Below are 288,333 nucleotides of genomic sequence, written 5' to 3' on the forward strand. Positions count from 1 at the left end.
AGTTTTGTATTTTCTGATATATATATATTTTCTTTTTCACTTTGAATTTTTGTTTTCAATTTAGGTCACTTTCATTGAGATTCAGGGGCGAATCTAGGTTCAGAGTTCTAGGGGGGCTCAACCCCCAGTCATCATGTTATGTGCACAGTGCCACATAATTAATATTAAAAGAATATGCTGCCTGCAAATGCACTCAATGCAATTTTAACTGGGTGCATGTTACAATCTTACCTTCAAAAGCAACTGAATTAGTTAAATGGGCTAGTGCATAGGTGTCAAACTCTGGCCCGCGGGCCAAATTTGGCCCACAGCCTAATTACATTTGGCCCACAAAGCCATACCAAATTACTATTAGAGCTGGCCTACTGGTATTGTACAGCTAATATATATATATTGTTTAGTATTAAGCTTTGCTTGTTCCATATTCAGTTTTTCAGCAAAACTTGTTTGAGTCCATAAGAAAAGATTCATTCTTATATCTAGAGGAAGATTTTTTTTTTTTCAATAAATATTAATGTTAGCCTGCGACGCTGTTCCAGTTTTGAATTTTGGCCCACTGTGTATTTGAGTTTGACACCCCTGGGTTAGTGTTTAAGAGTAATTCAAAGTGAATAATCACACCTTTCAATATTATACACTTGTTTTAAGGTGGTCAATTTACTTATCAAACTTTGGGCATAGATTTAGACCAGAATTCTCCAAAGTAAGAAGTAACTATTTGCAAAGAGAAAGGATAAAAATGCACAACTTTGTTTCAGTCTCTTAACCACGTGCAGTCATCTGAATCATAAACCGCTGTATTTATTCAATAAAGATGGCAGAAAATCACCCTCCCTGTCCATACACATGGATATGAAGCAAACATGTAAGAGCTGCTTTTACAATATAGTTTTTTAATTCATACAAAACCCTCCTTTTATTGTGCAGACAAATAGATTTGTAGTCTGTCACATCAATTTCATTCTGTTGAGCCAAGTTTAGAGTGGAATGAATCCCTTAAAAAGCTATCATTCACATAAATAAGTTCTGTCTAGAATGTCCACCGGCATTTTTATGCGTGCTACTGAAAAAGCGTACGAGGCATCTATGAATTGCATGTAAAAATATTTTGTGAAACACAATTATTATTTTTCCATCTTACTTCAATATCTGCCTATTTACTCACCTGGTTATATCACTCCTTAGTTATGTGAAGTCATCATCAATGAATGTGGTCAAAACAGGAGCTACACCACAATTTTGTGTTAACTTTGACTAAATGTCCACTCTTGTTTCTTTTTAAGCCTTCATCCTGCTCTCTCCCTTTCTCTTCCTCTCTATCTTATTCTCTGTCTTTGCGCTGCTAACAAAAACTTAAATGTAACAGTGAAACACAATTTACAACCTAAAAAAAAGCCATAAACTGATGCTTATCCAGTGACACATAACAGCCTTTTGACCTGATGTCAGCTGGAACTGAAGCTGTACTATAAACAAACAATAAAGCCAAATTTGACCAGAATAGGAACACAAATCTTTAACAAACTAAAAAAAAGTGCATCAGCTCCTTGTTTGGTAATGTGCAATATATAACAGCATATTTAAAGAAAAAAGTTCAAATTTGCTAACAAGGTTAGCTGTGTATGTATGAAAGCTAACACTATTCAGAGAACAAATAAAAATAAGTGGACACTTGTTAAAAATAAGTGGACACTTGTTAAGTCCTAGGTTTACTTTTTAGAAAGAAAGGAATGAAGGTAAAAAACCATGTCGACATGATGTAGTGACGTTCATATTAATATTATTTTTAAGCACACAGGACTCTTCAAACATAGTTTTAAAGTACAGATGGGTGTCTCTTGATACTACCCTTACACAGACACACACACATGTATTCTATATAAAATAAAGGTTCCTCTGTGTCTGTAATCACTGCTTTGTTCAGTTATAAATCCCCAGTTTGAACAACCTGAGCAACCACACACGATGGCAAAGAAAAATGACATAGAAATTTGATATTGATCTTTATGTGTATTTGGCAGATAGAATTACTGTTTTCCTTTTAAAATAGGTACTTACTCCTGTTGATATTTATCCATGTCTTCAGTTTTAATGAGTGGCTGTAAGGTTAGAGACAGTGTGCCCAATGATTCTCGACTCTATAGCTTGGGTTTTGAGAGCTGAACATAAGCAAAGGGAGGGTAAAGGAAAATGAACAAAGACACGTGTTTGACATCTGTTTTTTGCTGGTGAGACAAGACAACTCCATATTGTGTGGCTAATGTACTTAAGTGTCCAGCCAGATTTGGAGCACAGGGTGAGAGAGGGAAATGAAGAAATATGATGACTGGCTCTCCTCTTGAGTCAGACAAATGTTGGTTCATCTGCTCACTGCTCCACACTCACACCCATGCATGCATGCACACGCACAACCACACACACTTGCATACACACACACAGACACAAAGAGAAAAGATGCAATTGACTTAGTATGATTAGGCTGTTCCTTGACCCACAAACACTGCCTCTCATTAAGATCCTCATTTGCAGAACAATTTTAGAGGCAGTAGACTGGTACATAATGTGCAACATCTGCCTGCCCCCTGTTTCTTGTTCAGAGACACAAACTGACACATGGTATCTGTGAATAAGCCCCTTTCTCACTGTCATCATGACGACATGTGACCAGCAGAGTTTGAATCTGACTTCTTCTTCTGCAGGTCAAAATCTTTAAGGCGAAACCGAGCACTTGAAAAATGTTAGATAAAGCGTCTCTTATGAGAAAACCTGAAACCGATTTGGTTACTCTACGGTCAAATTATGAAAAAGAAGGCTGTTTTAAGAACATTTAAGAGAAGAAGTGAAGAGTGGAAGATTACCTTCTAACTTATCCCTTCTTTCATCATCAAATTATTTAGCTAGAGACACTTACAGTTGCGTACACAGGCATGTTCCACCATGTTTTGGCAGCGTCTCTTGCTGCTCTCTCCTGTATGTGAAGCAGCCAGTATCTCCCTTTATTTGGTGTTTGTACTGCTAAAGACAGATTAATCCAGATCCAGAGTTTGAGACTGTCTCAGGTATATAAAGCAGATCTAAGCCAAGCACAGTTTCACAATAACCAATTATGTGATTTGTGCATTTACATTTATAAAAAAAAATCCCACACTCGCTGCAGCCTTTTCTTGATTTTACTTCCTTAACCTATGCATAAATACATAAAAGATGTATTCTTTATGCATAAAACTGTATGCAAAGTGTACTGCAAGAGGTGAAGCATATATAAATGCAGTTTAGTCCTATTCCACTATCTAAATGTGTGTCCTCATACAGATCAGGATCTACACGATCCAAAGATAAGCTTGCAAATTTTATGAGTTTCTTAGGTAAAATTTATATGAAACACTGTAATATTCATGTTTTTGTGAGTATTCTTTTTGGGTTCACATTGTAACTTTCAACTTTTTCAAAGCTAACTGTGGATAAATAATAAATTACCATAAAGTCAGTGGACGTACATGGGTGGTAGGAATAACGGGATCCTTTTTTTTTTTTTCCGAAAAAAAGCACATACTATTGCTTGTAGATACTGAAAGCACAGTTTGCTCATAGAATTGCAATGATCCATCCAAGAATAATACATGTAGAGAATGTTCAGCATAGACTATGTTTGATGGGCGCTAGTTGAGCTCAGTGGGATGAGCAGCCGGCCAGCCCGGGTTCGAGTCCGACCCCCTGCCCTTTGCTGCATGTCCTACCCTCTCTCTCTCCTTCCACCTTTCCGTCAGTCTTCACTATATCAATCCAGAAAAAAAAGCCAAAAATAAGTCTACTTTTGATTACATACATAATAACCTCAGTGCTGTTTAATGCAAATAAAGCATGGATGAAAATGAATCACCTCAAAATATTAATTCTAAGTTTAACAGAGAACTCTAAAATTGACCTGCAGATGTGTCTCTCAAAGGATACTTCTTACTATTCATGATCTCTGGGGTGTTTGTAGAGAGTTAATTGAATGATTAAACTCGGTGCTCTGATGGAAGAAAAGGCAGCTATTCATGTGTCAGTCAGCGCATACAGCAAAATTAAATAGTTGGGTTCCTGAGATCATGTACCAAACCAAACCAAAGCACAATACCATCTTAACACTACAGAGTATGACTCAACAAATGTAAGCACTGCAGTAGCAAATGTAAACTGACTCTTGTTGAAGTTGTCTTTGCGAGCCAATTGCCAAACCGTAAGGTGCCACCCTTTGAAACAAGATGGCTCTTGCACTGACAGTCCCAGCAAGCACGCTTGTCTTACTTCTGTTCTGCCTCAGCTGAGTCACGGGGAAGTTCAAGTGCCAGGCAGCATTTAATCTACCAGGGGAAGAAGTGACACAGGATTGTGATCATGCAAATGCACCTGCATGAAAAATTCAAGAACCAAATGACAAGCCCTGGTGTGCCAGCGCTGACAGAGGAAGGAAGAGAGGCACATCCCGGGGAAAAACATGACACTCCATGGAGAATTGTGAAAGCACAGTCTCCGCCTGCCGCCTCCGGTAAGTGGGATATTGTCTGCATTAATGTGGCCTAGCTTTGATGCTGAGGGAAGAAAGAACCTGAGAACTGCAGAAGATGACAAAAGATACTAAAGAGTCACAAGTCCTCCACTTTAAAGGAACATCAATCGTACAAATGCCAGTTGGGATGTCAAACCTGCGCAGTGTTTAGTACATCACTCCCACTGCGTACAAATGAGACAGGCTCCAACATGTGAGCGTTTACAGTAAAGGCTTTGAAACACAGTCACTATGCAATACGGCTGATGACTCTATTTGTTGAGTAAGATAACAATAAGCTGCTATCACACCAAGTGTCTTTTGAAACCAAAGTCACAAATCTTTTAAATCGCAAGCTAAGTTCATGTCCACTTGCTGACATTTTAAGACTTGTTTGTACGCATTTCTGTTCGAGTGATGCCCTGAGGAGGGATATTATTTCTCTCAGTGGAGTCTGTGGGAGAATTGTCAGCCACTTTTGACCCCAAGCATGAGCCATCCTCATGCTGAATCCTGTGAGACCTTGGACTGCCTTACAAAACCCCAGGACAGAGAAACCATTGATTACCATTTCTTTCCCCCCTGTTTCAGCCGTTAGACTGACAATATCTGTGCACCTAAATCAGACCACTCAAGCTCAAAACCTTCCCTCGCCATAAACCTTACACTTTGTTTTTTCCTATTATGTGCATTCCTGTTTGCATGTGATTTAGATGCCCTCCCCTCCCCATTAGCACCCATCTCCCCACATACTGTATGCACAAACCCCCTTGTTCATGTCTAACGCCAGCCCCAAAGAGATGACGCGGACGTCTGTTTGACTCCCATCTGATGACCTTCTGGTCCTACCCTTAACAAACTGGAGCACTCATAAAGGATGAATTGATCTGCAAGACACACCTCTCAGAGGCAGCGTCGTATATGTGTATGTGTGAGCTTCTGTGCGTCCACGGTGCCATGAACTGCAGGGCCACACTCACTAACAACTCACCCAACTAAAGTGCCATTCCACCCACAGTTAGACCCCTCAGGATGTGTGGGAACAAGGAGTCAGACTATTTCCCTTGGGCTGCTGCCGGAGAGCTTGTCCTTTGCTTGGTGAAAGGGTAAATTAAGTTCATATTTCCCTTGAGTATGAGAGAAGAGACTAGGACATGGGACATTGATCGCCCTGAGTAAATGTTGTCCAGTTGGAAAACAGCTTTTAGATGAGAAAAGTATTTGTCTTATTTCCAACACCTGTGCTTCGCTCTCAGTGAATTAGAAGGGCTCAAACTCAGAGACTGATATACCAAGTCATCTCAGTATAAAGGCACGATTTTACTTCAGTGATGCTCATCGAACCCTTTAATTCTCTTTTGATCAACCTCCAGCACCTGAAACTGTCTTGACGCCTTTTTCTGTTCAAGCTTAAGACTTCAGGTTCACTCAGATTGAGTTTTGAAAGGCAGCAGGTCATGCATGTGTGAAGTCCTACAAAGGCAAATCTGTTAATTGAGGTTCATAGATAAATTTGATGCCATTTCATTGTAACACACAATGTCTGGTAGAGAATAACAGCCATTAGACATTTAAATGACTACTTGTTATCAGACAAAGTATGTCTACTAGCAGGCAGATATTTCAAATGTTCATAATTTAAATGACTTGGAACTGCAAAATGTGAGTTAAACTTTCATTTCTTCATATGACCACTAGAGGACTTCTATGTAATCTGATTATGCTACATTAGATTATGCAGCAGGCAGCTTATCATTGATTAGTAGAAATAAAAATTGCTATCTGAGCCTACTAGTAGGTATAGGAAGGCACCCACCAACCAGATGTATGAGGCTACTGATAACAGCCATTCAACGGACTTATGACATCCAAATAAAATGTTCATTGAATGGGGTATCGATCTGGCATCAGAAACATCATGTGACAAGAAGCAGCTAAAAAAGAAAAAAGCTCTTCAGGTCATTAACTGCCTCCAGACTGTTGAAGAAAACTTACAGTGAGAGCCAGTCCTCTGAAAACTCTTGGGTTTTCTTGGGGATGGTTGAATTGACCTTTCTGGACCTTTTTGTGCTTTACTAGTGACTGGAACTTAATGAACAGGAGCACCTCTGTGGATTTGATGGATCCACAAAATGTGATGCAGCAGCTGATGGCCATCCCAGGAGGTGGAACACTTCAGCAGCAGGTTCAATAGCTCATTATCGGCAGTCCCGCTGGGTAATTAATGAACAGTGGGATCCTGTCACAGCGACAGATAAACATATACTTTTCCTCCCTATCAAGCCTCCTGCAGCAAACATTGTATGTCCGTATCTTTTTTTTTTTTTTTTTAAAAGATGCATTATATTTGTTCTAAAAATAAATATGATTACACTATTTACGTCCCAGGACATGTTAATGAGTTGAAAAATGAATTTGCTAGTCGTCTTCACAGAATACATGAAGTGCAAGTTGATGTTTTCACAGAAGGAAATTTATCTACTCTGTATGGTCATTTATGGTTTGGCAGTGGTCAGGGTACAGCATATAATAACTACAGCAATAAAAAGCATAATACATAAATATACATACAGATGTTACCTCTAAGAAGACGTAATGCATATAATTTTGTGAGTACACAGCTCAGTTTATCAGTATCATTAAAATGAATGCCCACTTAGTGTTAATGACGTGTATAGTAAGCCAATATCGATCAGTTACTGCCCCATATGCAGTATCAGATTTGATAGGGGCTGATGTTCATGTTTTGGCTTTTCTGTTGTAAAATTAAACTTTTTTTAAATTTTGTATTTTTTATGCCATGACCCAAAACTTACATTTAGATGTCTGAAGCTGATGGTTCACTTTGGGCCCATAAATTTTTTGTTGAATGTGTGTTTGTTGAGGTCGTGATTTGACATCTTAATGTTGTTAGGGTACAGGCAACAACATTACTGTGACTGAGGTTAGGGGAAATATTGTTAAATGACAAAGTAAGTTTTTTATTATGGTGTTGGAAAAAGGACCAAACCTCTAATGGCCTTACCTGTATTGCTTGCCATATAATCCGGAGCTTAGATTTAAAACTTTTTATATTGTTAGCCAGTCATTCTGAGTGACAAAGTAACGAGCCAGGGACCTGTTTGGCCCTGCTCATAGAATCCAGCCCACCCCAAAAGAAGTGCAATTGTTCCAAAAATCATGAGGTAAGAAAATAATGAGAAGGTGAAAATACACTATGGCTAGCCAGACACTCACTATCATAACTTTACTATCTCATCTGTTTGTCATAACATAGATTTATCGTCATCTGATAGTTTGGCAGCAAAGCAACAACAAAGAAAAAAAAATGTCATGTTAGCCTTTGATAAGCTCTGTATACACATCCACAGCTCCTGATATCTACACGGTTAATCAACACTCTGAAATAGAAAACACTTCCTGAGTCAAATTAAAGCAACATCAAAGCACTTGAAGTCAACACAAAATAGATTCAAGCACAATTTTTTTCTGGACAATCCTTTAAAGGCTTTTTGTTTTGTTGCTCACATAAGTATGTAATATCTCATTTAATTAGCAAACTAAGCCCTCTGACAAACAGGCATATGGTCCTCGCTCTCCCACGGCCTTGGCCAAGGAATGAATATGCATATCCTGGGACCTCAGTAGCTTGTTACCCTGGAATGAATTCTACACAAGCCTAATCCCTGATCTATTATTTACCCCTTGACCAAACATGCAAGTGGGGCTTCCAGACGCTTGACTTGATAGAAATGACTGCCCTGGGATTCCACTGCCTCTCTCACCCCAGCGGAAAGCCGGGCTGAGGCAGGCAGGCAGGCAGTCACTCCGATGAGAGTGAATGTTTCTCTTTTTCTGTTCCACTCTATCCTCTAACTAACACAACACCCTCAGACACACACTCATACACACACACACACCCCTCACTCCTTCAAGTCTTCACTCTCCAGATGTCTTAGTCAAATGTTGAGCAAATCATCATAAAAACAAGTGCACAATGAAACTTTAATGAGCACGCCTAATTCTGAGGGATCTGAGGGACAGCTCAGGGAATCAGTGTCACATCCCTGCTGAAGGCAACAACGGAAACTATTTCAAACTGCTTCAAACACGCGTGCGCGCGCACAAGCGCAGGGTCGCACGTGTGTTTGCCTTAGAGAACAGAAAGTAAAAAAGTAAAAAAGGGCGAAGATTTCTTGTTATAACATGAAATTCTGTGTCCGACGCTAAAGAGCTGATACAGCATTCAAAATCACTTTCTTTTCCCCCCCTTTTTTTTGTTTAATGCATTGCCCCTTCAGCCTGATCTGAAGAACTCCCCCTTTTGACAGTACTGTTAAAAATCGGCAGTATTATTTAGACTAGAACATTATATATTATCTAAATGCACACGAAGAAAAAGAAATATCATTGAATCACTGCTGCTTCTCAAATATTGAAAGCTTTTAATACGCCTCTCTGACGATTTCTTATCTTGGGGCTAAGGGTTTTTGGCACATTTTTCTTGCACGACGAAGCGAATCCTCATGCTGGCACAACATTGTAAATCAACTCATGAGGCACAAAAGCTCCGTGGACCCGCAGTCACTTGGGTTACAGTCACACACGGCGTGTAAAACACTGATCTGAATTCACCCAACACAACAGAGCAGCCCTGACCGTCCGAGCTCTCCGCTGTGCTGACTCTGCAGAAGGAAATCACCGGGGAAGTGTAGGAAGCTTTTCTTTTTTTCTCTTTTTTTCATCAAGGTAGGGCAAGCAGTTACAACTCGGCTTCTGGCTGACAGTGATCCCTGCAGTTTCCTTGATTACTTCAGTTTACGGTTTGAGGGAAAGGAGAGGCGACAGAGTGTCGTGGTCGCGCGTTCCTCTCCGTGAGACCGACCCGTACCCAAACGACGCGCGTTTTTCTCTCAAGTCGGGACGCTTTCAATCTCGGGATGAAAAAGCGAGCGCTCGTTTCCCCGTGTTACTCCTAGAAGTGTCAAGAAAAAAACATCGTTGCTGAGTCTGAAAAGAAACCCGAGCGTGAATCGCAAGATATACATCGGACTGGATTGAAGAGGAGAAAGTTCCCCACTTGAGGGCGAAATCAGACTTTATTGAGGACGCCAACTTTGAAAAGTGCCAGGAGCCCCGGGGTCTGTCAGATACAACATGCAGCAATGGTAAATATGATTTTTCTGCGTGTACTTTCTGAAGTTTTTCAGATGGCACATCGGTGTGACAAATCACGGGAGCTGTAACTTTTTATTAACTTGTTTGCTGGTCAGACGAGAGAAGAAAAAAAAAGTTTTGCTGAAGTCATATATTTCCCCCTGTTTGCTTTGCTTCATATGACGTATTTGCTAGATTTGTCAGTAAAACTAATAGAAAAAAATGTATTAACCTTGTTTAGATAAATTTTTCTTTACCTTTTCCTCGTCTGTGAGTCTTACAAAATCACCAACTGTTGCGTTTCTGAGCCTTTCAAATCCTGAAGAAAAAACGGGGCTTAAAAAGTAAGTTAACAAAATCTAACCTCACTTGTTATTATTTAAAGCTTTTGCCTGAAAGTGTTTCATAATTCTCTGCTCCTGCGAGACAAATTAAAAACTTTTAGGTGGCGTCTGACAGGAAAAATCCAGGCGCTGTAAATTGTATAACTGTTAAAGTGTTTACATGATATTTATGTATAAGCCACTTTGATACCAGTTGGTATTGAGGCCTTGATTGGAGTGGAGTTCAGTGCAATTTCTTCATACATCAAGGACACACAGGGGCTCATAAAAACTGTGTGTTGTTTTAGATCAACATGGACACACTTGATTGTACCTCAGCTGGGTCTAAAATTTGGAAAGTAAATTTTCTTAGGCCTCATAAAAACCCTCTTCTGAAAATCCTGCTTCAATTTTTCTGCACAATTCCTTCTCCTTTAAGGAACAAACATGTTTTCCTGTGCTATGTCAACGCAGCCAAAACCTTTAGGTAATTTTAAGAGTTTGTAAAGTGTGTGTGTGTGTGTTTTTAATTATTTTTTTTTGCCAAATACACTAGTTCATCCCCACTGTTTATGTGCCCCTGTGTTACAGTTCACCCATAAAAACAAACTCATTGAAACACAAGCAGACGGCCAGCTTGAATTTCAAAGTCAGCTTAAGACACTTCAGTTTGGACATATCTGAACGCTTCAAAAGACGAGGAGAGGAAAAGAGAGAGAGAGAGTGTGTGAGGGGTAGAAAACGAGAAACAATGAGGGTGACTGAGATGAATGTTCCCACTTAAAAGTACCTTCACACTTTCGTCAGTGAGATGTGTGCGAGATTAATGCCTAACAGTATTTTGGCCTGGTATGAGTGTGCGTGTGTGTCAAGGATGTTTCATGAGCTGGTGCTGCTACTACAGTGAAGAATGCCAATTTACATTCCTGCAGTGTCATTTCATTACTTTTATCTCCGTGCTGCTGTCTCTCAGCCAGACCGAGTGGGGATCTGTTCAATTTCACATTTCCTTTACCACATAAGTTGCAGATGTTAAAATGCTGCTAATGATTTTCATCATGTTCGAAATGCTTCTGTCTTGTGCTTTTTGTGTCGGATAATTATGACTTTTTCAGAACTGCGTGAAAGCCACCGTGAAAAAAATCAGCTTAGCAAATAAAATGCATATTTTGAATGAAACAATAAAAAAAAAATAGTACATTTATAAGACAAAAATCCTCAAAAATTATTAGAGAAAAACACCGTCGTACATGTCCTTTAATATGCAGGAAACAGACTCCCTTCTGCACCAGCCTGTACTTCTGCTGCGTGAGGTTAAAGAAAAAGTTAAAGTTGTCAAAGGATCTGCAGCTAGGTCGTGATTCCTCTGGGTCTGTGAGAATCAGAGAGGGGAGAGCGTGTGTGTGTGTGGGGTGGGTGCCACTGGTTAGTCGGTTCAATAATCTGCTGGACAGGTAGGCCTGTGACGCCCCCCCTTAGAGAGGCTGCTAATGAAGAGAAAGGCTGCTCAGTGGTGCTCTGCTCTGACCCCACCAACCCTCCCTGTCCCCCCTGCTGGCTTCCTCTGATTACTCCTCACAACGAGAACACCCCACACCCCCACCCCTCCACACCAACTCCATCCTCACTGTTTCCCCCCGGCTTTCTTACTTTCTAACTCCCTGCCTCCTCACTTAATAAGAATGAGTGCTAAGTGCATAAAGACTCTGCTGATAACCCACTCGGTGCATTTATGCATTTGCTGCTGTCTCCTATTTATGCAGCTGCTTATGCCTATATTTCAATTGATGAATTTACAGAGATAATCACTGCTTGACCATAATTTCCCAAAATATTTTTCTGTACAATTTTAGTAATGAGGCCGCGTTTGAAAGTACAGCGCTTAACCTCAGAGAGGCACAAGTGAAGGGGAATATGTGTAAGTGCGGATCAGGAAGAAAAACCAACAGCATTTATTTTAGATGAAAGGAAATATGCACTTTCACTCATGCTAACAGGTAAAGATATTCAGCAAATCTGAGAGAGAGAGAGCACTTTTTCCATCTTCTCCCACGAGTGTTTCTGCGATGCTTCAGCAGCGTCAAAGCTGGATTGTTGCACTGTTCTTATTCATTCAGAGGTGGGTCACTGGTACCGATATGGCGCTGCTACTCTCCATCCATTCCCATCACCGATAATCTCCTGAGTGACTGATAGTGTGTCTTGGCAGTGACAGCAAAGGTAATATTTTGAAAGGGGGGGGGGGGGGGGGGGGTCACATGCATAGGGATGCCTTAAGATGGAAATCTTTAAACAAGACACCAGAACCTAAGCTGTGAGCTTTGGCGACTAAAACAGAGACACAGTGAAATGTTGAAACAAATTGGATCGCAGGGCTCCTAATTTAATAAAGAACACAGCGTGAGACATACTTGATTTAAAACAATATACATATGCGAGACGTAATTCCATTTTTCGTACCCCAGCACACACAAAGCAAGGAACCGAATCTTCACACACTTACCTTTGTGAAAACATTATGAAATTTGGTCTGTGTTCATGTGATTCCTAACTTTAAAAAAAAAAAGGAGACATAAATAGCAAAAGGTAATGAGTAGGGTGAACAGCTGTTATGACACGAGCATTTAAGATGTGTTTAGTCTCACACTATCACGCAGATTGATAGCTGTAAGAGTTTCAGTCTGCTCAATTATGGTATTGTCTCTGCGGTGACAAAACGGATCACATTTGGAAATGGCAAGTTAATCAGATTAAAATCGGCCTCCCATCTACAAAGCGCAACCTGATACCTGTACTTCTATGCATTCATTTTTTTAATGCCCTTTTTTTGTTTTCTACAGGCTTCATTTCGAATGTTAAATGTTAAAACGTCTTATGTGCGATAATGTAAGGAAACAGGAAGAACTGGGGAATACTCGTGTGCTAAAACATGAAGACACTGAGTGCTTGTGGAAGCTTCTCACTCACTCTGTCTTTATTTGTGATAGGACACATTTGGCACAGCGACCCTAATACATTTTCCTGCCCTCTGAGGCGCAGTCATAACTCTTAGGTTTTCAGATGTAATTTGAGGTGGCCTTAATTGATTCTGTCCAGAACTAATTACCAGCGACTGAGTAAAATAAACACCTCAGTGTCACTTGGTGGCAACTGTCCAATCGGTAGGGAAATTACTTTTCACTTGTAATCCATACGTTCTTCAGTGGGGCTGGGATATAATTCGTGTCGACGCTATAGAAATAGCAGAGACGCTGGACCTGTGTAACGAACAGGAGTATAGTTGTAACCAAATGGCTCAGTTGGGAGGTATAGGGTTATGTGGTATAATTTATATTTTATAGCTCCCTTCTGCACTGACTGCACTCCAGAATAAAGTTGTTCGATTTTGTTCCATGAACAGGGAGTGAGAAAATCTGGGATTTCACTTGCGATGGAAATTCCAGACGCCGCTTTGTTCCTCGGTTCCTTCTTGTATTTTTTATTTTCCTGTTGAGTCTCATTTCTTGCTTTCAGATAAAAAGACGACAAACTGCTGCTGCGAATAAGTGAGTGTTCCTTTGAATGACTGCGTGCGTTTTTTTTTCTGGGTGTGTGCATGAGTGGCCTTTGCCCGAGTGACTCAAAAAGGGATGGAAAGATCTCCTCAGGCCATACAGAGTGATTTGATTAGAAGAGAATAATTTGCCCTAAAGGTGTCTTTTCTCTTCCCTCCAAAAAAGCTGGTGGAAGAAATCTGATATGACAAGATAAGTGGTGGCTCATGAAAAATTCCTGAGGACTGAGACGTAGCATGTTGACTTTGGAATTATTGCCGTGAGTGTCTAGTTCTTTTTCTAGTAACTGTGCCTGACAATGTTTTTTTTTTTTTTACCTGAATAGCCTTTGAAATGATTCCTCTGGTTCTCAATCCAGAATTCTTTCATTTAAAATCTGTTTATGTACTGACCGAAGGATGGACAAAGTAAACTCCACAATTCATTCCAGGCATTTTCTTCTTCAGACTTCTTTACACCAGAGCAATCTTTATTGGTCAGCTACTGTTATTCCTTCCTGTGAATGGCATTTATCATTGTTTTAAAATAGCGGGCTTGGACAGGCTAAAGACATGCTCCAGTGTATATGCAGCAACTCCTTTGCTGGGCTGCAGCCTTATTTAAAGTTTTGACTGATGTTTTTTTCTAATTGCACAATATTCCAGATCGTGTACCAACTTCATGTTCAGTTTTTGCTCTAAAAAGGAGAACTTGTGCCTTTGGGTTTCTTTTTGTTGCCTGTTACTATATCAAGTGGACTTGGGACCTCTCCGTGTCTATATGCTGAATTCATTGCACCCCTTTACCCTGTCATGCAGACTGTGATGTGATCACGTCATGTTTTTTGGAGTCCATCCATGGACTTAGATGGGATGAAGTGGGCCTAACTGGTCAGCAGCAATACATTTTAAAAATTATTTTGTAATGAAAAATTTATATGATTTTATATGAAAAGCAGATCATATGCCAGATTATGATTGTCCACATTATAAGGTCTTTGGTGTGATGCGGTGTTTTAGAAATGGAACAACAGCATGTAACATTTATTTCTCAGGGCACAGTCCTCCTTCTGCTGTTTTCAGGATTTAGTCACAGTTGTGTTTTCCCTACTGGCTAGCTCGCTAGCCGGGCTGCTATTGTGGTATCCCTCAGTATTATTTAGCTGCTTCTCTAGAGAGAAACTGGCAATCTCAGTCCACTTCTCTAGAGATCTAAGCAGAACCTGCAGCAGGTGGAAAATTGGTTCACGTGGTGCTACACCAACCTCACAGCTGAATCCAAGACAGTGATATTGGAGTTTCTTGGAAAGATGACAGACTCATTGTAGAGGCAGCTCATTTTACTGTGCCATTATTATTTTTTAATTTATTTTGTTGTTTCAAAGTACTTGGCCAGTGTTGTTTAACAATTTATTTAAGCAGAGTAAAACATCCTCACTCATTTTTTTGCCATTATGCTCATTACGACACGAGTCCTTGTTGACAGATTATATCTTGTGATCGTTCAGTGTGCACCAGTGACAGCCTGAAACTTGTCACCACGTGTCTCACTAAATTTATAACCGTGTAAATCCTGGACACTATCATCACTCTTATAGTGAGCATCAGGAAGTATCAATGAGTAAACAAATACATACCAGCACGTTTGATTTTACTGGATGCAACGTTACCATATACAGTTTAAAATATGATTTCAGAGACTTAACAGGATTGTAACATTTTGCTGATGTTATATTAGCGCTGCAGCAGTGTATTTATAGTGAAAACTGTTGTTGCAACAAGATGCTTCAGGGTTGGGTGTTCTCCCAGTTATACTTTGGCGTGACTCATAAAGAAGCCGTTTTCTTTGTGTAAGAGCGATACAGTCATTAATTACAATTTCCATTTAACTCAAAGCGAGAAATCCTGTATCTAAAAAGCTCATAGGCCTTTCTTCTGGGATCTTATCTACCTAGTAATAGTAATAGTAATATGCATTTTGTTTTATGGAAGTACTTTGTTGCCTTTTCCATAAAAACATTATTGCAACAGTCAGCTGTGTATCCTACATCTGGATGTTGTTTAGTTCTCATATTAGTGAGATAAAAAAAAAAAAATAGATAACTTAAGTGTGTGTGTGTGTGTATGTTTCTGTCGGTGTGTATTAACTAGTGTGTAAATCCATATATTCTGGGCCAAAGGGAGCCGTAATCACCTTGATTTTTCGAGACTTTAGTTCTGGCAGGCTTTTTTTCTGACAATGATTCTCACTTGAATATATTGATAATATTTCAGACACACTGGTAACCTTGTAGGCTGAATGTATAATCTAGCTTCTATTAGCAAGCCTTAATGCAGAGTTTGGACTCTTTAGCCTTGAATATAATTCTATGTCTTTGATTTTGGATAAAAATCAGCAAAGGATGTCGGTGCATTGTATATGTGTTCAATTACGTTTTGAATGCTTTTATGAATTTATGTGTGTGCAATTTATGAATGTGTGCATGTTTGAAAGACACTTTTCCTCTCAGCGGCAAAGTGATTATTACTGAACCCATAACCTCTGACCCTAATGAAAGAGAAATTTGAATCCAAAACAAAGCCACATCAAAGAGTGCACATTTTAACCCAAACAGTTCTCTTTTCTTAGTAATAACTTATATATGCTTACAGTGTAGTGTTTACAGTGTGACAACAGAAAATTATCTATTTAAAAGTCATTTGTGTTGACTTTTTGAAGGCAAAAGAATATTATGTGCTGGTGGGAGATGGAATTGTTACGGATAAAATACGCGTGTAATTGTAGATAGATAGATAGATAGCGATATAAGCTAGCTAATTAACTTATATACCTATGTTTAACAATTATACATTATACTTTAGGGCTGAATAGTTAATCGAATTTGAATGTCAGTCAAAATTTTAGCTCCCCGCGATCGAGCCATATTGAAAATGCATGCCCTGCCTATAGAATGCAAAGCAAAAATAAATCAAGCACTCCCCAATTAAGTGCCTGACCACATGCCTGCATGCACCAATCACAGCTGTTCCCTGCACCTCACAGCGGCAAGTTTTGCACAACTAGTCTGGATGAGCAACACAACATAAAAAGACAGATATAAAACAAGAAAGCAAATATCTGGGACAGGACAAGGTGAAGAGCTTGTCACTGGACGTGGATCATCAGTCATTCTTTAGAAATACTTCAGATTCAGCTCATGGGATGTTAACAAAGAGAAAACCGTGCTGAAAATAATCTTGGCCATAATTGTGCACCCCAACTGTACCTCCTACAGACTTGTCAAGGTAGTGATTAGTTTGTACTGTCTTTTAATCTTGTGATTTGGGAGGAAAGAATATTTATTTTGATGCTATACATTAAATATTTAACTCTGTATGAGTATTTCAATTTCTGTCACAATCTTTTAGGGTTCATTGACTAAGCTGTAGCCCTTTGAGCTGAGCGCGCTTTGCAACGCATCACCAAAAACCTGGATGACATGTTAGAAGTCCTACTGTGTGATTGTTGGTGACAAAAGTGCTATTTATGGTGATAATCATAGTAATTAAGCGGTCTCAGGATGATAGGATTTTGTGTGTTTGTTTGTCTTAGTTCACTTTTCCTGTTTGAGGGAAACTTAACACTCATTAACTGTGTGTGAAGGGCACATCTGTATGTGTTTCTGCCTGCATGTACAGTCTATGATTGTGTGTGTGTGTGTTTTCACATGTGTTTGTGGCTGTGGGTGTTTTTGGAGTGGAGGAGAAATGTGCTGACAGGTAGTGTGTCAGGAGGGGGACAGTGGCGCTTTTGAGACAGATACAAGAGACGAGTCTCAGGGAGAGGGAGAGAGAAAGAGGGCCTCTTTCATGTGACTCTGCATTCCACCAAGGCACAGGCAGGGAGAGGCACAAGACGAGACATGCGTCCCCCCTCGTCACTCCCTCTGCCTCTTCCCCACCACACCCGCTCTCCCATCCACTCCTCCCCATCCAGCCTCCATCCCTCCCTTCAGCCAGCGACCTTAACATTTATCAAAGAACCCCATGCTGGAATTCCTCTTCAGCATCTGTGTCTTGGTGGGAGAGGCACAGACACACACACACACACACACACACACACACACACACACACACACACACACACACACACACACACACACACACGCATACACGGCACAGAGTCACATAAAAGTGCACATGCACTGTCGCAAACCAATCTGTTTTGAATATTGCAAAACTGTGGAGGGGCCGTCCTTGTTCCTTACTAAGGAGGCCGCCCTCGAGACAATGTCACACTGAGACATGGACACATGCTTGCATACACATTCTCTCCTCCTTCTTGTTTCTTTATTGTACCTCCTGTCACTTTGTCCTATTCATTTAACCTTTCATTAGAGCCAGCTGACAGCCCTGTGTGTGTCTGCACAGCTTCAGGAACAATGCCAAAAAAGCCCCACTGTCACAGTTATTAGATTCCTCTGGCCCCCTTTTACCCTGGCAACTCAATATTAAGAGAGGAAGGGTGAATGAGGGAAGGCAGGGTAAGGGAGAACAAGGGGGAAAGGGAGAAATATGGGGTGCGTGGTTGACACTGCTGCCCAACTCCTATGGTGAAGGGTCCTCTTGACTTGTCAAGGACATGTGCCACATGTTGATAGTAGACTGGTCTCCAGCAGAACAGGGAAGGGAATGTTAGCTACAATGCAGAGCAGGGAGACGCCGGAGAAGGAGAGGACACTCGTCTTGTGCTGTGGCAAGCAGCACCCTGGAGGAGTTGGACTGAAAACACAAACAGTTTGTGGAGGAATTCTGTTTTTAATGGGCAAGCAGGAGGGGCAGTCTGGTCCCCAAGGAAGGACAGACCAGTGCCCTCCCCCATTCCCTTCCTTCTCCTGTCTGTCGCCCTGTCTCCCTCACTCTCCTCCTCGGTTCCTCTCTACCCTCACTTTTCTGCTCTTTGCACACTAAGTAATTTAAAGAGAATGTGTGTTTGAGTAATAAATTATCTATCAACAATAATTTGTGTCATTTCATCTGAGAGGAAGTAAGAGGAATATGCATCAGCTTGAGAATTCACACTTTATACATCTATCTATTGTATTCAAAATGGCACAATTTTCTGTTATTTTAACAAAACACATTCAGGTTGTACTTGTATGTAAATGGTAAATAAAATCATTCTTAGATAGCGCTTTTCTGCTCTCTCTGAGCACTCAAAGCGCTTTGCACAACTTACCTGATTCACCCAATCACACCCAGTCGCACAAGCACTTTTTTCTATGCTCTTTCTATGTAAGTGCTTTATATCTAACACTGAAACACACTCATACTCCGATGGACGTATCTGAGCAACTTGGGGTTAGTAACTTGTCCAAGGACATTTGGCATGCAGACTGGAGCAGACGGGGATTGAATCACCGCCTGAGCTACTGCCACCCCAGTGGTCTGCAAAGTGAGAACATTTTGGTGGATGGATACATGGTCAGTGACCTCCCTGCAGCTAGGAAAACTTGGTGGTTCCCTAGTGATTTCCTTTAATTCTTTCTTATTTGGCGAGTGATTTCAGTAAGTTGCAGTGACCAACTGACCAACCAGAGGCTTAGTGTGCAACACACCCCCTTTGACAAGGTGGGAGGCAACCTGTCCCCAAACAATTGCAGTCTCGGGCTGGTTGGAGAAACTAATTGTTGAAGGTTTGCAAATTATTTATACATTATATACATTTTATAAATCCACCAACACACTGCAGTCAATCTGAGTCAGTCTGCTCCAGTGAACTTATCTGCCATAAGCCTTTTTTGCATAGAGAACAGTTGGTTGCCAACTGGCTATATTCTGGTTATATTCCTATGCAAAAGCAAGACGGCTGAGCGCCTATGCCATTTTACCATTTTATCACCAAAGCAACTTTGAATAACGCAACTGACTATGACCTGGAGACCTGGTTGATGTCTTTGAAGCAGCCATTTCAAAAGCAACAACATTGCAATTCCAAACAGTTCATAGTTTGTCTCCAGTGTGTTTGTTACTGTAAGCTTCAAACAAAGGTCCTTTAACAAAGTGTTTATTTTAACCAGAGCTATGGTCTTTTCCAAGTTTAAAAAGGTGTTTCTGGCCCAATGAAAGAACACAGTATAAGCCACTGTGTGGATTTCTTTTGTGGCCAATGGGAAACATAACAGTAAAAAAGTATCATGGAGATGTGAGGAAATACATTATTTACTTTATTTGAAATGACAAAATATATATTAGAGCAGCGGTCCCCAACCTTTTTTGCGCCGCGGACCGGTTTATGCCCGACAATATTTTCATGGACCGGCCTTTAAGGTGTCGCGGATAAATACAACAAAACTAGTACCGGTACCGAAAAAAAGAAAATTTATTCATAACACACGTGAAAAGACCCAGGAAAACCGAGTAAACGATAAAAACGATAACAAAATAACGCTGAAAACCAATAAAAACCCTGAAAACTATACATTTCACACCTGAGCCTCAACTCTCGCGGCCCGGTACCAAACGACTCACGGACCGGTCCGAGGCCCGGGGGTTGGGGACCGCTGTATTAAAGCATTAATGCCAAGATTTTGTTAAATTATGAAAATATGAAATATATTTCCTTTAAAGTACATTTTCTGCTTCAGTTTAGTTGCACATCCCTGCAGTTACTCAGACACAGGGTTGGAATAGAACAAATTCATCATTTCCAGTCTGCTGTAATTTTTTATTTAGCCAAGTTCAGGTAACACTGTAAAATCTCCATTCTCAAGGCTATTAAATCCACAAATTCTTTGGGCCGCATAGGTTCATATGAATTTTATAAAATATCGAACCAAACTAAACTTTACGCAAAATGCACCAAGGCATGCTCTGTTCACTGTGCACTCCAGACGCACTCAGGAAACACTTCTGAATCTGCTGTGAGGGAAGCTGTGAAGCATCTCTAGTAACACCCGGTGTACTTCAGCAAAGCTCAGTAAAGCTGTGTTTAGGTCAGTCCAGCGCAGTCAGCAGTGGGCAGTGATGCTTCTTCAGTAATACATTAGCTAAAATGGATCAGGGCCTGGTGTAGTGTGCTAAGGCATTGGTCGCTCTCGTAGGGGGGCGATGAATTGCTCACGTGTCATTGGAGAGTGAGCAAGTACGCCCATGTGCACCCACCCACACACACACTGACACACAAGCACATTTTCCCCGACCCTAAAGGAAGAAAGAGGGACACCAATGGCACAACAGCCTGAACCCTGACCATCGGGCAGCAGTCTTGATGAAGCCCATCTCTCACTTCTGTCACTCAATTGCTCCTATTCCTCCTCCCCCCCGAGGCCGCCACTCGCTCTGTGTGACTGACTCTTTATTTATTTCTTTACCCTCATCTCGTCACTTAGTTAGAGTAGCGACCAGCAGTCTGTCTCTCTTCTGTCCTCTCTGTCATCCTTCTTTTTTTCCAGCCTCTCCCTCCGCCTGGAGGCTGTCGATCCACCTGTCTGCTCCACATCTCTCTAATTCTCTGACTGGACTCTCTCTTTCCTCTCTCAGGGCTGTAATTGATGGTGGTGTTATTGTGTCCAGCCTTAAAGCTGTTCCTCCAGGTCAGCACTACCTCACCATTTAAAACACCCCGTGAATTCACGGTCGACAGCGAGGAACTTTTTTTGAAAGCGCTGAAGCCAGGGATCCCAATTTGCTTTGGCTGTTTTAAGCAATCAAAGTGTGCCTGATGGGATTTTAAGCTGTTCTTCAAATTCAAAACAATCTTGACATCTGCGCTTGAACTCTATTCTGTCATTTTGAATTAGGGACAATATTTCCTTGGAACTTCATGTTCCTTCTCAAGAGAAGTGTTTGCCCTTGGCCGCGATAGAAATGCACTCAGTGGCTTTGACTGTGGTCTTTGTTTGGTGGTCCTTTCTTGTAGCACATTTCAGCTGAGTTTTAAACTATTTTTCAAAGGATGTGAGGTGGGAAGAAGTTTTCAAAGTATCCCGGAGAAAAAAAATACTTTACCTGTTCAGAAGTTTTATTTCTAATTCTTCATTATTTTCATACTTGTCCCCTCTAAAGTGATCAAGGTCCTCATACATTCAATTCACTGTGAAACTATCTCAACATTGTGGTTATTGAAAAATTTGCAAGGTTAAGGAGTGACTATACCTGCAGTATGTGCATTTTCCTACTGCAGGTATATATATAAATGTATACATACTCTAAGGTCTTTCTTTGCCTTTTTCTGTCTCACTTTGTCTGCTTCTCTGTCTTTCTCTCTTGCACTCTAGGCTCCAGTCCCTCCTCAGCATGAACCTTGTATTTATTACCCTCTAAGTAATCACTTTGCTTTCTCTTTTGATAGACTGTTATTGCTCTAACTAGCTGAGGTCCCTATAGGTATTTGGAGGCTTTCCAGTTTTATTAGACAAAGGCCTCATTATTCAAGGCCAGCATTAAGACTACCATTAGATCCATTTGCCCCCTAGTCACATGTATCCAGTTGCAGCCAATTCATATTATAGCCCCTGCACACTTAGTATTTACAGCACAAACATACCCATTCCCTCTTGTCAAAGTTAAATATAGACAGTATTCAAAAAGCAACCTTGCCACTATGAGAAGTAGCTGTGAAGTTGTCTCTGCTTGTCTCCTCCTTACGGTTTTTGCACACATAATGTGGTCAATATCGATGTCCAGTAAAAGTTACTGTGCACATTTCTTCAAAGAGAGAGCCCCCCCCCCCCCCCCCCCCCATAGAAAGCCAAGAGTATTGCATATAGAATGGTATTATTGTTGTTATCCATCATCCATCCATCCATTTGCTTCTTCTCCAAGGGTCTAAGGGTCGCAGTATTGATGGAGCACTAGAAATAATGGCATGTGTAACAGTTGCTTTTGAACTATTTCAAGTCACCCAAGATCTCTGCATCATGGTTCACATTTGTTTTACTTTTGTTTTCTATCACATAGCCACCTTTGACTGACTCCTTTTCTTCTTGTGTTCCTTTCTTTGCTCTTACTTAAGTAAGGGCACTAAGCTGTGCTTAGTTTTTCTAAGGCAACGAGTTTGTTCTGGGAACTAATTAGATTTTACATTTTAGGGTCTTTTGTAGGGTTACACAGTTGCTTTGTTTGATCCATTGTCCACCATTTTGATGAAAGCTATAGAGACATATCCTCCTCCTTTTTTGTTTTCAGGGTCGAGCCTTCTTTTCCCCAGAAAATGTGCATGTAGAAAGCCATTATTCTATAACCATTACATCCAAACTTCCTTCATAATCATCAGTTAAAGCACACAAGCTGCCCATTGCCTGTTACAATCTCAAGGCAGGCATTTCCTACAGCAGCCTTGACCAACATTCAATGGCTTTCATTACAAGGAGATGCCGTTAAATTAAATGGAGCTCTACTGGCTGGTCACAGTGTCTTTTAGACTACAAACATTAATATAAGATGTGTTTACCCCACTTTTCAACACGAAGATGTTGGCTATAGACTATAAGAAATTCCAGACCTGCATTGAGCATTTAGTAAGACTTCACTTTTCAAGGAGAAGCCATCATAAGACCAGGTGTCCCTGATATTTCTTGATTACATGAAAATGATTGGAAATAGCAGCAGTTTGACTGCACCCAAGCATGTTAAGTGTCTGCGTAACACCAGAACGCTTAAAAACCCAGATTCATGTAAGACTCTGATTCTTCACTTGTTTGAACAAATTCATAAAAGCAGGTATTTGTCATAGCAGTATGTTGACAGAATAGAAAAAGGTGGATATTAGCTGTGATGGCGTAATGCAGTACTGTGTCAGTGTGTAGTGTGCACATATTTTGTGCTACTGTATGGCATCTTCAAAAAAGGTGATCTTGACCTGGAAAGACAAAATCTAAGGTTTACTGCACTAATAACAACTTGCTACTAACTCGTGGCTCAGTCACACTGGAGTGAAAATATGACATAAAAAGCAGTAGTTGCCCCTTGATATCAGCGAATATTTTCACATTTGGTGGGGATTTCAAGTTGTTGCAGAGCCCAACTGGCAACCATCCTCAGGCTCTGGCTATCATAGGTTTGCACCAGTCGTCCAGTGGCTGTCAAACTTTGAGCAAGCAATGATGGTCTGAATTGATTGTAGTCACTTTTGGAAAAATTGACAAAGATTTGCAAATTATTTCCATTAAATGTACAAACGCAAACAGATTTCAAACATTTTGCAATTAATTTGAGTCAGTCTACACTGATTAATGCAACTCGTCTGTGATGCGTCTCCGCAGCAGGTGACTTGACTCAGCTGGTTATATTCTGGTTATATTCCAATATAAGGGCAAGGTTGCTGAGTGGCTATGCCATTTTTCAGTTAAATTACCATCCTACAGCAACTATATCACTATTTCTGGAGGAATTTCCAAATTTCTGTTTCAAATCTATGAGGTTCTGAGTGAAGTTGTTAATGTGAATTTCTATGTATGCATATGGCAACATATTTGCAATTACTGCTGATTTATTACAGCTTATTACAGTATCAACACAAAAAGACCCAATTTAATTGCCAACTGATCGCAGACTGACTCTATCTTATTACCACTTTATTGTCCTCTTGAAATAACAAAGTTGATTTGAAGACAGAGACCCTCTTCGAAGCACTCATTTCATAGGCAGGAGACTGGAAGTTCATTGCACACACTCACAGTAATTTTGGTTATACTGTGGTCTTAAACCATTTTTTTCCCTTGTGTTTGTAGCACTAATGGCACACACTGCAGACCTTTAACCCACTTTGAAGTGAAGAAAACAACACAGTCGAAAATCCGTTTCATTACAGAAGTACTGGTTCTGCAGTGTTTTTGAACTGGCTAGATGAATTTCTATATATAGTATCAAAGAAACAAAAAAAAGAAGCAGAATATTATGACACGTTTTTCTCTGCTTCTCTCTGCCAGACAATGACCTTTATGAAAAGTGTTTAGCTTGATAAATCAGACAAATTAATTTAATAAATGAGAAATACAATTTCAAATATACATAGCTTTAAGTGAACACTGAGTTAATCAAATTTACTTTAAGTTCAGTATTGCAGGCATGTGAGAAGTTGGTCAAACTCTAACTACTAAAACCAAAATACTTTAAAATATGCAAACTTTTTTCTATAAACAGAAGAGTATGAACATAAAAGATTTATCACTTTCCTGAAGATCATCAGATAATAGACTATTTTCAGTCTATAGTTCACCATCCATGCAAGTTTACTATTGTGACTTTATCTCCAGGCTGCCCAAACACCCCTCACCTGCAAAAAGATTTAAGGTGCCCTAGTTTTGATTCCTTCCATTTCTTTGTTGCAGCTTTTTAATTTCTTTGTTGCCACCTGTGTGTCCAATATGGTGCTCATCCCTCCTAATCGATGGCCCCTTATTGGGTTTCTGCGTTTGGTCAAATATCTCATCGCTTTCTCCCCCCTCAAGGCAACAGAATCCAAACTAATAAGAAATCTCCTCAGTCTCTCGGGTTGGGTGTTCAGATGAAAAAAATTATTAGTGCAGAGATAGCATGTATCTGTGACAGAAATCAGATTTTCAACAAGTTCGCTAGTTTAGAGCTAAAGCTCCTGACAAAGAAGTTGACGCATTGACTGATCTCGAGGAGGATGTTAGCCCATGTCTGCACACAAATGGTTTAATTTTAACAAGTCTATTCTTCACTTTTGGGAATCTGTTGAGTTTTTCCACACCAAAATACTGATTTTTCCCAAAAATGTTCCTTAAATGTAGCTAAATAAAATGTTGAATAGAATTGTGGATGTAGAAGAGTAATCTTTTTCTTCATTTTTGTGTACGCTCATTTCGAGCATTTCATATTGATGATGTCACATAACTCTACTCAACATTAAGAAAGGTTACGATGTATAAATAATCGTTTTATAGTCCTAATGCAACAGTGCAAGTACTATCATTAACCTTGTTTATAATGTTGCATTCACAGTCCACAATAAAACCACTTTTGACAAAGGAGGAGATCTTAGGTTCAGTTTATACTTCAAGAATAAACACAGTGTTCTTCAGGCTTGCAGACAAAAGATGGAGATGTTAAAAGCCACTTTTTCTAAGTCAGGCATATTAGTCCAAAATAGAGTTGTAAGCTTTGTCAAAAAAAACCAAACCTTTCAACCATTTCATCAGAAAAAGTTTAACTGAGACCCAACAGGCAAAGAACGCTGAGGTACTGCACAGCTCTGGTATTTGGATGAAAGAGGACATTTAGCCTTTTTTCTTTTTGTGTTCCAGTGCTTACAGAAAAGCTTCAAAAAGTCGCACTGACATGTAAATGGCGTTTTGGCTTCACTAGCTTAAGTGCAGTGACTGTTTTTACTCATTGTCATCATGTCTAAGATTGGAGGCAGCTTTTGCTTGTAAGTGATAGTTATGAAGTTGGCATGCTGTACCTAGCATCTAAAACAAGTAAACACAGGAAAAACATATGCAACTGCTGTTGAAAAAAAAAACTTGCTATGTAACAGGTATACATAGATCAGCAAAAACATACACATCTACCACCGATGTCCACAAAGTTGTGTCTAACCTGAAATCTAAACTGCATGCTAGTGTCGCAGAATGACTATTATATTATAATACTGGCTTAAAACCCGCCGTTTACCTGCGCTTCATTGAATTTCTTCACTTTGACATTCAGAGCACTAGGCAGTCATAACATTGCATTAATGCCAGGACTCACCATAAAATTTTTTGTAAAAACTAACTTCAACCCCATCTTTGACCATAACTCCATAAGTTGCATAATTGCAAAGAAAAATGCTAAAAAGCACTCAGAAGGTTGACACTGGGTGTAAGGAGAGGTTGGGGGGGGGGGGGGGGGGGGGGATTTGAGAGACAGGAATTGCTCAATGACATCCCCAGCAAAGAGAGTAATAGTGAGTAACACAGACTCACAACACACCTTGAGGGGTCTTTTAAGTTCGGGGACTTTATACCTCTCCCAAATCGCCCAAGGCAGATAGTAGTCTGGATGAACACCGTATTGGTGCTGAGCTGTATCAGTTTGAGCTGCCAGCTCCAGTCGTGGTAATGCCCGTAGCTATGAATGTGTCAATGGACGTGCTAAAGAGGGACTATCCTGCCACCTCCAACCACTGTTGAGTCATAGGAGGATCTTAAGAGAATGAACGCAGACCAGTAGTACTCATAGAGATGTCAAAAAGCCAACTGCCAACATTACTTAAAAAACTGTGAACTGTCTCTTTGAAATGAAAACATATCTGCTGATAGAGAGCCATATCTCAAGGTTTCCCACTCAAGAGTGATGGCTAGGGGAAGTGGCCTGTTATTTATTTATTTGTGTGTGTGTGTGCTTTGAATATAATACATAATATAGATAAGACCCCAAATTATTGTCACTATGTCAAGCCTCACAAGTTTCAGTGTGATTTAATACATTATATTGTACTTATATAGCACTTTCCCACTCATTTTGAACACTCAAACAGTTGTGGTTTTTGCATGCCTAAGCACATTTTATGTTGACTCTCTGATGGATGCATTTGGGGCAACTTGAGGTTTGGTAGCATCTTGCCCGAGGATACTTTGACATGCCGATTTAAGAAGCCAGGGATTGAGCCACCAACCTTCTGATCAGCAGAGCACCCACTCTACCTCCTGAGCCACAGTCACTCCTAATCATAGCAACTAATCATTTGTACTTTACTCCTAAATGAACTCAGTGACCAAATTTCTAATTATTCAATTATTACTGGTTAATCAACAAATAGGGTTAGCCTACAAACTTAGCTGGTGGCCTGGTGGTTTTCATGAACAGGGTTGTCTGGGATGGAGTGAAATTCCCAGTCTAAATTATTGTCTCAGACCAATTTTGTGTATTGGTTAACATCAAAAAAACATTGAAAGTATCTGGAACTATCCGTATATACACAATATATATCTGTCCTGTATATATAGAGAGAGGGCGAGAGAGGGAAAGAGGGGAAAGGAGAGAGTGCCACTTTAGAGTAAAGCTGTCATTACTCCGGCTGGTGCACTCCCTCATAAATACTGATAATGAGACGCTTTCAGCAGCCTAATCATTTGCCAATGTAGGAGTTAGTAGTGTTAGAGGAACACTCATTTCTTCTTCTGTCTGGAGATGACATTACAGATTCTGTTAAGTCACTGCTATAGCTAGTCCTGCATAGAAAAGAATGTATCTTTCTTGCACTCCTCTTATGGCAGCAAGCAAAACCAAACTGTTTGCTCCATAAACAAACTGACTGAAGTGAAGCAAAAACCAGAAAAGATTTGCTACTGTGCGATTCTTTTTTTCAGCTGCTGTTTTTGTACATGTTTGTTTTTCAAAAATATCACCAGAATGCAGGAAACTACATGTCGGACACTAGAAACTAGGTAAAAAGGTCAAATAGTTTTCTGTACCCCAGTTAACCTTTTGTATTAGCTGTGGTCCAAATATTTTAATTCCTATCATAGTTAATAATATGACCTGCCGAGAGGTTGTATTGGATAATTTTAAACCTTTCTTAATATGATGTTCAACCAACAACCTCCCAATCACAAGTCCATTAGTCTGTCTTCCATTTGACATTGTCAGTTTACATGCCATGTTCTACAGTCAGCGTGGTTTATTTCAATAATGTCAGGATTGGATTTTTTTTTCTTTTTTACCTTTTGTTATAGCCCCTTTCAAGAAATCAGTGGTTTCTACGCACTGTGAAGTAGAAATTCAATGATTTTGCACTTTTGTCACAAAGGACTCCATAAAGTCCATTCTGTATGTTGCAGAGTTTGTGCAGATATTTTGAGCATGTCTCAAGTTATCTGTACCAACAGGTTCACTGTGTGATGTCCTAAAAGTGTTGGGGAGTTTCCCCCTTCAGGGCAGCCACATGAAGGGCCTCATATGGCCCCTCCTCTCCTGCCTGCTGGCTCTGGCTCAGAAAGCACTGAGATCTCTGGAGGCATTTCCAGGATAAAATAAACAAGAAAATGCCTGTGAAAAGGAGCCTCTGACTCTCTCTCTCTCCATATATATATATATATATCCCATGGGCCATCACTCTAATGGTTGATCCCTAAGAAGCTCTATGAAAGCACTGTATAGCATGTCATCTTTTGCCGTCTATCTTCCACTGACCATTAAATAGCATACCCTTGATCGTTTTAATAGTCCCTCCATACTGCCTCTCTTTGACTCCGACAGTGATTGGACAAACACTGGTGTCCCTAGTGATATAAGAGGAATACATTGAGGAGCTATTGTGGTTTTCCAGGGCCTGACTGTGTATTGTTTACTGGGTCTGCTTGATTGCCCTCTGTCCAAATCAGAGGGTACAGGCAGGCAGGGCAGAGGTCTACAGGGATGCACTGTGTTGTGGACTGTCCCATCGTGCTAAGAATATTCACTCAAGCTATGACTCTGAGGTGGAACCCATCCGTAGCTCAGTAAACACACACACACACACACACACACACACACACAAAGAAGTCATACGTTTGAGCTCCTGGGACCATGCATAAATGTTGAGGAGTGTATCTGAGGACATGTGTGGTAGGAGGCTGAATCTTTCTCCACGTCACAAATAATTACTCCCTGCGTGACTTTGCTTTTAAGTGGAAAACACCGGAGACCGTCCTCACTGACAGTGGCACATATATCTCCAAAGCAATAACAAACATATGCTTTTGGAAATTATACACTAGCTAGGTGTATACTAAGTTTGGATTAATAAGTATAGACATCTTTTCCACTGGTCTTCTTACATCATAGCTCTAGGTCATGGAACCCAACAGCAATGGCAAACACCCCCCCCCCCCCCCCCACTCTCTCCGGTATAATCTTTAGCAACCTCTGATTTTTATCTGTTAATCCCTTACTTAACTTTGAATAAAGCTAATTAGAGACTCTATTTTACCACAGTTGCACCTCATTGACCAGATGGTGGGAATATTCAGAGAGCAAGGTTACATCGCTAAGTTACAATTTGATAAATGCTAAAGGCTAACACAGTCATTCAAACTTTAAACAGTTTTGGAATTTTTTCCCCCCTTAATCTCATGAGCGGTTATCTTTAGCGGTGTGTGTGTGCTTTTGAAGCATCGTGGAATTTGTGTTTCATGGTCACAGTTTCAGAGCAGGTCTGGTCCTCAAGGCTGCCACGGCTAACCTTGCTAACTAGCAAGGTAACATTTGCATATCTTATGAAAGCAAAGCACAGTAAGCAAAATATGGCATTTTCTGTACTATAAAATGCTAGCCAATCAAATAACTCTCAAAACTGCAATTGTTTGATCAGGCGTGGCGCCAAAGTATTACCTTTCATCTTCACAGGGGGATGCTGGTGTTTGCGGTAAACAGACCTGCAGTACTCTTACCAACCACTTTATTCAGTACACCTCTCTAGTTCTGGGGTTGGACACCCTTTTGCCTTCAGAGCTGCCTTAATTCTTCATGGCCTGGATTCAACAAAGTGTTGGAGACATTCCTTAGAGATTTTGTCCTGAATTGACATGATAGCGTCACAAAGTTGATACAGATTTGTTGCCTGCACATCCATGATGTGAATCTCTAGTTCCATCACATCCAAAAGGTGCTCTATTAGTTTGAGATCTGGTGACCACAGAGGCCATTTGAGTACAGTTACGTCATCGTCATGTTCAAGACACAATTTGACACATGTCACAATATGAGCTTTGTGACATGAGCTGTTATCCTGCTAGAAGCAGCCATCAGAAGGTGGGTCTCTAAGTCTACCAAGAATATCCCAAAAGTCATCACGCCACCAACAACAACCTGAATTGTTAATATGAGGCAGGACAGATCCATGCTTTCACATTGTTTACATCAAATGCTGACTCCACCATCTAAATGTTGTAGCAGAAATCAAGACTCATCCAACCAGGCAACATTTTGTCTCCTATTGCCTGATTTTGGTGCAAACGGTTTCCTGTTCTGAAGTGGCAGGATTGGTACCAGGTGTGGCCTTCTGCTGCTGTAGCCCATGTGCCTCGAAGCTTCATGTACTGTACATTAAGACATGCACTTCTGTATACCTTGGATGTAACAACTGGTTATTTGAGTTATTGATGCCTTTCTATCAGCTCAAAGCAGTCTGGGTATTCTCCTCTGATCTCTGATGTCAACAAGGACTTTTCTTCCAGAGAACCGCTGCTCCCTGTGTATTTTAATCTTTTTGGACCATTCTCTGTAAACCCTAGAGATAGTTGTGTGGGAAAATCCCAGTGGTTTCTGAAATAGACCAGCCATTCTGACACCAAAAACCCTGTCATGTTCAAAGTCACTTAAAATGTCCTTTCTTCCCATTCTGATGCTCAGTTTAAACTTCAGCAGGTTGTTTTGACCATGTTTAGATGTATTGAGATAGTGCCATGTGATTGGCCGATTACATATTTGTGTCAACGTGTAGTTGACAGGTACTGTACCTATGGAAGATTGAGTGCGGGCGATCAGATTTTGTTTTTGTCGTAACAACCTCAACACATTTTATCTGGGCAAGCATGGACTTTAAAGTGAATTTCTTCATAAAAAGTTTCGCTTGCTCTACTGAAGTTTCAGAACCTCCAAATTCACAGGTTTGGATTTCGAAGAGCTCCATACTCTTAAGAAGCTATTCTTAGCTTTATCAATGATGGAAGAGCATTTATTTTTTGTTACTAAAGAAATCACAGAAATACATCTGTTTATCACACATAACGGGAAGGAGCTGTGGGAGCAAACAGTGCTGGTATGAACGGGTCAACAGAGTTTCAGGCTATGAGGCTTGTATGTTGTGTCTACATGAATCTGACTTGACACCTAGTTTCTAAACAGCTATGAATTCGTCAAATCACTTTAAGCATATCGCCAAAAACTAAAAGATGGAAGTGCTGTTTTGAAAAAGAAGAAGAAATTACCTTCAGTATGACTGTAGCTGGCTTGTTTACATGCTCAGATCCTCAAATACAACTCTCACTGCCCAACTTCTAACATATTGACAGTTGTTCGGGACCCCTGGCAGCTTGTGTATAGCCTTGAGCCTTGAGCCTTATTTTAAACTTAAAACTGTTTAAACCTAATCATGTAGTTTGGGTGCCTAAACCTAACCAAACGGCAAAGTAAAAGTGAAAGTAAAAACCAGCGAAAATGGAAGTAATCAGTGAGTGAAAGCAAAGCTAAACAGAGATTTGTGATTTACAACAACAAACACGCTTCAGTTTCTCTACATGAAACAGGGTCGTTACCTCTTGGCGTACAATTCTGAGCAAGTGAAGAGTTCAAATTTCAGTTTGGCATTAAATGTAAGTCACTTTGTCACTTTGTTTTTCTTTTTTTTTTCTATTTGAAACCTAAAAGGCCACTTTCCCATGATACTTCCATCTAGTTCTGTATTTGCAGAAGCTGAGTGAAATAAAATTTGATTATCATGGAAAGATGTTGGGAGAATTCAATCTGTATGTTTGTTTTGTGCCTGTAAAAGTTTTGACCCTGTCTCCGAGGGTTGCAGTGACTTGATGTTGTTTAGACTCATCTCCCTTCCTTCTTCCCCTGGAGAGCTGTCTTTGTAACAACCCCAGCATCCTGTTCACTGCTCCACTGCATCCATATCGCGCTAATGATCATGGGAGTGGACAGCTGCTTAATGTAGTAGTGTCATCAGTGCTGCTTTCTGATAGCAGCTCCATTGCACCTGACGGGACTCAAATGTATCTGCTCAACACGAGCCCCCCGCATTTAGCAGATCGAGTAATGTGATTTCGGAACACCTCGGTAAAGGTGTATTAGATGTGTGGCATGTAACATTCGCAGGGTATGATTACAAGGCATATCACATTTTTAGTACATGATTACAAACAAGGTTGTTATTGCTTTTCACTGCTTGGTAATCTGTCAAATTTCAGCAGGTAGCTCCCAGTGACTTTACAAGTGTCTCATAAATGATTCCTAGTGGAGAAAGAAGTCTTAAAATCATGTTCCTAAATAAAAATCCATGTAATAAAAAGAGAATTTCTACATTTTAAAAAAGTACCTTGTAGAAAATGGGGTGGGTTAAGGGATTTTCTGTTAAGCACTGTAATTTAATAAAGGATACCAGAGCCACTTTTATTATCATGCAGTACACATGCGGTAGAATCGTGACTCAAACAGTCAGGATTAAAATGTTATGTCTCTGACAAAATGTCATAATGATTATTTTTTAACATAAAAAAAAAAAATCAATATTTTAAACAGTTTTTAAACTAATAATATCACAGATTTCCCTGTCAAATTAAAGTAGTTCTGCACAGTAAATGGGTTGTGGAATAATTAGTGGTTTACTTAAAGCAGACCTTTTTTTCTGAAAATGCATAATCCTGAATTGGATGGATGTATTTTTGGTCATAAAAACAGCCTACAAATATAGCATTGCATCGTCAGTATCTAAACTATTAAACATCAAACTTGCAATGGAAAAACGCTTGTTTGTTTTGCATTTTGAAAACGAGGTCTTATGATAACTTTGTATCTTTTTTTTGTCATTCATTAAATATTTTAAACTTGCTCGGAGTTACAATCGTGTCCCCTGTGAGGTTTTACAGCGTCAAAGATTCAATGATTAAAACTGAAAAATACGTGCGTTATCGCCTACAGTACCTCTGGGGTTATTAGTACCATTGTTTAAGAAGCACTGATTTTGAACATAAAACTTTTACAGAACATGAACTGGGCTTTAAAAATCAGCAGTTCATAAACATCGCTTGGGAAACAAACTGGGCTCTGAGTAAACACTACTTAGCTTCAAACTGGAAAGTTACTAGAGAAAAAGGAGATTGCACCAATCAAGTGAAGAAGAACTCTTCTGTAGAAATATGTGAATTGGTTGCCAAGTAACAACTACGGCGTCGTCAAGTTATGATGTGCACGAATTGCAGTCAATCAATCAGTGTGAAAAGAGTAGCTATAATAGCTGACATTGACTCTTAGTAGCTTAATCAGCTGCAAACAAAGAAGAAGATTCATAATTACTTATTACATTTGAGTTTTTTAAGTAATATTTCTGATTTGAAATTTAGGGTAGTACAGTATACAGTACAGAAGTACAGTGTTGGAGGAAAAAAGAAAAAGAAACCTAAATAAGAACTGAATTTGAGATTTTTTTGAAAACAGTTCAAGTGTCCACATAAAAAGAATTACTTGTTATTGTAACAAGAATAAAGGAAGCTGGTTACTTTGACCCTTGACTGCAGTATATGTAGTCATTTAGTCATCTGTGCTCTTTCTCTCTCTCTCCCCAGACTTGGTAGTGGTGCTCCTGTCCGGTGCAGCTAAAATAACAACCGAGCAGTTGGAATAATACCACACAGTACAAGTTTCATAAGAGTGTAGAAGGAAAGGTACACCCTCACAAAGTGATGTGGGATTTTAACATGTGGCTGTTTGCACTAGCATGTCAGCGTGTGCGTGCCAGCAGCTTTTATTTCAAGCAAAAACAAACAATAAAAGAAAACAAACCACACACACATATGGAGTAGTTTCGCAATTAAAAACTCACCACTTTTTAACTTTTAATTATATTTTAATGGAAATTCTGTTTGCGGACCAACATTAAACCTACATGTCACCGTACTTACCTATCTTGTTTTCATTTTGTTTTGTTTTTTTAAAGAATGTATTTAGGACCACTGATAAAATAAAGTGATTAAGCTGTCAGCGCTCATTGATCGTGCTTCTGGAAAGCTAAATGTCATTTTTCTGAAGTTTGAGGCCCACATGAAGAATGTCCTCCAGGGTGAAATAGGATGGTGGCAGGAATCTTAAAGGGTGATGTCTCAAAACCTGGGCATTCAACAACACATACAAAAGGAATTATGTGTACTCCTCATTTGATGTACACCACATCAGCCCCCTCGTTTGAGATTCCTGTCTGTCCCTCCTGTCTGCACTCTTACCCTCTCTTTCCTCTTCTTTTCCTCTGTCCCTCTTCCCATCCTCCCTTCTTGCAGTTCATATTTCAGTTTGCTCCCAGGAGCTCGCAGGTCTGTGCCAGACGGAAATTCGCTGAGGCTGCAGGAGCCCCCTTGGAGGCCACATGGAGGAGGGACAGGAGGGGAACAATCAGGCCCAGTCCTCCCTCGCTATCCCTCCCTCATGTTTTCTCCTTTTACCCCCCACCCATGCCTCTTTTTTTCTCTTTCTCACTTACTTTCATTTCAACCCTCTCTCTCTCTCTCTCCTGTCTCTTGCTGTCTCCTCTGTATCCAGCCTGCCAGGCTACGCAGGTCCTCAGGGTGACTTGCATTTGGCGGGGTACCTCAGCACAGAACCCTCTTCTCACCTCCTTCATCCAGCACTCCCCCTCCACAGCTTCTCCTCCTAGCTGGCTCCAGCTCTCCTCCTTTCCCTCCACTCTCCTCCTTCCTTCTCCAGATCTCTCCCCAGGGGGAAGACGGTGAGGCCATCCAGTCCTGAGCTGTCCATCAGCGAGGGTGTTTACTTGCAGCGTGACAGGCCGACACATCTGGAGCGCATATTCACTAGTGTTCACACTCTCACCCCCCCACGTACTCTTTGCTGGCCCTATATATATATATTCTTGTGCTGCCACCAGACACATTCCTTCAGCTCATTTGAGGGTTCTTTGTCGTTGTTATGGCGAGCCCACCTCTAACTTATATACACTCACTCAAAGCACATACAAACACACACAAAGACTCACACACTCAAAGATTTGTTTTCATCCATTTTCCCTTTTTCTTTCACCCCTCCAGTGGTTTTTCAGTTGCATGACAGAAATTGGAGTTAACCAGCGGTAGGGGTGGGCTGATGAGGGGAGTGGGGGTGGGGGGCAGTGATGCGGATGGGGCAAAAGTCAGACTTCTCTCATCCACTTCTCTTTCTCTCTCTCTTTGTATCTCTTCCTCTTTTCTCTCTTTTCAGTGAGTGCAAACTAATTACAGCAACTTCTCCGCTCCTTTTTGGAAACCCATGACTACTGCTCTAATGAAGTGACAACTTTTCTTCATTTTGCATCTCATGTCTTGCTCCCTCTCTCACTCTCTCTCTCTCTCTCTCTCTCTCTTTCCCCCCTTTGCTAACTCATCCTCCCACCCTGCATCACACCCACTCGCCCACCCTGTCTGTTTTCCCAACATTCCTGTGCTGGTGTGTGACTGTGATGGCTTGTCATCTCCCAGGAATGTCCTGCTCTCCCACCTCGTCCCCCCCGATTTGGCGTGAAGCATTTGCTCCTGGTTTCCGACTCTGCACACGTACACACGCATACACGCGCGCGCGGCCACGCTCTCAAAATGCTAGCTTTTAAAAAAATGTGTTCATGCAGATGGTGTCCATTGGGCGGCATACCTACCCTTGGCGTGTGGCCACAACAAGCACAGCCATTCTCAGATAGTCCCCAGCTTGTTTCTTTTCAAATGTACAAAGTGTGCACAAAGTTATTTTATCTTATTTTCCGTGCGGTAAAAGGAGCCATTTGCTCTCTATGTTAACCTGGAGAATTCTCTTGATTACACTACCAAATATGAGCTGAGTGGTTTTTAAGGAAAAACACTTTTAGGCAGTTTCATATACAGTACTGTATAAACAATATATCCACTTAGTAAGAAAACACAATGTTCAGCTCATAAACCGAGGACAGATACCACTGTGCAAAATTAATGGAGAACAACATTATTAAAAAGGTTTTTTTTTTTTAAATATTTAAACGTTTTCTAAGAAAATGACCATGTCTGCAGTTCTACATCTTACTCCCCTTGCAACCAAACTGGAAGAGATTGTATAATATAAAGCACATGCAATTTTAAGACAAGATTTAGCTTGGAAAGCGGCACATAATGACCTTCTCTTACTCTAGGCATTTCTTATATTCTACTGTCTGCATGTAGTGAAGACTTATCAGAAGCCTAATAGCAGACAGGAACATGCAGCACTCAATGACCTGAGGGAGCACTTCTAGTGGAGGACAATAAGGAGAATACTGTGTGTATGTCTGCATTTTATATGCCTGTGTGTGTTTGTGTGTGTGTTTTTGTGAGCGCGCGTGACACAGTCTTCGGTCTTCTCATTGGCACCATTCTCTGGAACAAGTCTGGCTCCTTCTGATGTGTGTGATTACTTGTGTGCGTGTGTGTGATTATTTGAGAGTGCATGCACGTGTATGTGTGTATGTATTGGGGGAATGTGCAGGAGATATCACCAGGCTCTCATGTTTATTCAGCTCAACGCCTGGATGACCAGGACTTATCCGCTGTCCTGATTACCCTGCCTGGCCTGCCACCATTAATCCTTCAGAGACCTCAGGCCCCCTTAAACAGTCCTATCTTATACACCCATGTAGAAACAGACACACACACATGAAACACATGCACAGCCAGTGGTTGATTTTGATATGTGTATGCATATATATCTAGATGTGTGTGCATTTGTGTGCATGTCCTGTCATTTGGGCCTCTAGGAACCACAAAGACATTTCCCCAAGTTCAAAGTTTCTTTAATTTCCAGTGACTTGGATGCACATCTGACACAGAACACAAAACAAAACACAATGGCTCAGTCCAGTTTGTGCCACGATGTTTTCTTCATCATCTCTCTGTGAAGGTCTGCATAATCATATTATTTTATGAGTAAAAATGATTTCATTGTAAGTCTTTTCCCATAACGTCTATATTTTTTTAGGAGCCACAAGATTTTTCTGGTGAGGAGGATGTTAGAGTAAATGTGTGTGATCGTGTGTCTGCCATTGTGCACATGCGTGAGTGTGCATGCATGTGTATTCAGGACACCAGGGTTCTTTTCAGTAATAGTGACTTGCGCCAAGACATAATATTGACCATGGCGGCGTTCCCTATTCCGGTTTTGCCCATAATAAATGATGCAGATTAGAAAAGTAGAAACACATTGGACTGATAAGTAGGATTTTGAGCTCGCTTGCTGTGCCATTGAAGAGGGAGGGACTCTCTTCTAACTTTACCTCAATTCTTCAGCAACGCACAGATGCGACGTGTGTTTCTGCATACACGCACGCCTACAGTATCTGAAGTTTTTTAACTGTGGTCTGCATATGTGTAGAGCAAGCTGGTGTTGAGGGTGTTTGGACTCTCAAGGAATGACGATGGCGTCTTTTGCCAAGTCCCATTTGAATATATACACAGTGGGGAACCCTGTCATTATAAACAGAAGCTCATACTCCTGGGTGAGCAAGCATGCACATAAAAACACACGCAGGCGCCCACACAAAAGTTGCAGAAGATGGGGACAAAACACTGGAACTCATACAGCTGGAAAAAAGAGCATGACTAGTTCATATCTCAAGCCTTAGGCAAACAAACCTAAAGTTGAAAGCTGTGAATGATTGCGTGTGCGCATACTGGAGGATGCTTGTTTTATTGTCACTCCCCTCTCCATTTCAAATTTTCTTTGTGAGATGAAGCGGCTGCTGACATGCACTCTTGCCTTTGTCCTTTATACTGTTTGTCTGCATCTGTGTTTTCACCTTTCCCTTATGTCTTTAACCTGTATTGGGATGGGCCACTTGAGCACCTGAGAACTCTGATATACACACACATACACTCACACGCACCCACACCCACACTCACACACTGAGTCGTCTCGTCTGACTCCTTCCCCTCTTCTGACACTGCTGCTTCGCTCGCCTCCTGTCCCTGTCTTCTCCTTTTTCCCATAACAAATAACAGTGGAGAATTCCCCTCGTTTTTCTCCTGGGGAATTTTCATTACCGCCCAGTCCCCCTGCCCAGAAGGACTCTCCGCCTTGAACTGTTCAACAGCTGTGGTGTGGACACTGTCTTCCAAAACAGACTCACTGTTCACAAACACCCGCTGGACTTAGGGTGGGGACTTTGTGTCAACCTCCACAGCTCCAGAGACCAAGCTTTTCTAGCATGTGGCCCATCTTGGGGCCCCCCTCTCCTGCAGAGCGAAAGAGGCCTGATGCTGGGCCTTTCAGCTCTTCTTGTATTAGGCTGAGAACGGTCTTCACTGAGCTGGTGTAAAGTAGAGAGCTGGTGTAGAGTTGAGAATTCAACTGTTATTTGGGTTTAACTCAAATTTCTGCTGCCAAAAGCCCACCAAGCAGTGGTTGTCCAGTTATAGTTCAGCTGCTATACTTTTTGGGAAGCCATGAAATTGAATGGCAGTAGGAACTGAGCATTATTTCCTATTAAACACTTTCAACCAACTCAAAGATGTTAAATTCTCTTAGGCCTCCGTCACACTTGCCCGGAAACCTCTGGTTGCTTGGAAAAAATTTACATAAGTAAGTGGTTGCTGGATGTTGTTGGTTGTTGCTAGGTGAAATCAGTTGCAAAGACGTTGCACCAAAAAAACACCTTGTAATTGGTTTGATAACTAGAAGGTTGTCTGTAGTTTGCAGTGGATGATGCTGACTTGTCTGTAAACACTGGGCAACTACTTGTTAACTAGTACAGGAACTTGGAAAAAGTTTGACACAAAGCATAAATGTAAAACATAGCAAAACTTTTCACATTTTCACTCCTGATTGAGAAGTAGTTAGCATGTGTTTGCAAACAAGTTGGTGTCTTCCATGCAATCCAAGGTTTTGGGTGCTGCAAGCTGTTTGCAGCCAATTACACCAGATGAGGAACAGCAACATGAAGCAGCCACACACTAAGGGGTCTGAGAATATACATTTTTCCCTACTAAATGCAGGTAGTCAAAAGGTCTATAGGCCTGAGTGTTGGTCTTTACCAAGGGGTTTCAAAGATGGCCAGCAACTAGCTGGGAAATACGCATTTTTACCTAGTGACGAGTGACTGCCAGGGGCTCGACGACTGGTCTTGACAACGTGTGACTGGTGCCTCAATTAATTCGATCAGATTATAAAATGAGAACAGATGGATAATGAAGTGCTTTTATTTTGCTTAACAGGTAATCAGCCACCCCTTTTTACCATACATTTTTTATGTGTGGTACAATAACAGAAGCTTCGAAAGTAACCAAAGAGATGGGTCAGTTTGCATATATCTGCAAAAACAGCAACTTCACTAAGAGCAAGTAAAATCATGCAAGGTTTTAAACAAGGGAGATCCCAGGATAGATAGAGAGAGAGATAGATAGATAGATAGATAGATAGATAGATAGATAGATAGATAGATAGATAGATAGATAGATAGATAGATTTTCTCTGTGCAAGAGCAAGGCAGGGTACTGTTATCAAAGGCGATTCCTCATTGCATGCTGTGACGCCCCACAGTCAAATGCAAAGCAGCTTAAATTAAAACACACTTCAGTTGAATAGATAAAAACTACACAGGAGATGAGTCGCCTTGTATCCCCGGCTGGCGACAGTTATTTCCGTCAGATCAGCAGAATGTGATTTGCTGGCTGGAGGGGTTTTCATAGAATGGTGTTACAGTGTGTTTATTGGCTTCTCCTAGAACCCCATACATATGTGCGTGAGTGTGTGTGTGAGAGTGTGTGCAAGACTCTTCTATCTCAAGTCTTACTTGGAAGAAGTGAGGAACACTTGGCAGCACTGACACTGGAAGTCCCCTGCATTTGGCCACAGCTCCATGTGTGCATGTGTGTGCATGTGTGTGTATACGAATGTGTCCATTCTCATAGGAAACGGCCCATTTGTATTGGAGCAGGGATGGGATCGGTGTGTGGGAGGTATTTTGTTCATTTATCAAAAATGGTAATATTAGGAAGCAGAAAACTCTTGACCATGAGAACACAGTCTGTTCATAGCTTACATCAGTGTCATAATTTATTGGGGTGCTTTAAGAGAGCGCTCGCTGCAAAATGAAAATCCTGTCAATGTTCCAATCATTACTTCCCCATTAACTAACATGTCAGTCAAAACTCGCTGAGGCTTACACGGCACCTCCCATTGTTCCATCTCGTCTCTCTTCCAAAACACACAAATTTTTACTGCACGAAAACAGAGAAAGCAGCACAAAGATGAACGCAATACTATGCACGAATGTAGAACATTTATATGCAAATGTAACACAACATTAAAGCAAATTTCTGCAAATTTAGCACTATTTTGTGTGAAGTAGTGTGTGTTTCCATGTGCTGATCTTTAGCTTGCATTAGGAAATAGGTTGATTGAGTAAAACGGGTGTTAATGTTAATTATTTTGGTCGAGTAGCGTTAAAGCAGTGAAGGACACAGCAGGGAGGCTACGTGACAAAATTAAAGGTGCACCAGTAAAACTTTAGTCAATAGAAAACCATCTATAAAATTGATTGAAAATACAGAATTCATTTCATATAATAATATGAGAAACATTAGAGCCTTACAGCATATTAATATTAAAACATACTCTTTAGGTACACCAGGTTTCTTCTGGGCAGCTATAACCTTGTGATTCTCCCAGCGGTTTCGTGGGAGAGTAAGGTACTCGGTTAAAGTTCCACAAGATGCTTTCATTAGCCAGTAGGAGGTACAGACATGTAGAGAAAGGGTTTATTTGGTTGGGAGACACCTGGCCCGAGTGAAGGAGCTTGAAACACTATAAGCCCGCAGCTTCTGACCTCCCTCCCCTCTCTCCTACCCTTCTCCCTCTGTACTCTTCTCTCTAGTGGACTGTTTTGTGGCTGTCCCCCCCTCTTCTGTCCACATTCCATTCTCAGGGATGCCTCTCCGTCCTGTCCCAGCGGCGTGTGTTCATCTTTATGTGTGTGTGTGGAAGGAGGTGGCCCACAGGCCTTGCCTCTGGTCACTTTATTAAAGTGTATTTTAATTTACTCCTGCGCTCCTGTGAGCTTCTGCATCCTGACTCACACACTTGCAGCAGGTCCTCCTGGGACAAAGCTTATTAACTCCGCTCCTGTCTGTCACAGAGTTGGCGGGGGGCCAATACCTAAACGCCACATCTCTCGGTGCGGTCCGGTCATAGGGATTTTTTAAAAATCCCTTTGACAGTCACAAAGTGAGACAGAGATGACACACAAGTTAGACATCCACGTATATATATATTGCAGCTGTGGTTTCCACACCTAAATCATAAACTTGCAGAGGTGTACGGTTATATGGCCCTCCGTGGAGACTTTGCAGAGTCATTCCCGACAGCCTACTGCAGCATTTGTTATCCTAACAATTAACGTGGAGATAATTGGTTAAATACCACTTAGCAAGGATCACTTTGTCTGGCAACGCAGTTATTGCACATATCAAATTTACTCAATGACAGAAAACTAATAAAAAGCATATGGCCTCAGAGGACTCGAAGGAACTGATGATTCTTTTATTGTATTTCATAATTGCAAAGACTCACGAAGGCCTTCATATGTCTGCTGCAGTGTATATCTCTATCTTCCATTTCTTGCATAATTTATGTGTCTCCTCCCTCCTGTACATTATTCCCAGGGTTCCCTTCTGTCACAGTATTAAATATGAAGTGAGGAGCTGGAGTCTGTCACAGAGGTGATGTTTGGCCATCCGAAGGTCCTGGTGTGTGATACTGGGGCCTTAGGCTTCAGCCAAGTGTCAGAAAAGAGGCTTCGGGGCACAGCCAGAGGGAGATTTTCTGTATACATTTGCAGCTGTGTGCTTGTGTGTGAATTTGACACTTTGTATCTATCAGGGACCGGCTAACCCGAGCATCATGCAGTGCATATATATATGTGTGTGTATATATATGTGTATATATATGTGTGTACGTTACTGTGTGCCACCACAATGATGAGCGTGTCCTTCACTGAATGTAGAGTATCTTGGTTGGCCTGCTGTACATGTGGCACTTATGAGTTGGTTGTGAAAAATGTATTGAGATTGTGATGGGACCAGCTGGGGTAAGGAGCGGGCGGCAGAGCGAGATAGGAGGGGGGAGGCAGGAGAGAGGAGGGAGGATATCAGGGAGTAAGGGGCACAGCTGTAGGGGATTAATGCCCAGAGTGTAGGAGGTGGAGCCCAGGAATGTTCCCCAGCGCCCCCTCAAGAGGGAGGTGAAGAGGGAGGGAGCACAGAAAGACAAGGGCACCGGGCTTAGATGTGTCCCATGTTGCACAATCTTTGTGTATGTTTGCGAAGAGCAGTATTTCATCCCTGTCAGTCTTATCCCCTGTCTAAATCTGCTCCTGCCCTCTGAGGCACTTTGGCAGTGATCAGCACTGGTTCACAAGGCTTCGTTTGGTGCCGCTCCGCCCTGTCTGCTTTCCGTGTCACATTCTTTGTGTTGTGAGTTCTGTGATTTATGGACGAACACAGGAACTAGTGTGTGTGTGTGTGTGTGTGTAATTGCACAGTTAAGGCCAGGTGGGGAGAAAGGCATCTATAAGATATCCTCAGGCTGTCGCTAAAATATCGATTGATTCCCCCCCCCCCGCCATTTCCTTGATCGCTTCACTGTGTTCGCCATGTCCTGAATAGCTGCCTAAAGCCACGTTGAGGGCCACTGCATCAAATAAACAAAAAATTAAAACAGTAAAAATTCAAGCTGGAAAGTCTTTTTGAGATTTGGTCAGAGGGCTCCAGTTTACACGATCATGAACTCATGGTTGCTTTTGTTTCACTCCCTTCTGTGGGTGATTGGGTTATCGCCACAGAGCTGGTTTCCTCCTCCGTACTGTGCCCTCAGCCGCCTCTGCTCACAGCAGTCCCCTCTTTTGTTTCTTTGCCGACTCCGGAGCTTTCGACCCCTGTCACTCCATCCATTTCCTGGTGTTGACAGTCGTTAGGGAGAAAGCCGCTCATTTCCCCGTGACAGGTTCAATGGGGCTGCACTGATCCCCACTGACGACTCTGAAGAGGTGACTGCAGCGTTGGAAAGGAGCGCCTGTCGTCGTGATGGTAAACCTGTCCGTCCATCCATCTGCTTGTTCACCCGTGTCTCTCTTCATCCCATTTGGAAACCACTCCACCTGGTTCGGACAATTACCTCACGTCCACCCGTCTCTCCGTCGCTGCCTTAACTCTTCTTCCAGCCACTTAAGTTGTGATGGGCTAAAAGGGATGCTTCAGCCACCGCTGGGCCCCAGCACTGTTATTAGATGCTCAGAGTTTTGTTGACAGCCCATAAAAAAAAGCTGTACCCTCTCATCGTGTGTCTGTGTGTCAAAGTGCGATAAAAACCAAACTCTGCCTCAGTGGAATTTGCCACAAATGCTGGTTGTACATCCATTAATGTGTCTTCTTGTGTTTAAGCCCCTTCGGCGCTGTCCTTTATGATAGCTGTTTTCCTGTTGAAATGATATACACAACTGAAAGAGAAAGGGAGGCCTCTATAAGCTATCACCTGACCCCGAACACCTTGTCCTGCCACCAAGTGCGTGCTCAGACACTCTCCCCAGTCTGCAGCCGGGTGGGGTGAGACAGCAGGCCAGCCAGCCAAGAAGGAGCTCAGTCTTACACGCAGGTCTCAACACATCAGCTCTGAGTTGCTGACAAAAATACTAACCAACGGTCCTTGTGGCCTCCCGACGAGATACACCTCAGGTGCAAGAAAACACATGGCCTGCCTGCATTTGTATAGCGCTTTTCTAGTCCTTAAGGACCCCAAAGCGCTTTACACTACATTCAGTCATTCACCCATTCACACACACATTCACACACTGGCGATAGCAAGCTACATTGTAGCCACAGCTGCCCTGGGGCGCACTGACAGAGGCGAGGCATTTGCATGTACACATGCTCATTCCCATTAAATAATATATTTTCACATGCACACAACACAAACACAAAGTTATGCTTCATCCCACTGTCATTAGCCACAAGAAGGGCTTCAAACACCAGGTGATATCATAGCAGCCTAGGAACAAACAGCGCCATTTCCTTAATCTTCTCATAGCTCCTCAGCACTTATCCGAATCTTAATTGCCAGGGAAAGTTCTAACATCTGCTTTTGTTCAATAGTCTTTATTGGCATGAGTCACCTTCTTTGCTGCTGCCAGCCTCTTTCTAAATCCACGATCATATTTTTTTAAAAAAAAAAAAGAAAGACAGAAAAACAGAATTTAACCAAATCTCTTACACAAAAAATAAGAAATACCTCAAATTAATAATAGATACATCAGGTACATAGAGGAGCTGGGTTTTTATCATTTCAAAAATCACGAAAAAAGGATCAGAGAACAACAAGGGAGGCAAAACATGCCTCTATATTTATTGGGGTAATCCTGAAGGGGACATTTAATTTGTTGTATGGTGGGGGGTCAGTGATGTAGGAGTGTAGATGTCCTATATAAACTATTTCAACTTGTCTCAGCATGCCATTTTAAACTGCTCTACAGATGCTCTTATTATTAAAGGGATTTTTTTTTAATGTGTGAAATTCATTCACATACTTTTTGAGTCTCACTGTCCTAAATTACCTTATATAATCCAGAGCCACAAAGCCGTTCCCCAGAAGTCTCCCTTTCAAACTGCGCAGAAGGCAGCAGCCTGCGTGGGCTGATAAACTGTTAATGGTTTGAATGGGGATCAGTAATTACTGTTCCCCATGAAGCTGAGATAGAAGTGGTTACATTCTTTTCTTTAGACACAGTTGCGGGGCCTCCGTGGACATTTATATGTTCCTGATACACGACAGTTCCTCTTACGTCACTAAATCACTCAAACCTAGTTCTTTGTGCTCCTGTGTGAGTGTGTTGCAGTAGTGTTCAAAGTAAAGCCATAATGTCAAAGTGAACTGGCCACTATGGGGTATCAGGACTGAGAAAAGGAGTAAAGTAAGTAAGTAAGTAAAATTTTATTTATATAGCACATTTCTAGATAGAGATCACAAAGTGCTTTACAAGATATAACAGATTAAAAAGACAAAATACAAACAAAGTTAGCAAAAGGCAGTTTTAAAAAGATGTGTTTTTAGCTGTTTTTTAAAAGTAATCAATGAATCAGCGGATCGTAAGTCCTGAGGAAGGGAATTCCACAGTCTGGCGGCCACAGTAGCAAAAGCTCTATCACCCCTAGTTTTCAGTCTCGTATACTGAATGACAAGTAGGCCCTGACTACTCGACCTCAGAGACCTACTAGGGGCATAGGGCTGTAAAAGTTCAATGATATATGGTGGTGCTTGTTGTGGAAGAGCCTTGAAAGTTAAAACCAAAATCTTAAACTGGACTCTAAATTCAACAGGAAGCCAATGTAACTGCATGAGCAACGGTGTTATATGTGAAAATTTAGAAGCTTTCGTCAAAAGTCTTGCTGCAGCATTCTGAACGATCTGCAGACGCTCCAAAGAACCTTTATTTAAACAAGTAAACAGGGAATTGCAATAGTCCAGTCGTGAAGAGATAAAAGCATGAATAACAATCTCCAGTTCGGTATAGGATATAATAGAGCTCAATTTAGAAATATTTCTTAAATGATAAAAGCAAGACCGAACAAGAGATTTAACATGACTATCTAACGTAAGAGCAGGATCAAGGATAATCCCTAAGTTCCTGACAGATGGTTTTACAAACGTTGAAAGAGGACCAAGAGCATTTATTATACTGGGTATATGTCTATCTGGGGCACATAAGAGGACTTTGGTTTTACTTTCATTTAGTTGGAGGAAGTTTTCAGCCATCCAGCCTTTAATGGTTTCCAAGCACACATTTAAAAGCTTAGAAGCCTCTTCCGGTTTAAAAGATATATAGAGTTGGATATCGTCCGCATAACAATGGTAACAAATATCCTCAAAAGGGCTCAAAATGTGCTGAAGAGGGAGTAAATAAACTAAAAACAGTAATGGCCCTAGCACAGAGCCTTGTGGCACACCAAAAGACAGGGACGCAGAAGATGATCTATACTTAGAAACTGCCACAGAAGAATATCGTTCAGAGAGATACGAGGAGAACCATTTCAATGCAGTCCCAGAGACACCAACCCAGTGTTTCAGCCTGTTAAGTAAAATATAGTGGTCAACAGTATCAAAGGCCGACGTAAGATCCAACATTAAGAGAACAGAACATTTACCTGCATCGCTTTGTAACAAAATGTCATTAGAAACTCTAAGAAGGGCTGTTTCAGTGGAATGAACTTTACGAAAGCCAGATTGAAATTTGTCGAAAATACTATATTTATCTAAAACTGCTGTAAGCTGCTTAGCCACGATCTTCTCTAGAATCTTAGCAATTAACGGAATTTTTGAGATCGGTCTATAATTGCTAGTGAGAGATGGGTCCAGCATAGGCTTTTTTAACAAGGGATGTATAACAGCAGTTTTAAAATAGGCAGGGACTATGCCCGAGGCCAAGGAGGTATTAATTATAGTAAGAATACAGGGACCAGTAGAGTAAAAGACATTTTTAAATAATGATGCAGGTAAAAAATCAAGAGAGCAAGAGGATAATTTTGGAGGTAACATCAAGAGAAGAAAAGGACACTGAGTCCAAAAGGTTTGTCAGCAAATACAGAAATGTGGATTCTAATTCACATGTGGACCTTAAAAAACAGAAATTGCTCTTATTAAAGTGCTCAAATTATGGATGTTGTAGCTTTTGTGCCTGCAAAAGGTCTGCAAAGTTACAAAGTCCATGCAAAGGAGAATTAGTCTGTCCACAGAAAAACAACATAACACAAAACAAAACTCTCACTGAACTGCTCTGTTACGCCAACATGTAAAACTTTTCCACAATGCTTGCCTAATGCCTGGCTTGGCTCATAGTAAAGCAAAGAATTTATTTAGAACTATTTTTTTGATGACACTGTACCCCCAACAATATGAAAATCACCATTGTTCCAATGTAGCATAGCTATTTTAGCTAATATTAACTTTAATCATGTGCTCACAGTTCAAATAATGTTTTTTGGACAGTTTTTTAGCGCTTTTGAACTATATGTATAATCTGAGACCTGAAATATACCGTTAAAAAAGTGCAATGTACCATTTTAAAATCAAGGAATTAATTTTAATTATTCTAATTAATTATTAACTTTTGATTTTTTACTATTTACAGAAATTTCAGGTAAAAACTGGCACAAGTACATTATCTTTAATAGATATATGCTCGTTTGTTACACTATATGTCCCTGTGGAAGGGGACACATTAAGAAACAGAGAAAGTCATTGTGAAGACACAATAAACAGTACAGCTGATGCGCTAAATTACCTTAAATTGCTAATTCAAGGTTTACAATGTGTTATCCAGTTTTAAAAGGAGGGAGACAGATGTGCTGACTAGCATGTGTCACCTCCAAAAAAGGCTTTCGATTACAACACCCTGGCTCACACTGTTAGAAGACTACGTGCAGATTCTCACCCCGAACGAGAAATGGGAATAAAGTCGGATCTCTTTGCCCTATCATCACAGAGGTACAGTGAATATTACAACCGTTTGTCTCAAGTCACAAAGATTCAGATACTGAGGAGGCAACTGTGAAAAATCAGGAGAAAGTGGAACTTTGCTACAAACCTTTGTATAAGCAGCAATGTCGTGAGATCTGGTGACATAGAAATGCATTTTGCCAATATAGCCGATGTGACTCAACCCATAAGGTCATACACGTAACACAATCTCTTTCATCGCCTTTCAACATTTCAGACTGCGTCCACTTAAAGCTGTCCATATGACAGCTTGTAATGCATCAACTTTGTGCTTTCTGCCACTGATCCAGTATATCTTTGCGTGGTGAATAGTTTTCTACTCACATTTAAAATCTCCTTCAGGCTGCCTTTAACATCAAATATTTGCCAGTAATGTCAGCAGTGTCTGATTAATCAAAAACGGAGACAAGGAATTAGTTAGGTGAAAAAAGGAGTGAAAGGTAAATAACATTTGGAGAAGGTTTAAAGTTGTTTTTGCTAAGCTCAGTGGCAGTGGAAGAAATAAAGGTGGAATCAGAGATAGGGAAAGAGAGAAAAAAGAGAAAGAAGAAGAAAAGAAATCAGAACAGTAGAACAAACCATCCAGAGAGGAGTTAGAGGAAGGGCGGGGTGTTTTTAGGTGTCTGCCTGTAACAGCATGGGTCTCTCCCTTGACACCTCCACAACTTATCATTCCTCCACATTCCTGCACAGCGACACTCCCCTGCCCACTGACACACACGGACAATGTGTATGTGTGCGTGTGCTTTTTAAGTGAAAGGGCATATTGGCCTGCCTCTCCCAAGACATCTGGCTAAAGAAAGTAGGTTTGTGTAAGACATGTTTATGTATGTTTGCGTGAGCACCGTAGAAAGCACTACAAAAGCTAATAAAGAGACAAATAAACTGTGCGCTGCAGTTTGAGTGTGTCACACACAAACACAATTTCCCCTCACCGTGTTAGCAGGGACTTAGGTTGTGGCAAATGGACAAGAAAACATCTCAGGGATTTCCTCCGATTCAAACAGCCCCCGAGTCCCCTCACCTCTCCAACCTTACATTCTGTCCACCTCCTCGTAAACTCTTGAAGTTAGGGTGTGGCTCCAAACTTTGTTCAATCATTAATGCATCCAGTCTGTGTGTGAGTGTGTGGCAGGTCAGAGGAAGCTCTTTTTGAACTCCTACTTATCACAGCACAAGGGCTTTGTGTTTTTACAGCAGCCCAGTAGACAATGAAATGTGGTACAATGACAAAGATGCAACTACAGCCTTGTCTGTTTGTTAGAAATATATATCAAGCCTATAACTGATTCAATACTATAAATCAAATGTTGAAGGAGTTTTTGTAATGTTTACTTATCATTCTGAACCCAAAGACCACAGTTACTCTATGGAAAGCAGCAGTTAGAGACAGCGAAACAACAAAAATTACTGTGACTGTGTGCAATGAACTTGCAGTCTTGTTGCTGGGGATCAGGTCTGTTACTGTTTGCAGTCAGCTGACGTCTTCACAGCGACTTTGGTACATCAAGATATGCAGTATCTTGATAATATACTAATGCAATAATGCACTGTCTGCAATAGTGACATAACAATACAATAATAATTTAGCAAAAACTGAGTTCAACCAGAACCTCAGAGATTTGAAACAGAAATGTAGAATTTAAATGAAAAAACGAAATAAAATCACTGGTTAGCCATAAACTTTCCTAATTGTAAAGACGTCACCGTACGGGAGCATGCATTAAATTACATTGCACATACATCCTTTATTTCACGAAGTTCACAAAACCTTTGGTAGTGGTTCCATAATCACACAAACAGACAAAAACATGCAGACAAACATATAAACAAAAACATCTTGGCAGAGGAACAAGTAGTAGGACATAAAAGTTTCAGTTTGCAACTTAAATTTGACTTCAGGGCAAAAACAAACAAACACACAAACAGAAAAATATTATCCCAGTCACATTTATCCAGTCTGAACAGTTGTCCAAAAGACAACAATATTATATTTGCTACTTCTCAGCAAACATAGATTTGTATCAAAGGTTAAGACAAATAATGGAAAACAACATTTCTTTTAATTTTTTTCATGATGCCACAACTGCTATTGTTAAACTCACAAGAGAAGGCAAACCTGTTCTTCTAATGCAGCAGATATTTAGAGAGTGTTCCCTATTATTAATGAAAGCTTGGTATTACTTAGTATGCGTTTTCGTTTTTGATGGTTCTTGTTTGTTAACAAATGTAGGCTAATAGACTATGTGCACCTTAGCATATGCTACTTTCGGTGGGGAAACTTCGTTTCCGGTGTGATATTCGCACCTTGTTTACGGTTGGGTTTTTCCAAGAAAAGTCAACCAAATGGATGAATCAAGCGGCGATTTACATTTCTCAAGATGTCTTGAGCATTTACCATATATATTTGTAGATGATGTTCATCGACTTGTCAATATTTTTCCCCCTCGCCTCAGAGCAAAATAGAGAAAGGATTCAAATTTTATATTTCTCAGTATCTGTATACAGTGTTCTCTCGTTTATCGCGGGTGTTATGTTCTAAAAATAACCAGCAATAGGTGAAATCTGCAAAGTAGCCAACTTTATTTATTTTTTTTACAATTATTTCATATGTTTTAAGGCTGTAAAACCCCTCACTACACACTTTATACACTTTTCTGAGACAGGCATCGACATTTTCCCACTTTTCTCTCTCGTTTAAACACTCTCAAAGTTCAAACCTTCGTAAAAAAAAAAAAAAAAAGTCCAGTATTATAGAATGAAACCGACGATCAAAACCTGTTTTCAGTCCCAAACATTTATTTGAAAAATAAACATACACTATATTTGATTTTTTTCTATAAATAATGAATTTAACTTTAAGCTTAATTGCTTAATTTAAGTTTAATGCACTTTATAATCCGGTGCGCCGTATGGTCCCAGAAGTCCAACGTTTTTTGTGCAATGGTTATCTTCCTCTGCCTTTTGGGTGCTATGACGGTGCAAACCGTTTCGTCTGCATTGTTTTTGTTGGGGAGAAAACTTACAAACACACAGTACAGCACTTCAGAGTCACACTGCTAGCGATTAATGTAGCGATTCTTTACTGTACAGGAGAGACGGCATGGAGGAGATTGACAATGGTCTACAGCGGATCAGGACGCAGAACACAATGTGCTTAAAAAAAAAAGCATGCAAAATTGCACTAAAAACATCCGCGAAACAGCGAGGCTGCGAAAGGTGAAGGATATAGCGAGGGACCACTGTAATTGTGAAGATAAGTCACAACATACCCTTCGTAAATACTAATATATAGAGACTCTTACCAGCAATCATTCATGTATTTTTTATATCCTGTGGCTTTTTTCACGGTTTGTTGACATACTGCGTAGGTGTGCACTTGACCAGCTGATATCGGCATAATGGGGGAAACATCTGGCTTTGACTATTGTTAACCTGTAGTTTGAATACTGGACATTTCCCTGTTTAAATCATAAGAACTGCCACTATACAGAGATGTGCTTCTGAATGTGGATGATTCTGATTTTGTAATGCAGTTCTGCTTGTGTTGAGTAATGTAAACAACCAATCGATCTACACGCTTCAAACGTCAAAATTGATCATTTGATTTTTTATGACACAGCAATGGTGAGTGTTCCCACCTCCTGCTCTTTGTAACTTAACGCGATCTTTCCGTTATCATATTTTGGACATGATTTTGGAGTCCACCTTCGCAGTAGCGATTGACCGCAAAATAAAGCTACCGGAAATGTACAACCCTACATCCGGTCTTAAAACAGGTTAGTTAGCATTTTCTCGTGCACAGGGTCTATGCCTCACCTCATTTGTTTATTTATGCATTTAACTATGCAGCATTTAGGTTACAAAAAGAGTGACTTCACCTACTCTTGGGCTAATTAGTGTTACCTTGGGTGTTTGGTACCAGACTTTTACGGGGGTGCAAGCCTTTTCAATAAACTGTTCAGCAGCCCTGTGGCATTACTCATCCTCTCCTCAGTGGTCTACCCCGCTGGGTGGATACTGCTGGTACAGATGGGGAGGGGCCGGTTGGTCTCAGCTTCAGTATTATTATCATATTATATTTTTGCCTTACTTATCAGACAGTAATATATCAGCAGCTGGTATATACTGTGCCCTAATCCCTAGTTAATATCCTCTCTGCATAGTATTATCTGTGTACCTTTCAAACTTGGCTGAATTTATTTTTGTAGTAGAGGAATGCTCGTGTGACTTTCAAAGTAATGGTTTTATGTCAGTATTAAGCATGCATACATATATTTTTAATTTTAAAAAAATGAGATAAAATAGGTCAGTAAAATATATTTGTAACAGTTAAAAGAGGCAAGCGTACTTGTTGTTTTTATGTAATTGAACAAAATTTTTAACAAAAATTCAAAAAGAGACAGAATTGTACCAAGTCTATGCAACTTTTTTGGTGCGACATCTCATTTCTTTATATTTTGCCAGGGAAATGGAGGAAAAGTGCAGTTATTAAGAGTATTTATTGAAACATGTACAAACATACATGGAGATAAGGCAAAAACAGAGTTTGTACTATTCTAGAAAGCTTGAAAATCAGTATTTGACCACCGTTATTCTTCAACAGAGCTTGAACTCTTTTAGTGAGGCTTTCTTGTCTTTTCTTTAAGTAGCCTTCAGTAATAGTTCTCCAGGCTTCTTGACGAACATTCAAAGCTCTTCTTTGGATGTTGGCTGCCTTTCGGTCTGTTGAGGTCCGGGCTCTGGGGAGGCCAATTCATGACTGTTGTTCTATCCAGGTATGTTCTTACTGCACTGACAATGTGTTTGGGATCATTGTTACACTGAAATTGCATTCATAATTCCATCAATTTAAAGTTCTCTAGTACTACTGGTGAAATGTAGCCTCAAACCATGACAGAGCCTCCTCTGTGCCTAAAGATAACATTTTAAATTGTTTTTTGCTAAGTTGTAGGTTGTGTGTAGACACAACAGTGGTTCATCCCTTGAGTTAGTTGTCTTTTTTATGGTTAGATAATTCAGAGGTTGGTGTTAAATGATTTAATAAACAAACTATGAAATACCTTCAGAATGCCTGGACAAGGAAGTCTGGCTCTGGCTTGGGAAGAAAATATATAGATATGAATGGTGGTGGGAGACTTTTACACAGTACTTATTGTAAAAAAAAAGAATAAATTCAGCAAAATGATTACAGTTGCAATCAGAGAGTAAATACACATATAGTTTATGTGAAAATGTGAAGAGAAGAGACTGTATATAAAACACATGGCTGCACTGATATCACCAGTTTATGAACTTTTCTCACCAAAATTGGAGCACAGTCTTCTTGGATGGGTCCACTGGAGATAACACCTTGAACCTAGCCTTGTTGTCACCCACCTGTCACCATTCACACTACCTTATCTTTGAACGTGAGGCCAATATGTAGCGCATATATTCATCAGATCTGGAGGGCACCAAACCTCTTCTGGAAAACCCGTTGGCACAACAGAACATCGGGGAGGTGTTTGGTGCTCCAAATCTCTTTGAAAGAAAAGTGTGTGTATCTGTGTGCGTGCAGTTGTAGCCACAGGGAATGTGTGTTGTTTTACGAGTGCTCCTCAGCCGCCTCTTGGCTTGTTTTTAGGTTGTGATTAAGTTTGAGGAAGCCATCAGATAAATGAGACTTTGTCCAACCGGTAAATGTTTACCATACTTGGCTAGCGGGAGCAAAAATAAAAAAACCCCTCCTGTAATGTGATCAACTTGTGTAAAACATAGCACAGTAGTATGTTTAAGCGTGTAAGGTACTGGAGCCTGAATTATTATTATTTGAAACTGGTTTCTGAGGAAGAGCAACACAGTAATGTGGATAGATGTTGGAATGGTACACGCACTTCTGTGCTATTAAACACATCTATGCAAACAGACTTGAAGTTGCAGTAGCGCTGGTAGCACTTTGTCTAATTTCTGGACATTGTCTTTTCTTACTCAACCCTGCCTGACACGCTGGTCCCATGGTCTACCCTGTGAGTCTGTGCCAAGGAATTTGTATTTTCAAATGTGTATATGTGTGTGTATATGTGAGTGTAAGAGTGTGTGGGTGCCAAGCCCCTGTGCCCTCCCCTGTGCCCTCCCCTGTCTCCACGCCTGGATGCTAACCGCTAGTGAAGGCTAGCCAATTATCCCCAATCAAGCTACCCTCTCTGGAACTGGTGCGAGAGGAGGCTCCCACTAGAGCTTATACTAGTCATTATGGGGCACATCCTGACATTAACTTTCTTCTTTCCCTCCTTGAGTTTATCTCTCTTCTTTCTTTCTTTTTTCTTTCTCTTTTCCTTTTTCTCTCCTACCCATAAGTGAATGCCTGATGCAGACATAGCTGAGGCGAAACAGCAATCAAACATACAAACTAAAAGCACATGGGTGCTAATTCATGCCTCCCTAATAATGCATTAAGGAAATTCGGGGATGATGATGGAGGGGGAAAGCGTAGGCCATGCGTGAAGTCATTTGCAAAGGAAAAATGTGTCTTTCTGTGTCAACTGGAAATGCACAGTGCCAAGCATTTGCTCAAAAGTTTGCGTGTCTGTGTGTGGACGTGCATGTGCGCGTGCGTGTTGGCGTACCTACAGGGAAAGGGCAGGGAGGCAGTGAATTTTGGGAAATGTCACCCACACACACATTTCTCCTCCCCTCTAGAGACCAGGAGACAGATTGGAGTGAAATCAACTCAGGTAATTTACCCACATAGAGACAGTGATTACCTCTCCCTCAGTCTGTATTTCTACCCTTTCCTATGCTTTCTGATCTCCCAAAGTCTCTGAAATCTTTTGCTCAGGGAAAACAGAAGATCTAATTTGCAGTCCCAGGTCCTGTTCACCGAGAGAGCTTGACAAGTGTGATGTGAACTGTACAGTGTCATTGCCTCGTCTGTGCTCAGCCAGATCAGCAAGCACCGAGAGAGAGAAAAAGAGGGGGAGAGAGAGACCGGGAGAGGTGTGGTGCCTGTAGGTGATCCACTTCATTCTGCCCCTGTCTTGTTGTGACAGGACCGGCATTAAATGGAAGGAGTCACTGACGGAGCAGTGACAGGCCCAACCCTCTACCCTTCATCTGGGTGCGTGGGCGTTTGTATTATGTGTGTGTGTGTGTGTGTGTGTGTGTGTGTGTGTGTGTGTACAAGCCAATATGCAAGCTTCCATACACATCTCACTGGGACCTGACAACCGAATGGCACTTTGTCCCACTGCTCATCAAGCGGTCGCTACGTTATGGTAATGATAGTCTTAGCGCTGTGCAATAAAGTGCACTTTCACTGGATTTCCACATATGCTATTTATGTGTCAAGGAGCTGGAGAGTGTGTGTGCAGAGCTACACATTTGCTATCAGGTTATCAATTATCAGGAATCACCACGCTATTTTTTAAAATTGCACTCTGTGTAAATGTCACAGAGAGTTAAAAACCCCATGATCACCCCTTTTTCCTTGCGAGATCGAAGCGGGCGAGTAAAATACTTGTGTTCTTTCAGACACTCGTTGTGTCTGTGTGTGCGTTTGTGTGTTTGTGGGCTGGCGAGCACCAAATGTTTGAAGATAAGCTCTCTTTCTCTCCGTTTCTATTTCGAGCCAATTAGGTGTGTCTTTTAGCAGAGATTTGGGGTATAAGTTGAACATCAGCACCCTTCATTGTTGAAAGGCACATCTCAAATTAGTGAGCGCCTGCCTCCCCCCCCCCCCCCCCCCCCCAATGCCCAGCCTATCACCATCCTTCCCTTCTTTGCTCCTGTGAAGACACAGAGGCCCCTGGGGCCCTGAAATGTCTCCACATGCTGGAAATTGAATCAAACGGCATCAATCAAGACACCCTTTTTCCCTCCTCCTCCCCCCTTCGCTCCTTTTTGCTCTCACCCTTTTTTTTTTGTCTGTGTTTGGTGTCTCTAAGCAGTCTGCCAGGTTTTATAATCGGCACCACTAGGCAGCAGAATTGGATATGAAGTCAAAGAAAAGTACTGTAAAGAGTATTTTGAGATTGCCGATGCTTTGAATTTGTGTTCGTTCATTTAAGTTAGATTGCTGGTGACAGTTTTTTTTTTGCAAGCATTCTATTGGCCCAGCGTCTTACAAACCCCATCCTGCTCACACGCACACAATCACACACACATGCACACACACATAGTGATATTATTATCCTCCTCTTCTGTGGCTCTCTGCTGTAAAATGAGTTTGCCCCAACTCCATTAAAACCCGCGCCAGCCTCTCCCCTGACGCTGCTGCCCTATTTGCATGTGCTAGTGAGCCACTCCACGGAATGAAGGATCTCCTCTCTTCCTCCCCTCCTCCTTCGCTCTGTCCCACTGGAATGCGCGATAAGTGGGCAGATGACATTCACGGAGAAAGACTGCAATAAAGTGACTCTCCCTCCATCTTCTTCTATCCCCTTTTCCCTTCTTCCTCCTCTCTGTGCCACCGCATCAGAGGCAGAAAGGGGATATTGCGAATGACACGGGCAAATCAGCTGTAAATGGGCACTAATTTGATTGACATCTGGGCTGCTGTCACCGAGGTGGGCGAGGACAGGGCCCAGCCAGCAGACATCAAGCGGCATTTACCCAGTGCACAAAAAGCCAGCTTTCAACTAAATCACTTCTTGTCCACTGGGCCCTCCCTCCATGTCCCCCTTCCCCTTCTCCTTCACTCCTCCTGTATCTCCCTCCCCAGCTCCCGCCACCCACCACCAACCAACTCGCCAGATTCTAATTGCGTGTGTCCTTCCTCTCAGTGCAATTTTCCCATTACCGCCACAAGAACAGCCACACAGCTCATCTGAAGCGAGGTTGTCTCCGAAATATGTAGCGCCAGGTTAACCCTTCAGTAGCTGCAGAGAGCCACCCATGAACACGGGCTACATGGCGGAGAGAGGAAGTGTGTTGTGATGTCTGAGCTTTAAAAAATACTCGTCATTCAAACCAGTTTTGCACATGCAGGACACATAAACTCTTCAACTCTAGTTTATTTTTTGCAGCTTGGTTAATCCAGTTTCATAATGAAATAAAAGCCTAACTTCTTTATTTTCTCCTTTTTTCTTCCCCCCTTATGTGTCTCCTCCTGCCTCTCACTTCTAAAGGTAAGTTTCTATTTTCCTTTTGTTCTCCCAGCAGATGCGTCAGTGATAGGCCCACAGAGCTCACTACTGTTAACTCTCATGCTAAGTTAAGCATAGCTGAAAGGCACTGTGCAAAGGCAATGTGCATGTTGACTTACAGGCCATACACACACTCATCACAGCATATTTAATTCAGAGCATCATGTGTTTCTCTCTTCTCCTTCCCTTACTTTTTTATTTATGTCTGTGATGTTGGATTGTGCCAACAGCAATGCCAAGGGCAAACAGCAGATGCTCCCGTGGCAATGAGATGCTTAGAACTGCTGTGTCATTACAGCACACACGATTCATAAATGTGTGGCAATTTTCTCACGTGCACTCAGTCCCTAAACTTTTTGAGACATTACCGTGAGGGAATATGTGACAGCACAAATCACATTTATAGACAGAAAGAAACACGGATGTAGCTTCCGGGTTGGAAAAATTAAGCGTTCCGTATGAAAGCCACCGGATGGCGATAGCTGTGGTTGCAAAAAGACTTTTGGCCCTATAGAAGTGTGTGCAAAATTCAGCTTTCCAACTTGACTTCTGTAAACACTTTTGTGCAGATTTTAATGTCTGAGTCACTCATTTTTGGTTCATACTGAATAAAGTTTTTTGCCTGTTTTGTAAATCTTGGTCACTTCACATTAAAAGCTAGGATTATCTAGTATGAAACTATATATTCACCACAACTCATCATCCAGTGGGTTGTGATATTAGAGATGGCAATGACGAAAACGCTAAAAACGTGAAATCAGAAACCAGTGGATGATGTCACAGTAGCTACATCCATCTTTTATACTGTCTATGATTTTAACCTGCCCAACAACCAAGTTCTTGTAATGTGTAATTGAGGCAATTTGTGAATTGAGCAGTTAAGTGTCCACACGGAGGAAGTGAGAGTGCTGATGAGGTTGATATCATGTCTCATAAAAATCATAAGGACACAAAAATCCAAAGATGAAGAAGAACTAAGCAAGACTTAATGGACAAGTTAAACAAACAGCCATAAAAAAGTTTTATGTGCATTTTAGAGCAATATGAAACTGTTAATCATATTCCTTGATAATTAAATCTCGGGTTCTGTTGGTTTAGTGCTACTGCTGTCTGTTGGGCTGCAGCCCCCCCTTGGCAGAGGCGTAACGTCTTTGAACCAACGAGTAACTTCAGTTGTACATTATTAAAACAAGAATGATCTGTTTGATCAACTAGTATTTCTGCTGCTCGCTAACAAGTCCAGTATAATGTCTATTATAGGGTACGACAAGGACACCAAGAAAAATATGTAAACGGACAGAAGACAAAATTTTGGAACTTCTGCTGCTAAGCCTAGATCCTGAAATCGTCTGGTAATTTAATTTATGACCAAATTATAAACCACCTTCATGACTTGCTTCCTGGCAATTTGGTGACATTTCCCAGAGGTTCTGAAAGAGATGTGTATTAGAAGACTGCCATCCAAAAGCTTTTTATCTGCACAAAGGTTTTTTTTTTTAGATTGTTTACATGTTAGATAGCTATTAGAGTGATGGGCTTTATCGGAAAAATTACATCCACCAGCGTCAGTAAATCACAACCACGAGGCTTGTAAAATGACCACTGCACTTTTTGTCCAGCATTCTAGTCTTAGCCCGACTGTAATATTCCAGGGAATCAATAAATAGAGAGTTGATTTATTTTGGAGAAAAAACATCCCTTATTTCAAAATAAATGAACTTACCCAGCCCACCAACTTCCTGTCCACATCTTCATCCAAAAAACACGAGGTCAGCGGTGAGAGGAGATAAAGCTGCATGCTTCATTGCCTGCTTGCCAGCATTTCTGCAAAACCACCAGGTGAAAGACTACCTGAACCCTCATTGTTAATTGGACCAGAAATAGACCTGCAGCTGAAATAATTGATGGGCAATTACATGAGGCTACTGTTATATGTGGACACACGCTAAATGCATTTACCTGCAAGCTCAGTAATTACCAGGTGGAAAAAGAAGCAGGTATCCCTCATACTCGCCTCACACAAGAAGACTACCTTGAAGGGGAAATCAGACAAATGTAGGGATTGTTTTGATTTTTATAGGCTAAGCCACCAAACTTTTTGATTGCACCTCATCTAAACATACAATTCTGTATGTCAAGAATATACATTTACATAAACAGTAAGCAGATTACTATACACATGAAATATTTCTACATTAATGGGAACGCTTGAGCTTCAGTGGCAACAACTCAACACTGTTAAGTCCTTTGCTGAGGTCAGGGAAAGATCATCACCAGTATCAATTGCCAGTGTGAAGGGATGGAGAAAGCAACTGTTCGGTCTATCTGACATCCCTGTGTGGGTGTCGCTCCTATGTCATCATAGGAATGCCTTCCTTAATGTAAAACTCTCTTCTGTAACAAATGGTAAGCCTTTCTATTGTTTTCTTTATTAATTTATACAATATAATAAATATATTATCAAGTTAGGTTTCCTGTTAGCCAAATTAAGGTTGCCCATGTTGGTTATTTTAGAAATAGTTCTTAAAAGCATTAGCTAACTTTTTGGCTATCGCTAACTGAATGTTCAGACGTCATAGGTCTTGTTGCGATGTTGATCTTGGACCAGCATTGTCATAATAACGTACCCACCCTGCCTTGTTCTCATGTGGAATCTGTCTCTCTTTACCATCTCACTTGATTTTTCCTTCTTTGTTCTAGTTATTATCCCCACAGTTGCTAAAGCAGAGGTGTCAAACCTGTTTTAGCTCAAAGGCCACTTAGAAACCAGTTTCATCTCAAGTGTTCTGGATCCGTAAAACAATTTTTTCCATTACTTCAGTGGAAGTAAGTACAAGTGTGCTCTGAAAATAGATGATGAACAGTCCATAATGTTTTAAGGAAATGCACACAATCCCAGTATCTGTGCTTTTACACATCCTCTTAATCGGTTGATGGCAGAGACACCATAAGTGCAACTCCTTAGCCCCTCGCCATTTCCTGTGTGGTGTGGTAGGCTATTCCTAAATATGTAATGTCTTTGTCATCTTTGTCAAACTAGGAGTTTGGAAAACCACTCTCGTGATATGAGCCATTCTTAAACAATTTGCAAACAGCTGCCCCGGTTGAAAAATAGAGTAAGTCTAAAAACGATTCTCTTCTTCTCCATAAATTTTTCAACTGTGCAAAGCCATGCTTTTGTCAGATCAGACGCTTTGGTGGTTCTGGTCTGTGCGTCGCATGTGTGACCCCCACTATGCTAACAGGCTTTGATGCTTGAATGTGAACAAATATTTTACTTTGGACCACTTGCTTTTGTTTAACTGGTCATTCTGCATGTTTATTGATATGCATGAGCCCACATGAACTTGTATTTGATTTTTTTTTTTGGTTTGTTTTGTTATGGGTTAAGAGTGCTAGCAAAGTTTAAGGTAACAGATTGCATTTTTGTTATTGCAATATGATGCATTCATTTTGCAATTCGAGTACCAAATGTTTGGTTACTAAAAAAAAAAGAAGTATTACTGTCTGTATTTTACTGAATTCTCCCGTTTTCCTGGGTATAACTGTAAAGCAATTAATTACAAGCCTTCATGGGTTTGTCGCAGTGTGGCTGCTGCCAGTCCGAGTCAGGCTGTGATTGTTTGGAGATGGGTTGACTCCCACCAGGCAACTTGATCGGTGACTGATTGCAACTATATGGAATCTCAGAATTCCTAGTCACAAGGAGGGCACCGTATGATTTATAAATGGGCCACACTTACACAGAGATGGCAGACAGGATGACCTTTATGTCATGAAACTGCAACAGCAAATTGTGCGTGCGTCCATTACAAGAAATTGCAAAGAATTCTACTTTAAATTTCACGAAGCAATTATGGAATTATGTCGCCGAGCTGCAGCTCATGAAAGGTAGTGTCTAGTTTTTAACAGAGCTAAAGGGGTCACGCCAAGCTCAAAAATCGTTAACCATTTACCTTTTTTGCGGCGGTAATCTCATAATGTGACACATTACTTTTAACACTGGATGCTAAGATTAAAATAGCATTGCTCAAACAACACTCCGCACCAGTTTTGCCCTTTGAAGAGAAAGGTTTGCAAAAAACCTTGTCGTGTTAGCCCTAACACTGGCCCCTATCACATCTAAGAGCATTACTTATATGACACGTGCTTCATTACTGGAAGATAAAAAATAGGGGAGGCAGTTTGGACTGGAGGACAGGAGGAAACAACCTTACAGATACACACATAAATATATTTACAGACACACACATGCCATTAAAGGAATAAAACCATGTTTCAGCTTTGTAGAAACTGTCTAATATGTTTAATACTCTGATTTTTTTTTCAAGAGAGCTGGAACAGATAAATCCGGGATGTGAGCGAGCAAGAAAACAAGGTTGTCCATTAGTCAGCCGCTGTGATAGCCTAAAGAAGCCACCCCTGGCCCTTAATGGTTTCTCTGCAATAATTGCTACACTACCTCCTCTGTTCCTATTCACTGCTACATGACATGCTTTCACTGGAGCCACTGCCGTGCATGTCCACATCCCAGTTCTAGTCAAAGCATCCCTGAGGAGCATTGTGCTTTACACGTGTTGCTCTAATAGACAGGGTCCAGGTAAAGATGGGAGTGAAAAGAAAGGGCTTTTTTTGCTGCCTCAGTCTCTTTCCCGCCCTCTACTGCATTTCTTTAGCCCTCTCTTCTCCTCTCTTGGCTGCAAGCTTTATTGATGCGTAAAGTAAGCTGTATTCATGTACACAAGTTAGAGGCTCTCAACGTGTGAAGGGCCATGTTTCTCCCGTGCGCTCTTCAGAAAACACAGGAGTACATCTAATGGTTTGGATAAGCTAAATGTTTTGGAGACTTTTCAGGTTTCTTGGTAAAGTTCTGACCCCTTTGTCCGCCGTCGCACTCTGAAATAGCCTACTTCTCTCACACCTTGTGTCACTGTGAGGGTCCTTATACTTATGCGATGCGTATGTGTTTGTGTATATGTGTGTGACAGAAAGAGAGAGAGTGAGAGACAGGATGAGAAAATTGAGAGAGAGATGAATAGAGAGTCTCACAGGTCCTCCAACTCAGCCCAGGTTAATGGAAACCATTATCACACACAGCCACTCTGTCTGTACAATCAGAGCCTCTCTCTCTCTCTCTCTGAGGGAGGCACTTTGTCACACACACACACACACACACACACACACACACACACACACACACACACACACACACACACACACACACACACACACACAGTGAATATATTTGTGCCGTATTCTTCAACCCTCCCTTCTTGCTTAGCTTCCTACTGTTCGAGCTGCTCCTCAGCATGTGCAGGAGAGGCTAATTGTTTTAGCATGTATCTGCCTGTCTTATTTGGGGCACAAAGGCACACTAGGGGTCATTTTACTGACAATACACAGAAACTGTTAGCTTGCAGCTCCAAGTCAAAATCCCCACTTTTTCTTTTGTTCTTCTCAACAGTTTTTTTCTCTTTCCGAAACCTGGAAATGCTTTCATATCAAGCAGCGAAAGCGGCCCAACAAACAGATTTTCTTCTTAAACAGCAAGTAGATTTGCCTGCTACATTTGCTGTGAGGCACAAGGCAGCATCAAAGATTTAGTGATATGTGAGGCATGCTTAAATGAGCCTACCAGCTGTTTTCTGTTGAAAAATCTGGACAGCTTTTGTTTGTCTATTTTTGTGCCATTAAGACTGTAAAAAAATGTAGCAATGTTTTTAAAAAAGAAAGATATAAAATCCGCCCACAGTGGCATTATCACTAAAAAGGCAGTCTATCGAGTACACTGGTTGCAGTGTACTAAATGACAATGTTAAAACAGTATAAAAGGAGCACAAGTACAGGTAAACTCAGACTGAATTATTACCTGAATGTGCAGCTTCTCTCAGCGTTACAGAGCTTTATGAGCGTTCCGGCCCATTTTTTAGCACTCTGGCCAGCCCACAGCTTTACAGTTTTGTTTAAGTCGTTTTAAGCTTCAGCAGGCAGCTGTTTTCAGTGAAAGGGCTGTAAAAATCTCATGTTCTGCACTTAACCTGATCAGCTCCAAACAGAAGGCAGTTAGCGACTAGCTAGCAAACACAGTAAAGCATTTAGCGGTTACAGAGTGAAAGAAACACCAATATTGGATTAACAGTCACCAGAAGCATGATTCTGAATGGATGACAAGTTGTCTCTGTAACTGCAGGGTGCACAGAAAAGCAACCGCTTGCTAACCATTTCTTTATATTGAATTAAAGGGTGATGACATTGTTTTTACAGCGTTTTTTTTTTCTTTTCTTTTTTTCAAATGACCCTCTGATTCACTCACAGTTAGTATGCTGCTTCTGGCAAATAATGTGTGTTATTTCTATGAATTTTCCACATTTCACATGACATTCTTTGTCATTACATGACATGCACAATGTTTATGGTTAGGATAAGGGTCGGAGCAAAGGAGTTATTCATCACACCACATGTGGTATTGTGCAGAAGTCTTGAGCTGCCCCTTATTTCCTTTTATTTTACTTCGAAGAAACTAGATGTTGCTGTGATTTTTTTAAGGTGGTTCTGAGCAATATTTCTCCAGGCTTACTGAAGGTTTATCCAAAAAAATTTCTTGGGCATTGACTGCTTTTTTACTCATTTTCAGTCCAGTCTTTTTTGAGAATTTATTAAAAATGTTTGATAATCCACTTAATACTGAGCTATGAATTGTTCAAGCATAAAAGAGGCATCTGACTCAAGAGAACAAGTGTTCTAGTATCTGCACATAACAGGAAAATTAGATAAGACCCAGTTTTGAATTGTACCTTTAGACACTTTGTTACTGGCCTGTCGCAAAACACATAAATTGATCCCATTTGTTTAGTTGAATATATAAAAAAATGCCAAAGATAACAGTTTGACAGGCATAAAAGTTTATTTTTGTACCAACAAGATTTCCAAAGACTTATTAGCTGAAAAATTGACACACCCCAGTATGGTGTGCACTGTATCCTTAAAAAGTTTGGGGAAAGTTCAGAAGTGGAAGACAAAAAAAGATGGCAGCTCTAACAAACACCTATAGCAGACTAACAGTATCTGAATATCATGTCCTTAAGAAGCTACATTTTGCTGCTCCCTTATTCATAAAAGTTCATAGCAGATAGCTTTGCATATTTGATTTGGCAGATTTTTGTCCTGGATACCCTTCCTAATGTAACCCCAAAGTCATGTGCTTAAGAAATAGGAATAACTTTAACACAAAAACTGACACGGGACATGAAAAATGTATCTTTATCAGTTGATCCATACTTTGCATAGTATTGGATTGCAGACAGTAAAGGTCAGTGTCACTAGGAAGAAAGGAAAAACGAAAGAAAGCTGCATTGGTGTAAAACCAGGACTCACACTCACTCGAGCTTAAGTACTTTTGCGTGCACTGTTGCGCACTTGGGAATCAGCGCCCTGCTCCCCATCTGTACACAGCGTGTGCTCTTTGAATGTGTGCATACGGACACATGGCACTGTGTTTTTGTTGATCACGTCTCAATCAGAGAGGACTTGACCCATCGCAGAAGCCACATTATTGCATTCTAAACACACATCCACACTTCAGCACGCACGCATGTAGAGACACGCACACAAAGCGGTAACCCTGCATTCCCCTGTAAACAGTTTACAGCCCCTTCCCTCTCCCTTATGCAGACACAGGCCAAAGCGTCAGTGTTGTGTTCAGCTAATCCCACTGTTTAGCCTTTGTTGGCGGCCTCTAGCAAGGACTCTGCAGCTTATGTCCTGAGGGGGGAAAAAAAACAGTCTTTCATTTGCATGCATATGTGAGTTTGTCGCACACATTAAAGGCCTCCCCTTTACCTCACCGTGCCGCACTAAACTTCATCTATATAAATCTTAAAGTTTGTTTGGGTTCTGTCTCTCCTCCACGAACCCGTCTGCCCCTTTGCAGCCCCATTTGTTTAGCTAAGCATGTGCTTGTTTTCTTGCCATTCTCTCCTTGATTGAGATTGACCCCAACATCTTCACAGCCTCACACACACTGACACACACACACAGCTCCTGACTGTGTATAGACACCGTGTGGTTTTGGCTTGCTTTGTGCAGCAACAGCCCAAGGTAGGAAATGCTGTTTAGATGAAGTGTGTTCTGATGTCCTTTCAGGCCTTGTTCCTGCTGGATCACTCCCCGTTTGTACCACAAGCCTCTCTAACACTACACATACACACGGAAACACCAGCGGTTTAGGGTTAAGCACAGGACACAGGAGTTTACTGTTGCAGGGCTACATCTTCTGCGTTACTCTCATTCATGGAAACATTATGCATGTTTTTGTGTTTATAGCAATGTTCAAGTGCTTATCTTTTGGCTGTATATTCAAACGTTTCTAACGCAGTCTTTCTTTATTGTGTTTTCTGACTGAACAGCTCAAATAAAATCGCGTTTTACATATGTGTGGGTTCTGAACCTGAATTATTTTCATGTTATTTCCTTGGAGGTGCTCGTTACTGCCAGGCACTGAAGTCCAGCCAACTAGGGCACCTAAATAACAGCTATCAGAAGAAAGGAACAGATATCTGATGCCTGCTCTATGTTTTATTAGTGGAGAAAAGGAAAGATTTGTGTCCATTAAGTCAGTGTGGGCTCCAGATTCTCTCTCAACAGGCAGTCTTTAGCTGTTAATTTTTTCCACATAATCAAAAAAACAAAGAAAAGAGGCCTCGGTAGGTGATGTGTGCGGGAAGGGGCACTCGTCAGGATCTAAGGGATCTGTTGTATTTAGCCGGAGTATTGGTGTCAGACATTGACATAAGCTTGGTGTGAGTGCCTTTTGTTTTTAGCTGTTTTTCTGTGATGAAATCCAACTTTTTCTGACTGTGCCTTTCCATTTGATCAGCCACACTATGAGTGAAAGAACAACTTGAGAAAAAAGATGCAGATTTTCAATTAACTGCCACATCTATTTTTTTATGTCTTAATCTTCCCAATAGAAAATAGCCTAAATATCTAATGGAAAATAAGACATATCTTATAAGGCACTCCGGAGATTTAGTGTGCCTCTGCAGTGAAGCGGGGGGGATTCCCAGGAAACAGATTAAAAAGGTAAAATGTCCAAAATTAAAGCAGTGAGGGTGACATGTGATATTATTCTTTAGTAGGATTAAGGTTTGAAAATACTGTATTGCTCTATTCCCACAGTGCAACAAATATTTAGTCGAGTCTTAATGCTAAGTGACCCTGATGACAACTGTGGAGTTGTTTTCTCAGACTTCCCGGAACTACAGTAGTGCATCGTTGTGTTTCAGACTTTCCAAATCACATAAACTGTAATGTAATTAGCTGAAGACACAGCAATAACGTCTCAAATAAAGAGCAGGAACAAAATTAGGGAAAATTACATTTAGAAAAGTCCTGAAGCTGTTAAATTAGGCCTTATTTTAAAAGGTCCTAGCTCATAGTTAATCTAAATCTGATCTAATCATTTAATGTAAATAAGAGTGTTTAAATAATCTTATCGTTATTGCTCTTCAGTTTATCCTCTTTTATGATTCAGTGTCAGCTATTATATTGTTTCACAGTATTTTTGATAATCTTCACCATTTCTTCACATTCTTCTTCCTAGCGGTTTATATCCTGTGATGCAGGGTCCACTATTTTGCATGCCTTCCTCCACTTCTTCTTTGCATAACACTCCACGGACCTGACACCACTTCATCCATGCTGTGTTGACACGGAGTCTGGCGTCTGGTAGAGTTTCGCAGTCCGAGGTGACAAGGGACCCGAGGTACTTGAATTGGGCAGCTTTAGTCAGCGGCTCGCGATCAATAGTAATGGTACTGTTGGTCTGGGGGCCGCATTCAAGGTACTCAGTCTTCTTGATGTTCAGGTGCATGCTGTTTTTGGAGAGCCGGTCTTTCCACGCTTGTGTTTGGGTTTGCAGGGTTGGGCAGTTTTCTGTTTCTGATAGGCACACATCATCTGCATACAGGAGGCTCCATGGATGTGGTGATTGCAGATCAGCCGTCGTGGTGTCCATATAGAGGGTGAACAGCAGGGGCGAGAGGGCCGGGCCCTGGTCGACGCCAAAGGTAATCGGGAAGGCTGGTGATGTTCCCGCTGAACATCGGACCATGCTTGTAACATTACGATAGAGCAGCTGAGTCCATTTCACATAAGCTTCCAGGGCACCATGAGCTCATAGTGATCGCCAAATCAGCTCGCGGGGGACCCGATCGAATGCCTTTTCCAGATCTGGGAAGACCATGTGTACCATTTTTTCAGATTATTTATAAAATTATCTACCCTAAGTTCAAAGTGCAAATCTTTTATTGACCTTTTTTACAGCTATCTATTCCACTGCCTACCTATGCTGTTGTTAAAGCTGCTATCATTTGAATTCTTACCTATCTGTTTATTTATTGTTTTTATTTATAGAATAGGATATACTCCTTTATTTGCTCTTTCATTCTAATGCTTTACTCTTTATGTTAGTTTTCATGCACCAAGTACAACAGTGCTTGACAATAATGACCAAAAAGCTTACCTTTTCTTATCACAAGAACCATTTTTAGCAAATGTTTATGTCAGACAAGGGGCTCATCTGTAGTGAAGGTTAAAAAAAGTTTAAGAGAGAAAAGTACTTGATGAAATAACACAAATTTTTAAAAAAATGGGGATGGGAGCCACTTTTCTCAGTAGGTACTGCTTTTTCTGTGTGTATGTGGGGAAGTTGCTGGGTAAAAGTGTGTGATACGGATGTGCAGCAATGACACCTCCCTTGCTTTACTTGTCTCAGTGGTCCCAGCATTATTACCAATACCACCGCAGTACACTCCCTTATCTACAGTGGGAACTGATACAGCAACAGCCGCTACTTACGGGGCACACAAATATATCCACACAGCGCTCAGCAATCTGCAGCAGCGATCCCTGTGGGTCCTCTTCGATGATGCTGGAGTCGGCAGCGTGTGTTGTGGCAGAGGGATGATAGACGTGAAGTTACTTTGGATCAAATATCAAATCTTGTGCAGCGGTTAATGTTCACACTTGGATAATGAACTATTTGGTCACATCCGTGGATCCCAAAAGATCTGATCAAGTCAGGAGAGGGCAGTCAAGTCCTTCTGTCTGTTTTTGCAATTTACACACACACACACACACACACACACACACACACACACACACACACACACACACACACACACACACACCTGCACTGCATACACACATTCCACTTGACTGGAAATCTTCAAGTAACCCCACGTGCCTTTGATTTGTGAGCTCAGCCAATTTGGTCATACAGGCTCATGATCATTGAAAGTTACTGCTCAGGTGGGGCCAATGGATGTATGGGCGAACGTGTGTGTGCGTGCACTTGTGTTTCTGCGTATGCGTGTGGGCACACTTTGTGTCTGCCATTCAGTTTAGTGGCTGAACACATCTGTTCAACTTGCCATGTTAACATTCTCAAGTGGTCTTAGTCACATTAACGCTTTGAACCTCAAAGACTCATGCACTCAGACGTGGTCCATCTGCTATTTAAACTCCAGCAGAACCCAGTAAAGTTTAGATTCATTTTTATGTAGTTGACTCCTTTTCTGTGCCGGTTAAATTCTCCGAGCAGCTGGGGACTTTTACACCTGGTAAAGTGGTTGTAACCTGTTTAAATGGCAGAGCTGATTTCCTTTTTTAAACTACTCACATTCAAAATATTTCCCTCCCTTCTAACCTCCTAAGTCTTCCGTCCCTCCTTCCATCTAAACCATACAAATCAATTATTACCCCACCCCCAGCCCCTTTTCCCTCAGTTTTCCTTCCTGCCTGGCTTGCGCTGTTCTTTGTTTGTGTTTAAATGATGAAAGTTGATTTATGTTATGTAGTGCATGGGAGTCTAATGCAGCCACAACCACATGTAGTTATATGCCTAATGTTGTATGTTGTCTTTTGGCAGCAGAGCAGAGGTTGACTATTGTTTCCCCTTTCAGACATGCTCCTATTAATCATGAGTGTGTGTGTCCAGGAGTGTGTATTTGCCACTAAGAAAGAGTTTAAATAATACTCAGTGCATGGTGAAAGGCCCGGACATACATCAAACCAGGACCTTTGCCGTTCATGTGATACAAGGGGACACACGAGAAGAAAATGTAGGACTGAGCTACTGTGTTATTTTATCTCAATAAACAGTATAAAAATTAACGGTTGTGTAGTGGGTAATATTGTTAACTCACAGAAAGAAGATCCTGGTGTCAAATCCACCTGCAGGGCTGACACACCCCTCTTTGAAGCTTGCATGCTCTCCTCATGTCTGGGTTACCCCCGGCTACTCCAGCTTCCTCCCACTGTCAGAAGACATGTGTTGGGTTAACTAGTGATTCTAATTTGGCCGTAGGTGTGAATGCAAGTGTGAACGCTTGTCTGTCTCTTTATGTTGGCCCTGGTTAGATGGGTGACCCATCCACTCTGCATTCCCCTCTCACCTCACCATCCCGAACTGAATAAGCAGAAGAAAACAGATGAATGGAAATGAAAAGTGAATTTAAATAAAATCCCAGAAAATCTCTTTAATATTTATGGACATAAATTACTTACAATTTCTTACAAAGCACTTTAAGTACCTTGAAATGCACAGGCCTGTTTAAAATAAGTCATCTAAACAGTTTGGAAGTCACTCATTACTAAGTCCACATTTCATTAATGCTAACGATTTGCCTAATGGTGTTGCTCTCATATTAATAACTGACTATGGAATGTTTCATATTAACATCACACATGGACGCCAGCAGGGTGCTTGAAAAGACGTTTGAACCGTGGTTACAGTAACAACATTATCAACGGAAACTTAAAAGTCTTTTAGTTACAATATAATTAGCTGAACTCTTGACAACATAATGGAATAAACACTTCCTGCCCTAATGAGTGATCCATGTAACCAACGCTTGATCACAAGCCTACACTGCAGGCTACCTAAACAAATCTCAAATCATATTTGTTAAACAGGCTTTCTCTTCCCAAACTTTGAGCTTTTTCTTCTCCAAATTTTAGCCTCAGACACACACACACAGAAACTTGTGAAAACATTAACAGTGGTGTTGCTTACTGCTGTTTGTAGCAGTCTTTCTGTGATCACAGGTGTAGGTCATTTTGTGCAGCATGAAAGCCTGATCTTGCCTAAGGTCCCTAAATGTGTCGGGGGAGCTGTGCTAGCAGAGGATATTCATTCACAGGTGAGACCTGGAAAACTGGAAATAATGTCAGTTTGAGAAAAATCATCATTATTTATCAGTTGCATGCTCCTTTCAAACTAAATTTGGTGTTTGTGTGCTTTGCCAGTTCGTTGTGACCTGCAGTTTCCCATAACACCTCTCTCTGCATAGTTTTGTGAAACTAGGTTTATCTATATAGGTTATGAGCTGAATCACATGGCCAGTTTACAGTCCCCAGTATAATGTGTATGTCTTTGTCTGCCAGAGTACCCAGACAGAAAGGCCCAGCCAACTGGTGGATTCAAACCCAGGACCCTCTTTGGTATGAGTCAACTATGCTGACCGCCACACCACTGTTCCACCCTATTTCCTTTTTACCTCTGTGGCTTAAACCTACTTATAGTACAATTCAAGCACGGTCGCCCGTCCTTTGTCCGGCTTTGAGCTGGATTAACAGAATACTCTGCTAAAATGCTCCTTGTTTCGGGGACAAGCAAGTACCTTGCTAAAGTGCCTCATCCTCTTAATCGAGAGCTGCTATCCACCGTATTATGCTTAATGACGAGCTCCATGAAAACTGAGTTCAATGGTTAAATAAATTGACACTTTTAGTACATGCATTTATCTGTTGTAAATGATGTTTTTTCTTTTTTCATACTGGTAGATGTCCCACATCTGCTTTTACAATGTTAACTGCGCGTGTGCATGTAGATGTGTGTATATGTGTGTGGAAGAGTCCTATATGGAAGCAATTACTGGCAGTGAGGGCCCTCAGACACCCACAGTGCCTCTCACTATGGCCCAAACGGAATGTATCTCCCTCCCCCTTTTTTCTTTCTGTCTCTCCTTCCCTGTCTTTTTTTGCTACCTCTCTCTTTCTGTACCTCTTTCTCTTTCCTCTTTTCCCTCACTGGATTAAATTACTTTCGTATGAGTCCCAACAAAAGGGCAAGGTGAAACCCCTTTCTATTTCTTTTATTTATTTATTTATTTTTATTGGGAACAATTCCTCCCCACCGCTCTCCCTGCAACCATATTTTAATTCAAATCACACATTACCAATTTGTGCAAACAAGCCCTGAAAATACCAGCACTAATTAGAGTAAACCGTGCATGTGTGCACTTACATGCGTGCATGCTCAATGTAAAGCCAGTTACTAGTTAGTATGCACAGCCAGAGCCATGTAGGATGTAAGTTTTTTGGGAGGTCTCTGCGTCTAGTGGGCCGCTGTCGTCTACCTGTTTGAGTGTGAGAGCGTGTGGACATGTGACTTTTTGCATAGATAATCTGGTTTTTCAGAAGATCCTAATTCAGAATTTAATGCTTGAAAACCAGAAGAAATCGAATTAGTGGTGAAGCATCCACTGAAAAAAAAACAACCCACAGATAAACTGGCAGCAGGCAGTGACAGGATTGCAGTTGTCAGGGTTTGGCAAATCGTTGTCACTCCCTCTCTTGTTACAGTAATGCAAAGCTCAATGAAGGAATATCGTCAGGCCTGCCAGCAGTTTCAATTCCTACGTCTGTGGGAACTGTGAAGTCGGAATTTGCCATGTGTATATCCCTCCAAACTGACTCTAAATGAGATAAATAAGTTCAGACTAAATTGGCAGCTCACGTCCAAAGTGATTACTCTTCCCTTAATGTCTCTTCATTGGAATGGGAGAAGACTTGGCCTGCACGAGAATAGCACGGGTGTGGCAAGGTGGTCTTTTCCAACACAAAGAAGTGACGAGTGATGGCAGCCAGAGTTTACTTGTCAAGGTTTTTATACACTCACACACACATACACACACACGCAGCATTCTCATATGCTAACTCCGTCCTCTTCAAGCAGTTAGTCTCTCACTCCACACTCCTTCAAACTTGGCCTGCAAAGGAGCCTTACATTCCCTTCCCATGAGTCCTAGTGTGGCTAGTCAGCAGAAGGACCCCAGATTGCGCTGGCTGCACTGCCGCCTGCCTCGTTTGGGAGCGTGCCTGGGCCCTTCGTTTCAGTAACCTTGGTTTGCCCCCTCTGTTTGTGAATTCCTGTCGCTCCAATAGGACCACACTGTCCCCAGCAAAATGCTTTCTGGCAGTGGGCAGCTGGACGGACTGGTGGGAAAGTGAAGTGGAAGCTCAGATTGTCTTCCAGGCAAATAAATAAGGCTCGATTGTAGTTTTTCAACCGCAAGTTATTAAACGGCATTGTTTCGACGAAAATTAAAACAAAGGAGAAAAGAGGTTGGGAGTCACAAATCAGCGATGCCATTGTAGATGCAATTAATAATCACGGGAAGCTCAGAGAGCACGTCTAATCTTATCAGATCACTGGCATTTTCTCCTTTACTTTGATATCATATGTTTGGTCCTTGAAGTTGAACTAAGAGTTTTGATTGGTTGCAATAGCTCTCTCACATCCTGTGGCGGTGTTTTGTGTCTGCCAACACCCAGACTCTGGAGTGTTTAGCCTTCACTGCTAGTTCTGCTGTCTAAGGAATTTCATGGGCTAAGTAATTTTTAGTTATGTCTCCCCCCAGCCCTCTCTCTCTTTGTTTCTTTACACTCTTCCACTCCTTCTTGCTCAAAATCATAGTTATTTGTGGCGTGGCGCTGGGTAGTTTGTGGTTTGCAGAATGGCTGTATTATTCCTGTATTAAGTATCTAGTGTTTCACTTCAGTGTTATAAGAGGCTTCCCTGGCTCAAAATATCAGATTACCTAAAATCATGTAAATATCAGTATCCTCCTTACAGTTTTTCAATAATGCGTTTTAGTGCTGATACTGTTTGGAGAGATCTATAACACCGTCTCATTTAAAAAAGGAACTCCAGTGATTATACAAAGATCTTGTGGAGTAGTGCTGCATATGTGGTAAAGGACTACTGAACTGTCAGTGGATTTGCATTGGTGGAGGTGCCAGATTTTGAGGAGGAAGAAAAAAAATGAAATAACAAAGATGATGTCTCTGGCTCTGAGGCACTTTTATTAAAAACACTCCATGCAACCCTAAGTTTTTGACTTATGTGTACCAGGCTATTCTGAGTCAATAACATGTCATATTTCATGCTGGAGAGAAAATGTTCACAATGGACATTTGTATATGAAATATTTATGCAAATAAGTGTAATAATAAGTAAATTGCTAATTCGCAGAGTAAATTTTAAATAAAACAATATTATTGTAAGTAATCATCTAAGTCTTAAAATTGTTACCTGTAAATGCAATTTATGGTGTTTTATGACTTGTTGCTTCATCAAATTTAGTTCTTTACAAATACACTAAACCACAAGTGCCCAGCATCACCTACAAGTACCAAGTACCAAACAATTTAGTGTTATTCATGTCCGTGTTCTGAAGATTTATTTTATAGTCATATTGGTTCATATACTCTGGTAATTAAGACAGTTTAAGCCTGAAATTATAGCAAAAAAGTTTTTCTGGCTGTTGATGGTGTTTTTTCATATATGATACATAAAAACAAAAAATAAATAAAAAAATAAAGTGATTCTAATAAAATGAATTGAGCATGTTGAATAAACCTTTATAAAAGCAAAATTTGATTTTTGAAATTTAAAAGTCTGCCCCCCCCCCCCCCCCAAACAAAAGACAAAAACAATGAAGTTACAAAAAAAGGGCAACATTTTCAAATAAATTATTATTGTGTTATATTTTCCCACTTTAATAATCGTCTTTAGATTAAGTAAGTAAAGATTTACTGATAAACATCATTATAACATATCCGTTGGTTATCCGTTCTCAATCTGCCTGTCTGCCCACATCAGTGCAGGTTCTTCCTCCTGTCTGTTTGCTTGACACTCCACTGTGTCACAGTGCTACTAATGGCCATTGCTGAGCCAGCCACTTTCTAAATGACACCCTCCTCCGCTCAATACAGCTGCTCTGCAGTTACACGCTCACTCTTCTCCCCCCTTTTTTCCTCCCTCCCTACTGTCTCCGCTGACTTCCTCTCATGTACAACGCAGTGGCTCCCCTCTCTCACGAGGAAGAAAAGCAGTTTCTTGTCAATTATCTCTCAATATTTTCTACTCAACATGCCTCTTGATGAAAGATCGTCATGTTGTATGGTGCACACGTCCTTTTATACATCACATATCAGTGGCTGGATAACTGACAGTGTGTGACTGGAGCGTCTTCTCCCCGCTGATTGCAGCGCACCCACCAACACAATGATTCGTTCATTCATCACCCCCCACCCCCCCACCCCTCATGCGTGCACACACGCACACACACACACACACGCACACACACACATGCACACACACACATGCACACAAACAGTTCTCGTTCTCTGCCTTCTTTTATCTCTTTTTCCCCTCCTCACAAAACATCACCTTTCTCTCCTTTTAATCATCTTCATCTCGTTGCATGTGTGTGTGTGTGTGTGTCTCTGTGTGTGTGAGAGCAGCAGAGGGTGGTGTAGCACATTTCCTCTACTGCAAGCTATACTAAGGATGTATGGAAGCCAAATTGAGTTTGGCCTTAGTTTGACTAGAGCAACCTTGCCAACCTAAATCCTGGATCGACACACACATGATCACTCTCATTCTTTCCCACATATCAGCTCTCCCACTTCCGCATACCCCAGGTGCCACTCGGATTTAATGTAGCTCAAATGACTTTATTAACTCTCAAAGGAAAAAGAACAAAAAAACAGTAGTGCTTGTGATGACTGAAGCATTCATCTTTTGTTGCCTCTGACTTTGTCTTTACAGGGACCACACACACAGACACACGCTCATGAACGTGCGCCCTCAAAGTTCATTGGTTAATCAGCCAGGGGTTCCAGCATCCTAAAAGATGGTGGTGGCAACATTTTGGCACTGGCAGCTCATAACTGGATTGCTGTAATTATTCATTGGGAGAGTGATGCCTTCCAGGGGCTGAAGATTGATTAGGTTTGATACGCGACTTAGTGTAATCTGTCTTTGACCACGGCTCCTGTCCAAATTGGCAGGAATAATAAAAAAGAGCGCAAGTTATTTTTAAAAAGGAAAGAGAAGCGAGCGAGCAAATGAAAATGGAGGTGGGTGGACAAAGGGAAGAGAGAAAGATTGAGGCATATCCTGTGTCATGTCTCCTGTGGCGCCCCTTTGCCATACACAAACCATTAATCTGCAAACAACAACAGCCGGGCAACCATTTTGTTTACAGTTGAGCAAGACTCAAGCTAAATAAAGTCATTACAACCTTAAAATACACACCTCTTATTGTCAGCATCGTTGTGTACTCGGTTCAAAGTGTTCCGTGTTTCCAGGCGCATGTGGGTTTTTATTTTATTTTTTCCCCCCTTTGCTTGTTTTGTCGGCCAGACCAGCGCGATCCTCGGTTGTCTCATTTTCCACGACTAAAGTGTGTCTTCAGTTAATCCTCCAGTGTAAGCATGGCAGAACTTAAAAGGCTCTGATTAGGCTGTTGTGTCCCACAGGTTAGCTAGATATAAACTCGTGACACACTCACAGTGCCCATAGATACCCCAGAGACCTCTCTTTGTGTTAATTAAAGGAGTCTCAACTGCAATTAGCAGGCTTTACAATGAACGTACCCACAGATAAACACATACACGAGCACACATATGTGTACACACAGCGATACAGATACATCCAAATTGTGAGTACATTTACGAGCCCACAAACACTGTTTACAGTTGCTTAAGTATCACCATGCCATTGCATTTATTGTTAGGCTAACTACACCAGATTGTCTTCAGTGTCCACTAGTGGTCATAATGATGGGAAAACAAGCGTGACATGGGCTTGAAGCGGCGTTATTCTGTGGGTACAGCTAAAATCTGTTTAACAGATCATAGAAATTTGAAATACTAATAAGATTTTCTACTTATATTGGAGTTATAATGCAAAGAATTTAAATGTGCTAGGCATAAGGATTTGAATCCATGGGTCATTTTAAATCATTTTTAAAATATCCAGAGCCCTGCGACAGACTGGCGACCTGTCCAGGGTGTACCCTGCCTCTCGCCCTATGACAGCTGGGATAGGCTCCAGCGCCCCCCGCGACCCTGAAAAGGAAAAGCGGAAGCGAATGGATGGATGGAATATCCAGTGGCAGTTCATCTTTCCAGGAGCAATGCTCTTTTTTTCCTCACAGAAAAAATAATAGTTTTTTTTATTAGGATTCCTTTATGATGATGGTTTTAAATGAAAACATCTGGCAGTGATTTTTGCTTTTTGCAGCATGAATAAAATTATATTCACCTCCATTACGCCTGGTCAAAGCGTTCTCATCCCTGCTGATCAAATATTCCCACACAAGAGGTCGAGAGTTTGTCAGTTGGCTGATTTTCTTTAGTTTCCCCTCACCGGTGAAGTTTAGACACAAAAAGTGCAGGCTTAGGGCGATCCGGTGCTTTTAAACGTGCCACCAATTGATTCTTTACAAGTGTGCGTATGTTATGAGTTGGGAGTGAGAGATACTCATGTGCACTGATGCCAAAGGACACTTTGTCCGTGCCTCTTTGACACAAACGCAGAAATGAGAAAAGGCTGGCTTTGTTGGACGCAGAAAATTAGCTGACATTATTTAAAGGCTTTGTTATGTTTCTGTGTGTTTGTCTGGGGATTTTATAATCAGCGCAAATGAACCCTTGGTGCCATTTTTTGTCATTTTACGTCTTATTTTTTGCATATTTTATGTATGAAAGGACACATGAGGAGATGACTTAATAGCAGTGATACAAGTGCTTGTGTAATTTTGTTGCAGCTCTTCAAGCTAAGACTTGAGGAGTTGTGTTGTGCTCCCTGCTAACATGGGAGTCTGGTTCCATGGTGGCCAAATGGCCCATCATCCTGCCGCCTTATGTACCAAATTAGACCTGTGCTCTCCCGGTGTGCTCAAGCCTTGTTCACAGGAAATCAAGGCCAGGTGGAACTTAAGTGAATGAAGTCCTGCTTTGGCACATTCTAGCTGGGGAGATGACCAAGATCGTGGCCCTACCTTCTCCCCCTGGAGCTTGTCAGATGTTGGAAGAGTACACAGACCCACAGAGACACACATAAACACAGGTGCGAATACCTATTTGCTGCAAACTTGCAGTGGATGGGTGCTGTCAACTCTGTGGTGATGCTGCTTAGCCGCTCCACTCCCATATTTACTTATTTATTGGCAGCGATGGCTGCGATGACAGGGCCACTCACTCTCAGAAAGCCTCCCAGGCTCCACGACGTTTTAAGAGCCCCAGGCCTGGTTTGATGATTTTGACGCGAGTTAGCGTGTACTCGAGTTGTCGGGTGCATTCAGGGGGCTAACCGTTCTAATGCGTTTACCCTCCCGCCTTATGAGTGTGTTTGTGTGTCTCGAAGCAAAGTGTCACTTAATAATTTAGCTGCTGGTTTCGTCCCCCTCGCCATCAACCAATCCATTCACAGCCCTTTATGTCTTGCCTCTGGGAATGTGGAGGCCATTCCTCTGCCTCTCTGGGAGTGATTGAACCAGCAGAGACAGGTGACAGAATCTGGTGTGGTGGTGTGTGAGGACAAAGTGCGAAAGACTGACTGCATGAGAAAGAGGGCCAGACAGCCGAGCTGTGAACCCAAATGATGGGAGGAAAGAATAAAAAAGAAAAGTAGCACAAGCTGATTTCTGTAGAAATGGAAGACAAGAACAACAGATGCTCCGAATCTCAACTTAAGTGTGAATACAGCCTCACTCCCATTCTGACCTTAAATTGGTCCTGCATGTCTAATGTTTTAAAGCAATGAAACACAGACATGCAAGATGGAACACATGCTCATGCATAACACTGCACACACACACACACACACACACACACACACACACACACAAACACACACACACAGTCAGGTTTCTGGCCTCTGTGTATGCCAGATGTAGACATGACATATTTTTTCTCTCTCATCAATGTTTTCAGACTAATAGGTTCTTGTTCTCGGTGGAAGTGGTTCTAAGCGAGAGCAGGAATTCAAAGCTTGCATGCCAAACCTGTGGCTATGGTTGTAATAAGCAAATAATGTAACTTGGCCACGTGCAAGAATGCGTGTTAATACATGAGAGCTTTCAACAAAGCACCCCAAAGCCAGTGGCCTTCTATATACTTTAATATGACTTCATGTTCACTTAACCCTCCTCTTCTGTGTAATTGAAACCTGATGGTGGAATAATAATCATTTTTTTTATTATTTTTTTTCCTCTTTATGCATTCGCTAAGCTGATTTTTGCCCAGGCTGTGGGATAGTATTCAATTACAAGGGGTTTGGAGGAGGGGAGGGCAGCAACGGGCATTACACTTAGAACCTCTCCACGGGGCTCACAGGAAGAGAAACTAAAATGACTTTTTAATGTGCTGATCGTTTGGTTGGAGCACACATCCTACAGAACTTGAAAAATAAAAAATATATTGCTTCTGAAACTACACTTCCTACTTTTCTCTTCTTTAGACGTGTGGCTAAAAAAAGATGAATGAGAAAGACCAGAGTTAGAGACAGAAGAAGAATTTAACCCAAACTTTTTTTCGTTTTTCTTTTTCCTCAGCAGAAATTCTCTGAAATAAACCTAAAACTTTTCTGCTTGTTTGCCGAATGGCTTTTACTACCACACAATGATTTGTGTGACATTTATTTGGGTGTTTTTTTTGGCGAGGAGCGTCACAAGTGTTTGTGTGTTTGTCGTGGTGTTAGCGGTTATGTTCCTTGTCATGTGTGTGCCATAAATAAAGACTCCCCTGGCTAATGCAACCCACATGTTTTTTGTTCCCACCTCCTTTCTGGATTTGCATTTGTTTTCTGGGGAGTTTTCAGATGGTACACAGGCTTGTTGGACCACGTCTCAGCTTTTGTGAAGTCATCGATTTTTTTCTTTTTCTTTTTCACATCAAAAGCAGCCGTGGACTTCCCTTTTACTCACAAAGGTTAACTGGTATAATGCGTGATTCCCATTACTTCACCACGGAGCAGATGCACAGCTGTGAACTGATGACTTTCCTCAAAACACATTTGCAGACACAGTCATACCCAGGAAGGAGATACTAATAAATAACCACAGCTTTTATATATAATATAATAATTAATTTTAAAATTATCTATTTCAAACCGGTGTATTATTCAGTTGTAAGACCATCACTATCCAACATAAAAATAAACCACAGGTGACCGTGGCAATCAAAGCAAGCTCAAAGAGTTTTTTGTACAGGACGTTCTTTACAACTGTTTTCACCTGCTGGCAATAAGAAACTTCCAGCAGCCGCTCACCAACCAGCTGGAAAATACACATATTTCTCTAGCAGCTTGTGGTTATTTCACATCCAATATGGGAGAAAATTCACAAGTGACCATGACATCATGTGAAAGACCTTTATAGGCAGGAGCCTGGCCATGTAGGGCTTTAAATTTAATTAATGAAATACAGATAGGAGTGCTGTTTCCAACACTTTGGTAGGTCCAAAAGTGCCAAAGGAGACAATGTTGAAGGGGCCAAATTTAAATATATGCTGTGGAACTTTTTTTTTAAATCACATCTTGTATGTTCAAAACAAGCCTCCATTTTTTTTCTTTTATTGCATGGACAGTTGTCTACAATATTTTGGTGGCTTGCCTGACCTATAGTTCACAGAAGTTACATTTTGTTGGTTGACATTCAGCCTGTGGTCAGTGCATATATAGCAAGAAAGAACTGGCCAGTAATTAGTCTGATGGAACCACTTTTAAATGACCTTATTGTGCAGTCTTTTATTGTAATGCAAAATTATGAAAAATGGAAGCAAAATTAGGTCTCAGTGAAGATTTAATTATACTTGTTGGGTGTCAATATTTACTATTGTCCACAACAAACGCTTTTAAAGGGTCGCAGTGTAACAACTACTTATATCTTTTTAGCCTTTAGAAAAAAAGGGAGAGAAGCTAATCAGTGAGTGTAAAAGGGAGCAGAAAGTTAAAACAGGTCAAGACACATTAGTGAGGTCAGGAAGGGAGAAAATCTGAGGGTTATAAGACTGAGAGGAAGGGTAAAAACAGAATAATGAGAGGTGGGGAAAAGTGTGGAGGAGGTTCAGAGAAGGAAGACACTGTCGAGAAGGACTTTGTCAAACTCTCACCACTGGGTTCGGTGGATATTGGGTTGGACGGTGAGGTGGGGGTGGCGGGGGGCAGAGTTGCCACGGCAGCGTTCCGGATGGGCAGGCGGTCTCCTCTCAGGGGTGAGGGGGGACGTGGGGCTGTCAGGGAGCCTGGCAGGTAGAGACACAATGCCCTGTGACTGGGGGGGAGCACGGGTCAGTGAGAGAGGACAGGACTGAAGGGATGAAGGCGGCGGAGGGGTGAGGCAGAGGCCTGTCTGATGAGGTGAGGAGAGAGTTGTAAAGGAGGGAAACATAAGAGAAGTAAATGAGGGTGGAGGAGGAGAAGAGCTACTGATGATTAGAAGAGAATTATCCAAGTGTGAGTGTGGAGTATTTTCTGCTGCAGCTTTGATATTTTTACTCCCTTCCCGAGTCGCAGAACAACGCAACCTCTTAATTCCTGCCACCTTAATCACACTGGACAAAGCAGAGATTTGTGCATTTGGAGTCATGCTAAATTTTGTTGAATTTAAGTTTAAATCTTGTTCCTTATAGAAACATTCCAACAAGCCATAGTATTTGTCAGATAAGTTGGCACCAGCACCAGAAACCATTGGTAGGGCCACTTTAGTGACTCTAATTAGTTGTTATAAATCCTACAATCCATAACAATGACATCTGTGAATCATTATACAACTTAAAGAGTTAAGTCATTTTTTTTCTCCCACTAAAGTTGTTATATAGCCTTTTCCATTAACAGCTGGTGAATGTAGCTGATGCTGGAGATAATCCCATCTCCCTGTTTTTTTTATGTCATCGTGTGAGTTATTTGCTAGCTAGCAAACTGCAAGCTGCAGAACTAATTGATACTGAGCTAGAGAAAATTGCTGAAATGTTTCAGTTTTTACAGCATCTTAAAACACTTAATTTCTAGCTTGTATGATTTGTTTTGAAATGCATCTTTACACAGAGTTTAAAGAGGTTTTGAAAAAGAAGATGCTGGAAATCCACCAGTCTGTTTACTGTGATTAGCTAGTTAGCTAGTTTCTTAAGTATCTCAGTAAATATCACTGGGCTTTCAGACTGTTGGCTCTAAGTAATATTTAATTTTTTGATTGTTTTTTTCTTTATTTTCTCAATATTTTGAATTGTTAATCGCTGCCAAATTATTAAATCAACAGTATGCACGCTGCAGGGCTCCACTTTTGTCTATTTGTTGCACTACGAAAACTGTATCATATCACGAATCAGGAAAGCACCAGTCAGATTAACTGATGATAAAAGCAGTGACTAGTTGCAGACCCACTAATATAAAGAATATAAACACCACGCATGTTTGAATTGAGATTTTCAGATATAGAGAGCTTAAGTGAATTTCTGCATGTGTGTGTGTTCATGTGTCGTCATGTGAAAGTTGTTCAGAGATTTGGTGAGAAGGAAGGATAGTGGTCTGGTGCCTGCTGGGATCGAGGTGAACATGTGAATGAGCACTGTATATGTATATGTATTTGTGTGTGTGTGTGTGTGTGTGTGTGTGTGTGTGTGTGTGTGTGTGTGTGTGTCCATGCTGATGCTGATAAAATTGTAGTTTTATCTCCCGACCTGGATAGTGGAGCCTGCCCTTTGAAGAAAAAAAACTAGGATGTGGAGCGCTGTTATGCATAACATGTCATTAGATCACAAATTGCTAAACAGGCATTAGCAAATGATGCTCTTAGCAATTAACCTTCTGCCTTTCTATATTACCACAAATACAGCTGAAAATTGTAAATAACTCAGAACACTCGTTAGACTCATCTTGTTATACTGTTTCGCTCACAAAGGTGCACTTATAAGTGGAGCCCAGATTGCAGTGATCAGTGACACGGGCAATCATGTGGCTCTCTTTATTCTCTCTCAGACCTTTTGGTGCCCTCATCTGCCTTTCTCTCCGTCTTTCTCTCCGTCTGTCTCTAACGCTATCACAAGTGGAGGGCTGTTCCTGTTGGTGTCATATGATGTCTTGTGGCCCTGTAGTGGTAGCAGAACAGTGACAGTTCTATCCCTGCGCCATCTAATCGACACGCCGTTCGTTGTCACATGCACTGTGATCATAAATCAGGTCACTGACAGTACCAGCCCTTAGCCATGTGCTCCTGCTTACGTCTTTAGTGTACTGCTGAAAAGCTGCACTCACGTTTTGGTTTTTTGACCCTTTTTTTGGTCACTTTCCACGACTCTTTCGCCGTGAATGTTATTGTTTAGCTTTGTTTACCTTTAATTATTCGAACAAGAATGTAAGATGATAGGAAAGCTTTATATGAGCAGAGAAAACAAGTTGGGAATGACTGAACAGCTGATAGGATGAACTCTAGATGTGACTTTCATGTGACAACCTGAAAAGAATCAGTGTTTCACCAGCCAGCATCCTGCTCGGCAAAGAGAGGGTGCTCATCAAGCTCCTTCTGCTGGTGGAGATCATTTGTTTCTGTGGCACATGATCGCCGCCGCTGCACAAATTATGTCGTTCCACCTTCCACTTGTTGTCCTCTCCCTTTCTGGCCTAGTTTTTGTGCGAGCTGGTCTTTGTTGTTGTGATTTTCTGTCGTGAAAAGAAAAAAAAAAAGCAACACAAAACAGAAAAATAATACAGCAGCAAAGCATCGTAATTATGACTCTTTGATGACTCCCTGTATTTGTTTTGTACTCTTTGTTGTTTGCTTCAACAGGTTTTCTCACTTTGCACAGAAAATAAAAAGCTGGATACTTTGCCTCTCAAGAGCATAGTAAGGGGAATTGGTTCTCTTGAGACTGGTCTAACAACTCAGTGCTGTCGCACCCAATTTCTGGGCTATTTGACCCATTAGATGTCAGTGCTTGGGAAACAAACAGGCAGTGCTAAGAGGTTTGATGGGCATAATAGTGTGGACTTAGTGATGGATGGTGCCATAGTTAAAGTACAAAGAGTCCAAGAATGTTTTAAATCTCACTTTCTGCACTCTTATTGGACTCTTTTACCCGACGTGCTCTATATGTTTTTCTTTAATAAAGACTGAAATATAATCAGAATGGAAATAATAGAATACAAGCCAAAAATAAGTGAACAGTAAAAGAATTAATGAGATGATGTAATATAATATTGATAAATATAGAAAAAAGTAACACAAATCATGAGAAAACACGTTTGTGTTGTTTGAAACGATATCAGCACAATCCCCGGTAGTTACTGGCAGATGTTTAGGTCACAGATTTATATTGTTTCCCGATTGCCATCTGAACTTTGAGGATTCAGTCATTTATCTCTAAAGGCACCAATTTCTAAACATCAAATGAAAGAGGAAAATCAGAATTAAAACATAAATCAAGCAACGCATGCAAAGCAGTGTGCAAATGTGACATCACCACAAATGACTGAATCCTCAAAGTTCAGATGGCAATGGAGGTTTATTTATATAGCGCATTTCATTATACTTCAACTCTACTTAGGTGAATGCAAAATAGAAACAACGCATATTAATAGTACTTTTTTCATTTTTGCCCTACTTTAAAAAATTGATTGCATTTTTCTTTTTAAATCACTTTTGAGCACAACCCTACAAGAGTTCAAACTAACGTCTTCATACGTAGATGTCACTTTGCTGTTAAAAGAGGTTATTAACTCTGGCGTTGCTTTGAATTTCTGGTTATAGTTGTTGCTCCTTTGTTCTGCGACTCTTCATTGTTGACACCTCCCTTCTGACTGCTCAAATTGCAAAATTGTACCCAAGACTGAGGTTGTGAGTACCTGGGGAGTAAGAATGCTGTGGCAGAGCTTTAGCCTCATGTGCACGCCAGTATTGATCCGTGCAAGCCTCAGTGACTGTTGCTACAGAGCAGGCTTCGCTCATGGTACAGGACTCCCACCTGTCACCAGTCGGTGGCAGCTAATGAGGAAAAGCAGCCCATCACACACTAGTACAGCACACACACACACACACACACACACCCATCAGCTTCTGGGATAACACACTGCCAACAATTCTGCCCTCTCCTCCTGCCTCACCCAGGCACCCCCTTCTCCCTTCTTGCCCCCCCTACCCCCCACCCCCTCTTTTTTACTCTGCCTCTTTCTCTACCTCACTTTTCCTCTAATGAGTTGCAACACTGATAACGAGCCTGATGATCTTCCATTGATTCAGCTATCACTTGCTTGTCTGGTAATTGATCCGTAGCTGAGCCTCTAGTTAATTATATGGGCTTCGACATGGACCCCTGCCCCGGGGGGAATTCTCAAGTCCTGCACAATAATAGTTTTAATAAAGGAGCCTGAGGATCTCCAGTATCCCCTTTTTTCCCACCCTTTTCCTGCTTTCACAGATTTTTCATCTTTCTATTTCCTCTTGCCTCCTCTTTCCAGCCCCCCCTTCAAAATTTCTTCATCTCTGTATTTTTACTTCTGTCTCTCTCTCTCTCTTTCTGTGTTTTTTTTCTTTGTTTCCGCTGTCATCATGACCATTTACTATCGGCAGAAGCAAGGTGGACGGGGTAGGGGGGTAAAAAGAGGGGAAAGAAATGTGGAGGAAGAGTGAGCAATATCTGCAGAGTCCACTCCTCCCTCTCACAAATAACAGCCATTAACCAGCCAGGTCAGAAGCTGAGCCACCAGCTTGACTTGAAACACTGAGTGCCACTCGAAAAACCCACAGACTAGCACATTTACAGGAGAATGGGGTGGAGGGGTGGAGGGAGCAGAAGGAGAGAGGAAGAGAAAAAAACTGGAAAGCAAAAAGGAACCTTGGCGGCTAAATTGTCACTTAATATAATTAGCCTAAGCCTCGTGCATTACCTTTTCAATAAGTTGTTAAGAGCAGAGCTGGTGGTACATGGACAAGAGGTGACACATTATGCCTTTTACAACAATGCTTCTCGTGGCTACTGACAAGGCATGGGCCAGCATGCAAAAAGATGAATGAAGAAAAGAATTGAAAAGGAAGGGAGCAGCGGAAGGTATTTAGAGGTGGAGGGGGGAAAAATTACAAGAGACAAAAAAGCAGAGGATGAAGATGTAGGCAGGCAGCAAGAAAGGAGCGAAGATGTAAATTGAGCTTGAGACAAAAGACACAACTGCACATTTTCAAAGTGGCGAGACACACACTGCACACTTTTCTCTCTGCTGGCAGAAATCACCTGTACATAACAGTAATGACCGGTGTGATAATCTCAGCAAAGGTTAACGGTGTACCACCATTAGTACATAGTACAAAAGGCTTTTAACAGACAACCAAGAAGCTGTCTGCCGCAATTTACCACAAAATTTGAAGTGACTTTATATATCACAAGCCATTTAATGTAGCTGAGGAGAGAAGTTCTGTCCGTGTCCTTTTCTCTTTTGTTCCTCGGCAATGAAAAAGATCACTGTGACATCTCCCTCTCGCTGCGGACTGAGGCACCTGGTCTGTCATTTCTCTAATGATAGTGGGGCGAAAAGACGGGGTGGAGAAGACAAGATGGGAGATTTAAAGTTTAAAAAAAAAGGGGAAAGGAAAGGAGAAGGAAGGAGGGAGGGAGATGGGTGTCTTCATTGTTTGAGATGTGTCCTATGCTGTGTCAAAGGAAGCATAGATCTTTTCCCTCTTTTTTTGTCTTATCCTCCTGTGTGTCTTTTTCTCTGTGTCTGCCTCCCTTTACTCCTCCATCCCTCATTTTATTCCCCTTACCTTTGCTGCTGTGGGGACCAATTTGGCTAAAATGGAACCTCTTCCTCATTTTTTTCTTAATTAAAATCTGAGAGCCTCCGCGGAGGAGGAGGAGGAGGAGGAGGAGGAGAGGGGAGAGAGAGGAGGTGCCTGTGAGCATGTGTGTTCGTGTGCATGCTGGTGGCAGATTGCCTGCGTTCCATTAGTCTTTCATTAGAGTCGGTGAAAATCAAACAAAGGCACGAGAGTTTTAAAAGATGTATCAAGGCTGGCATCTTTGCTTGTTTTAAAAATATATATATATAGAGAGAAAGATATATTTATAATTATCTAACAAAAAGAACACCAAAAAATGTTGATCAGCTGTGATAAAAAAAAACAGTTTTTTTGCAGAATACAAACCTGATTTTTCTTTCCTGAAACAAAGAAACTTGAAAACACCAAACAGAAGTGGCTCTTTTTTCACATGGAAGGCAACAACTCAGCTCCTTTGCTTAGCACTGTGTATAGCTGTGTGTGTGTGTGTGTGGGGGGGTCTGTGTGCGTTCATATGCGTGTGTGGCAGGACGGTCCCACAGGAGAACTAAGTTGCTCTGAGACGTGCTGGCCGCTCGCAGCGCAAATGGTAATAAGGCGGGGGGAGACAAACGCTCCCCTCCTCCCGATCTGTGAGGGAGCTTGCCCCCACCTATCTGCGTCTAGCAGAGGAGGGGTGTGTGTGTGTGTGTGTGTCTGCGTGCAAGTGTGTCGAAGTGTGCAGCACGATGTCACTGAGCATCTCACAGTGGAGCGGCGGAGTTGACTCAGTTGAGCTGCACTGGCCTGACACACACACACTCTCTCTCTCTCTCTCAGTCTCGCACACACACTCAGCGAGCCACCGTCTCTCTCACTGGCTCGCTCTCGCACACACACACACACACACACACGCTCAGGCGCTCAGTTCAGTTCCTCCGTGGCTGCGGCGGAGTACAGAGGAGTCAGAGAGAGAGAGAGAGGCAAGAGGAGAGGGAAAGAGAGAGGACAGTCGGCAGCACAGACGTTGAGAGAGGGACACATTCACAGAGACACAGAGAGAGAGAGAGAGGCTAAGGGAGAGAGAAAAGGAGAGAGAGAGAGAGAGAGGAGCGGGAGGCAAGGAGAGCTGGATTGCTGGTGGCTCACTCCCACACCTCATCTTCACTTTGCTGGGACAGACACAGAATTGATGGTAAGATAAATTCAAGCTTTTTATTGGCTCGGCTGTTTGCTTTCATGGACGTTTATGGGACTTTTTTTTTTTTAACTGGACTTTAAATATGTTTTTTTGGTTGTTTGACAAATTTTTGGGAAAACAGTGAAACAGTATTTTTAAATTTCACAATTTTTTTTGCTGTATGTGTTTTTTTTTAAAGTCTAGAGTGTAAGATATATCTCTGTTGTACTTACAGCACACTATTTGTTGCCTTCTCAAGCTTGAATTTATTTCTGATTGTATTTCTGTGTGGATATTCACTGCTGAGTCTGGTGGTGGCACTTCCCAGGTTGCTTAACTTTTACTTTCCTACTTTTCTTTTTTTTTCTTCTTCAAATATTACGTGAGTGTGTCCATGTGTGTGCATGCAGGTAAACATGCGTTCCACTGTGTATGTTTGCATCCAAGTGTGTGTTTCTGTTCACTCCGTGTCCAAGTACAAAATGACTGACAGATGGATTACAGCAAAAAGTAAAAAAAGAAAAGAAAAAAAAAGTCAGGCCAAAGGCAACAACATGCACCCCCTCGCCTTAATTCCCATAATCCCCTCCTTTTTTTTGTTTTACTCCATTCTTGCTCACCTTCTCATCAACCTCCCTCCTCACCTCCATCCTTTTCCTCGTCCCTCTTCACCTCCAGTGCTCCGCTCATCTTCCCCTGTCCAAGACGAGGCCCCCGAGGAAATTCACCACAAGCCCTCTTCTCTCTCCCTTCACGAGAATTAACTCCACATTCACTGCTCTGCCACCGGAGCTGCCAAGAAACCTCACACACATACACATGCACACATACATCTACTTCCTCATCTTGCCTCTTGCTGTTATCCTCCTCAGCAAGCAGGAACCAAGCTAGATTTTTTTAAAAGGCAACATAACCCCAAAAGAACCCACCTTCACTGACTTCTTTTTCTTCTCTCCTCCTTCACACTCCCACATCGCTGCTGCCCTCCCTCTCTATCTCTCCCTCTCTCTGTCTAAGTCCAAGGAGGCAGAGTTGGATGTGAGAGGCAGTGAGTGTGACACGGTCCCACCAGAGCCCAGCAGAGACCCAGAGTCGCCCAGGCCACCTCCAGCTAAGGCTAACGGACCCACGGACACAGCTGGCATTTGCACGAGCATCATCTCAAGTAGCCACAGTAGTAGTAGCAGCAGCACCACCAACAGCAGAAGTGGTCTGGGTGGCGTAAGCATCGTTAGCAGCAGCGCTGAGGGAGCAGGCGCGAGCTCCATGCAGTTCAGCACCAGACCGCCTAGTGCTGAGCAGCCGGGCTTCATGGGGACATGGCAGCAACAGAGCACTGACAGCAACCTCCTCTACAGAATGTCCCAGCAGGTACGTCGCTCAGCCTCACCCCTCCATCTTCTCCATCTCTGCCTCCTCCTGTCTTCCTTCTTTCTTTTCCATCTTTAAGGCCAAATGTTCATTTTCCTTCTCCTGATTTGTGTTTACTCTCACAGTATTTACTGGTTCCTGATCCAAGAAAGTGTTGGTGTACGTCTGCATGTGTAGGTGTATGTGTAAGTTCATGTTGGGGTGGGTGGGTGGAGGTGGTGGGGGGAACCAGTGGTTTCGTGGTGTCTTGTTTGTGATATTTTAAGTTAAGAGTCAATTTTGCAGCAGATTTTTTGTAACTTTCCCTTTTCTTTTTGGAACATTGATTTCATGCTTTTTGTGTTGCTCTTTTACACAAACCTGCTGTAAAGTATTTCAATTCATGCATTTTCCCTCTCTCTCTGTCATCTGTCACTTTTTCAAAATTTATTCAATGCATTTGTCATTTTCTTTTATTTTTTAAAAAAGGGCAAAAAATAGCACATTTTATGTATTTGCAAAAACATGTTAATATAAAATTTGCACAGCTTGCGACATGATTCCTTGCCTCTTGTTACACACATGCCTTCTGTCTCAGTAATTGGTGTGAGAGCGGAGAGGAGTTTTAAAAAGCAAGCTATAGGCGTGTTTTGGTAACCCCAGCGCCGATAAAGACTCGGGAAGGGGCACCCCTCTGGGACCGGCTAATTGACTTCGTGTGGCCGAAGCAGGAAGCCCCTCGCGCGGCTACGGAACAGCAAAGGAGCCGTGAATGAATCCTGGCTGGCCAGGAAAAGTAGTGATGATAACAGAGAGCCCGCAGCGGCTGAGGACAGTCGAAGATTTCCTCCCGACATTCTTCTGCTGCTGTCGCTGGTGTTCCTCTTCGTTCTGTAGCCTTTTTTTTTTATTTTTTAGGTTTTTAATGTCGTCTCTAAAGTTAGAAACATGACAGGGATGAAGTGGTTTCGTTGGATAAATATCAGGTACGGAGAGGGGGGATAGGAATGTCCAGCTCCGAGCAAGTGTATGTGCACGCGTGTGTGCGCGCGCGCGTGTGTGCTTGTGTGCGTCCGTTCGCGCACACGTCCGCGTGAGGGGAAGACAGTAAAGATAGAGGATGGTTGTTAGGTTGCAGTTAATCATAGCGGGACCTGCAGACTCTCCGTACCATGCACACGCTGTTACGCACTCGGGCCATAGCGGCTCTTGCGCAACAGCTTCGCCGCGGCTCCGTGCTGTAAGTGATGAGAAACATATTCTGTCACCTTGACGGCACTTGGAGTCCGTTTTGTTTTTGTTTTGTTTAACCCCCAGAGGTCGAATCGTGAAGATGAAAACGATGTTTTGGGATTTTTTTTTTTTTTTAAAAGAACAAGAATCCCGGTGTAACTTTTAGTAAAGACACATTTTGTTAAAGCAGCTTTCCACGAAATAGTTTTAGGAGAAAAACAACCTCCACCTTTTTTTTGTTTTAGTCAGGTTGATCTTTAAAGCCCTCAAATTTATTAGATACGTAAATCAATAGTGTTTCCCTTTACATCCTCACACCTTTCGTGCTTATCACGTTTTATCTTCCCCACCCCCTCAAAATCTTCCTAAAGTAACGATCATGCAAACTATTGATACACGAATTAGTGGATGGGTTGCAGGGGTCAGCGAACCGCTTCTCTTCTCCTCTCCCGGTACGAGCAGGTGGATGGGCCCTTGCGCTCAGCATCTGCTGGGACCCCACGTTTGCGTCCCCAATCCTTTTTACAAATGCGCACCGTTGTTTCAATATAATCAGCTGTGGGACTCGCTGTTATTTATCCTTCCTCGCACTACTTAGAAGACATCTTCTCATGTTTAGTAGGCATGACATAAATTCTCCGAAGGAAGCCTGTTCCTTGACAGACTCGCCTTATTGGAATCTAACCGATAATGACTTTGTGTTTGCCGAGCCTGGCGCACCCTGGGGTGTTGGAGAGAAATGCGTTATGGGCTTGTGTTAAAAAAAAAAATACCCCCCATCTCCCGTAAAGATCAACCAGGTGACAGATAGATGCAGGATTTTATAAAAGTTTAGTTACATCACATCTCCATCTGATCGATAGAGACATAAAAAAAAGATTTGTGCGCAGTGCGTTTTGGAGAAGCGGCTGTGATGAGATGCAGGGACATCTCCAAAATAACAAAAACAAAACATAACAACAACAACAACAAAACCCATTTGGCAATACCTTTTGGAATTCCTTGTAAATCAAACACACACAAAGAAGCACTGTCGAAACGTAGGAAATGTCTCTTGTGATAGGAAGGCAGTGATTTTCCTATTTTAAAGCCATCCTGTTAATTACGTAAATAACCTGCGGTTTGCAGCAGGTGTTTGATTAGCTCGTGGACAAGCATCCGTGACTGAAGAGTGCAAAGAAAGTGAAGCACAGACATTTATTTTTTTCTGTTGCATCCAAATTCCGAATCACTAGTTTCATTTTTTTCATCATAAAAAAGCAGCACGTGTCTTATATGGCGTGGAGAAAATTGCTTAAACCTAAAGAAAATATTTAAAAACCACTTTGAATTTAATAAATAATGCCTGTATTGCTGCCGAATTTTAATCGTTTTTCATAGATTTTTATTGGCAATTAATGAATGTATTTATTTCATATTCACTTGGATGTTTTTCAAGACACGAGGCAATTTCTTTTAAAAATATTTGGCCACAGGCGATGCTGTTTGGATTGAAGAAACAAATGAAAAATACAGGTGAATTAAATATTTTTCCTTATGTTTTATTAAATGTGGAGTGTGAGATTGCATATTGATACAATGGTATTTTTTTCCTTTTTCTTTTCTCTTCTTCTTCTTTATTTATTTATTTATTTATTTTTAAATCGTTGCGTGATTTTTCTAAAGCAAACGAAATTAACAGCGTTGGATATTGAGGCATTTGTGCAGTCGAACAAATTTACACCTTTCATAAAAGGCCTTAGTAGGTTTTTAATCTTTGAGCAAACTCTTTTTTTTCTAAGCCACACAGCAGGAGATTTACATCCTCTATAATCCACGCAAGTGTCAACAGGAAAGGGCATAAACAGCATGCAATTTAAATGAAATCAATGAAATGGATTCAATAAATACGACCTATTTTCTCAGCTTCCTCGTGTTAAAAAAAATCAGTGCACATTTTACAAAACACTGCGAGAAGGGAACTCTCCTAATTGCTTTTATGGCGGAAAAAATACAAACATTAGTCGCGAGTGTAATTAATTCCAGGCATTACGGAGTGATAATATTTGGAGCCTTAATTGACCCGCTGCTGTACATGCGTGGCTATGAATATCGACCCTCTGCAAGTTAAAAACTCCAGAGTTAAGTGATACTACGAGTCTAATTGGCTCATCAGGGATGTTTCCTCCACAATACAGCAGCCGGAGGCCGCGTTTCTCTCTCTCCTTTCCCCCCCTTTTTTATTGTCTTCTCCGCTTCAAGTCGGAGGAACGTGGGAACAAGTCAAGGATTAGAGAAGCTTGTAAAAATGTGCCTTCATCTCCACCTGAGGATCTGATGGAGCCACCCAGGCTCGGTGCAGACCTCAAAAGGGGTGGGGGGAAAAAAATCAGTGTATATCTCCAGTTTAAAACCATCTCTAAAATAGCCTCTTCCTTTTCTTTTTGCAAGGGTGCTGTAACGCGGCTTCCTTTGAAGTGCGACAGGTCGACTATGGGCCGAGATCTGGAAGAGGTACAGTGGCATTACAGCTTGCCTGACTTCTGTCTGCTCTCAGTGCTGCCTGCTTCATCTCACACCGAGACTCTTTTTATCCACCTATGGACACAGCAGGGGTGGATAACACAGACATATCATTTAAAACTAGATAACACAAAAACGCCAAAAAATTAATTCAAATACCAATAATAATCAGCGTTAAAACAATAGAAATAATAACAGAAATTTTATATCTTATATAGCTTTTTGTGGCAATTTTTTTCTTAGGATTTAAAATAATATTTTAAACAAACACTCACTCAGATTTGCAGCATTTTATTTTTTCACTGTAGCATTTACAATTTTAGGATATGGAAATTACTTTAATTTAATGTCAGTAAATTAAATTTATAACTAATATATATATATTTATATGTCTTTTTTAATTCTTACAAATCTGCTGGCTTCTTGTCTCCAAACATCCTCTCAAAGATTTGAAAGCCTGACTTTATTTCCTCTAATATTACAATTTTTCTTTCCATTTCTCTTCCTTTTCCTCTTTTTGTCATGTTTATTTATTTATTTATTTCGCTTGGATCAACATCACAGTCCTGTTGGTTGATTTTCCCTTGTTCCATATATTTCGTTAAAGCATTGTGCAGCCAGCCCAGCGCTGTCTGTTTATGCCAAACGGTTGGAAGTGAATTCTGTTAGCGCTCAGAGCATGATGATGGACATATTTGTGGAAAAACATGCTCTGCTTTGTTTTGTCTGACTGAAGAAATTAGGTAGATATTATCCTCTTCAGCGCAGTTCAGAGTAGACGCTAATCTGCCTATTAACACAATGATAGATTTATAGCAGTGTGTGTGCGTGTGTGTGTGTAGGGAGGCTGGAGGCAACCGTTGTTTTACACGGTGGGGTAAAGTCGTGTTGTATGTTGCATATGTGGTGCATATGCATTGCTTCTTACTGTTGTGTTGGACTTGGAGGCAGTGATTTGATGCATATGTGTAGAATTACCCACAATCGGTGAACGTGTGCGCATGTGTGTGGTTACACTCGCTGTTATTATTTCCATGTCTGTCTTTGATGGGTCGTTGCACACGGAGCATATGGATGTCTATACATACATGTATCTGGTGTCAAGTGTGTGTCTGTGTGTGTGTGTGTGTGTGTGTGTGTGCGTGACGTTTATGTGTGCGCTAAAGAGTTGGTGTCTGTGGGTTTGCCATTTATTTTTCTGAGTGGGTGGCTAAGCACTCATATGCCAGTTGTGTGAGTGTAAGCGTGTTACTAAGGATGTGAGAGTGTGTGTGTATCCTCCCTGTGTGTGTGTGTGTGCGTCTCTGTGTATTGGATCGGGCTCCATGTGTGTGCGGGTGCGAGGTGAAGTGTCTCTTGGCTGGCCCTGGCTGGAGAGCTGGAGGAGAGCAGAGGTGAAAGAGGAGATTTGCAGAAAAGACACGCACCACTTCCCCCATTACTACTTTTTCTTTTTCTTCTTCTACTTTTACGTCTTTGTCTCTCACAGCTTCTTCTTCTGCCCTCGCTTTTTCAGCCCTCTTCCTCTTCCCCTACCTTCACACTTTCTGCTCTGTGTCTTCTTCGCCACTGTCTTTCTCACTTGAAACTCTTCACCAGCAGCAGATCGAATGCTCAAAGACGAAATCAGATGGTTTTTATGCAGCTACTGTCTTTGCACAAAAGGCTCCTGAGACTAAATCTGTGTAACTGGGGAACATTTTGAGCGTTTATACCGTGCAGGATTACGACTCATCATAAGACACAAGGACAGAAGAAGCACAGTGTTTTCTTGGTTATGCCTTTTTAATCAGTGTTTTGGTCTGGTAACCTGACCGGAAAAGCTTCAAAGCTTCAACAGAATAGATGACCCTGATGAAGCGCTTATCCCTCGATCTAAACTTGTCCTCTTATACTGCCTAATTCACGTATTACTGCTGCGCACCAGTTAAGAACATCCAGATAACATAGGCAGAGCTGAGAATGGACGCTGTGATTTTTGAGCGAGCTGGCATCCAACGCAGTCTTTGTGTGTATGATGATGCGTTTTGTAAAGGCGGCGTTATTTCTGCAGGAGAGCAATACGAGAGTAAGACCGAGCAGGAAGGTGGGCACGGCTACTAGTATATTTGCTGTATGCGTGCTCTAGTAAGAGCCCATCTGGTTTGATGAGGTGGGAGGATGCACAAGGTCCCATTCATGCTGCGGTCCCCACTATATTTACCCAAGTGCCAACCAGGGAGATATGACGTCCACAACATTTTTACTTTAAACTAGTTCCAACTGGCGTTTCAAAATCTTTTTCTCTCAGAAAGTGCATCGCCCAGTATGTCTGAAGGTACATGTATACATACGATAACTATGCCAGCTTTTTAAATTTCTGTTTTACATACTGCTTGTCTAGTGGGTAACATCAATAGCCACGCTTTTAATTCCACCATTTTCCACTCTATTTCTTGGACAGTTGACTGACTCTTCACGCGTGCACATATATTCTCCTTTCTTTCACTCACCATCTTAAAATCCGTATGATAGATTTTAATTTTCAATTCATTTATATGCTGTCCTTTCAAAAATAAAATACGGCACCCTGATCTCGTGTATCTCAGGTCAGGCAGGAACCTCTATAGCTGTGCAATAATGCCCTGCAGGCCCAGCGTTATGGGTAAGCACTGACCCTGACTCTGTGTGCAAGACCTGGGGCAAACAACGATCAATAAGCATCATGTGAGCATCACTCACAGGCTCCATGTCAGCTGTTTCCTGTTTGTCCTGAGGAGACAGGTGCCTCACCACCATGGTGAATGGGGGGGTCTGTATCATATGGAAGCATAGGGTGCATTTTATGGGTGAGGAGCGATAGAAATGCACAGCCATATGCTCTGGCTTTATCAGTGGGATGAGTGGTAAAATCTACTGGAGCTGAGTCTTTCCCAGGGACCTCTCTTACTCTTGTGTGGGCATGTAAAATCAAAGAAATACAGTATTCCATTTCCTTCTGTTGTTCTTTATTTATTGCGAGTCGCTTTTTTTTGACAAAGTCAATCAATAAAATACCAGTAATCTGAGTAGAAGATGTCAACACCGCGTAGCACTGAGGAAATTCATGAAGTATTTCAGGCCAGAAAGATTTACGTAGGTTTTATTCATTTGGAATAAATCAGCGTGGTTATTCAAAATGTGAGCTATACTCAGCAGCACATGTGTGTGGGGTGTGTGTGTGTGATTAGTTTCTTACGGCACTGGGAAAATGGTTTACAGTGTTATGTATTTTTAAATACAACTGTTGTCATGTAGATTGCATTGAAACGCTTTATGCTGTTTTTTTTTTTTATCTGCTGATGTCCGCGTAAGCAGTGGAACACCCGTCTTTTTACTGTGTTTTTCCTTCTTTCATTTTCTACGTGTCTTTCAAAACACGGCTGTGAGTCATTTGTCTTTGGGCAGTTTCCTGCAGTACGGTGAAGTCGCCGGTGTGAAGAGGAAATGTGTGTGTTTGAAGGGCTAGTCGCTCAGGATGTCACCACCCCACCACTGGCTAATGAGGGGGACATGAATACAGGGCCAGGGCAGCAGCACACACACACACACTGACACGGCAGGAATGCAGCAGCTGTCACCGGGATCCAGGCAGCTATAAAAGGCTTGAAGTGTAGTTCTTGTAAGTGTGTGTTTGTGCGAGTGGTATTGCCAGGGGTTGCTGTGGCGTCGAGAGCCGGGAAAGGGACGGCGCTGCCACAGGTGACCCGAGCCACCAGCGGGGTGGACCATCAGAAATCCATTTATTTTGCCTGTGGTATTTTAAGACGTGGCCATATGGTAGAGACATTGTTCTGTATCCAGAGGAAGGTGACATTAGGTGTGACCTGTGCTAAGTGACAGGAACTTGGGCATACTTTCACCATGGCTTCTCCCTTTTCCTGTTATTCCTCAACTCCTGTTATTTTGTTTTCCTTGGAGTTGCGCCAACGCAGCGGGCAAATCGAAAGCCTACTATTTTTACATCCGTCTTTAAGGACCCCTGTCTATTCGCTCTGCCTGCCAATTTGCCCCATCAGCAGTGGCAAAGAAGAAGAGCTCTCAAGGCACCGAGCCTTTCATTTTTCTGTTGGCGATGTAGCTAATGCTGTCACTGTTATTTGAAAAAGCACTCAGAGTGAATTGCTATTATTATTGTTAAAACCATCATCATCAGGCTTATTTATGGTTATGGATAATGATGGTAATTTTGTTCAGGTCTCGCACTTGACTCTGTCTCTTTCTTCTGCTAATCTGACATATACTGTGTGTATGGGTGTGTGTGTGCGCGTGCAGGCCTACTGTACAGTGCTGTGTGTTGGCAAATTACCAAAGTTGTTGTTCAAAGAAAATGGTTTTTCCAAAAGGTAACACAGATTTCATGTCCACAATTCACATGTGAGGTGAAGAGAGCTGCACTCAGGCAAGAATAAATATGTTTCATCTTTTAATGAATACATGGAACCGTGTCTGTGAACAGTGGAGGTGGAGGAGGCTCCCCCCCCCCCCCCCCTTTCACTATTTTCTGTTTCATTTCATTTCTTTCTTCCTTTTTTTCCTCCTCTCTTGTGCTCCAATGTTTTATTCTCCATCTATCTCCCCGCTCCGTTCTGTTCTGTCTCCAACTTACCATGGAGGTTTGATTGCTCGAAGCCCAGGGAGGATTTTTTAGGGAGGTTCTGGAGAAGGGAGGCTAGTGGTACAGGCTGTGGTAGGCTTGTAGCCAATGTACATAGTGCGCACGTATTACACATGCACGCACATACACACAGATATAAAGTACAGTGATTTTCTTTGTGCAGATTGTGTAAATTGCTTCTTAACAATGCTGTCATTTTAACCCACTGAATAAAAAGCCTCTAAACTCGAGTCTAAACCCGTTAGCTACTTTTTTCCCTCTCGCCTTCTTTTTCCTTGTGAGCAAAGTGTTAAAGCAACATGTGTAAGCGTTTGTTTGTGCTCTCTGCTGACTTTGTAAAGATGTTTGCGCTGTTGGATTAATAACGTTTAATGGCCACTGTTAAATGCAGCTGCATTGGCATCCCACAGCTTGTGTTTTTTTCTGGCAAGCTGAGACTCTGGGTGGCTTTTTGTTTTTGTGAGTACGTGTTGTGTGTGTGTATGCGCCCGTGCAGTGAAATACTGCTGTGTGCGTGCGTGCGTGTATGTATGTGTGTGTGTGTGTGTGTGTGTGTGGGCTAGATAGAAGAAGCATTGTGTGTTGTCACTGAGCATACCTGTTCATTTAAGTGTGACATCCCCCCCTTCCCCCAACAACCCCACACCCCCGCCACACACACTCACAACAGAAAATGACTGAACGTGATCACATATTGAGCAGCAGTGTCTGTAATGTCAGTTAAGTCACAAATGATCTAATTTGCCTACCGTGATTGACATCAATTGGTCAACCCAGTGGTGGCGAGCCACCATGAATGACCTCTGGCGTCACACTTTCTGGATATTTGTTGTGCGACTAAAGCAAACAGCTGGATGGAGTGAGAATTCTTGTAAGGAAAACGCAGTTTTTGTGTGTGTTAAAAGTGGAAGATGTATCTCCGTTGTTTACTTGTGCACTGGCAGGCACACAAGCGGCCCCACAAACACACACACACACACACACACACATATATATATATATATATACGCTTGCTTTCTTGGTGCTGATGTTTTCTCTGTAAATGGCCTGAGCTGCCTCTTCCTTTGTCGGGAAACACTCTTAGCGATAAGTGCTTTGTTAGAGCTTTGTCTGCTGCATGATGTGTGTGACTCTGACTAGCATTTAATATTTTATGGCATTTAATCTATTTGATATGTTTCCGCCAAATCCAAAGGAAAAAAAAATCTGCAGCTTTTGTTTCTTTTATTCAGGCCATTACCTCACAGCTTGTTGATCAGTTTAGATTTGTAAAGGGTGGCCGAAAAGGATTTATCACCTAGATTTACCGCTGTTTTTCATCATAAATTCACCATCTTGTCCATTGCTAAAATCCCATTAGGGCAAAGGTGATCCTTTCTGCCTGATCAATGAGCGTAAATAATACAAAATGTCATTAGAAATGACACTATTTAAAGAGCAGTGGAGTTTACAGGATGCGGCGGCGAAGATAGTGCTTTATGACAAAGGAAAAGAAAAGGAGCCGACAGCTTGTGCATCAGTCAGAAGGTGAGGAGGAGGCTCTCTTTGAGATCAATTGGTAATAGGCTGAAGTCACAGAGGCGATTAGAGGCGTCGACTTGCCTGTGTTGTAAATGCTGTCAGATCTGTTAAAGGAAGCCTAATACCTCTCAGGTTGAAAGCTGTAATAACATCAACTGTAACTGAATCCGCAGGGAAGTGCAAGGGAGACTGCGTGTGTGCGAGTGAGTGGAAAAGGACTGGTGAGGAAGGCGAAAGTGTTTCATTCTGTGTAGATTACATAGGTTTCTCTGTATGTGTTTGTGCGCGCATCTGTGCGTGTGGTGTGTGTGTGTGGGTGAGTGGTATAAAGCGGTGGCAGCATGCATAAAGGCGAGAGCCGCGGGGTTGCTCCTGGCATTCTTTTGGCCACCAGATGCCTGTCACTGCTTTAAGGAAAAAAAAGAGCAAGAGGATGAGAAGGAGAGAAGGACAAAGATGAGGAGAGGAGGGAGGGCGAGGAAGGGAGGAGGGGGGTGTTGGGGGGCAGCCACCGCTGTTCAAATCATGTCACGTAGCGCTAATTCATCCAGCCTCATTAGAGAGAGGGAAGGGACCGGAGAGGGCCTCTCTCAGGACAGGGGCCCGGGCTCAAACACACAGCCACACACAGATATATGCATACACTTAGTTTTCCTCTCTGGCACATACTTACACACAGATACAATTTCGCTGTTCCTCTCTCTCACACACACACACAGACACACACACACACTCGCAGGCATACATACACAGATGACACTGGCACATGGCGCAGTGCGGGGGCAGTTTAGGGAATAGAAAATTGCCTTCTCAGGAAGGCCCTGGCCAATTAAGGACCTGACCGTATTGAATGTCAAGTGTTAATTTAGTCTTACCCCCCCAACCCTCCCTCAAACCATCCCCCCACCCTCACCCCTCAATTTCCCAGCAGTCCTTGTTGTGGGGGGGTGGAGGGTGGGACTAGGTGTTGTGTGTGTGTGTGTGTCCCAGAGATGAGCAAATACATGTCAAGCCAAAGTTGATTGCCTGCTCCGTATTATGTGTCGCAGGCAAGTGGCAAATGTGCTCCCGCCTTTTAGCCTCCCGCGTACCCCCTGAGGGACTCTGCGATGGAAGGAGGAGGAGAGGAGGAGGATTAACTGTACCGCAGTGATAAGAATGGGGGGGGTTTACACTAGGGAACGAGGGGGCGGGGGGGTGAAGGGGACAGAGAGAGAAGTAGAAAGAGGGCAGAGGGTTGGTTTGATCTCATAGGACTGGGTGGTGACTTTGATAGTTTTTTAATTGCCTTCAATGCGCAGAGGTGATGTCTCTGGAAAACATTCTTGGAATAAATAGTTTTAAAAAGAGAGCGGGCGAATTTCCGAAAGTTTAGCCAGCTGATTATTTAAGAAAACGGAACGCATTTTAACTTTATGAAAAACTTTAAATGATGCCAACGTGTTGGCTTTGCTCTAGACTCGCTGCCTTTGGCGTGATCCAGGGGTAGACAAGGTTGTCTCTGAGTTGGACTGATGGTAAATGCCCACCTCCATACCTCCATGATCTAATAGACATCCACTTAGTCTTAATGGCCAGATTCCCTTTCTTCTCTAGTGATGACTGTTGCACTCTTTAAAGGTGTAATTGCCAGCTTGTCTTTCCTATCACTCCCCCTTCACCAAAAGCCTCTTTTTGCCTCTCATGTTCACTACCGTCCTCCCAAGACAGAGGGGAGCATTTCTAAGAAAATAAATATTAATGCTCTGCTTGCATTCACAACAAAGCCAATTCTCCTGTTTTAGCCAGCCCTCTGGCTACATTTGTTAGTGAAAGGCTCTTTGTTTTACATTCGTCTCGGTGCATTTACATGTGCGCCGGAGTTTGTGTGTGTCCGGTGATAGCAGTGATCTTGTGAAATTGAATAGAGAGGGCGAGTATTGATCATTTACCCCTGTGTGTTATTAGTGCCTGCTGCTACTGACATAGAGAATGTGAACCACCGGCACAAATGCAAACTGACAAACATACACACACACCTATACATACACACTTTGCTATGTTTACTGAAGAAATACAGTATGTTGTTTGCATGTTGTGACAAATGTAATGCATTCCATCATAGGGGAAAAAGTATACTTTCCCACTACATAATATTTTATGGAAATATCAACATTATTGCCCAGACCCGGTGGTGGAAACCTGTAAAATTACAGCTCTAGTAGTGTTATGACGGACTGGGTTATGTGTCAATGACTTATATGCGTCAAGGGTCTTTTCAAATGGGGCCAATTTTTATGCTCTCTGCTCACGCGCAGCCACACGCAAATTTATTATTACAATCTGTTTTTTCAATCTCCCGTAAGTGATAACAAGTTCTGAGTTCACAGAGGTTATGGTGAAATGTAATTCGGGCTCTGATCACTGATATTCAAACAGCCACCGTACAAGCCTCCAGGGCCAGGGGAGGGGTAGGGTGTTAAAGCCAAGTGTAAGTGCTCTGTCTTTGGGTAGACATGGACATCGGCAGGGCTTCTGGAGCTCCAGTGAGACGGGGGTTGAGAAGTCTGTCAAGCCCTAATTGATCACCCTGACCTGGGGAACTAAGTACCAGATGAAGTGGGTGCAGAGGAATGCAATAGATAAGGCTAAAGGGAAAAGAAAGAAGCGGGGGGAAAAGAAGAAATTGTGTGACCGGTGACTTAATCTCTCTGGACTGGTCATTTCCCCCTCCGGATGATAGATACAGTAGGCCTAGCGTGTGACACAGATGGATAATGCAGGCGTCTGGGGTGATAGAGTTATAAATTAACACATTACTGGACCTTAATGTGGACTATTGTGGACGACCTCACACCACCATCATCAACCCTCCAGGCGCACAGACACACACAAACACGCCTCCAGTTTCACTGATGCGTCTAGCTGAGCTCAGGGTGCGGATTGTTCTCCTCAAGTGGCATTGATTTGTTAAAGTGCTGAATTAGCAGGATCAGTCCAGTTGCTGGTCTTTCTTCTATTTTCTTTCCTTTTTTTGATTTGACAATTTTACCCTTTTTCCCCCCTCTTTTACACCATCCTTGTTACTTCTTTCGCCTTACTCAAACGCTGATTTTCCCTCCTTTTCTGCTCTGTTTCCACATTCTTGACTCCTCTCCCCGTGTGAAAGACATTCACACACTCTTTTACTGCACAGACACAAGTGCTCCAAACTTTGCTCCCTCGGTTGTCCTGGCTTTTTCCTCGAGTCCTCTCTCCAGCTGGAAGGTCTCACCTAAAGAGAACAGTTGGTTTTTCTCTCCTTCTCGTGGCCCACACTATGCTCGCTAGCCAAAACTGTTGTGTCCCTGAGTTTGAGACTTAAAGGGGAAGTGGTATGTGTGTGGTTGGGGATTGGTATTTAATAGCCAGACATACAGAAGAGTTAATATCCAGAGCAGCAGTAGCCTGCACATTGTAAGGCCACACACAGTGACAAGGTTCTGAGCAGCTCGCTGTATTTAAAACTCACCCCGCTCCCGTGGAGCGAGGCAATGGCTTATACATCCACAGGGTAACCGCAGCGAATTCCACCGGTGTGAATGTCATTCGACAACAAATGAGTGCTTCTGGAAACCGAGCGGTGTACAGTAAGGGTCACTGGTCTCTCTGTCTGCTGAATGTGGAGTGCTGTGTTATACTTGGGCTTACGAGTGGGACAGGCTGTCTGCTTTCTGAGGCCGAGTCCCTAGCCAAGAGGTGCAGATTTGTTAGTGTCTGCTCCATTATCACCCATCACTCTCATGGTTTGTTGTATTGAGTGCAAGTGCATGAGAGAGAAAGTGAGTGAGCGGAGTAACCGGAGACTGTCCCCCCACTTTCTAGTTTTCTGTAATTCAGCCCAACAGTTAACATCTGGTGACCAGTGACTGACCTTCTTGTGATTTCACACACAAACACACACGCACACTAAGAGTCGGACTGTATCCAAGTGATGAGTGAGTGACCACCCATCTACCCCTCCTCCCCTGCCAAGTATCCATCTATGCCAGATCCCCCGCCACAAGTCCGTTCCCTCACTGCGCATGACTGGCCGATGAAAGGTTGATGGGCGACTGGTCTGCTCATAGTATCAATAAAATACTCAATAATGTGCCAGAAAAACACCTAAGAGTAGAAAGCACCTAAGCACACATACAGTACACACTGGTGCAAACACACGTGCACCTCACTGTGGCACAAAAAGCAAGCACAAACCTCACTAGCTAGTTTGCATGTTGACATGTTAATCTAATCCTTTAATCCTTATAAAAAGTTTGAGTAATTTAGCCAATTGTTGGTTTTGGAAGTTTAAATGGCTACACTGACAACTTGTTGGCTCCTCCTTTCATATGTTGTGTTTTGGCAGTCTTATATGACATCAAACTGAACGTCTCTGGGTTTTAAACAGTTTTTTGTTTTTCTGATTTTACAGACCAAACTGTTAATTGGTGAACTGAAGCAACAAATGCCAGATTTATCGATATACCATAACACAAATAAGAATGATACTAATACAGTGGTCTGCAAAAAAACAAAAACAACATGGAATGAGAAGTATGTCTGGTTGATAGGAAAGGCCAGCCGTTGATTATGTGAATACAGTGTGTTTGTGTGTCTTCTCTGCTGGGTGACAGGGGAGTGAGCAACACAGTTAGAGGCAGAGCAGAAGTGATACATGCCTCGCTGCACTGGGTCACGACCTTTGTCGCCCTTGGCTCGTCTCTGTGCCACATGTTTTTGTGTGCAATAGCATGTCAAGGAGTCACTTGTCCCTTCAAAGGAAATGGGAAGTACCTCGGTTCATGCAATCCAGGGGAACAAGGATTATGCAAAGAGGTGAGTCACAGGGAGGGCGTAATGGCAGCGTGATGTTGTGACTAAAGCTCTCCGTTCAAGTCAAACGGGGGGGGGGGGATTTCAGGGAAAGACACAGGGGTAAGACCTGACGTGTGACGGGAGGGTGACTGCACAAAAAGAAAAGAAAAAAGCAGACAGAGTGACAGAGAGCGACAAAGTGAAAATGCCAGTGTAGCATCTCAGTAAGAAAAAAACACTTAAAGTTAAGGATAGTGAGCGGGGATGCAAGAAGGCAGCCAGGGGACTGAAGAAGAGAGATGGGGGTGGGGGGGAGTGAGGCTGATGCATTGTGACAGTCACTTAGAAGGATTTCACTTCCCCTAAACTGTGGCTTGAAGGAAGAAACACCATAAGTTGGGACAATTATGGTCTGAAGGAGATATGACAGGACACATGTGGAGCCGACAAGGGAGGGAGGAAGGAAGGAAGGAAGTTAACCAGAGAGCGCACACGTGCACGTATCTATCCTCAGGAGAATGCAATCATATCATTTGCTTGTATGCTCGTGGATTGTTCTGTATATGTGCACTACATATACTACCCAAGTATCGTGTGTGTTTCTTTGTGTGTGTTTGCCTATGTGGGGCCACAGAAGGGTTCTCGCTTGGTGCACACCATGTCTGGGAGAGCCAGCATCTCGCTCCTCATGGTACAGTGTGTTACCACATTGCCTCCCTCATTCCTTCACCTCATGTCTGTAACTTAACCTAGTGACGAAGGGCAGGAGGGGGAGAGGGAAAAAAAAGAAAGAAGAAAAGCACAAGAAGCTGGAGCGCAATGTTGCCAAGAAAATAGGCCCCTTATTTTGTCTTTTCTTTGGTTTATTTGATTTTGGCCTTTTTGCATGTTAATAGTTTTTTTTGTGTGTGTGTCGTAGCTCTGATAAGTGTCCCTAATGTTCTTTTTGCTGCAGTACATTTTGTTACCCCTGCGCAGAAAGCTCTGCCAAGAATGTCACTGTAATTTGAGTGTAAGTGGATTCCAAGAAATACACTTTTCCTGTTTCATTGAGTCGTTTTGCTTTCAGCGCTATTATGTCCTTCGTGCGAGTGAGGCACTGGCGAAATTGTCTCTCGGTTTTTCTCTGGCTTGTGTCTTTCTGCGTGGCACCTACCGCTACAGTTCACCGACAGTTCTGTTAATTCTCTTTCCATTTGTGTGACTCTGTGTGTGTGTAGACAAATAATGGCAACAACAACAAAAAAAGTTTCCATTTAGAAAAATGCACCACACATGACTACAAGCTAATTTAAAAACTCCCAAACACATCTCCTGTATCTTGTGTACAATCTGTAGTTTTAATGCATATGTGACATTTTTACAGGTAGGAGGAAATGAAATCTTTGCTATTCACACTTTGTTAGCAGGTACAAGAATATCAAATACATTATCAAATAATAACCATTTACAGCTCTGATCAACGTTTAAAGACAAGGATTAAAAAAATGGATTGAGATATTTGGATAAGATGAGCGCTGCCTTCAATCCACTGCTGCTAATGAGTCACACGTTTCCTCTGGAGAGCTGCATAAACGAAGCTTCCAGCCTTCTGTCCTTGCCACCTTCCCTGTTTGTGCTACTCTCCGCTCATCAGTATGGCAGTTGTGTTTGCTGAGCTGGCTTCTGATAGACTTTTGTTTGGTTGGGTCATTTGAGATTTGGTATTAGCTCTCTCTCTCTCTCTCTCTCTCTCTCTCTCTCTCTCTGTCTCTCTCTCCTGTGGGTTTTATTCAGATGCACCTCCAGACTATGCTGAGGCTGTGCTATGTTAGGGATTGATGGAGGAGGGAAGGAGGGGGAGACTGGGACAGAGGCTGACGGGTATTAGACCCCTGAACACAGCTGGGACCTCTACTATGAAAGAGATGGTAATGACCGTCTGTTAGCATTAGAGAAGATGGGATGAAAGAATGGCCAGAAAACCCATAGAGAGAAGACTTAGCCACTGTGTCAAACCTGAGCCTGAAAGTACCTTTGCCACCTCTGGCTGTCCCGAGGACGAACGGCAGTGGCTAATTTTCACCTGATTTCACTTGCAAACAACAGCACAGAAGTAAGAGGAATTCATACAGGGAATTAATTATCATTAATAAAAAAAAATCCTGTTTGTATTTATGGAGATCAGCATCTCAGAGCCCAAAATAGTTTTCTAGTAAGGCCGTATTTGGACAGAAAATATGTCAAAAAGTTTTATAAATTTCTAGGAGACCACTGGATTGGCATTGCTTTATCTCAGACTCTTTTAACTTTTATTCCAGTGTAACTTCAGCCAGTGTGCTGTTCAATATATGCAAGCTTTTCTATGTCAATGCTGATGGTATTTTTGTCTTATGACTTTTAAAGTTTTCCCCTTTTAAGTCCACCCATCTTACGAGCTTCAGCAGAAAGAAAAAAAATGGTACCTAGATAAAACTCATCCTCCTGTGTGTATTTTTCAATAAGTGGGTCATGATTTCTGGGAAGACACACTGCTTCTGACTTTTTCAGATGTCTTTTTTTCTTTTTGGTGCTCTGGTCACCTCAAAGCGAGGGTCATTTATTTCCTTTATAATCGAGAGAAAGGCAGCCATCTCTGCAGCTGATGTTCTCCAGAGCTGGTCAATTCAAACCAAAAAGCGCTCCAGGGCAGAAGAAAAATACCCAAACTTGGTTTTTGTGTAAACTGTCCCTTTAACACAACCGCACGAACACAGCTCACCTTTTTACATGTTGTGCTATTTTTGGTGTGAACGTTCTCAAAAAAACCCCCAAAAAATTAAATGAATAAAAAACTTTCTAAAGTAAACAGAGTAGGGCAGGAGATCCCAAGAGTTTCACAAATTGTTATGTTTACGGTATGTTTAATCACAGTGTTTCGACCTACCCTAGCTTAGCTGAACCCATGCTTTGGCAGTTATTAGCCTATAGGTATGAAAAAAAGGCTGCTTCCCACTCTTTAGTGCATATTACCCATACCTCCTTGCAGCAGTCATTACCCATGACAGGGGTCAAGAAAGGTTGTGGCCTAAGCACTCCATCGACTATGGAGTCAATAAAGGACTCGTGTCTGCCCACAGTGACCTTTATAGTGATCTATTTAAGTGAGCGAGCAATATATGTTTGTATGTCGGTGGTGTTTGTGAGAAAATTACAAGTCAGCGCATTACCCGTGACCCATGCTGTGACTTGCTGTAGCTTCAAAAAAAAAAAAAAAAGGTGGCTTCACTTTTACAGTAAGATGTGACTTCACTGGAAACACTCAGTGTTTGTGAAGGTAGAGCCCTGAACTGAAGAACAAACATTTTTCTAGCCCCAAGTCCAGTTTAAAAAAAATAATGTAAGCACCACCAGCAGCAGCGGCAGCTTCCATACAGTCCGCACAAGCTTAAATAATTTATCTCCTCTTGCTCTCCTTTATTTCTTTCTCTCTCTTTCCATGTGGCTCTCTGTTGCTGCCCCCCTCCCCTCCCCCCTCCTTTTAGCACATGCTTCATTTGTTTGCTTTGAGGAGCTAAATCTTGTTTGCGCGTATTAATAAGTCAAGGCGGATTATGCCCCCACCGCCACGGCCCCTGTAGCGTCCTAGCCCTCTCTGCTTACGCTGTGTTTGCGGCTGGGTGGCTCTGTTTGCAGAATGCCCCCCTCCCCTCCACCACCACCATCCACCCGCCCAACTCCATACCAGAGAGGCCTAGCGCGCTCGGCTAATTAGATTAATTCCGATGCCTGTAATGATTGCTCGCCATCTTTTTTTAATGACTGGTGCATATCAAAGAACAGTAAAGCATGCTACCAGCAAAGCCTGCTCCCAGTCCTCCAGTGTGTCAGACCCAGTTGGGGGCACTAGCTTAGTGTTTGAGAGTTAGCATATTGCCATTGTGGGTGTCTGTGTGTGTGTACATTTGTGTTACTGCAGGCTAAGAAAGAAAGAACATGTGTTCAGCTTAGCCTCTGCCTGGCCTCTTAAAAAAATTAAACAAATTAGGAAATATAAATATAAATCATCAACAAATGAATACAATGATCATTTTTTTATTGTTAGTCTGAAACCTGTTATTTTGGTTATGAAGCAAAATAGCTTCAGAAAAAAATGATTATTAGTGTCACTTTTAACTTGCTTTGTTGTCCCTGTTTCCTCGTCACTGTGAGAAAAATCAAACGTAAACTGAATGTCATTAAGCATTAAGTCTCAGCTTACACCTTGCCATCCCTGAGCAAGTGTGTTCATCATCCCTCTTTATGCATTTGAGATGTTGCTCATCTTTAATAGATAGATCTAAGTCTCTTCCCTCTTTTTTCACCCCTCTGTCTCTTGGCCCTGTAAAAAGGAGTATAAATATTTGAGAGGCAGGCAGTTCAAAAGTGGGGAAAAAGGGGGCATTTAGCGTAACCACTTGGAAACACAAATGTGAAATGAGAGACTGTGAAGAGTAAAAGGAGGGATGAAAGGAGAGGCGCAAGATCATGAGGCACGAACCAGAACTCATTCCGAACAAAGTGTCTATGTGCGTGGTTCTTCTCCAATTTTATTCTTCTCTTTTGCTCACGCGCTGAATAAATATGTGCAACTAACATTTCTCTCAGTGTCTCTCTCAATCTCTCTCTCTCTCTCTCACACACACACACACACACACACACACACACACACACACACACACACACACACACACACACACACACACACACACACACACAAGGCAGATTTCGATAAAATATTAAAGGAGGTGTTTCCTGTAATTATAGCACTGTTTGCCTCTGCCTCAAAGCCTGATCTGTAATTAAACAGGATTGCACACACATACGCCAAGGTAAAGCACGCACAAACACACCTCCAAGCTGCCAGACACACACACACGCACACACACACACACGCACACGGTGAGGACTTGTGAGTAGATCACTCTAAATCAGACTCTCACATAACACTTGCTCAAATTTGTACACACGCACACTCATTGGACTCATTCATAGACAAGTGGTCAAACACATTGAGCTCTGAGCAAACACACACTTCCACTTCATCATGCGCACACACTTTTATCTCACTCCCACAAGGAAGAAAAAAAAATCTGCACTCTGTAAAATGCTATCTTTCCCAGACTCCCTATTGTGATGTTATCTCCATAACTATCCATATATTGATCCACCTCACTCTTCCCTCCTCTTTAATTCTCTCTCCATCTGCCCCCACCACCACCCCTCCCTCCAACCCCTCACCCACCTAGCCCTTATCTAATCTGGCTATGCCACTAATGGCAGCCATTCCCAGACATGAACAAGTGCCATAATGTGCTCTGGTAAGCCGTTATGATGTGAAATGACCCTATTGATTGGCTTGCATCCCCACTGACAAAAAAGAAGTGGCGGCAGTCACTTATTACTGTTAATGAGCTGTGGGATGGGCCCTAAGTGGCATGTCGCACACGCACGTGCGTGCTCGTATGCGTGCGTGCACACCAAAACACACGCGTGCGCATTCAAATGCACGCACGCGTGCTTTGCATAATTGTAGCAGCATTACTCCTACCTGTCTGCGTCCCGCCACATTGCAGCTCGTTAGCGATGGGAGGTCCCACCGAGTGGGCGAGTGACGAGCTTTTAATGGCTGCCACTTGCCATTGTCATGTCGTGTTTTCGATGGCTGTTGCATCTGTTTCTATTTTTGCATCTGTTGTACACACCTGGTGTGTCTTTAATGAACAAAGCAAAACACTGCCACTTAGTCTGACAAATGATACAAGCTTTGGTGTTCTGAGTACAGCATGTTAAAGCACAGGAGCCCAGATGTGAGCTGATGTAGGCAGTGTAACTGGAGCTGTAGCGGCGGTAAGTGTAACATTGGGGAAAACAAAACTTGGAGGGCTGGTTAGACACCAATGTGTCATGGCCACAGGCACAGATCTGACTTGGACCCAGTGCCACATAGACAGAGGGAGGATATGCATGGAAAATTGTTTTATGAATGGAGAAAATCTTCTTTTTCTTGCTCGTTTGTGCTTACGTAAACAGATGCTGCATTTTTTTTTTCAAGCTGGCAGCATCTCGCGGGGATAATTCATGGGACACATCCAATCAGCCACAGTGCATGTGCGACACATGTTTTTTTATTCAATCTTCTTGTCTTTTCATCTTCTGCCACAACCAGAACGCTTCCTGCTATTTTCTTCCCAGCTCGGTACAAACGAATAACAGATGTGAAAGGCTGGAACATATACTCCCGTCTCCCCTTCCCCTCGTCCTGTGCTGTGACTACTCTGTGACAACCTTTGCACTCTCTCTCTCTCTCTCTCTCTCTCGCCTTCTTTCCCTCTCTATTGTTTCCCTGAAGCCTGCCCATCCCTCGTCCGCTATGTGGGGACAAGAAGCTGCACCCATCTCCCACCCGTTCCCTATTCCCTTCTTCTGACACTTTTTGGATCTTAATATTCTCTGTGGGACCTGCATAATTTTATTGTACTTGTGTAGGGGGATTACCCTGTCTATGCACTGAATCATTTATGGGAATGACAAGTCAACTTGTCTTAGAAGAACAATTGTGTCATCCAGTTCCTTTTGCATTTCATTGGGACAGATCATCAGATTTCCATGGAACTCATATGGCAAGTACAGTAAAGCAGAACAGCTGGGAGCCACCTTGAAAACACTACAGAAATACACTAAAGCTTTTGGAAAGCAAGATTTCTCATCTTGTCGTAGAAGTTTGCATCCTACAATGTAAAATTCTGCTAAAAGTCCCACAAAGTGCTCAGAAGTTTCCATGCACAGTAATCAATTAGGAGGTTTAGCAATTAAATTCTAATTCAATGCATTTGGTTATTTCTGAAACCCTTAAAGCAATAAATCAATGGCGTATCAATGTTGAATACTTGAAAAACATGCATTAATGCAAGGCCTCGGCGATAACAGACGATATAGTGGGGGTGTCTGGGAAGAGTCAATATTTTCATATGTAAGCCTGTGAAATTAATGACCTAATATCTGCAACAAGAAAGCTCGTTTTAAAGGCATAATCCTCTCCCTGTTTCTTGGGAAGACAGAAGCAACAGAATCAATGAAGATTTAGGCTCTGGGAAATTATAACTGCACGCGTGCACACACGCAAACACACAGGACAGCATTCAGACGAGGACGCTCTGTCCGCCTTGCAAGATCCATTGCATGTTAAGTGTGCATTTTTTCCCATTTGAACACACAAACTGACAGTGTGTAACAATGGCTATTCTTAAATTTTTTATTAATGTTATTGCTGTTTTTCTTTATTTGAGAGGAAATTAGATTTTTACCTACGGAGTGAAGTCTGTGTGAAACAAAAAGCAGCCCATGACATTTGGCAGATCTTAAAATTAGCAATCAGTTACTGAATTAAATCCAAAGACCAAATATGACTGGAAACTGTACCTCCACTTTACAGAGTGAAAACACATGTTGAAGGAGTGATTTCTAATTTACTGTAACATGCTCCAGTTCACAAACTGTACAGGACTCACTCTCGGATTGTGGCGCAGAGCTTTTTTCTTCTTAGGAGGGCTCATTTATTTAGGCCCGTGCGAGTTGTGTGTCTGTAACCCTTACCAAGCTTATCGGTTACAATACCAGGAAAGACAAAGGCCCTTCTGCATTTACTGAACAGCAGTAGTTTCCTGTGCGCACGCACACACACACACACACACACACACACACACACACACACACACACACACACACACACACACACACAGTTTGAGCTAAAATGTCATTACACAGCTGGAACAAAGAGCTCGACGAGATGGGAGAGACAAAGAAAAGAGTAAAAAAGAGAGACCAAAATGGTACTTAATTCTTTCATTATCCAAATGAATGAAAATCACAGAAATGAGTCAAGTCAAAGCCCTACATCTGTCTCAAAATTAGCCCGACAATTACACGAGAAAGCTAATGAAGGCAGGGGCTCTGTGTGGCAATAGCTCACATCTGTCAAAAGGCTTTTGATTCCATTTGGAGTTAAGGTCTCTGAGGCCGGCCTGGTCTGGTGCAAACTGACCTTCTTTATCTGACCTCTGACCTCTGCAGTAACTTGGGAACTGGGCTGATAGCTGATTTGTTGGCGAAACAGAGACAGTAGGTGTATTCTTGACTATTTTATTTTGACTGAATTTCCCTACATTGGTAAAAGTATTCATGACAATCACACGCTTGTTCGATGACTTGTTTAACAGCGGTACAGCCTTGCAGCAAACTGACCCTGCACTGATGCAATACGAGTACCAAAACCGTATCGCTACACGCGTTTTAGTACCCATAGGAGGGCACAGTGGCTGAGAAAAATAGGAAGAATAGAGAGGTAGGGGGCATGTAGAGGACAATCATTAGACTGCACAGAAGGAGGGATGAGGAGAGGCGGCTGGGTGTAAGAAGAAGTGAGGGGGAACCTCAGCGGTCCCTGAGCATCTGGCAACGCGACGCAGGGAGCCACGGTCGCTGTCATTAATAGTGATGAAATCATTTAAGCCATCAGGACTAAACGAGCCAGTTAAGAGACACTCAATGCTACACTTCTGTCTTGAGACAGAGAGTCATTGCCTATCTGCATTACACACACACACACACACACACACACACACACACACACACACACACACACACACACACACAGAAAATAGATGTGTGCATGTGTGGAGGCTGGCAGGTTGTAGAAAGTGTATTAGGAAAATGACCAGTGTTTTATTTTTACACTGCTCTGTTTGTGATGAACCAAACAAAATCCAGTGTGAGGGTGGTTTCCAATGTTTCTGTGCACTAAAATGAATTCCAACTGCACGGGACAGACTAAGGTATGAAAAATCTCGGTAATATGCTCCAATATCACGCAAAAGAGATTTCAAATTCAGCTTGGAGAAAGCATTTAGTTTGTGGCAACATCTGGCAACAATGAATAGCAGTTATTGATACAATAACTGTAAAACCAGAAGTTGTCACGGCTGGCGGAGTGAGCCGTGTGGTGTGGAGGAAAGGGAGGACCCAAAATGCAGCAGTGACTGATGATACGAGTGATGTTTATTTACAAAGTGACAATGGCAGAAACAGGCAGTGAGGCATGACAAAACAACTGAAGAAACCTAAACTGGGAGAACTAAATGACAAACCTGAGACCATACAAAAGGGGTGCGGGGCAGAGAGACGCAGAGACAGGAACACCATAGAACGCAGACGAGCCGACAATGAACACAGACCGACACCCACTAAATATACACACACACACACGGTAATCAGGTAATCACACACAGGAGGGAAGAACAGCTGAACCTAATACACATGAGGACCGGAGGACACAAGCTGAACACAATGACAACAGACACAGACCTTCAAAATAGAATAGGAAATCCAGAACATGAGCCTTCAAAGTAAAGCAGGAACACACAGACTGATTTACAACACAACACGGGGACATGAACAGAGCACCAAGGACAGACACAGGTAGGGCTGAATACACACACCAAACTACAGGTTCAACCCTAAACCAATACAAAATCAGAATAAACACAAAGCACAAAAATGAACTTCAAGGAAACACAAAACGCTGGGCCAAAATGACCCAGGACCATGACAGAAGTAGATGACGAGTGAGTTAAATGAGCAGATATGTTGATTTACTTGCTTTCTGACTTGTATGCACAGACTTTAACAATAACTGAACAAAATTTACATTCAAAACACACATTTAAACCTTGTGACGCTTCCTAGCATGTTGACATGAGGTCTACAGGACTGAAAAGCATTATAGGCTCACCATTAAGTGAGAAGAAAAGTAAATGTTCCAGCAGCAGGCCTGTTGTAGTCAGAACAACAAACAGGACAATTATCTAGCCCAGGCACTACCTGTACATTAACTCCACATTCTCCACAGTGTGTGCACTATTGCAGCGAACTCCATGCTCTTTGTCACCACAGAGAGTGAGAGCTCGAGAGCTGGTGGAATCCGGCAACAAACTGTTGTTGATTATTGGTGTGCCACAATTTACAAGAGATGTGCCACCATTAGAGCTGCAGCGAGCGGAGAACCAAACCACTGGCTAAATCTGCCATGAAATACTACACTGCTGCAATAAAAACCTGAGTATCTGCACCAAAATGGAAACAGATGAACCTCGTCAAGGATACATTGTGCTTTTTTTTTCTCCTCCCCCACCTCCTTGTTTCCTGATTCTTCAGGTCTTCTCCAGATGAGCGCTGAGAATAATGTTGTTGTGGTTTTTTTTTATGATTGCGTGCATCGATGTGCGTGCGTAGCATGCGGCATATGCCAATCACGTGTGTGGGGATGGTGTGCACACTGGTGCATGCTTGTTGGTCTATGTGTGTATCATGTTATGTTATGGCCTAGACAAGAACTGAGCCCACAAAGGAAATCCACTGCCAACAACAGCACAGCTATTGGCATGGAGCCATACCACCCCAGAGGCTTATGGGATAGGGTTTACAACCAGACACAGAGTGTAGGAGGGCAAAATCTGTAAGGGTCACTGTGTTATATTTTATATAGTGTCCAGTACTTCTACTATGCTTTCATGGAATTCCATGTTTCCCTTTCTCTCTCTCTCTTTTTTTTTAGTAATAACTAAAGTTTTCATCTGGTACATGTGGAGATAAAAAGCAACACTTGGTCTGCAGGCTACTCTGCACTCGTTGTACAAATCAGGCTATTAATACCAAGCATTACACTGATGTAGAGCAGAGTACCACAGATTTATAGACTACATTAGTAGTCAGATGAGAACATTATGGCGTTCAAGTGAATTAGGGCAGGGGCTCTCTCCCTTGTTTGCTCCAGGGGTGAGGTTGTGATATCCCGTTACTTCCTCAAACCCCTCACTCAGAGGGGACAAGTGTGTTTTTTCCATCTGAGCTCCAGACAACTTCTTTCCAGTATGTTGGCTTTTCTGTTTTTTTGTTATATAATGTTATTTGATCACTGCAAAGCCATCCTGGAGTGCTGGTTACACTGTACAGATGTGCAATGGTGATTGGTTTATTAGCCTTGTAAACATAATGATGTGCTGCGTTTGCCTTTTTGGCAAAGCAGCGGACTAAAGTGGCTGTAACATGGCAGGATTGCTCTCTTTTTCTCCTGGATGTTCGGTTAGATGATGCATCATTTGTGTAGAGTTTCATCGGAGTTAACAGTCAATGAACATTTTCTAGTGGCATCGTGTAGAGTCTGAACCCAAAGCCCCAAAAGCACCACTCTTACTCCTACCACCACCCTCTCTTCCTCTCCTTTGTCTTGTCATCCTTTTTTTTCCTCTAGTCTCTAGCGAGCATCCGTGCTTGCCTTTCGTCAGTGGCCATTTATTGACAGAGCACTACATTCTAGACATATCTGGGGATTAAGTTGCAAATTTAAGCAATGGGAAAATCAATGGGTTCCTCTTTTAATTCATGAGAAAGGCTGTCACTGTGGAAAAAAAACCAGTAGGGAGATGTGGCTGTTTAGCTCACATTCATCTAGAGAGAAGCAGAGGAGGAGGAGGAGGGCAGCATCCTTTAAATCTCTCCATCAAATGAGGGCAAGGCTGATGGTGGTTTGCCAGAGATCAAACCACTTTAGAAAAAATAAACCCTTTGCTTCCACAGTACCATTCAGTAGACTGACTGCTCCATATTTGAATGGGACCAAGCTTTCATTTTTCTTGATCAGAAAGCAATGCACTCTGGTCTGGGAGCAGGAGTGTGTTTCATGTCTTTTAAGTCCATGTAGAAACACAAGGAGTCAGCAGTGTTGGGAGAGACTGCTGCAGTGGGTTTAAGCACTACCTGGACTCTCAGCCAATAAAAACAGGTATCTGCTTGCACAGATGTGTAGTCTCACTCTTGCCAGTTTTTTTTTTCTTCATGTAAAGCTGAGCAGTCATCTAGATCTTTTGTCTTCATCTACAGAGATTCCAATCACAGGCTGTTCTGTTTTTGATAGAAAAAGCTTAATTTGTTTAAAGTTTTGCCCGTAGAAGCTCAGTGTAAAAGCAGCACTTAATAAAGACAGGTAAAAAAGGAGACCATGTCTCACAAGTCCCCTAATTCCAGAACATTAGACGTTTCTGGCGAACATTCAGTAAAGTCATCAGATCCCCGTGTTTTATGACTCCTCTAAACCGGTCGCATTCATCCCCAGGTTAGACTGTGTTACTGTGTATCCCCTGCTGACTTCAGGGAATTTGATTTTTTTAATGAACAGCTCAATATCTAATTCATTAAAGTGGCTGTTTTATTTGATGCATTTTCCTTACTCCAGCTGAACCCAGGGAGTAAGCCTGGGGATAAGGGGAGACGGTCCTGTTGATGGATGTCCAGTTACGCGCACAAAGTTCCCCCTAGTGCGAGCCAGCGTGCGCCCCTGCAGAGACAATCGGTGTTGGGGGGGTCTCACTTGATTGTGACTCCGCTCTATGGGGAAGGAGAGACTGACTTTTACTCCATATGAATGCCGAACGACGGGAGCCGTAATTGGCCTTGCTCACACTCTCCCTCATCATTAGGGGCAGGCCAAGAGGCAAGCTTAACAATCGGTAAGGGGCGCACTGCCAGTGCTTTCTCTAAACCTCTGAGCGTCTATCTGACAGTGAAAAAGCATAAGGAGGCACGTTGGGCTTTAGTGCCACATTAAAAAATGTCGCCCATGGCTCCGCTTTGTATGTGTATGTATCCTCTGCTGCTCTGTAATCAGCATGTCTCTCATGTCTCTCATTTACAGACTCGTCTGTGGTCCTCTGCCTGATCTTAGTATAGATCAGTCTTTTCAGACACGGTTTTATATTCACAGATATAAAATAAACGTTTTGCATGCCATAAAAACCAGAAAGTCTGAGATACATTAAGCTGGAGGCCACGAAGAAATAAAGTATACAAGGGAAAGGTGGAGTAAAGAGATACACAGAGTCTTGGTGAAATCTGAAGGGGTCAGAGGAGGTGTGGAAAGGGCTCCCTGGTGGGGGCCTGAGGGGGGGGTAGGGCAGCTGGGGATGTGTCAGGTGCCTGAGCTGCGCTCTGTGCCTGGCAGTGTTGTTGTTACACCGAGGGCAGCGCCACAAGTCCGAAAGTATTGATTTCCCGCCTTGTCAAGAGGCAGAGAACTGTCATGTGGAGAGCACTGACCTTGGTACACACACTAAGACAACTATTCCCCTCGGCCCCCCACGGCACAGAGAGGAGAGAGAGAGGAGCAGATGCAAGACACAGCAGCGGCAGGCAACAAACAAGAACGCGCTACCAAATCTCCTGCGGGGGACTGGGGGTGGAGGAGGAGGAAGGAGAAGAGAGAGGAGGTGAGGAAAAAGAAAGAAAAGAAAGACAGAGAGAATAAAAAGAGGAACAGGAAGCAAGAGAGCGAGAGAGAGAGACGGGAGCTAACAGTCAAAGCCAGGGCCAGTTCCCCTGAGTTGTCAGTGGGCAGCCCAGTGTCTGGTTATCACACTGTTTGAAATGACAATGGCTTGACTTGTATTTTCCTCCTGAGACCCAACTCAGATCTATAAATCAGAGAGAGGGAGGGAAGGAAGGAAAGAGGGGAGGGGGCGGTGGGTTGGAGGAACAGAGAAAAGAAAAGGGCCGGTCAGAAAAAGAAACAGGAGAGCCCGGCAGTAAGGAAAAGCCTGACAAAAAAGAAACGTTGGGGAGAAAAGGAGCACGAGATTGACTCCCTCTGTCTGTGCATCACTGGTGTACTTGTAGCCTTTGAGATCTACACAGAAAGACAGAGAGGAAGGAAGGGAAATAAAGTGGCAGCTCAAGTGAAATGTTTTTCATGTGGAAGCTCCATCAGGATTTGACAACAAAAAGGGCTCCCTGTCACCTGCAGCTACACGGCAGGGCTCATCCCCAGTCACCGAGGAGCGCAGCGAAGAGAGAGACAGACAAGAGAAAACACAGCCTACAAAGAGCTCTCCCTGGGTTATATCAGGGTGACAGACACTTAAGAGACCCAGCTTTAGTCACACATCTCTCGCCTCAGATCAGGGCGTTTTGCTAACAAGCTCGGCAGCAAGTTTCCCCTCTTGCACACTGAGACTTATGAATAAAGGCCACTTTCTTTATGATGAAGAGTTCCATGCCGAGTCGTGAGGGAATCTTTTCACAACGTCTCTTTTTTGGTGAGTCTGAAAGAAGCGGCGTCCTAATTGAATTAGCTGGCTTATTAGTGTTTGACAGCGTAAGCTCGGCTATAAGTAAGGAAGACTTTGGGATGTGAATTTAAAGAGCGGTGTTGGTTTTGGTTCTAATTTTACACTCTCTTGACACACATTATTCCCCTTAGCTGCAGTTAGGCCCCAATATGGTAACGCTAATAATACCGTATGTGTGCAAGGGGGTTTTAAGTGGCTGTCTCACCTCAATTGCCAGGCCTTTGAAGCATCCAGTCATCCTAGTGGCAACAGCCTTGTCCGACCTCATCAGCGGTGCAGATTCATCATTTATGGATAAAGCAGAAACAGTGGAATGGGTGTGATTAAAAAAAAAAGAAAGAAGACTCATTAAAAGTACTGAGGGTGTCATTAGACAAAAACACAGAGGTGGTTTATTGTTACATTTGAAGATAAGAACATGCAGCCTTCTTGATTCTCCTATTCTCAATCCTCTTATTTCAACATGTCTTAAAGGGAAAAAAACAGATTAAGCCCACCTTTGGCCATAACACTGTTTAGCAGCCTTGACGCTGATGTTTTTTGCCTTTGTTAGTCTGCCTTAATTTGGTCAAATCTAATTGCTAATTACACTTGCTTTCATTATCGCCGTGTGTTAAATCCAAGGGCTTTAACAGTATTATCTCTACCCACCGAAAGACAGAAAGAAATCTTTGATCAAGATTAACAAGATATACTCTCCTTCAGTTTGTGCAAAGATAACACACGCGCAAACCGCGCACACACGTACACATCACAGCCGCTCGAAGGCGTGCGCGTGCTGCGCAAACTTAATGAATCTGTTTCATCTGTCTTCTTCACTTTCTCTCTCCGTGCTGTCGATATTCACCTCCCCATGCCCTAAAAACACAATTTCTAAAGAGTGCAACTTGATGCTTTTGGAGAAGTGTATTAAATAATAGCACACACAGTAAATCATCTATCAACACTAACCTGTCAAAAGTAGCATATTTTTGATATTTTACCAGAAATGAGGGTCAAAAACGACTATGATGTAGTTTGTTTTTAGTCTTGTTTCATGGTTGCTTGTGACTTTGTGGCCTTTGCCACTTTACCCTGGGTGCTATGATCATTTGAAAACCAAACATAAACAGTAGAATTTATTGGCCCTTCCCCCCAAAATAGTGGGAATAAACACAAGCGCCTACAATTAGCCCTTGTTCTCAGAGGATGTATAATGGCGCTCGCTACTCAAAATGAATACGTGCCACTTGAGGTAACGACAGATGGAGCTAAAAGGAGCTACTTTACCCGCTTAGTCTGCTCCCTTTGGGGATATCATGCTGTTTGTATCTGCAGTGAATGAGGACATGCCAGTGAGGCCCGTGGGCCCTTCAGCCTCCTTGGTTGCCAGGGGCTCAGTGCCAGGCAAATGCCCCAGCTGACACATGATAAAGTCGGGGACAGGTGACCAAAGGGAAGTGGGCTGTTCTCTGCGAGCTTCCCAGCGATGGCATGCCAGACAGAGCATTTAACGTCTCACAAATCCAGCAGAAAAAACCCAAAAACGACAGTTCAACACTGTCACTGATGTCAACAGGTTTGATGAAATAAGAGAGCATTAAGGTTAGACGTTTCGATGATATAATGGCAACACTTTTTGACCTTTTCACTGTGCCTAAATCACTTCAGCATCAAATTTGGCATGCTGTGTTTGGAGGCTATGCCAACACTCTTGACTGCAGCTCTTCCACCACAGTAAAATTTTGCAAGTCACACTGAAAAAACAAAACGTTGGATGGAGAAATCCAAAATATCTGGTTTACATAATGTACCAGATAAAAATAAACCAAACCAGAAGATGCATGAGAGATCCTAGTACGTCTGCAGTCCGGTACGTCCACTTAGATTTCAGTGAAATCTCTATTATATGTTCATCGTCATTGTCATGCTTCTGAGTGGGAGTGCATTTAAGCAACAGGAAGCCCAGTGTTGGGGTGGTGGCCTAAGCGAACTGTAATCTCAGTGCACAATATGATGACATTTTATTTCACTTCACTTCCACACTTGCCTTTCTCCATTTGTTTTTCTGTTTTCTTTTCCCCCCTCATCTTGTATTTATGTCACGTCTTCCTCGGTGCCCATGATATACTGCAAATGCCTGGTTAAGTGCTGTTCTGACATCAGCTGAGTGTAGTCGCAGCATTTGGCCTGGGGACAAATGCTGGAAAGGCCCTATAAATATGGATGCCGCCCTCCCCCTCGGCTCCCTGATGAGTCTGCATGTGTCTGAGCGTGTGTGTGTGTCTGTGTAGCACGCCGCTTGCGCTGTCACACCATGTCCCCACTGTTTGTTTACTCACACTGACAGAGATACACTCGCTGCCTGATGGTGCTCACCAGCTACGCCTGCTAACCAAGTGCCAAAGAGCTTGCTAATGCCTGAGCTCCTCCTGTAAATAATGTATCTGCCCATGCCAGGGAGTTAGCTGGTGCTGTTGCACTAGCTGTCTGAGCTATTCAATAGTCTGACAAATCTGTTAATCTGAATGTCGCTCTCAGTTTGCACGCATATGTGTATCTTAGAGTGTGTGACTGTCACCTGCCGTTACATTTCAAAGCATCACACCCAGAAAGCTCAGCGTTCCTTGAAAATGATGCCAGGGAAGTCAGGCGTCTTCCTGGGCGGCCACCTCTGCCCTGGGGTCTGCAGAGGCCCCGTGAGTGCCCCGTGGCTGCAGTGATGCCAGCATGTGCAGAGCTGCAGGGAGGTTCCCTGTGGGGAGGAAGCAGCCCATTAGTACAGTCCTTGCCCCACCGTTTTACTCCACTTCAGTACACATCACACAGGGCCGCCCTCTACTAACTATCTAATACATGCTAATTAGCCTAGCGACAGAGCCAGTTTCTCTTTGCTTTGGGAACATATGTGCAACTCCAGAACAAAGCTGACTCTGGAGGACCCAGCCAGGGACTGCCGCTTCATTAAATGTTCTTTTATGCACTTGCAATAATGTGGAATGTGGCCCTGCTTTAGAGCAGCCTGAAAAATATGACTGATAGGATCAGAGGAATTCCTTTTAAAATCCAGTTTCACGAGTGAAAAGGAGGTCAGAGTTCAGTCTAATCAGTAAAATTGCAGTTGAAGACTAACTGCCTCAAACAAGCATCTCACACACAAAGTCCTTTTTGTTGCTGCTGTTTTTCTGCCCTTAACTCTTCGTGCAGCGTGCTATGGATCCTCCAGCCAACTCACCTTTCCTGCAGCGTCTTCATTTTCTGGAAACAAGAACAACCGCAGCCTTAATGAAACTTAATGATGATAGTCATAACACAACAATAATCCAGTGGTCTGGAAAACTAATCAATGCGTCTTCTCTCCTTCCCCTAATGACCTGTGAAAACAAAGCAATAAAAGGCTGCGTGTGTGTTTATTTTGGCCAAAGCAACAGGCTGATAAGAGCTGGTTGATTAGTGCCGAGCAAAGCCAAGGCGGTCACAGAGATTGCGGCACATGTGAACTCAATGTCACTACCTGAGGTGAAGGTATTTGTGTACGTGTGTGTGTGTGTCCAAAACTTTCCTGCCTTTTCTAAATACCTTTTTCTTTACAGTGTGGGTGTATTGACACCTAAATGTATTATTTTTATTACAATAGGTTTGTGATCTCACAGTAAAACTGATGGTAATTTCCTGCTCAGTGTCCACACACTGTGATTATCTTACTCCAACTCCGAATAGGGGTGCCAATTTGTCATCTGCTTGATTCCCTCCAGTCTCGAGCTCTTTACAACGACTCATTGTGGTGGGCTGTGCACAGTTTTGGGACAGAGTGATGAAAAATCACAGTTCCTTAGATTCATCCTTTCCCTTTTCTGGAGAAATACAACCCCACTTTCTTTTTTTTTCTTTTTTTTTTAACAACCTTGTGATTTCCGTTTTCTTCTCTATGATGAAAGGTTTTGGTTTAAGTGACTGCTTTTAATTGGATAAGTACAGATGGGGGAAAGGAAAAATAATATTTTGCTTCTATAGTGTAACGGGAATTTGGAAAAGCAAAAAGAAACAAAAAAACAATCCGTGTTTCTGGAAACTAGAGCTTCTTAACACACACCCATGCTTCTTTTTTTGTGGTAACATACATAGTTTATAATCTGTATTTTTCTTTCTCTTATAAAGAAAACGCCTCTTTTACATGATTTAAAAGCAGAAGTCATGATATGTGCACGTGGAACAAAAACACTAGGAGGAAACGACCACCTTAACGGCATTCTCCAGAGTCCAAACCAAATACATGTCATGCATACTGTATTAGGAGACACATCATTTCTGAAACTCCCCGAATTAAAATGATTTAACAAGCCCCCGTAATACATGTATTTCTTATTCCCTGGTCAGATTACATGAATACCTAAACACACAACACCCTTCATATTACAACATGGGAGATCACTGTCAGGTGGATTACATGGAATGATGAGGTGATGTGTCTTTTTTTTCTTGCTTGCTGGAGAGCCTGGTGTCCTGATTAAAAATTTCAGCTCCACTGCCTTTCTAATTAATTAGCGAGGCCACTCAGAGGAGCGCCGTGGACCAATTAGTCTCTAGCAAGCCGATGATGCCTATCGCTACGGCATCACCGTACAGCTGTCGCTCTCTGCTCCGAGGACGGTTGGGGATGGACCCTTAGGTGCTCGCACAGGTTCAAACACCAGCATGGATCCTCAGCAAACCAGCTGCACGAATACACACGGCATGGTAATAATGAGAGAAATGGAGATAAAATGTGCACGTGCAGACAGACTTAATGAAATAGAGGAAAATATTTTAGGACAAATGAAATCGATGCTAGGGATTTCTTTTAAAATGATGTATTGAGTGTAGAAAAAGGATTGAACTGGTTTGTTTAAAAAAACCTGTCAAAAATATCATGCTTGACTATATTTGATTAATTGAAAAATCACAATATTTACTGGTTAGTGTATCTAAAATGTGTTTTACTCCTGATCATTTTTATTTTAGTTAAAACAAATGAAATATTTGAAAGGAAGATTATTAGATATTACTAATAGTTGTTGATAATCCTGACTGATTTTAAATGTGACATGACAATGGTACTTAAAATATGTTGTAAGACATTGCAAGGAAACAAAGATGTGGCAGATTCACAAGCAAACCTTGTGCCAAATCCTCCTGTGTCTACTGATTTTTCTATTCCGACTGAGAGTATTAACAAGATGAGTTGGGACAAAAGCCGGCTAGAGATTTTACCCGAGGCAGATCTAGCAAGATGGGACTGTTTCTGAGGGCTGACACCGAATTCATCCCTGCAAAGCTGACCACAGGGCTGGGCGGGCGGGGAGGAGTCTGCGTTTCTTTGGATGGGTGGCGGAGTTTGCTGACTTTGTGAGAACGGACTAGTTATAAGAGCGAGGAAGCTCATTTCCACTTCAAGGGGTCGTCTGAAACATGGCATCAGCAGGCCTCTCTGTTAGCTTTCGCACGTGCGCTTGTGTGAACTAATGCACGTGCGTGTATACACACACACACACACACACACATACACACACACACACACGCCATCTGATCATCTCACATTCACCGATGCTCTTAATGTCTCCCCATCGCCTTCTTTCCTAAAGTCTAATGTTTATTCGTACTTGAGGAAAATGCGCTGATACCGTTCTTCTTCAAGACTGAAAAACAGCCGAAAGCTAAAAAAAAAAAAAGAAGTAGAAGAAGTCTTAACTTCAAAGCCCCCTGCAGTGTGTGGCGCGCACACACTAATGAACACATCACACACACAAACACATAATGTCCTGCAAATAATTCACTTTCTCCGGCTCTTACATGTTTTATTACAAAGTAGACCACAGATTGGCATGTTTGAAAATAAAAATAATGCACGTGGGTGTGTTTCCATAGCACAAACACACATGCACACACGCACACTAACACAAGTCATTTTGCAAGCACAAACAGTCAATACCGTAGTGGCTGATTAGTATGAGAAGAGGGGATGAATATTGGAGAAGGACTCTCAAGAGCCATCCATGAAACATGGAGAGGATGTCAAAGCATTTTGTTCCCATCTCGTTCATTAGGCCTAACTCAGGCAGACGAACTCGAGTCTCGAGTTTTTTGAAGTTCGCTCACAATCACGCAAATACATAACGGCGAGACAAAAAAGGCACACGCTGAATACAACGCCGCTGGAAACAGTTGTAGTTATTAGATCACCGTGTCTGACATTTTGTCGACATAAGTAATTAATTTAGCCTTTCTATTGGGAAAGTCCAAAGAGCCCAATTAACATGGCTAATATTGCTGCATCGTGTAAAAACATCATTTTTTTTAAATACAGAGGGAATATTTAAATGACTTGCCTTCATTATTCAAATGTATAAGCAGAGTCATCACTGGGGAAAGAGACAAGATGGGATTCACACTCGCAGGAGCAAAAAATGATAACCAATCTTTTATTTCTGCACAGCATTCAAATAAAGAAAAAACAGCATATGTGCTTTTCTGGTAACTTTTTCTCGCCTTGTTTTCGTGTTCGTCATCTCAAGTGAGACGGCGTCAGCTTTAGTTTCCACAAGAATAAAAACAAAATAGATACAGAGTAGATGTTGCTGTGATAAATGCTCATTTTCAGATTTAAAAGAAAAAAGATTGTTTTTTTACAGTGTGTCTCCGTAAGCCTACAAGCAGTTCGGTGTTAAATAATAAAGAGAGTGGAGGCGATAGCTAAAGAGGATTTTTGTCTTTTACACTTGGTCCAGTACACATGTTCAGACACGAAGCCAGGCCAAAGCTCTCTCAGTAGCCAAATCCAAAAGGCTCTGTAAGCAACACGCTCCAGAAATAGGATCAGATAAATAATATTCTTAATTTAGAGAAAATGCAAAGAGTCAACAAGCAGGAGTGAGGGGCGTTTTACAATTTACTTGAATATGTTTTTTACAAAATTGCTTTTGTGGATACTTTGTTTTTCGGTTTTCACGCTTGTCCGGGTGTTTGTTTTCTAGCGAACTCGGAGGGCCCCACTGCTGCAAGGCCTGGGCTCTTGGCTCGACTCTCCCACTCGTATAGCTATAACAAAGTCAATATTACAAAGAGGTAACACATGTCAAGGTTTGCTTCAGCCCTGCCCTTGTGATGTGATCCTGGATAGGGGCACATGGACACGCACACACACACTGTGTAAAAGAATGCATGCCTTCAGTGGTTCAGACTGTCTACCTCAATGAGGTAAAATATATTCCGATCTATTTTTTTTCATCTCTTTGCAAATTTGTTCTCTGGTTGAAGCTGGTATTTTGGCTCTTCTCACAAGTGAAATTGTTCATGTGTGCGGCAGTGTGTGTGTGAACTTCTCCTGTTACACGGTATCATGTGTGAGTGTAAAGTACTTGTTGTGCGCTCACATAAATTTTGAGAGTGTGTGTGCGCGTGTGTGTGAGGGTCAGTTTGTTTTGTTTTTCCCTTACTTCAGCACATCTGAGAGAGCTTTTCTGGAACTCCTGAGCCCTGTCCAAACAAAGATGGCCGAACGTGAGGGATGGAGGGGAGGTGGATTGAGGCGTGTGTGTGTGTGCGTGTGTGTGTGTCTATGCGCGTGTGTGTTTGTGATTTTTCAAGTAAGCTGGGACCAGAAGGGCCTTGCGAAAAACCAAAGGAGGGAGAGAAAACCGAGCCCCTGAGAAAGGCAGCTGGAAACACGGAGACTTGTGCCCCCCCCACCACAAAGACACGCACACTTCTCCTCCTCTTCCTCATCCTCCTCTTCCTCATCCTCCTCTCCCCCAGCTTCTCACTCTCTCTCTCTCCCTGGTCCAGCTGCACTCAGATGTGTCTGCACGGTCCCCCCCCACCGGCCCACCAAATTCCCCCCCATCACCCCTGCTCTCCCAAGCTCAATGCCACTGCCAAGGTGAGAGAGAATGAGGGAGGGAGAGAGCGAGAGTGTCGCAGCTGGTAATACTTACTGGCCATTTTACCGCAGTAAAGGCATGAGATTCATTAGGCCAGGGCCCGCGTGTTTTGCGCTGAGTACCGGCCGTGTTATTGTTAGGATGTGGTAAAATTATAAATATGGAGGGGCGAGGGGGATTTGGGGAAAGGGGGTGCAGGAATTCTGAGAGGAGAGGAAAGCGAACGTAAGGTGGCAGCGGCAGAGAGGGGAGGCTTAGAGGAGAAACCCGCCGCTCATTAACTCCTCTGCCACAGTCTTGTTTCTCATGATTGGGTGGCAATAAAAAAGTCTGTCACAATTTGTCAAAGTTAATGACTCAATGGCACACCAGCACTCAAGGGCTGGAAGACACGCTAACATATGTCGAATTAGTCAATAGCTTTATAATTGCAGAAATACGGATTCCGGCTTTCGCCAAATGAAGCGGACTTTGAGGGTCCTGAGAGGGAACGCGCAATTTGGTCAGGTCGATTGTAGGATGGCAATCACTGTGGCTTGGCTTCGCTGTTCTCGTGCAATTATTAGTCTCTTCCTCTCTCTTTCTTTCTTTCTTGTTTCCTCCCTCCCTTTTCCACCTGTTTGAGCTCTCCGTCTTCTTTGTGACCTGTGACTCTGCATCGGCGTCTAGCCTCCACTTCAGCCCCTCTATCTGTGAACTTTGTAAGACTGATAACACCCAGATGGACTTTCCTTTGGTCTGCCGTCTCCCTCCCTCTTTCGCTGTCCTGTTGCAAAGACACTCCTTGGTTCTCTTCCTCGTCGTGCGGCTTTGGGAGTGACACTGCTGTCACTGCACTGATGTAACTATTGGTTAAATGCTCTCTCCCTCCCCTCACTGTCTGTATCTGTCTTGTGTCCCGTTTCTCTGTGTCATTTGACACTGCAAGTACTCATGGACGTTTCAGCTTTTTCTTGGAGGGTTGTTTCTAAAAAGGGAGCTACAAAACTGAATCAGGAGCAGTCTTCTGGCTATGCTGGCTGAGGTAAAAAAAGAAAAGAAAAGAAAGAAAAAGCACAAATCTGTAAATAGCATGAAGTGATTTTTCCTTTTTATTAGGTGGTGGCGTTCTAGATTTAGCGCCTCGCGAATAATCAGAATAATGCCGTTATCATTGTTCAGCATAGCTTATACATAGTTTGTATTTCCACAGCTGTTGAGTGTGCAGGCCCAGGTGTTTACAAGTAAACCACTGCTGCTGACACACTGTTTGAACAAAACTATGAGGAAAGAAACAAATATTATTGCTCAGTCGTGTGTCTTGAAAACCAGCCAATGGTGTCTACAGTAGTGTTCAGTTCGGTTGACAAAAACATATACATAATTTGCAGATTGCTTACACACAATTAGTACATGATTTTTTGCATTAAAAATGGTCAAAGAAAATAAAGAGCTATTGGCAAGATGGAACCTAGGAGCTCTTCCAAGATTTTGCTGGCTGGGAGCGAGTTTGAGTAGGGGAATTCACTGCACGGGTGCGTGTGTTAGTGTGTGAGTGTACACAGGGTTGCATGAGAGGGAATGTGGGAGAATGTGTGGGCGCTTGTATGTGTGTAGTTTGAGAGGTAGGACTGGAGGTAGCGAGTCCCACCCTCTACACTAGTGTGATGACTAAATGTCAATTTGGCGATAGTCTCTCCTGCGCTGGCCTCCTGTCGTCACGCTGCGGTCAGGCCCGCATCGTGTGTGTCCCGTCGCCCACACCAACCAGTGATCACCATGGAGATGTCCCCTCACGGAGAGGGGTCAGCAATATGTCTGGGATGTGACTAATACTTTCTGTTTGTTTTTGGGGGAGATTGATAGAAGAAACAAAGAGCAACCATTGTTGGTCATTTCTTCCTCTGTTGCTCCATTTTTACAAACTTAACCTTCTCCGCCACTCTTCCTGTTTTTTCACCCTCCTTTTCCTTTTACACCTTGCCGTTTTCTCTCCTTTTTTTATCCCCCCAACAACACACACGCACACACAAATGTGCGTCTGGTCGCACTGTGTGGCCACATCACTCGCTCAAGTCTCCAGACAGGAATGCAGTGTTGCATTGCAGGCCTTCGCTGTGATAGTTGCATTCGACGAGGGGCAATCAGTGGGCCAGCCAGTGCAGGTGTCAAGTCTGACAGGGAGTTGTCCTTATCAGCCGTTCGTCCCTCCCTGTGATAGGCTGAAGGTCGCAGCGACGGTGGAATATATTGACAACAATGGCGTCTTTATTTGCTTCCCTTTCCTGTGCTCACAATGGCTAGTGATAGGGGAAGTGTGTTGCTTGAAAAGCAGAAAGACTAATAAGTGTCGACTGGCTTTTGGTTTTTTATTTTATTGCCAAAAAAGTAGCAGTTCAGATAATATTATTCCTGCTTGTTTGAAAAGGAATAATTACTGAAGTGCAACTGATACTGGCTATTTTCAATTAATACTAATAGAAGTTATAAACATCCAGTAAACATCTTATCAAACTAAAGCTGACATTTTTAATAAAATCCTGTCATTTGCTACTAAAATGTAACACATCTACAAGGTTGGATGTTTTGTGGTTGAATAATAGCAATGCTATTCAAAGTGAAAATAAGCATCATAACTACATGTTTTCAATTTTTATACTGTATATGCTGGAATTCTGTACATTTATAGAGATATGTCTGCAATAATATAAAGGTAATATCTCTGCTGACATGTCTTTGGGTCGTATTAAAGAAACAGCTGCTGTTTGCAGCTTTATCCTCTTTGGCTTTTGACCTGAATATTAGCATTGATACAGTATTTCAGATATTCACATGAGGTGAAAAAAGAAAGTCTCAAACAGCTGTCTCTTTTGGGAATTTTAGCATCTTTTGCAAAACATTTTCTAAGCCTACCTACCTCCCCTCATTAGCTTTCCCTTCCTTCTCCACCTTTCCTACAAACTACCTTACCTGACAACCCCTCTTCCCCCCAAACCACCCCCTGCTCCCTTGCTATCTCACTTTTTTTTTCTTTCCCCACTTCCCATTCCTTCTCTCGCTCCATCCCTGCTTCCCCTTGCACTTCTTCTTTGAACCTGGCCTTGTGTCTGTGGACCCAAAGGTCTGTCACTGGGCAGGTGGTTTGATCTCTGGCAGGGGAATTGCTTTGAGGAGAGCTGAGAGGGGCCAGCGGCCTGGACTAGGGGGCCTCTGCATGGACCTGCTGTCTACACAAAAGATGGGAGAAACCGCTGTTCCCTTGATGCTTAGGTATTTGAACTGATAGTGTAGTTCTGTGTTAACCATGTGGTGCATTTCTCCATCTTTATAGGTTGCACTGTCTGAGAGCATGGCATATCAGAGCGAGATCACAGGCTTGTGTTTCTGATCCGGTATTTCTATATTATGCTCCCTCTTCCTCTGTGTTTCACAATATCAAAGCCAGCTGGGTCCTTTATCCGTCCACTTTATAAACAAGTGCGACTGTCCAGAAGTACACGCTCGGCTATTTATCATGCAAGTAAGTCAGACCGAAGGTTTCATCATCGATCTGATTCGAAACATTTCGGAGTGGACGTTCACTAGTCTTTACTCGATGTTTATTTTTCCTTGCTCACTTCAGTTCTAACTTCATTTTCAGACTTGGCCCTTTTGAACTTCAGATTAAGAAGTTTACAGTGTGTCACAAAAGACGCCTTTGAAAAAGGCCTAAATCCAAACATCATATTAGCCTTTTGTATTTATTTGATCAGGCTAGGGATACACCAACTGATTGACAATAAAAAATATGTCAGGTCATTAGCTGAGAGTGCGTGCAAACAACAGACATGGCTGCCTCTATTTGTTTGACTGAAAGAGGGGGTGGGGGGGTGGGGGGGTGGGGGGGGGGGGGGTGGAAAGGAAAAAAAGAGCGGGGTCCCAGATCTCCACATGAATACACGAAAACACATGCTTCTCTTCTCCTTCTGTAATCCACCGGGGACTCACGCCCCATTTGGTTCCTATTAGCATAGTTCTGGTCCCTCTGCCCCGTGTCAAAGCCCAGACGCACAGCTGCACAAAGGACAGGGACCTCTGGCTCTGTGACTGCCAGGCGGTGGGCTCAAAACGAGCGCTGACACGGAGGACGAGCCTCACACTGTGGGAATTTCTGTGGAAAACAGTCTCTATTCTGTGGACTGCAGTTTAGAGCAAGTGTTTGAAAACTAAAGCTAGTGCACAAGTGATTAATCGTTGTTTATTTTGTACCACTTTGTAAAGCAAGAAAGCTCTGTTTCGAGCCAAATCCAATGTATGAAATCAAACAAGCAAAGATTAGCCCTGGCATGAGGCATTTGCTCCCCTGTATTTTGTGGCATGCTGTGTCTGACTACAAAGACTTTCTTTATTCGCCGTGTTTTATTTGTCACCTGTTTCCAATATGGACATTGTGAAGTCCTGATCTATCTGACGGATCCAGGGCCCGTTTTATGACACGCAAAGCTGCCGTGCCTCTTTTCCTACACATGTTGGCTGCACATTTCTGGCAGGAAATTGACAGCATTTCAGCAGCTAACTCATGGATGAGATAATATCTTGTGGGTGGAAGAGAGGACAAGATGCTCCCAGTGTTTTACAGTGACCCTAAGCAGAGACAAATTTAAATCTCAAGCTGCTGCTGCAAAGACTTACACACATGCACACATGATGTGCAAGTACGCACGGGGTTTTCATTTAAATCTCGGCTTTGCTTAACTCACCAAACAAGAAATGTGGTCTGTGGCTGTGTGTTGAACATGATAAAGGTTTTAGTTAAAGTAGAAGGAACAATACCCGCCCAGCATCCAGCAGCTGTCTGTGTTGGCTTCGTCGTACGAAGTCTAGAGAGGATATAGAGAGGCAGAAACGGGCTAGGCAGCTGGTGCTTTTGTGGTGTTTTTGGTAGCATATAGTTACAATGTCAACCTTCAAATATGACAGTTAGGAATACAGTTATAACGGATATTAGTTTAGGATCGCCGTCAGTTCTTTAGTTTCACAGCACCAAATGAGTATCTTGGTTGACCTTTACATATGCTGCTGCTTGGTTTAGAGTTGGACTGATTATCTAAACTAAAGTCCAAGATGAAGCCATCTTGTTCAGCAGCTCCCCTTTCCTGCAGTTCTTCAGTCCATCTGTCCCACTAACAGCCTTTTAATTGAGAGTCCTCCCCAGTCTGATGCTGGCCATTGCTAACTGTCAGTGTTTATACAATTGGGCTGGGACAGGGACTGTGAGCCAAGCAAAACATCCATGAAACATCAAGCCTCGAGCTAAACAAAACCCAGCAGTGAGAGACGGACACACTTGAGCCAGATAGGGGCTGGAAATGATGCGTTCTGATTGCATCTAGGTTAAGTTGTTGACCACAGTGGTAACGCGACAGCTGGGAGAGAGTTGACTGTTGTTTCGGGTCTAATTGCTGAAGCCTTGTCGGGATTTTCCTCGGCTTGCTGTTTAGCTGTTAAGTTTTCTTGTGATTTATGAAGCCCAACGCACACTCCTCTGTCCTTTTGCTCACAATCGTCGTCTTTAGTTGCGAGCCAAAGAGGAAACCCTGGCGAGACACTAGCACAGTGACTAATGTTGTGTATCTGGCCGGGCCTCAGATAACACAGCCTCCTCCCCCGGCCTGCTGTGACAAATATGTGCGAGTGTAGCGGTGGGATCTGGGCCCAAGCTCGTCCCTGACCCAGCACAGGCCAGACACAGGTTAAACCACGGTCAAATACAATCCAGAGCCACAGAAGCGGAGTTGCAAGTACGTGAGCATCTTAGAGAAGTCTGATGATTTTGTCTTTCTCATTTCCTCTGACAAGCCACACGCACAGGCCAACTCACATCTTGATCTTGTTTTTGATGGCCATCCTTGACACATCCGTCTGCTGCCTCTCACTCTGTAGTCTTTTATCTCATTGTGCGCAATCAGCTTTGATGCAGTCACATGACAAACATTTCTTCTGTTTCACTCCTCTTACATGTTCCAAACTAAATGCGTAACAATGCACAAATTAATACAGAGAAATAACAGGCACTGTGCGTCCCCTCCCTTCCTTTTTCTCCCGTCAGTGCCTCCTCAGTCGAGAGGGGCTTGCTGCTTTAATGCTTCTTAATGCTGTTGTCTGCTTAATGGGCCAGATATGAGAGGTGCTGCTAGCCAGCGTAATAAGTCAGTGATTAGAGGGCGCCTTGTCACAGCAGCAGCCCTGCAGACAGTGGCACGCTCTAATTGCTGTATTAGACGCCCCTTAAGTATCTTGTCAGCTGTCAGACCCCAGCTCGTAAACAGCAGAGGTGCATTTGATATTTCCATTTGTTTGTTTCCATCTTCTGCTGTTAGCGGTGCCGCGCAGAGAGGTAATTAGAAAAAGGCCTGTGCTGTGTGACATCATCGTGCTAAATTTGGCTGCTCTAAATTAGATTTTGTGAGGAGAGTTTCATAGTTTATGCAGGAAAGTCTTCTGTGGCAAAAGCAGAATAAACTGAAGTGCAATTAAGCCAAAGAATGTACTCAAAAATTAAGATGAAGTGTGTACAACATAACAGGACCACAAAATGATCTGCTTGACTATGTCTATAAAATAGTCAAGCATGCTCGGGAAAGTGTAAAGCAATAATTCAAACTTGAAAAGTCAGAACCTTAAAAAAACATCAATCAGTCATCAAGGATGTTGCTTATTGAGTTTCCACTGATCAAATCTTTTTAGCTCTGAACATAATTGGGGGTCTGACTGTTAAGAAAGCACTTCAGTAGCACTTTTCTTACATTTCACTGTAATCATTGGTTCAACACTAGTTGAGCAGGATATCAGTTTAACTAGATAAGAATGTATTAAAGAAAAAATATTCCACTGAAATATAACAATAATTTCAATATTTTTCTTGTAGGCCTGTAGGTGGTTCAGTAGTGTAGTCGTTTACACCTTCACCTAACACGACACCAACCTTTTGGTGCTGCGTCAGAAAGGGAATCTGACTTAAACAGGTGGATCAAACTGTGCTACGCACTGTGTCGACCCTTTGTGAATAAGGGAGTAGTCTTGTAATCTAGGCTGCAGGGAACTTATATGTTGGCAACATGGAAATTTGATTAGGAAGTAAAAAAGGGCTGTAAGTGGCTACATGAGCATGGATGTTGCTACAAAGTTGTTACATTAAATCAGGAATTTTATGGAAAACTATTCAAAACATACCACTGAAGAATTCTCCTTTTTTGTCTGTCTATCTGAAAGGTCACGCATTTGACCCTAACTACCTCTGAATGTTTATGAGCTCCTACATCTGGTTAGTATGTGTCCTTGACTAAAGGAACACTGAACTCGTTTAATGCGCACTGCTCTGGATTAGAACGTCAGCTCAGTGCTTAACTTTTGCTCCGACTGACACACGGCGTGTAATCCTCGCACACTGCGAGGATTGCCATCCCTGCACCTGGAGAGCTTAAAAATGGTGTGAAGTCAAATAATCTCTGTCTCCTGTCTCATTTGGTGTCAAACTGTGAGGTGACATGGTTAGAAGTGGTGTAATTTTGTGTTTAATCTTGGATTAGCCCGTGTTCATTTTGACACCTCCAGTAACTAATCTGGTTTACAACACCTCAGGGCAAGCAAAGGGGGGGATTCTGATAGATTTTATGGTCCCTTAGTTAATTGTGAGTGAGGCGAGTTTTATATCTTGAATTGCAGGATATTGGTCTAATCCGCAGACGGGGTGAATGTTACTCAAAGCAAAGAGCAGAAAAATTCTGTCTTTTGCAGCTCGTGCGCTGACCTCAGCTGTGTGATGCAAAGGCCGATCTGCGCCTCTAATCCTTGTCTATCTGAAAGTGCTGATTGCTTCTGATATTGTGAAATATAGGCTGGTGGCACAGAGATGGACTCCAGCCTACGACCCACAAAACTGTCCCACCATTACCTTGTAAAAATTACATTGAGACAGTATGAGATAACATATTCAGTGCAGACAATAAATTCATAAAGTTTAGTGTGCTGATAAGTAAAGTTTGGTCTATGAACTAGCAGTTAGCTTTATATTGTCTTCCTCTTTTTTTTTTTTGTCTCTGACAGACACCCACAGGTATGTCGGCATTTTGATCTGACAAGCTTCTGCATCATTTGAAATTCCCCATCAGAGTAAATACGCAGCAGCTCGCTGCAGTCCCTTTGTACCTTCCAGCCAATGTGCCGCATTAAGAACACCTGACATATTTTCTTTGCAATACTTTTAATTACAGATTTTTCTTCTTATCATTTTAAAGAAAGAACACATAGGAAGAATATCCTCAGCATTTCGGCACAGACCCGCCGCCATACTGAATGTAAAATATTTTATTCTATTTATATTAACTTGTAAACTCTGTAAATATAAAATGTGCAGAATTTGTGAAGCAGTGAGAAGATTTCTGATCTGCACTTGCAGTTCAATGGATGATGGTAATGAGTCTGAGAGACTAAACGAGGTAATGCATTTACCGCAATGAAATCTCAAAACTATTAGACTATCGCATAATGATTATTTAGCCCTTAATCATTATTATTATTATTATTATTACTTTTTTTATGCATCACCAGCATAAACAGTGACTGCCTCATGGAGTAGGAAGCTATCAACTTGCACACAACAGCCAACATTACATTAAAGTAAAAAAATAAAATAAAATACATATTTGATTAAAAACAAAGAAAACTTTGGATGTCATGAGTGTTTTCTTCCCATAAGACATTTTGCTGCACTGATCCTCCTACAGCTTTTGATTCCCCTCAGGCAGTTTAGGTTGGTGTTAGGATCTTTATTCATCATTTCATATAGATAATGTAAAAAAAAAAGTCTGATAAACACAAGGCTGACAATTCCTATTAAAGATTCTTATTTCTAATTCATTTTCTTGCCTTCTTGCTTCCCCGTGCCAGCCTGACATTTACAGCTTGCAGCTGTTGTACTCTTCTGGGTGATGAAGTTGCATTCATTTATACAATTTTTGCGATATTGAACAATCAGACTCATATATGTGATCAAGTGAACACCTTTAAAATCTAACAGGACATTGTCTTGTCTGTTTTGTTTTTTATGGGGAGGTTAAGCCTCAGAAGACGATGTGTTGCACTGCACTGAGTCGGCCTTGTCAAGTCTGGACACTTAACCTCTTCCTACTAAAAGCTTTCTGGGGTCAGACTAAGTGCAACTCCAGTGTTGAGTAATGGAGCCTCAGTCAAAACACGTTACATTTCTATGTTTTCAGGAAGCAAAGCCCTTTGTTGGGTCACGTGATCTCAGGATTCTTACTGTATACGGAGAGGCGGAGTCGCACTATGGAATCAAAAAGTAGTTGGATATGTAGGATCCGGTCTTTATCTCGCTGTTGTCACATTTTAAGGAAACAGTCAAAGCATTATGTTCAGTATGTGATGAGCTTTGAGCTTTTGCTGACCTGCAGCAGTCTTCTTAAACTTCTTTCTTTTTTTTTCAGTTCACGGCTGTTAGCTGAAAGCTGCTCTCTGTTAGTCTTGCTCCATTATCTCTCCTTTTTACCCAAACTGTAATTGATTTGGATTTCTTCTTTTCTTGTGTGTTTCCACAGGCCATTCGCTGCACACTGGTGAACTGCACGTGTGAGTGTTTCCAGCCAGGGAAGATTCACCTACGAACATGTGACCAGTGCAAACATGGCTGGGTAGCTCATGGTGAGAAAATCACATGACCATAAATCATTAAGGTTGTTGTTGTATCTACCAAAGCTAGTTATTGAAATAATGAATAGATTCATCCTTTAGGGTTTTCATAAAACTACTTTATGTTTCTATATAGCTGGGCTCTATATAGAAATTATCACAGTACAACTAATATTATCTGTGTTCTGTTAACTTTACTAAAACTGTACTAAAATCCAAATGATTTTTGCTAATTTTCCACAGTAAAAGTAACTTTGCAGTTCGTTTGCTTCTGATTTTTTTGTTTGTTTGTTTTTTTTGCTTTCAAAGAGTCTTGTTTTTGCATCTTAGATCAAAAAAAAGAAAGAAAAACTCTACAGCCGCAAGAGAGATAGAGTAGCAAGAGACCACACCTTATGAGTTTTTCAAGCGGGTAAAAGAAAAAGGGAGAGGAGGCAAGAAAGTACAAAGAGAAGAAGGAGGGTGTGGGGGGGGTGAAGATAAAAGAAAACACCTGTTTGGCTTGCGTCTGCAGAAGCGCAGGCCATGGGCCCTTCAGAAGATCGCACAGGACCCCATTGACTATTTTTTAATCTCTCCCTCTGAACTGTCAAGCACCCATCTCTCCTCTCCCCCACTTTTCATTTCATGTCGGCATTGGCAGGGACTCTGACAAGTAGTTCTTCATTTTTTATTATGTTCGTGTCTGGCTGTGCTGTGTTGTCAGGCAAAGCCCTCGTCAGCAGGAAAAAAAAAAAAACGTCCCGGGATCAGAGAGAGACCCAACCAGGTGTCACCCAGACAGGCGGGGAAAGAGGGGTGGGAGAAGGAGGGGGGGTTAGGAAAGAGAGAGGGACTGAGAAAGAGGAGAAGAGATAAAGAGTTCACCAGGTGTCACCCAGGCAGGGAGCAGGAAGAGGTGAGTGAGCCGGCAACAGTGGGGGTATTGACAAACCTATACTGTAACTTGCACTGACTGTTAACCTTTACGAGCTGCAGTGACAGAGAGCAACTTTTTGCCCCCATTTTTGCCCCTCAGGGGAGTGCAACCAACAAGCTGTCGCAGGTTATTGCTGAAATTTGCTGGTAGCTGCATGTAGATGCAGGGCTCCTCAGCATGTTTTTCTTTAGTAAACAGTAGACATATCATTTATAATTATGTAATACCAACAATTCGTATAGTCTGCTTTTTCTTTGTAATACTTCCATTAATATGAAAAAACAGCATAAAAAGTCAATGCAAAATTTTATTTGCAAGACATTTATGAATATGTCTTGCAAAAACAAAACAAAACAGGATAACCACTGACTTAATTATGTCCCTCCTGCTTCTTGTCATCTTTAAATGTCCAACACAGTAGAAAGAAATCCTATGTTACCCTTTAACCCCTATGACATGCACCCAGTAACCATGCAACTTTGGCTCCGTTGCTTCTGAATAATAATAAGTGAGCCAAAAGGTGTTAAGGTTAGAGGCAAAACGTGGTGAAACTGGGGTGACACATCAAGACAAAAGAGGCAAATAAAAACAAAGGTGCAAGGACAGCGTAAATGTGAAAGAGCCAGACATTATAGATTCAATGGAATAAATGGCTGATAATAGCATTAATGCCACTGCTTTTATCTGATAGATATGTTATTATCAGCTAGTGCTGACTACGCAGTAGCCTAAGAGGAAAGATTTGAGATGGGAGAGAAACTTGATAGTCATTAACTGTGCATGTGTGTGTGTGTGTGTGTATCTGTGTGCGTGTGTGTGTGCATGTGTGTGTGTGTGTGTGCATTTTCTTTTCTTTCTCCCTTACTCTGCCGGGTCGCTCATGCAGCTCTGGACAAGCTCAGCACCCAGCATCTCTACCACCCGACCCAGGTGGAGATCGTTCAGTCCAATGTAGTGTTTGACATCAGTAGCCTGATGCTGTACGGCACCCAGGCGGTACCTGTCAGGCTCAAGATCCTTCTCGACCGCCTTTTCTCCGTGCTCAAGCAGGAGGAGGTGCTGCACATCCTGCATGGCTTGGGCTGGACCCTCCGAGACTACGTCAGGGGCTACATACTGCAGGTCAGTGACCGGCTTATATGCTATAGTGTCACACACAAAGCATTCATATGGATTTAGTGTAAAGTCCAGATACTATACATTAGTATTTACTCTCCTCGTACACACCGATTTGTCCTTGCAAAAGGTTTCTATTTGCCTACAATTTTCCATAATGTTTTTAAAGTGGCTCTTATCATCCGTGGTGATCATTACCATCAGTTCCAAATCTGTCTAAGATTTCCCCTGACATTGCAGTTATTTTCAATTTTAGTGAACAAAAGCACAGCTTTGACAATCTCGGCCACTTCAGTCCCATTGTCCATCCATTTTCTTCCCATTTTCCCTGCTGTTATCTTCTACTTCAGTGTGCCCCCTTTTTCCTGCTCTGTCAACACTATGCCCCTCTTCTGGAAAAATGGAAGGGATTTTTTTAGGGAGGCAAAAAGAAAAAGAAAAGAAAATGTAGAGAAAAATGTCACGCCATCAAGCTATAAAACCGCTGTAGCACGTTTCCTCTCTCTATCCATCCCTCCCTTCACCCTCCCCTCCCAGATAATTGCAGTCAGACACATTTCTCAATCAAAGGTACAGAGGTTTTGGTGTTGAAACCCAAACCAAAGTGTTCCTGAATGAATTAGTTAAGAGCAAGTGAACATGTGCATGTGGTTAGCTGTGTGTCTGTGTGTGCGTATGTGTGCACATGCATATATGGTTTGGTCTTCCAAGAGTGTAAGTGGAACAGCATGATCAGGACAAAGTGGTTTGTATGTGGAAACAGCCTCTGTGTGTAACGAGCTCACCAGTTCAGTTAGTTTCTTTAGGACACACACAAATACACATGCAAAAAATAACAATCTGGCAGTCTTACGATACTCCCAATCTGTACGTTACAGGAAGGACGTACAGCCTGGCAATATTATGATAATAAAATAAAACTAAATCTAATAGAATGATTTTGATTTTTTTTAAACTAAAAAAACATGTTTATTGACTGTCATATTTAATACAAAATAAACACCAGCGCCTGTACTAGTTATTATTAAGTCAGTTTTCATTTATATTGAGAATTGACCCTATTAAATAATATAAACAAGCATCAAAGTGCCACATTTGAGAAGCTAAAAAAAACAACTAGATTTTTGAGATTTTTGCTCCATTGAATAACAGCAATTAAGTGATTTGTTTTTTGCGGCTGCGTCAGCTTGAAAATCCCCTTGCGCCTTTTCATCGTTCTAACCCGACGTTTTCCCTGAGAAACCTGACTCAATGCGTTAAGTCTGCAGTGTGAGAAAGCCTTGCATTGAGCAACCACTGGAGCGCTGGTGCTTCCCATAGTTGTAGCCTCTGTGTTTTTATCAGCTGGTTCTAATAGTCAGCTGGTGGGATCACTGTTGCTCAACTGCTCAGCCTCATGTCACGCTACTGACTAAATCCTCTAGATCTCCTCGGAAGGGCTTCAAAGGGGCCGCGGCCACAGAGAAGCAGCCAGTCACTTAAGGACAGTGAGTAGTCATTGTACGGCCCTATTAGCCCGTAAGTAGCTATGAAATTCAATCATCTTCACCGAGCCTCCGGGCGACGCCTTATGTAAGGGGCGTGTTTCCCACCGCTGCATCGCACTAAATGAGAGATAAAAATGAGACGAACTTTATTGCAGATGATAGATAATAAGTTGTCTTTTTTTTATACTCGTGTCAGGGGACATTATTCGATGATAAATTACTTTAGCGTAATCCTGGCAGTCTGGCTTTCAAAGGGTTGCTTGTACCGATGTAGGATTTGAACGAAGGTGCTGAGGCCACAGGAGTAACGGAATTAATTTTTATTTCAATAAGATATGATATAAATTACTGCCATTACCAAGAAGATGCGTGCATGATTTCGGAACTAGTATGATGTAACGAAGCCTCTCGTCAACGCACATTTTACAGCGTGTTTGAAGGTCGTCAGCAGTGGACTGCTTTTATTTAAACTTGCTTATTCTGCCTTTATTATTTCCAGTAGGAACTGACGATTGTCCCAGTAGGTTGAGTATGATCACAGCGAGCGAGCCAAACACCTACATACCTTACGCACAGTATACATTGATGTACAAAAATAAACATCAGCAATCATTCATGTGTTGTTCATTCATATCAGAAGCATCGGTGGATGCTTCTGCATAAGAACGTTTGGGTTAACTACCGTGATTACAGCCTCTCAAATCAAGACTTGATTACCCTGCAGGGCAGACTCGTTTACTTTACAGTAAAGGAATATTATAAATAGTGTTTTATTTCAACTTAACTGTATAAATAAACCTTAACGTCTCAGGCATTCAGTTCATTTAAACTCTATATTTTACCCATGATAAAAACTCAGCAACTTATCAAATGGTGTTTCTGTCTTTCTTTCTTTCTTTTATTTTTTTTATAGGCTGACATTGAATAACCTTAAAATGTCTGTGGAATCATCAAAATTGGAGCTAAGAGGTTTTCCACCAGAGAGTGATGGCTGATAGTTATGCACGTGTGCCTGTGGTGGGTTTTTTTACCCTTTAAGCTGCTTTCCCTGCGATTTCTCCCATATTCCCCTGATTTCAGGTTCAATCCAAGGCAGTATGTGAACAACACAGACACATTTATTGGTTGCCAGGATCTTTTTTTTTTTTTTTGCCCTTCATCTTGGCAGGACTTTTACCTTGTCCACTGCTCAGGCCTTCGTGCTTTTCTCCCTCCGTCCTCCCTCCTCTCCCATGGTTGCTTCCAGACAGACCCTCGGCCAATGTGCACCAGATGCCCCCACCCCTCCAAGACAACCGCCGCCGCTGCCGCCCCATCCCACAGCCTGTCACTGCTCACTCCTCTGTTCGATACCGACAGATGGAATTGCTATCAGCGCTGGCTTCTCTCTGTCTCAGCCTCTGTCTCCCACACTCCCTGCTGTCTATTTTGTCTTCTTCTTTCTTATCCCGTACCAAGTAAAAAAACAAGTAAAGAGAGAGAGAAAGACTGAGTGGAAATAGAGAGAGAGATAGAGCCTTTGCAGCCAACATGTGGGCTGAAGCCCAGGGTTTTCCTGAGCGACATTTTCAGTAATGTTCTGTCCTTGTAGAACATTGGGCTGCCTCCGCTTTTATGAGATGTGGTTTTCCTGACTCCACATAGCTTCCAGGAGACCCAGATGGAACCGCTAACAACCACCACCGCCACACAACCGCACACACTCTATACACACACACACACACACACACACACACACACACACACACAAACAGCCTTACCCTAATTGCACGCACACTCAGAGGAATGCTTATTCAAACTATCGCACACACATACAGCCACAAAATCACACTCATCCACCCGAAAAGCTCTCCAACATGGGGCTTTGTTTCAGTGGCAGACGTCCATGCACGAGGATGTGTTTAATGTGAATTATGCTGTAAAACATCTTTGATTTTTTTCTATTGTTATTATTATTATTATTATTATTACTCACTTGGTAAATATGTTGCTTCCCCTGTGAGTCTTCACATCGAAGTTAGGTGTAGATTTTTGGGAGAAAACAAAAAAAAAAAAAAGAACTGTAATGTTGTACATGTGTACTTACACATGTGGAATATGGGATGTAATTACATGGATTAGGGTGCAACAGTGTTTGTGTAAGGCAGGAAACCATTTCCAGTTGCAGGTGGGTCCTAAGGCCTCAGTGAAGGTACCACTCTGCTTCTCTATAGTGGTTTAGAAAGGTATTTACTGAGTTAGAGTCACATTTCAAAATTTCTGTCTCCTTTTTTTCTTGCCTTTCTCCCACTCCACTCCCCCTCCCGTCTTCTGTCTCTCACTCTGTCAACTGTGAAGGTCACCATATCTCTTGATCCTCGCCTGAGAAACTTCCATTTTAGGTAGTCAGGCTGTGCACAACAACATTTTTTGGACACAATCCCCTTCTCCATTCTCCTCCATACGGCACACTTGTAACCCCCATTTTCCTCCTGTCCTCCTGTCCTCCTCTCCACCCTCCATCACCTCCAAATGCCCCCCTCCCACCCCCTCTCAGAACCTGTTTTCTGTTATCACAACTTAATGCCTCACCCTGGGAGATGGACGGGGGAGAAAGCATTCTCCTAAGGTGGAAATTCTTATGTTCATATGGTTATGATTTGGTGGGGAGGTCAGGCTCGATTTTTGCTGGAAGGCTTATGGTTGGCTCTGTGCTGGCCGTACTGGGCTCCAGACACTTCAAAGACAGCCGGTGTACTGAATCAAGGTGATTCTTACCCCCTTTGTATGCACACACACACAGACACACACTTGTCCTCCCTAGGGCTCTTAAGGGTGTCTTCTTCCTTCTTATTCTCAATCACTCACCTCTTAGTAAGCTAGAGATAAAAGGATGCGATTTCAGATAAGAGGATCAGCCAGAGAAAGGTAGATCAGCATTATCAGTAAGGCATTAAAACCACACCATTTGATAACACAGCCAATTTTGCATGTTGAAAAATACTTTTCAACAAGAAACGTCCAGTCCGACACGCACCATGTGATAATATGCAATCGAAAAATTATGCAATGTTTGCAGAATCTGTAAACCTTTAAACTGTCCCTTTTCTCACAGCTTGAAGAGCTCGCAGCCAGCTCCTTATACAAGACCTGCCCATGCCAAATCCTCAGTCCCTCACTCTTGAATCCTTAGCCCGAGCCCTCAAATGAATTCAAGCTGGAGAAGAAAGGTTATGAGCAGGTTACATTGTATGCAGGAATTTGGGAAATAATTCCTCTTATATTGGATTTGGAAGGTAGTCTGAATTTTACCATAGATTCAACAAGGCCTCACAAGCTGCTGCACAAATTCAGAGGAAAAAAAATGATATATAATGATATGAAACCAGTTTTTCTGCTTGGTTTTACATAGTTTAAGCCCATTTGACTGTGTCATGCAGTGAAGGTAGAAAAACAAGAATATTCTAGTGTTTCGTGTAGTGTGTCGTCTTTAACCAGTAGTCTGGCTGACTGAACGTGTTGGATTACTTGCATTTTAAAATATTTTCTGCTCATGTCTTTGTTTTGGCAGAATATTAGGGATATATTTTCGATATTTTTGCAGTGTGTCATGACAGAAAGGAGTTACCTGTAAGCATGACCTCAGTTGTGCCATGACATGACTCATTCACTGACCTGACATCATTTTCAAGCAATTACACCACATTACAAAAATCCCTAAGTGCATCAATTACATGCTTGTTGGCCATATGTAGACTTCAAAATATTATTTTAACTAAAACAGGGTGATCCAGTCTGTAATCAAATTAATAAATCAGGTATATTCAATGTCCAAATATGTGAGTGATGCATGTGTTTGAGTGTGCATGTCTGAGGAGATGGATCTAAAGGAATCTGATTGGGAAGGCAACATGCTGTGCAGGGCAAACATTGCAAGGGAAAATGATATGCTTAGCATACATGGTCAGGTCTAGGGGCTCCAATGGGATCCCATTTGGGGTTTTTATCAAACCACACTCACAGGCACACACACGCACAAACACACACATACACACAAGGTATATCCCTCTCAAATCCCCATGATCAGCCTGACTTCAAAGTCTAGTAGCCAATGCTACAGCTTTATCTGAGACGCTGGTTTGATTCCCTGGCTCCATCTCTTCCCATGGACCCCACTCTAACACACACACCCTCCTTTCTACGAACTTTCAGCCTCTCTCTGAGAAAAGTAGCTATCGCTGTCCACTTGTCTCAAAGTGGAGAAAAGGGGCCACCGGTGCTTTTCTTCTTCCCTCCTAAGTTCCACCCGCATGTCATAATTAGAATAAAAAAGGAATATTCTGCCTATATTAATGGGCGCCCTCTTTCTCTTTATCCCCTCTGAACACATCGTTCCTCCTCCTCGGCGGTTTCATGTGATATGCGCTACACTGATCAGTGTAATGGGATCTCTGGTTCTCTCGCAGCGCATTTGCCTTTCTCTTTTTACCCAGTGTCCATGTCCCAGGAAACTACCCTCAATAGGTCCTCGCTGGAAGCCGAAGCATCCCAGGAGAGACTTCCACAGTCATCCATACGCCCTAATTGAAACTGGGGATCTACCAGGCTGTTATCAGGAATTTTTATTTACCTCAGCCAGCCTCTGTCCTCTTTACTTTTCAAAGGAGCTCATGTTATAATTACCTCCTCAAACAGAATCCCCCCTCTTTCTGTCAGCATCCCTCGCTGCATAGATCCTTTTCATAAGTTATAATATCCTGTCTTGCCTGCATTGGAAGGAGGAAATGGCTTCTGAATTCTGAAGTAGCTTTTCAGGGGGCTGGGGATGGCTTGTTGTTGCAGAGGGAAATTGAATTTTACTTCAAGGTCAGCGACACTAATGACGGTGTGGGAAGGTGTTGATCCCGTGTAGCACTGGTTTGTCTAGCAGCATCCCACTGTATCGATCCACATGAGATATTCCAGTCCTGCATTGATTGTCACACTGAATTGTTTAGGGAGTGCTGTGGAAATTACTTGTGTAGAATAAGCACTGACTGGGGACTTTTGTGGACAGAAAAATAGAGATTTCAGACTAAAAAGCACCGACAGAAGTAGAAGAAGTACAATCACGGCAATAATGGACAATACGTAAATTCTCAAACGATGAGAAACTATGATTTATCTGACAGTTCGTATGGCAGCTCAAAGTGGAAATGTCCCTTTAGAGGCCGAAATGTTCACAAATACTCACATCATACAGGTTTCCCTGAGAGTGAGAATTTTAACCAATCACTTTCATTTGCCTGCATTTTATATGCAAGATGGTTAGTTATGGGTAAATGCCCCACGGTGTGAGTGAATGTGTGTCACTTCCCCCACAAATGGAAACATTTAGACACTGAAGTGTGTCCTGAGGTGAGAGATGTAGAAGCTCTCACTCATAAAGTAGCGGGGAGGCGGCTTGTGGAGGAAATGAGCTAGGCAGACTGGTGGAGGGAAAGGAGTGTGACACACACATCGGAGGACCTCACACACACACACATGCCGGTGAACCACACACTGGAGAGTACTGTAGTTGTCCTTTGCACCATTTCTATCACCGTTTCATTTTTCACCAGTGGCCCCAGCTGTGTTTGACTTCCTGTATTTTCTACGTGATGCTGTGGTGTCATTGGCAGAGAGGACACAGCTTGCACTGTACCGCTGTGTTGTGCGGCACTGGTTAAAATGTTAACTGACCCCATCGTGAACCGACACCAGTGGTGAGACACCTGTGGAAGTTTGCCGCCGAATACAAAATAATGTGTGATGGTTTGCTGAAACAGAACAGACCCATTTGAGTTTAGACTTAAGTGACTGGTTTGTGCATTTTTGTAGGTCAGCACCTCACCAGCGTATTGTAAAGCCCTAATCCTTTCACTCTTTCTCTCTTTCTCTCTGATGCGTTTTGCCTGAGTGCCTTTATTAAGCAGGATGACCTGTCATGCAGGTGTGAGGAGAAGGCGATGACTCCCGTGCCCACCCCACATCCTCATTCTCTCTTCCTCCCTCTGCTACTGGTCTAAAGAAAGACACTGCCTCTCCAGCACCAATTGGTCTGGCTTCACTTCACATGAGACAGGAGAGGAGAAGTGGACAAAGGGTTTGAGGAAGGGTAGGGGAAGGAGGGGTTGGGGCTAGAGTGATGCTTCAGTGTGAGGGCAAATCTGTGCACTTCACTTTTAAGGAAGAAACTTTAAAGTCGAATTCCATCATAGGTCAATCCGTTTGTTTGCTTTTTGTTGTTAATGGTGATTGATATTAGCATGCATTTGAAGCTTAAAGACATTTTTTCTGTTTATTTATTTCTTTTTATTCCCAGCAATGCCAATAAACAATCAGCGCATTAAGTGGCGAGCAAATGGAATCAATTCATCCAGTTTTGCGCAGATGAGTGCAGAAAACGAGGCGTGAAGCAGCTGCTCTCTGTGTTTGGAGTCCCTAATTAGGAGCCCATTACAAAGCATCTCAGCATGGTGCTACCCTGATTGTTTATTAGAATTTCACTAAGGTGAAGGCGAGTGAGAGAGAGAGAAAAGGCGACTAATAATAGTAATAAATGGCTAATAAATGTATACCTAACAGAGAGCGAGAGACACACACACACGCAGCCTTGGTGAATGCCAGCCCCTGGGCTGCCTACAAAACTACTCTTGTAAAAAGTGAGGGAAAAAAAATTAAAATCTCTTGCAGCACTGTGAATATGCTTGGCTCAGTCCTCTTAAAGTCTGTCTTATTAAATGGGTAAGTGGCTGAGTGCTGGGACCACCAAGTGAGCTGTGCTGTCACTGGCACACTGCTCTCTGTGGGCTGAGTGCTGCAGACACAGACAGGATATGATACACGGTCACCAAAAATACTGGTTTTAATCACGATGATACATCAGTTCCTGGCCCTCACAGCTCACCAGTGGCATTGCTAAGTCTTTTCTAGTTCCGGATTTAAAAAAAAAAAAAAAAAATTAATATATATATATACACATATATATTTTAGTTAAAGATGCACATCTAAGGTACTGGCTCCCACAACTCTGGCTTGAAAGTGTGCACATTGGAAGGTAAAGGTTGTAATCAACAAAGACAACTGGGCTCTGAGAAGGGGGAGGATCAATAGACTGCTACAGGTGACTGACCTCAGTGAGCACAGACACACGCATGCCAGATCACCCAAAAAAACCCAAAAACATTATTCAGGCGTAGGCACCAGTGAGTTCTTGTGGTTTGCGCTCCTCTGTGTTTTTCTGCCTAATCTTTTGCTCTGTGTGAGTGTGTGTGAGTGTGTGCACTCTCAAACCCACCAATATTACTCTCTCATCTTCAAGATCCAAGGCTCAGTGCCAGGTGGTGCTTTGGTGCCAGGCACTGCCTTATCACCTTCCCCCAGTACACATACACACACACTTACATTCTTACTTAAATGTGCACTTTAAACAAGCATGTTGCAAGAGTTTGTGCACGGGCACTCACACACACTTGGACATGATGATCTGCCCTTTACATAAACAAAGATAAGAGCAGGAACGCTCTGTGCAAGGCCCCAAGAGGCACAAAGCTATTACTGGGAGACCACAGTCGCGTGGCTATGTGCATGTGTGTGCAGTTATGTTTGTGTTTATGTACGGCCAGTTGCAGAGTAGAGCAGCTCAGTTTTGTGTCCCACCGCCATTCACCAGTGCTGCAGCACTAACCACTGCTAACTTTGTGATGGGAGACAGTGGTAGACGGAGGTGTTAATCTTCTCTTTGAGTTGCTGTCAAGATCTTTGCCACCAGCCGACAATATAATCACAGCAAGACGGTGAAAAATGTGCCAAAGGGGTCTGACAATTTGACAATGACTTTGTCAGCAGCAGTGCCTCGCATTAGTGATTGAATCACACCTTTGTCTAGCAGCAAGGCCTACTTAGGTATGGGGTGTGCTTTCTACATCTTGATCCCTGACAAAAATCCAGCCCGTTGAGGTGACACAGTACAAAGCGTTTTTACTACTTTGCCAAGCTGACAAACCTAATTACTGTGGTAAAGTTCCAGGGATCAGTCCTAGATCAAGTCTCCTTAGTACTGTGAGCTGCACACCCAGTGTCCCTCAGGAAAGGAATATCTCAAGATTCCACTGATTTGCAGGATTCCTAAGCTTAAACACTGAGCATGTCACTGAAATTCCCATAGCTTTAACTTTACAGGTTTAGCTGTTACAGGGTAAATGGTAAATGGACTGGTTCTTATATAGCGCTTTTCCACTCTTCTGAGCACTCAAAGCGCTTTACACAACTTGTGCATTCACCCATTCACACCCATTCGCACAAGCACAACTGACATTCACACACGTTCATACTCCGATGAATGCATCGGAGAGCAATTTCGGGTTAGTATCTTGCCCAAGGATATTTGGCATGCAGACTAGGGGAAGCCGGGAATCGAACCACCAACCTTCCGATCAGTAGATGACCTGCTCTACCACCTGAGCTACAGGGTAGGAAATGTCTGGTTTGCTTTTTGAGTTAGGCAAAATCTCTTTTGTCTATTTGTTATGCAGACTGCTGTAAAGGTTGAGGACCTCCGAGACTTAAATGTTTGTATCAAGGATATCTTATGGGATATGAAAAAAGCATATTGTGGCCTTTTTTTCCAACACAGTATGATTTGAGAGCTAAAAATAGACAGTTCCAGGCACCGTTTCTGGCTGAGCGTCAGAAGCTCACCCTTGTGCAGCAGTGGAATGAATTCCTCGGTATTATGACCACATCAGTTGCTTCAGCTCTTTGAAATAAATGCAGCACACAGTCCCTTTTTTTTTTTTTTTTGCTGTTATCAGAGCGTCAGCCCAGCCACCTTCTCCCTTTATGGTCATGTTTTGCTAATCTTGCTACTGGCCTGCATGTTTTAAGTTGAAACAGGTGCTGCAGTTAGAACACAATCTTGTATTATTGCAAGCACCTCAGCGCATACTCCTACAAAAGCTGTGTTTTCTTTGCAGATTCCTTTCTTGGCCATGACGCCGGCACCTTGTTTCAGATGAGTTAGAGACTGAAAGAAAGGGGAACATTAAAGTTGGTTTGATATGGGTGACATTTTATATATCGACTTGCTAGGGGTTAGATATACTCGTCAGTGCTCCAGAAAGCATCCATGTGCTCACACTAAACCAGTCAAGACTAAAGTCACGTCCAGTGTGAGTCACAGCTCATCATTTCTTTCTTTCTTTCTTTTCCCCCTCTATCCGCTGTGTGCGTGTTAGCAGGTAGGTGAGTGTTACTGTCTGCCTTAAAATCAAAGAGATATAAAGTAGCCTAAAAATCAATCTGGCACAAGACCCAGCGAAGGTTTCGGCTTTGGTCCCCTCAGCCACCCTCCTCTCTCTTGCCTTTTCTTCCATTTTTATGTCTTAGGATAGAGAGATTAAAGGGAGGGCATGTCTCAACCCTGAAGAACTACCATCAGTCAAAGATGAGCAGTGCCAAGCTCCTCTCTGTCTCCTCTTTCTCTGTCTCTCTATCTGTTGAATACACAGCTTCCCCTGGCGCTCTTTGGCCCCTCTCTTCATCCATAGCCCACTCGCACACACATCACACCCATGATTTACTGTCATAAACTCTCATCTGTGTGCCTTTATGCATGGATGTGAGTCAGTCTGTGTGCATGTGTGTGTACATATGTGATCTTTGCATGGCAGCAGCCACATCAAATACACTAAAGAAGCACTCCTCTGAGACATTACCCCATCCATTCACATCCCCCCACAGTGATTCCAATGCAGCAAAAAAATAAAATAAAAGTCAAACATTTCAAAACCTGAAAAAAATAATAAATAAAAGAAAAGGCAGACTACATCTGGCACAATGTCTGCACTTAAGTTTTCCAAGTATGTGTCTGGGGAGGAGATCTAGTGGGACGGAGCCCGAGTCGGCTTGGAAGCAGTAGAAACGGATGTCACACTGGAAATTTATATAGTGCGGTTCAGGGAGCAACGGCTGTAAATTGACAAGTGATGCTTTTGAGCAGCGTTACCCGTCTGCTTTCTTTTCTCTCATCTTCTATCTTTTTTCCACCCATCTTTTCTTCTTTTAGCATAGCTGTTACCTTTTTACATCTGTGCACGCCCTGAGTGTTATTGTTAACCGGTGAGAGACAAGAACACACCAAAAGGGTAAAGGGGGGGTGGGCTCTGTGCATAGCCGTGGGGGAAAATTACCTGTATTCCCAGCGTGACATGAAGTCATGACAGACAAAGGCACATCTGAAGCAATCATCTGATCAGAAAAGACGGGGAGCTGTAATACAACAATATGAAAACAAAGTCGCCATGGGAACCTGAAAATGTCAGAAAAAATGTGCTTCAAAAAAATCTGATCAGCTTTAACTACAATTCCTGTCATTTCCTTCTGGAAATTGTTTAATGTGGCCCACACTCTGGGTGTGTGTATGCATCTGTGAACCGACACGTGTGTATACATCTGTGCTAATGTTTGATCGTGCCATTCTACTGTATAAATGTCGCTAATGGCAGCACTCTTCTTCAATAATGCAAGACCTTTTCTCTGTCCCTCCTCCACATCGCATCATGTTTGGAGTGACAGCCAGCGTCCCCTTTCCGCTCAGGCCAACTAAACACGCAGTAACAATTAGAAGACTAGAACACGGGAGGAGGACATTACACTGAAACAGATATACAAAAAGAAGAAACACAACTTACAAATTTGTAGTAATTTGTCAAATTAAGAATTTTTTTGGGGGAAGAGGGGGAGTGAGTTAAACAAGAGCCTCAAGACAAAGACCAGTCATGTTGTTGTGATTCACCAAATTAAAGATTTGATTTGGCCAACATTTTATTCTTCCCTTCCTGAGAGAATAACCATGCATTACACTACAAAAAAAGTCATTTCAAAATAAAACTCCTTAGTTTTTATAGACCTTTACAACGTAAAAGCACAGGTCTGAGCATTTGTCTTACTAAAATAAAAAATATCCTGGTCACAAAATAACAGACACAAACAAAACACTAACATAAAAGTGTTCTAATACTACACAATGTGTTGCAGGAGTTTGAGGAGGACCGCAGAGCTGCAGTTAGCCAAGTACTCCCCAGTTTGACAGTTACAGATTTCAAATGAACATTTTATTAACTGAAAATAATTTTCTATTTTCAAATATAAAAATCCACGAAAATCTTTCTGTGAGCAGCAGTCTTCCTGGTCACACTGCCTTATGGTGCGAGCCAGAGCGAAGTCTGCCTGGAAAATGTTCAGCCACAGCATCTGGTAGATTGTGATTTTCATTCACTAACAACGACACACACCAATTGAGAACAGACAGATGCCAAGACGACCGTGCAGCTCTGTTTTGCTTTGGGAAATATGCTGTCACATCTTGGCCTTCCAGAAAAAGAAAAAAATGGGCAGAAGCATCACCTGGGCGCAGACACGCGACCTCTCTCGCAGTCGCTCCCGTGCACACGCACGTGAAATGTCACAGGCCTGAACGTCAGTGCGGGTGCCAAGAGGATGATGCCCCCTCAGGGTGACAGCTTGATAAGAAGGCTGAATTATACTGTAGCACCCGTGCAGCATGACATGAGTTACTTGCCACCCCTACCTTCTCTCTTCCGCTCTCTCTCTCTCACCCCTCTCATTAACCTCCAGTCTGATTGCCCCCAGGACTCCCTTGTGCTAATTAGAGGGGGAAATATGTCTACGATGCATGCGCCCTGTACAAACGCGAGTGCACAGTTTTGCGCAGCTGACAGAAAGGCTGCTGTAAAGTGTAGGTGTGAGAATCAAAGGCTCGTCTGCTATTGTTTCATGTATGTTCTGAAAGTGTTGGCAACCGCAGGGTTAACCCCAGCAGGTGACGGTTAGCAGCACTGTTGATCTCCCTTTTTTCTCTTTTTACACAGACAGCCTTCATCTCTGGAGTGCTCACTTCTTGATTTAGCTGCGCTTGTCTCAACATGACACAATTAGGGATGAAAGGGATATGAAACTGTGAATTGATCATTTTCACCCTGTCAGTCGCTCTCATTACAAAGGCCATTGCTACAGTACAAACAATTTAACAACAGTTTTTGATGACTAACTCAAATAAGATCTGCAAATTAAACGCACTCGGAAAACATATAATTAACGTAATTCCTGCATGTTTTAATGAGGATTGACCTGTGGTGGTGAGATACTCAGTAGGATGCAGATTATCTGATGGCTGGGGGAATCACTTCACACACACACACACAGACAAAGGCTCACGCAATGACTGTTCCCAGCTCCTTGGCGAATTAAAGCCTATTGACAGAGCGGCAGTGCGGCGTCCTCCGGCGCAGACGTTTCTAATAGCACTTTGACATCTCCATTTAGGAGTCCTTTTGTGTCCTAGGGAGCAATTTATGAATAACGAAAGGGCCTATTTTCTTCTTTTGTTTTACATGCTGTTAGGGACAAGCATGAGCTGACACAAACATGTTTTGGGAGTTGTACAGCAAATAGCCATTTGTACCTGGACTGGAGCTGGGGACAACTGGGGAAGGAATAAAAGAGTGGCCGGTATGGACCGAGAGAGGCGCGGGGGAGTGTGTGGAGCGGCCGGGTAAAAGGGAGGGTATATAAGAGCACTTGAGTGCCAGCATAGATGTAGTCACTTCTCCCTGTGGACAAAAACAGGCCCCTCTGCACCATGGCATGATTTTTCACTTTAGCAGGCAGCACTCAGTACTCCTCCTTCAGTCCTCCTCTTCTTTCTCCTCTTCTCTCAGTCCCTGCGTGCTTCAATGATTCCATCATTCCCTTTCATTCACTCTTGACTACAAGGGGCACGAGTGTGCGCTCTTGCACACACACACACAAACACACTTTGACCCATTTGCCCCCCCACCCGCCTTGGGTAGTAAATAATTCCATTGTGAGGGCCATTAGCGAGTATATCAAGGGTTAAGAGGGGAAATGCACAGGCAGTCAGATGGGCGATTAGACAATAAGAAGATGAAACGTCTACTATTGTTGTGTTGCTTATTGTTTCACAGAGCTCACATTAGACCTGTGGCTAATTCATAAGCTTAATGTCCTTTTATCTGCCCCCCTTTTTTTGTCAGCTACATGCTGCAATGATGAAGACATTTACACACACGCGTACACAGACACATACACACATTGTTTTGTAGTGCGACCTTATTCGCATATGGCAGCCGGTTTCTGCCAAAATCTAATGATGAACAGACCTGCTTCCCATCACCATGTAGAATTCAACATCCCTTCAGACTAAAGGAAACGTAAGCTCCAATTGTGTAAAGCACAGAGGACGGAGCCAAAACATGTCGTCTGTCCTCCTGCATTCCTGCGGCAAAACCATGCTGTTTCGCTTTAATGCTCTGCGTTCCCGCACGAGGATGAGGGCTTACAACAACGCCATATTAGTCAAAGACTGCACCTTACATGGCTACACCACAGTCTTTAAAAGTGACATAGCCCTTAAAGAATTAGTGTCGCCAAGCCAGAAACCTCACTACAAAGACCGAGTCTGAACCCTACGGTGAATGTTAATTGTGTGTAGATGTGTGCTAGCGCATGACCCGCGTGTTTGTGTTTCTGTATCGCAGAAACAGCCTGCAGTGAATCCTATGCACATGAACTTGTAGACACACTAACTGGTCCTCTGAGCCTTTAGTTCAGCCACTGTCAGAGGGAGCCTTGTATTTTTCCACAGGCATGTCAGAGGATTACACAGTCCCTCTGCTGTTTCACTGACCTCCCCCTTACACACACATCAAAGCAGCCCAGCGTATAGTGCCCAGCACTGAGGCACACTTGCCCATTCACTCAGCAGGCCGCTGGCACACACTCCACATCTGCCTGCAGGGATTGCCAATGGCAAGTATGGCCTCTGTGAGTGCATGTGTGTATAATGTGAGTTTGCTTACAAGGAAAACACAACATATGCTTTTTGTCTGCCGCATGTGTGAGAAGAGAGTGTTTACAACTAGTGATGCGACACATTTTGTGCAAGCAAGTGGAAGTGGAAAAAAAAAGAAAGAGGAAAAACCCCCAACTTTCTTTTGTTTTTTTCAAAGTGTCATATTGTAGCCATTTCAGCCGAACAAACAAACAAAAAAGAAGGCCTCAGTTTCTATTTCGTTGTAGTCTGCCAAAATATGGGGCTAGAAAACAAGCATTTATCATGGAGTGTAACACATTTATTCCAAAACCAGGTTCCAATCATTTTATTTAATAATCACAATGTTGCGTAAACAGGAAATTGTGTCTCTCTCTGAAAGCAGCATAAGGATCAGACAATTCCCAGCACTATTAACAATCAAACGTGTTTATAATCACTAGTTTGCTATATAGGAGGGAAAATTGGATGCAGAAAGGTGTTTTGGACTCAGCCAAATAGGTACATACAGTATAAACAGGTACAGATTTATATGCAACATAAATTATTAAACACTGAGGCACATTGGCTGAGGGGAAGATAATATGTGAATAATCTCTGATCAATATATAGAGTTTAATGGTAACGTGGTTTCTAATTACGCCCCCATTTGACCACACACTCACCTCTTCGCCCACCTTTTTGTTTTCTTCGCCTTTCTAAGCTCTGCTCCCATCCCACTCTTCCCCTGTCAGCCGCTTTGGCCTACACACAGGGCAACTATGCGAGCACAATACAAATCAATGGGTTCACACATTAACACGCAGACACACAGCAGACAAGGTAAGCGCTCCAAGACCTCTAACCCAAAAACCTCTAGCCCTCCAGGTTGATCAATAGCCAGAAAAAAAGCATTAACGGCCCCTCGCACTCTTTCCATCTCTCTTATTCTACACTAATCACTTTCTCGATGTTGCCTCCCTCGCCCTTTCCCCCTTTCTTCTGGTGTAGGGAGGAAAGTTTATTTCCCAGAGCTCCTTAGAAATCCCAGAAGCCTGCATGCCCCCATCTCACCTCCAAGCCACAGCCAGACACCCAGTTAGATGCTATTACTATCGTCAGCTCCCCCCCCCCCGCTCCATCCCAACAAGACGCAGACAGAACCTGGACATTAGTTAATCCATACTTATTGCATGTGGGTTCCTCTCACAGCCTTGTAATTCATATGGAGAGACATATTAGCGCGACATATTAGGTTGGCACAGGTCTACGAGGTGAGATGCTAGGCTGACACTAAATCGACTTAGCCGAAGCCTCACGGGATGTTGTAGGGCACTGCTGCTAGCTGACGACTAGGGCACGGTCTGTCTGTATTGAGTTTCAGTGATGGCTGTTTAGCTTGTAGTGCTACACGGGAAAGAGAGAGGGATGGGGAATGGAAGGTGCTCTGGCTCATTGCGTTTACTGACAGGAACCCTGTGGACCGCAAGGCTAAAGAGATCAATAGCATTGCACTGCACAGCACTACCAGACCAGGGCAGACCCAAACACAGAAAGATTGGATTACACTTAAATCAAGAGAAGCTTACGCCGTTATCAACACAGCACAAACACATTCAATTTGCACTTAAATTTTAGATAACTATTTAATTTTCTGATATGCTATCATATCCCATTTCTAAATGTTTTCTATGCAAATTTCTGCTGTATATTTGTGAAAAAACAAATGTGCAATCTGTCCCAACTTTTGATAGACACGCTCACAGGTTATCATTATTATTATTATTATTTTTTGGTCTGGCGATCCTGGAGCTGAGCCTCCAGGTGGTCCTATATCCCCTCTCTGAACAAACAAAACAGTGGTTTGCTCCACTTCCCTCATGTCACCGGGGCCACGTGCAGACATTGTCTGGCCCACCCGGCCTGCCAGGGATTTGCTGGGTCACAGAGTTGACATTTATTAAAGGAAGTAGCATGGAGAGTTACGGGGAGTTGACAGTCCTCTCATCACGTTGCACTGTAGAATTCAGAGACTTACGCGGTACACACCCGTCTCTGTTTTCAACAATGAAAGAAACAACGACTCCGTTAAGCACTGTATGACCCCCCTGAGAATGACAGCTTCCATTTCCCCTGAACAGTGCCACTGGGTTTAGAGTACAGGGTTTAGGGTATAAACCATTTTAAAAAGAGCCCAAACTTGCAGCTAAGTATAAAATATGTTTGATTAGAAGGCAAAAAAGGTCAAATCCTAAGAATACAAATAATGTGAAAATCTAAATTACTCTAAGTGGTCAGTATGAATGATGGTGAATGAATATTTGTGGGCCGCAAGGGGAAATGCAGAGTTTAGTGAACCATGAGGAACAATGAAAATCTAAAAAGGAGAAGTTGAGTGAAATGGATTGAGTGTGTTGAGGACCAGATGTGCTGTGGATGGATCAAACATCTGCTGGCTTTGAGTCCTGAATGCCCCCTCCCAATCATCCACCCGTTCTCTCCATGCTTCATGATAAACTTTCGCACTTTGCTATATGTAAGCTGACACATCTTTTAACTGTTTAGCTTCATCCCGAGCACTAGAAATGAAAGTTATTCGCTTGAGGTGTGACACGGCATATATCCACAAACATGTATGGAGAATTTTTAAAAAAAAAGAAAGAAAAGAAAAGAAGTGCGTTGAAATTTTAGAGCGCATATTTGATTCTCTTTTTCTGTTATTGTTCTCCATTTTGTATGTTTTGATGGTCTAGAGCTTTTCTTGGTGTATAAGTTACAGTACAAAGAGGCAGCAGCAGATGGTAATGGTGTTTATTTTTGCAGTAAGTAATCACCATTCTGGAACTTATGACAGTAGACAGGCCCAGGGACCTGGAACCATTCCCCGTGAGACCTGAGCACCACTTCCTGTTGTACCCACATAATCGCAGACGCAGACATACACAATCATGCACACGCACAAAAAAACCTCCTCTGGGCCAATGGCTTTGTGAGCCCCTGGGCCACAGGGATAGATGTGCTCTGGCACATAGGTTGGGGTAGTGTAAATTACACTGCAGCCACACTGGCACCATTCACGTCCAAGATGAATGAGCCAAGTTACATGCCAGGCAACAATTCTAGTGAGGGAGTTTAAAAGAGGAAGACCGCGCCGTTTGCAAGTGGGGAGCATTTTACTTTGTCGGGGCGCTATTTCACTCGCAAAAACAATATTCTACACATACTTACAGACGTCCGTCATAATTACGGAAGTGCTACTAGTGTTTTCCACTCTCAGATACTTGCCTTTGACGTCTCATGTCATCTCACTCTAATAACAAAGCGCAGTTTTAAAATGTCTGTTTCGCTCACATGATTATTCAGTTTAACTGACAACCAAACAAATCAGCATACCACAACTACTTTCAGCCTTTTTTCTTCAGTTTACAAAATACATTTCTAAATGGTTTTCATTTTTAATTTGTGCGTTGATGCAGTCACTGTTCTCCCACTCACCCCTCAACTATACACACGTAAAAACAATGAAAAATATATTTTCAGTCTTGAAAAACTGTGACACCGCAAAAGACTTCAAATACAGATTTATACAGGAATACCCTGCAGAAGGCCCTCCACTTTCTTCTTCTTCTTCTTTATTTTTTATAAACCGTCCTTTCAAAGATTAACTGTTGGCCCGTCTGCTTTATTAGACAGTTCAAAGTAAAAACAAACAGAAAGAATGTGACAGTATCGGAGAGAGTAATAACAGTTGATTTAAACCCCAGGATTTCGAATTTGCATGGTCAGCTGCGAAGCCAACCAAAACATAAAAACGCACTGAAAAATCAGAAAAAATCCGAGCCCTTATCCAGCAGTTACTGATATGTGTTCCTCCTTTATTTTTTGAAGGCCAGCATAATATACTGGCGTTATAAGTGATTTATAATTACAGAGTCCCGAGCAACATTTTGTTGCCAGTTCCAAACAGCCTGTATCATAGATTCTTAGTTAATATGACAGACACAGATTCCTTTGGGGCACTCAGACCCCCTAGTGGCCCTTGCTCCATATGTGATTCAGTCTGGCAGTGAAATACTGTCAGGGAAAGGAGTGGGGTGGAGGGGAAGGTACCGGAGAGAGATAGGCTCGAGTTAATGGTCTTGCATCTTCCTGGCAGCATGTCAATAATGGCTCTGATCACATTAAATAAAGAGTCCATTAGCTTATTCTCTTTCCTCCTGCATGCTCCACAGCAGAAGCACAGGAGAAAGCTGAAAAGCTCTTCTAATGCAGTGTGTCTGCATGTTACAGACACCTCTATCTGTTTCCAGCTAGACCAAAACAAAATGACTTGGGAAGTTTACCTGCAATCCATTATCTGTTCTCTGCTTCCTTTTACACGCTAACGTGGAAGTGATGTGTTGATTATGTTGTTGAGACTTTTGCTGACATTTTGGGACGTAGGTCATATACCTATGTGGACAAGTTATCATATATTGATTGTATTAGCTGCAGACCCTTTAGGTTTAAGCTTTACTTGAGTTTAAGTGTGTTTACTAACCTACAGTAGCGATAGAATGTGATAACGTGTGTTACACAAAAGAAGAAAAGAAAAGATTTATACATCAAGACACAGTGCAATAATATAAGCATGTAGCCAAAGAGCAAATTGTGAGCATATGTTAATACACCTTCTATATGCCTGCTTCCTGCCAAAATAGTAATCAAGACAAAGGAGATGTGATATAAGACTGAAATGAAAGCATTTCGACCAATACACACACACTGGACAGACAGAGCATTTCTCAGCCGCCTCACTGCTCTCCATTGGCCCTGGAGGGAGCGCAGAGGCCCCCACATCTGTCTCCCAGGCCCACGACAGACCTGGCTGCTGTAGCCCGACCCAGGAGATCACACGAATCATCCTCAATTAATGTGAACCATCAGGCATCCCCTCGCTGCCTCTATCACTCCACCCTTCTTCTCTGAGGCGTCCCCTCTAGCTCAGTGCTGGGTCTGCTGAGTTTTACGCATTGACCACAGCTACGGTTCCTTAGCACAGCTGGGTGAAGTAAGCCAGTGTTTTTTGCGTGTGTTATTGTGCACTTTGTGCAAAGAGACAGGGAATCAATACATCAGCCCAGTCCCAAATGCTGCTCACATGTAAGTGCTGCGAGGCGGTTCTTCAGAGGTTCTGAACTTAGAGAACAGCCGACATTGCTCTGCAGTGCACCGGGGCCTGAAATGGCTTCCATGTGCTGCCCCATCTGCACCTCTGCTGGGCTGTGGCCAAAGGACTGTCCTTTCCATTTTTTTAAAGACACTGAGTGCCGGCTTTTAACAAGCACAATGGTGGTGGTGGATGTCAGGAGAGTTAGATGAGTCAGAGGTTAGGAGACCTAAAATGACGGATTTGTTTTCAAAAACAGATAATGAAAAAAGACAAGTCGGCGGAGAGCGAAATGGAAACTGTTTACTGAAAGCCACCTGGAACATTGTATGTGCCAGGTTGTGACTCACTGTCTGTGGTAAAGTATTCTATAATAACCCCCCCCCCCCCCCCCCCCCCCCCCCCACGTTCCCCTCCCCTCCATCCTCGTCATCCGCAACACTATAAATCTTACTCCAGTCGATTAGTGTGCCCTTAGCAACAACCAACACGCAGTCATGAATTTTTAACCAAAGCCTGAGTTAAATCAGGTTGAGAGGTGAAAGAAGGGTATCTTGTGGCCTGCTGCTTGATCAGTGTGTCTGGTATAGCTAAATAAGCCCCGTGGCCTCTTCATATTTACTCACACCAGAGCCCGGCAAACAGCGCTCTCGGCCAGTGATGAGAATTATATTGACCAAGGCAATGCCCTTTGCACGGTTGTTAATTATATGATAAAGCAAGCATAAAACTTGAACAGATATGTTCCAGATTCTAATCAGTAATGTAAGTTCAAGCCTAGTAAAATCTAACATTCTTTCAATCAGATCTTTGGATCCAGTATTTTATTCCAAACTAAGTTGGTACTTGTGAAAATTATTTTTATTTAGCCATTTCTAAAGTATCCCAGTAAAGCTGTTTGTGAAATTCCAGTCACATGAATGGATGCTGTTTACATTTTGCAGTCTAAAGTACTATAAGCTGTCATACACATTACATACATATCTTACTCTTCTTTGTGAAATGCCTGTCCCTGCAATAAGCATGCACTGATTTCTGATTGCTCCACCAGAATACTGCTGTGTGTCTACTTATATTAATAAATATATAGTAGTGCATTCACTAACTTTCACCATATAAGATGCAACTCAAGCTTCTGCAGCATTGAAAACATCAAGCATATAGGGCGCATACACGTGGTCAAAATAAATTCTTCTGATCTGCAGATCATAAATGAGGAAATTACCAAGATCACAGAGTTCAAATTTCCACCTCTACGATTCTTTGAAATGTCCTCCACCCACGTCTGGACGTAGCTACTGTTACTGATTTCCCTGTGGTTCATCACAGGGGAAGAAGTAGAGCTGGTTGTTCACACATGACCTCTGACCTACCATTGGGAAGCCAATGGGGAAGCGTCCTGTGTCTTGGGAGCTCTTGCCCTCTGATGTGATGGCTCCAGGCAGTGGGCTTTGCGTGAACCCATCACCCATGGCACTGCTTGCCACTAGATATGCTGCATTATTCATACAGCCCAATACAGGGTGGGGAGAGAAAGAGAATATGGAAAAGGAAGCATGAAGGTTCAAGACCTTCTCAGATCACAAGGAACTTCTGCTTAACCTCCATTGAAGTGGCGGACACAGGAATAGAGCAGGGTTGTTGTTTTTTTTGTTTTTTTTTAAAGAACTGGATCTGAAAGCAGGACTGGAGATCAATGGGGATTCCCCCGAGGTTAAATGGAGATTGCATTCACTGTAAGGTGATTGGTGAATCAATGTGGTTCCCATGGTTTGGTTTGCCATTGTGAAAATTGATCCTGACTAATACAAGCAAATGCTCTTATGATCAGTACAGATATTTTTGTGAACGAGTGTAGCCATCTTTATGCACAGACTCTACATTAAACAGTGGGCTATACGAGGGTAGGCATCCTCCCATTTAAGTTAGTACACACTATAGTGCTTTAGTTAACCCAATTATCTGATCTTTGATGAATCAGTTGCAAACAGGGACAGAAAAATCATCACATTATCTCTAGATTAACTCCATTATATTCTATCTGCTTATTAGCCTATGGATACTAAATATAATTATCAATTATTTGCAGCACATGAAATCATTTTAACCTTTTTAGATCAGAATAACGGTCTGTCGAGTTGACCAATGAGCTCCTGCCCCTCTTTATGTGATATTAAGTGGTGATCCCTGCCCAAAAACTAGTAGCTTACTTTCTGCAGCTCCTTTACTTAGTAGGGATCGCCACAGTGGGTCGCTGCTGATTTGCACCTTTCCTGATGCAGCAGTAAATGGATTTATGTCTCCTCCCGGGATCAAACCAGGGAGCTTTTGCTTGCTTGGGAAATGCGTAAACCACTACACTGTGTATCCACTCTGCCCAAGAACTAGTAATATTATGAATCCAGCCTCATCTCTAGAGCAATAAATTCAATAATTCCCAAACAGGATATTTTTTGCACCGTGATCTGCACGCTGTTAACAAATTATACAATGCCTTTTCAGCCAAATTAAGGTAGCGATTACACTAAACAGTCATTAAATGTCGACTAAACATCAAGTGTGTTAGACCAAGCTGTCTCCATTAAGTTTCCCAAAACTGAAAAAATGCTTGGAGTTTTATCTACACCCTCTTCACAGATAGTACAAAAAGGGTATTTTCTTCTGACTGTCAAAAAGAATGAATTTTTTTCCTCATTACAGTAACACTGCAGGACATCAGCAGTAATAATATGTCAGTAAACCAATCAAGCAGTCGACCTGAATCCCTTCTTCGTCTCTACTGTATACAAAAGTATAAGTGTAACACTGTGTATTTGTAACATTCCCCCTTTTCCCCCAAAGCCTGGCTCTCTCTCTTTCTCTCTCGCTCTACTGCTTTCTGAAGAGACTCGGTCAGTGAGTATGATAGGTGATGATTAGTGAAAAGCATATACATGTTAAGCTGTTAATCCCTAATGCACACCATCCACTATAACAATGCTGCTCACCCCAGCTTTTAATACAGCCCAGCACATAAACTTCTAATTGCATAATTGCCTGATTTGTTTTAACTGACACTGGTACTGGCCCATGACAAGGCCATCATTTGCTCATCCTCATTGTCAGCAATCTGCAAGGTAGATGCCCAACTACACACCCACTACACAACATCCAGCACCACCACGGTAATAGAGGCGGCGGTGAATTAAGAATGCGTTGCGGCAGTGCAGAGATGAATAAATACAGCAGTTGCCAGATTAATTCTGAGAGACGTGGAGGGAGGCAGATAAAATAAACTAACAGCAGAAGCTGTCCACCAGATAAAGTGGGTACCCCATCGTCTCTCTGCTGTAATTATTGGCTAATAGTCATTAACCTGGCAAACAGAGGTTTAGCTGCATTGTTTAAAGGACTCTGGGATGGATAATGACAGACTAATATGTCATAGCACTAGGGGAGATGGGGGAGGGGTGGATTAATGAGATTTTACTGGAGGGAGTGTACAAGAAGAGGTGGGGCACGACTGGAAAATATAGGGGGAAGAGGGCCACATTAAGCTAATTGGAAGATGAGTGCCTACTTGTAAAAGTGCTTCTAATGGCATATTTGTTTCTCTCACAGCATCAGAGGGCTAATGCAGGGGAGTGGAGTTGTGACACTTACGGCAGTGAGGAATACAGGGGACTGTGGTTGTCTGCAAACGTGCGTCCACACACATTAGATGCTCGTTTTAATATAGGAAATCTGTTTTTATTAAAATCATTGATTGTCATTGTTAAATTTTTGGTTCAAATGGATTTTTTTTTGCTGTGATATTTGCAAAATATGTTTTTTCATCAGTTACAATCTGCAGTGGCTTTTTAAAACACACACACACAAAACGTTTGTTGAATGGTTTTTTTTTTTGGCTTAAAGATACATAGCTGCACGTACATGAAGTGAACTTCAGTCAAGTGTGTCCTCGTGCATCTTTTTCTCATCAGATTTATCCCAGTTGTGGATTTGTGTTGACGCTGCACCAAGGCTGACCCAGCCCAAACGCATGTTGACTGGCCTCCAAAAGTCAATTGACCAGTGAACGAGGAAGGCCTGGATAGCCTCCACTCAGACAGGGTCCAGTGCATAGCAGAACTGCTGACCTGTTCTGACAGCTGGCTGGCCCTAATGGGTTGCAGTTTGGCCTGTGTCATTGTGTTTGGCTTTTGTTTGTGGGGAAGTGAATGCACATGGTTGGACTAGCAGAGACTTAAATCCATGTCTAAGTTCTGTTTTACTCAATCAATGATTGAGATGGTCAGAAAATCGTAACCCACTGAGGCTTATGAACCTGTAAATTTTAGCAGCTTTATTTAATGATATTGCTAACAGCTTCAGACTGTTTCCTGGCATTTATTAATCAGACTTCCATTAGAATTACCTCCTTGTTATTAACTTATCATTCTCATGAATCTTATTTTAATCATGAATTGAACATCAAAGTGGAGAAAATAGGAAACTGATATTTTCATTTTCATTTAATTTAATTAAACATTGCCTGGCTGTAATCCATAAAATGCAAATATTCTTTTGCTGTTTACTGCTCACAAAACAGGCAACATTCAAACTAAGCCAACATTAAAACGGCATTTAAAATATTTCCTGCCTGCAATCAGAGGTGTAACTGTAGGTTACCTTGATGTGTTTCAACATATAACAAAGATTAACATATATAGTTTTTGCCACTAGGAAATATGAATACACCACAGCACTTCTTAGAACTACAATTACTTAAGAAACATCCTGGTTGTGTAACTATTTAAAGATTCACTTTCTAATTTGCTTTCATTTTTTGTTTCAATTAATTCAGATGGAAGTACTAATGCCCAGATGGCCATGCAGTACGAAATAATAGTGTCCAGGCTAGAATTTAAAGTCATACCTCCAGGCTAAAACTCCAGAGCGCACACAGAATGAAAGTGTAAAGTGTTTTTTAATGTATATTTAACAACAAATACCCCAGTGACTATTGATGTTTCGTCTCAGAAGAATCTATTTCTACAGTATATCTGAGGGCATGATATGAAACCACTCACACTTTTATTTTCTCTGCGCTTTTGCTCTTCTTCCTCTGTGTCTCTCCCGTGCTCTTTCTCTCTCTCTTTAGCTGTCTCTCTTTAAACATTTATCTTCTGTTTTCTCCTTACAGGCCCTTTGTGCTTTGTGATGTTGGTTTTTACAGCTTTTTACTCACTAGAGTTGCCATTTATCTTTTATAGATGCCAGCAGCTAGGAGCTCTAAAGAAATGTTACCATTTCAGTGTGACTAATTGTCATCACTTGTGTTGCTCCCTTGATGTCACTTGCGCCTGGTCCCTCAGGAACCAGTGTGTGAACTGCAGTATTTACACTTTCTCTTTCTTTCAACCTGACTATTTCCATCTTGTTCACACAAATATCACATTTTAGAACAACAGCAGAGGAGGCATAAGTGACGAACGCTGTCATTAGTGCTTCAAACCAGAAAGACATAACGGTTCACAGAAGAGGACAAAAGTACAGGGTCGTACTTTCATTTTCAAGATTTGACAAGATTCTTCTTCCAAAGTCCTTCACCGTCTTTTGACATGTGACAGTGTGCACACTTGCAACGAGTCTGAGTTTCTTATTAATGTTCAGCCATTAATAGCACATCTCCAAAAGACACTAGCCAAGCAAAGTGCTCTAGTTGGAGTAAAGCCCATTTCCCACTGGAGCGGTTCTGGTATCCTAGGATGGAAACATGTTTCTCATCATTCCCAGACCTCTAAAAACACAAGGACTGGAAATGACATGGGATGTAATAATTTATCTATTGTTAAATATTGTTATTTTACACTTTTGCTATTTTCATTGGGAGATATTGTCAAATGAATAATTGGTTAAAGACTGACAACAACATGGATATTTATTACACAGGATTTCACCTTCAGTATTTTAAGTAAAAGAAGCTGTGTATTCCTCCAATCTCATTGAAATATTGATCAGATTTCCATTTATAGTTCCGTAGGTTGCACAACATTTAAAACGTCTGGTATAAACACATGATAAATAACTACACTGCCCAATGATAGGAACACGATCTCAATGCTGCTATCAAGGCATCATCAAGCACCTTGAAGAAACACGAGTTTTTACCTCTTTTATTTGAGCATCCAAACCCATTCCTTAAATGCATAGTGTCTTCCCTCAAGCATTTCATTGCCTTGGAGATAGAGAAAGCACTAAGAAAATTGCATGTGAACTACAGTATGGTAGTGAGTTGCATTAATTATTCTATTATTTCTTCTTTTCTTTTTTTTTCTTTCTGGCTCCCACAGTTTTGTAAACATCCCTAGGTGTAGTTTGTGTACAGAGGGAGTCCCTGCAAGAGTTCAGTTCTTTCTCTCAGATTAATATGCCTCCAATGCTTTGAGTCACAGAGACTTGCTAAAAAGACCCACCTCAGTGCTTTTGATTTGTTTGCTTAAAACGTTATTGAACTTGTTACTCTCATCACAGTGTGATTAATGGGCAGATTTTCAGGAAAGATTTCTTCTTAAAAATGAATATGTGAAGAGTATATGGAAAAGAGGGACAGTGGAGGAGGGAGATTTTCAACAAAGCTCTGTTAGTTACTTGTCGCTCCAGGGGCCTCTGAATTTCATGAGCAGAAATGCTCGCTCTCACAAACTAACCCTTGCTCTGTCTTCTCCTTTGACCACACTGATTATTCACGATCAATAAAGTATTTTTGTCTTCTCTCTTGTCTCTTCTGGGGCATCTAGGATGCTGCAGGCAAGGTGCTGGACCGCTGGACCATCATGTCCAGAGAAGAAGAGATCATCACCCTCCAGCAGTTCCTGCGCTTTGGTGAGACCAAGTCCATTGTGGAGCTGATGGCCATTCAGGAGAAGGAAGGTCAGGCAGTTACAGTTCCTTCTTCCAAGACAGACTCTGGGATAAGGACATTCATTGAAAGTAACAACAGGACCCGTAGCCCGGGGCTCCTTACACATCTGGAAAATAGTAGCCCATCCAGCATCCACCATTTTGAAAATATCCCCAACAGCTTAGCCTTCCTGTTGCCCTTCCAGTACATCAACCCAGTCTCTGCCCCCATGCTTGGCTTGCCCCCCAATGGCCTCCCAATGGAGCAATCTGGTCTGCGGCTCCGGGAGCCCAGTCTGCCAAACCAAGGAGAACAAGTGGAAACCAGCGAGTCAGAAGTGTCCCTATCACCATTCCGCACAGGTCCAAGTCCTAGTCGTGGAGCGCTGGGAGCCATTAACAACAACGCCGAACCCAAGACAGAGCCCAACAACCGGGCATCTCCCATCTCACCAACCCCTTCCACCCAGCAGGCTCAACAGCAGCAACAGCAGACACAGCTTCAGCAGCAACAGCCACAGGGCCAACAGCAGTCCAAAAATCAACCTCAGCAACCTAACAGCTTGAGTGACCACCCGGTCCACCACCATTTCATAAAGGACGAGCAGTCAAAAACAATCACCCATCCTTCCTTTTCCTCCAAGATGCATCGCATGCGCCGCATGGGAGCCACCTCACGCAAGGGTCGCGTTGTCTGCAACTCTTGTGGAAAAACCTTTTATGATAAAGGCACACTTAAGATACATTATAATGCTGTACACTTGAAGATTAAACACCGTTGCACCATCGAGGGCTGCAATATGGTGTTCAGCTCACTACGCAGCCGCAATCGTCACAGTGCAAATCCCAATCCACGGTTGCACATGCCCATGCTGCGCAATAACCGTGACAAGGACCTCATCCGTGCCAATTCTACCACTGGCACACCTGTCATCTCGAGCACCAAGAACGGTGGTTTCACACTCACTAGCCCTGGAAGGCCACCACTGGGCTTCACCACTCCACCTGTAGACCCTATGCTTCAGTCGCCTCTGCAAAGTCCACTGGTGTTCCCCTCCTTGAAATCAGTGCAGCCAGTTCAACCAGTGCCCCCATTCTACCGAACACTACTGTCCCCTGCAGACCTTGTTAGTCCTCCAGTGTCACTGCCCACCAGCCCCATCATGCCCACCACTACCAACAGCACTACTCTGATGGACCAGCAACAGCAGATCCTGGCTGCTGCAGCTGTGGCCTCTCATAATAATGTTCATGTGTCAGATGCAGGACCCATGTCCCACCGTTTACCAACACCTAGTGCCAATCACGACCTCACCAATGGCAGCAGTGACCCCACGCCCAAAAAGAAACCTCGTAAATCAAGCATGCCAGTAAAGATTGAGAAAGAAGTCATTGATGTGGCTGATGAATATGACGACAAAGACGATGATGACGACGATAACATGCACCATAATCACCACCATCACCAGTCATCTCTTCTTCACAACAATGTCAAAATTAACGGAAATTGTAATAGCAACAACAACAGCGCTAGTGGAAATGGGAACCACAGTGGTGGAAGCGGGCAGCAATCCCCTTCCCAGGATGAGATGAGCCCTGGTTTAGCTCTGAGAGGAATGATGAGACAAAGCGAAGATGAATGCCACGAAGGAAATGGTAGTGACAGCAGAGGTGGAGCTGCTGATCTACGCTGCATGGACAGCTTTACCTCTGAGGATCAGGACCACGAGAGAGACTTTGAGAATGAGTCTGAAAACTCGGATTCAAAGATGTTTTACCGTGATGAGCTGATGGATGTGGAGGATCAGCAAAAGCACAGCAGGGTTGGAAGGAGACTGGAAAAGGAACAAGATGATGAGGGTAGCGAGGAAGCTCATTTGAGAAAGGAAATGGAAGGAAAGGGCAACTCCTCACCCTCCCCTCATCACCCTCCCATCAAGATCAAAGAAGAACTCAACGATCCAACTTATGACATGTTCTGCATGGGCCAGTATGGCTTCTATAATGGGGGCATGGCAGCGGCTGCTGCCACTGCTGCAAGCATGGCTGCGCTTCACGAGAGCTTCATCACTTCGATGGGCTATGGTTCCAGCCCACCCAAATTCCTTTCTTCTCGATCACCAGAGGAAGATCCATGTTCAAGTCCTGACCCCAAGATCTGCTATGTCTGTAAGAAGAGCTTCAAGAGCTCCTATAGCATGAAACTGCACTACAAGAACGTGCACCTCAAAGAGATGCATGTGTGCACTGTGGCTGGCTGCAATGCTGCTTTCCCTTCCCGGCGGAGCAGAGACAGGTTAGTGGCACAACTTTGAAAAGTTACTATATATTTTTTAACATCGGCAATCACAGGTAGGTTGGATTCTTATCATCTAATAATTACCTACAGTAGGTCTAAGGTTTTGTTTTATAAGGATCAAACCGTATTAATTAAAAAGACATTGTTTTAAAATGTAGTTCAGTTGTTGTGAGAGATATTTATTTTCATTTCGTGTTAACATGAAATGAGAGTGAAGATGCAGTATTTCAGTACTATATGACATTATCCTCGTTGGCCTCCACTTAACATCTGTTCGCTAACTTGAAACTAAAATGGATTCGTGAACATCTGCTCAGTGTCAAGTCAAAGTTTAGAAAAGCAGGAACACATACACAGACATTTAAACACACACTACCTATCAAGCTTCCAGCTTCAGTGTGTTGTTTACCTGCCCTCACTACCTCACCTTGTCACCGGGAGATGAAGGTGCATACATTAACAGACAGCGGTTTGTCAAACCACTGCATTTATTAGCGCATTAAAAGGTGAGGCTAGCTTTACTCACATGGGCTTGTTAGCACATATCAGTGGCACACATGAACTGTGCATGTATGCAGTAGAAACACTGACAGGTGGAGGTACATAACGTCACTAGTGTCCTGGTTAAGGAATGGCTCCCAGGAAAAGACATAGAAATCTTTTTTGCCACAACTTTTCAATTTTAAATTTAACGAGTGGCTTTTATATACAGGTTGAAATCATTTTCATTATACATAAATATCAGCGGTCCATGAATTCATATTTCTGGTGACTGAAAATTGGCCAGTGAACTAATCAACTATATTCACTTGGGCAAGTTATGCACTCATTCAAAATAAAGTATAAAATGACCCTTAAAATATAATTCCAACTCTAAAAAAACTCCAGCATTTTCAGTCTTAACCAGTTGCATGCTTTCATATACTGTATCTTTGATAAAAACCCATCTGCTATATATACCAGGGTTACTCGTTCTGTTCTGCAATGGAGATAGTGATGGAAAACGTTATTATCCAGTATCCGCAACAAGTAAAGCTGACTGCAATTGTAAAATTCATTCTTTCCAGAGGGACTTTTAGATTTTCCTCACAGTTTTGTCTCTCTCACACAATCCCTTCATCACTCGCTCTGTCGCTCCACCAAACTCTCCCCTCCTTTTCTACCCTAAGCTGTTTCTGTGGCATCTGTTCTGAGCACTTTTTGTTAATTAGCAGCATGTAAATAAGGCAAGAGATCCTGGGACTCTATTAGAATAGGTGTGAGAGGAGAACAGAGGCAGGAGAACAAGAGGCAAGTTAGCGTCCGCAAAGGTGCAAACCTGCTGCTTACCTGATGCAGCTGTGCAGACAGCAACGAGATGACAGAACGTGTTATCGTAACATGCGTTGCCTCGGTGTGGTGCACTGCCACCAGTGAGTGCGTTAGCTCCCTTCTCCTGCCCAAGGCAGGGCTGTTCTGCTGTGCAGCATTTGCACTTTCACACGTTCACACTCTCTTGCACACATAAGGGAATATACAAATAGATAAAAAGAAAAGTATTTGCTCTGATACATATTACATCTAAGTATTTAACCACTTAATGATGCAAAGTGTATGACAAAAACAACCAAGTAATTTATCTGAACTTTCAAAAGCTGAAATAAAACTTCACAGACCTTTTATTAGTGGAATCTAACACAAGAAAGTGCTCTGATTTTAAACAGATGTCACAGAAGTAAGCAAAAAAGAAACCGTGCCACTGATAACCTGCAGATATTGCCCAGATTTTTTTTTGTTTGTTTTTGTTTAGCTGTTTTTTGGTCAATTATGTAATTGAATCCCTTCATACTGGAATTTGTTGACACAACCACATAATAGTTTTGACAGCAGACGACAGACTTCTGTGAAGTAAATGAGGTGACAACAGTGAGGAGAATAATGAAAAAAACAGGAGGAACGCTTGTGTGGGGAAGGTGTCTTTTCACAAATACACAGTTTGATACAAAAACCTGGGTTGAATTTGGTGCTATAACAAGCTCAAAGATGACTTCACAAAGAAAAGATAGCATCTATATGTGAACTCTTCCCTCTTCCTGTGTCAGAATGAATGTGTGCATGTGTGTGTGAAACAGTTTGACACCAACATATACAGTAAATGTCATTCCAACACATACATATATACGACAGAGATCATTTGCAGCAAGGACTAAGTAAAAATAGTGCATCTAAGCCAAGGGTGCACAGTACAGCTGTAGATGTGTAATACACTATTATTTCCATATTTTTCCTGATAGCATGTGGGGCGAATTACTTTGCCGCAGGTTCAAACAGGGAATAAAACAACAGACAGAAGAGCACCGCATAGCTCGAGAAATCCTTGAGCTTTGAGACGAGTCAATACACAAGCCGTGCTCTCATCAGATCTGTCCCTGGGTAATCCTTTAATGACATAATGTATGTTTGAGTTTAATGGTAGCAATAAAACGGGAATATAATTTAGCTGTTTTCATCAGAGCATTTGCTCTGATAAGATTAAGAAACTGCACGTACAAATGTATTTGCTCAAAATAATATCTCAAACATTTATTACTAGTAAATTTAATAAGTCAAACTACATTCGTTCTCCTAATTAGATTTTTTTATTTTTTTTATGCAGACACAATCGGTAATAACAATTAATAAGCAGCTCTTTCGGGTGGCTCGCGTTAGACTTGCTAAAACAATACTTAACCCACTGCGAAAAATAAGCAGTGGTTATTTATTTATTGCTTTACAGCAGAGATTACGACATGATACAGCAACAGGAAAGTCCTCTGCATCTCTGATAAGTCCACTCACCGAGTGAAAAGCCACATGCGCGTAAACGCAGCATCAGACACCAGTATCAAAAGCTTGTGCATCAAAGTAAAGAAGAAAACAGAGGTGAGGTCATTTGATCTGCAGAGTCGATGACACTCAGAGCAGGATTCAATGCGAATGCACCACCACATAAAAACATATCACTGGTGTTCAGGCAATGTGGAATAAACAGCGAGACATACAAATCCACATGAAAACATCCCTGCTCGTGGATGCTGTACATACATATTGAACAGGATCATTTAAAGTGCCCTTGAGCAAGCATGTAATGTGTGTGTTTTTAAGTGTTAAACAGAGCAATATGCAGTGCGTGTGTGCATATGCATGTGCGAGAGTGATTTTAAAGCGGGGTGTTTTCCCTCAGCCTCCTGGCTGCCTGCTGCACGGGGGTAAATGATTGCATATTTATTGTGGGGAGTGAGCAGCGTCGGCACAAGTGTTGAAGAAGCTGCATAATTAACTGCTTGAAAGGCAGGTACCAGTAATCATCACCATTATTAGCCTTTTTAATCATCATTTTTATCTGGTGACAAGATTGCCGTACCTTTCTTTTTTCTTTTTTTAAATAAAAATCAGCCCACGCTAGTTTTATTTTAAACCTTCACCTGAAACATTTTAACCTGCTCCTTCTTTGTCGCTGCAGCAAGCAGGTGATCTCCCTCGTTCGCATTCCCATGGTGCAACCATGCGCAGCACATGGTCCCTGCATGGGCCACTGCAAATGGAGAGAGTGAAGGTTAATTATGTTGGAGAGTTTCTTTCCTCCCCTCTTCTTCCTCTCTCTGTCTCCCTCCTTTTCCCTTGGTCCCCTCACAGCATGTGGGCCTGGCTCCTCCACTCCACAATCAGCTCTCTGTTTGTCTCCTTTTAAACAAAGGGCATGCTGCTAATAGAGAGAATATGTTAGCAAAAGCCACTTACATTAAACTATCTGCTGAATAAAAAGCTTCAAGCATTACATCCCCTTGGTTTATACTGACAGCTTAATTGTGATTCATTTTGAGGAGAATAAAGGGAAATTATTTTATTCTTAGATGAATAACACAGAGACGCCCATGCAAGCTGACTGTCATCATCAGAACGAGTTCTAAAACTGCAAGCGATTTCAAGCTGAAACATGAACATGTACAATAAATTGTTGTTTTTATCTGGTATCAAATGCATATTTAATTTCCACTCACTCATTTCTTCAGGAGTACTCAAAATCATTGTGTGCAGCTTGCGCCGTTCGAGAGGCTGGAGCTATAACAGTGACAGAGAGTGATAAATGTTACTAAAACTCTTGTCCTCCCACTTACACCCAAAACCTCATAATGTACCCCAAATGACAGGAAAGACAAAGAACCACTGGTGCCAGTTTAATACCACTCAGCCTTCTATCTCATTTACACATTATGAGTCATTTAGACAAACATACACACGTGTATATACACACATAAGCGCTGACACAAAAGCAAGGGCAAGGGCCATCAGATGAACCTAAAGATGATTAACGCCGATTGGGACAGGCACACTCTCACTCTGCCTCCTCTGCACAGTCAAAAATGGGCTCTTTGGAGGCCTCCCCCGTCTTTTGGGCGAAGATGAGACTGTCAAATTGGTTTGCAAGCCGCATTACTGGCCAACAGGGAGGTGGAGATGGAGGAAGGAGGGAACTGAGGAGTTGGTTTTGGGGGAGGAAAAATAGAGCACAGTGAAGAGGAGTGATGGAGGTGGAGGGACGGAGGGGAGTGGGAAATGGGGCAGAAAGTCTAAATCTGATAAATGAAGGGATGAGGGCATTATGTCCACTGTGTGTGGATTCAGCTGACTTACGTTGAGTATTTAGGGCAAGGAGGCACTGCAAACAAAAGGGTTAAATAATAATGAAGATGAACTTGGCTCTTTTTCTCCTCTACAGTTCTTGTAATTTTGTAAATGGTTACAAATGACCCAAAGTAACAGTTTAATTTATTTGAGGATTTCAGTAAAATGGATAAGATTCTAGTGGTAATTGTCAATATTTTTCATTTAACTGCTATAGCTTTAAAGAGATTTGGTGTAGCTAATTTTGCAGTCTACTTACTGCATGTATGACTAGATAGCCATGGTTAATTTAGAGCTTATTAGCAGTGAGAAGGTGTTGTAATACAGATGGAGACATGTTGCAAAGGACCTGCCTACCTGAGCATCATCAACAGCATTCTTAACCTCAGGCTTAACAGAGCAAATCTGTGTGGCCCCTCGTCACATCTCAGTGTTGGTTGGCACCCTTGCACAAACTGTGGCCTTTTTCCCGATTACACTGATCACTGATTACAGCATTTTTTATTTATTTTTTTGCTGTACGCAGAAACACTGTGGTCTCTCACAGACAAACATCCACACATGCGTTTTAGAGACGCAGACACTGAATCACGACGGCCGTATTTCAGCCATTAGTTAAACGCCAACTGCATATTCAAAGGATTAAAAAAAAGAACAAGGGATGTATAAAATCTTTTTGATTGCAGGACGTGGAAAACGGAATATATTTTCTGTTTTTCCACACGCACAAACAGAGATAGGAACGTGCAAAGACACACATGGTCACACACACACACACACACACAGTGAGAGCCACAGCCAATCGATTTGCCACGCTCTCCACAATGCTGACGATGCTCGAGTGGACGGGCTCCTGGTTGCTTGGTTCACAGAAAAGGGTCCCGCAAATGAATGTATTTTTACCTCTTGCAGGACAATGTCGGATAGGGAAGTAAATAATTAAAGGAAAGGGACCCTTTTTGACTGCATCAACCCTGCCACTGCTGGTAAGCTCTACTATCCATTGTGACTCCATTTTCGCCCGTCCTGCTAAGGACGACCTTTTTTTTCCCTTTTCTTTTCAATTTTTGTGTTGTTTTACACACATGTGCCCTCCCTGCATGGAAACCCTTCACATTAAAGGCACTGAGTGATTGCATATTTTTATTTTAATTAATTGTTGGCCTGATGTGAGAAGAGAGGCCGTGTGTATGCTATATTATGGCACTGGTAATTGGGTCCTTAAATTTCTTTTCTGTGTTACACAGTTTTATTGTGACGTGTGTGCTGTTGGTCCCCTTTCTCATGGTGTCACTTTGCAACTGTGAAATACGAGCTTAAAGGGAATAAATAGAATAAAGGGAATACATTTGATTTTCAAGCCCATTTCACTTTGCATCCTCTAGCATGGCCTTGTGTGCTAACTGAAATCCCCACTAATTGTATCCTGGCTTAAGCATGGCACTTGTTACTTGGTTTCCTTCATGAGCTGTAGCACCTTGTTTTTGGAAAAAATGCCCATCTTAATTAAATCCAAGGCTACATAAAGACATGTTCATTGAGGTGCTCGATTAAGCCACCTCCAATAGGGAACGAATGCGATAATCCTGTCAGGGCCTAGTGCTAATATGCTATCCAGTTCCCCTCGATTATCACATTACCACAGCTCGAATCAATTGATAAACTCCCATTCAATATGGTGGAGTATTTAATTGAGTCAGACTCTATTGGATTTGAGGGCTGTGCAGTGCAGACATGCTGACAGTGGTAAACACTAGCAGGATGCTCTCTCTCATTGCTATGTTAGTACACTTTTTCAGTGGAGAGCTATCGGATGGATTTCTGTCTGTGTGCGGGCCTTTTTTTGTACCTTTCCTGACAGAAACAATAATTACAGACAGAGTGCTTCCAAAGATATTGAATCTTCTAAGCTTGGCACCATTTCACAGAAGTAAAATAACTTGTATCTAAAATATATGACTGTAAATACAAATGCGTGTATTTCAACTGTGTTCCTATTTCTATTTGAGATGTAATCTACATTATTGATATACTGGCAGCATTCTGAGTTATATCTCTAATTGTCCCCCTGCACATTAGGCACAGCTCCAACATCAACCTGCACCGCAAACTGCTGACCAAAGAGCTGGACGACATTGTCCTGGACCCCCAACTCACGCCACTGCCCAAGGACCTGCGAGCTGAGTTACTGGCCAAGATCTACGCTGGACACTACATGGGCTTGGACCCCATGGCCGGCATGGGCCTCGGAGGTGCCAGTCTCGGGCCTGCCGGGCTGAACCACATTCCCTATTCCCCCATGAGTAATGATCATCCTCACCATCCTCTCAACCAAGACTTTCGAAACCACCACACCAATGGCTTCTCTCGGAGCCAGCCAGACGACTACATGGTTTTGGACCTGAGTACCACATCCAGCGTTCAATCGAGCAGCAGCATCCACTCCTCACACGAGTCAGATGAGGGAAGCGATGAAGGCATCCTATTGGATGATCTGGAGGAAGAGGGAGAAGAGGATGAGGGCAACAGCGAGGGAGAGGACTTCTCCCAGCGTGCCATCGGGCGGGCTGATGGGGCATATCGGGATGAGATGAGAGAACTAAAAGATGGACAAAGTGAGGGGTTGGACCCTTCCTCCTCACCATTCCTCCTTTCGTCCTCTGGAGGCAGTAATGGCAGCAACAGTGGGATCCTCTGTAACATCTGCCACAAAATGTACAGCAACAAAGGGACCCTGCGTGTGCACTACAAGACTGTGCACCTACGCGAAATGCACAAGTGCAAAATCCCCGGTTGCAACATGGTGTTCAGCTCTGTACGCAGCCGCAACCGACACTCTCAGAACCCGAACCTCCATAAAAATATGCCCTTCTCTACAATAATAGACTAAAGAAATGACTTGTCACTCTGCCCTCCTGTCAGAATGCCCGCTACTCCCTTCATTCCTCATCCTTATTCCTCCTCAAATTAGCTTTTAACCCCAGCCCAAGACCATCAAATACAAGCTAAATGCCTGTATGACCGTCCTTTGAACGTCATTGCGAGACATTTCTATCTCCATGTATAAAATTAATTGACTCTAAATACAGTTTATTATTGTGTCCTTTGACTTTTCCTTCTTTGGAAGAACAGGATAACACTCTAGAGCATGGAGAGTTGTGTTTTCATAAGCCCCCTCCATCCTTTCCTTTCTAACTTCTCCCACTTTGTGTTTATTTCCATCTCCAAAGGATCCATTCAAACTCTTATTTGTGACTTTGCCTTCAGATATGATAGTATTGAAAAAAAAAACTTAAAATGTTCTCGTTGTATTTGTGTAATGATAGCTTTTAAATGAACCCCTTACAAAAGCATGATAGCTTCATTTGTAAATAATGTCCCAAAAGGCTTTTGGTGTAAAAGAGTTGTGTTGATGGTTGTTTGCTTCTTTTTTTTCTCCCTTTTTGGGATTTTATGTTACAGTCCAGTAAAATACTTCCAGCTATAGGCAAGAAAGCGGTAGCATCTTACTAGCTTGACTCATTTATGTTAGCTTCAAAGACACATTTTAAACTGAGTCCTAAGGAAAAAAATGAATATCACGTGACTTGTTTTATCTACTTGTTAGATATTCAGAGGTTGCCGGCATGCTTTTTTAGGCTCCTACACTGATATCATTCTCTGTATTTCTATTGATTTTTTTTTTTGTCTGTTATGTTTATGAGCTTTAGTATACCAATTCAGTTTTTGCACTTTGCATCTATACAAGGGGATGTGTAATATTAATATAATGAGGATTTTTTGCAATGCTGAGTTTTAGGTGTTGTTTGGGGTCATCGATGGCTGCGGTGCCAATGGAAGTGACAGTACCTTCAACATTCAACTTGTGCCAGTTTCTTTTTGCACGCGTTTCAATGTCAAACCCAGTTTGATGACAGAAAACATCTCGCCTCCCTGAACAAAACCTGAGATCTGCCCTCATTGCTGAACCATTTATTCAGAAGGTGACAAAAGTGACTTCAAAACAAAACCAGGTTTGATCATTATGAACTGCTGTTTCATAAACACAAGGGAGTAAATATTGATAAAGTCTCTCTTTCCTTAAAAGAAGCAATGTGGGGTTTAACGCTTGCTTTCTGTAGAAGAAAGCATGTTAGTCAGTGCAAGAGCTGGTGTTTGTTCTTACAAAAAGCATCCTAATGGAACATACAGTCCCACAGATTTTAAAAAAAAAAAAAAAAAAAGGAGAGGAAAAATGAAAATAGTCCTTCAACTGTGACCAAAAGATAAGTGTTTGCTAAAAAAAGAAAAAGAAAAAAGAAGCTCTTTCAGTGTGACATTGTACTTAAATCATGCCCTGTTTGATTGATATGATGCACTTGAGTCTTAAAACATTTTGCTGTGATATTGCGCCATTGGTTTCCATTGCTGAGCATAAAAATGTTGCCATGTTTTGTTTTGTTTTTTTGGCTGTTAGTTGCACCGATTTGTAACATGTCCATGAGTGTCTTACGGTACAACTATTTCCAGTAATTGGGCAAAGTAGCCAAGGGAAGGGGTATTTATTAGAGGGTGATGTATCTCCATAGAAATGTTTTTTGTCCGCTATATTTTTCTTTGTAAAAAGACAAAAAAGTAGAGATCGTTCCTCAGTTTGACTTATTTCTCAATGTATTAGCAATGCCATGTGTTACTGTACAAGGAGATCTACTCTTACTTGACTGGTGCTACACACAGTGGGAAAATATGCAGTGTTATGCGGTGTGCTGTACAGTATTCACAACACCTTACATCCATAACAGTGCTCAGTTCCACTTATTTCATACTTAGGCCATTTTGCAATACAGACATGACCTATTCTATTGAAATATTTCATGTCTTTTTTAAGACTCCACCCATATGACACATGCAGTTTTTAGTTCTCTCTTCTCAGAGATAAAAAAGCACGAGACAGAGAGAGCTGAGTCTGATGGAAAGGTTGCGGAGGTGGGAGGCTGACTAGGGAGGAAAGGATGACAGAAACGATCATTAAAAATGTGCTGTTTCTCTGTTACCTGGAGGCGTCCCGCCATTCCTGCTTCTTCTGTCTAATAACTCACTTGTCACTACGTTACACTGCCAGACGCCAAGGTTGCTGACAAGACTGTGACACTGACGGGAGAAAAAGAAGAAAGAGCGTGCTTTGAACAATTTAATTTGACTCATTCGCTTAAGTGTAATTCAATTGATCTGATCATTTTCTTTGCACGCTTATTCTTAGTCAAGGTCGCCGGTAATTCAATTCCTTTCTCTCACTCTGTTTTTCTCTTTGTCTGTCAGAGCGCAGGCATTTAACAACCGCCTTACCCATTTCTTCAATCCGCCACTCACTTACCACCTCTACACGCCACAGCGCAGATCCTACAGGGACACACGCTAATAGTGTATGCTTAAGTTCAGTGGACGGCCATGGCATAGGAAAAAGGGATGGGTAATTGCCTGTTTATCCCAAGTGAAGGGAAAATTGAGTACAGGAACCCCTGCCTTCTCCCAGGAGTGGGTTTCACTGAGGCACTTGCTGCCTCATTCACTCATTCAATCCCCACGGCCCTCACTCTGCCAGAAATAAAAAAGTGCTACTCCAGGAACCCTGCTGACAGCTGTCTCTCTAACACACAACCATACACACACACAGATGAAAGTGGCACACACGCAGAAACACAACAAGACCTAGGTGACTTGTTAACCTCCAGTGAAAGACAAAAAAGGGGCATAGAAACATATTCTCACAGCAGAAATGACACACTATTGATGCAAGTTGGAATAAAGTCTAACACAGACAATATGAATCTCCTGAAAACATTATTTTTTTAAGTCTATTGAAGAGGTCAGCAAGCTGACAGATTGATTTGAATTCAGTAGAATCATCACACATCACAATGTGCTCTTGTCACCAACCTCAGCTTCAGACAAACATGTTCCTTAGGTTCTGCTCTATATTGTCCATTTCTTAATCATCAAGTGCAGAGCTGTCTCACATACCAAAAAAAACTGAACATCAGAGGAAGAAGTTCCCCTACTACACCGTCCACTAACTACTTCAGGCTCTGTCAGAGTCTTGGATGGCTGCAGCTATGTCAGCAGAGATTTAAGGGTCATGAAACAGGGCTGAAATAAAAAAATGCAAATGACTGTGCTGTCCCCAGCTGAACAGATAAGTGCGGGATGCTGGAGAGGGAACTGGGTTTAAAAAGTGGTGAGGCTGGACCTTGCAGCAGTCACTTAACAAAGCAGGGTAAAAAGTTGAAGACAAAAGAAAAAAGCTCCCCAGGACAAGTTGCTAGGTTCTTCTTCTTTGCCTGTTGGAGAGCAGTCGATCCACCCCTCTCCTGTACACTCTGCTCTCCTCTCCTTTCTGTCTTCAGAGAAATCCAGTCTTTGAATTTCTTAGTTCTTTAACCACATGGGTCTGGGTGCACTGTGCTACCTAGTGGCCATGCTTTGGGACAGCAGGAACACATCACTTAGATTGCTCATCGGCCCAGACCGCTGGAGCGAATCTTAAATATTTGATAAGAGCAGCATCAGTCATCAATTATTCTGCAATTCTACCGAGCACACTGAGGATGAAAAGGATGGCAAAGGGCGGAAATGCCTGACCCGTTAATCGCTGTCCATTGTGTTCACGTCACAGAGTGATAGAGTAGAAGATGCGAGCTGAGAGAACGAGCGGTGACAACGCGTGCAACCTGTTCAGTTAATGTAGCTTATGGAACAAAGTGAGGTTAAAATATTTAACAGGATGTCATTAGAAATATGCAGTTAGATAAAAATTACACACGTGGGTTTGTATAGATGCTTCAGTCTCATGTCTTATGTTCTAAAAAGGATGCCCTCGTTAATTTGAACTGGAACCTGTGAAATGTCAGTTATCCTGAACAAAAAAAAATGCTGTAAATCCATAAAATGTTGTCCATTGTATTTTCAAATATATTTTACAGTCTTAAAGTATAAATAGCTTGAAGAGCTAGTGAACTTAGATTTTAACTTTCACTTGTTTTTTTTGTTTTTTTTGTGTGTGTGTGTGTGTGTATCTAATGCATTTGTGTCTGTGTCTTAAGAAGCCCGTGTTGCAGATCGGGCACTCAACAGCATTGCATGGCTACATGGTTGCACTGCAAAGAACAAACAGAGCGGAGGAGCTTGTGTCACTTTGGTGTTAAAGTGGTGATTTGGAAGCCTCACGAATACTGTATGTTACCCAAAGAGGTGTTCCCCATTAGCAGACAGACAGAAGGAAAAAAAAAGATCCTTTTTAAGAGACTTCTTTTTCTTTCTTTTAAGCCTTTCTTGTATTTGTTTCTGTATCATAACTGTCTATGGTTTTTGCATAAAATGCATAAGGGTTTTGGGATGTAAATGGAATTTTATTCATATTTTGTCCAAATACCTCTTGTAATTTGTATCAGAATTCTTGTACAATTTTTATATTAAAGATTTATCATTCACTGGCATTTTGTCATTGCATATTTTCAAAGGCGAAGGACGCATAAAGTCTTGTTAAAAATAGTATCAATTTTAAACAGTTATTTACCTAAAGTAGCTCGAATGAAGCATGCTACAAAGTGAAAAATGGCACCCCAGAAACAATGTGTCAATCAAGCCATTTTAACAAGACACTGTGATTTCAGCTTTACCACGCTCATTAATTACCCCATGATAAAAATCATTAGGGAAAAGGCTATCTTGACCAATTAGTAGACGATTAGATTAATAGAGTTAAATATGTACGGGCATGAGGAGAAGGTACTGCTGGTGTTAGCAAATTAAGTAAGATGGTCACTTAAAGAGAAAAATAAAAGACACACTGTAGCTTTGTCTGATCATATGCTGAAATTAAATTAAAAGAGAACAGCTGATGGAATTACTAATGGGCTGAAATACATAATAGAGCAGCTTAAAACTTAACGTAGAGAAGAATATTTACTTCTGTGAATGTGTACAACAGACAAAGGCAAAACATTTAAATGGCACAGCATTGGATAACCGATAGGAGCACTGGACAAATGCGGCGTTGTTTTGCACAAGCAACCTGTGCTGACATTTTCTGATGTGACCGAGGGTCGAATTACAAATTGATATGAGCTCCAGCAGGGATGTCGTGTTTGCTCTGGTAACCAACAAGAACATAATGCCTCCTCCCTCCCGTCTGTGAAAGTGCAGGAGTGACACAGGCCTTATTGACCTTGAATTAGACACCAGTCCTCTTTGTCACACACCAGCTCTTTGATTCCCTTGCTGTTAATAAGTGCACCACGCACATGCACTTTTCAGAATAATAGCTTTGAAATGTATTGATTATATGCAGAGTTAGTAAGTGATACCCACCTGCTTCTGACAGATATCCACCCATGTTTAACGCACACACACACACACGCATGCGGTCCCTTTCTTGGTGATGATCTTTCACCATGTCGCAAAGAGGTCACTAGGCTGACTCCGCTACATAACTGAGCACATTTCCGGGCGCGACAGGCCATCGATTGGCCTGACAAACACAGCAGCCCTCTGCTAACCTTTGAGATGCAGAGACAGAAAGAGAGCCAGGGTGAGCTTAGCTGTGTCTAAACTGTAAAATGTGGAACAGCTGACAAGGCAAGGATGTCCATCACCTCATTTGTCTGTCTGACGATAAAAATTATGTGATTAATAATTAGTTAGTCCAGTGTGTAGCCAAATGCTTTGAGATTTCAAAGAAACCAGGCAGACATTTTAAAGCTGTCTAAGGTTGACTTTGGTTTTTAAGGGGTTATAAACATGTGCAAACCAGATCTACTGTACATGGATGAATATAAACACTGATTTCTTTTCCAACCACCAAATACCAGAGGAAATTCAAATGACTTAGGTATGACTCTGTGTTTTACGTGTCTTTTCAAAGATGCAATGAAAATTTCTGCATGTAGTTCACCGGGTTTCTGGTTTGTCACACTCGAATGTCTTTGGACTGTGGGAGGTTGTCTAAGATGTCAGAGGGAACCAACCTTAACACAGACAGAACATGCAAACGCCACACATTAAAGGTTTGGTAGAAGAGTCAGGATTCAACAATGTTCTGGTTGTGTGGCAGCTAGCTGATAGAGGATATGTGCACTATCACTGACAGTAACATTCGAGGCAGAAAAATGATGCAGTACAGTTACACGTGTAGCCAAATTGATATTCATGCTTTTATCAGGTGATTGTTTTATATTTATTTATATATTCAGCACTGACATGCTATACACAGAAGATAAAAGAGAAGCCAGACTCACTATCTGTGTCAGGTTGATACCATTTAAAAAGCAGTTCAGGCAACTAAAATACTGTGATAGACTTAAAATTGGTTCCAAATTTTAAGGTAAGAATAGAATACAGTAGAACCGAATGTGCCTCGTGCAACTGAGAAAAAACAAAACTGCTCAAAGAAAGAAATCAGAGTCTGAGCTGTAAACCTAGTAGTAGAATTGTCTTTTCTACAGGGTACATCAACATAGTCCAAAGGAAACCTTTGTGTAAAATGTGTAAAAAATGTGTAAAAAAATGTCCTAAAAGACCTATATGATTAATTCAACTTAAGACACACTTAATGATTCTTTTATGGCACCACAGCTGTGCCCATTTTAGTAGTTTGCCTACAGAGAGCCTACGAAGAAAGATTTTCAACCCATGCCAATGTGCTCCTGTACAGTCAAATTCAAATTCAAATTCAAATTTTATTTGTCACACACACACAACCATACACAGTATGACATGGGGGTGAAATGCTTGTAGCTGTACAATGCCCGACCATTAAATGACAGAAGAAAAGTTTTACAATATTTACAATTTACAGTTTACTACAAAATTTACAAATTAACTTAGGAATTTACAGTAAATAATGTGCAAATAGCAGAAGAGATTATAAAGATTATAAAGATTATAAATTATAGGAATTATAGGATTATAGGAAATGTGTGGTGGTGCGTGTTGTGATGTGTGTGAGAGTCCAGTCTTATAGTGACGTGTGTGGGAGAGTCCAGTCCTACACCTGGTTCAGGGCCCGAATAGCCTGGTGGAAGAAGCTCCTCCTCATTCTCTCCGTTTTGGCCTTAAGGGAGCGGAAGCGCTTCCCAGACCTCAACAGTGACAAGAGTCCATTGTTGGGATGGGAGAGGTCCATCATAATCTTCCTAGCTTTGGACTTGCACCGCTTGGTGTAGATGGACAGCAGGTCAGGGAGCTCTGATTGAATGATGCGTTCGGCTGAGCGCACCACTCTTTGCAGATCTCGTCTGTCCTGCTTGGTGCTGTTCCCAAACCAGGTGCAGATGTTTGCCGTCAGGACGCTCTCGATGGTGCAGGAGTAAAAGTTCTTGAGCACCTTCAGTGGCAGATGGAAGTCTCTAAGTCTTCTGAGGAAGAAGAGACGCTGACGGGCTTTCTTAACCAGGGAGTTGATGTGGCAGGACCATGACAGGTCCTGAGTGATGTGGACACCCAGGTATCGGAAACTGTCCACTCTCTCCACTGGCGTGCCACTGATGATGAGGGGTTTGTAATTCCACGCCTGCTTTGTAGTGAAGTCCACGATCAGCTCCTTAGTCTTGCTGATGTTTAGGAGGAGGTTATTCTCCTGGCACCAGGTCTCCAGGTTCCTAATCTCCTCCAGGTAGGCCGTCTCAATGTTGTCGGAGATCAGGCCCACAACAGCAGTGTCGTCAGCAAACTTGACAATGGAGGTGGTGTCTGATGTGGCTACACAGTCATAAGTGTATAGTGAGTACAGTAGGGGGCCCTGAGGCGCTCCAGTGCTGAGTGAGATGGAGGGGGAGACTTGTTTTCCCACCCTCACTGATTGGGGTCTGTCTGTGAGGAAGTTGAGGATCCACTGACACAGTGATGAGCTGAGTCCTAGATTCGTCAACTTGGTAAAAGGCTTAGAGGGAATTATTGTGTTGAATGCTGAACTGTAGTCCACGAACAGCATCCTAACATAATTACCTCTGCCAGTGCCCAGGTGACTCAGGGATGTGTGGAGCAGGTGAGATATGGCATCGTCTGTGGAACGATTAGTCCGGTAAGCAAACTGAAGTGAGTCGATGCTGGCAGGAAGTGAAGAAGTGATGTGATCTCTCATCAGTCTTTCAAAACACTTCATCACAATTGAAGTCAGTGCTACTGGACGGTAGTCATTGTGGCAAGCGGGCTGTTGTTTCTTTAGAACAGGAACAATAATGGACTGCTTGAAGCACGTGGGAACCACAGCTTGGGCCAGGGAGAGGTTGAAGATCTCCGTGAACACCGGTGCTAGCTGGTCAGCGCAGGCTCTAAGGACCCGGCCAGGGATTGCATCTGGTCCTGCTGCCTTCATGGTGTTCACCCTCCTGAAGGTGTTCCTCACGGCATGCTCTGTGATGACGAATGCATTTTCTTCACTGGTGCACTCCGAGCGCGCGCAGCCGTTTGTTGTTTTAATTGCTGTGGCGTCGAAGCGAGCATAAAACGTGTTCAGCTCATCAGCCAGTGAAGCATCGGTATTCATCATTGAAGAAGCTGGTCGTTTATAGTCCGTTATAGTCCGCAGTCCTTTCCACAGGCTCCTAGAGTCGCACTGTCGTAGCTGTGACTGACCGCGCTGCGCACGTTGTAGGACGCAGCCTTGTATAGGTCCATATTACCGGAGACGAGCCCTTCATTGTAGGCAGCGGTGCGTGATCTCAGAGCGTCACGGATGTTTTTATCCACCCACGGCTTCTGGTTGGGAAACGTTCGGATGACCTCGGAAGTCGGAAGTTCGGAAGTCCTGTGAAAACCCATCAGTGCATAGCGTAGGTCAAATGGTGATTGGCTGACAGGTAAGGAAGTGACAGCAGAGTTCACCAAAAACATGAAAGATTTAAAAAAAGTACATGAAAAGAACAAACTGTGGCTAAAGCAGACACTTTTCAAGGTTTTTAGTGCCATCTCAGCTTTGGTATAACTTTGCTCTCTTCTCCACAGGTGACTGCTTTACCAACAAAAACACAAGCAAGCATTTCCCACAGAGGACTGGTTGAACCACATACTTTGGGCACTGCATCGATTTGGCAGCAGATGCTCTCAGCAGCTAGACACGCTGTCCCTAGTTCCTTACGGCCTGCCAGCGCACTGCCAGTGGAGAATGGTGTTGGGCCCAGATGGGGCTCCATACCGATGTAGCAAAGCAAAGACCTTGGAAAGTCATTAACATTCGGCAACTTCAAGTGACCTTAGGTGAAATAGGAGCATCAAGGAAAGCAACTGAAGTTGCAAGGACCTCAAATGATCCAGTTTATTAACATATATAACAAGGTGGAAAATAGAGGGTTGTCTAGTCAACTGGAGCCCTGAATGTCCAATCATCAGCGACAAAGTGATGCAGGATGAGAAAATCGCTTCCTCTGTGGATGCTCCTTTCATTCAATTTGGTGGACAAAAAACTAACCCCAGTTTATATAATAATAATTATATAATTATTTTGCGTGTTATTGTCCTGATCAGTATCTAATCACTTTGTGGGAGATGGCTGCCCCTCTCTGAGCCTAGTTGTGCTCGAGGTTACATCCTGTTAAAAGAAACAGGTGTTTTGGTTGCAAGTCATAGCATAATTACCTCGTATAAACCGCCTCCCTCCTGCATCGGAAGATGCCTTCTGTATGCATCATTAGTTGTTGCAAGGTTGGATGCATGTTTGTTGTTCATCATCTTTGGTGTCATTGTTGCTTTATGAGGTCTCACAATGACTAAGTTGGCGGCTCACAGCCCTACAGCAAAGCTGTACTGCTACTCTGACCTACACCCCAGCAAAGCTCCTTCGTTCACTTTTTGTTTTGAGTGTTGCATTGTTTCCATTCTTTCATTTGGGTTGTGTTGCATTATAGTTTGTTCCCCTTTTCAGTAATTACCTGGACATTACAGTCGGCTTTTTGCTTTATTCACAGCCAACTTAGTCTCAAGCGGTGACTCTGAAACATTTTATTGAATTTAGTGCAATCTGTCAAATCTTCAAGCCCTTCCAAGAGAAAAATGTGTGCCGCACATGAAAGGTCGTTGTCATAATCTCAGAGTATTCAATTGTTTGCTGTTAAATTTAGAGTAAACGGTGTGTGGTTAACTACCTCAAACTACTGAAATCTGGTCTTGTTTTGTGCCAAACTCTAAGTCATTTAGTTTATTCTTGGTTTGTGAATTTTGTTTCTTTTAAATTTTTGTTCCACCGCTGGAAGGATGCCTTTTTTATAGCTGTGGCTCACCAGTGTGTTGCAATAGCAGGGTTAACTACAGAAATAGCTTATTTTATTGATAATGTATTTATTCACGCTTAGGTTTTAGAAATATTCATAACTTTTTTGTTTTCATTCAGAAGCTGAGGGTCTGAAAGTGACATTGGCTGGCTGCTTTTGGAATTTTTTGTATGCTGTGGTTAATCATGCACTCCTGGCCTAAACTGCACCTTAGTGTGAGTGTGTTACACCTATGAAATGAACTTGATTCGATTGCATCTCCTCTTGGTAGCCCATCTTTACACTGGTAAGCCACATATGTCGAATGGATTAACAGCTCTGAATCTTTTTCTAAGTAAATGTAAATAAACCAGTTTCTTAATGACCTCACACACACATCTCTAAGTATAATGAACCTGAAGGCCTTTCTGAATGTAACTGTTTCCCAAACAGTTCCCAGGGTCACACTGTCAGATTTGACCTCTTAGCAGTAGAGGTCTCAAGCTCTCCATCCCCACACCACTGGTGTGTTTTTTTTTTGTTTTGTTTTTCCCACAATACAATCGAATCTCCTGCTGGAAAATCTTGGATCCTGACATTCATGTTACTCATGTGACACCCACCTATACTGTTGCAGACCCATGGCAATGGCAATGGCAATCATTTCCTACCATAAAAACAGCTGAAGGTTGTGTAAACATGACAAACAACCCAATCAATCAATATATCAATCAATCAATCAATCAATCAAGGCTTTATTCGCCACGTGCAGGTTGCCCTGCAGTGAAATAGGACCCCCCTATTGTGTAAACATGACAAACAACCCAAGGCGCTGATAAAGCATCCAAACTTTAAAATCTGACGGAGCATCCCGGAGATGCAGTGGAATAGGCCCAATCCACAGAACCCACACCCTACAATCCACAGCACCCAAAGGATCATCTGCCAGACAACAAAAAACACCTCCACAAGTTTCATATTCATGCCTTGGCCTACAAAATATTTGTCAAGTGGTTTTAACATTGTGGCTGTCACTGTTATAGTTTAAATAAGACCCTATATTGAATGTAATTTTACTTTTTACAGGATGTGAATCCAATACCATCCTGCCATAGCCTTGAAATAGAAATTAATTTTCATTGAGGACTAATTGAAGAAATTAAAAAATAAACAAGTAAATGACCAGAATTTAAAGAATAAAGGCAGAAACCATTTTATATGTCAATGCAAACCTGCAAAATTGAAATATTCATATTTAGAGTAACAATAAACACCAACATTTCTTTTTGAAAGCATTATGGAGACTGGGTAATTGTAAGCAGAAACTATTTTTTTATTTATTTGATTTCTTTTGAACTGCTTAGGAAATGTGGAATTAGGGAATGAAATAGATGGCTACTCCTCAATTCTTATAAAAACTCATCTGTGGTAACATGAGCATTGGCAGAAATGGACTGCATACACGTTTAAGACTTTTTACTGAGCCTTATTGATTTGGTTCTACACCAGTGAGGCCTGCAATGCTGGCTAATGCTATTGACGAGCCATCAGTCTTGTCCAGAAGTGTGGAGGCATGCAGCTCTTTTTCCAAGACCAACCAAGGAAGGAGAGCGGATGAGGAGAAAAGAAAGAGAGGGGAAAAACATCAATGGACAGTGATGGAGAGTGGGGAGGAGGGCGAAGATGCAAGCACAGCAGACAGACTCAGACCCCTGTCCATGGTTTGGGAACACTAAATTAGAAAAAAGACAAAAGGGATGAGAGAGGGAGAAACTGTAAACAGCCGCATCGATCCAACTAGTGTTGGGCAAATCAAACCATTACAGCCAGATTCTCATGCCCCAGCGTTGAGGGAGATAGTGTGAATATCTATGTACCTCCCCAGCCAAGAGAAAAGTTTGCACCAGCAGACTCTGGATCTCTGTTGGAATTGTTGGACTTACTAAGGCTTTTAGTCTGCCCCACCCGCTAAATAACGAGCTGGAAGTGTAGGAGGACAGGAAGGGGTTAACTCAGAAGAGGGTGGAAGGGAGGATGAAAAAAGCCCTCTGGCAACCCAGGGACAGAGGGAACGCTGAACTCATCACAAACCCCTCTCCTGGCGTCCGCCAGTACATAATGACCCCAACAAGACGGGAATCCCTTTTAATTAAAGTGAAGGGAGATCAGTTAAGCAGATGGTTGCCGACAAATATTAGGGGAAATAGAATGTTTAATGGTCTGTGCACTTATCGCAGGCTATTTTCCACACCCAGCCCCAAACTGATAAACAGGACAGGACCTTGTTAATCAACCTTACAACCTTTAAAGCCCAAGATAAGAGAATAATTTGGGATCTTTGTAAATTAGCTTGAGATGTGGCTAAGACTCTGGCCCCTCGCATGCTCAGGGCCAGACTGTCGAGGAGGGAGAAGAATTTCTATCAGTGTAATAGCCCTGTGCCATGGTGAAGAAGTTTAAGGGGGTAAAAGTACTTTTTTTCCTGAGGATAAAGCGATTTTTTTAAACTATTTTTATTCCCCTTGTGGTTTGACCCTCTTGCCACCACCCCACTGCGCTCTTATCAGTGACACAGGAGAGTCACCCGCCTCTGTGGAAATAATCTAAACAGAGAGGCGGGAATTGGCAGCCCCAGCCGGTGGCCTGCGAGAGCAGGTTAACAGGTCCTCGCCCCTCTAAGTCGGGCACAGGTGGGGGTTTCTTGTGTTTATTTTGCAGATGATGGATAGAAGAAGACGGGATTATTGACAGCAGCAGCAACCATGTGAAAACAGCAGCAGGTACTGTTTTGCTAAAAGAAAAGAAGACTTGAAAATGGGTCTCCCACTAAAGGTTTATAATATTAATTTGTTATTCTAATTTCCCTGCTGCTTATTTGGAAAGGTTTTTATGTGTGTGTGTGTGTAAAAATGCTGTTTCATCACCCAGAAAATAACACAAGAGTCTTTTAAATATCAAAAAAACAAACGAACAAAAAAAGCTTACTTCATTAGTGTTGTTCATGTCTTTGGTAAAACATTTACCCTGTGACACCGAGGGTATCACATTTAATATGGAGGTTTTTGTGACCTCTACATCATCAGTGTGAATGTTTTCCCTGAAACACTAAATAAATTGCACAAATATCTCAGATTTAGCAGAAATGATACAAATTAAAGCTCATACATGCAAATTGATTTATTTTTCCTTTTTTAAGGGTTTAATAAATTTTTACTTTATGGTTCAGGCTTTACAGATTTGGACAACTGTAATTATGGTTTTGTGTTTCTTCTAATTTATATATAAATGCTAAGTGAATTCACTTAAGGATTATGCCAAAGTTGTTTTTTTATTAGTTTATTTTTGCTGATATTAAGTTGATTACATCATCATACATCATACTACAGGAAATAGACAATAAAATGTAAAAACCCAAAGGCTTAAAACTCGCCTCAGTGAGCATATATTTTTTTAATCATGCAAATTTCCCATAGTGTGTTTTTTTAAAGTGAAAAACACATTAGGTGAACTAAGGTCTACCCATGTCCTCCTTATTCTTCTCCATTGTAAAGTCATGCACATCTGTGCCATACTTCATTTAGCCAGCATTCAAACCATTTATGGGTTTTTTTTGTATTAGTTAAGCTTTGTTGCTCTGTGTTTCCTTCCTGGCTTCTTGGAAAGGGGACAGCAGATTAAAGGTAATTACATAAAGAAATTCAGACATTTATCAGTGCTTGTGGTTTGGGACCTTAAATGTTCCTGCTGACAATTTTCCCTTATACTAGGCCACTGTGGAGCTGGCAGGTTCTTTTTAGAGCCCCAACGCTGGGCTTGAAGGCTCAGAGTGCTGCCATATGTTGGACCTCAGTGGTGCCAGCAGCAAATGTGCTGAACGGTGCGACTCTAACCATGAACTCCGTGCCTTGGCAGACTGTTTGTGCATAGGCTACTTCCATTAGTGAAGTATGGAGTTCACAAAAATTATTGCACAAGTACACTTTGTGTGTCCACAAATACACTTTGTCTACCTGTGTGTCTGTCCAGTGTCAGATCGAAAACACATCCGCCTATTTTCTCCACACACATGTGCACACACATGCGTACTCATATTAGTCTGAATATCCATGGAGAACATCCCAGATTACAATGGGTCACACCTGGTTATGCTTCTTCCCCAACTCCCCTCTCGCGCTACTCCCCAGTTCCCACACCGGAGGCATCTGGAACCTATTGGCAGCAGAGTCACACCGAGCCATAAAGCCCTCAAAGGCTCACAAACGCACTAGGGGTAGAACGTCAAACAATGTTGGCCCAACAAGCTGCCAACAGACACAATGCATCGTGAACCTGAACAAAACCCACTGCTCATTTTTTATCCTCTCCGTCTCTCTTTATGTCTCTCTAAACTTTTCCACTCTTTCCCTCACACACACACACACACACACACACACACACACACCACCTGGGAATGAGTCAAAGGCGAATTTTACATTTTTACCCCTAAATGGAATTGGTACTGATGCTAAGCGAGCTTAATGCAGCTCAGGCGACTGAGACCGTGAAGAAGCAGGCACTGATGAAGCCAGAAACTCGCTGTCAAAACAGCTTGTAATAAAACAGAACACTCCAATGTATTCATATCGGTCATTGGCTGAATTTCTTTAAGTTTCAGTCAAATGTCCTTGACAGTCTGCCTAGGCTGTCGCCACGGGGTTAATGAGCGATTGTGCCACACCACAGATTATGTGAGCTGTCCTGGATAGGATCTAATGGCTATGAGTGAGACGCAGTGTCACACAGCCACCCTTTTAGACATGAGGGGAGAGGGCACGGAGGCCATTCTGTCACAGCCTTGTAATGCTCTTATCGATTCTCCATATCTGTTACGGAGGCTTGGAAGCATGTCCCAAATTCGATATGCTTCTAATAGAGGGCCAAGTTCTCCAAACAATGCAGCGCCGATCACAATGGAAAAATAACTAAGAAGATGACAGCAGCAAGAACAAAGTCTCCGCAATTGAGCAATTAAATAAAACCGAAGTACGTTACGGGTAGTTTGTCTGGCTGTTCCCTTACACGCATTACATATTGCCTTCTCTCTCCCAGCCATCTCTCTGCTTTTTGATTTCTGTGGCATAAAAAATGTTGGCCAGTGTTTGAGCACAAAAATCTGCGTTGGAGCTATTTCAAACCAGGATTTTATTGTTAACAAATGCTGCCTTTGATACTGGCTGCAATAGGCGATACTTCACTGTTTGTTTGTGCTGGAGGTGAAAATGAGTTGCTAACATTTGGAAGGGAAGGCTTGTGAAGTATAACACAGCAACAACACATACACACAAAAGTGGGACTCTTTAATGTCGTGCAGGCGAAATGTTTTTCCACTCATTAGAGGGACTTTGAAGTGTGTGTCTGAAACCTTAGCATGGGAAATCTGAGTGAGACAAGATTGCGGTGCGCACTTTCTACTCCAAGAACACCGCGTTTCAAGGTAACATGTCCACATCCTATTACTTTGCGGTAAACTCACCAATTGGATGCAGACACACTGTGCTATTAGACAGCGCAGAATTTGATCATGTTGCCCATAGTATAAAATACAGTTTTACTTGGGGGGATAAATACAACTCTGTCAAATATAATTTCACCTCACAACTATGAACACAACAGCCTTATTAAAAAGGGGATTGGGGGGGGGGGGGGGGGGGATAAATAGCTAGATAAATACTCTCCGGGGGCTCAAGTCCTAAGGACTCCGAACGAGGAGCGGTTCAAAGTCTTGCCTGTTCCCTGTCAGACCCCAGAGCGTAGTCTAAATTAACTGGGACGAGTGGATTGTTGCAGGGATGACCCTTTCCCTATTCACCCGGTTCCTCCTTCACACACACGCACTTCATCACACATACACACTCTGAACGTCAACCGCTAAGCCTCAATAAATCTGATAAGCCACCCTGGTGGCTTCTGTGGCCAATCCGCGCAGAGAACAACATGGCCGGTATCAGGCAGCTGCAAAGCCCTCGTCAAGCGGGACTTCAAAGTGCTCTGAAGGGCCACGCTCGCACCCCTGAAAACTGTCCGGTCTCTCGGCTCTCCCTTACCCTACCCCCTACCCCCATAACTGGGTGATGTCATTATTGAAGTCTTTGGCGTGCTATCCGAGGAGTAAGTTACCATTGACAGGTTCAGAGCCTGGCTAGCTCGCCCATGAGGATTCATGACTTTGAAGCTATTGGCCTTAAGCTGCAAATTATTCTTTTCAGGCTCTCTCTCTGCTCTACCTACAGCTTTAATCCACACTCTCCTTTCCCTCAGTACACTAGAGCCTCACCAGACAGCACCCACTAGCACGGCTCCACTGGATTGCACCCGCACACACATACTCCAAATAGAGGTATGCAGACACCTAAAGGTAGAAGGAGAAGAGCAAATGCAAACGCATGCTTGCTCACCAACTTTCCTGTATTTCTGTGAATACACACTTTGCTGAATAGCCTCAGCGCTCCCCTCCTCTGTACTGTAAAGTTAATAACAGCAGCAGGGGCTAGCAGTACCAGGCTCCAGCCGCACCAGCAAAGATCCTCTTAGGCCCCAGCCCATCCATTCCTCACTCCCTCCATCAGCACTTAGTGGACATCTGTGCAGTGCCAGCCCTCTCCATATGCCATGGCAGTCAGAAGACAAACGACCATGTCAGTGCAGTGGATCGCCTGTATGTCTGATGCCATGCATGGGGTGGGTCTGGTGAGGGACAGAGATAGGAAGAAGGCCAGAGCCTGTTAGAAATGGGCTGGGTGTAAAAGGCTGCCAGCATGGGGCAATAAGTTATCTAAACTGTAGACACATGAAATACCCAAACTATGCGATGAATAATGTGGCTAACGAGGTCTGGGAGACAAAGAGAAAGTCATAAAGACCTGCATGCTCTGTAGAGATGCTTTTGTTTGTTATGATCTTTTTAACTACATATACAAATGATATATGTTGTGCTCAGTGTTTCGTCATGCTGTGAGAAATGAACGGCTAAAGGAATTTTCTCACTTTTGGATGTTTATATGGCAAGGCTTTGGTTTCAGAAAATATGTTTCACTAATGCCTCTTTGATGGACCATCATAAAGAGAGCTGTCCCAACACACAACTGGATAAAGATATTTTTCTTGCCAAATAAACAAATGAATGAATCACCATCACGGATCACCTGTCTTAAGTATCTGCAAGGTGATTATAATATGAGAAGGAGCTAATCAGCTGGAAAGCATGATGCCAACTTGAAATCCAGAGGTGTCATGACATTTAATTCCACTAGCAATGGAAATACAGTAACTAGACTAAAATATATTTGGTTATACTTATAGCACATTAGTATTGTAGTTTTATAATAAAGGAACAAAGCTGCCTAAAATAAAAACAGTAACCCCCTTTCTTTCCACTGTGCCTAATAAATGTAATGAGATTAACTAGATTGAAAGGTGACTACAATAATTCAGGAACACATAAGGCTTGAGTTTAAGTGTAACGCGATGTCTCACATATCACCCTCACGCTCCAAAAACAAAAAAATCTGTGTCCGGCCCAGGCTGAAGAGAGAAAGATTGAAAGTGTGGAAGGAGAGGGGGGGTGAGAGATGAGAGAAGGTGTGTGCAGAAAAGTAGGGGAGGAACAGCAGTATTCCCTGGGTAACTGGCTCTGGCGAAGGAACTGAGAGGTGTTTTAGCTTGTGTTGCATTCAGGGAGAGTGCAGTGTCTCCCAGAAGGAGGCTATAAAAAGACAAAAGAGGCAGGAGGCCATGTGGAGAGACTGTTTAAAGGGAGCTAACACCCACTCCATAATCCCACCAATGCCACCATCATCACCACTGGGGAAGAGAAAGAAATGCACGCTGAGACCGAGATCAAATTAAATTGCTTTTGCAAACAGGCGCACACTGTAATACAGTGCTAGCTGAAGATCAAGCTTAAGCTTTATTGTGCCTAGTGGTTATTTGCAAGAATAAAAACACAGTATTATATCAAGCAAATAACACTGGCAGCCACAATAAATAACTTGTAGACAGCAACACTACAAGGATTTGATGAAGAGCTCAGGCAGGCAGCATAAAACAAATAGGTTTGCATGTATACACAGTTCACAAAGTTAACAGCGCCAATTAAATATGTTAGAAAATCTAAATAAAACAGTGCAAGAACAAGTGGACACGCAGCTACACACAATGGTCTCTGAGGCATCAAAGCCCATACACACTCGTCATCATTCACAAAAAGAAACAAGCCCTCTGGACTTAAGTCACCACTGACAGTTCGACGGACGTATGCAGAAATATACAAAACCAGACACACACAAAACATATGCTGCTTTCGCAGTAGGAGTGTTAAACATGCGCTCCTCCTGCCTGCCCGCAAATATTTGAACCATGAGGTAAAGCTGGCTGTCCTTTGTGAACAACAGGCATAACATTTTAGAATTTCTGATGCAATACAAATCAAAACCCCAAAGTCTTCTTTTGCTTTGGTTTTTTACTCCTGTGTTGGCCACTGTGGCCAACATGTTGAGTCAAAACACAGAAGGCTGATCGGAGTGATTGAGATGATACATGTGAGAAAAAGAGGACAAAAGAGGACAAAGGAAAAAAGGAGAGAATGTGCCACATTCAATTCTGATTATTTACGTATAAAATGTGTTCTGCAGTTCTCTCCCCATGAAGGACCATGGGAATGCAATGCACTGGCCCTTTGCCTGGGTAAATGTGTTCCCTATGTGTGGGCTCTCCAGCCCTCTGTGTTGTCTTCACCAGAAAGCAAGGTGCAAGAGAAAGGTGCCTCTGGTTAAAGAGGCTTTTTTTTTTTACACTTACACATATGGTACGAGCAAAAGAAAGAGAGAGAGAGAGAAGCAGAGATGGGGTGGGGCAAAATAGAAAAGCCATGGCTCTGTGGTTGAACCTAAGTGTGGGAGGTCCAGAAATCCCCCCACCACCTCCTCCACCACTACTATTAAATACCTTTGGAACATCCCGACTGGCTTTTAAACAGAGCTGCAGAGGGTAACTGGTGGATATGGAGGAAACTAAGCATGCCCAGAAGGGGGGGATGTTGTGAATCGCTGGGTGTCCATGACCTGGCACTGCTCTAGCCCCCCAGCTCATTGTTCTAGGCCCAAGAAATCCTTTATAAGCCCATTACAGTGTGAATTTTACCAATCAAATTGGAGTGTCTAGTACTAACAAATGCTAGCATTGGATTTTATTGCTGCCTGAGCGGCATGTTGCAAGCCTTATGGACTATGTGGTCAAGCTGTTAGCCATTACATTGACAGGCATGCACACGTTTCTACATCTGGCCCTCTGAAGCTTTAACGCACTGAGCCAATTACATGTTGTTGTTCTTTTTGACATATAATGTTTTTCATAATCAGATAATTGCTCGACCTTTCAAAATCCCCCTAAACTGCTGTATTTCCTCTCGATCGCTACAATGTGCCAAAACTGCTTCATCAAAACGTGCTATGAAAAAGTTATTTTTCAGTGCTTATATATAAGTGTGCTGCATTTAAGCAACATATCTTTCAGGACAGTACAATTCTTTGCAAGGAGCAAAAGGATGAAAGTTGAAAATATATATATATGTATACTGGATATCCACAAATCACAATTTGAACACAGAACCCCACTTTCAAAAGTGTGCACATATGCAGAGGAGATTTCCTGAAGCACATTCTCCATGACAAGAATCTGTCAGTTCCTAAATACTTGCACGTGAAAACAACCGCAAAGTATGCTGAATGTGTCAAAACCTTGATGAGGGGAGGAGATCTCCTGATTGAGTCATGTGGTTGCATATTATCCCTCAAATCAACCAGCATATGCTCTGCATTCACATCTGCCCAGAAGAATCTATGCCACACCACATCTCTGCCATTTAGTCCAAAATACTTCACACCCTCTTAAGGACATAAACATTATTGTTGGAAGACATGTAAGTGAAATATAATCTAATGGCCAGAGTAAAACCATGATCTGACTTTAACAACAGACCTTCCTTCTTCTGAGAATTTAAACATTTTGCACTCGGAGAACAGTATCAAAAACCTCAGGACACTTCCCCCTGTGGGATTTTGATATTTTCCCCCAAACTACCAGCAGTTATATTATTGTGTGTGACCACATGCAGAGCTGCAGAATTACATGTAAAAACATATACAACAGCAATACAGCAGATCCCTTTGTATTTTATATGCATATCTTCTGCTTTATATTAGTCCTCTCATTAGGAGCAATTGCCATCTGCGCATAAAGCTACCCAGTGGCTGAAATAATTGTACAGCTAATTGTCATGTGGTGTCTGCCGGTTGCCAAGAATAGACAGTGCCATGTGGCCCGGTGTCTTGGGGTTTGTTTCTGGCCTTGATAACTTGATAGGGAAGATGGGAGGGCATTGGTCTCCCAGAATTGAATTAAACAGTAAATACTGTTTGTGTTTTTGTCACGATTTCCTGTTTGTTAGCAGTCCCATTAGGGGTTTCTCTTGGAGCGTTTACTCTCTTACACAGCCTACCCCTCAGTCTGTTTTTGCACTCCCTCGCTCCCACTCGCACTCTCTTGCATACACACACACACGCACACAGGAAAGGCACAGTGTCTATTTTATGTTCTACAGATGAAACGCATTAGCAAATGCATGGCAAGGGACACTCGTGGAGGGGCAAAAAAAAAAAAACCTCTTCAGTTCCAGCGACATCAGCATTTTTTCGCAAATTTGCAATTAGTCTTAAGGGCCAGTGTAAATTAGGTCTCTTGACGAATGAGCTATCGGGACAGGACATGAAGTTTCAATAAATCTGAGAGGCTGCTTAGGGCATTTGGGTCCTCTTTCTCTACAGCATCAAGAGATACTCCCAATAGACAGCAGGGGGAGAACCATGGAATAAGCCCAGAGAGGAGCACTCACCACTGGGATTCACACTCCTGAGCTCTTGCCTCTCTCCTCTCTCTCTCTCTCTCTCTCAAAGCTGCATGGGGGAGACCACTCAATAGAAAAACAAAGTATTTCATGATGGAGATGTGAGAAGGGGATGGGTCTCCAAAGCCCCAATAAGGAGTCTTTAATGTGGGTAAACTAGCACCGGTGTCTGTGTCTACACTCATAACTTCATAGATGAGACCACTTTACACCAAGATACTGGGAATGAGAGTGCCGTGGTCCCATTCAGGGGAGTCTAGAGTTGCGTCTCATCAGTGTTTAAACATATTAGTGTGGGGCCTCCGCTATTGCTGATTTGATCTGCTGCCTCAGTGGAAAGACGTAAAATATAAGGTTTTACTTTTTAAAGACTTTGCAGTTCTCTCTGCATGGCTATTGATGATGCATCAACTTACACATTTGGCCATTGCACTGGAGCGCGTCTGGACAAGTATGACAGTTAATGGAGTTGGCTGAGGAAGCCTGTGCAAGGATCAGGTTCAAATGGATTCCTAGTTACTGTCCATTTAATCCAATTCGACAAAATAACACGCCACAATAAAGTGCTGCTTAAGGTCGAGAAATTCGTTTAAAGAAGAGGCAAACTGATGACAAAGCGAGGGAATGTAGGATGGGACTGTGAATAGCATTAAAGCCCCATTTGTCTGCATTACCTGTGTAGAAGGGAGCTGAAACTTCCACGAGAAGGAACAGTGATGGGAGAAAACAATAATGTGGTGGCAGGAGGGACTGCTTACTAGATTACACGCAGATGTAGCCCAAGATTGGATTGCTAACAATTGGGATACTTGGAAAGTACAGATAGAGACATCTGCCTCATGTTACAGCGTGATGCGTATAGTATCACATTATGTGACAATGTACTGACCATTTGATCAGTTTCACGGCGCTGGATTAGGTGCTGCAGCCATTCCTAAAGCTATGTGGGCATTGAACAGCATACTATTGGGTTTCTGGAAATATTGTAAAAATTGGAAATAATAATAATAATAAAAATAACAAGTATCACAAATATGGCAAAAACTGCAGTTCTGTGAATGGCCACTTGAGGCCCGCTCAAAAGGAAGTGACTCTCCACAGGCTCATGCAAAATCCCAAAATCTGGAGCATTAAAGGTTTACAGCTCTGTACAATTTTTATTTGTCCTTAATTTCCCCTTTTTGGCAGTTGTACTGAGAATTAATTTTGGTTCACAACACCGATTCAAATTCTATAAAGACACAGCTGGGTGTTAACCAGCCTTCTACTCGCTGCTTGACGTCACCTCAGTCATGTTTGTCGTGCTGAGTCTTTGGGATATTTAAAAGTAGTATGGGAAGCAGAGCCTTCAGCTTTCAGGCCCCTCTTTTGTGAAACCAGCTCCCAGTTTGGATTCAGATGACAGACCCTGTCTCTATGTATAATGTTAGGCCAAGAACTCAGGTTTCTGATAAAGTTCATAGTTAAGTGGCCCCTGAAACCTCCCTTAAACATGTTGCAAGAGGCCTAGGCTTCTATTTTTATTTGTATACTCTAATTTGTAGGTATCTATGTCTTTATTATAGATGCACCTTGCTAACCGAGCACTTTCTCATGGAATAAAATCCTTTAATAAAGACACAAAGTTCCATTAACATATTTTTAAGCCATTTCCTTAAGCATCGGAGTTGAATTATTTGAAGTTTCTTTCAGTTTCTCATCCATTCAAGAGAACTTAGCCAACAACACCAATAAAAGACACTGCCATATGACAAGTGTGGCTTCTCAGCTGTAAATTCAAACACATTCAGAGCAAAACTGGGACAGGGCGAGATCAGTATCTAAACAAAGGAAAGCGGAGAGGGAAGCAGGTATTGGAGGGAGAGGAAACACGGGGACAATATGTTGAATCAAAGATAAGTGTGTTCTTCCTCTCCAGAGAAAACTATCTGCAGCCCTGGATTCTTGGCTGCTGCTGTGCAGCCACTATTGACACAAAATAAAGCTGATAATTAAATTACATGTGTTGTGTCAGTCCTGAGATAGTCTGAATCATTAGCACATGTAGAGGGAGGGAGGAGTAAGTCAAGAGAGACAGCGTGCATGCTCAGATCAAGCTGCTTCCCATGTTTCTACTGTGGAATAAGTAATAAAGCTTAATAATGACAAACAAACCGTTAATGATGGTGGTGTATAAAAGACAGGAAGCTGGTGATTCCAGTAAACCTGACCATTGATTCACTGACATACTTTCTGGACATGGTCCCACACATCAGTTTCATGAGGGAGAAATAAAAGAGGGAAGGGAAAACATCAAGAGTTTTCCAGTTTGGCATCTGCCCATCCATTATAACTATAAAAGCTTTCACACAATTCCTTTGATGCGCATCACTGATACATGCTTTAGGGGCTTGTACTGCTCGCATGGGAACAGTCTATCTAAGTGACAGCTCCACGAGCTCTCTGCAAACAGGGACATACCCACACACACATGCGCGCGTGTATATACACACATGAGAAAGACAGCTGGTCAAAACCATTACATCTTGTTTGGCGTTGAGATACAAAAATGTTTCCAGATACTAAATGTCGGTATGATGCCACGTCCCCTTAACTTATAAAAGACATTTAAATGCAACTAACAGTGCAGTTCTGCAGCACATTAACCCGCAGTTTAGGGATAAAATCTTTCTATCTCCCTCTCTGACTCTGGGCTCACCAGTCCAGTCCCCGTCCTAATTGAGTCAGCTCTTCTCTGCTGCTCAGACGTTATCGTATCACGCGTTCTAATTGACCTGCGCTGCTTCATAAGACAATGCACCAGGAGCTTGACAAAAGTTATTAATTTTCACTTTGTCCAAGGCTCTGTCCCAATTAGGTCCCCTGGCTGGGGCCAACAGGGCGGCTAACGTGATTACAGGACAAGCTTATTAGTCTGCAGCAGCATTGAGGAGCAGGAGGAAGACCCTAAATGAGAACACGCAACATAGTGGGTGATTACTAGAAGTCAAGAGCACACTGGGCTTTATTTTTGTTTAACTTCTGATCCAATACACATGCACAAACTCGCCACATTTGATAATGTTATGTGTATTCATACAAAAAAAAAATCACAGTTTGCAGTCTTAAAACTTAAATTGTACATTTGCTGTTCGTATTTCTTAGTCTACGCTGTCATTTCCAAAAGGTATGCAGCTGTAACTGTGAACTCGGAGGCATTGAGGCAGTAGTCACAGTGAGGGTTAGTTAAGAAGAAACCATGTGAGGGAGAAGTGCACAGTAAAAGTTCACCGGATGCCAGGAGCAATGGCATCACTCCAGTGCTGACTCCCAGCCAAGTCACTCTCAACTGGGAGTGAGTGGACAAGCTTTAAGGGAACCAGTCGGCCCCAATTATGTATAATTGCCCCGAGTCCATCATGGTTTGGTGTGAAGCCCTTATTTCTGTTTTCCCCACCTTGGTCCTTCAATTTGTACAGCCTACTACTGGTTTTCAGAAAGTAAAAAAATGTTTTTAAAAAAAAAAACCTTCTTTAAGGCAATTAAAAGCTGCCCTTTTTGTCCTGCATACGTGATGGCGCATGATGAAAGAGTCGATTTTTCAGTGTCGAAGATTTCAGCAAAATCTTCTTGCTTAAACTTCCTGAAAAAGGGCTGATGATACTTCCAAAGAAAGCCACAGCAGCATGTATTTTTTGAGGCCCCTTTAAAGTTTAGTTACAGTGCTGTCATGTTCAATCAAACAGTGTTCTGAGGATTAAGATGGGAGAGATTTGAAGCTAGCTTGTTGAAAAGAAAAAAAAGAAAGCAGTGATTCTTTAGATGGCGACTTCAATAGCCCTGAGTGCAAAATTACTAGCGCACTACCATGGCCGTGGGGGCCGTTTTAATGACAGCTCACAAAGATTGGCTTCACACTCCACGATTAAGGTTACCCTTCATGATCAGAGGCAGAGCAAAACAAACAGTTAGTCCAGGAAAACAAGTAAGAGGTCTGACACAAAGACACCTGCCCACTCAGCAACTCCGTGTACAGTTTCAGCCACGGGGCCTCGCCTGTAGCTACCTGGCTAACAAGTCCAAAGTCCTGTGGATGATAGGAGAGTGACAGCGGCCTGGCAAGCTACCTCTGTCTGATTAATATTTCATCTTGGAACTTTGGCCCTAAGATGTATCATACGTCTGAGTCTTAGATGACTTTGTGCTGAGACTACAAAACCGGGGACTTCAACCCTATTTAAAATCTCCCTTACAACTTTTTTTCTTGCTGAGCACGTCAAATATTTTCAACAGCAAAACAACTGATTTTGTTGCTGTATACAACACTGTATTAAGTTTGTATTAAAAAATACACGACCTCCACTACGCTGTGGAGAGAAAGAATTAAGATATGCAGCGATTCAAAATTGTCTGGAAATTTAGACACAAAGAAAATTTCCATTGTGTATTTCTGGCCCAAAATTGCAGTGTCTGGCAAATTAGTGTTGCATTCTGTCTATTGCTCATCCATCATTGGCTGTTTACTGGCAGAACTCTGGAGGTAAATATTTCTCTTATCAGATTTTCCTGGCAAGCATGCCTGGCATATAGCACAATTCATCACATCGGCTTACGGCGCAACGTAATGAGGCATTAAAAAAGGAGGCAAAGCCTCATTGGATTATTTTACTTTTGTGGAAGCATTTATTTTTGAGGGTTTGTAAAAATGTCCTTTTCAGAGACCAACTGGTAAGAACTGTGTCTCTGTTTTGTGTCCTGGCCTTTGTTAAAGTGTAATACAATTAAATGTGAAATGAAAGAAAACAAATGACACGTATCTGTGTTTAGAACTGCTTGTACCATCACCTGTCTCACCACGTCTCTTATTGTGTGTCAGGATGTTGAGCAACAGTCAGAGAAGCATCTTGCATTCTGTGAGTTTTTTGCCCAAATGGTTTTATGAGTAAATTTGCCCACACAGTTCTGTCACTTCAGAAGAAGAGGATGCACAATCAATAAGCAGCAAAGGCAAAGCCCAATTATGTAAAAGTGTAAATTATAGATTTGGTGTGATGCCAAGGACACTCTAGTGCTTCTCTTGCTTATACACACACTTTCTTTGTTTCGCTCTGTCTTTCCCATGCACGCACAGAAGCAACTAAGAAGAGAAAATATGAAATTCTAATGTTTTGAGCCACAAGCTATTTCAAGTGCAGTGTGACTACATAGTGTACATGTGAGACCATATTCAAATTTGGACTCTTTAGCATCAGGGAGCACAGTTTCGCTGAAGGTTTATGAAAAATGCATCTATTAATTCATTATTTCGATTGAACCTGTATTATAAAACCCAACACTGAAACACAACAGTGATTCTGTCTGCCTCAAGTTTCTATTTCCATAATTTAATTGAGGTCACAAAAGCAGCTTTGAAGAAAGTCAAAAGTTATGGGGCACAGGCTTTGCCATATGTTTGCATTGACCTTTAATTTTGTGAAATGTGTGTTACACAATCCTCAGCTTCCATGGGTCAACACCAGTGATTATTCACAGTGAAAAACTAGCAGCTGTTGACTCTGACAGCCACATTCCTCTCTAGCCTCCTGCGTTTCAATTTGTCTTACAGCAAAAAGCCCTTCCGTTTTTAAATACCAAGCAGGGCTTTTTCCCACACAGGTCCTGCTGAGGTGAAGAATCCCACTCCTGCCACCACAACAGCAGATACGCCAAGGTCTTTTGAGAGGTTAAAACATTCTGCCGATGTTGGAGGAGGAGAGATGAAGAGACGGGGGGAGGCAGGAGAAGAGGGTCTCTCTGACAGTCAGAACAGTCCCTCACAGCGTTCGCCCCAGCCTCTGCTGCAAAAACAACACTTGAATTCCTAACAGCGAGTGCCAGGTGGTCACAAGATGAATTCATCAGGGCAATGCATAACGCAAAAGGCAGAGATTATCACATTGCAGCAGCCCTAGGGCCATGGTAGCGCAGGCTGATTGGAGACATGGAAGGAGGCCCATGAGAGGCGCTGGTCTTCCCTCTGGCCAGCGGAGAGGTGTCGGTCCACTCCTGGGAGAGATGGAGGAGTAAGGGAGAGAGGAGGGAGGGGGTGGGTGGTTCACAGTGATGGTTCACCTCGCTACAGGCAGCTCTCCCATTGGGGCAGGAGGAGGCTAGGAGAGGCCTGAAGGCCACACACACACACACACACACACACACACTTGCATTTTGCTTTTCAAAAGACGCAAACACTGAGATCCTTCTCCCAGATCCTTGGCAACATTTTTCTTGTCATGGGACTAGCAGTCCCAACAAGATAAGGGTTAATATCAAACAGGAGTGCTCGTATGCTTTGCCACCGTAACCCTGCATTGTTTGAGTACTTGGGTCATGTGTGTGTGCATGTGTTTTGTTTTCAAAGGTGATGGAAATCACAAATCATTTACGCTATCCAACAAAACAATACAGTGTAAAAACAAATACTACTGTCATTCAAGAGCTCATCAAAATAGCCATATGGGAGATATGTAAAATCTAAGGGGCATCAACACTGAATATTTCTATAAACTCTGTCAGAGCGAGGGTAATATATTCAGTTATCTGCAAGATAAGAGCATTTATTTGTGAGGAGTCAAACTGCTTCACAGTAAGTCAGATCTCATACATGATAGTTAGTAGTCAAGGATTTCATTTCTGTCCAAGTTTTACTAATTTGGTATGATTTGTAATATGTAGTCATGCCATTTGTCTATCAGCACCTTATATGGTGGGTGAAAGCAAGCAGCCAGAAACAACAGAGCAACTTAGTAAAGGTTATTGCCAGTTGCATTATGTATGTGTAGAATGAATTCATTTAAATTTATATCACTTTGATACTCTCAACTATTAAACAGAGTGGAGTGTGACTGAACAAAAGAGGAGATACAAAAACAACACCCCCCATGCTCGTAGAATCGAAAGCACTTCTTCTAAATGTAAACTGGAAAGACAAAAATATATACACATACACCTTAAAACTGAAATTACATAGCTGTAAACAATTTACTTGGGTGATAACAGTAGAGAGGGTTTGACACTGTGGGTTCTGTTCCTATTTGTCCATTATATCCTTATTAGATGCACTTAGGGAAAACAGAAAACCATAAACTGCACCCAAAGCAGGACACGAGGGGGGAAAAAGATGGAAAATCTCTCAAGTAATTTTGACGAATACTTCACCCATATATACTTACAGCACACTGGTTTCAAATTAAGGGCTTCATTAGAAAATCAAAACTCACTTTGTTAGTTTTTATGTGAGATGATTGATATAATTCTGAAGTTCCTGTGTCTGTGATCTGGAGAAAGACAGTAAAATAAAGGAAATTGTGTTGTGAAACATGACCGTGTCGGGGTTTGTGTCAGTGTAACTCTTGGATGTTTCCTCACTTTTCTGTTGCTTGTACTCTGAAAGCATCAAAGTATCAAACACATGAACATAATAAACTGAATTTGCAGTAACAGCAAAACCAGAACTGCAGCAGATCAGAGCTTCTATTGGATTGTGCTAAAACAACAACAGCAATAAAACAGTTTCGGCTGTTTAAAAATCTATAATTTAGACAACAGAATGAAGAGATGCTAATAAAATTACTAAAACAATTTTACATATTACAGCACATGAAAAGATTATAAATACAGATTAAATATTATACAAAAATTTTGTATTTGAAGTTATTATAAAAAATATCTTAGCATAGCATGGCAAAAACCTTAAAGTGCAACCATAAAAAAGTGGAATTTACTCAATTATTACATTCAAGAGCAAAATATATACATGCGTAGACACATTTCCTGAAAATAAACAAATTAATATGTCAAGTTTTACCTTAAATATATGATCATTCACAGAAAAGGTTAGTTTTTTCAGTCAAATATGAGCTCTAATGGATAAGGGAACAATAAAAGCTAAAGATTAACACTGACCGAAACATTCTGACCTTTTTATGGCAACAATCAAACCCACCAGTAATTTGTACATCGCTGCCATTTCCATGCTGTGTAGTGTTCACATTTCTGTCAGTGTTCCTTTCTCTTTGCTTATTCTACATAAATTATTGACTGGCTAATTTGGTCTGCAAGCCCAGTGAGACGCTGCAGCATCGGCATGACAGCTTTATCTATTAGACTGAGCCCAATGACAGCCTTGTTCCGGCAGTGTGTGCCTCCGTGTGTACGTGTGCGACTGTTCATGCATATATGTGTGTGCCATGTGTCTGTGTGTCAGTGTTGGTGTCAGTGTGCGAGTGGAGTGGAGTGGGGGAGGTCAGGCTCATTCTCAGTTGCATTAGCACAGGAGCAGGACTGGGACACATCAACATCTTAATCAATACGCGAGAGTCAATTACTGAGGAAGCGCGTGCTTAAGCAAGATCTGATTATTGGGTTCATGTTCAGTCCACCAAATGGACCGAATCAATGCGATGCGATATGTGCTATGTACACCCCTTCTACACACACACACACAGTCTCATCCCTCCTCCATTCCCCTCCTGTCACCTCACCCCTGTGCTCCCTCTCCACCAACTGTCCCCCGCCCTCTCTCGCATTCCTAACGGACACTTGAGGAAGAGAAGAGAGGGCTGATCAAAGTGACAAAGGGAAAGGATTTATGTTCTGGTGCGGCAAATAACAGGACTGCACTGAACTTGTCCAGACAGCACAAGTGTATCGAGATGAAAAGGCTGAAGGAGCTTCAGGTTCTCTTAAATAAGTCATATTTGGGCATGATTTACGGAGATATAACAGGATGAAGGCAGTGAATATTACCTTAGATGACATCTGAATATCTCCACTCCACTCTCCTAAACTGCAAAACACAACCTTATAGTGAATCTGGGTTTCACCACTCAGAGGATGGCTTTGATAAGTCTCGTTTTAGCTCACGGAGACTCAGCGGAAGCTTATTCCAATTTCTTGTGTATTTTCTTTTGAGCGCCATGAATTTTTCCATGTATGAAATTTTCCAGTTGTGCTACTATTCACATTATCTCAGGGCTGCGTAACGACATCTGCACCTCTTCTCCACCACGCAGTTCAATAGCGAGTGAAACACTAGCGCAGAGATCCTTCTTCCACTGTAGTATTTCCGACGGCTTTGTCTTTGCGGTATCAGTGGGTGTGCGTTTTCTCTTTTCAATATATGGCTGTCATATTTGCTTTTATTGCGGATTTCACTTGGTGCACTGCTCCTCCTGTCTATAGCCCGTCATCTTATCAGCGGGTTGCCTTCCTCGCAGAGAAACCTCGCCACACCTCAGGCCCCTCCTTGGCCCGACACCCCACCTCACTGTCGGACCACTTCTTTATTTACCTGACTGAAATATTACACATGGAACACGGAGGACACAACAAAGGAGGGAGGGAGGAAAAGCAGGACGATGAGAAGCTGGGTGGTAGGTAGAGGACCAACAAGGCAAGAAATCAATAGTCGAGAGATTTTTAACTAAGGGTTTTTTTTCCTCTCACTCTCTGTCTTTTTTTTTTTTTATCTCATAAGCTGCCAAACATCACCAGTGAAACTTGCACGAGGCAGTCGTTGCCAGAGGGTGAATCATAGCAATATTGATTTGATTATGTAAAAGCTCAGTGGAACCTCAAGCCAGATGCAGAAATAACTCCTCACCTAAGTCCTGCGGGAGAGTACACACACTGGTTTGGAGGAGAAAGAGAGAGACAGAGAGGATAGAATGAGAAAAATAGAAATATATATTGTTGCGGATAAAAGCATAATTACTTCCCTCACAGCTAAAATGCACTTTTCCTATTTTCTCAATAGCTCTTCCTAGCGTGGCCCCCTGCTTCCCTTTCTCCTGGATGATAATTAACACTGCTGTGCTGTGCTGAATTAGGAGCTGACGGTTATGAACTCTGAGAAGAAAAGGAGCACGTTACCCTAGTTGATCAGATCTGTGTGTGAGTGTATGTGTGTGCTGCCCAGCAGCACCATGATAGAAAGGAATGCAAAAGAAAAGGAAGCATACACTTGGATTCTGATCTATGGCACCCTCTTCTGGATCAACAATCTCTGTCTATCCCGTCCGCACAAGACAACTTGAAACAAATTTCCATTGTGTGGTGCGTTGCATCACCTTACTTTTGACCAACGAATAAACTCCCTTTAAATGAAAAAGCATTTTTACATAAGATGATATATTATGTATCATCTTTTAGTGTATTATCACCTATTTTTTGAAATAAAAATATAGGTAATAAAAAAATTTTCTTTAAAAAGCATCTTCTTAAATAAAAGGTCACAGAAAGAAAGATTAAAATAAGATTTCCTCCCAGGCTTCAGTGACTAATCATTGCACTGGAGCAGGCGAAGCCAAGCTAGACAAAAATCTCTCTTAGGTAGGCACTAAATGGGCCACTGTGTTTTTTTTTCTTTTACAGTGCATTATGGGAGCCACTGATCCAGAGGTCTGTCTTTAACTGCCCTAAATTATGATTCCACCTCAGTGAATCTCCACCCCATCAAATGACTGGAACATTCTGGTCAGCTCTCATAATTGGCCCGGTCTGGCATCTCATGTAAAATACTAATCAGATCACATGAGTGGTGGGAGTGTCTTCAAAGGGAGATGGGGTTTCACAGAATCTATTTGAGCATGTGATTAGGTGGGTATAAAATAGGCCAGAATTACAGCTCTCAATTGGCTGGACTGTATGCCTACAGTCGCTTTTTATTTCTCTTCCTGCCCGTTTTGCTCATCTGGACTTCCTGTGTTAAAAAAAAGAATCCATCTGTGTTCTTCAGAGCAATAGAAATGTGCTGTTGCTTCCAGTATTAGAGAACAATAAATGTGTGTTGTTGTTTTTGTTTTTACATGTGGTGAACAGATTGTTTCTGATTTTTTTCATGTGTTGATTTTGCACTTCATTTTAATGAGTCATTAAAATTACATATTTTCCCCAGTTGTTTTGCAGTTTTAACCACTGCATTACCCTATATTATGCCCCCCCCCCCCTCTTTTTATCACCACTATTACAAGACAGCTAAATTACCTAACTTAAAATAGAACTGTAGAACAAGAACTGTAACAGGAATAAATAGCAAACAGTAGAAATATAGACAATCAAGAGGGATATATACAAAAATAAGAGAAAGGGACACAGATAACAAAATTTTTGTAAAGCGCTGTGAATCCGTGCAAAGAAAAGACTTGGTCGGTGTGTGAGCGGCCTGAGTGATGAAAATCATGACTAGAAAATTTCAAATGAATTAAAGGTTAATTCAGATCCATTACTTTAGAACCAACAAGCTAATTTTCAGATTAAAAGAAGAAGAAAAACAACCCAGTCCAACATGCTTTGTAGTGTTGAGAGAAAACTGGAAAAGCAACCAATAATTTAAACTGAGTTTGTCACCAACTGAATTTCCCCCTCATTCTGGATGATTAAGTATTAATGTGATTTAGTGTGAAGGAATGCATGGTTTCGTACCTAAATGGCATTGACTGGATTAAAAGCAAACGTCAATTCCAAAAGCACATAATCATATTACCGGGCTAATCAGAATTGATTTTTAACCCAGATCGAGGCAACAGAAAAGGTTGCATGCAAATAAAATAAAAAGGCATTTTAACCATGAAAAGCACGGAGAACCTCAAGGACAGGTCGCACACAAAAAATAAGTTTGAAAATAAATTTGTTCCTCAGTTCAAACTGATAAAAAATACTGAATCTGATACTGTATCCAGGTAACTTCACTCAGGAATCACCCTACATCACAGACCTTTTGCTTGATAATAACTCCAGAGCTCTTAATTAAGGTCTGTTTCAGTGAGAAGCCCTCATTCCTGTAAGCCCCCTCTCCAGAATAAGGATAATTCCCATTCATTTAGAGGATCTCTTAATGATCACTCCCACACTGGACTCAACCTCCAAATAATACCATGCCTCAATCAGCATATTCCACAATCAATTGTGAATGGATTTCCTTTGCTGCTGATTACTTTAATAACTTCAAAATATCTATTAGCAAATGGGCATGTGAATCTTTGAGATGATTATCACTTAGATATGAAAGGGGAGGGGTGTAATTTAATTAGGGTCCGATATTGCTTTGCTCAATTACGCTCCAGCAATTTGTGTAGCTTTTTATTATCCAAATTGTTGTTTCGAATCAGTTAAAACATTTTTAAAAATAAATAAATTGGAAGTAAAATGACTTTGACTGTGATGTCGGATGAAGTCGTGCTTGCTGCTTTGTTCACAAAGAAAAGACCACGATAATGTGCTATGTGAACCAATTTCTAATTACATCAGTGTTGCTCGTAAGACTTGAGCTCTGCAAGGGCACGCACACTCCAGTGGGTACACGCTCTTCTAATGAGTTCCGAGCGCAGGATATAGACATATTTTACAGGGAACTGAAACCTTGGAGGGAGGAATTTCTTGGATATAATCCCACAAAGCTTAGATTTGCTCTAAACTCAGAATCTAACTCTATGTCATATCTACTGAAAGAAAAAAAAACTATCCTGCTCTTCTATTTTAATGTTTCAAACTCAAGAAAAAGTTATTAGTTCAAGTGCAGGCTGTTACAACCTTTGTAACTTTAATATTAAAAGCAAAACACTGCGTGGCATACTGACAACCTAGGTGAAAAAACAGAGGCAGTTACATTTGGAATTGTTTATGATTCATAAGCTCTTATTTCATATTATAGAAGAATTTATGAGCGTGAGCCGACTGAACGTACCACGCCCAGGTGGCCACGAAGATGCTACAACAATTGTTAAATTGTGTAATAAATTAAATGATCTGTAGCGTTATTAAAATATCACATGTTGTCAGGCTTGATCAGAATCACAAATTAAAATGAGCTTTGTCAGCACAGCTTATTTGACTCTTTAGGGCACAAGAATGAATGAAACGAACTGATCAAACATGTCAATACTTTTCTGACCAACCCTGATGCTGATCTTGCTATCGTACATACATCACTGTTACTGTCTGATTTGGAAGGGTGTAAATAAATGTTATTAAATCAAATAAATCCATAACTTTGCTTTATATTTGAAGAATCCAGCCAAATTACCAGAAACGGGCAGCTGCTGTCACTCAGCAGTCATGCTTCAGCCTCCCCCGCATACAAACACAGTAGCTATATTTGTCATCTCTGCTGACAGAAGCAACCAGAGAGGATGTGAAAATGCACATTTGTCATGGCACGTGCTGATTTGTCATGAGACCATCATTCATAGTTCATAATGCGCTCCCTCTCTCTGCCTATCCAGCAACATTAATGTTGTTTAAATGCCCAGTGGAACTGCGCGGCACCAGATAACATCCATCTCCAACAATCAGTCAGTCAGTACCTGGGAGAGCCCCAGAGAGCTCCAGATTAGGCCAGTTAGGGTGTTCTCTGGTCTAGTTAGTGGATTAAGACCTTCTCTCGAAAGGCTCAATCGAGCAAGCCACACAAGAAAGGTGGTGTAGCTGAAAAGTAGCATTTCCTCTGAAATGTATTTGTGGCTTGTGGTCTCAAATGTGTTCTTAATTCCTAGGACAGATGTAATTTTTGTACTGTCGGGTGAATGTGGTCGGGTCCTGTGTGGAGTGAGTGTGTGTTGTATTACAATTCATCACTGAAAAGCTGGGAGAAATGGGTTGTATTTAAACACAGAGCACAGCTGGATGTGATCACATAAAAAGCAATGTATGGAATTCAGGTTATTTTTCCATAATCCAAATAAACAGTCGAAAATGCAAATATTCAGGTTTGACAGCTTAACGCGAACAATCAGGATTTCAGATCCAAAGATCGTTATCGTATCAGCTGATCATTTATCCTTTCTGCTGCATTAAAAAAGTAAAATATACAAATCATCTTTTGGTCGAAAGAAAACACAACAATAACAAAAAAATATTCACACAGACTTTCCTTTCTTTCATGGGTCAGCAAGTATACGCAGACTTCAGACTTACAGGCTATCCCGCAATTAAATTAGCACCAATTATGAGTTTAATTTTTCGAAGAGCCTCATATTCTGCTGCTCCCCTTGTCCTAAGCTCTGTTGGGAATCCCAGGAGAGGAGATTTTAAGATAGGACACATCACTGCGTTGGGGGAACTCATGGGTTCATTGAAGGTACACAGGCTTTTTCCCCCCTGACGCATACAAGCATTCAGAAATTAAAAACACTGCAAGGAAAAACAAGCAAATGCTGCAATTAAAGCCCAATCCTCCTCATATAAAGCAAAATAAAAGCACTGTACAAATGGCAATAAACTCTGGATAATGACCTCAGGATGCCAAAGTAATATTTTTTTCCCCACTTTTAATTGTAGTTGTATTCGCCCTCACCGTTTCATGTTATGAGGTCGGGCTTTTTAAACTTTTCACAGCTGCGTGGAAGGGAAGGGGACAGCATCCTGAGGCGCTTTCAGGCCCTGGTGAGGGGAGTCGCTGTGCCAGCTCCCAAGACTTGGATTCATTAGCCGTTTTAGCAGCGCAAACATTACCTTAAATGGCGAGGCCATGTGCTGGCAAGGAACCGCTCTCGCCTTGTTTCAATTACATGGAATCAAACATTGCAGGTATTCTAGGCACAGGGTCTTTATTGAAAAAGGGAAAGGCAGGGAGAAAGTGGTTTACAAAGTCTTTGCCCTCCCTCGCCTCTGAAAGCCAGCCTTGTTTTATTTGAAAACTATTGTAAACCCAAAGAAAGTGGTAGTTTGGCAAACAGTTGTGTTTTCAGTAACAATGTGATTTATTTTTTCTTACAATAAAGCTGTGCTAACTATTATATGCTGTGTTTTATGGCGAGGTTGCTTTGATTTTACGTGACTTGTCAGCCTCGTTAAAACGTCTGAAAAGATTAGAGCCGGATTATACGTGTCACTCCCCACATGTATGTGTTTCATTATGAACGCTGGACTGATCTTCAATATGCTGAGCAGCGTTCTGTCTTTTCTTTTTTGCATTCTTTTTTTTTCCCCCGGGACTCCTGGAGTGCCCACGGCTGCTGCCGAAATGAAGCCTTTTACCTCACTGCCCCGTTCCACCGCTAAACAGCTCTAATGTGCTCACACATCTACCAGGGGTCTTTACAGTTAATGAGGTCACTGCATTGGAAAGGGATCGCGAACACATTTCTATAATCTGAATCAAATGGAAGGAATTAAAAGGCATGGCAAGTCAGTACAGTGCAAAACAATAAAAAGAAAAAAAGAAATCACTCTCAGATTCGGCACAAGGTGCAAAGTGATGAGTTCATATAATATATAAAATGGCACCTTTATGGTAAGGTGCTGAGAGCAGCACAAAGCTAGTCGTCAATTGTTGAAGCAAAGCGAGCAGCATTATTGTAAACCTTATAAGGAAAGACTATGAATTCTTAATACAACGGGCTGTTTTAGGAATTAATTATTTCACGACATCCTAAAGCCCTACAACCTAACATGAACACCTTTCTTTCACTCTCTCTCTTGGTTAACTCTGCCTCGCTTGTGATGTGTTGACTCGAAAGGGCCAAACAAAACAGACTTTTAAGAAACATCCAAACACTGAGGAAAATTTTTAGTTTCCAAATAGTTCACAGTGCGTGGCAGCGCTGTTGCAAAGAGCAAAACACGCCAAGTTCCAACCTGGACTCTCTTCAGCTGACTGACAGGCCTTCAAACACATGACATATCGAAGTACTTAAATGTTTGTGCTCTTTGAAACACAAACAGTGAATTCAGTGCGAGCTGTGTTGTTGCTGGACTCTCAGTTTTTATTCACGTGTTGGACTGTGGGGAGGGTTAAGTGGCCTTTTATGTATTAGTTTGTTAGTATTAGATAAACAAATGGTTTAGGAGGTTGTAATGTACATAGTTTTTTTGTCATAAGAGCTAACTTACTGGTAGTGTGTCTTCACGAGACACCTCATAAGATGAATAAACCATGCTAGATGATCATTTTCACTGGATGAAACAATCAACTGGACAAGCTTATTTTGTAACAACCAAAATTTAAACCAGGTGGTCAATGACACAGTGGCTCACATCTAGCTCGCAGTACATCACAATTCAAAGGCAAATAAACAAACGCGACACAGACCCCAAGGATAATTTTGGTGAAGACCATTGGAGGATCACTTTGTGTAAGTTTTAGACTGATTACATTCTGACTGATACTATAAGAGAAGTAGTATTGTGGAGAAACAATGGTAGCCTCACCGTGTCATAAGCTCATCAGTCCTCCTTTCAGATGGGCTAAAACTGTGAGCACTTTGTGGAGATAACAATGACTTTTTCCCAATTCTTTTCAATCCCATTTAGTTTGTCTTTACAAACATTTGTGAAAGAATGGTTTGCTCTGAAGAGCTCACTGAATTTGAGTTTGGAGGATGCCGTCATTCCAACAAGTCAGTTTGTGAAATTTCTTCCCTCCTTGATATTCCTCTTAGAGATCAGATGTAAGTGGTAATACTGCCGAGTGGAACAAGAGCAACTCAGCAACAAATTGGCAGACCACATGAAGTTACAGAGCAGGGTTGCTGACTGCTGAGGCAAATAAAAAGTCACCAGCACTCTGCTGACTCAATAACTGCAGAGTTTCAAACCTCCTCTGGCGTTAACATCAGCACGGAAACTGTGCGCTGGGACTTTCATGCCGTCACTTCTCAGGGCCAAGCACCTCCTGTAGGTGTAACGTGTAAGTGGCCCAAAACCTTTGCCCATGTCATGTATTTTCTATTAAAAGAACTTAAAGATAAAGCAAAAAGGCTCCTTGCTGTCTACAGCAATCGCCCATTTCTTTGCACAGCCATGAAGTCTTGAATATCTATGACTGCATAGTGTTTGTTCCTTGGTTAAAGGTCTTGTTAGACGGCTGGTCAGGATCAGACGAAGTGTAAAAGAAAGAGTTCTCAGCACATATTTTTATTATATGACTATTTCAGAGCAAATGTTTACCTGCCAGTTTTGCTGGAGGGTTGCCTTCTGAGATTTGCCCGCCAAATGGAAAATCTACTCAGGTGTTAAGTTTGGACTCTGACTGTCAGTAGTGCTTACTTTTAATTTTCAAACTGTGGCTTTCTTTTTCTTTAGAAATAATCAAATCCCTTTCATTTTCTTCTGGCTATAGATACAATACTGTGATAACTGATCACCTGTTTTTCTTTTTAGTGATGTGTAATTTCTTTTTTTAAAATATTTTTGGTCAACAAGCAGTCAAAGACAAATGATTTAGTGACCAGCAGTGCTGTGATAACAAGAAAGGGTGAAGTGAAATCTGATAGGACTACAGAGGATTCACATTTGTTATTCCCTGCAGTCACTGTCATTTCTACATTATAATCAAATGTGTTAATTACAGCTATGACACTGTTATAAAAGTTTATAGAGTGTCTTGTCAGCTCTTTAGAAACATCACTTATACCTCACCACGCTATCCAAAATCAATACAATATTTTCTCCCAATAAATAATGTAACCCTGAAATAGGTCCAAATGCATGCATCGACAGTTGGCTGCAATTAGGAGGCGACGGCCAAAGTAACTGATGACAGTCCCTCCCTCCCTGCGGCTCACACAGGATCAGCAGAAAATGAAGACGCGGAGACCACTTTGTCACCGGCTGAGGGTGGACCTGGAAATGACTCCTAATGGAAAAAGGGCTCCCCGAGCCGCCGCTGCATCTGCTGCTCCAAGCACTTTCCCCGGGCCAATGGGCCAGCCCCAACCAGTTTCCAGCTCTCTTTATCTAAGCCTTTAATATGCTCTGGGCAGCCAGCAGCAACCACAAACTGAGGTTAGGAGGCCTTGGTGACTGAGTACGTGTGTGTCTCACCGCGCGTTTGTGTCTCTGTTGGGAGAATCTACCAGAGCAGAAAATGCTATGGATACCAGGCTACCGCATTTCAGAAACTGAGAGCTGTTTTTTTTTGTCTTTGAAAAAGCAAAAAACTCAGTTTGTAACAGAATAGTGTCAGAAAAATGAGTTGTTTCCTAAATCAAAGGGCATTAATGTTTGCAGAGTATCAGATGTCTATATTCTACATTTACAACTGAATTAGTTTTTTATGATAAATTAATAACAATTAAGAGCACTGGTACAAAAAGCATTCTCTGTTCCTCTCGGTCTTATGGACGTGAGGATTTGCAGTGGTTGCATTGTGAGAATTACAAATAAGTACGGGGAGTCTTTTAAAGCAACAGCCCCCAGAATATCAGCGGCTGAATGTGGTTCTTGGTTGGCAATGCGATGGCTGACCGCATGGAGCTACAGACCTGCAGAGAGCGTCTGTTGCCAGACGGAGGCAGTGTACCAAATATGTGGTGCAACTGGTCTGTAAGATACTCTTGCTTGTGCTGTTGTTGGTTTTTCAGACAGACGAGAAGAGCAAAGTTATAACATACAAAGTGCAGAAGTACATCATATAGTGTATGTGTAACCGAAGAAGGAAAAATACTCCTCACTGTGTGTGTGTGTATGTGTGTATGTGAATGTTGATAATGTTGTACCACTGAACTGGTACCACAAGGTATTTCCACATTAGGCATTTAATGGTTCTTAACTTGCACGATGCTAGAACGGCTAAACGATGAAGTACTGCTGGATACAACTTCTACTGGCACTTAGGAAACTATACTTTTTCAGTTTTCAAGACGTCTTATCTGACACCAGTGGCTCCCAAGAATATGAGTCTCAGAAGACTTTTTTTAAGCTCTCCAATTACTTCAAGAAATTTGATAAGAGATAAAAGTAAGAACCAAAGCAGTCAGAGATTATGTGCCGTACCTATAGCATACTACATTATGGGACTAACGTTCAAAACAGCCTGTTCTGAGAGGTGGGTGACAGAGATAGTGGAATAGAGCCTCCCTCTGAGTCGCTGTGAACCAGCCTGTAGGTGTCTTGAAGTGATGGAGAGGGCTTTGGGAAACATTTATATCTCAAATCCACTTTATCGACCGTGCCGCTGTCAGAGCGGAGCTAGCAGTGGTACGAGGGCTGGAGGAGAGCAAGTGGTTCTTAGCACACACGCTGACACTGAAGGAGCCCTCTTTAGCTGTATGTCTGGAACCTCTTTATGGTGATTGTTTTATCAGCGGTCCTGTCCATCCCCCAGGAGGATCAGGCCCAAGGAGGATGACCCTCATTTTCTGAAAGCAAAGTGTTCAGTATTGATCAGCACGGATGAGGTGCCCATGACACAGGTTAATTTACTGGACCTAGGAAGGTTCATTGTTTCCTGTCATTCTTGAACTCATCACACTGACCTTTGCTGCACTGTCCTGCTATACAATGTGTGCACACATAGTAGTGCAAACATACAGAGACACATACGTACTGCTTAGATGACTCCACTGCTTGAACACAGGAAAGATAAATGTTAAAGTGACACACAGATGAAGACACACAAAGACAAAGAAGAGAAGTGAAGAAAACTGTTAAACTCAATCAAACACCACTATCGTTACAGAAGGTACACCTCTCTACTTATTACTGATTTGCATAGTTTATAGATCAAGAGAAATTGGGATGAAGACTAATAAATAAATACATTGTAAATTAGAATAAGTTAAATAGTCAAAATCTGATTGTATTATAAAACATTCAGAAATATAGTCTAGAGATTCTTCATTAAAAATCAAATCCATTCTATCCTTCATAAACTGAAAACAGTTCAATATCTTAACGTCTTTAAGGGAAGATATAATCAATACTAAATTCATAACCTGTGCTCAGAGCACTGAGAATGACACAGGTCAAAGGTGTATGTCTTTGGGTGAAAAGGCCAGTTTAGTTACATCGAAAGGTCAAAGCCTTAATGTGAAGCTCAATTGCAAAACTTATTAGGGGGCATGGCCTAACAACCAGACTACATAATGTGGGGTTATATCATCCTGTATAATGCAAACTAAATCTAAACAAAAAGAAAGAATTGTTTTTGATGAAGAACTCAACTTCTAGTCTTATAACATGTTCAGCTGCTTTAAAATAAAAATCTAGTTTCATCCAGATTGTGTGCTTGTATAAACTGTATTCGTAGACAGTTTCCAAAGCAAAGTAGCAACTTATTAAAATGTGTACAAACACACTTGGAATTCAGTATTTAAGATAAAAATAGTTCTTACAATTCTGATGAGCTTGAAAGTCAAGATTTGCTATGACCACCTAAGTCTTCAAAACAGCCTGAACACTCTTAGGCAAGCTTTCTTGTAATTGAGTGAAGTAGTCTTCAGGAAAAAAAATCTAAAAAAACCTCCAGCCTTCTCAAAGCTCTTCTTTGGATGTTGTGGCCTTTTGCTCCATTCTGTCAAGATGGAGCTGCCAATCACACTCTTTCCACATGGTATTGCACGGTGGATCAAAATCTAGTGCTTTTCTACATTCAGAATTTCTTCAGTTTTGACAACATCCCCAACACTACTGACTGAAATGCAGCCCCAAACGTGACAGAGCCTCTACCGTGTTTTACAGATGGCTTTTACAGTCCACTCACTTGTTGGACTTCTCTGCTCCAATGAGACCATTTCTCATGAAGCTTCAGTGAACAGTAGATGGAGTGACTGAAGGGTAGGGCTGCACGATTAATCGTTAGAAAATCGCGATCTCGATTCATACTTATGTGCGATCTCATTTCCAAATGACAACGATTAAAGGAGAAAAAAAAAGACAATGACGACGATTGTACCGCATTTTGATCCGGGACGTAATCTGCATGAAAACAAGCGCTCACTCTTCCTGCTCAACAAATGACAAGGGCGGAGCCTTATACCACGTGATACAGAAGCTGTGCCGTGTGATGCTAAAATTAGCAGGGAAAAAACAACGGAGAGCACGTCAGGGATGACGAGAAAGTGACAGGAGAAAATCCGTCCCGGACAACCACCCAAACATTAATAACAGGAACCTACAGCGCTTCCCTATACACGTCGAACTCCCGCAGGCACAAAGAAATTACGGAGGCTATCACTTATCACCTGACCAAAGATATGGCTCCCATCAACACTGTGCAAAACGAGGGATTTAGGAAAATGATCAACACCCTAGAGAAATGCTACACAGTGCCGTCCCGCAACTATTTTTCTATTGTTGCACTACCTGCTCTATACACGCAGTGTTGAGCAATGGTGGAGATGGAATTACAAGCAGTACAACATTTTGCGCCAAAGACAAAATGTGAGACATTTGTTGTTTTTATGTTTATTTATTGTTTTTATGTTCAGTCTCAACTGTTACGAAGTTGATGTGCAGTTAATAAGCGCAATAAATATTTATACTGGAAAAGAGAATCGTGAGAGAATCGTGATCTCAATTCTAAGCCAAAAAATCGTGATTCTCATTTTATGCAAAATCGTGCAGCCCTACTGAAGGGCCAGCTTGGTCCTGTGTCAGGGCTTTCCCGTATGTTTTCCTAGTTCTTATGAATCATCAGCTGGACATTTTTATTGATGTATCCCTTCTTTTCTCTTCTACTCGTTCAGTTTACTCAAATTTTTTAAGAACACACTGCACACCATGCCAAGAGATGCCAAGTTTTCAGTGAATAACTCAAGAAAATACTTTCTTGAAACAAAAATACTATTTTATTACTGTTATCTTTGGTATTTTTTGATGATTTAGCTAAAAAAAAAAGGGGAACATATTGTGTATTTTTGCAAGAACCTGTTTAAACCAGTGTTTAAAGAAAGAATTTAAAATTGGCTCTTTCCTAAGTTGTCTTTTATGTTTAGGTGCAACACTGGTTCATGAATTAAGTGACTTTTTCATGTTTGACTGATTCATAGTTCAATATTAATGGGCTTAAGAAACAAACAAATGAAAATAATTTTGGTGTAAATTAATAATTTCCCAATTACAAGACCTAGGATTAAAATTAGTGTAAAAGCTTACAATGCCCAAAGAAAATTTTTTGAATATCTTCAGAAAGCCCGGAGAACTATTGGGAACGTATTTTTCAAGAACACTTGAAAAAATACAAGAAGGTCAGGCTCCTTATAAGTGAAACTTAAAGGAATGTGTGGTGACACAAGACTTTTGCACAGTATTGTATGACACTATTGTATTGTAAATCAATACTGAAAACAATAACTAGCTTAAAACCATTCATTTTAAACAGCTTTAATACTGCATCCTTCCTCTACCATGGTATACAAACATATAAATGTTTTGGTAAGTCTAGTGAGAGGAATATCAAATAAGAAGCCACAGTGACCATAAAAGCAGATCTTAATGCATCCAAGCATAGCTGGGAAGCACAAAGGCAAAACACCGCTCAAGTATTCTGAGCTTCTCTTGATTCAGACTTCCTAGGCTCTCATTTGCCATGTTTGGTTAACATGGTGGTTAGCTTTATTTGGTTAGCTTTATTTATTTTGCCGATTTTATGCAGGATTCGCCCAGCTTGGGATGGAGATTGGGAGGTAATAAATCCATGAGGTGTCATCTCACTCCCCTCCCCTTTGCCTGGCATAGCGAGTGCTACGCCACTTCTGATTAGTGCCGCCTTTCCCTCCCAGAAAGCCAGCAGACAGGAACAAACTGATTACTGCCCATCTTCGGGGGATTGGAGACACCTAACAGGAGGATTACATTAACATATTAACGGACTCCCCTCACCTGCAGCCCTCTTAATATCAGCTTCCTGTCCCTTTATTTTATTTTACTTTTTTCCTTTTTCTTGTGGAGGGAGGGGGGGGGGGGCAGTGTGTGATGTATTTCGTCTTTGATGGAGAGCAAATAAATAAAGAAAGATACTGATTCACTCTCTCTCCCAGGGTACGCTATCTGTCACTGATGATAGGTGAAGAGGAGAGGGGCGCCTTTGAAGTTTTTTGACATAAAAGGCGCAAATAAACGCAAACACATCCTTTCAGCTACTCACATGAAATTAGGACCTGCTGAAGACGGGGGTAGGAAGCTGGCCTCCGCAGCCACACCTAATCACTCAGACGGCAGCAAAGATGTCAGTCTCTGCTCTACTGGGAACATCGGAATTAAGAATGAGAAAAAAAAGTTGTTGGTTTTTTTTTTTTTTTTAAAAAGGCGCTTTAATCTGCCTCAGCTACTTTTTTTACTGTTTTAACAATGTTCTGTTGAAACAAAACAACAAACAACAAGCAGAAAAAGGGAAAAGTTTCGCCGCCCTCTAAAATCAATATGAGGAAAATTTGAGTTGTCTGACAGAAGTGTGGATGAAGTTGACTCTGTGGCTGTGATATCTTCAGTCTTTGATATTTTCACTATGGAAAAATCCAACCGTGATCCTATGAATCAATTACAAGAGTGGATGGGATAGTCCCTCCTATGAACTACCTCAGAGTACAGAGTAACAATGCAGACAGTGATAGTTATCAGAAGTGTAAGTATGCGGGGGCTATTCACATTATTATTTGAAGCACTGCTTCAGACAAAATGAGCTAACTGCCAAAGGAGCTAAAGGGATTTAGAGATTCAAAAGAATAGAGATTTAAAAATTAATGTTGGAAAGGATTTGCCTTCATGTTTCTACAACTTGAAAGCAGAAGACGACTTACAAAGAGTCAAGGAGACAAATTGGTTTTTAGTATAAAGTGATGGTGAAAGAGGGGAGGAAAAAAAAACAAGCTCTGAATATTTAATAGGCACCACAGCCTCTTCACAAACAAATCAATATGGTGATAGTAAGCATAAGGAGACTCATACTGTGGCATGCAGGCTGAGAGAGGAGGGAGGCCAGGTGTCAGTGGGCCTAGCCACAAGGTTTAGGTTTATCTTGACATTTCTGAAGGTTAAAAGATTGTAACTGTCTATCTGTGTCAATCACTTTGCTCAAAGGTCACAGCTAGTCTATTTTTCATTAATTATACCCTCAGACGTCTTCAGAACGTAACACCTAACAATCGCAACTTCCTAAACAACGGCCGCTGAAAGGTTGTAACTGAGGAATACATACATAAATTTATAATTCAGAATTAAATTGAAGGCTCGGTCAAATCTGCTTTCTCTTTTCTGGTGATGATTTTTAAACCTGTAGTTTGATTCCTTTGGCCAAGACAAAGGGAAAAAAGATATTGCGTAGCATTTTATTACTGGTCCTGCTTATGTTTGCATTCTTGTCTATCTTTTTTTTTTTAAACCAAAGAACCAAGTGCTACCTTTACATGCGAGAGGAAATCAAAAACTGGAAGCTGACAGCTCAAGGGAGTAACCATCTTCATCTTGAGTCCCAAAAGGCTCAGCAGGAAATGGAAATATAATTATATTCAAATTGTGTATCAGTTATTAAAAATTAGTGACTTGTGGATGACAGCATTTTGTATTTTGAGATTAAACCATCATTCAGTCAAGTTCTCATTATGCCTAAAGCAGGATTTTATCTAGCCCTGTGTTTAAATTTGTGGGACAAGATGCATAACGTCTGGAAAGATGAATAATAATAACATGATCTTTCATGTTGTGTTACATCTGAATAAATACTTTTTAAAGGCCAAAGATATCTGCAAACATAAATATGGATCTATAATAATATCAGCAGCCATGAAACCCAGTGATTAGTCTGCATAGACACCTATGGGCAGAGTCATATAACACCAGAAGACATTTTAAACCATTTTAAACCACCTTACAATGCCATTTTCTCTCATAGCATACACATATTCCAGGAATTCAATTAAAGGGGTGGTCTAATGACCAGAATGCCTTTAATAGCCTCCCAAGTAATCAGATGTAAACATCATTAAAGTTTTATCAGATGCTCTGGAGTATGAGTACTGTATAAAAAGGGGACTTTCAAAGGCAAATAACAGTCCCTTTCCAATTAAAGTATTTAATTGTCTTATCATTTAAGCAGGCGCAGTATAGTAGGTGTTTATGACATTTAGTTTTATCCATGCATGTGGATAATCTCAATCAGTCTGTGATACGTTTTCAGAAAATGTATGTTGTAAGAGGCTCTGACGTGAGGAAGAGAGGTTGAAGGTTATAATGAAAGAGATACTGCTGTTTAGATAGACATGATACAAAAAAAACACCATTATCCATAAAATGGTAACATTTAAGTGGCCAAAGGAAACAGAGTCAAACCTATGGGGGTAATTTCCCTGCCAAACTTAACAAGCAAAACAGGTTTTACAGATTTCCTGCAAAATACACAAAGTAAATTTGAGTAGCTTTTGTTTGTGCTACCTTACATGTCTCTTACCCTGTTTACCACATCTCCACCAAAAAACAAAAAAATCCATAAAAATTACACTAATTGCTAACATTTTATTGGGAGAGGAAATTAATTTAGATGTTCATCCATCCATTCTCTTCCAGTTTTCTGTGTCCTTGAAGCGATTGGTCCGTCTTGAACAGACGTGGTGTTAGTGGAGCTTCCATGGTTGGTCACATCAGAGGGTGCTTACCATAGTGAAATACTGAGCGAGGTTTCAAAGAGAACTTACTGGATGAAACTCGGATAAAAACATCTTAAAAATCCATGTAAAACAGGCTCAGTAGTTGCTCAACTTAAGTAAGGCATTGGCAGAAACCCATCAGCACCATGAAAAAGTTTATTTATATAGTAGTCTTTCCTCCTTACCTCCATTGCATTAAATATTTCCCAAGTCAGTCTTTTAGCCTGTGATTTATTTGCCAGGTGGGTGTGATGATAGACTTTCATTGGCAGTACAGTGTCTTACAGTTCTGGTATTGAGAATATGTAGTTAGTGGCTATGTAAAACACTTAAGTAGAGATTAATTAATGGCCATAAAAGTAAAGATCTTTCTATACTTGTGAACTGAGAGCAAGACTCCCAAGAAACCCTGTTTCACCTGTTTCTGTTCTGAGCCCTGCGCACCCTTTTACACACAGGCTTTGGTCTCGATGGCCTTGAGGCTTATAAACGCAGCTGTAAACTTTGCCGTACTTTACACATACGGCTGTAATTTAGATCGTATTTTGTGTATATTTTTTGCCGCGTGGGTCATGTGAACAGGACTTTACGCTTTGGATGTCCATTACTCAGGGGTCACCTTTGACCTCCTCTGGAGAACTAAATGCTTTTCTTGTCTTACCATGCCAAACAAGGCTGAAATAACAACGCTTCTCTTCCGCTCAGGGGGCACATAAGAAAATGGCACACAACCTGAAGTGAACAATGTATGTGCACTCAGAGCACCTCTCAGAGCATTCCCCAAGCAGGATGCTCCACTACTGTGACCAAGCCCTAAAGTGAGCACTGGACTCTTCTGAGGCATGAAATAATAATAACATCCCACTTCCGTCTCCCTGCTAGAGAGATGGGGAGGAAAGCATATGAGGGCCCTCTATTGTCACCGTTCACTAGAGAGACACCGGTATCCCTGAGACTTTAATGGGAAAGACAATAGGGCTGGCCTAAAAAGGCTTGCCATTAAAATTTAATGAGAGACTTTTGTCTCTCACTAAATGTGACGAAGTGTGTATGAGTGTGTCCTCCTCTATGTGTTTGAGAGAGTGTAAACGACTACAGGGACAGGTAACAGCACTCACAGCCCATCTTCATCCCCTCTTGTGTTGTTTGTTTCAAGCTCATCCCTTTCCTGTATCTTGGGAGAATTATTTCATTTTCTCCCAGGTGTGTCACTATCCTCCTTTAACCACCCAACCACATGGCAACTGCTCAAAAAAATGTTAAGGGCAAATTGGATTAACACCACAGTCTATGGTCTGGGCACTTAACAAACACGGATGCACTTAAGGGAGCCCACAGAATGATTTGTGACTGAACAAAGAACTGGAGAGATGGAGCCTGGGCATGACCACAGAACTGGTGTAATATGTCATCTACCGGAAGAGCTATCAGCTCAGCCTACTGGAAAAGGAGTAAACTCCCAAGTGCTCAAGGTAAATTATACAGTGTCAGGTGGTTCTGTCCTACTTTTGTGGCTGAAAAAAACAAGACTTTTGTTATAGTCAGATGACTCGTGTCCAACTTTTTTTGTTTGCAGTTTTGTATTCTCTTCAGTGGAGAAAAATGTGTATTGGCAAAACATGCCTCTGTTTGATTATGACAAAGTGTAGTACATAACATTTCTGCATGAAAATGTCTAAAACCAACATGATCAGTAATCTATATTTTAATGATTTTTGTTCTCAACACTATTCAAACCTAAACACTGCATTACATTTGTGCCACCTGCTAATGCAGAGGTATTTCTTTACTCATGCTGTGCACCATGGTACTGCATACAATAGCAAAGTATGATTGTTGTAACTACAGATATTACTACTAGGCTGCTCCATATAATTATAGCTATGTCAGCTGTGTCCACAGCACACAGCATGGACATATCCTACATAACCTGATGACACTCACTTTTTTTTTAATTTCTGCCATCACCATCACAGTGTTTTGAAACAAGGATAATCTGATTAATCCTCATTAGAATTACCCAATTTTACATAGAAGGATCATAATGAGCAGCTAAGCCCATAAATTCAGTGGAAAATTCAGGTTCCACCAGAGGCCATTTTCCCATAGACTCGTATTTTCATTTGTATGTACGCATCACTTGTATTAACGTGTCATATGCTTCTAACTTCACTGGATTATTAGAATAGTTATAAACTCTAATTAGACACTATAGGGATTAAGGAATAAAAACACTGTATTTAAGAAATGAGTGTCTATTAAATACTGGACTCTATTATATGGAGGAATACGTCTTATTCCTTATAAGGAAAACGTCACTTTTGCCCACCTTTGTGCTGTCTTTAATTGCTCCTTAGTTCCTTTGTAGTTTGGGAAAAGCCATTAATAAAAGCTAACACTACAGGGCCCTATCAGTTTCATCTGGTGACATTTCATGGTGAGGCTTGCCCATTGATTACCTCTCTATGCTTTGTAATTGTTTCTTCAAGGTACTGTGATCCCGTGCGCAAGTTAAGTTTCATGTATGGATTTCTTTCCAATTAAGGTTGGAATTATTCACAGGGGGGCTCACCCTTGACGGTCTGCAAACAATGACATAACATTGGAAAAACATTTTTGAACCAATCGATAAGAAACAACCAAATGATGTTGGCTGAATGATAAACAGCTCTCCTCCTGAACCTACACCATCAGGCTCTTAAGAGGTCTAATGTCGAGCGATGCGCGTACACACACACACACACACACACACACACACACACTATCCAGCAGGCCTAATCTTCTCACCGACAGCTCGCCCTGCAAGGATTCGGCACCACCTAGAAACGGAGAATAAGCAGGTGGGGAGTCGAGACCTGTGGGGAACACTGTTCCAAAGGAATGGCTTTATGGAAATGAGGGTTAAAAGGGAGCATCGTCCGTCCTCTGATATGGAGTCTATGAAGCACTGACACGTGCCCCCCCCACCCCACCCTCCACCACTCTCCAACATGAAACCATGTTATTTGAGAGGGGGTCACCGTTCACCCTAATCACGGCCGTGACATGACATGCTGTAGGTTGCCCCTCAGTGTTAAATATTTATGTCAGCACTACCGTACTGCCTTGATGGCTGTCAGGACTTTGACACATGCTTTCTCTATCTCTCTCTCTCTTTCTCTCTCTCTCTTTCTGTTTTCATTAAAATTCAACAAAACAGAACAGCAAGAAAACACAAAAACACAAAGGCACAAGTTAAAGCGAGAGCATTTAGTGTATTTATCACAGCAACTAGCATTTCTCCGTTTTCAATATTCCCATTAGAGATTATCCCAATTTTGAGTTGCACCTTCTAATAAATGACATTTAAGTTATATTAACTAAAATATACACGCAAAAAGCCAAAACATTACTTTATGACCTTTCTTGATCAACTTCTATCTTTTAGTGATGAGTGATTTCACTCACATGACCCAATCCATGAAATTTTAGAGGTGGGGGGAGACTAAGATCACTGGAGACCGTGCTCTCCTCCGCTAGCCTTTCTGGCTCCCCCATGATAGGTGTCAGAGATATTCTAATGAATGTCAGAGTACATTTCAGGGGGCCATGCTCCGTACAAACCACTGGAGTGGCCCATCTTATGGGGCTGCCAAATGCCCTCCACTCTGTGCCCCCCCCACCCCACCCCTCTCTTCATGTTCAAGAGGGTTAAGAAGATTAATCAATGTCAATGTCTTTTCCCTTTTGAAGCCAATAAGGTGCACACTGTCTGGCCATGCCCAACAGAACATCACTTTGTTCCGTCGCACAGCCGCCCCTTCGCTGCCCTCACCGACCCCCCGGCAGTCCCACTTGTCAAAGTCAAGGGGGCGTTTGGCGTTTGGTAGAGACTGGCCTTCCGGATAGCACTCAGCTCCGCCCTGCTTGACCTATTCTCTGATATTTGACCACTCGGTTGCAAGACACTTGCTCTTTCGAGCTGAAATGTCACTGGGGCATCTTGTCAGCTTACAGACACCTCGGCCTGACAAGCGATTTTACTTTGGTGTGCTACAAGGCAGAAAATATAGGGCCGTGGCCTTGACGCAACCAGTCAGCTAGCCAGCAGGGCTACTTGATACGGACTTACTGGCCGAGTGTTCAAACACAGAAATTGTGAGAAAAGAATAAGAAAAAAGAAAAAGACGGTGAAAGAGACGGCCCTGCTTTCTCTGGATTTCATATGAGATGGCACACAAGTGTTAGTAATAATTAATAAGATGATGACCAAATTACTAAAGCAGTTATTATAGGAGCTAGACAAAAATCAAAATGTCAGCTAATAACCTCTGACTTTCCCTAACCTAGCATCCACCTTTTTACCGCTCACACTTTCACTCTGTCCTCCCCATCCTTTACTTTCTTGTCGTCTCGCCCCCTCGTCTTGTCTATTCACCTTAAAGGCTTTTTACTAAATCAGCATGTTCTTCAGTTAAATGAGGGAAAGCACATTCCTCTCTCCTTCCTTTGACCGCCAGTGGCATTGCAGCATGAAAGAGAAGGATGGGGATTGGAAGTAGCAGTCACATCATTTCTGGTTTGCGCAACCTGCTCAAAGTTTGCAACTAAATGCTTGTCTTCAGTCGAGCTGACAGGGGAGAAGTGGGCGCTCAGTGAACCATGGCCAGGCTGCCATGAAATGACAGGAATCATTGGCATACATTTCAAACAGCCTCGCGCTATCCTATTAAAGTGCCACATCCTCACTTTAAAACAGACAAGAAGGAATCCGCTTTGATAGATAGAGACTAAAATGGCTTATTGATTTTCCCACTCCTTTTTTCTTTGTTAGGAACTTTTAAAAATTACACCCCAAACTTGACTTTTTTTTAATTACAAGAGATTTGGGGGGCACAATCTCCTGTGACCTCGTGGTACTCTGTTTAGATTATTAGGGCATTAAGAAAAGAAAGCACATTCTAGCAATAAAATGTCATGTTATTCAAGAATGATAATAAGGGGTAGGCAGTTTGATGAAATAAATATTATATGGCCTCATTTGAATGAGGCCATGACAAAACTGTTTTTATGCTCATTGCACTTGGTTACAGTGTCATGTGGAACTTTCTCCTAGTTTCAGTGGTGTATTAAGTTTCATTAAAGTTGAAGTAGATACACTTTTAATGTCATAATTTGCAAGCTTACCAAAAACAAAAAAGAGGAAAATATCAGCAAACCACTTAGGATGCTAAAGTCAGAATATGCTAAAAAATATTTCTGTTTGTGCAGTAATTATTACTACTAATGATCTTTATCACTCAAAGTGAACGACTCATTAAAAAAAAAAAATCATTATTAGCGTTTTGATTTTCCTGGAATGTATCGATGAAGAAAATATTGCCCGGTATTTATAGATATCCAAAAGGCGAGTTCTAATTTAATCATGCTGATTTCTCTCTTCATATAATACCATCTAGATGATGAACGTTGAACAGAGCGCAGAAAGAAATGAAAACATATTTTATCAGAGTGGAATTGTTCAAGACTCGACCACTTATAACCTTTTATATTAACTGCTTGAGTTGACTGCTTATAGCACATTTAACCCACTATAAGAGAGGAAGTAAGGAGACGTAATGGTCCTTTAAGCAGTTTACAAAGCTGTTAGAAGAGGAGCGGGGAGTCATGAAGTAAAAACCAGACTGGTGGGGGCGAACATTTGGACAATGGTAGAAATGTTGGAAGAATTAGATTTAAAAGTGAAGCCGATTGCATTAAGCCAGTGCTCAGGTTTTAGGTGATGCTCATGAGATTAACAACGTAAGGATAAGTTTGCGGTTTATATGAAACGCTCAGTAAGTGCTAAAGACCAATTAAAGGACTTCTCAAACGAACCTTAACGAAATATTTGGTTTCAAAGAATATTTCTGGGATCGCTCTTCCTTTTAGAATTGAGAAATGTAGCTCTATGAGATGTGTTACCTCATAAATATTATACTGTTGGCAGGATAATTAAATTAACATAATTATTTCAAAAGTGCCCGAGGCATATGGTTCATCTGGGTGTCAAAGGGCTTGTGTCTAGCTTCAGGGTTGGATTTGATCAGTTATATCCCAAAGATTTTCACAGTAAAGTCAACAGCTTGATTTAATACAAAAAAAAAATGTAATAATAATAACTAATAAATCAATAATTTTTTAGGATAAAATTCAGCGCACCGTCTGTGGATTCAAACTTTCTATCCAAGGTTGATACAAACACAAATCCACAGAATTAGCCTAATCGGTGACTGTGGCCGGACAAAGTCCTAACAACCTTGTCAAATGCTTTGTGCCTTTCAGAATAGAGTCTGTGTTCTGGCCCATCAGTTTCATAAGGCCCACATTATGGGTCGTTGAGTATGTTGAGACACCCATAGCAGGGGATCTGCTGCCATGCTCGATTCCCACACTGCTCAGCACCAATATTACAGCCGCAGACATAACACGGTGTAAAACAAAATGATCTCGGGACCATAGCCATCCTCCTCTCTTATATCCTTCAATCCTCTCTAATTAGGGTCTTTTTGTCATTCTGAGAGAGGGGCACTGAGTAGCTCTTCTGGGGTGTGAATGGTACAAAAGAGAGGGTCTCATTTCCATCTGACAGTGTGATGGAGATTGAATGTGAGCTTTAAGAAGATAAATGGGCATCCAGCAAGCCCTCTACACGATCTGCGAAGCTGCTCTATAACCCTCCCCGGGGAATCACTTAAAGCTGAGTATTTGGGGCGTCTTTCGTTAAGTTCTGCCCGGTTTGTCAATAAGTTGTCACCCCCCCACCCACCCACGCACACTTCCACCCCTCAGCTCTCAGCCCCCATCATTGCTATTAAATTAGTGAATATATTGAGGGGGGGGGGGGTAAGGCAATCAAGCTACTGAAAATGGGGATGAAGCTCTATGCAGACAAGGTGGTTAGAATACAACGTATATGAGCACGATATAAGCTGATTAACCAGCTGCATAAAATAGCATGTCATGATGTGACAATTCACAGCAAATTTTGGGGGCCAGAAATAGATCTTATAAAGACCGCCATACAATATCTTTGGTTTAGTTACACTGTAAATACCCATTTTGATATACTAAATATTATAACTCAATGCATTCATGAAAACCGTGCCTGAATATTTGTCAGAAACATGCTCCTTTTAAAAATCTCTACGCCAAAATCACCATACACTGATTTTTGCCCCCAGTAAAAAACAAAACAAAACACTGCAGTCATTTTATGTCATTTTAAAATCCTGATTCCCGACATTTGTTTTAAGACAAGGTGCTACTTTCTCACAAATAAACTTCATTTGTGACAGAGTGTGGGCGTGCACCAGAGGGGATGAGTGAATGTAATTGGGTGTACGTGTCAGTGTGTGCAGTGTGTTTGTGTACACGCGTGTGCGTTTATGGGTGTGCACGGAGGAGTCGGTCTCTCTCTCTAACAGCCCCAGCGGCCCTACTTTAGGCCCAGTGACAGGGCTCTGTCTCTCAGCCACACTTGACTGGGTCCCGCTGACACTCAACTGTCAAGCCGGCAAGCCCTCAACCACTGCCCTAACATGCTCTACAGCTTCACCCAATTAACTTGCTTTCACTTGACATCGCGGCAAAGAGCTTCATAATAGGTGGTCAAGGTGCAGTGTGTCTGCTTTCGCCCCTCTCTGACGACTAGCGGCGCGCATACACACACATTCATGCGTTGAACCCGACCCCCCCGCCTCCTCCCCCGACTACCTCTCAATGCTTTTGTGCCTCTCTAGGTTTCGCAGGCCTCTCTTGGTTGACTCTGCCTGTTCATTGCGGTGTGACAGCAGGAGAGCATTGATCCAGGAGAGAGGGATGCAGTGGGGTACAAACGGTCTTGCATGGAAACCTGCGCACGTTAATCCTACCGGACGACTCACTCTCCCCTCGCTATGAAATACGAAAACTTTATATGCAGATACGCACATTTGCGAGCATCTGGGCTTGCATGAAAGCTTGTCTTGACATGCATCCATGCGTGGTTTGTGGTTCGGTATATCTGTATGCGCATGATACCCGTGTATTTTCCAAACTACAACTGTGTGTGTGTGTGTGTGTGCGCGCGCATGTGTTTAGGACATTGCATGGCTATCTCCAAGCTCTCCCTCTCTCGCTCGCTTAGACACTCACTAAGTTGGACACCAAGCCAGACTGGGCGAAGGAAGGAAAGCGATTTGACCCCCGACTGCGCGTTTAGGGAAGAGGGTCTTGAAGCATGTCAGCTCCACTCAGGCTCCACTTCCCCTCTGTGTCCTTCCTATTTTTTCCCTAGTGCCAGGCCCAAACTTTGAAAACATCCACCTTAATAGGACCTAGTCAGCGAGAGCTACTCTTCCGTCTATCAAACTGTGATCCAAGGTGTCAGCCTGGGCCAGCTTTGACAGAATGTCTCCAAACGAACAGTACAATGGTGTTTCCCTCCCCAGCACTCGGCTGCTCTAGTGTAGCCCACTGGCTGCCTGGCCTCTCCATCTCACTACACCACCTCTCCCTTAGTTCGCCTGCTTGATTTCACCTCATAGAACACCTTGCAACAGTGGGTTGACTGACAGCCACAAGCCGGCCTAATTGTCTTCTTTTCCAATTTAGAGGTCACCTGGAAGCTTCAGTCTTATTTCCCTTCTTAAGGAGATGAAGTTCTTCCAGAAATATGATGTAGCCCATCATTATTTAATCACAACGGGTTATCCAAACACAGACTGAAAGAAGGTGTGGTGATAAAAGGCAAGAAAAAGAAGAAAAAAAAACCCTCTATATGGCAGCATTGTATATTTCTATATTATATGTGGTGTTGTAACAGAATTTAGGAGCAAAAGTTTCATGCGCCTGGGGTGACTTCAATGAAAAACAAAAGTCTTATACCCCCTAACTCAAACTTGTGTATGTACAGAAAGCAAATATTGGGATTAAATTCCCAAAACATAACAATTCCAGTTCATCCATTCTTTACTCTGCCCAAAATAATACAATTCATAGCTGTCAGGCCCTATGGCACCCCGAAATTTGAAGCATCGATTGAGGATATTGACCATTCACCAGATGCAACTCCCTGTGTTTTAACGCAGAGTGCTGAAATTATGTCTGCCCTTCCTATTAAACAATAAGCTCCCCCGGTGTTGAGTAACTACATGATAAGTAAAAACAAATATAGGAGAAGAAAATTAATATTAGCAACTATTAGACATGCATGTTTTTATTTTTTCATTTTTTTGCACCACAAAAGAAAATTCCTAAAATGTTAATGAAGAGAAATCTTCCATGATGTGATAACACCACCTCATTTTGTTCCAATTTTCTAATACTTATTAGTCCTGAAACTTTATATCTTCAATCCTGCGCCCCCAGGCATCCTGTTCACTGCAGACATCCTCTGCAAAGACTGAGAAAAGAGTAAAGCAGGAGGGTCATGAAGAGGGATGCCTAAGTGTTGTTTGGTTTGGTTTTCTGATTGTGATGCCGAGTTTTAACTATTAATAGGCAGTGCGAGTATGCCTGCATTTCTGGTTTGCCTCTGATGACTTCCACGGGTGAGGTTTTGTCCAATAAATTAAAAATAACACGGTCAGCTATGTGTGAACGAGAGCTTCTTTTGCACCCCAGACCATTTTAGGTAAGGGAAAATAAAGTCCTTTCTCAAGGCCCCAAAGTCCAGAGGTGTGACTGGAGAATATGCACGTGGTTTCATCCAGCACACCTTAGCTGCACTGTAGCTCTGGTCCCAGCCTCTGTTCTCTCCTCAACCTAACGCAGCCCTTTGGCTGCCAGCTTAGTTTGTCAAATTGTATGAAACTATTGTGGATTACCATGAGGAGGAGAAATTGCACTCCAGCTATACACAGTAGCCTCTTAAAAGCACTACTCAGAGTTGTTTTCTGTGTGTGTGTGTGTGTGTGTGTGTGTGTGTGTGTGTGTGTGTGTGTGTGTGTGTGTGTGTGTCTCCCACTCGACTGTGCTGGTGTTAAGATGGCAACACTTGCCCCTCTAACCATCACTGAGTCAACAAATGAGTCCACACTCGGTACTATTGGAGCAGCTCCCAGTGGTTTCCCAAGTTCCTGCCAGAGCTGGTGGAAGCACACACGCACGCACACACATATACACACACACATTTATGCACACACTTACACGTACACGTGCACACACAAATACACAGACTCACACAAACCAGTTAGTCCCAAGGACACTCATGCGGTTTCACATCTAGTCAACCACCCAAAAAAACCATTTTGGGCTTCCAGTTCACTTTAACATCCATATCCACACACACGCACAAAAAGGACTGGCACTATATTAATAACACTTAATCATTTCCTCTGACCTAAATGATTTCTTTATGGTGCAGTGGAAACAGCAACCAGAGTCATGAATATGGTCTTAATCTGGCTGAATGTCAGAACTGTCTTCAGCGAGCGCACATGCACCCACGACGCACATGAACACTCATTCACGTACAATGCCACACACAGCAGCCACATAATAAAATATTCTCCTGGCGGAGTATGAGATTTCGCTACGTTCACCTTCTAGTTTTTCCTCAGGACTCAAATATGTAAAGCGAGTAAACAATTATCAGACTAACTTTTAATAGCAAAGCTGGAACCGAGTGTAAACATATCTGCATTGCTGCTCCAGTGTTTTCCCCCGTTTACGTTTTATGCTTCAAATTTCATGCCATGACTGCTTCCTTTAGCGAATATTCAATTCATATCAGTATAAGCAGTCTGTTCTCAAGAGTGCCATTAGAATAAGATAAGTATTTAGCTCCAAGGAAAAAGCCTTTAAAATGATGCCCTTGCCGTAATAGTAGCGGTAGCAACGTATCAGAGCGGGAAAGTCTCATTATGTTTTGCAGCATTACGAGGCTGAGAACAATTTCAGGACAGATGTTACATGGAAGGGTCTATATGTGTGCACCGTTCTTACTGCTGAATCACACTGCTCACTTCACCCACTGTGTTACATGTTATGTTACTCCAGCTGAGTTATTTATTTCACTGATGGAAAAAAACACAAATATATGAGAACCTATTGCGTTCGTTTGTGACCTGGCTACGACCGTTTTTGAAAAGAAGGAAATAGCAGCCTGGAAAGGACTTAAGCAAGAGACAGACTAAGGAAGGGAGACAGACGGGCGTGAATGGGAAAAGAGGAGGAGGGGGCAGTATTTTAATGCCTGTTGTCACCACGTAATGTCCTCACTACGACAAAATGCTGAAGCAGAGAAACTGGAGAAGACTTTTATAAAATCCCCCTGCTGCCTCTAACATATCTCAGGGATATTCCAAGAGCAAAACGTATAAATCTGGGTCTTTTCACATCCAAGTCCTGCTCGTGAACACTGAATTCACACGCACAAACACACACGCACACTGACACGCACTAAGTCCCTCAAGGCCCATGAGTGCAGTTTGAATACATAGTGCACACTACTGGGCCCTTGTTGGAGCCAGCGCTGGCAGGGTTATACTGAGACTATAATAACATGCTCTCTGCAAGACAAGGTGTTGGTCTTCTCTGAAGTGTCCTGTTCCCATGCTGCAAAGTCAAATAATAATCTTCTGTCATTTTTTTTTTTTTTAACAAATGTGAGTCCTATCCCTCAATTATTTGCAGGAGGGTTAAATCTCAACTATTCCTGATTATTGTTTAACTCAAATGAGGGAGCCAGTGAATCTTAATGCTCTTGTTTAGTTGGATGTCTCCACCATTCGTCGGTTGTACTCCATAGTCATGCCATGATTTGTTTTTAATTTACTTTCCCTTCCCACAGATTACATTTTCTCTCCGTCTCTCATCTTTCTATATGCCGGTGTGGTGTGCACAGACTGTTTGTGAATGAATGCGTGTGCGTATGTGTGTCCTCATGAATTTATTTATTTGTTTCGGTGAACCGCAAGCCGGTGAGCTAAGGAGAAGCCGTCAATTTACGTAAACAGTCATGAAACATGGAGGAGGGGAGGCGAGAGAGCAGAAAAGGAGAGCAAAAGTGAGACCGAAAAAAGAGGGAGTAACAAAAGGAAAAGCAGAGGTGCGGCGCGTTTGGGAAATGACAGCGAGTCTCATGCGAGGCCTGGGGGCAAAGGGACGGCCGGCGTAGCTCCTTCCCCACCTGGCGCTTGTTGACAAGGATTTAATGCTGCCTTTAACGTTTGAACTGCGCAGCAGGAAAAGGAGGAGGAGAAGGGAGTGGTGGGACAGGAAATACTCTCCACACCTTCTTGATGTCAAACACAAGTCTGTGTGTGACTGTGCTGTTGCTGCCACCTGAGGGACGCATTAACATCCTCCTTGCCCTCTCATTCCTCTTCTCAACACACTCATACACATAGAGAGACATGATTACACAAACATAAAGAGGCTCTCTTTCACCAAAAAATGCTCACTGACTGCCTTTGTTGCCTGCCCCTAGGGTCAATTAGGTCACAAGATCAGGCCTGTCCCCATATGGAGTATTTTGGTCGCACGCCCAGTTTGATTTCCCCTTGTGCCTCTCTGATTAAATCAAGCTGGACATTTCTGTGGAGGGGGGGGGTATCAAGGGAGGGAAATTGGAACTACTGCCAAACATGCACAGTTCCAGACAAGTCACACAAACTTGTCTTCCTTGCTTTCCCTCCGGTTCTCCTTTTGCAACTAAGCTTTTATTTTTTCTCTTCATTACTTCAACTCATTGCAGGTTTGAAAAAGGAGTCCATGCATGTACTATATGACTTGGAGAAGCAGAAATGTCATTTGTAGAAAAAGGGAATGGCCAAGTCTTTAAAAAGGACATAAATCTAAATTAGGCTGAAGGACGTGTTGAGAGGCCTCAGTAGTTGCTAACACTTTCATGGTCACCGAGATGGGCGACGCAGCAGGGGTGCAAGAATGTGGGACAAGGTCTGCCAGCTGGCTGCAGGAAACTCAGAAAACTGTTCAAGTGGCTTGCCATTTTGGGTGTAGATACTGATGATGAAATATTTTTACATATCAAATCAGAGGCGAGCCACATACATCTACAACAGCACCACAACCTCGCTGAAGCTCAGCATTGATAGACAGGCATTAAATGTCTGTCTGCCTATGTTAGGTTTTCTGGAGAGTCTAATGTAGTGTCAGTGATTGATGAGTCAAAAGACTGTGGTTTTTATAGGGATGTAGCAAATAACAAGCGGGCCTAGCCCACTATTGTAGGTCTCAAGATGATGACATCATGACACAGTGAGTAGGAGGTAAAGAGCAGAACAATAATCATTTATCCCCATCAACTTCTGACTCTCTTACACAAACTCTCATTGATCTTCCCCCCCACTTTCCAGCAGCTATGCTGGAATAACGAATGCATTCATAGATAGATGCACAAAGACGTGCATGCAAATGACCACAAAAATCCTAAACTGTAAAATTACAGAAATATGTATATATACGTATCTATGCATATAAACTATTAAAAAGCAACCATGGATGCATGTATGCAGCTGCATAGATAAAATGAACCTCTAAACAGCCTCCATTGTCTGGCTTCTTTTTTTTTTCCTTTTAAACTCAGGATGCCTTACAACAATTTACACACCATCTCCTTCCTCCTCTTTACATACAGCACATGATGTTTAAATTAAAGGGGTGGGCGGGGGTGAAGTGGGGAGCAGCGCGAAGGAGAGAAAGCGAAAAAAAAAAGTTTCCTGAACATAGTAGAAAATTATTTTCTCTGGACAGTTTTAAGAGTCGACATCCTGTGCTGGAGTTCTCTAATCATCACCAGCGCAATTTACAATCAGAACACACAGCGAGCCAGTTCAGACCAGCTCATCTGTTGACTTTGGCCCCAGCTGAGCTCTGCGTCCTGCACTGTGTATGTGTGTGTGTGTGTGTGTGTGTCTATTCGCTGTTTGCCATTTGAGACTTGGGTGACTCGGCACCGGGCCCTGACAAGGGTGGGGTGAAACTCTGTGGGGCTGAGGCGACCGCACGCATGCACATGTTCCCACTCTTTCATATACACATTTGCACGCTGTTTTTTTTTTTTTTTCTTTTTTGCACACAGGCGCACACACACCGTAAAATATCCGCTGTACAAACATGGAAATGCACTTGAGCACACATGCGTGCATAAGTAAGATTTGGGCATAATTGCGCACTTGATAAACACAGATATGCATGCCACCAGGAGACTATTGCGCCACGCACAAACTCAAACACAATTAAGACAGATGTATTACCACAAAAATTCACACACACGTAATTAGTTCTACGCATACAAGCAGAAAAAAAAAGAAAAACTCCCTCCCCATATCTACCCTAATCCAGCGTGGCCCCGGTCCACAGCGCACGGCCCCCTTACATGCATCTATGTGTATGTCTGTGCATGTGCGTGTCACATTCAGGATGCTCTCCCACCCACAGTTCCCTTGGCTGGCCTCCACCTAGCCCAGTGCGGTGCTGTTGCCTTGCCGCAGGGCTGAACACAGCTCACTGTGTGTCTGCCCCCTCAAAGCCCCAGACTGTCCCAACCAATGTGCTTCTGATTAGGTGGCTTAATTACAGCTGTAAAAACAATGTTGATATAAGCCTCAAAATTGCAGTGTGTCAGATACTATTAGCCAGCCTTGGACTCTAGCCATTGTTATCCAACTCCCCACCCTCTCACCCTCACCATTGCTCCCTCTTACTTGCTCTTCCAGTACTTTTTGTGTTTTTTTCCTTCTCCCTTTATCCTTTCTTTCATGTCACAAGTTGCAACACAGGCATATTCCAAGAGGCCAAACGACCCACAAATTAACAGCAGTGACGTCCATGGCTGACCTTGACCCAAGAAAGTAAGAGGAAGCTCTTTGGAATCAAACATGCTGTAAACACATGAAAATAAAAATAAAGAAAAAAGTGAAAGATTTTAGTCGATCAGGTGTGAATTGCATTTCATTTGTTTGAAATTGGCTTTTTGGCCTGGGATGGTTGGCCTTTTTAGTGGTCTGTGGTTGTTCAAAATAAGGGCTCTGGCTGCACAGCAGAGTAAGGGGATATTCTATTTGCAAATATTGCAAGGTGGTGAAGGCTTCCAGGGACTGGAGGTCAGACAGTCTGGAACAGGACACAGCTCTCTGTTGGGTTCTTTGTGTTTCAGTGACAGTGACTAAGGAGCGGGAGTGCGAGGTGTGCCAGAAGCCTGGTCCAGGGAAAACGTGGCAACAGCGTCGAGTAGAGGCAAGAAAGAAAAGCAAAGTAAAAACCTCAAGTATGCAAATCCTGGGTGGTCCCATCTTTGGAGAAAGTCCCCTTTTTTTCATCTGTCTCCATCACCGGGGCAGCTTCAGACTCCGCTCTCCTGAGAACCAGGTGCTGTGGATGAACGGTGGACATTCATCAGGCTCACTTACATTTACTTACAGCTAATCAGTACAGCTAAGACAACAGACACTGGAAAGACCAAAGGGAGAATTTGACAAAAAGTCAGCAGAGTGGATGAGGGACACGCTCAGAAAGAGTTTCCAAACCCCTCTGGCCTCCATGGTGGCCTGCATTACTCTTGTGGCCTGCTCTGCAGCTGGCACTTCAAGGTTTCCCAAATGTTTAATGCCAGGGCCCCAAATTCACATTGGTATGAAAAGCAAGGCAGACCAAAATGAAAGCCAGGAAGCAAACTCACTAGGCCAGTATTGATTCTTGTGGACCAGTCAGGGTGTGTCTCTCCACTTCCCAGCCTTGAAAGGCCGTCTTGTCACAAAAGGTGGAGGCAATACAGTATGTTGTCGTTTGAATAATTGATGACCGATTTCTAAGTAATCAGTGTCCTCACAAGACAATGCATTCTCTCTCTCCCTGGTGTGGAGAAAGAGCCCGGCCTGTTTTTGTCCCGGTGCCTTTAGAAGCAAAAGGTAAAAGCTTTAATGCACTGAAGCCACTGGAAGTGCTGCCTCTGAAGGACTCCCCCTGGAATCAACTGGGATGGTGTGTCTCATCTTATGAGGGGGCCTATCAGAGTGGCCTTCCAGTAAAAGGAGTTAGAGAGAAAGAGAGAGAGTGAGAGACAAAGTAGGAGAGGAAGACAGAATCATTGAGTGAGCTGCTGTGTTGAAGTAGGAAGACGTGCGCATGCATTTAGATGTGTGAGTGCATGATCATGTACATGTGCTGCATGATGTATTCTAAGTATAAAGTTTGTTTAGGTGGTGCGCATTAACGTTTTTGTGTTCATTTGCAAGAATGTTTTCATAAGTGCCCATGTGCGAGTGCGAGTGTGTGTGTCCTGGAATGCACAGCCCCTTCCTCTAAACAGGAAAGGAGTACGTTTAATAGCATCACCACCCTTTCCCCTAGAACAGGACGGTGGCCAGACCAGAAGAACGTTAACTGAGGGCCAGTCTGAACCTTGTACTGAAACCTTTTCACAGTAATCTTCCACACAACACCTCATTTCCTGAGATTACCGCTGAAGATGCCGTCTCCTGTACAATGTACCGGCAAGAGACATGAAACCATCCCTGTATATCCAGTTTCAGTGCTATGGCATGAAAATCGTTTAAATCCTACATTTAAGTGACTGAAAACAGTTCTGTTCTGCCGGCTTGGTGAAAGAGATTCATTTTTAAATACATTCTCATTTTTAATTTGACGCCAGAGATATGCTTGTAAGAAGTTGGGACCGAGGCGTGTTTACTGCTGTGTTGCATCACCTCTCCTTTTAATAACACTCTGTAAACGATGGCATAAAGTTGTTAAATAGTTGGGAGCCTAATTGATTATATTTTTGATTACATGACACATAAAATGCTCTCCGTAGTTGGCAGGTCTATAGCATAGTCGGGACAGTTTACCCATATGGAAAAGATATATATAAATCTTATAACGTTTTTGTCTGTCTTGTATGAAACTTGTATGAAAAGCATACAAGAGTGAAAACACATATAAGATCCCTTGAAAAATTATATAATGAAACTTGTATGTTTTGGATACTTACTAAAAAAATATATGAAAGTAATGAGAAAGTGGCCACTTTCATGAGTAAATCATATATGTTTTTACTATTTCTTTTCCATATGGGTAGAAAGCGCGGTCTACTTCAGACTCATTCCTTTTTTTTATTTGTCAGTTATTTGCCTTTAGGTTGCCTTTCAAAAGTCCTCTTCCTTCAGATAACATAATTAACCCTGTTTGACCTTTCCCTAATTTTAGAAAGATTAAATCACATTATATCAATTTCCTGGAGAAAAAAAATTAACCAACTCAACTAATTAACACATTGAACAGACAACATCACAATTTAACAGACAATCTGTAATCTGTCATCTGTAAAATTACTGCATGTATTTGATACTGTGTATAACACTGCGGACACATAATGTGAAAATGGTCAACTGTGCTAATAAATACAACAATTCAGTTTTATTTATACAATGCCAGTTCATAAGGCCTGAAGCCCCTTTATATTACAAGGGAAAAACTCTTTTTAGAGCAAAACCATCAATTACCAACCACTAGGCAACAGTGGGAATCAAGAACTCCCTTTTAACAGGAAGTCCCCTGAACCAGGTTAAGGGGCAGTCATTTGTCATGAGTGGTTCTGGGAGTGAGGTGAAAGAAGAGAGAAAAAGAGAACATTATTTTACAGACTAACATACTACAGAAATGTGCTGGTTCACGGGGTCACCTTGCAATGTCCAAGGTAATCATGTGTAATCATGTATATTCATAAAATAAAATAAAATATTTCAGTTTTCATGAAATATTTCATTTTTTTAAATGTTCCATTAAACAAAGAGTTCAGGTTATTGCATTCTCTTTTTATTAACATTTTACACAATGTCTCAACTTATTTGGAAAGGAAATGGAATAAAATGTATTTAGTAAAATAACATGGTAAGAGGACAACAAACAACAGAAGAAACACTTCTGGTAACTCTACTACTTAGAGAATGGGACAGAATTAGTGAGTTTATGTGTTGTTTTTTTAGAGAGCCATGTTGGGTCTGTTATAGTGGGACTCTAACCAGTCCGCTATGTGGTTTCCACACGGACACTTCTATTCACACTGACACACGCACACACACACGAAGTTCTGTTATCACCTCGTAAAGCAACCCCTGGGGTCACACAACATAGTGTCCTGAAATGACACTAAGAGTGAAAAAACACAGGGCTACACAAACGCTGCTATTACATGTTCAGTGTAATCACTGTATTTGTCTTCTTGCAAAGTTCCAGTGTAAGCTTACTTCAATAAATTCGTGAGACAGAGCTCACATCTACACCAGCGATGCATTCGCAGGGTGATAATTGAACCTTGGAACCTAAATGTGTGAAGAGCACCAGGTGTTAAAAAACTCGCAAGTAGAGTAAAACCTGAAATATACTCACGATAAAATGTTTCGTTTGGTTTTGCGTTTTGCTTTAAAAATTGTGCCAAGTATTTAATTCACTCTGATAGACTGGAAAAATGTCCAGGGTGTTTCCTGCCTCTCGTACAGTTTCAGCTGGAACAAGCTGCACCCCGACAAGGCTGATTTGGATACGCAGTTAGGAAAATGGATGGATTTTATTCAGAGAGACATTTTACATCTGAGAGCATTTTGTTTATTACTAAAAAAGAAAAAAAATCTGTTAATTGCTCAGCTGATTAACAGCAAATTGCCTTTTTTTTTTTTGCTTGTTTTTCTTTTCTTTTTTCCTTCTTTTTTTTCAGCAAGGCTAAAAACAAAACCTTTAATGGCATTTTTCTGGTAAACGGTCATTAGAAGGCCTTTAGCAAAAATGACAATCATTTGATGGTTCCAGCTTTGTTAAATCTTATTATCCAGTGAACAGCTGTAGATCAGTGTGAGAGAAATGAATTTGTCTTTTTTACTTGGCTGCTGAGTTCCTTTAAATGCATATTAAATTTCCCAAAATATAAAACTGGACTGTTTTGAGTTGCTTTAAACCTACAATTTATTTAACCATAATACAGGTTGCTTTAATAAAACATTAAAGGTGGGTTACAATAAAGCTGGCTGTGGTAAAGTAAACGCAGCTTACAGTAAGAAAACAAAAAACTCGGCTCTATTTCATCTGCTGAAATGTTTGTAAGAAAGCAGTAAGATCATTTCAATATCAAAGGCACGCGTTCGCTTAATTTGCATTAAACAGGGGGAGGGTGGAAGTGGATTCAGAGCTAAGAGGAGGTCCTTATCCCAATCAATCAAGACATGTTAGTTGTGCAAAATCACATAATTAAAAAATGCACAAATATCATAACTTCTCAAAAATATCCAATTATGATTTCTTTTTATCCCTGAGCACATGCCTCCCCTCTCTTCATTATGTTGTGACAGTAACGTGAAACATTATTTAATATTTAGTGATGAAACAGGCAAGAAACTCTCTGCTTTAACTTGTGCTACAGAAATAAAATTGAAGAGACAGAGAGACTCTGCCAGAAATATGCTGAAAGTGTCAATGCTGCTGCTTGAATATGGCAAAATTGCTTATTTTCAGATTCAGCCACATCAAGCAGTTTTTTTTTCCTGGCTGTTTGTGGAGGAGCTTGCATATTCATGGCCCGCCTGTTTTGAGAACCTGTCACTGAGCCTGTTATATAGCTCTCCCTGCTTTTCTGCTCAGGATGGCTTCAGAAGCAAAAACACTTCATCAGACTTAACACTGGCCGGCTGACACAGTCAGGCAGTAAAACTGAGAGCCAATGAAGTCTGGGCGAGCAAATGAACCGGACATAATACAACACTGACACAGAGGTCAACTTCTGCCGCTGCTTATATATCTGCACACTCATACACGTAGATAGAAAAGCACAATTGCACATCAGAACGAACCTCAGCCAATGCTATCAAATGCCCATACGCTCAAACAGACACGTACCATTACTTGCATCCTCCCACTACTCTCCTTTGGCTGGGTTAAATCCAGCAAAACCCCAGACTTCCAGCTGACCTGCCTCCCACCTCACGCTGCAGAAGAGCAAGCGCAGAAAAGAGGAGCTGGTAAGTGCCAGGATGCCCACTTCTCAGACAACAGCATCTATAGATTTATGACTTAAACTCGGCTAGTTATAAGGTCAATATGATATTGAAATGCATGGGAATAATTCCCTTTCTAGTTAGACAACTACCTTCATAAGTCTGAAGGATTAATAAAACAACCGAGCGAGTGTTTTGGCTGCTATGAAAGTATTCATTGACAGCATATCCCCCTGTGGCTCCGTGAAGCAGAATAGGTGTTCGATGGGAGATTAATCAGCTTGGCTAACTCTCAGGTCGGGAGCCCTTCATGCTGAAGCCGGCTACCGACAACCTTGTGTGCGAATATGTGTTTGCATTTCCGTGCACGCTGGTATATATATTTGCTTCCCACTTGAAAAACAGTATTGTGTAAGTAGTATGTGTTATCAATCCAGCTTCCTCCTCCCACACTATATGACTGCTGTGTTCCCCCTCCTTCCAACCCTTCCCTCTGCTGCACAGCCTCTGTACATAGAGAGCTCGGTACAGTCCCCGTGGAATCTCCTGTGTCAGTACATTACCTTATAAGTGGAGCTATTGACTGTGGGGACTCTTTGATACACATTCACATACAGTACAAACACAATTGATCTTCAACGTAGGATTGGAGGGGGGTCGGGCTGGGAAGTGAGGGTGCCGAAGAAAGATCTGCACACATATAACAGATCACACAGGCCTTCTTGTGGAATAAGAAGGCCTGTGTGTGTGTGTGTGTGTGTGTGTGTGTGTGTGTGTGTGTGTGTGTGTGCAGGAAGGAACAAAACGCTCTTTTGATAAGGATGTGACATGGAGCAATCTTTCCCTAGAGCCAGCCGCCGAGCACTGAATACTATCGCGCCACTGTAAAAGTGTAATATTATCCTATCTGTGCAGCCTCACATTGGGCATAATGTGACTGCCTGTATTAATTATACATTTCTTTTTGTTTTTGCATGCGGAGGATTTCCCCTCAGGGATGCTAAAATAATGACTCCATCTCATGACAACATTTGCAGCTCAATTAAAAAGTGTTTATGTCAATCTCCTCCTGTGTGGGCGCTGCCGGGTTCACAGTGTGCACGGCAGTAGGAGGCGGTTGTCATCCACTAGCCGCGGAGCGCCGGAGACTTGAGGTTGTCAAGACAATACACAAGGGTCAAACTTCAGCGAAGACTTTCTTCAAGGCAAAATAAATATTCCATCCAATCTCCTCACTTATTGGCAAAAGGGAATTATTTACTCGTTTCATGTTTTTTCACAGATAGGGGGGAAAACATACAAAAATCAGCGAGTGACTAATCGATCCCTGCTCCATTTATATTTAAAAATGGCTGAAGAAAGGAGCATTAGGTTCAAATAAATACTTTCTCTTAGATGTGGATGTGAGCTCAAACAGCAGTCAATGATATGTTTGAAATAAAAATAAATGAATTGGAGTGTTTTCTCTCTCAGCGAGAGAAGACCTCTAATGAGAGTGATCGTAGATGCCAAGACCAAATACTTCAAACAAAGGCAGCTTGTTCTTTCATACAACAAGGAAAAAAACAGTTTAAAGATATCCTCTTTAAAGAAAAACAAAACAAAGAGTGCGACAGAAAGAAAGATAGAATTATATTGTGTGGTTAAAAAAAGAAAAAACAAGGAGAAACGCAGAACCCTATTTGCTGTCTCTCCGGGAAACAGTCATAATTGCATTATTTGTAAGAGTAAAAGCAAAGGAATTTAGAAAATTACCAACAATAATTCCCAGTAATTATGGCTCCCCCCTTAGCACTGCTAACTCTGCAGCCTCGCACTGCTGCACGAAATGTGAGCTATATTCTAAATGCTTTAACTGTCCATATTCAGATGAGTTGTGAATATAAACAAGTGAGTGAGTGAAAAGTCCTTCTTGGTCTATTTAAACCCTCCCCCGCAGGCAACAGCATTTACAAGGAAACGGTTATCATTTAGTCTCTGTTGCGGATCAAAATGTCAAGCTCCACAGAGAATCTGAGCAGTGCTGTTAGGGCCAAAAGTGCAGTTTTAGAGCCCCAGGATCTGAGAGAAAAAAATGATTTGCAAATGCCCAAATATGTCTAATTGACCTGAAATATAGCCTGTGTGCAGGAACTGTTTGAAATCAATACGACGAGCGAAAAGAATATCCTTGAAGGAACATTTGAGAGGATCGTACCGCATGTCTTTCGGAGCAGCGGTGTGAAGTATGCAAGAATTATGAAAACAATCAAAAAGTCATGAAAGGTCATGTGAATTAAAATCACAGTGGTTGCAGCCAATTAAGAGAGTGTGAGGACCAGCTGTTTTTCACCTACCACGCCAGCATAATGGCAGGAGCTACTGTAGTTTATATGAATATTCTGTGGACGTGAAAACCATTTGTGAGTGGATTTACATGTAATGTATTCCCAGTGTATTTGTTTATTGTGTGTATTTAGTGGGGTAAATCAATAGGCAGTATTCCCAGCCTTGATTGGATTCACAATTAGCTCAAGTGAGAGATTCCCTAAAGGTGGGCATATTAGATTCAGCACAGCCAACCAACCTGATTGTCTTTGCCTCACGTCAGCTGCTGCCCCACCACAACATGCTTTCTGCTGTCCAGGTGCCTTGTGGGTAACAGCGAGTGCACGGAGGAACTTTCCTCCTATGTGGCGGGCAGGCAGTGACAGCTCCGAGATGCTCTTTGACCTGAGAGGAAGGGAAAACAACATCAATGGTAATTCCCCTTCAAACACATTAACTGGGATGAACTGGGTCCCACTGAGCCTCTCTGAGTGGACTCGCATTGATCGCAGAAATCCATGAATAAATTTAGCACTAATTGATTTTTTTTTCTCCTCCTCAGAAAATAAATATCTAATTCTAATGTAGGGGCAGTGAATGAAGAAGACTGTGCAACAACCCTACATTTCAAAAACAAAACAAAAACTGAACAAAATTAATTTTGAGAACTCACTTAATAAGCCACAAAAATATTCAGAGCCATCGCATCCCGTCTGAGCCGGGGATCCTGTGGTTTCCAGTCCAGTCACAAAGTTGATGCATTTTACGAATTGCTAAAAGTCAATACAATTTCAAAAAATAAATAAATGAAAATACACCTTGAGGTCAGTTAATAAACAAACAAAAATATTTCATTGTTTTAGGAGTGCCAAAGCAACAAGCCCAGAAGTTAAGCCATTAGGTCCTGTGGATTTCAGCTACCTTTTAATTGCTTTCAGTGGGGATTGGAGTTGTACTTGGATGGGAAACGGTGTCACAAACACATTTACAAAAGCTGAATTTTATCACCCTGCCAATTGGAAGAGTGATACCGTCAAATATCAGAAAGAAAAATGAACAAAATAAGGGTCCAAGCAATAAGTGTAAATGCAACTGAGCCAAAAACGAAAACAATGTGCAAAGATTTCGTCCTTTACAATGGAAACACATCGGAGCACATGGTATGCCGTGGATCCTAAACTTCAGGCTCTTTTTTTAAGACCACTGTACTTTATTGAATACGCTTTTCTCTTTCATTTTCATATTTATGACTACATCTGAAAGCACTGGTCAGTGAAATATAATAACATTGTGGATAAAACTAGAAGCATGTGCTTTTATTCTATGCCGTGATTACATTTTCAAATCCGACTTTGCGCAACACTGTTTGGACGGCAACAGTATATAATAATAATAATTAAATACATCACTTTGTGTATAATATCTGTAGCAGATATCATTGTATATTTCAAGCTGTCAACTGATATAGTCCTGGTGCTTAGTCTTGAGAGATGTTGGAGGAGATCTTGAGTTGCAAAGTTGTAGATTCAGGTATCATACTGCCACCTACTGGTTACTACTTTTCCAAGACGTTCAGTCAGTATGACTGCACTCAAATGAGCTACAACATGACTGAAATTATTCCATCGTTACAGGAAGGACAACTTCCACTTCAACGATACCTCTGATAATAAACGTTCATTTTCACTTTATTTCCAAATGTTGATAATATAAGATGTGTGAATTAACTAAGTTATGAAACATCTAATAGGTGTCCCGACCAAACATTGTGTCGTGAGCATGTGAGATGTGATTAGGGTAGCCTTGAGACTCTCTTTACCAACAAACAATTGCTCAGTTGTGCAAAGAAAAGCAGCGAGGACAGAGGGGGGAAAAAAAAAGAGTTTCTGAAATGTTCTTCTTTGTTTGATGGATGAGTTGCTCACATAAAGGCTGGGCATTACCTCTGCAAATAAACCAGACTTGACATTGCCCTGTGCTGGAACATCTGGGACGCCCCAGAGACAGGATCAAAGGCCTTGTGAGTCCTTGGACTCTATCTGTGCCAAACATGCACAGCGAGCTCATGAACAGCTATCCAGTGCATTTCAGTCATCATCATCTGTACTGGCTGTTTGTTAGTCATCAGCAATTTCTGTCCAGTATTTTAGATCATATTCCTCGGGGTTTTTTTCTTCTTCTTCTTTTCATCATGGTAACAGTGGCGGGGCAGGGGGGGAGGTGGACAGCTGGGAGTGGAGCAGCTGGACAGCATGGTAAATCAATTCATGAGCTTATTAACCTACACTAAAATTATATACTAGGCTAACTGGAAACATGAATGTTGATGTTGAAAATTAAGTGCTAGACTGATTGATCTCTCTAGTACTTTTCCAACTGACAAGTTACTCTGAACCCAGCTCTCATCTGCACAATAGTATGGGAGCTGTTCTACAACACAATCTGCATTACTTTGTCTTTGTTTGGAGAGAGCCAGCCAACTGCATAACCTTAATTAGTCAAGCTGTATTCATTCAAGTGATTACAACGCCCCGCACTGCAGTGAAGAGAAGCATCTGTCACTTAGACTCAAATGATTTCTCAATCTTTCCATTCAGTGGAATAAATTTAACGCGGGCCCAGAGTCTAACGTGGCTTTTCTTTAAGCAGACTAAGAATGAATACTGAATACATCCCTGAATACTGAATATAGATTTTATGCCAGTCCAGTGTAGGGGTGCAACTAAACAAAATGTTTGCAAAATAGTGAAAAGCATCTGTAACAAGTGCAGGTGGAAAAACAGAAAACAACCAACGAAAAACAAACAAACAACAGTTTAAGGAAGCTTGGACATTTCGTTTTTTGTTTGTTTGCTGAATTATTTTCTGCTGGCAGGCCTGTCAGTTAATCATGAACCAAACCTGTTCACTCTATTCTGATTTATTCAGAATGCAAAAATGAAACATTTACCGCGATGTGTGCTTTAAAACGTGCATTCGTCACATCCATCACAGTTTTAGAGTGGTCTTCCTATTATCGCACAGTCTTTACCTTGCAATGTAAAGCGCCTTAATGTGACTGTTGCTGTAAACTGGTTCTATATCAATAGAGTCCTATTGAATACAACTAAGTGTTAGTTCTGCTTTGCTAAAAAGGACAAAATTATGTTTTTTTTGTTGTTGTTTTTTTTATCTGGGATGGCTTTTTTCCCAGATTCTTGAGTTTCATTGTGTTTGCCATTTCTTAATCTCCTCAAGGCTACGCATCTGCTGCACTTCGGCATGCACAACTGGGCAGAGAAGCAGGATGTCACTTTTGTGAACTAACTGCTTGGAGAGGAGGGAAAAATGACGCAAACACCAGAAAAGCGATTTGGGCAGTGAAGCCGGGGCCTAAGCGAGGGGTAGGTTGCGGGGATCGCCCACACCTCGGCAGATGTGCCTCGGTGTCACTCCACATCCGCGGCCAAATGAATCACCCGACAGATGTTTAACGTCAAGGCCAGGCTGCCACGCCAGCCAAACACACACGTGAGCACACACACATAGACATGCAAACAAACACAATTTATTACAAGGAGGAGCAGCTCCACAAGGGGTCAGACTCACTAAGGCATAGATGTTTCACCTTCATGCGACTTTGAATAGAAATAAAATTCACTCAAACGACAGATATTTTCGAGAAAAAAACCCCCACTGTGCACTAAGTATACACAACACACTGACTGAAATGTAGCTGCTGCTCAAACTTGCTGAGTCTCTTGAAATGTTTCTCTGGCATAATGTATTTTCAGACACTCTTTTTGATCTCTGGCTTGTACCATCTGAAAGCAACCCGTCAATATTGAAGGATAGAGTGTTTTAGATAACTCCGATCCAGCAACCTCCCTGATTCTCTCGCTCGCTCTCGTTTTTTCTTTTTCTTCCAGCAGCGGGGAGGGCAGATTCCATGGCAGCGTGAAGATATTTTGTCAAAATCCATTTCCAGTCAAAGCAAATCAGCCTTCTTAACACATGCATTTTTATCACCTCTTTGTTTTATTTGAAGCGGGGATGACAAGACGCAACACCGCTCCAATAAAGTGCCAGCGCTATAAAACAGATGCTCCCAACCTTTGCCACGTCGCCATTGCTGCGTAACAGATTTCCACATGTTAGAGTCGATTTTAAAAAAAAAAGGAGAGAGAGAGAGAAGACTTACGGTTAAGAAAAACTTTTAAATTCACCTAATTGAATTTTAGTTGCAACCTCTGAAACAGAGCCCGTTATTTAAGGTGAATCACCGCTCGCACCAATCACCTTGTGTGCCATTTAGATGTTCTTTTTTTGTGTGTGTCTTTTAAAGTGTGCCGTGGTACTAAGGACACGAACGCGTTAAAGAAGAGCAGCTAAAGGTAAGGAGCTTTTAAGAAAGAGCTGCTGGATCTTTGAGAACATTCTTGAGGCCCTTTTCCCTCTTTTGGAGAAACCCAGGCAGATAAAAGGAAACACTCGGGTGGATTAAAGTGTTCAGAATGTATCAGCATCAAACCACTAGAGTTTTTGCCCTCTACATTTTTCAAACACAGTCAATAGATCTAAATATTTTACTGTGCCCCGGCCGATTTATTGTTTGATGTTTAAAAACTTGTGTGGAATGAAAGAAAAATTCATTAAAGAAGGCCCCAGAACGAGGCCCTACGATCAGCTTTGAAAGTCGAGTTTAACTGGGATATTGATCATTCTCTTTCTTCTGTGACAAAGGCCACCAGGGACGCTGGAGGTGTCGGTGGATGAAGGCTCACTGCCAATAACACCAGACGTGTCTGTGTACACTGTAGGTGAGGCTGGGAATAACACCACTGACACTGAAGAATTCAATAACTCAAAAATGACCAAACAAACACCACAGTCTTGATTTCTCGCCGGCCAAAAAGATTCAGTGTGTACTCTGGTTGCGATGCACCAATGTTTACTTCTTGGGTTTTTGAAACGCATGTGTGAATTTAATTACGTGGCCCTGTGGGGCTGACGGCAGGAGAAATCTAGTGCTTCTCTGTTTATTTATATAAAAATGATGTAGGTGTACGTGATTGCAGTGCTTAATTAAAAAGTGTCCTGTCGTGGAATAAAAGGAAATTTCCCTTTAATGGCTAAAAATGTTCAGCTTAAAGTGAAACTGATTCGACTTTGCAGTTGATTTCCCTCGTTAGTCTCACAGTCGTTGTAAGTCTGGGTGTAAACTTTAAAACATTCAAGCCAGCTATACTGCAGGGCACTAAATGGGACTTAAAAATGCTCTGCATATCTGGCGGGGCTGTCGCACATTGGGGCAACAAGAAAAAAAACTAAATTACAGAGGTTTCTTTTTTCTTCTTAATTTGAAGATATTCAGCACAACAAAAGTAAAACTCAATCAACCTCTGTTACTTAAGATTAGCCACAAAGAAACACCTAAACTTCTGGCAACTTCCTTGACTAACAGCAGCAAAATTAATGAAATCTTTGGGATATACAAAGCAGTTTTTTCCTTGAGTTACAAAACATCAGACAAGCAGGACTTGACAACTGCCAGTGCTAGTTGTCAAGTTTAGCACTGGCTACACCAAGGACATAACGACCGAGACTGTCCACGCCGGGGCTCGAACCGGCAACCTTTCGATTACAAGGCGAACTCCCAACTCTTGAGCCACGACATTAGGGGACAACAATCTAAATAATTTCAAATGCTTTGGGGCATATTTGTTTAGTTTGATAAGGACACGATAAAGGACCAGTAAAATGTATCCAGTAATCTCATGTGTGTCTCAAAGATCAGGCAAATGGCAGCGTATTGTACACAAGTTTTGCGCGCATAATGCCAACACAAAATTAATGGTCAAACAGTTGTGATAAAGTGGTGCAACTGCATTTGTGTTTCTTTAATAATATATTGGTCTTCAGCCACCAAACAAACATGCTTTTATTTATCGTATTTATTGCTGGTTTATTGGTACTTCTGTTACACAGGGCTTTGCATGAAAAAAAAACACTCTCCTTCTTTTGCATGGAACTGATTCTTTGGTAAAACAAACAAACAAAAAAACAAAAAACACAAACAACTAAATCATCTCTTCTCCTTCCAAGCATACTTTCCCGATTCTTCTCTCATTTTCTGCTCTAACCAGAAAGATCTCAGGTCCTTTTTTTGCTGACGATCAGCACTTGGAGTCTCTGCTCTCTTTTACTCCAGCTGATTTTCAAGAAACCAGCTGGACTAAATAAATACACAGGCAAGAGGTAAAAATAGATATCTATGTTCAAAATAAAGGCAGGAGGGCTAGTCAGCAGAGCAGCTCAGTCATCAGCAGATTTAAACTGTTCACAGGATGCTCGTTTCTCCCATGAAATTTGAGACATATCGGTGTGTGTAACATGTTCGTCCCCCCAAAAATGAGGTGTACAATAAGTGTTTACCTACAGGGAGCTAGAATGTAATAATCTTTTCTACCACACCGCAGCTGTTGTGCATGCAACACAGGCAACTTTTGGGGTGATCATGGCTCAAGAGTTGGCAGTTCGTCTTGTAATCGGAAGGTTGCCGGTTCGACAGTCTTGGTCGTTGTGTCCTTGGGCAAGACACTTCACCTACTGCCTACTGGTGGTGGCCAGATGGCGCGATATGGCAGCCTCACTTCTGTCAGTCTGCTCCAGGACAGCTGTGGCTACAACTGTAGCTGCCTCCACCAGTGTATGAATGTGAGAGTGAATGAATAGTGGAATTGTAAAGCGCTTTGAGGGTCTTGAAAAGTGCTATATAAATGCAATCTATTATTATTAACTTTCGCCTTTGAGAAAAACATTTGCAGCAGAGCTGCAGTTTACGAACCACTCAACACTGATTTTTGGGTAACAAACAGATTTTCAGTTTGTCTTTTTTTCTGCTGAGGAGACGACGCTGCCTGCACTGTTGCTTGACTGAAATCTGTCAAGAAGCCTTGGTTTGTAAAATTAGGGGCTTGCTTCCATGGCTACAAGTCCTCATCGTTGTTTAAGTTAATCTTAAGAAGCAGTGCATTTGTCACTTTATTGCCATGTTGGCCAAATTTTCTAGATACTCTGCAACATTTTTAACCTATAAACCAGATATTCAATGCACACAGTCCTATATTTGACTTTTATCAGAGGCAAACACCACAAGCTGGCATTCACTTTGAAGCCAGTGATAATCAGGAGGGACAGGAGTGACCCTCGTTTGAAAAGGCACACAGGACACAGTAGGAGGGAAGGTGTGATGTTCTCTCTTTTTATTGACTGACGCAGTTGATGAGGGCCCATCATGCACTTTGGCAGGAGGGCAGGCAAGTGTACGGAGGTGGCGCCCACCAGGGTGCGTGGAGGGGACGACGTGGCCGCCCTTCATAGATATTCCATGCGTGGCTTTACCCTCAGCTGCACTGTCAAGGTCTGTGTGCCCCTCTGAGGGGGCAGAGACAGGGTCATGGATGACACCCGCCTCTATGCCAGACGTGACAGCACAGCTGGGCCGCTTAATGACAGAGGCGCCTGGCCCAGCACACACCTGTCCATCCTAGGCAGGGCAGGCGACCTCATGGGGAGAAAAAAGAGCCGCTGCCACGTTCAATGGACAGATGTTCTGGAGAGAAGACAGCAGAGACAGCGGTACTACAGGGACCTCTCTGTTTCTCTCCCCTCACCAGTAATTGAAAATCATGTAAAAGGTCAATTCTGTGATACTGCCTGTCCCTCTCTGCAAGTCATTCCTTTAAGCCAGAACATGACAAAAACAACACTGACTAGATGACAGCTTTCGCCTCAATTACCGCCTATGTTAGCCACGTCCATGTAATGACAATAACTGTAAACACTCCCGGCGAATAAATCTGCATGCAAAAAGAGGTACCGGCCATCTGTTAGAGGCCATGGACTGGGGTCCCTGAGAGGAACCTAATGATTGGGTACACAACACAGACACTGTTATGACATGTGGACTTCAAACGAATGGAGTATGTAAAGGGGGAGGAGGGAAGAAAAGACACCATTTCCAAACTATCAACTTTACTAACGAAGTCCACTGTGGCACAAGAGGTCAGTTCCTCTACTGAATACTGACAGAGTGACCCAGTCTGTGAGTTTCAGGCTGATGAGAAGAGGCAAGGTTCTAACCTCCACAGAATTGCTCTGTGTTTGTGGTTGCCTTAAACAGAACCAGCTACAGAACTGTCACACACCATCAGCCTCGCTGGAATCCAGTAGAGACTTGCAGACCTTCATGGACAGAGAAGCAATCAAAATAGACAACAAGGATTCATCAAGTAACATTAAACAGGAAGTGGAATAACACTGGCCACTTTTGCATTACATTCGGTTGTTGACTTTAAGGCACCAGAATCTTGGCAACGTGTTCAAGTTGTTGTTTATTTGTTTTGTTTTGTTTTTTGACCCAGATTAATGTGAGTTTTATGGGAGCTGGAAGGTGTGAAAATAGAGTTTGGATGCTCAGAGTGTGAAATACAATATTTAAAGACGAGGAATCTGGCAGTTCATCTCACTGCATATTTATTTCATTGAGTTAAAAGCCTTGGAAAAAAAAGTTGTTCGTTGTAATGAGGAACACATTAGGGCTCACCCACAAACATGTGGTTTTCGGGGGGAGAACGCTTTACAATTTTAACAAAAACAAGTGCTGTAACTTGAGCACCAGTGCAAACAGGAAGGAAACAATATATTCCATAAACTCCCCCAAATGAGAATGTTATCAATAACACTTGTGTCTGCAGGAAAAAACAAAACGAAGCTCTTCAACAAGGATGTTTCTGTTTGGCTGACCGTAGCCCTTTGCCAATAACAATGTTACCCGCAATCACGATCCAAACCACACAGCCTTGGCACGGCTCGATGTCACAAATTGTGTTTTGATTCTGACCAAATGCAACAGCTTCCTGTCTGGTCCTGTTTTCTCTTTCTGTCTGTTTTATTATCTTGAACCAGTTGCAAACTGAAGGACATTTAGTAACCACCGCGCTGCCAAAAAAATTGGAGATACACATATCTGCATCAAGGGAACAATGACTGCAATGCGAGAGCTTCAAAGAAACCAACACCAGCCGTGCTCATTAAACCTAATAAAAATCCATCAGACTTTTTTTCTTCAAATTGCCTCTCATATCTAAAAACAACAACAACAAAAAAAACCCCCAAAAATTTGAATTAAGAGTGAGATTGTTTGTGTGTCTGTGCCACTTGTATGAGAGTGTTACTTTGCAGCTGCACGCGTGCAGCACACCAGAATGCACATTTCAAAGGCAAGACAGCTCCTGGGCTTGCTGAACTTTTGCTTGTTATCAGGAGCTGAGAGTGAAAAGGAGAGAATTGATCTTTTGTCTACTGGAGGTGCACTCCCTTGGGCTGGGCCGCTCGCTTGCTCACTCGCTTGGCTGCCATGCAGTGGGCTCTCTTCCTCACCCCCACCCCTCTCCAACCACCGCCACGCTGCATATCCCCCCCGAACCACCACCACAACCACCCCTCATTCACTCACTCTCTCTCTCTTTCTCTGTCTCTGCGTGGCGGCTGCCTCTGCTCCAGCTGACACTTGTCCTGCCGTTACTGGGAGAGATGTGCGCTGAGCTGCTGACACCAGGATTGATCTTCCTCCTTTTCCCCATAAGCTCCATATCAAGCTCCTGGAGACTCTGGAGGAGACAAAGAATGGGCGGGAGGGTAGGGATAAGGGGTTAGGGAGGCAGCCAGAGTGAAATGAAGAGAAGGGAGAAAATTCTCCAACTCAAAACAGTCCTTCAAACTAACAATGTTTGGTTCAGCAAAGGAATAGAGAACACAAAGTTGACAGTTTTATTGGCGGCTGAAGAGAGAAGTTCACTCGTTTTGCTAAATTGTTGCCCAGCGCAACAGCCGCAGTAAAACAACTGGATTTTCTAACGCTACAAACACACAGGCTATTCTTCATGAACAAGTCTCAAATGAATTGCTCGAGTAAAACAGATGCAGTATTTAAAAATAAATGAGTTAGATAATTTAAACAACAGACCGTAAAAGTTACTTGATTAGAATAACTGTAAGAGAAGAGCTCAGCGGTGTGTGAAGGGCAAATGTCTGTCTGGGTCAAACCAGGCGCTTACTGTACGCACAAGATGATTTTAGGGTCACACCAACACAAATAAAGGGCCGTGCAAGTTTAACCCAATAGCGAAAGTGTGACGAGAGCCTGCCTACTTTAACTTTATAACAACTGCACTGTGTTAAATCCGCTTCAGGCAGATTATTTTTATTATTGTAATGAACAAGTATTTTTAAGTCGTGGATTTAGATTGTTTACTCTCTTTTGCAATGAGAGCGGTTGGAGCGAGGCTCGGCAGGAGTGGTGGCAGAAAAAAAAAAGTCCTGAAGTGTTTAACTCAAATTTAAATTGTTTAGTCTTCAGTGAAGCATGATTCATAATCATATTATGGCAATAACAGCATTAAACAGCATTAGTCACAGTCAGGTCAACAGGCAACAGTGGAAGAAGACAGGAAAATGAAATGCAGAACAAATGTTTATATTTTGCTGCTGTTCCGAAGAGGTTACGGCAATGCAAAAATGTTAGGGTCTCAGCATCGTGGCATTTACCAGACCATGACACAATGTGGAGGCCATGTTGTTAACATATAGCGGTTGATAGTATAAGAAATATTAAAAACAAAGTAACAAACAAAGAAGTTGCAAATTTTGTAATAAACTTTCTGTATTTCTATAGTTTATAGAAATTCTCCAGAGGAAACATTTTACAATACAATCCTCATCAAGTCCAGCACGTTGCTAAGTAACCACAGATTTAAACAGTTTTAGTAATTAATGCTGTTGACAGTGACTATATTTCATATAAAATGCCTAGATGAATATAGTGTTACATATATATATCATATACACATTAGGTCACCCTCACCAACAACACTGAGGTAAGTTGGGGCATTTAAACGATGCTCAGTTTGTACTAAGTGTGCCTAGAAAATACACCATTACACCAATAAATGCCAGAACGGATCCATGCTCATGTTGTTTATGCCAAATTAACAGTCCAATTTTCGTGAGAACAAAAGTTTTTTAGTGGCATTCAGTGGGGTCTTCTGCTGTTATAGCCGTCTGCTTAGAGGGTTGACATGTTTTGCATTGAGACACCTCGTTACCTTGTTTGTAACAAGACGTTATTAAAGTTGCTGTTGTCTTCCTGTCAACTTGCTTTAAGCAGTTTGCCCATTGTCCTCAGACCTCTGACATCAAAAAGACATTTTCACCCAGGGAATTGCCACTCACTGGATATTTTCTCTTTTTCTGACTCTTATCTGTAAACCCTAGAGATTATGTAGGAAAATCCCAGTGGAACAGTAGTTTCTGAAATACTCAGACCAGGCCGTCTGGCAAAAACAACCACCCCACGTTTAAAGTAACTTAAATCACCTTTCTTCCTTAATCTGTTGCTTGGTTTGAACAGGTTGTGTTATCATGGCTACATGCGCTGAGTTACTGCCATGTGAGTGTCTGGTTAAATATCTGTGCCAACAACCAACAGGTCTAACTTAATGCAGTGGCTGGTGAGTGTATATAATATTTAAGGGGTAAATTAAGTTTTATATGTGCATTAGAGGTCATAGGTACCTGTTTATCAACCAACTGCTATTTTTCTTTTTCACAAAAGTGATGAAATTTGTTTATTTTAGATGTGTCAAGCCCATCAGCTACATCTAAGCTGGATCTATGGGCCAGATCCTACACTCACAATAGGCTACACACAAATGCAATCATTTTATTGTCATTCAATTTAAGATTTCATTGGTTCTGCCTCTTTTGTCTAATAAATAATCATATAAATGTGGGTATTATAAGGCATGCCATTCTTCACAGTGAAATTAATTGATAAAAGTTTTGACCCCATTTTAAGTGGAATTTTTAAACACACCAGCTGCTTCTAAAACGCACTCAGATGTGGAGTTTTCCTTCAATTACAGCTAAACATAACCTAAATTACCTGCTTATTTCGTACTAACAGCCCACAGATACTTTGATTTTCACATGCAGATAATGTTAGCTTAGAACAAAAGTATGTTAAACTTTAGAGGAAAACGTTTTGGATAAAAATACAGTTTTTGAAAAACTAAAGCACTTTTGCTAGCTAGTAACAACATTTACCTGCAGACAATTCACTTTCACTTGTTCTCACAGCAGTTAGAGGAACCCTGCATAAACTGGTTTGCTTTCTGTTCATCGCTAATTTGAGAGAAAATCAAGGTCTCTCAAACTTCATCAAATTTACGTCATTGTCAAAAAGGTGAGAAGGTTACTTTGTCTAGCTGCACCTCTCCAGACCTACATATTGAGGCTCCACCCCATAAAACGTCATCTATGATACAGACCTAGAACTAGCAACCTAGCGCTGATGCAAGCCATGGTAATCTAACCTAATGGCTGATAAACCAGTTTGATGTGCAAAGGTAACATGGCAACATATGGTTTGCAACTGAAACTTTAGATCGTGGGATAGCTTTGGTCACTTTTCTTTAATAGTGTTCATGATACCAGTGGCATGTTCGTGTTTGTTTCTGAGAAAAAAACAACAAAGGCGATAGGAAGTCACATGACATCAACAAAATCTTCCTGAGAAAGAAGTTGATGAAAAGCTTAAAGAAGACTTAACTTTAATCCTTCATGGAAACTGAATCAAAGAGGAAACAATAATTTTATATTCTGTTGCCATTACCTATAATTATAATTATGATTAGATATATAATTACATTATTATTATTAGTAGTAGTAGTTGTTGTTGTATTATCCCTTCCATATGGTTACACATTAGCCAAAACTACATGTGGTACCCAAGTAGATTAAACTGAAAGCATGAAGTAAACAAATACCAATATTAGTTCAGCTCAGTTGTTACCTTAAAGACAAAAAAATGCTATAACATGAATACAAGTTGCACTTAGTTTCCGAAATTTTGATTTATCAATTATTAATAATTCATAAATAAAAGTTATAGCTTCTGTGTATATGCTCCAGAAACAATTCCACTACCTTATATTACCAAAAGAAGAGCTACAGATGTTTCGTGATACAAGAGGAGAGCCTCCTACAAACAGCTGGAAGCAGCAAACAGCATTAGGACATCAAACTGCTTGTCATGCAAGCAGTTTGATGTCCTTAGTAAAACAATTCAACTTCTGTAGACCACGAACAGTAAACAATTTCTTCAAATAATAATTACACTAATTCCTGTCAGACATCATCAATAATTCATTAAAATTAGGTCTGTTTGTGCACCTTAGACATGAGGTACAGTCTTAATAGGTCCCTAACCTTTCTATCTCAACACACCTGTCTCGGAAGTTTGATGGCAGATTTAAAGTGGGTGCTGCTGTGTGCTGTAAGAGACCTCTACAAAAGCTGAGCGCCTGTGTATTTCACACCATGGATTCTGGGAGATTCTGGTCTGTTTGACTGCTCTCTCTCTCTCTCTCTTGCCTGTTATAAAACATGTAACTAATAAATTGAGGGAATTAATTTATATTCTGTGTGCACAAAATGATGATTTGTCTCCTCAAAGGAATAAACATGGCCTCAAAACTGGAGATGTCTGAACGCTGCAGCCTTCACTAATCAGCGCCAGAAATTCATATTCTATTAATCTACAACAACAGTTGACTTTTGTTTGTGAAATGTTACAACCCCACCGCCTCAGTGACCTCAGTGGCTTCCCTCTTTGTAAACAAGCAGAAAGGAAGACAGCAGTGGAAACCAGATCTGCAGCACGGAGTGAATTCATGTAGACTATTACCATTCAACAACATGTAAGCACATTCATCAACCACCGCGCTGCTGCTAGTACTGCTAACATTAGCTGCACTTGGCAAGCCAGTCATGTGACATTGTGTGCGTGCAGTGTTGTGCAGTGTTCAGCAACATTTGAAATACATGATTAGTGAAGGAGGCGATTAACTGTTTGCCCTGAACAATCAAAAACATTTAGAATCACCTGCTAGATTGGGCTCTCTTTGAAATGTGGGTCTCATTTTCTCCCATTTCAATTAGCTGCCAGGACCATCCACACTCCAAATATCTCTCCTCTATGCCTGCCGACAAACTCCTTAAATTTTTCGCAGCTTGACCTTCCTCCAAATTTCTCTGATATCCGTTGAGGGACAAACAAAGCAACCAAGCTACCAACAACAACACCCTTGGCAGGAGTAACATTTGCAATATCTACAAATGAAAGGTCTGAAAAATGAATTTGGACTCATTGTTAGAGTGAAATTAAAATCTGTACAGTCTTAAATAATGTTATCAAACATAAAAGACTTTAATCAAATGCAGCGTGCAGTCATACAGTTAAAAGATGTATTCTCAGTTGCTCTTGAAGTCCAGTGTTGTGATTTTGAGTCCAGGCATTTGATTGGGGATTTGACTGGGGATTTTTACAGTTATTACTGCGTGTTATTGGCATCATGAGGAGAGGAGACCTGGGAGTTAGGGTTCGGTGGGGTGGGTGGTTGCTGGCTGGGGTGGGGGTGGATGGGGTCGGTCTAGCAGCAAACATGATAATTTGCAGGTTAGCCAATTTCAAGAGGGTGGATGGCCGATACCCTTGGTAAGCATCTGAGAGCAGCGGAGACCGGAGCAGAGCAGGGCAGAGCCGTGCCGTGCCGAAGGAAGATGAATCAAGTTTAATAACAAAAGGTTCTAATTGGCCCCCCCCCCACAACCTCACACCCCCACCTAGGAGCTGAACTCTAATTACGGTGAGAACACAGTGCACTGTCACCTAATATTAAGTTGTTGAAGGGAGGGCCGAGTTAATCGATAAACACTTTAGCTGTGGAAGGCGGGGAACAGAGAGAAAAGAGAATGAAAAAAGTAGGATGCCCCTTCCGTTCAGTGGGAACCAGCAGCACCCAAAGCCCTGCTAGGCTCATGAGAACACCGTAGGGATGGTCCAAGAATGATTGCAGAGCAATAATCCTGAGTGCACCTCCCCACCATCCCCATACAAACACACACACATACACGCACACACATTTATGTGAGCATACAGCACAATGCAGAGCCCCTCTGTCCCCTTGGGCTGCCTGAGCACCCGTGCATCTGAGAGGAAAGGTGAACACGGTCACCCTAATTACAGGGGCCCCGGCTCTCTCACACACACTCACCAGGCATAACTAAAGACAGGCCAATTAGGGCGAGAGGGAGATAAGGGAAGTTTTATTTGTATACTAATTAAGCCCCTGATGAAATTCAAAAGGGAGGTGGTGAAGGGAAATGGGGGGAGGGAGCGCACGGGTAATTGTGTGTTCACGAAAAGGTTGCTTTAGGTACGGTTATCTGAGAAGCACAGCCTTGAGATAGTTGCCCCCTAATCCCACGCTGAGCCCCAGCACTGCACTGCAAGGTCTCTCATAATTTGCTCTGTTACATTATGAAATGGCAGGGTCTGACAGCAAGATCATCAGCAGCATTTATTGTCTATTTGCTCCTTGTTTCCACAACATAAAACAACATAAAAGAAGTTGTCACGCAAACGAGACAGCTCACCTCCACCACCCTCGTCTTAATGTCTCTCAATAGTCTGAAGACAGTGTGGATCGGCTTTTCCCCCCCTTTTTTGTAAACAAATTTAACTTCAGGAATATTTCGTAATGTGCACATATGGTAAGCAACACTTACGGGTTACAACCCATGACCACTTAAGTCTAGAGTTAAGTGCTTATGGGTTAATTATCTGCAAGAGACAGTAATATCAGCAGGAAGCGCACACAAGTTAACTATTAAAATGAGTGAGGGCTCTCTTCCAGTTGTACCTGTAAGATGTTTTATTTTTCCAGTACCCACAATTATGAGAGACTGAAACAATTTCACCTAAATGGAATGCAGCCATAATTCAGGTTATTATTCAAATTATTACTTTTGTGCTTTTCATGCTGGGAAAAGCAGCATGCACACTAATTATCAGTCAGTGTCCTTTGGAAAGCATTTCAGTATGAGCAGCTGAGTTACTCATGATGCTGAACATCAGTGTTTGCTAAGTGGCACACCTTTAAAGTAAAATCATCTTTGCTTGCAGCGCTTCATAATTGCAGTGATCCGTGAAGTACTGTAAGCATGTGCAATGTGAAGCATGTCACAGCTGAAACACACAAAAACAATAGATAACATGTGACTCAGATTTAGTTTATATCGTTTTTATGGATTCATTCTTCAGGTTAATTAAAAGTCCAATATAAAACCACTGATTAGACATTTAGTTCATGCTAAAGTGTGACATATTGCTTTTTTTATTTATTTAAGAATAACAATATGTTATCCATACGTGGTCTTACCAGTGTGCTATCACTAAAATATGTAGAGGCTACAGCCATAGAAAACAATACCAACAGGAATCTGGCTTCAGATTAGCCAAGAAATACTTCAGAAATAATAGACTCTTCTGCATATAATAAAAAGATTATTGATCTTTTTCACAGAAGACAGTTTGACTCATAAAAAGGTCATAAAAAGTCAGGTGTATTCCATTTCAGAGAGTTCCTACTTGCTAGCTCACTGGGATGGACTGCTAATGCAAGTTATTATCAACACAGTTCGTGCTTTCCCTGCGGCTACAGGTCAAATCAGATAAAACTGATCAAAAAACCTCTGTGGGAGGTTTATTCACAGATATTGAACACAAATCTCTGCCTAATGATACACTACTAAAATGAGTAAAGTTAGCTTTGTCTATATAAGTTAAATTGACCACAAAAATAGTGTAAGGTGTAGTTATATGTGCTTTTAAACATATTTTTTGACTATTGGCTAGTTTATTCTGCCCACATAAGCTGTTTGCTACATTACGTAATATTGCAGACTGCTTATGTGCCAATTCCCAATCTGTCAACAGTCCAGAATGAGCAAATTTGGCTCCAGGTATAAGCGGTAGCCTATTATCCTTCTTTCTTGCATAAAACTCCGTAAAAAATGTGTGAATTTCCCACTTTTATAGTCAAATATTTTCCTAACGACATAAACGATTCTGTATTTTGGACATCTTTTCTGTTAAATAATTACATTAGTTAGTTAGAAAGTGTTAAGTATTGATAATGCAGGTTAAATAACCTCAATATTGCAGTTGCAATACTCTAATGTCAAAATGCAGCATCTGTCATTTTCTTTTTTCTGGGAGGAAGGTGATTTTAGTGACCAGAGTACTTAAAAAATGGCTGATCTACTCGTATTTCATTGCAAAAAATCAGACTGGACTGACTAACTCCTAAGTCGGATACTTCAAATAACCACTCACTATAACCAAGATATGCAGAAGAGCATCTCACACCACTCATCAAACCTTAAAGCAGATGTACTGCAGCAGCAGAAGACCACACTGGGTGCCACTAATTTTCAACTAAGAACAGAAAATTGGCCTCTTAGTACCAACTGAGCATCGAATGCCACGGGCTACCTGAGTAAGCCATCCCTTTATGATTACAATGTACCCATCTACAGATGGCTGCTTCCAATAGGATAGTCCACCATGCCAAGATAAGCCATTTTAAACTGGTTTCTTGAACATGGCAGTGACACTGTACTCAATAGCCTCCACAGTCATCATATTTCACTCAAACAGAGCACATTATTGATGTTCAGCTGATAAATCTGCAGCAGCTGTGTGATGTTATCACATCAATATTGATCAAAATCTTTGAGGAATGTGTCTCCAACCTTTGCTGTGGAGAATTAAGACAGTTCTGAAGACAAAGGTGGGCCTAACCAAGTGCCATATACACTCCTTATGCTATATGTCACATTTAATGCTTATAAATTAGGTAATAAATTCATATTTTTGCTTAAACAGTTCTCAGTAGGGTTATCATAAAATAAAGATCTATAGTGCCATTGAATAACATTGAATTAGAGCACATCCAAGAGTGAGGGCCCAGTCATTAATGCTTCTACTTCAGTGGCCTTAAGACATCATCATAAACAGGCCACATTAAAACTGTTCTGTAAAGATCAACCTAGCATTCAGCAGCTTCATCAGAAACAGGGTTTCGTGCCTTATTAGAGATTAGCAGCTTCACACAGACCCCCTGTGATGTGTTGTCACAGTAAGCCATGTTGGGTTGGGTATCAAAGTGAGTCCCCCACCGAGCTTTAGCAGAGCTCCCTCTTCATTGACCTCGTAAAGCAGACCGCATGTGGCAGGATCTTCAAAAAGTCAAGCAATCTGGATGATTTGACAGTTCGCAGCAGGCGAGTGTGTTATTCATTTCTGAGACCAATTCTTTGCTGATTCTCCACCACTTTGAAAAGTTCTCTGCTTAAAATTGAATGCGCCAGCCAGCAGATGAAAATATTAATGATGTAATAATTCAAGCCCAAATTCTTCGTATGTGCTATATACTGTGTGATGTTGAAGGATAAAGGGAATAAAATATAACCCCAATCAGTGAGATGAGGACACATGCATTCATATAAATGCAGTATCTTTTACACTGGTGGCTCGGCATCGGTAACCACATATTGTCTCGACACAAATTAAAATTTAAAAAGTTGATGTGTTTTTTTAGACAAACTTTGATCACTGAAATATTCCCAGTGCCATATCACAGCATCAAGTGCAATATTTTAATTTTAAGACATCGTTTACATTTAATATCACAGTTCAGTGATAAAAATGGAAAGCAGCACTCTGGATTTCTATTGATTGTCAATGGTCCAATTAGCTGTTGAAAAACTGGATCAACTTTCAGAAGACAGATTGTGCTGAAATACAGACTAATAAACATTTAGAAGAGCGATAACAGCTAGCCATGACCATATGTGTGTTTCGAATCCACTTGCCAGAAAGATACATTCAGGGGAGATTTGAATAATTCATCCAAGTTAAACCCATTAGGAGTATCCATGTGGACATTTTTTTGATGTTAAAGACAGTGTATGATCTCAGGGTGCTTTCAAACTGTATCTGGCTTTACTTATGGCATCTGTTTTACCCTGAAGCCACAAAGATCAACTGGCTCCTGTGTTAATTTTGTAGAAGTGTACAGTACAGAGGTCTTTGCTACAGAGTTGGCAGGCTAGCTCCCCTATCAGCACTTTACAGTCCTGCACGTAACCTGAATAAGGTTTCTCAGGATCTAGAGAATGACAAATTATTCAGTAAATCTTTCATAAAATGTAGTTCTCCCTGTCAGATGACTTTGAGTCATCACTTCAAACTTTAATTGATATCTTACTTTTATCTCAGGAAGTGTATCCAAAAAAAAGAAAGGAAGAAACCCATGTGAGAATTGCCACTTCCAGTTTCCAGTATTAATTCATATGAAATTAATGTTGTTTACTGATTTTCTGCAAACACATCAGTCCAATCTTCGTCCATCTGATAGGTTTCCCCCCTTGAATTTCACAAAACTATTTGGAGGTGATGCAAACGCCAGCAACAACCGCAGGGTCAAAACATGGTTGGGAGATCTCAGAGAAACAAAAATCATCAAAAATCTCTGAGTACTCCACTGTGAGTAGCAGACAACGAGCGAGCGTGTGAGCATTTGAATGAAAGGTAATTCAACACAGTGCTTGTCATGAATCACAAAGTAAAACATCCAGCTACTGAATCCTACAGCATCAGGGCTGTCAGAGCCTTTTTTGTTTTCGCCCACTGGTCACTTCACTTTTCATGACAGAGGGCTTGTGTGAGACCTCCCGCAGCGAGGGTGAGAATCAGAGAGTAGGAGGTTTGGAGTGTGAAGCAGATGAAGTACACGCTCACCTTTGGGGCATGGCTGTTTTGCTGTCAGCCAGGTCTTCTACTGGCCTGTGGCATAAGTGGAGCACACATTTTGGGTGTCCATCTATCAGTCTCTACAAACTCCCGAAAAGCCTATGACCTACAAATTACTGCTAGTGAAGCGTGCAGCATGGTGGCCGAACCGCTCCCTGTTCACAAACTCCTGGCTGTGCCATGAATCCAACAGGGATTAAAACACAAAAGAGTTGAGCTCTGTGACCTCACAGTAATTCCTTAAGCAGTTACCAGCACCCACTGAGGACAGCTCTGGAGTACTTCCTACACCAGAGCCAGCGACAGGCCCCACACTGAAAAACTGCCATGGAAGCACAATAAAGATAATTAGTAACGAGACCATCAGCCCCATATCCCCTGGATATTTCCGCCCATTCCTCCTCAACCTGTGTTTGCTATCCAATATATATATATATATATATATATATATTCACCTGCTAAATTAACCTTAAAATTTTCTTTATATTTGTATTTATGATTCTTTAATTTGCTTTTGTGGATAAACCAAATTAAACCTAAAATATTTTTTTGGGGGGGGGGGGGGGGCAGCACTTTCATCATGTATATAGTGGTGTCAGTCAAGTCTGGTTTTAGGCTGGTTAACTGGTTTAGCTTTACAAAGATGTGTTTGCCATACAGATGTGAGAATTTTCCTTTATTTACCGAGTGCTTTAAAGTTAAACAAATACTGTGGGCAGTTAAACAGGGAGTATTAGCGGTCCTCAATGCTGCAGCATCTGGGTAGCCTTTTAAGAAATACAGGATAAAATCTGTTAAAAAAAACAGCCCCACAAACTAATCTGGTGTTTAGCAACCCATTACTTACCCATGACACTCCACCATTATCCTAACCCTTTAGCCATGTTACTTCTGCCTGAAAACAAGGTAGTGTAATTTAGAATGCATTTCAGGGCAATTAAAATTTCTCAGGCGCAATTACTTATTCCCCCAGTGGGGCTGCCTCAATCAGTCTATTTGTGTTATGGGTTTACGGCCTTGACGCGGCAAACATGTCCTGCCTATCTGCCTCGTGCTCTTCTCAAGGCTGTGGTTATTAATTGTGGCTAAAGTTGATAAATAAAATCACCAGTGCTCTTAATGCTAATTAGTCTTTGAGATAATATTTATGATTTCATAAGCACATATTTCTCCAAAGGCTCAGGCATTGTGCCCCCTATCCATCGGTCATAGGCTGTCTTGGATGTAATCTATCTTTAGGGATAGGAGAGGCCAAAAGAGGGGCCAGAGGAAACACAGGCAGTAAATACTAATAGTACTTAGTGGGTACTTTGGGAGGCTATTTATTGAGCTGGGTTGCTAAAGCAAGGAAACTGTTTTTTTATTGAGCGGAATATATGATAAACAGGATGTGCAGTGCTGTATCTAAGACAAATGTTTGCTGATTAAAAATATAACTTTTGAAATATGATTCTTTGGAGAGAGGACACTCACACACACGCACACACGTGTCAGGATAGATGCTAAACTCTACAATACATAGTGCTGCACACAAGGCAGCAAAAAATATGCTTGTCGATTTTTTAAAAAACAGCAAGTTATAAGATAAGATGGTAAGTGCAGTAATTTGCATGATGGTCTGTGTACTTGTCAGTTATGCTGATTGTTGTACAGAGCGTTACTTTGAAGCTGTGGGACAGTATTATTTCCTCCATTCATCCATTCTTCCACTTATCGAATCCAGGTTCGGGGGAGGGGAGCTGGATCCTATCCCAGCTGCCATAGGGTGAGAGGCGGGGTACACTCTGGACAGTTTGCCAGTCTGTTGCAGGGCTTCCTTTTCTTTCAAAAATGGCCTGTTGTGTCCTGTGGTAACAAAGAAAGCACTGAAGCGCCTTTTTGTAATATTAGACTTTACTCATACAGGCTTAGAGACCAGTCAGTGACTCCAGGCAGATCACTATGGAAAAATGTGCATTTCCTGAAAAATAACCTATAAAATAAAACAGGTAGTAAATGAATGAGGGAGACTGGAAGACCTCACAGGTACAGGCATGAAGATGCTCCCTTGGTCTCTGCTGTTAACTGGAATGAGGCATCATTGTTCGGGTAGAGCTCATTCTCATGCATGCATGCTGCACAGGATTAAGAATGACTGTAACCTACTGAATTTTCAACTGATTTTCAGACAGTTTAATCTGTTACAATAGCTAGATCTTTATTCATAACACAGGATGATTAATTGAGTTTAAAATGTGGGTTTTCAATCCAAAATAATTTATGCAGTGGTGACACCAACACCACAAGAAAAAAAGGATAATAACAGCACTAAGAAACATGAAAGAAAGACACAAGCAAAAATGATTATTATCATTTGTGGGTTGACCCCCGGCCACATGGCAAACCGTTTCATTCTGCTTTTTGCCTCACAAATACAATAGTTTGATTGCAGTAACACTGGGTTTGAATAAAATTTGTATTTTTCTTTTCTAATATCTTTCTTATATGCGTGTCTGTATGTTTACTTCTCCACCGGCTCCCCTGAAAGAAGGAAAAACGATTAGTCGTGTGCAATGAAACCAAAACACAGAGTTGAAAGGTCCTGAAATGCTCTGCGGAGCAGAGAAAAAAAGGAATAATTATTTGTGGGTTTATCAGCGACATGCTGAAAGAATACAGACAACCACTCGCTTCACTACATAAAGTTATTTCCATCTGTTTTGTTTCCATTTTTCTATCACTTCCAACCTTTTAGAAAAGTCCTTTTTATAGCTTGATCCGCTGCGGTTTTCCACTACTTTGTAGCCTGCAGTGTGTTGCTGAGATGATCTTGACACTTCCTCTCACTTGCCCAGCACACAGGCATTGAGAAGTACTTCAGCTACTTTTTAACATCACAACATGCTGGAGCCAGTGGCTCACTGGTCTGACTATTGATCCAAGTCACCACATCAAGGTGAGCATCAGTGCTGCAGAGTCCATTGTGGGACCTCATCCTGAAAGAGCAGAGCTGTCCACAGCTCTAGGCGATGCCCAAAAGAGTGACAAGTGCTGAAACCACTTCAAGGGGGCTAACAGTGCCCTCAGCCCTTTCTAGTCCTTGCTTCAAAGCTGAGAGCAGGCTCTGGCAGATCACCCCCTCCTTTTACTCCCACCCTCACTCCCTCTCTTTATGGTCCTCTGGGGTAGCTGGTCCTATTCTTCTCTCTCAGGGCCGTCAATGTCAAAGCATGAGTGAGTCCGGTCAAAGCTAGTCCCCCTCCCTCTAAAACACACACACACGCACACACACACACACACACACACACACACACACACACACACACACACACACTTGTTTTTTCATTTCTTCCCTTTAAGTTTTCTCTTTCCCTCTGATGCACAGGTCCCATCCCCTCTGCATGACTAGCCCTCACTGACAAGTGGAAATCACAGACATCCTACTGGCAAAAGATGGAGAGTGAAGAAGACTTCAGAAACGTGTACCCTACAGCTATCAGTGTCCTGAACTCAAGAATGAAGACACCAAGCACAGCTCCTTCACTATATACTATAAAAACTAGTGAGACATGTTCACAAAAATTTATAGGGGGTTAGAAAACAGGGTATGGTGCATGGTGATTTTTTTTTTTTTTAACTTTCTAAGATAAATAAGTGATAGAAAAGAGGGAAGAGAGGGAGCTTTACGTTGCCAAAAGGGACCTTGGGCTTTGCCCTGTGGGCATGGCAGCTTTCATTTTCCTCTTTCCTCCTTTGATATTCCCAGCCGGTTTCCGGAGTTATGATTGAGTTTCACATATTGGAGTTATATCTGGCAGCCAGACTTGTTTATCTGCTGGGGCTGATAACTGTACTGGCCTGAGTATGAAGCAGAAAGTGAGGGGAGGGAGAAAGAGAGTGGGAGGGAGATACAAAGAGACAGACCGCTCGTATATTCTCATCTCCTCCAGTCTTTTCTCATTGATTTAGCATGTCTTCATCAACAGTCTAACCCAGGTATGGCTTTTTTTCTTTATCTCAAACTACAGCTAGACCTCTGGTGTGCACTCAACAGGAGTAGCTGCCAAACGTTTGTCAGTCAAGCAACTGAAAAAGGACTGAACCAGATCAAGGACAAATTATGTTTTGGGAGATATACCAATATTCATTATTATATGTTTAATTGCACACGTCTGTACAGTGTGGTTGGACTTAATAAATCTGCTATGTCTTCACAAACATCACAGATTGTTATGCACTAAATTTGCTTTAGTACTTTAGGACTTATCCCAGATACTCGGGATAGAATCAGAAGAGTTGCAGTTCTAGTTGCTGTAGGTTTTTAATATGCCATTAACTGCAGAGGAGAAATGAGTAAGGGGTGTCAGGGGTCAAGATACAATTTGTTTCTGTTAAAATTCACTAAATGCCACGCTATCTTCAAGACAAAGACTGCCAAGGACTGGCTGTTGAATCCAGCTGAAAGGCAAAGTGAGACAAAGAGACTTAGGGAAGGTTGACAGAGGGGGAGAAACAAAAGGAGGACTGAGGGAAAGCAAAAGAGAGAGAGAGCAAGCAGTGCTTGCTGGACCCTGACTGCGTGCGAGGCCTCAATTATTCATGCGGCAGTGCACATGTCAAGAGCTCACAGACAAGCACAACTGCAAGGCCGAGCGCAAATCAAACAGCGCATCCGTGGGCAATGCCCACAATGCACCTGGAGGAACACACCTCGGCCCATTTCTCTGTTGTTCTCGGATAAACAGAGAACAAGGCTACCTGAGCACTGCCTGATTCTCCTCAAGAGCCAAGAGCTGCTGGAATAGTCTTTGTTTGTTTGTTCTCCTCACCCACTTTATTTACTTGTTTCTTTTTCTGGCAGCAATGCTGGTGCCAGTGGGTTCCATCTTTTCATGGCTCATTAGCCTGCTGTTTCGTTCACTTTATTTCTCTGAACTAGCTATCATGCCCTTAGTGTTGTTTAAGTCCACTGCCTCTTTTTGCCAGTCCCCAACATGTCTACATTAACTACAGCTGAGGTTCGTCTCCTCAAGTGCTGCAGGTTAACGGATGGCTCTCGACTTCCATTCTCATTTTGTTGAAGTTTATCGACCACTGCCTCGCTGTCTGCTCTGCTTCTTCTCTCCATATACTCCCAAGCCTGCTTCTAGTAATACAAGGTTTCTTTTTTTTTCATTATTATTACTATTGCAATTTTCAAGGCTCCAAAAAAAACCCTGCAGGACCAGGAATTGCAGTAAAATACCTCAGGAGACTTGGAAGGTTAAGGTGCAGAAGCACATTCAGAGATTCGTGTTTAATAGATTAAAATATGTTTTATCTACTTCATTATTTGCCTGCCATTGTGCTCATTGTAGCTTTTTTTTTTTTTTACTGTGCTCCAGCCAGGTAGGCATGATTGACATATTTGTCAAGTCTTCTTTATTTTCTGTCAGCGCAGAAGCAAGAGCGGTTTTTCAGAGGTTAATATTTGCCTGTTAGTTAAGGAAAGGTGCTGATTGATCGAGCTCATTCACAGAAAGATGATGTTCCCATACTTCCAAAGCTCCAGTCAAAATGGTTTGAATCAGGCAAATCTTAAAATGGAGTGCAGTAACAAAAAAAAACACAAACATACTGTCTATTAGCCTTGTAGGATGTACTCCAAATATTCTCTTCACTTTGCATGTCAGAGCTGCATAAGAAAGCTCAGTTATGATCCAGTTGCATAAGGTTTCTCATGTGACGTCTTGCACACATTGCTCGAGATTTGTCCTCCATAATGGACACAACAACACAGCCAGCTGCAAGGAAAAAATGTGTTTGCACCCACTGAGTGGCAGTGGTTTCTGGAGGTGGGTGCTGGGTGAGATCAGTTGCACTGAAGCTGCTGCACTACAAACCTCCCAGTGATTGCTGTGGTTGATTACAGGTTGCCACAATTTCCTGCAGTTTTTCGCGTTTGCGTGCAAACACTCGCTAATTACTAGCTGAGCAGCGGAAAAGCTTGAAAACGTGGAAATGGAGAAAATTTGCCTTCAAAGTAAAAGTTGTCCCTCAATTTTTCAAAAGGCACAACTTTAACTTTGAAGAAAATGGTTGTTGTTCCAATTTGTGTTGCCTTTTTTTACAGTTTCACCGCAGCTTGGAGAGCAGCTGAACAGTGTTTGTAGACAAGTCTTTCACTTCCTTGCAAACTACAGGCATACAGCAATGTGCTGGCAACCTATGCAATCAGGAGGTTACTGACAATCAATTAAAAAATAGACAGTGACAGGTGGCTCACTAGGGAAAAATGACTCTCTAAACCTGTGTGAGTGGGTCCTTGAGATGCATTCCATTTCATTTCCCAGTCTCTAGTCAGAATTTTCAACTGGAACGCTCACTCAAGTCTGATTACCAGCTTGGAAAGTTGGAGCAGCCCCACCAAAACCAACCTCACAATCCAAGATAGCAAGAGTGCAAAGAGTAGTAAAACTGTAAAACTTTTCATCTCTACTGCCTCTGTTGTGTATTTGTTACTGGCTAAATAAGCTATACGCAGAACTCTGACAAGTGCAAGCATAGCACTAGATTGTTAGTGATGCATGAATGGGCCTAGCTTGCTAAAGTGCAAAATAAATCCTGTCTTGATGCATGCTCAATCTTCCAGGTCAGTAAATCTCCAAAAGTTGATTCTGTTCATCTGGAAAAACTCCAGATGAACAGAATCAACTTTTGGAGAAAACAAATCCTGGTTTTTCTTGGTTTTTGGTAGAAAGTGCTCAACTTGGGAGTGACATCACTCCCAGCTCCAACTTCTGAGATAACGGAAAGCGAGATAACTCACTTGGTACTTCATTGTTACCTTGATTGACACATAACGTTAATGTCACGCAGTTAGCAGCAATGTGTCTGCGAAACCTGACACAAGGGTCAGATTCTCAGCACCCTGTCTGATTGTTGATGAAAGCAGACCAGGCACACTGGGTAATGGGATAGCTGCCTAAATTCTTGAGATGACTATAAAGCCCCACCATAACTGTAAACTGTATATGTACATGAATAAATTGCTTTGGAAAATAAACTTTTGTTAGAATAAAAATAAACATCTAGACGAGTGATCAGAAAAACAAAACTAATGATACCATACTGTTGCTATGGATTTTCCTCTTCTTTATCCAGGAAAAAATACCAGGAAACTGGCTGTTTTGCTCAGTTCCAGGCAAACATTGGCAGTTGTGTTTGCAGTGGCACGCACTGCCTTCCATCTATTTTTACTGTAAGCCCATGAGATGGAACAAGACAACTCCTCTGTTGTCAACAAGCTCTCACTACACTTTTCTTCAATACTTGAATGCATTATTGGTATAATCCCTCTGTGTGGTATCGTGAACTGAATTTTCACTGGCCTGACAGACATGAAAAGTGCATGACACAGCTTTAACTGAGGAGTGGCTCAGGGAGAGAGAGAGAAAAAATCACTTCCTTGAGACATAATTTTACCGGTCAGTGAATCCTATTTCTTTCTTCAGGGGGATTTCTAACCTGTAGTAATGGAGTAATCTAATGTGTTTCCTTTGGAGCTGAACTGCTCAACATCAATTTAGAGGTATTTTCAGGAGAGACCACATGGGCCATTCTTACATTGCCATGCAACATTAATATATTTTTGAAGGTGATGTGGCCTTTTGTTTTTTGTTGGGTCACTTTAAAGCAGCGCTGTTTAGAAAGAGGGTCTGGATGATGATGGAAGTACACACAAGGGATTTTCTGAGGTTCGAATTCAATCGTAAACAGTAAAACAAGCTTCACAGGATCATAAGGAACAACACAGCAGAAGGAGCAGGTGTGCATAAAACACAAAGGATCACTCTCACCATGTTCCCACTGTGGAGGCTTGCTTTCTTAATGATACATATATATATATATATATATAAAAAAAAAAAACACCCAGCACGCCCCTGCGGGCAGTTTATCCTTCAAGCTCGGGTCCTCTACCAGAGGCCTGGGAGCTTGAGGGTCCTGCGCAGTGTCTTAGCTGTTCCCAGGACTGCGCTCTTCTGGACAGAGATCTCCGATGTAATCGTGGTTGTAGGTATTGCCCGTAGTGCTGCATTAACATCATCTAGCAGACCTTCTGAGGGAACTTCACGTAATCCGGCTACGCGGGATCCAGGTTTCAAGCTTGGCCATGATCCTATTTTTCAGGTCAGTTCCTCTCGCACTCAACGATCCTTCTCCTATCGCACTTGGGGCTATGTACCCAATCTCGGGTGGGGGTGATGATATCTCCCCCCTGACCTGGCGTCCTGACTCCTCCTTGCCGTAGCATTTGTGTTGTACCTCGTCAATCTCTAGCTGTGAGAGCAGTCCCTTCTTTCGAATGTTGGAACACTGAGCTACTAGTTGTTTCGCCGTCATTGTGGATGTTGGGTATCGAAGAATCCATAGGTCCCTCATCCTATTCATGTAGCCCCTTCCGCCGGGGTTACTTGCATAGTAGCATTCCAACAACGCCCTGTTTTCGTCTCTTGCCCACCGATGCCTTCTTGTTCCAGTAGCCCACTTTTCGTCAGGGTGCCCTGGTTCCTCAACACCTGACGCGGACCTTGTTGATCCGGGCGACGTCCGAGCCGGCATGCCTTCATATTTATCTGTCTCGCTCATGTCTGCGGTAGGCTTGCTTAGCATAGGGGGTCTAGCCTTAGGACCCTTACTGGATACAGACGCCCCAGGCAGGAATCGAACTTGCGATCCTCTGTTCCAAAGGCGTGTAGTCTAACCACTACGCTATCCAGCGTATATATATATATATAGATAGATAGATAGATAGAATAAAAGAAGTGAAATTTCAAGAGCAGTTTTTCCACATGATAAAGAAATCTTTCAGCGTGATGACTTTTTGGGCTTAAATTCTAAGAAATAAACATGTAAAAATTCTGGTAGGTCATTGTCTACATGGTCCTGTAATTTTCTGTTAATTCGGTGTTTTTTGTAGATTTAAAAAAAAATTGATTTAATTACCATGGTGTACTATGAATACCTATGGGTAAGGTCTACAAAAGAAGCTGCAAAGCCTACTAAAATACACTGAAAAGTCCAAAAATTTATGTTTTCCTTCACATTGTTCAAAGTCATCCAGTGGGCCAGACTTGAGTTTTTACCGGGCAAATTCTGGCCACCAGGCCTTATGTTTGACACCCCAGCCCTAAAGCATATTGCACATCATGCAGTACTAGTAAAGAATTTACTGAGAGCTTAAAGCCAGTGCGCAGCAGAATCGTTTTCTAATAGTTTTCTCTACAATCGACATTCTTTTTGCAACCAAGTCATGCCACGGCAGGACATTTCTACCCTGTCTTTACTTTTCTGGTCTAGAGGATATTTTTTTCTTATGTGATTACTCAGAAACGTATCTGCAAGCTTGTTTTTCCCCATAAACCCGGAGTAGCCAATCTCTGTGTTCTCCTTGGTGGCAAATGAGGGAAAAGCCTAGCATGAGTTCAATATGCAGTGTATTTTGTGTAGGTTCTGATAAGAATGGCTGCATGGTTAATAAAAACTGACACACATAAAAATAAATTAATTTAAACAACTGGAAATACAAGCAGAGAAACTAGTTTATGTGAACTTTAGAGATGATGGGAAATATTTCACCAGGTGGCCTACTGGGTATCATTAAAGCAGAATTTTGCATTTTTTTAATTGCATCGTAATACATCTTAAATCAAAGATTATTAAATGTATAGTTAATGCACATTTTGCACATGGGTTTGCAAATGTTGTTTCAACATTTCACATTATTCTGTATATAAAATGTATGCGACATTTGTGGCATGTTTTTAATTGATTTATACAGAAATATTAAAATGACACAAAATTAAAAAGTCCTGCATAAGGTCTGTAAGCATTCCCCATCTGTATACATGTAGCTGGCGGCTGTTTGCTAGGGGATAGTCCAGGATTCAGTATTTTTTGCTCCCACTGGCTGTTGCTACAGTTGTCACGTCAAAGCTAAGATTGATTCAGTGTAACTCACTGCTTTCATAATGAATTTCATTGACTATCTAACTTTACATGGACACTTCTAACCAAAGCTGCAGCCCATTCTCAGTGCCTGAGCATCAATTGCTGCCATTTCATAAGAGTGCTTACAACTCAACTCTAGCTGGATTCAGCAAGGAATAGCCTTCTCTAGTTTCTTTTTTTGTCCATGATGCTGCGCCATACCAGGCACCTTATGCATGGCAGTGTTTGACACTGCAAGATAACAGCTCATTGATATAGCCAGGTGACAAAGGGAGACTTCAGACAGCTCACTAAATAACCAATAGGCAGTGTTGGGGAGTAACGGAATACATGTACCGCCGTTACGTATTTAGAATACAAAATATGAGTAACTGTATTCCGTTACAGTTACCGTTTAAAAAGGTGGTATTCAGAATACAGTTACTTTGTTGAAATAAATGGATTACACTGCGGTACTTTCCTGTTTCATTTTGTCGCGGGTCAGGACTGTTTGGGTTTTGTTTGACAGCTACGTTCTTTCGTTCCAGGCGGCAGCGTTACGGTTGCCATGGTTACAGGGCGACGCTCTCTCTCTCTTTCTGCGACTGTGTGTTTCCTGGGTGAGAGAGCGCCTTTTCGTTGTTGTTGTTGTGCTAAGCTAACAGGCAGAATGCTACAAGCATAGCTCTAAAGAATGTAGCATCATGGACAGTATAGTCCGTGTTGCAGGGAGAATGCACTGCCATACACGTTATGTGTCTGTGAGCGCGAGGAGGGAGAAAAAGGCGAGTGGAAAGGTACGAGTTGTCGTCGAGGAAAAACGGGAGCTGGAAGCATGTAAATATAATAATAACCACTGCAGCCAAGAAGAGTGCCTGACGAGCCCAGTTGTAAGTAAGCTATTAAGACTCGACTGTACTAGGGCTGCCACGATTTGTCGACTAGTCACGATTACGTCGACTATCAAAATCGTCGACGACTGATTTAATAGTCGACGTGTCGTTTGAAGCTTTGTAAGATCGCAAAAGACGCAGGAATAATAGCAGGATTTAAGAGTGTAATAACGGACTGAAACAGAAGATGGCAGCACTGCATGTACAAGGATGCCAGCTGCCGTTAAACCCCGAAGAAGAAGAAGCAGCTGTGTCCCAGAATTCATAGCGCGGCCCAGCTTAGTTTCCAACAATGGCGGTAGCTAGTTAGTTTTAATATTACTCTTATTATTCTTTCTGGGTCACAAAAAAAACGTTTAACATATTTTCAGGCGAGAATGTAGCTGTGTAAACCTCAAATATCGGCTCAGTTTATCAGGGCACCACATATTTTCAAAAGCGCTCCGACGTTTTCGGAGACGTCTGTTACCCACTAGCTCGATAGCTAGCCGGGGGCTAGGTCACTAGCGCCGTGAGAACACCGGACTCCCGGCAAATTGTTTTCAAACCCACTGCCGTCTTTCGCGACTCAGGTTAAATATATATGAGTCACTTAGATAAATTAAAAATGTTGTTGTTTGGCTTTTTTTTTTTTAGTATTTTATTTGTTCCTGAGTAAATCGGTTTGGCTGAGATTAAAGTTATAGTTTTTACACAGCTGAATAAACGTCAAGCAGACAGCTGATTATCAGAAGTGTGAGATGCTGGAGAATATACTCCGGTGTCCTGTTATATTTTAGATAGCAAGGAGTTTATTAAACTTTACCAAAACAATCTGCAAATTTCATTAAAATTGAATAAACTATCATCTTGTCTTTATTTTTAGTTAGCACCTTAAAAGCTTAAAGCTGTAAGCTAATGATAGTTATATAAGAGCAGATGCTGCTGGTGCAATAAGCTGTAGTTTTACGTCCAGTGGATGATGATCTGATTAGTCGACTAATCGCATAAATAATCGGTGACTAGTCGACTATCAAAATAATCGTTTGTGGCAGACCTAGACTGTACACCGTGTTCGTGTTTTCCTCCGAAAACAATAAGTTCCGTTGGAGCAGCCTTTCAACGCCTCTCTCTGTCTCTCGCAAGAAAAATTGACCCACACAACAAAGTAAAGCTATTTTTCGGCTATGAGCCGACAGGGACCCCGACGTATTAGTCAGCGGTCCCTTTACTACAGTTCGCAGTCGCGGACCTTCAGTAATAGTAATAAATCACACAGCAATAGTACATTCACGTTGTTGTAAAAAGCACGATAATATATTAAGTAATCCAAAGTATTCAGAATACGTTACTCATTGAGTAACGTAACGGAATACGTTACAGAATACATTTTGGGGCATGTATTCTGTATTCTGTAACGGAATACATTTTAAAAGTAACCTTCCCAACACTGCCAATAGGTAGTTATGTATGAACATACACATGAGGAGGAAATTAAACGTCTCCTGTAACTCTTAGCAAGAAAGCAAATAAGCACACCCTGAAATGATGAAAATGTGTGGAACATTAATTAGCACACTTCCAGTGAACTGCCAACCTGGAGTTAATCACAGCCCCACTGACCAGATAACTGTCTCACAAACAGCGACACGTACGCACAACTCTTTCCCACATTTCTGCACGCAAGCAAAACAAACTACCAAGTAAACATCGTCGGCCACCTTAGTCTGCCGTGTGCAGGGGCGAGCTGCACTGCGAAGGCACCAGTGACTGCTTTATCAGCATGCCATAATTTATGTTGTGTTAATTAGGTCCCTGTGGCTGTGGCTGGCTGGTAGCAGTGTCTCGTCCCACAAAGGGGAGAAGGGATAGAGAGAGAAAGAAAAGAGAGGAGTAGCCTTCGTAGACACAGTCACATTAACATGCCCTCAGCAATGGCACCAAACTGAGATACAGGCGTCTCATAATTAATGGTAGTGAATTATTAATGTGGCTGTCCTCAATATGTTTGCATGCTGTGTGTGTGTGTGTGCGTATCTGTGCAAAAACCCTTGTGATTTTGCATATTTACCTGCAACCTCTTGTGCGGTCTGCTTTTCTTTTTTTTCTTTTTTTTCCCGACTGAAACATTCAACGTGGGGTTGGCTTCTTCACAGCCTTTCCGTGGACGAATACGGTCATCCAGAATCCAGAGTGAAACGCAGCTTCTGGAAGGCCCCAGCTCAGCCATCCTACCTGCTCATTAGCTCAGACCGAGGTCAGGGGGTCAGGCAGGGGAGAGCTGTGGCATGCTGGCACTGAGGTGCACAGGGGCCGACACACAGGCATACCTGCAGGCTCCGCTCCTGTGTTATTAGCTCACAGACTGCTGCCAAGTGCCCGTGCAGGTCGCACACTATGGTCTACTACAGGTCCTGTGAGGATCCTGTGTACACACAAATACACACACTCTAAACTATGAACAGTAGAATACAAAACAGAAATGGCTTAAGGAGAGCATTTCCCAGAAAGGGGGGGGGGGGACTTTCCCAAAACACACACACAAACACATATTGTGAGACAACATAAAATGGAAAGGCTGAGTGGTATTAAGATCCATATTGACAGAGTAGAATCCCATAAGCACCTCAGTTCTCTCTGTATGTCAAATATTCCTCCAGGTGCGGATAATTCAGTTTTACTACCTTTCCTTAAAATTCAATTGCACAAGGAATCAAGTCTTTTGATAGGATAAAACACACACACACAAACTGGTGAGGTAAAATACTGTTTATGAGATATATTATTTTTTAGATCTATTTAATTTTTCACAAAATCTGTTCAGGGCGTTTTGATTGACAGATGTGGGGGGGGGGGGGGAATCACAGAACATAACATTTCTATATGTTTTCCAGCAGTAAGCACATGATTTTTATCTCACAGTGCTTCATGTCGCAGCAATAAGGGTCCTGGTTTGAACCTCTGCTGGAGGGTCCCTTCAGATGTTCTCCCTAAAGACGTGCACGTTAGGTTAACGGGTTAAGTCGTTTGTCCCGTGTTTCGCTGGTGACCTGTCCTGACTGTACCCTAGATTTTGCTCAGTGATAGCTTAGAAGGCCTCCAGCTTCTTGTCAAACTTGGATAAGTGGTTAGGAAGGGAATGGATGGACAAATGATCCTCTCCTCCCTTACACCCTCGCACATCTTTTTTTGGTTTTTCCCGACCTTATGTCAACATTGGACTGAAACCCTCTCCGGAGACATTAAATATAACCACTTGGCAATTTCATGAATGCTCTGTGAAAATCTTCAAACTTCCCGATGTCCAGATTGCTCTGTATTTAGGAATGGTGGTAGCCAAGAAACAGATTTTTTTTTTTTTTTTTTAAATTTGGAAGTGTACTGCTCAACCTACCTTTGCACTCTGGACTAAGAAGAAAAAATGTAAAAAACATTTGGCATAGGGCTGGGCGATATGACCCAAAATTCATATCTCGATATATTTTAGCTGGATGGCGATATAAGATATATATCTCGATATATTTTTTTTAAGCCATAAAGTAAGAACAAAAAGAGAGTTCTTAGTCAAAGCTGTTTCCCAGATGTCACACAGGCACTTTTATTAACATACAGCACAGATGTACATGAAAAATTACTCAAAATTAAATTATGAGCATTCATTAAATAATAATGCTCCATAAATGAAAGAAAACAAGGTTGTTTTTGTGCTAAACAAAGAGCTCACAATTGTGCAGTCAAAATGTAAACTAAAAGACGCTGAGCGTAATAACAAAGACAGACAGATTTCACAGCTGCTCTGTTCCCAAGTTTTACTGTGTGACTGATAGCCTGGAGTTTGAAATCCGCTTCATAACCACGTCTCTTACAGGTGCCATTTATGGTCCTTATACACACACAATACGGTAATATTACGTTGATGCACAGTACGTATCACTCCGCGAAGCTCTTCGGTAGCCGTAATGCGCCGACAATCTATCAAGCGGTGCAGCTTACCAAAGTCGTACTCAAACATTTTTGACAGATTGCTGAGCGCCGTGTACCACATAAAATCGGTTCGCGGCCATCAAGCACAACCAGAATTCATACATAAGGCGCGCTATCAACTTTTGAGAGAATGAAAGGATTTTAGGGTTAGCGCGGTTAGCTCGTTAGCGCGGTTAGCTCATTAGCATGTTTAGCTGGTTTTAATGCAAAACCAGTATACATGACCTGTGCATTTTCTGTTGTGCGTTTCTAAATGATTGACGCTATGGTTGAAAAGTGGTGCGAAAAGACTTCTTTTTAATATTTTTTTCTTTAAATAATCCAGTCTTTGTGCAACCTGAATAGAAGGCCCTCCATTTCCACAGTTGAAATTTTATGGTTCTTTAACTTATGTAATTTCATTTGATCTTGCACTGAGTGTTGCGGCACTCGTGATGCATTCCAGAAAAATAAAACCATTTCACAACCAGCGTGATACATAATTTATGCATCTCAGGCAACAAGGGAATAAATATGCCTTTTGAACACACATTACAGAGGCATGGCCTGACAAGAAGTAGTTTTATTTTTCCTTTTACATAGCGTGTAAGGAACATAATAAAACTCCCCCTCAAGACATTTAAATTGATAATCACCACATAGCTTTAATATCATACAGACAATAAATAATTAAGACAAATGTCCATTCGGCGTATTTCATTAACTCTCTTTTAAACCTCTCCTTATTTTCAATCTTTCTGACCTTGAAACACTTTAATCCACTGATGTTAAATGAGATAAAATCATAATTATGGCAGCTGAGTCTGTTATTTAAACCAGATCAAGGACAAGAAGGACTTTGGGGATCGTGGGATGTAGTACAGATAGCCATGTAGTTGGAGTAAGAGAGGGCTGTAAATGGGCCAAATCCTCCTAGACCCTTGTTACTTTGTTAAGGTGTATTTTAAACCCATAGACCATGAATGTCTTTATGAACTAATATAGAATCTTTTATACTAAGGACAGGAAGTGTGTGAAAATAAGTAGATTCATAGCAATCCACTCAAGTGAGATGAAACAGACAGCCAATGGTGTTGATGAAAACTCTCAAATCGTGGCTGTTCTTAGAGTCAAAAGCGTCCTCATGCAGACCATTCATAGTGTCAAACAAAGAGGATGTTTGAATATACTGTATTATTATTATTGTTATTATTATTATTATTAACACAATTTATGTCGTCGCACCAGTGGAGCTGAACGTAACCCAATGCAACACTATTTACCATCTGTGCTCTGGTATTTGGCACCGTGCATGCATTGGGGCATTTTATGCAACTCTTGCATCAGTGAACTGTGAATAAAAAAACAGTATTTGTCTTCTCGGTGACTTGATACAAGTGCAAGAATGAAGTAAATACAGTTTTTGTTATGACCTGACAAAGTGCACCTGTCTGGTGCGGATGGTGTGCAGAGGTGTGTTCACTGTGTGTGTTTGTGTGCGGCAATGGTGCTGCTGGTGGTGGATGGTGGCCTGGCCGGCATCACAGCCACACACTTCAGTGCTCCCCCCATAAGTAGCCACCTTAGCCTGGCTGCAGAAGTACAGGAAAACCACTGCAGGAATAACAAGTCCAAGATGTTGGATAAAATCAGGTCTCTATCCACAAAAGTCAAGAATCAACATGAAAAATGTCAATGTTTGCGCAAAGAGAAAAAAAAGACATCTTAAAATATACATTTATTCAGAGCCTGTGCAAGATCAAACAGCAAAATTGATCTGCTCTTCCTTCAACCCTTGCTCTGCTCCCTCTCTTCAATTCCACTCCTCACCTATCGACTTTCTGCACAGGCCATCGCCATGACGACTCCAGCTTGGCCTGCTGTCACCTCTCCTTGGGCCAGAACCCTGACTATTATGGGATAGGGTTCATTTGACTGCCGTGGGCAATGACGTGTCTGGCGAAGTGCACGGATCCCATTTCACACACACACACACACACACACACACACACACACACACACACACACACACACACACACACAAAGGTACACACAATCATAAACTTCTCACCTGGCCCCTCTTGGGTGAGATACTGTTTCCCTAGGGGTCTCTTGGACCACAGACTATGGCCTAATCAAGGCTGTGAATGTGAGCCAAACTAATGCTTCAATTCTCCTGGATCTGCTCAAATTGATCTAACAGGAAATCAGATTACTCACTCTGCCCCTTCAAATTTAATTATCAATCTGTGTCTGTTTCTTTGCACTAAAGACGTTTCAGGAAAAATAAAATGAACGAAATGAACAAAGTCAACGTCCTGTCCTTAAACAATAGCTTACTTAAGTGCTTTCTGCTTGCTATTTTGCTTTTTGTTTTTTATTCCTTCTTTCCTGTTTTCACTGACCATCAAGACCATTAGTCCTAACACTTGGCACTTCAGGGATGGAATTTTTGATGTTTAATATAATGAGGAACAATGGTTACAGAATTGTATCAGATATAATGTATCACATGATTGCTGCTTTAAGAATAGGCAAATAATAAATCTACACTTTAAAAGCGGCACTTCATTTTTCAGTAGGAGGTCATTTATATTGGCTTCAATTATTTGAACAGTTTCAAAACATTATTGCCAAGGAAAACTTGCTACTGTTGATAAATACATGCCATGAAGACAAAACCACAGATTTGACATAGTTCGGAAGTGATAAAAGCAAACATATGTGATAATGAATCACGGAAAGCATGGATAATATATTTATTCAATTCAATATATTTTCACAATAAAAGCTAATATTGTGTTATTTCTCTCAAGCCGATTTAACTGAAATTATTTTTTAAGCATGTCAGTAATGTTAAAATGTATGTATAACAAATCAAATCTCTAAAATCCCTCTGGGCTGCCGTTCCTGTTCTCTAAAGAAAGAGTCACAAAAATATCTTATTTTAAAAATTATTAAAAAATAGAAACATGGAAAACACTTCCATAGTGTATTTTAGTGAACTCGACATCATCTGTTGTAAAAAAATTTAGCAACACCCATGGGGCCTTCACAGAGGCACATGTTACTTGTGCAATGTGCGTGAATACACTCCATTTTTCCAAAGTGGTGAATCTTTGCTTTTGAAGGCCTATCTGATTTCCAACCATTCATCCGTCCATCCATCCAGTGAGTGCTGGACCCAGTTCCAGCTGACTGGGTGAGAGGCAGGTTACACCCTGGACAGTACATCATAGTGCTTACAAAGAGAAAAGGTGAACCATTCATGCTAACATTCATATCTATGGCCAGCTTAGAATCATCAAATAAGTTAGCACGCATGCCTTTGCACCCTGTTACCTGCAGAAAGCCCTGAGACAGATTCAAACTCACAACCATCCTGCTTCAAGGCAAGTACCATGCGTCTCTCCTTTCCCGAGATGCTCTTTTTCCTTGAAGTCCTTAAAGCAAGACTTACCACTCAGGAACCATGCTGAAAAACCTCTGGGTGATTCTGTAGGCAGCTATTTCAAACATTATTTAAATTAACTTTAGTTTCTTTGGTCACTTGGATTTAAACACTACATATATAGATTAGTAAAATCTTACAACAAAAAATAAAAATAAAAATGCTAAAAAGGTTTTTCTGCAAAACATAAACTCTCATGAGTTCTTTCACCCATATCTGTAGGTGCAAGTGATTAAACCTGATTTTCTTAAGCTTTCTGAAAGTTCAAATGTAATGCTGGCATTCAATCTAAATCATATTACAACAGGTGGACAAAAAACAAAGGAATATTTAGACTTTTGATATGCTGTAGATAAATCAGTTGATTAATTAATTCTGTTTATATTTGCACTGTACACCATCTCCCACCTTTTTGAGCAACCTTGATTTTCATTGAATTTTGAAATGTAGTCTAGTTTAGAGAGTGGAAATCCAAAATTCACTTCATCTGATAAGCGCTGTTGTCACTGGATGAGCACTGGGTTTGGTCCAGTGGTGCAGATATGGATGCAACAGCTCCCGTGGAGGCAGATCTCAAATTGGTCAGAGAGGAGGATCGATATCACCAGAAAGAGATCGAGAGAATGATGGGCATCCCAGGATACTCAGGGAAGTAAATTACATTAGAAAGTTAGACATTGATTCATGATGAAAACAGTAGAGAGGAGGGATAAAAACAGCCAAAGGGAGCCTTTTCCCCCCCAAGATGAGTCAAATCTTACATTTATGAACCCTCAAATTTGGATATATGAAATTATTGTTTGGGTTTTTTGTTTTTTATATAAACGATGTGTAGTTTTTCAGTCAAGGAATTTTAAACGGTAAGGTTCCTTTGGTTGTGACAAGTTGTGACAATTATAATTTGACTCAAAAGTCGCTAAAACACAGCACATGATTAAATATGTAAAACAATATTTGATAACTTTTTCTTTGAGATTATAGGAAGGTAGGAAAAATGATGTGCATTATCCAAATTATTTACTTCAGTATTTGTTTTGTTGAGGTTTTGTTTGTTTGTTGAGGTTTTGTGTATAATTTTAATATCTGGGGGGAAAAAATATTTCTTGGGCTCTTCTTATGATTTCTTTACAAAATCTTGTTGTCCAAAGTTAAGGTTAAAAAAATAAAAAATAATAGTATGTCAGAATTGTAGTTATGTACATGTGCTTCAATAAGTTAATAATTTAATATCATCAAGTCTGTCAAACCACCTTGAGGGCCACATTTTTCAACTCCAGAGTAAGTCTATCTGTGCTCCAGTTCCTTGACCCAAAGCTCCTCCTCTGGTCAGAGCTCACTGATAATGCATTTCTTTTTTAGAACAGTCTGCTGATGATCTTGATCTGCCTCCCTGTAGTCCACCATGAATACTATTCGCTGCCCACTTATTGTGTAATGTGACAGTGTAGATGTAGGTGACCAGTGGGTGGGCCCCGTGAGATCCAGCCCAGAGGTCAGCCGGTCACTGTCCCTACGAGGCAGCCCTGCCGTGGGTCACCTGCTGCCCGCTTTCCCCTCATTATTTATCTCTCCCTGGCAGTTCATTCCTCTTCCTGTCAAAGCCCCTCCTCTTCCATCTCCCCATTTTCTTCTCTCCTCTGCTGAGTTTGGCATCAGTCCTCCAATCCTTTCGCCAATACCGGCTACCCAGGCCAAGGTCCACTGAATCACCAACTCCTGTCTGGGTCATATGACATCGAGGTTCAGGGACCTTTCTTGTGATGATGGCCAGGCCACGGTCCTATATGTGAAAGTCCACTGTGCGAGTTGCTCTGTTTGGATGGCAGGGCTCCTCTCAGCGGCCCACGAGAGGGGTAATTACTTCCCCGCACTGGGCTTGGAACTGGACTCTTTGCCCCCTTGAGTCTCCGAGGACTGGCTGGGACGCGGCACCCCCTTTCATTAGGAGAACAGCTTATAGAGGGAAAGTCTCTGAAACAGACAAAGTGAAGGCCCTCCTTCGGCCGGTGATAAATTGGTTTGCCTCACAGGCGAGGTGTGAAGGGGGGGGTTGGCGAATGACACTCAGAGGACATGAAAAGGATGAGGAAGTCACAAATACAGTGCAGGAGAGGAGGGACTGTGCAGATAAAAATATCTTAGGTTGAAGGTACAGAAGGAAAGACATGGAAGAGCTGCTTTTTTAGCAAAGCAGGTCTGCTCTGGGCAGCGCTCATCATGCTGGGAAGCACACATCAAGGTCAGAACCCAAGTGGTGGGCATTAATATCAGTGTGGCGCATTAAAAAAAACTTCACAAGGAAAATAACTGTTGTCATCTTCTCTTGGTCACTTTTCTCAACTCCAGTTAGAGCATTTTATACCTTCCCCTACCTCCCAGTGATCATAGGCAGTATGAAGTGACATGGTGAGCTGAAAGAGGAGAGGGGTGAACGTGTAATTAGCAAGTGGTTTTATAAGAGTGCTCTTTGATTTATAATTCAGCATAGCAAGAACCCCTGCTACCCAGGGCTAGTGCTCCTCTGAATTAGCCCTGCGACTGGGAGACGTAGCAGCGAGGAGTGAGGAAGAACCTCACTAATTTGTGTTCTGTTGAGCTGGGTTTGAAAAAAGAAGAAGACGTGAGGTCCATACCTGGACATCGCATCGTAAGATACACCATAGAGGGGTTTAAGGATGAACTGCTATGTAGGCCTCTCACTCCCTGAGAGAGTGAGACTTGCAGAAAAGTTTAGCATCCCGAGCACTGCTAAATTGTGATGTGAATCTTACCCCACTGATCTGTGAGTGACAGCGTATTAATAAGGGCGATGCTACAGTTTTCAGGTAAAACTTGTGTATGAAGTTATTTTCTATGGGAATTGAGCAACATTATTCCCACTCTAACTGCGTCTTTGATAAGTGAGGCTTTTTTTGTCAGCAGTGGCCTCGTTTTTTCCTCAGCTCTGCATGCTACATACTGGATTCTCTTTAGTTCCCCATGGGTCCAATGATCCCCAGATCATATATATTCTGATGCCCTTATGAAGCTAATGTGCTGATTTTACGTTTTCAACCTGCCATGATCCCCCCCAATCCCCTCTGTTCCCTCCGTTTCCTCTTTCACACTCAAGCGAGGATCCGCTACCGCTTTGATCACAGTCCCCCGTTAAAGGTTTAAAACGTCTCAATTCCTGACGATTGTTGGGGCCTCTGTGGTTTACTTTAAGCATTTCCCTATGCCCCCTGTCCAAATTCACTATTGCTAAATGAGGCACCCTTTCTCCCAAGCTTCCCATCCCTGCGCTGCTTTCAAGTTCCCCCGATTGGGTGCCGCAGCTGTAAGCCCTAGATTTTGTCTCCTCCATCTTTGTCAAGCCCATTTGCCAAATACAAAAAAGACCCAATAAGCTAGGTCTTCATTGCTGCTCTCCAAAGTAATCCCCAGATCTCCCACTCTCTCGAAAATCAATGCAAAGGTTGAGATGAGGTGAATCTCCCTTCTTTAACTCAGCGTGCTGGGAAGACTCTTATGATCACTTTTTTTTGTAATCGTCGTGCCTCCATGATGAAACTAATTGTCCTATTTCGTGCACTCCTCAGATTTGCAGCCTTGCGATTGTCCTTTATTGCCACGCTTAAAAAAACAGAGCAGCTGAAGACGCTGGCGTTAGTCGTAGATTAAGTCGGAGTCGAACTAAGTTTATTCGTTTGCGAGCACAGGACTCCGAAGCAAACTTTGAACAGCAAAGTGCTAACGACTGATGTGACAGAAAAGAATCGCTTAACTTAGCAAAGGAAAAACATTAAAGCGTGAGCCTCCCTGTTGAATGGCTGTCCTGTATTCACTCACGCTGTACCTGAAAACACACACAACTTTTCTTATGTGGGATATATGTGAGAAGCAGCAGGGTTGGATGTATCTCTGTAAATTAAATTAAGACATTTAAAAGTGGTTGAAAATTTTAATGTTGAATGTTTGTGGGATTGGATGAATGTAACAACAAAAATTTTATTTTAACTGAGACATTTGAATAATTAACGTTCAGATAATGTTTAACCCTGGCACTGACATATTATCACCTATATAAGTCACCGTGTTCTGAGTGTGCAGCCCTGCTTCTGAATCCCAGTGCAGATTTCACTCTTCTTTTACCTCCAACCTTGCCCATCCGTCATTTGGTGTTGACTGGCACCGTCAATGGGTTCATCAAAGCCCCTCTGAAATTAACTGCCTGCTGCACGTGATGATGAGGACTGCAAAAGTGAACCAAACAAGTAAAGGCATATGGCTAATTTATGGTTAAGGGCACTGATAACCTATCAAGCTGAGGGAAAATCCACAGTCATTCCCTTTGGATTGCTTAGTATAAATAATAATTTTAGCATTCTGTTTGATTTATTATTAACACAAATGATCTGTACAGTGTCACCTGCCAATATTTTTACTGTTACTAATCAAGCTGTTTACTACCAAATAGATTTTGTCTTAAAAAAGTTCAAATCCAGCAGTTTACATTAATTATATTGATAATACAGAGAGTATGTTAGAAACTTAATGCAACAAGTGTTAGTACATCTTTCCATACTGACATTAATATCTTTCTGTCTTTCGTTGCTTTGTGTGTCAGCCTTTATTTTCCAATGAGGATTGTGCTGTTACACAAATTGTTGAGAGATGTTCTGCCGTTCTTTGGAGTCTGTTTTATAGCTGCTCTTTGCTGGAGGGGTTGTGTTGCTCCATCCTTATCTTTCAAATACTCCAAATGTGTTTTATTGGATTCAGGTCTTGTCCAGGTCATATTTATTTTTCTTTTATCATCTTTAGAAAGTCTCTTGTTTTTGCCAGTATGATTTGGATAGCTACCAGGCTTGAATATTTCGCTTTTGCTGAGCTTCACCATTTGGGGGGTTGTCTTTTCAGTCCCTATTTTTATTTATCCACATGATTTATATTGCCAACTATAAATGCTATCTCCTGCCTCTGTGCTTAACTGCTGGAGTTATGCATTTATTGTATTAGACAGGTTTATGCAAAGCATTCTGGACCCATATGACCACACGAAGAGTGTGTTTCTTTCACGCTCTTCTAGAATGGCTACTCTTGTAATATTGTGGTAATAAAAAACAGTGTTTTATTTTCTATAGGAGGCTGTAGCTCAGGTGGCAGAGCAGGTCAGCCACTAATCAGAAGGTCGGTGGTTTGATCCCAGGCTGCTTCCTGGCTGCATGCCAAATATCCTTGGGCAAGATACTAACCCCGTGTTTGCCTACTGGTGGTGGCCGGTGGCGCCTGTGTCCGGCAGCCTCGCCTCTGTCAGTGCGCCCCAGGGCTACAATGTAGCTTGCTATCGCCAGTGTGTGAATGTGTGTGTGAATGGGTGAATGACTGAATGTAGTGTGAAGCGCTTTGGGGTCCTTAAGGACTAGAAAAGCGCTATACAAATGCAGGCCATAGATGTTTTCCTCTGATAACCCCTGAATTTAATGCCACAGTTGTGCAGTGACGTTAACATGTTCTCCCTGTGAATCTGTATATTGTACCTTCCTCTCACAGTCCACAGACATGCATGTTCGGCTTTTTGACTATTTGGTATTTTATAACGTGCTTAAAGTGTTTTGAAAAAAAGGCTTTAGGAATGCATGGCTAAATGTTAAACGTGGCTTATAGTTTAACATGCTTTGGCTGGTCAATAGGACTAGAAAGGCAGAAAGGAAAGTGTCGGTCCATTTGCATTTACACTGTAGGTCATTCTCATTTTATACTGCCTGGCTGGAGGGTCCATATGCACAACACATGGAGACAGAATGAAAGCCCAAAAATGGATCTTTAATCTGAGTCAAATGCAGAAATGCTGGCAGTGAATGATGCAAGTGTGGGGCAGGCACCCCAGAAGGTCGTACACGAAAATTAAAAATGAGGAATAAAACAAACCACAAATTGGCAACACTAGAAAACAAGGTACACAAGAAAATGTGCAGAAAGCTGGACTAGTGCAAAACGGGTAGTGAATTGAGAGTGAAGCAGGTTTGGACAACTTGTTTCCCTTAATAAAAGAAATAATCACTTAAAAACTGCATTATGTCTTCACTCTGGTTATCTTTGTTTATCTTTAAAATTTGTTTGATGACCTAAAGCATGTAAGTGTGTCAAATGCAAAAGGAGACTGAATGAGTGAATGAACACAGCTGTGGCACAAGAAGGGCGACAAACAGAATGAAGGCTAGAAGAAGACCGTAGTGACGTTCAAGATAATCAGGAGAAACAGGAAGTGACTAAACTCAACAAAATTATACTCATCACTGCTGAAGCCACGTTTCTAGGAAAGACAGACAATCAGACTTTTTTCTGTTCTTCTAGCAGTCTTATTTTCAACGTGGAGCCATGTTCCGCGTCAGTACATAGAAACTGGTCCATAACTGGTCATTTCAGTCATGTTCCTGTAAAATCAACTTACTGGAAATCACGGGCGCGATTAACCACAATTTTTTTTTAAATCTTGTGTCGGTAACCACAGGTAAATTCACTTTTGCTTAAAGTTTCTACTTTGTGGCTGTATTTTCCAAAAACATACCTTCAAAGTATTTCTTGTCAAAACCATGCCTTTATTGAGAGGTGATGCAATTTTCAATCAGTTAGGCGATCTTGCACATCAGTGTGCCCGTTTCTGTTACAGAGCAACACTAACATGTTTGGATAACACCTCAGCTCAGACACAAGCAGCCGTGGTTACACCAATCCAAACTGCTGCCTCTGCATCCGTGCGGTTTGGTTGAAAAAGAGGGGCTAGTGCTGGGACAGCAGAAATTCTGCCAGCTAGTCTTGGCTAATGTCAGCCTGATGGAGGCTCCAAACCAGTGGGGTGGGATGTACCACTACAACCCTCTGCCCTATGGTCTACCATTATAATTAATATGTTGTTGTATCAAAGTTGAAGCATTTGCCTCCAAAATGTCCTGCGCCCAGCCCCCTTATTAAAGACCTGACCTCCAAGCAGCTGAAGGTTGCTCTGCAAACTTGGCACACCCCCGAGCGAAAACATCTGCTTTCCTCACAGGCAGGACCGCCACGGACCCCACGTCTCAGCTGGTTCCCACAGCCCAGCGAGAGAGCCCTTCCCCTGTCCTCGCGCACTGACCCCCACATTTATAACCACACCCCCACCGCCACTGAGACCTCCTTAAGCCTTGGGCGCAGGCCTGGACCTCTCCATCACCTCGCCCCTCCCCTGTCCACATGTAGCACTGTGCCAGTGTGGTCACTTTACTGCTGAGAGGACTGCTCCTGTCTTGTTATCCCCGCATCAGAGCCTGTCGAGAGGAAGGGAGGGATGGAGGGATGAGAAGGAGGGCAGTCGTGGAGGGAGGGGGGAAGAAGGCATCTGCGCTGCTCCCACAAAGCGGCGACTGTTGGAACGCTGACAGAAGCATCTGTCATCCCCTGCCTTCACACATCCACCTGCTGTCCTAGTCCCTCACTCTTTCCATCTTCCTCCTTTGTTTCCTCCCACTTCCTCGCCACCTTCCTGCCTTTTTGAATGTTTTGGTGATTGTGTGGAG

General features: G+C 42.0%; 1 protein-coding gene and 1 long non-coding RNA gene across 7 annotated transcripts; one reads left to right on the forward strand and one right to left on the reverse strand.

The window, feature by feature from the left end:
* Positions 1-9,046: 9,046 nt before the first annotated feature.
* Positions 9,047-178,537, forward strand: bnc2 (basonuclin zinc finger protein 2). 6 transcript variants are annotated; one of them, XM_076884853.1, is made up of 8 exons: positions 9,047-9,699; positions 87,964-88,317; positions 91,960-92,022; positions 134,648-134,750; positions 136,544-136,779; positions 164,023-166,421; positions 171,981-172,054; positions 173,148-173,284. In XM_076884853.1, the coding sequence occupies exons 1-7, from the start codon at positions 9,697-9,699 to the stop codon at positions 172,009-172,011; spliced, it is 3,189 nt and encodes a 1,062-aa protein (XP_076740968.1). In that variant the 5' UTR covers positions 9,047-9,696; the 3' UTR covers positions 172,012-172,054; positions 173,148-173,284. The 6 variants fall into 6 exon arrangements, with proteins under 6 accessions (XP_076740968.1, XP_004549446.2, XP_076740967.1 ...); XM_004549389.2 differs by lacking the exon at positions 171,981-172,054 and having other exon boundaries at positions 9,049-9,699; positions 173,148-178,537; XM_012918714.3 differs by lacking the exons at positions 9,047-9,699; positions 171,981-172,054 and adding an exon at positions 86,368-86,961 and having other exon boundaries at positions 173,148-178,537.
* A 57,271-nt stretch (positions 178,538-235,808) lies between these two features.
* On the reverse strand, positions 235,809-255,062 carry LOC143418993 (uncharacterized). Its single transcript, XR_013098944.1, has 4 exons — positions 254,947-255,062; positions 252,299-252,452; positions 243,059-243,204; positions 235,809-235,882 (listed from the first exon to the last, which is right to left on the reverse strand). It is a non-coding gene; the product is annotated as an uncharacterized LOC143418993 (long non-coding RNA).
* Between the last annotated feature and the right edge of the window lie 33,271 nt (positions 255,063-288,333).

The sequence above is a fragment of the Maylandia zebra genome, linkage group LG6 (genome assembly GCF_041146795.1).
Source record: "Maylandia zebra isolate NMK-2024a linkage group LG6, Mzebra_GT3a, whole genome shotgun sequence".
Taxonomy (NCBI): domain Eukaryota; kingdom Metazoa; phylum Chordata; class Actinopteri; order Cichliformes; family Cichlidae; genus Maylandia; species Maylandia zebra.

What these genes read in the sequence shown, in the direction of transcription:
- bnc2 (XM_004549389.2), top strand. An exon ending in TGGGCCGAGATCTGGAAGAG is followed by an intron (nt 92,023 to 134,647) that starts GTACAGTGGCAT and finishes GTGTTTCCACAG; the next exon opens with GCCATTCGCTGCACACTGGT. An exon ending in TCCCGGCGGAGCAGAGACAG is followed by an intron (nt 166,422 to 173,147) that starts GTTAGTGGCACA and finishes CCTGCACATTAG; the next exon opens with GCACAGCTCCAACATCAACC.